The sequence below is a fragment of the Symphalangus syndactylus genome, chromosome 24, assembly GCF_028878055.3.
Source record: "Symphalangus syndactylus isolate Jambi chromosome 24, NHGRI_mSymSyn1-v2.1_pri, whole genome shotgun sequence".
NCBI lineage: Eukaryota > Metazoa > Chordata > Mammalia > Primates > Hylobatidae > Symphalangus > Symphalangus syndactylus.
The window spans coordinates 46,120,679-46,408,161 of record NC_072446.2 but is presented as its reverse complement, the minus strand read 5'-3'; the positions used below and the strand labels follow the sequence as shown (position 1 = coordinate 46,408,161).

General features: G+C 45.6%; 3 protein-coding genes across 19 annotated transcripts; 2 read left to right on the top strand and 1 right to left on the bottom strand.

Moving 5' to 3' along the window:
- The first annotated feature begins 61,225 nt into the window (after window positions 1–61,225).
- On the top strand, window positions 61,226–213,370 carry SLC23A2 (solute carrier family 23 member 2). Of its 8 annotated transcripts, none has more exons than XM_055266224.2 (17): window positions 61,226–61,356; window positions 92,345–92,467; window positions 131,885–132,144; window positions 151,867–151,965; window positions 162,398–162,514; window positions 165,271–165,428; window positions 179,090–179,178; window positions 180,176–180,246; window positions 181,173–181,354; window positions 191,041–191,161; window positions 191,648–191,804; window positions 195,666–195,813; window positions 197,841–197,946; window positions 202,809–202,938; window positions 203,631–203,768; window positions 206,335–206,430; window positions 208,496–213,370. In XM_055266224.2, the coding sequence occupies exons 3-17, from the start codon at window positions 132,037–132,039 to the stop codon at window positions 208,726–208,728; spliced, it is 1,953 nt and encodes a 650-aa protein (XP_055122199.1). In that variant the 5' UTR covers window positions 61,226–61,356; window positions 92,345–92,467; window positions 131,885–132,036; the 3' UTR covers window positions 208,729–213,370. The 8 variants fall into 8 exon arrangements, with proteins under 8 accessions (XP_055122199.1, XP_055122198.1, XP_055122202.1 ...); XM_055266223.2 differs by having other exon boundaries at window positions 61,237–61,356; window positions 92,341–92,467; XM_055266227.2 differs by lacking the exon at window positions 92,345–92,467 and having other exon boundaries at window positions 61,257–61,356.
- Window positions 119,665–121,570, bottom strand: LOC129474692 (small ribosomal subunit protein uS17-like). Its single transcript, XM_063633533.1, has one exon. It carries the CDS (start codon window positions 120,357–120,359, stop codon window positions 119,841–119,843), a length of 519 nt encoding a protein of 172 aa, XP_063489603.1. The 5' UTR covers window positions 120,360–121,570; the 3' UTR covers window positions 119,665–119,840.
- A 28,553-nt stretch (window positions 213,371–241,923) lies between the features above and the next one.
- On the top strand, window positions 241,924–287,042 carry RASSF2 (Ras association domain family member 2). 10 transcript variants are annotated; one of them, XM_063633515.1, is made up of 13 exons: window positions 242,180–242,368; window positions 243,522–243,594; window positions 262,025–262,117; window positions 264,907–264,997; window positions 268,285–268,360; window positions 270,384–270,535; window positions 273,900–273,988; window positions 275,909–276,069; window positions 276,824–276,925; window positions 278,247–278,298; window positions 278,766–278,887; window positions 280,675–280,772; window positions 282,664–287,042. In XM_063633515.1, exons 4-13 carry the CDS (start codon window positions 264,939–264,941, stop codon window positions 282,731–282,733), a joined length of 981 nt encoding a protein of 326 aa, XP_063489585.1. In that variant the 5' UTR covers window positions 242,180–242,368; window positions 243,522–243,594; window positions 262,025–262,117; window positions 264,907–264,938; the 3' UTR covers window positions 282,734–287,042. The 10 variants fall into 10 exon arrangements, with proteins under 10 accessions (XP_055122208.1, XP_063489585.1, XP_055122206.1 ...); XM_063633517.1 differs by lacking the exon at window positions 262,025–262,117 and adding an exon at window positions 249,581–249,703 and having other exon boundaries at window positions 242,250–242,368; XM_063633516.1 differs by lacking the exon at window positions 242,180–242,368 and adding an exon at window positions 242,424–242,610.
- The last annotated feature ends 441 nt before the right edge of the window (window positions 287,043–287,483 follow it).

Here is a 287,483-nt window from a genome sequence, read left to right as displayed (position 1 = left end):
GTTTTTGAGATGGAGTCTTGCTCTGTTGCCCAGGCTGGAGTGTAGTGGTGCAGTCTCAGCACACTGCAACCTCCACCTCCTGGGTTCAAGTGATTCTCCTGCCTCAGCCTCCCGAATAGCTGGGACTACAGGTGTGCGCAACCATGCCTGTTTAATTTTTGTATTTTTAGTAGAGACAAGGTTTCGCCATGTTGGCCAGGCTGGTCTCAAACTCCTGACCTCAGGTGATCCACCTGCTTTCAGCTTCCCAAAGTGCTGGGATTACAGATGTTCACCACCACGCCCGGCCAGTCTTTCTTGTTTCGTTATCTGTGAGCATATGGGTATGCATTTTCCTAAGTACCACTTTGGCCACATTTTCCAGATTTTGACATGTAGCTCTCTAATTATGTTTTATTTCTAGGTTGTAATTTGTGTTTTTATTTCCCCTTGGAACCAAGAATCATTTAGAAACTTTTATAAAAATTTCCAAGTTAACAAATTTTGGGATAATTTTTTGGATTTTTGTTATAAATTCTATTTCATTGTGGTCAGAGAATACACATGTATGTGTACATCTGTATGTATATGCAGCTTGTATGACTTTTCACTTTTCTGTAACTTTAATCCACCTGTCTCAGGTCTGTTCTCCCATCCCCCTCAAAGAAAGCTTAGTTCCTTTTTCACAGAATGTGCCATTAAATATTTCATAGCAGGCCGGGCACGGTGGCTCACACCTGTTATCTCAGCACTCTGGGAGGCCGAGGTGGGCAGACCACTTGAGGTCAGGAGTTAGAGACCAGCCCAGCCAATATGGTGAAACCCCATCTCCACCAAAAAATACAAAAATTAGCCAGGTGCGGTGGTGCACGCCTGTAATCCCAGCTACTCAGTAGGCTGACACAGGAGAATCTCTTGAAACCGGGAGGCAGAAGTTGCAGTGAGATGAGATCACGCCATTGCACTCCAGCCTGGGCGACAGAGCGAGACTCCATCTCAAAAAAAAAAAAAAATTTCATAGCAGCTACTTAGTGATTCCTGTTGAGGGGGATGGAGGAGGATTATGCAGTCCTCCCCTGGAGACTTTTGTTCCTCTGGGGCCTTCTTAAGCACTCAGACCCATCAGCCTCCCTTCCTCCTCTCCAGTTACTGTGTTGAGACAGGATAGGAAAAACTGCTCTAAGTTAGACATTCACAGTAGGACAACCATGGTGAGCCTTCACTGTCCTGGGGTCCATCTCTGAAGACACTGGAGTCTCTCAATGTCCCTCCCTAGTAACTTATGAAGCCAATATGGTGCTCAGAATGCAGGGAGCAGAGCATCTCCTCTCTCTGTCCCTGGAGACTATACTTCTCTTTATGTGCTTCAAAGCTAGTATTATCTTTTTCATAGCTCAGTCCATAAACCAAAGCCCCAAGCCAGTGTTTCCCACATTGTATTCCATAGAATACCAGCTCTGTAGATATCAATAGATAATATACAGTTCTGTTTAGGGACTGCTGATTATTTATTTATTTATTTATTTATTTATTTATTTATTTAAGACAGGGTCTCACTCTGTTTCCCAGGCTGGAATGCAGTGGCACGATCAGGGCTCACTGCAGCCTCGAACTCCTGGGCTCAAGTGATCCTCTCACGTCAGTCTCCTGAGTAGCTGGGACTACAAGCATGCACCACCACATCCAGCTAATTTTTTGTATTTTTGTTTTTAGTAGAGACAGGGTTTTGCCATGTTGCCTAGTCTGGTCTTGAACTCCTGAACTCAAGCAATTGGCCTGCCTTGGCCTTTCAAAGTGCTGAGATTACAGGTGTGAGCCACTGTGCTCGACCTAGGACTACTGATTTAAACAAAGAGAAATTTACTTCTTTACCATGGGCATACAGGTCTCTGTATTTTCTAGTGCATAAATTGACTTTTTTTTTTAATTGAGACAGAGTCTCACTGTGTTGTCCAGGCTGGTCTTGAACTCCTGGGCTCAAGTGATTCTCCCACCTCTGCCTCCCAGTGTGCTGGGATTACAGGTGTGAGCCTCCACACCCAGCCACATAAATGGCCTTTTTTTTTTTCTCTTTTTTGAGATGGAGTTTCACTTTTGTTGCCTAGGCTGGGGTGCAATGGTGCGATCTCGGCTCACTGTAACCTCTGCCTCCTAGGCTCAAGCGATTCTCTCACCACAGCCTCTCAATTAGCTGGGATTACAGGCACCCGTCATCATGCCTGGCTGATTTTTTTGTATTTTTATAGAGACGGGGTTTCACCATGTTGGCCAGGCTCGTCTTGAACTCCTGACCTCAGGTGATCTGCCCGCCTCAGCCTCTCAAAGTGCTGGGATTACAGGCGTGAGCCACCACGCCTGGCCTATAAATGGACTTTCTAAGAGGAGGAAAAAGCACAGTGGTTCTTCCCAAACTAATCTGTAATAGAACCCTCTTAAGAACACCAGGTACATCTTCCGGAACAGATGCTGTGTACCTCCTAATGCCCTATTTTCAAGTATACTCCTGTGAAGTCTTTTGTTTTGGTTGAACTTTATTTAGCCAATTGTTGAAATTGGTCCTTTTCTCCATCCTGTCAGTGGGTTTGTATTTTGATTCCCCAATCCAGTGTTTCAGCTTTCCCCTGAGATTCTTACTGTCAGCAAATCAGGTCAGCCTGAGACCTATGTTCTTATACAATGCATAGATAAGCGCTTGGAAAAGGACAGGAGCAAGGACAGAGCCATGCAGTGTGCCTCTGAAATAGGGAGGACACATACATTCATCCCATAGAATGACTTTGATTGATTGATAAGGGCAGCCTAGGCTAGCACTTCCCAGCCTTCCTTGTGGTGAATCACCTGAGAATGCAGGATGTGACTCAGGGAGTTTGGAGTGGGTCTGAGATTCTGCATTTCTCACAGACTCCCAGGTAATGCTGATGCTGCCAGTTCTGAAACTACATTTTGAGTAGCAGTGTACTAGAGCACTGCATTGAAAGGGATCTGAGGCTACATCTGCACTCAGTGGGAAAGAGTGTTGTGATCAATTAGTAATGTCTGCCACAGGCAGAGAAATGAGCTGTGAATAATGTGCCATCTTTGCCCTACAAGTCTATGTTGAAAATGATGCATTATTCAAGAAAGAGGAGGGAAAAAGTCAGGTATTAATACCATAATATGTTATACAAGCATGAAAATGAATGTCTTCATATTTTTGATAGCATAAATTCCAGGCTGTATTATGTTTTTTAAAAGGCAAGTTTGGAGAATAAACTGTATACTACACTCCCATGTGTTTACAATAATCAATAATCATATACTCTGACAATGCCAAGATTTGACAAAGGTAGAGAGAATGGGAACATTTTTATACTACTGGTGAGAACATAAACTGATATGGCTTTGGAAAACTATCTGGTATTATCAGTAAAACTGAAGACACACTCTATAACCCAGAATCCTTCTCATGCACATGTGCACCAAGACCCATGGATAGAAATACTGCATGTAACAGCCCCAAGTTGAAAACTCAAATGTCCCTCAAAAGGCAAATTGATAAATTGTGGTATATTCATAATGAAATACTACACAATGATGGAAATGACAAAACTCTAACTCTATGTGGATGAATCTGAGAAACAAAATGTTAACAGAAAAAGACAAGACACAAAAGACAATACAGTGGGCCAGGCACAAGTGGCTCACGCCTGTGATCCCAGCACTTTGGGAGGTTGAGGCAGGCAGATCACTTGAGCTCAGGAGTTCGACACCAGCCTGGCTAACCGGGTGAAATCCTGCCTCTACTGAAAATATAAAAACTAGCTGGGCGTGGTGGTGTATTCCCATAATCCCAGCTACTCAGGAGGCTGAGGCAGAAGAATTGCTTGAACCTGGGCAGTGGAGGTTGCAGTGAGCTGAGATTGTGCCACTGCACTCCAGCCTGGGTGACAGAGCAAGACTCCATCTCAAAAAAAAAAAAAAAAAAAAAAAAAAGACAAAACGCTGTACACCATATGATTCCAGTCCATACATTTCAAAAATAGAAAAACCTATATTATTTGGGGATGTGTACACAGGTGCTAAAACTATTCTTTTTTTAAAAGGCAAGGAAATAGGGCTGGGTGCAGTGTTTCATGCCTGTAATCCCAGCACTTTGGGAGGCCAAAGCGGGAGGATTGCTTGAGGCCGGAATTTCAAGACTAGCCTGAACAATATAGCAAGAAGTCATCACTACAGAAGATTAAAAACATTAGCTGTCTGGGAGCAGTAGCTCATGCCTGTAATCCCAGCACTTTGGGAGGCCAAGACGAGTAGATTACCTCAGGTCAGGAGTTTGAGACCAGTCTGGCCAACATGGTGAAACCCCATCTTAACTAAAAGTACAAAAATTAGCCCGGCATGGTAGTGGTTGCCTGCAATCGCAGCTACTCAGGAGGCTGACGCAGGAGAACTGCTTGAACCTAGGAGGCGGAGGTTGCAATGAGCCAAGGTTGCGCCACTGTACTCCATCCAGCCTGGGTGACAGAGCGAGACTCTGTCTCAAAAAAAAAAAAAAAAAAAAAAAATTAGCTGGAAGTGGTGCTATGGTCCCAGCCACTCTGAAGGCTGAGTGGGAGGATCACTGAGTGGGCGTTGAGGCTGCAGTGAGCCATGATCAAGCCACTGCACTCCAGCCTGGGCAACACTGAGACACTGTCTCAAAAACAAAAATAAAATAAAGGCAAGGATAAAATAAAGGCAAGGATATGGCTATCACTAAAGTCAGAATCATGAGCATGTTTAGGAATAAGCTGGCTATGTTCAGGGAGGCACAGACAGGGGCTTTGGGGAGGGATCTTCTCACTTCTATTCCTTCAACTGGGCATTAATGAGTTATTTTTTAAACCTTACATACAAGTTTTTTTTTGCATTTTTCTAGGTACTATATACAACATATGCTATATACAACAGACTCGTATATAAACGTGTATTTGTTGTTGAGAATCTTTTTTGGAAGGAGACACAGGAAATTGGTAAGCCTGATTACTTCCATAAAGGAGAACTGGGGTTGGGGTATCTGAATGACAGAGGCTGGGAGGTGGAAGCTGTAGTGAGCCATGATCACACCACTGCACCCCAGTCTGGGCAACAGAACAAGACCTGTCTCAAAATAAATAAATAAATAAATAAAAGAAAATAAAAGAAAGAAAACGAAAATAAAACATGTAGTTTTGAGCCACTTAGATTTTGGATTTGTTTGTTTTTGTAGCATTACCTAACCTATACTTACTAAAATAGAGCCTTTGTTTTTTCAAGTACACTGTTTCATAAGGGCTTGAGCTCCAGGTTTATTTTCTCCTTCTTGTAAATTGTATTCTTATTACTATTATTTTTAAAGATAAGGTCCTGCTCCTGGGCTCAAGCAATCCTTTCCACCTCAGCTTCCAGAGTAGCTACCACTACAGACATGCACCATCATGCCCAGCTAATTTATTTTGTTTCATTTTTCATAAAGACTGTGTCTCACTGTGTTGCCCAGGCTGGTCTCAAACTCCTGGGCTCAACCTTGTCATCCCACCTCAGCCTCAGCCTCCTGAGTAGCTGGGACTACAGGTGTGTGACACCATGTCCAGCTAATTTTCCCTTTGATGAATATACCCACATACCTAGTTTTAAACATGTTCTCTCTAAGAAAAGATAGTTGACCATGAGTGACCATGGTGGGTCTGTAGGTGCTGGAAGGGTGAAAGTCAAATTCCTTTAAAGTTTAAAGGAAAACCCAAACTGGCAGTTCTCTGCAGAACAGGCCTGTCTTGCACACTTCCCCACAGGTAAACTCTTGGGTGAGGAATGGTCTGGCTCCCTGTGAGGAGAAAGAGGGCAGTAAATAGGAGAGGTACAAAGTAGGCTGGTGGGGCCTACTCAGTCATGAAGGGATTTTTCTTTCCTAGGTCCTCTGCATCTCCTTCCTCATCTTCCTGAAGACCCTCCTAGTCTGGCCCTGGAGAGAAGATGTAGGACCTGGAGGAGGGTGTACCTATCCGACAGAGGGATCAGAAATAAGAGGGGAGGCCAGGCACAGTGGCTCATACCTGTAATCCCAGCACTTTGGGAGGCCAAGGCAGACAGATCACTTGAGGTCAGGAGTTCGAGACCAGCCTTGCCAACATAGCAAAACCCTGTCTACTAAAAATACAAAAATTAGTTGAATGTGGTGGTAGGTGCCTGTAGTCCCAGCTACTCAGGAGGCTGAGGCAGGAGAATTGCTTAAACCCAGGAGGCGGAGGTTGCAGTGAGCCGAGATCAAGCCACTGCGCTCCAGCCTGGGTGAAAAAGTGAGACTCTGTCTCAAAAAAAAGGCGGGGGAGGGGGAAGGTGGGGGCCATTTCTCAAGGGATGGGCCATGCATGCTTTCTAATAGAAGGGTCAGGTAGGTTGACTTAAAAGATTTAAATAAAAGGCCGAGCGCGGTGGCTCATGCCCGTAATCCCAGCACTTTGGGAAGCTGAGGCGGGCAGATCACTCAGGAGTTTGAGACTAGCCTGGCCAGCCTGGTGAAACACTGTCTCTACTAAAAATACAAAAAATTAGCAGGGCATGGTGATGCACGCCTGTAATCCCAGCTACTCGGGAGGCTGAGGCAGGAGAACTGCTTGAACCTGGGAGGCAGAGGTCGCAGTGAGCCAAGATCGCACCATTGCACTCCAGCCTGGGCAATAAGAGCAAGAGTCCATTTCAAAAAAATTAATTAATTAATTTAATTAAATTAAATAATTAAGTGAATCTGAATATAGGCTTTTTCACATATCCCTGTTAAATTTGATTTTACTTGTTTAGTCCATCATTCTGGATCACAGAGATTGCCCTAAACCCTACTTGGTGTTATCATCTCTCTCTCTTTTGTTTTAGAGACAGTGTCTCACTGTGTTGTCCAGGCTGGTCTTAAACAATCCTCCTGCCTTGGCCTCTCCAAGTGCTAGGATCACAGGTGTGAGCAACCGTGCCTAGCCATTATTATCTCACATACTGATTGTTCCTTCAAGCTTAGAGTCATTTACAATTTGATAAACATTTCCTCCATTTGTTTCATTGATAATGCCACTGCACTCTAGCCTGGGTGACAGAGCAAGACCCTGTGTCAAAAAAAAAGAAAACAATGTCGTAAGTCAGGCTCTCTAGAAGCAGAGCCTGAGGCAGGGATTCAGCTGCACGTGATGTCTCTGGGGAGTGCTCCCACGAGAAGGAAGTGAAGGAAGCCACATGCAGCAGAGGAAGAAGTTGAGCAAAGATGTGGTTTTCATCTAGAATCTAGCCTTAGCATGATCCCACAGAGAGCTCAGAAGTATGAATAGCACCACAGTGTTGGTCTCACCCTGGGGCAAGAGGACTAGCCTTTATACAACAGAGTCACACAGCACTGGCTGCAGGCTGCTGGGGGTGAGTAACCTCCCAGACAAGGCGACCCCAGTTGGCCAAAAATAACTCTCTAGAAAATGGGGCAGTTGTGAGTCATTATCAACCATCACCCCCTGCAGCTGGAGGAAAGATGCACCAGGCAGCTGTATGAGCTTAATTGTGTCCTCCAAAATGTCATATGTGGAAACCCTAACCTCCAGTACCTCAGAATGTGACTCTATTTGGATACAGCGCCTTTTTTTTTTTTTGAGATGGAGTCGTGCTCTGTCGCCCAGGCTGGAGTGCAGTGGCACGATCTCGGCTCACTGCAAGCTCCGCCTCCCAGGTTCAGGCCATTCTCTTGCCTCAGCCTCCTGAGCAGCTGGGACTACAGGCGCCCGCCACCACGCCCGGCTAATTTTTTGTATTTTTAGTAGAGACGGGGTTTCATCGTGTAAGCCAGGATGGTCTCGATCTCCTGACCTCGTGATCCACCCACCTCGGCCTCCCAAAGTGCTGGGATTACAGGCGTGAGCCACCCTACCCAGCCGACAGCGCCTTTAAAGAGGTAATTAACTTACAATGAAGCTGTTAGGTTGGCCCCTAATCCAGTCTAACTGATATCCTCATAAGAAGAGGAATTAGGACACACAGAGGGACACCAGGAATACATATGCACAGAAGAAAGACCATTTGAGGACGCAGAGAGACTGTGGCCATCTGCAAGCCAAAGAGAGAGACTCAGAAGAAACCAATCCTGCATGTGCCTCGATCTTGGACTTCTAGCCACCACAGCTATGAGAAAACACATTTCTGTTGTTTAAGCCAAAGCTTGTGGTACTTTGTGGTAGCTTGAGCTGACTGAGACAGCAGATGAACAGGATCTGGATGGCACCAATAACATCCACTACATCTTTTTTTTTTTTTTTTTTTTTTTTTGAGATGGAGTCTCACTCTATGGTCCAGGCTGGAGTGCAGTGGTGCAATCTCGGCTCACCACAACCTCCACCTCCTGGATCCGATTGTCCTGCCTCAGCTTCCCGAGTAGCTGAAATTACAGGCGTGAACAACCATGCCCAGCTAATTTTTTTATTTTTAGCAGAGACAGGGTTTCACCATGTTGGCCAGGCTGGTCCGATTTTTTTGTATTTTTAGTAGACACGAGGTTTCGCCTTGTTGGCCAGGCTAGTCTCAAACTCCTGACCTCAGGTTATCCGCCTGCCTTGGCCTCCCAAAGTGCTGGTATTACAGTCGTGAGCCACCGTGTCTTCATGTATGCTCTCCACCCAAATCATCTCTCTTTTCCTTCCCCACCTCCTCCCAAACACAGCTCATTTAAATCTGTCTGCCATCTCTTCATTGGGAGCTACAGTGCCAATTATAGGAATCAGCTAATTTCCTGTAGCAGCTGCCTGCCCCAGACAAGAGCCAACCAGTTTTCCCAGCCTCCTTTCAGCACTTTTGACATCTCAATGAAAACAGTGCAAATGGGCTAGGAATGGTCTTTTGGCTGAAATGAGCCATAAACCATCAGATAATTGCACGTTTCTGTATTTCAGCCCTTAACCCACCATTGATACCCAGTTCTGACTTAAGGGATTTATGTGTCCTTGCCCAGTCTACAAAGAGCTTAAGAATTGTTCCCATGATCTCCATGGAGAGGCAGAGCATCACAAAGGGAAGGAGGCAGAGTTGGCTAAACTTTCTGAGATGAGATCTTCAGTTTATTAAATCATTAAGGTTAGTTTTCTTTCCAATGTTGGATTTTTCTTGTTGCAACACTAACTCTGTTGATCCAGTTTCCACCTAACAGTGGGAATTCTGCAGCCTTCCAGTTGGCCGAACAAGTTTCCAAGCAGTGGACACCAAGTTTGCTAAGTTTAGGATTGGTAAGTTTGAGTAAGAACTTTGGCTTTTTATCTGGGTGAAATTGGGAGCCATTGGTGAATGTATGAGATTGCTAGAGCTGTCATAACAAAGTACCCCAGACTGGGTGGCTTAAACAACAGAAACGAATTTTCTCACTATTCTGGAGGCTTGAAGTCCAAGACCAAGGTGTCAGCAGGGTTGGCTTCTCCTCCCTCCTTCCTTGGCTTGTAGAGATGGCAGTCTTCTATAACTTCATGTGGTCTTCCCTTTATGTGTGGTGTCCATTTTTCCTCTTCTTCTTGATCTTGGCTTACTACAACCTCCACCTCCCAGGTTCAAGTAATTCTCCTGCCTCAGCCTCCCACGTAGCTGGGATTACAGGCACCTACCACCAAGCCCAGCTAATTTTTGTATTTTTAGTAGACACGGGGTTTCACCATGTTGGCCAGGCTGGTCTCGAACTCCTGACCTCAAGTGATCCACCTGCCTCAGCCTCCCAAAGTGCTGAGATTACAGGCGTGAGCCACTGCATCTGGCTTATTCTTTTTTGTCACTGCAGCCTCGACCTCCTGGACTCAAGTGATTCCCCCACCTCAGCCTCCCAAATAACTGGTGGGATTACAGGTGCGCACCACCACGCCCAGCTAATTTTTATTTTTTTTATAAAGTCAGGGTTTTGCTATGTTGCCCAGGCTGGTCTCTAACTGCTGGGCTCTAGTGATCTGCCCACCTTGGCCTCCCAAAGTGCTGGGATTACAGGCATGAGCCACTGCACCTGGCCTCAATTTTCCTCTTCTAATAAACACATAAGTCATATTGTGTTAGACCCCACCCTAATGTCCTCATTTTAACATAATTGCCTCTTTGAAGACTCTATCCCCAAATACAGTTACATTTTGAGGTACTGGGGCTTAGAACTTCAACATATGAACTGAATTGGAGGGTGACACAATTCAGCCCATAACAGAGGATTTTGGACAGAAGAAGGACTTTGTAATGTCTTATCTGACTTTTTTTATAGTAAATAAGAGAAATATGGCTCTGTCCTGCCCAGCTCCCAGGCAGTCAGACCTAATGGTTATCTCCCTTGTTCCCTGAACATCGCTGTTATCCTGTTCTTTTTTCAAGGTGCCCAAATTTCATATTGTTTAAACACACATGCTTTACGAACAATTTGTGCAGTTAACGCAATCATCACAGGGTCCTGAGGCGACATACATCCTCCGTTTATGAAGAGGACGGGATTAAGAGATTAAAGACAGGCATAGGAAATTATAAGAGTGTCGATTGGGGAAGTGATAAAATGTCCATGAAATTTTCACAATTTATGTTCAAAGATTGCAGTAAAGACAGGCCTAAGAAATCACAAAAGTATTAATTTGGAGAACTAACAAATGTCCATGAAATCTTCACAATGTATGTTCTTCTGTCACAGCTTCAGCAGGTCCCTCCATTCAGGGTCCTTGACTTCCCACAACAGTAGTAGAGACAGGGTCTTGTTCTGTTGCCCAGGCTGGAGTGCAGTGGCATGATCACAGCTCATTGCAGCCTTGAACTCCTGGCTCAAGCAATCTTTCTGCCCTGACATCCAAAAGCACTGGAATTACAGGTGCGAGCCACCATGCCTGGCTGTCATCTGACTTTTTTAAAGGACCACTTAGGCTGTTGAGTAAGAAGGCAAGGGTATCAGAGCAGAGCCCACCAGGAGATGACTGCAATAATCCAGAGGAGAGAAGAGGGTGTCTTGGGTAGAGGGATAGCAGTGATAAGATACAGATAATAAGGGGGATCAGATCCTGAAATATATATATATATATACTTTTTTTTGGAGACTGATAGATATCCGTTGAGGTCAGGAGTTCAAGACCAGCCTGGCCAACATGGTGAAACCATGTCTCTACTAAAAATACAAAAATTAGCTGGGCATGGTGGCGGCCACCTGTAATCTCAGCTACTTGGGAGGCTGAGGCAGGAGAATCACTTGAACCCAGGAGGCAGAGGTTGCAGTGAGCCAAGATCATGTCACTGCACTCTGGCCTGGGGGACTGAGTGAGACATCATCTCAAAATCCCAGCTACTCAGGAAGCTGAGGTGAGAGGATTGCTTGAGCCCAGGAGGCCAAGACTGCAGTGAACCGAGATTGCACCACTGCATTTCAGCCTGGGCGACAGAAGGAGGCTCTGTCTCAAAACAAAACAAAACAAAATAAAACACACACACATACACACACACAGATAAAGGCAATGTGTTAATCTGGGTGGAAATGGGAGGCATGTTATTTAGGAATGTGAGGTAGCCATCCAGTGGTGTTTAACAGTTGTTTTTACAGCCAACTTTCTAGAAAAAAAAATGTGCATATATATTAATATACACGTTTATTACAAATTTTTCTGATATAAGGGATATATGGTATACAATTTACAGATGATAAAATATATGTATTTGTCTTTTGTTCTTTTCCTTTTTTTTTTTTTTTGGACATAATGTCTCACTCTGTCGCCTGGGCTGAAATGCAGTGGTACAATCTCGGTTCACTGCAGTCTTTTTTTTTTTTTGAGACGGAGTTTTACTCTCGTTGCCCAAGCTGGAGTGCAATGGCGCGATCTCGGCTCACCGCAACCTCTGCCTCCCAGGTTCAAGCAATTTTCCTGCCTCAGCCTCCTGAGTAGCTGGGATTACAGGCATGCACCACCATGCCAGGCTAATTTTGTGTTTTTAGTAGAGATGGGTTTCTCCATGTTGGTCAGGCTGGTCTCAAACTCCTGACTTCAGGTGATCCGCCCGCCTTGGCCTCCCAAAGTGCTGGGACTCCCAAAGTGCTGGGATTACAGGCGTGAGCCACCGCGGCTGGCCTGCGGTCTTGACCTCCTGGGCTCAAGTGATTCTCCCACCTCAGCCTCCTAGTAGCTGGGACTACAGGCACGCACCACTACACCCAGCTAATTTTTTTTTCTTTTTTTTTTTTGTAGGTAGATGGTTTCACTGGTCTGGAACTCCTGGGCTCAAGTGATCTACCCACAGGCGTGGATTACAGGCATGAGCCACCTTGCCCAGCCTAAAACATACATATATTTCTAATTCCATACAGCAAGTTGATTCTGACGGAATGTTTTCATTGATTTTTTTTTTTTTTTTTTTTTGAGACAGAGTTTCACTCTTGTCAACCAAGCTGGAGTGCAATAGAGTAATCTTGGCTCACTGCAATCTCTGCCTCCCAGGTTCAAGCGATTCTCCTGCCTCAGCCTCCCAAATAGCTGGGATTAGCCAAGATCGCACTGCTGCACTCCAGCCTGTGCAACTGGAAACCTTGTCTCAAAAAAAAAAATACTAGTGAAAATGTTAATAAAAGTATGTCATATCTGTAGCTGTAGCCTTTGCATTGGAATAGCATGAACAACCATTTGAGGAAATGTTCTTCCAGTGTTCATAATCTATTTTTTTTCAGCAAAGAGGTTCTCCTACCTCTGATTAACAAGTGAAGTTCTGAAATATATCCTTCTTGTTTTACTTTGCCTTCTTTGATAACATGCATGAAAATATCAACCAACATTCATGTTAGATACCAGAGTTCAGCAAAAATCAGTGAAAGTGGCCAGGCCAATGGCTCATGCCTGTAATCTCAGCACTTTGGGAGGCCGAGGTGGGTGGATCACTTGAGGAGTTCAAGACCAGGCTGGCCAACATGGTGAAACCCCGTCTCTACTAAAAATACAAAAATTAGCCAGGCGTGTTGGTGTGCACCTGTAATCCCAGCTACTTGGGAAGCTGAGGCAGGAGAATTGCTTGAACCCAGGAGGCGGAGGTTGTAGTGAGCCAAGATTATGCCACTGGACTCCAGTCTGGGCAATAGAGCAAGACTCCGTCTCAGAAAAAAAAAAAAATACATTAAATTAAAATAAATAAGCCAGGTGGGGTGGCTCATATCTGTAACTCCAGCACTTTAGGAGGCCAAGGTGGGCAGATCACAATGTCAGGAATTTGAGAACAGCCTGGCCAATATGGTGAAACCCTGTCTCTACTAAAAATACAAAAATTAGCTGGGCGTGGTGGTGGGCGCCTGTAGTCCCAGTTACTCGGGAGGCTGAAGCAGGAGAATCACTTGAACCTGGGAGGTGGAGGTTGCAGTGAACCGAGATCGCACCACTGCACTCCAGCCTGGGTGACAGAGTAAGACTCCGTAATAAATAAATAAATAAATATAAAAATTAAAAATGAGAATACAAAAATTAGCTGAGCGTGGTGGTGGGCACCTGTATTCCCAGCTCGGCAGTGAGCCAAGATAGTGCCACTGCACTCCAGCCTGGGCAACACAGTGAGACTCCGTCTCAAAAAAAAAAATTATAAAACAAATAAATAAATAAAAATAATAAAAAAATAAAAATACAAAAATTAGCTGGGCATGGTGGCGGGCACCTGTAATCCCAGCTCGGGAGTGAGCCAAGATCACGCCGTTGCACTCCAGCTTGGGTGACAGAGTGAGACTCTGTCTCAAATAAATAAATAAATAAATAAAAATAAAATAAAATCTTTCCCAAGCCCAGGGAGCTTATTCTTAGAGAAGGGGGAAGGATAACGGATTGAGCAGGCATTCCAAAAAGTATTACAACACACTTGGTAGACAAGGAAAAACTCTGAGTCCTTTTAAAAGCAAGCCGAACGTCACACATGGAGAGATGATTGAGATGAAAGGACAGCAGGATAAGTTAGAGGAAAGTTGGATGATATCAAAAAGGATTGCAGGAAAACTAAAATTCAAGAATAGCATTAAAATCCATTTTGGAGGATGACCTTTAAAAAAGTTTGCCTGGAATGTGACAAAAAAGAACAGAGCGATAGACGAAGAGGATCATAGCAGGCAGAGAACACAAAGCTGGGTCAGAGACACAGTGGAAATATCCCTTCTCTCTTTTCTTTTCTTGACATTATTTTGGTTTTGTTAGAGGTGAGGCTGGTGTTAGACAGGCCAAATTTTGACGATGATGAAAAAGCCGAGGGAATCGGGGGTTTAGGCTCCAACATCCTTATTCCACTGAACCACGACCCGCAACTGCCTATCCCTAGACATTTCATTATGTGAGCAAAATAAACATCTATTTTAAGTCACTGGTGTCTGAGTTTTCTAAAACGTGAATTTCAGAAAATTCATGTTCCCTGAAATCCCTAACTGATATGCTAGCATGCATGTAATCAATGTTTCTCAGGCGAAATCAGAACAAAAAGGATTAGGCCTAATAATTGAAACTATAAGAGAATAAAATTATCCTGAGATAAAGAAATATGCAGATCAAAGAGCTTACTGTCTCCTGAATGAAATTAGTGAGAAGATCTACATTTAAACACGATTCACCGAGGTGGGCGGATCACCTGAGGTCAGGAGTCTGAGACCAGCCTGGCCAACATGGTGAAACCCCATCTCTACTAAAAATACACAAATTAGCTGGGTGTGGTTGCACGCGCCTCTAATCTTAGCTACTCGGGAGGCTGAGGCAGGAAAATTGCTTGAACCTGGGAGGCGGAGGTTGCTGAGATGGCATCACTACATTCCAGCTTGGGTGACAGAGCAAGACGCCGTCTCAAACAAACAAACATAAAGACCATTCAGCAAAGTATCTAAAATGTGAGAGGAAAAAAGATAGGATCCGTGTAGAAAAGATGGGAAAACCAAGAAAGAAATATATATAAGCTGGCCTTAATACCAACATCTACAAGAGTTTTATGGGGTAAACTATTGCAACTTAAGGATTTTATACCCAGTGTATATTTCATGTGTAAGGGCAAAAGAACATTCTCAGATATTCAAGGGCTAAAAAAAAAAAAAAGTCTATCATATCTAGCTTGCAGTAAAATACTATGCAAGGCCGAGGTGGGCGGATCACTTGAGGTCAGGAATTTGAGACCAGCCCCAGCAATATGGTGAAACCCCGTCTTTACTAAAAATACAAAAATTAGCCAGGTGCAGTGGTGTATGTCTATAATCCTAGCTACTCGGGAGGCTGAGGCAGGAGAATTGCTTGAACCCAGGAGGTGGAGGTTGCAGTCAGCTGAGATCGCACCACTGCACTCCAGCTAGGAGACAGAGTGACTCTGTCTCAAAAAAACAAACAAAAATTATGCACCTTTTTTTTAAACATGGAAATTTTTAAGGTAAAAATATGGAAAGATTCCCAAGATGCATACTGTTACATGAGAAGAAGCATGCAAAACAGTCTGTACATCATGCTACTGTAAGAGTTAAAATCGGGGGAAAGCAAGAATCTGTATTAATACTAGCTTGTTTATTCGTAAAGAAAGGAAGTGAAACATAAGAAACTAAGAATTGTGGTTAATGGTGCTTGGAAAGATGTGAGACAAGGCTAGGAAGAAGGCTAATTCTTCACATATTTTGATGTGGCTTTTTAACCATGTGAAAGTATTACCCATTTGGTCTGGGTGCAGTGGCTCAGCCTGTAATCCCAACACTTTGGGAGGCCAAGCCGGGCGGATTGCCTGAGCTCAGGAGACCAGCCTGACCAATATGGCAAAACCTTGTCTCTATGAAAATTATAAAAAATCAGCTGCGCATGGTGGTGTGCGCCTGCAGTCCCAGCTACTCAGGAGACTAAGGCATGAGAATTGCTTGAACCCAGGAGGCGGAGGTTGCAGGGGCAGAGATTGCACCACTGCACACCAGCCTGTGCGACAGAGCGAGACTCTGTCTCAAAAAAACAAAAGTATTACCCATTCAAAGATTAAACTCGAAATACTGTATATTTTTATTTTTAATTTATTTTTATTTTTGTTTTTTATTTGTATTACCCATTCAAAAATTAAACTTGAAATACTATTTTTATTTTTTAGAGACAGGATCTCACTGTGTTGCCCAGGCTGATGTGCAATGGCTTAAAATAATTATGTGTGTGTGTGTGTGTGTGTGTGTTTTGGAGACAGGGTCTTGCTCTGTCACCAGTCTGGTGTGCAGTGGTGTGATTCCAGCTCACCGCAACCTTGAACTCCTGAGCTTAAGGGATCCTCGTGCTGCCTCAGCCTCCCAAGTAGCTAGGATAAGCAGTCTTCCTGCCTCGGCCTCCCGAAGTACTGAAATTATACGGATGAGCTACCACACCCAGCAAATATACATCTATTTATATATACACACACATATATATGTATGTATATATACTATTGGGAGGCTGAGAGGTGGGAGGAACTCTTGACCCCAGGAGGTTGAGGCAGCAGTGAGCCATGACTCAAATTTTTTTTTAAATTATATTACTATAGTTGTATATTGTAGTTATATACATATAGTTATTTGTTTAACATCTGCCTGCAAAAAGTGCTTTACAGGCTCACGCCTGTAATCCCAACACTTTGGGAGGACAAGGCTGGCAGATCACTTGAGGTCAGGAATTTGAAATCAGCCTGGCCAACATGGTGAAACCCCATCTCTACTAAAAATACAAAAATTAGCCAGGTGTGGAGGCAGGCACCTGCAGTCCCAGCTACTCGGGAGGCTGAGGCAGGAGAATCGCTTGAACCCGGGGGGCAGAGGTTGCAGTGAGCCGAGATTGTGCCATTGCACCCCAGCCTGGGTGACTCTGTCTCAAAAAAAAAAAAAAATTATCCGGGCGTGGTGGCACGTGCCTGTAGTCCCAGCTACTTGAGAGGCTGAAGCGGGAGAATTGCTTGATTGCTTGAACCTGGGAGGCGGAGGCTGCAGTCAGCTGAGATGGCACCACTGCACTCCAGCCTGGGTGACAGAGCAAGATTCTGTCTCAAAAAAAAAAGGGATATATACCAACTGGCTGAAAGAGGAAGCAAAATATGAATCTGAGAAATGGGGAAGTCAAGGTATAGAGTGGGTTGGAGCACACAGTCAAAGTCAAAAGTTACAATTATTGTAGAGCTGATTTCAATACTCAGTGCCAACATAAAAAAATTCTTGAAAGAATACTTCACGTGACTTTCAGGGTGGATTTTTCTATTTTTGCAAAGAATGTCATTGGGATTTTTGATAAAGACTACGTGAAATCTATAGATCACTTTGGATAGTTTTGACATCTTAACAATATGAAGTCTTTCAATCCATAAACATAGGGTATCTTTCCATTTATTTATGTCTTTTAAAATTGCTTTCAGCAATGTTTTGTAGTTTTCATTGCACAAGTCTTTCAATTAATATTTTATTCCTTTTTTTTTTTTTTTTTTTTGAGACGGAGTTTCACTCTTGTTGCCCAGGCTAGAGTGCAATGGCGCGATCTCAGCTTACCACAACCTCCACCTACGGGGTTCAAGCAATTCTCCTGCTTCAGCCTCCCGAGTAACTGGGATTACAGGCATGTACCACCATGCCCGGCTAATTTTGTATTTTTAGTAGAAAAGGGGTTTCTCCATGTTGGTCAGGCTGGTCTCAAACTCCCAACCTCAGGTGATCCGCCTGCCTCAGTCTCCCAAAGTGCTGGGATTACAGGTGAGAGACACTGCACCCAGCTGTATTTTATTCTTTTTATGCTATTATAAATAGAATTATTTTCTGAATTTCATTTTCAGATTGTTCTTTGTCAGTATATAGTAACACAACTGATTTTCATGTATTGCTTTTGTGTCCTGCTGCTTTGCCAAATTTGTTTAGTAGTTCCAAAGGGTTTTTTTGTGGAATCTTTAGGGTTTTCTATGTATAAGATCATATAATCTATGAATAATAATTTTCCTTCTTCCTTTCCAATTTGGATGCATTTTCTTTCTTCTTTCTTTTTTTTCTTTCTATTCTCTCCTTTTCCTTTTCTTTTTTCTTTTCTTTCCTTTTCTTCCTTTTTGCCTAATTGCTCTATCTAGAAATTCCAAGACTATGTGGTATAGAAGTGGTGAAAGTGGGCATTCTTGTCTTGCTCCTGATCTTCAAGGAAAAAGTTTGTCTTGCATCATTGAGTATGATTTAACTATGGCGTTTTCATATATGGCTATCATGTTGTGGTAGTTTTCTTCTATTTCTAGTTTGCTACATTTTTTTTAATCATGAAAGTGTGTTGAACTTTTTCAAAAGCTTTTTCTGCATTGATTAAGATGATCATGTGGTTTTTGTTTGTCATTCTGTTACTGTTGTGCATTACACTTACTGATTCTGGGATTGATTTTAAAGCATTCATTCCTCCAAACACACTCCCAGGTTTAGGTCTCTTACCTCTGCATGTATTTAGGAAAAAGACATAATATGACCAACTTCCCAACTATTAAACCATGTTTAGGATAAACTGTATTTTGTTATGGTGCCTTATTTATTTATTTATTTATGAGACGGAGTCTTGCTGTGTCACCCAGGCTGGAGTGCCGTGGCGTGATCTCGGCTCACTGCAACCTCCGCCTCCCAGGTTCAAGTGATTCTCCTGCCTCAGCCTCCCGAGTAGCTGGGATTACAGGCATGCACCACCACATCTGGCTAATTTTTATATTTTTAGTAGAGACAGAGTTCCACCATGTTGGCCAGGCTCGTCTCAAACTCCTGACCTCAGGTGATCTGCCCCACCTTGGCCTCCCAAAGCGCTGGGATTTACAGGCGTGAGCCACCGACCCTGGCCTGGCATCTTCTTTTAAATAAGTTTTTTTTTTTTTTTTTTTTTTTTTTGAGATGAAGTCTTGCTCTGTCGCCCAAGCTGGAATACAGTGGTGTGATCTTGGCTCCTTGTAACCTCTGCCTCCGGGGTTCAAGCAATTCTCTGCCTCAGCCTCCTGAGTAGCTGGGATTACAGGTGTCTGCCACCATGCCCGGCTAATTTTTGTATTTTTAGTAGAGATGGGGTTTCGCCATCTTGGCCAGGCTTGTCTTGAACCCCTAACCTCGTGATCCACCCACCTCGGCCTCCCAAAGTGCTGGGATTACAGGCGTGAGCCACCATGCCTGGACCTTTTAAATAGTTTTATACTGCATACTATATTCAGTCTTTAGTAGTAGATGGATTCTTACTTTGTTGTTGCCTGCCCTGGAGAGCATAGTTCCTTGGAGACACAAAGGAAGATTTTTCTAGGAAGGTCTTTTGGGAAGGGGCCTCCTCCAAGAAGGGAGTGAGGAAAGAGGCAGATTGAGTCAATGCACTTTTCCTCTATCTGGTCAGAGTTCCTGAAGGTATTTTTCTTCTGAACTTGGGTGGGGTTTGCAGTGGAGTAAGGGAAAAGAGAAATGATTCTGACACATACAAGAAAACGCTCCTTTGTGGGGCACAGGGGCAGGAGCTGCTTCCAAAAGGACCCAACAAAGACTTGTAGGGAACGTTTAAATTTATCTGTGTGTAGCCGGGCATGGTAGCTCATGCCTGTAATCCCAGCTCTTTGGGAGGCCGAGGCGGGTGGATCACCTGAGGTCAGGATTTTGAGAGCAGCCTGGACAACATGGTGAAACCCCGTCTCTACTAAAAATACAAAGTTAGCCCGGCATGGTGGCGCATGCCTGTAATCCCAGCTATTCGGCAGGCTGTCGCAGAAGAATCTTTTGAACCTGGGAAGGGGAGACTGCAGTGAGCCAAGATTGATTGCGCCATTGCGCTTCAGCCTGGACGACAAGAGCGAAACTCTGTCTCAAAAAATAAATAAATAAATATCTGTGTGAACTAGCACTTGAGAGACTGCAGCCTCAGGCAGTTTTCAGCCCTGTGCATACAATGAAATTACCTAAGGGGCTTAAAAAAATACCGAAGGCTGGGTCCCACCCCAGAGGCTCTGAGGGAAGTGACCTGCAGTGCAGTTTTTAACCATCCGCAGGTGTTCGTCATGCAGCGCCAAGGTTGGGTAATGAAGAGCTGGCGTTGATTGAGAGCTTACTCTGTGCCAAGCTCCATTCTACAAGTTTTACTTCACAATAACCTTATGAGACAGGTCTACTGTTATCCTTCATAGAGGGCCATTGAGGCACAAAGAGGTTAAGTGCTGGCCAAGGACACCCAGTTCATAAGGGGTATTCTCTCCACTTGAACTTCAGAGCCCATGCCCCTTACCACAGTGCTGTGCCAGCAAGGGTTGCATGCCAGGCCCTGCCATGATCCTGCCCCAATTTCCCCTGGGGAAGAGAGATGAGCCAAAACCTAAAGGGCAGGAGCAGCTGGCCATGCTGGCTCATGCCTGTAACCCCAGCACTGTGAGAGGCTGAGGCAGGAATATCACTTGAGCCCAGGAGTTCAAGACCAGCCTGGGCAACATAGCAAGACTCTATCTCTACAGAAAAAATATTTTTAATTAGCCAGCTGTGGCAGAGTGCACCTGTAGTCCTAGCTACTCAGAAGGCCGAGGTGGGAGGATCGCTTGAGCCCAGGAGGTCAAGGGTGCAGTGAACTGTGGTTTTGTCGCGGCATTCCAGCCTGGACAACAGAGCGAAAACTTGTTTAAAAAAAAATAGAAATAAAAGCAAGAACATCTCCTTCTCTACTAAACCAGTCCAGGCACCAAGGACATTGCTGATGAGCACAAAAGGGAACACAGGGGTCTGTTTTAAGCTCCTGATGCCAATGCCTCCATGGAGCAGCCCAGATGTGACCACCATACCCTGAGTGAACTGCCTCCCAGAGATGTCTGGGTGACCCTAGATCCCTTGGCTCCTCTTCAGCCCCTCCTGATTCTCATCAGTGTTTGCTGCCTCCCAATCCAAAGAGTACATGGAATTCATGACATGCAGCTTCTTACATGAGCCTGCAGGGTAGGAGACATCAACACTGCCCCAGCAAATCGAATATGCAAGCTAGAGCCTGTGATCCGACAGAGAACTGAAGCAGTTATTTTTCCCAGTCTCCTGGGGAATGTGAGAGTCATTCAGTGTCATCCTCACCCCAGCTGAGGATTCCTGGGGAGCCAGAAGGAAGCTGGGAATATAAAATGCCGGTGGCCCACCCACTCCCCAGCCAATGTGAAAATAAGTCCTGAGAGAAAAAGGGAAGCCGGGTGCTGTGGCTCATGCCTGTAATCCCAGCACTTCAGGAGGCCAAGGCAGGAGGATCACTTGAGCTCAGGAGTTCAAGACCAGCCTGGGCAACGCAGTGAGATCTCATCTCTACAGAAAATTAGAAAATTAGCTGGGCATGGTGGTATGTGCCTGTAGTACCAGCTACTTGGGAGGCTGAGGTGGGAGGATCCCCTGAGCCCTGGAGGTCAAGGCTGCAGTGAGCCCTGATCATGCTACCATACTCCAGCACTCCAGAGTGAGACCCTGTCTCAATAAATAAATAAATAAAATGGAAAGCATAGAAGGCAAGAGAAAAAGAAAAAAAAACAGAACAAGATTATAGCTTAAAGTCCCCCAATGTCAGACCAAGAGTTTAAAAATGAGTAATCAGGCCAGGTGTAGTGGCTCATGCCTGTAATCCCAGCACTGTGGGAGGCCAAGACGAGCGGATCCCCTGAGGTTGGGAGTTCGAGACCAGCCTGACCAACATGGAGAAACCCCGTCTCTACTAAAAATACAAAATTAGGCCGGGCACGGTGGCTCACACCTGTAATCCCAGCACTTTGGGAGTCCAAGGCGGGCAGATCACGAGGTCAGGAGTTCGAGACCAGTCTGGCCAACATAGTGAAACTCCATCTCTACTAAAAATACAAAAAAAAAAAAAAAAAATTAGCCAGGCATGGTGGCATGTGCCTGTAATCCCAGCTACTCGGGAGGCTGAGGCAGGAGAATCACGTGAACATGGGAGGAGGTTGCAGTGAGTTGAGATCGTGCCATTGCACTCCAGCCTGGGCAACAGCGTGAGACTCTTAAAAAAAAAAATTAGCTGGACATGGTGGTGGGCGCCTGTAATCCCAGCTACTCAGGAGGCTGAGGCAGGAGAATCACTTGAACCTATGAGGTGGAGATTGCAGTGAGCCGAGAGTGCGCCACTGCACTCCAGCCTGGGCAACAAGAGCGAAACTCCATCTCAAAAAAAAAAAAAGAGTAATAAAGGGAGAAGCACAATGAACCAAGGGTTTACAAATGTTGAAAAGACTAAAACTGAGATCAAACATCTGTGATAAAAAGTTATGTATAACCAGCCTGGTCAACATGGTGAAACCCCGTCTCTACTAAAAATACAAACATTAGCTGTGCCTGGTGGCACACACCTGTAATCCTAGCTACTGGGGAGGCTGAGGCAGGAGATCGCTTGAACCTGGGAGGCAGAGGTTGCAGTGAGCCGAGATCACACCACTGCACTCCAGCACCACTGCACTCCAGCCTGGGAGAGCAAGATTCCGTCTTAAAAAAAAAAAAAAAAAAAAGTTATGCATTAAAAGGTCATCAGTGAGGAGGTTAAATAGGGTAGAGAGTTTAAAAAAAAAAAAAAATCCCACTAGCAGCTGCTGGGGAGAGACTCTTGAAAAAGGGTTTTTAGGACACGCCAAGCTTCTAGCAAGTCCTAAAATAGGCAGGAAAGCCACAGGCACTGTCAGCATCTGCAGGCTCCAACACTGTGAACCTTCACACAGGGTCTTCTGGGCTGGGGCCTTCACTTCCATCTCAGGAGCCCTGGGGCACAGTTTTCTGGAAGGCTGCTTCTGTAAGTGGGGCCCTGCAACCAGCTGCATCCCAACACAGGAGCTTGTGAGGCTTGTAGATTCTCCAGCCCCGTCCCAGGCCACTGACTTAGCAACTGCATTTTAACAAGATCCCCAGGGGATTCATTGTACATGAAAGTTTGAGAAGTGCTGCTTTAGAAAAAATACCACATCTCCTTCCTTTATTTTTAATTTATGAAGTATTATAAATAGCCAAAGAAATAATGAGAACATTACAGCAAATGCTTAGGAACCTACAACTCAGATACAGCAAAAGTTAGCATTTTGACAAATTGGCTTCAGATCTATTTTCTTCTCTCCTTCCTTTTGAGGCAGAGTCTCGCTCTGTCACCCAGGCTAGAGGGCAGTGGTGCAATCTCAGCTCACTGCAACCTCCGCCTCCCAGGTTCAAGCGATTCTCGTGCCTCAGCCTCCCGAGTAGCTGGGACCACAGGTGTGTCCATCACGCCCATAAAATTGTTTGTATTTTTAGTACAGATGGGGTTTCACCATGTTGGCCAGGCTGGTCATGAACTCCTGGCCTCAAGTGATCCGCCCACCTTGGCCTCCCAAAGTGCTGGGATTACAGGCGGGAGCCACTGGGCCCAGCCTTCCTCTCCTTAATATAACATTAGAGGTATAGTTTCTTCCTCTCATCATCACCTTTCCTCACAGGTCTCTTTCCTTCCCTGGAGTTTGCTGCTGCTATGATGTTAGTGTGTTTCTTTCCCAATGTGCACCTTTATTACAAATGCAAGAATCAATAAAGACAGTGTCACTCTGTGTGCATTTGATTTTACATAAATAGTCCCATACCTTATGTACCTTTCTGCAACTTGCCTCTTTAACTCAGCATTATGTCTTAAAGGTTTATGCATGTTGATAACTTCACTCATTTTAATAGCTGCATAGTATTCCTTTGATTGTATATTGTGAGATGTATTTATTAGTTCTCTTACTGAGGGACAAATAGGCTATTTCCAGTTTTTTGCTATTGAAAAAAAAAAGCTGAAATGAACATTTGCAGGTATCTTTGTGAACGTGTATGAGAGCTTCCCAGCTGCAAATCTCTGGAAAAGGCTAATCTGGGTTGCCCACTATCTAGATCGTTATATTAACTAGTATTGGCAAATTGCTTTCCAAAGTGGTTGAGACTATTTACACTCCTGCCAACGATGTATGAGCATTTTTTTTTTTTTTTTAATAGAGACAAGGTCTTCCTATGTTGCTCAGGCTGGTCTCAAGCCCCTGGGCTCAAAGGATCCTCCTGTCTCAGCCTCCCAAAGAGTGCTAAGATTACAGGCCTGAGCCACCATGCCCGGCCCCTCTTTTTTTTTTTTTTTTTTGAGACAGGATCTCTCTCTGTCACCCAGGCTGGAGTGCAGTGGCACGATCATGGCTAACTGCAGCTTCAATCTCCCAGGCTCAAGCCATCCTCCCACCTCAGCCCCCTGAGTAGCTGGGACCACAGGCAGGTGCCACCACCAGCTAATTTTGTTTATTTTTTGTAGAGACAAGGTCTCACTATGTTGCCCAGGTTGCTCTCAAACTCCTGGACTTAAGTGATCCTCTTGCCTCAGCCTCCCAAAGTACTAGGATTATAGGCATGAGCCACCACACCTTCTCAGCATTCTTCCATATCCAAATGCTCTCCAATGCTCGATTTTGTTGGTGTGTTAGACACTGTAGGCTGGCTAACCCAATACCTGTCTAACTCTTTCTGCCCAGCCTACCTGTATTATACATATTAGAAAATGGAATACTCACATTCTCATCTCCCCTTCATCTGGGGTGGCCACATAATGCAATCCTGGACACTGTATCTCTTGTGTTTTATTAAGGAAAAAAATAGAAGCACAATTGGCAAAACATCAGTGTTTGTTCAGAATCGATTGTAGGTACACATGTGGGAGTTATATCATTTTCTGTTCTTTTCTGGATGTTTGAAATATTTTGTATAGCAAAAGTTGGCTGGAAGATATTTAAAGCTTTTGCTTTTCTGACAAAGCACGCTGATGACTTAGTCTTGCTCTTCTCTGACTGTGGCTTTAAAATGGGTGAGATGTCCAGGAGCACATCAGCTACCTCAACAACATGTGGCTAAGCAATTGAACCGGTGCTCACGTACTTACCTCCAGACTTCTTGTTTGTTTGTTTGTGTGTCTGAGATAGAGTCTCACTCTGTTGCCCAGGCTGGAGTGCAGTGGCACAATCACAGCTCACTGCAGCTAAAACCTCCCCGCGCTTAGGTGATTCTCCCATCCACCTCCTCAGTAGCTGGGACCACAGGCTCGCACTACGGCGCCTGGCCACAGACTTGTTATGTGAGAAAAAGAACTTCCTATTTGTCTGAGTCATTTAGTTAGATCTTCTACTGCTTGTAGCCTAATGCGTTTCTTTTCTTTCTTGCTTTTTTCTTTTTTTTTTTTTTGGAGACAGGATCTCACTCTGTTGCCCAGGCTGGAGTGCAGGGGTGTGATCTCGGCTCAGTGCAGCCTCGATCTCCCAGGCTCAAGCAATCCTCCTGCCTCAGCCTCCTGAATACCTGGGACTATAGGTGCCCACCATCACACCCGGCTAATTTTTAAAAATTTTTATTTCTGCCCGGTGCGGTGGCTCACGCCTATAATCCCAGCACTTTGGGAGGCCGAGGCGGGTGGAGTGCCTGAGCTCAGGAGTTCGAGACCAGCCTGGGCAATACAGTGAAACCCTCTCTATTCAAACACAAAAAAATTGGCTAGGCATGGCAGCACACACCTGTAATCTCAGCTACCTGGGAGGCTGAGGCAGGAGAATTGCTTGAACCCAGGAGGCAAAGGTTGCAGTGAGCTGAGATCGTGCCACTGCACTCCAGCCTGGGAGACAGAGAGGCTCCGTCTCAAAAAAAAAAAAAATTATTTCTAGTAGAGACAAGGTTTTAATATGTTGTCCAGGCTGATCTCAAACTTCTGAGCTCAGGTAATCCTCCCCTCCCACCTTGGTCTCCCAAAGTGCTGGGATTATGGGCATGAGCCACCGTGCCTGGCTGCCTAATGCATTTTTGATTAAATAGGCAGGCTTGCTAATATTTGCCAATCTGAAGGATGTAAGATGGTATCTCGATGTGTTTTAATATACATTTCCCTAATTACTGCAGAGGTCGAGTTTCTTTTTGTCTGTTTATATGTTTCGTATGTTTATTCATAGAAATCATTCCTTTGTTCATTTTCCTTTTGGATGGTTTGTTCTTTTCTCATTATTTGTAGGATTTTTTTTTATGGGGGGGGTTCTGGGTTTTTTGTTTTGTTTTGTTTTTTAAGACAGAGTCTCTCTCTGTTGCCCAGGCTGGAGTGCAGTGGCACGATCTCAGCTCACGGCAACCTCTGCCTCCCAGGTTCAAGCGATTCTCCTGCCTCAGCTTCCCGAGTAGCTGGGACCACAGGCGCCCATCACCACGCCCTGCTAATTTTTGTATTTTTAGTAGAGATGGGGTTTCACCACATTGGCCAGGCTGGTCTGGAATTCCTGACCTTAAGTGATCTGTCTGTCTCCGCCTCCCAAAGTGCTGGGATTACAGGTGTGAGCCACCATGCTGGGCCTATTTGTAGGTTTTAAAAATACTTTGAAAAATAATAATAATAAAAAAAAAGAAAAGTTTTGGATATCAATTCTTTCTCAGTTATATACATTACAAATATCTCTTAATTCGTAGCTTTTCTTCTCATATTATTTATGGTTTTCCATGAAAATGTACAAAAGGATTTACATTTTATTTGTCTTTTTATTTTATTTTGCTTTTTTTTTTTGAGACGGAGTTTCCCTCGTTGCCCAGGCTGCAGTGTGATGGCGTGATCTCGGCTCACTGCAACTTCCGCCTCCCAGGTTGAAGCAATTCTCCTGCCTCAGCCTCCCAAGTAGCTGGGATTACAGGCATTTGCCACCACGCCCGGCTAATTTTGTATTTTTAGTAGAGATCAGGTTTCACATGTTGGTCAGGCTGGTCTCAAACCGGTGACCTCAGGTGATCTGCCCACCTCGGCCTCCCAAAGTGCTGGGATTACAGGTATGAGCCACCTTGCCCGGCTTCTATTTTTTTTTTTTTTGAGATGGAACCTCACTCTGTCACCCAGGCTAGACAGCTCAGTGAGGCGATCTTGGCTCACTGCAACCTCCGCCTCCTGGGTTCGAGAGATTCTCCTGCCTCAGCCTCCGGAGTAGCTGGGATTACAGGCCCAAAGCACCAAGCCCAGCTGTATTGCTACTTACTTTATTTATTTATTTATTTTTGAGACGTACTCTCACTCTTGTTGTCCAGGCTGGGGTGCAGTGGTGCGATCTCAGCTCACTGCTACAACCTCCTCCTCCAGAGTTTAAGCAATTCTCTGCCTCAGCCTCCCGAATAGCGGGATTACACTATATTGCTACTTTCTAATGGTAAAATAACGTCCTTGCCTTCCTGGGATAAATACTGATTGGTAATGTTTGTTTTACACATAGTTGTATTTGGCTAGCTAATGTTTTATTCATGATTTTTGCATCTATGTAGGTGAAACTGAACTATTGGTTTCCTTTTCTTACTTCTTTTTTTAATGTTTTTGGCTAGATGTGAGATTTCCCTTACAGTAGCTAGTGACTAGATTCACATGGGTTGTTGAATTTTGTTTCTTAGTTTGGGTAAGATGGAGGTTTCCTGTTCCTTAAAGTTATAAAAGTTGGCTGTGAGGACATCTGGGTTTGGTGAAGTGTTTTGTGGTTATAATTTTCTTTCTCACTAGAATTTTTTATTCAGATTCAATTTTACTTATATGTAAGTCTATTCTATTCCTATGTCTCCCGGGTTCAAGCAATTCTCGCGCCTCAGCCTCCTGAGTAGCTGGGATTATAGGCTCCTGCCACCATGTCCAGCTAATTTTTGTATTTTTAGTAGAGACGGGTTTGACCATGTTGGCCAGGCTGGTCTCGAACTCCCGACCTCAGGTGATCCACCCACCTCAGCCTCCCAGTGCTGAGATTACAGGTGTGAGCCACCACAGCCGGCCTTCTATATTTCTTCTTGAACAATTTTGGTAATGATATTTTTCTGTGTAATTGTTCACTTTATCTAATTTTTCACATGTAAAGTCTACCATACAGAGTCCGAAGCTTTAGAAGAGTTCCTCATTTCCCTTCTCTTGTAGGGATTGGACCAACAAGGACAGGTGGTAAAAACAAAAACAAACAAACAAAAACTTTAGAAAGATGCTTTTATTTGTCTCTGATGAGCCACAACCTCAAAAAGACATGGGAAAGGAGCTGTTAATTTCCCCAATACTCCCACTTACATCCATTAAAGACTATCGTCGGGTGCGGAGACTCACACCTGTAATCCCAGCACCTTGGGAGGCCGAGGCGGGTGGGTCATGAGGTGAGATCAAGACCATCCTGGCCAACATGGTGAAACCCTGTCTCTACTAAAAATACAAAAATTATCTGGGTGTGGTGGCATGTGCCTGTAATCCTAGCTACTCGGGAGGCTGAGGCAGGAGAATCGCTTGAACCCAGGAGGTTGCAGTGAGTGAGCTGAGATCGTGCCACTGCACTCCAGCCTGGCAACAGAGTGAGACTCTGTCTCAGTTAAAAAAAAAAAAAAAACTCTTTGTCACTTTAAATATCTTGTCTGGGTACAGTAGCTCAGCCTGTAATTCCAACACTTTGGGAGGCTGAGGCAGGAGAATCACTTAAGGCCAGGAGTTTGAGACCAGTCTGGGCAACATGGAGAGACCCCCCCACACTCCCCGCCCCCACCATCTCTTAGGAAAGTAAAAAAAAATCTGGAAGTGATGGTGCATGCCTGTGGTCCTAGCTACTTGGGAGGCCGAGGCAGGAGGATTGCTTGAGCCCAGGAGGTCGAGGCTGCAGTGAGCCATGATCTCACCACTATGCTCCAGTCTGGGTAACAGAGCAAGATCCCATCTTACAAAAAACCAAAACAAAACCCATTAAATATGGCCAGGCATGGCTCATGCCTGTAATCCCAGATCCCTGACAGGCTAAGGCAAGAGAATCACTTGAGGCCAGGAGTTCAAGACTAGCCTGGACAATATAGTGAGACCCCTGATTCTGCAAAATACAAAAATTAGCCAGGTATGGTGGCGCATGCCATAGTCCTGCCTTCTGGGGAGGCTGAGATGGGAGGATTGCTTGAACTCAGGAGTTCAAGGTTACAGTGAGCTATGATTATGCCACTGCACTCCAACCTGGGCAACAGAGTAAGATCCTATCTCTAAATAAAATAAAAATTTTAAACCAGCTGGGTGAGGTGGCTCATGCCTGCAATCCCAGCACTTTGGGAGGCTGAGGCAGGTGGACCACCTGAGGTCAGGAGTTCCAGACCAGCCTGGCCAACATGGTGAAACCCCATCTCCACCAAAAATACAAAACTTAGCCGGGTGTGGTGGCACACACCTGTAATCCCAGCTACTTGGGAGGCTGAGGCAGGAGAATCACTTGAGCCTGGGAGGCAGAGGTTGCAGTAAGCCAAGATAGTGCCACTGCACTCCAGCCTGGGCAACAGAGTGAGACCCTGTCTCAAAAAAAAAAAAAAAAAAAAAAAAAAAAAAGAAAGCCTCATTAAACAAGGACATTCTCAGCATATAGGAGATGGAGTGAACAAGGGCCCCCATGGCCCCATGGTAGGCAGGAAAACAAGGGTGAATGCAGGTGAAGGTGAACACCAACTTGGCAGGAAGGAGGCTTCCCTGGAACAGGCAGAGAGATAAGGTAAAAGCTTACCTGGCAGAGACTGTGACCACGAGATGCAGACCTGGAGACCAGGCGGTGAAGGAGGTAGAACTTTATCTTGGAGTAAGCTGGTCTTCAACCTTTTGCCAGTTTTATCCCGGAGTAACCTTGTCTTCAGTGTTTTACCAAATGCACCATTTTGTGCCACCCCTCCGTTCCCTGCGCCCCACCTGTCACCTCATCAAAGATAAATGCGCCATGTTGGAGAGAATTGGAGGACAGAAGAGGGGGAAAAGACACCAACTGCCTTTTCTTACTACTTATAAACCCTGTTTTGTTTTTTGTTGTTGTTGTTGTTTATTTATTTTGAGACAGAGTCTTTCTCTGTCACCCAGGCAGGAGTGCAGTGGCATGATCATAGCTTACTACAGCCTCCTGCCTCAGCCTCCTGAATAGCTGGGACTACAGGCACACACCACCATGTTCAGCTAATTTTTTTTCTTTTTCTTTTTCTTTTTTGAGACAGAGTCTCACTCTATCACCCAGGCTGGAGTGCAGTGGTGTGATCTCGGCTCATTGCAGCCTCCACCTTCCAGGCTCAAGTGATTCTCCTGCCTCAGCCTTCCGAGTAGCTGGGATTACAGGTATGTGCCACCATGCCTGGCTAATTTTTGTATTTTTAGTGGAGATGGGGTTTCTCCACGTTGACCAGGCTGGTCTCAAACTCCTGATCTCAGGTGATCCATGCGCCTCGGCCTCCCAATATGTTGGGATTACAGGTGTGAACTACTGCAATCGGCCCCATTTTTTTATTTTTTAAGAGACAGGGGTCTTGATTTGTTGCCCAAGCTGGTCTTGAACTCTTTCAGCCTCCAAAAGTGCTGGGGTTGCAGGTGTGAACCACAGAGCCTAACCCTGTTTGAAAATACAGTTTTAACTGGCAGAGAGGTGTTTATTCTCAGGTGTGAATAAGGCAAGAAAAATCAGAAAGTGGGTGGATCTGGGCTGGGCTTTGGTAGGAAATGCTGTGACTGTGGCCTTAGGAGAAAAATGCAAAGGGTTTGGGAAATCCAGGGTTTTGCAGCTGTGTAATCTTGGGCAAGTTACTTAACTCCTAAGTCCTTGGAATACCAGAATGAGATCTCTGATTTTTAGCTGAGTTCCACAGTTTCAAATTCCTGTGGTTTGGACACAGGGACCTGGGGATCAGGGAGTGCGGAGGTGGATTTCAGAGTGATATTTTCCAGCGCCTCCTCTTTGACTTCCGTTAGCACCTATTAGATCTGACTTGTATGTACACTGTGCACAGGGATCTGAGCAGTAACACTGTTTGGGAAGCCAAAAGATCCTTTGGTTTAAAAAAAAAAAAAATAGTAAACAGTAACTGCCATGGATATTCAACAACCACTGGAATTCTAGAAACATAATGTACTAGAAAAATAAATCCCCAGTGATGTGCAAAATGGATGGGGGAGGAAGGAGGCTGACTCCCCTGCTCCTCAAGGTGTGGTCTGTAGACCAGCAACACCAGCATCACCTGGAAACTTGTGAGAAATGCACAATCTCATGCCCCACCGAGATCTACTGAATCAGAATCTGGGTTTTGTTGTTGTTGATGTTGCTGTTGTTGTTGTTTTTAAGAGATAGGGTCAGCCAGGTGTGGTTGTGCGTGCCTGTAATCCCAGCTACTTGGGAGGCTGAGGCAGGAGAATCACTTGAACCTGGGAGTGGAGGTTGCAGTGAGCCAAGATCGTGCCATTGCACTCCAGCCTGGGCAACAAGAGCGAAATTCCATCTCAAAAAAAAAAATAGATAGGGTCTTGCTCTGTGGCCCAGCCTGGAGTGCAGTGGTGCCACCATAGCTCACTGCAGTCTTGAATTTCCGGGCTCAAGTGATCCTCCTGCCTCAGCCTCCCAAAATGCCGAAATTAGGATCTGCATTTTCACTTTAGGTAAAAGAAATACTTCAAGCTTGGCCAGGCTTGGTGGCTCACACCTGTAATCCCAGCACTTTGGGAGGTCAAGGTGGGAGGATCACCTGAGGTCAGGAGTTCAAGACCATCCTGGCCAACATGGAGAAACCCTGTCTCTACTAAAAATACAAAAATTAGGCCAGGCACAGTGGCTTACGCCTGTAATCCCAGCACTTTGGGAGGCCGAGGCAGGCGGATCACTTGAGGTCAGGAGTTCAAGACCAGCCTGGCCAACATGGTGAAATCCCATCTCTACTAAAAATACAAAACAAAATCAGCTGGGCGTGTTGGCGAGCACCTGTAGTCCCAGCTACTCGGGAGGCTGAGGCACAAGAATCATTTGAACCCAGGATGCAGAGGTTGCAGTGAGCCAAGATCGTGCCACTGCACTCCAGCCTGGATGACAGAGTGAGTCTCTGTATCAAAAAAAAAAAAAAAAAAAAAAATTAGGCCGGGCGCGGTGGCTCACGCTTGTAATCCCAGCACTTTGGGAAGCCGAGGCGGGCGGATCACGAGGTCAGGAGATCGAGACCACGGTGAAACCCCGTCTCTACTAAAAATACAAAAAAATTAGCCGGGCGTGGTGGCAGGCGCCTGTAGTCCCAGCTACTCGGAGAGGCTGAAGCAGGAGAATGGCATGAACCCGGGAGGCGGAGCTTGCAGTGAGCCGAGATTGCGCCACTGCACTCCAGCCTGGGCAACAGAGCGAGTCTCCGTCTCAAAAAAAAAAAAAAAAAATTAGCAGGGCGTGTTGGCAGGCGCCTGTAGTCCCAGCTACTCGGGAGGCTGAGGCAGGAGAATTGTTTGAACTCGGCATGCAGAGGCTGTAGTGAGCCAAGATCATGCCACTGCACTCCAGCCTGGGCGACAGAGCAAGACTCTGTCTCAAAAATAAATAAATAAATAAATACTTCAAGTTTGCATTAATAAGGACCTGAACCAGGCGTTTCACATCCAGTCACCTAGTGGGCTAGGGAGGTCCTATAAATAAGTGAGGAGGCCTCTTTGTGGGGAGTGGTGAATGGTTGAGAGATGCCCCCACCCCAAGGGGACAGGGGATCCTTAGCTGTGGCCCAGAAGACTGTGATTGTGGTCATGCCAGAACAGAGGCATTGCTGGGACTTATGACTTTTTTCTTTTTCTTTTTTTGAGGTGGAGTTTCACTCTTGTTGCCCAGGCTGAAGTGCAGTGGTGCGACCTCGGCTCACTGAAACCTCTGCCTCCCAGGTTCAAGCGATTCTCCTGGCTCAGCCTTCTGAATAGCTGGGATTACAGGTGCGCGACACCACGCCCGGCTAATTTTTTTGTATTTTTAGTAGAATTGGGGTTTCACCATGTTGGTCAGGCTGGTCTCGAACTCCTGACCTCAGGTGATCCGACCTCAGGTGACCTGCCCACCTCGGCCTCCCAAAGTGCAGGGATTACAGGCATGAGCCACCGCGCCCAGCCTAATTTTTTTTCTTTTTTTTATTGAGACTATCATGAAACAGCATTGATTTTTCAAGAGACGCATAAAATCCAGATTCCAATGTGAAATCTCCTAACTTCTTAATCCTAATAGCCAATGTTTAAAATTATGTTTAACTTTGAGAAATTAAAAAACTGAAAAGAGAATACTCAAACTTTTGTTCTTCTAACCTGGGATCAGGTAGGGGGCAGATAATAGGAAGGAAGGAGGGAGAGAAGGGAAAAAAGGGCAAAGGACAAATAAACTCTAGGTAAGACAGACGCAACTGGGAGTGCCAGTCTGTAGATGTGGTAATTTACAGACTATGTGCAAGAGTATGGGAACGAGTTAGGCAAGCCTCCCAGATTTCGGGAAGAGGTGCCTGGGGGAATGATGAAAGTAGAAAAGGTGGAGGGAAAGCAGGCCACCCTCTGCGGAAGGATGGCTGGTCTTGTGTTAGGTATGAAGAATGACTTGCAGGCCATCTGGCTCCAGAGCCCAGTTCTTACTCACGTCCACGGAAGGGGATACTGTGCTGCCCTTAAAAAGAATGAGGCTTATGTCTGTAATCCTAGCACTTTGGGAGGCCAAGGCGGGTGGGTCACTTGAGCTCAGGAGTTTGAGTCCAGCCTGGGCAACTTGGTGAAACTCCGTCTCTACAAAAAATATAGAAATTAGTTGGGCATGGTGGCATGTGCCTATGGTCCCAGCTACTCAGGAGGCTGAGGAAGGAGGACTGCTTGAACCTGGGAGGTTGAGGCTGCAGTGAGCCCTGATTGTGCAACTGCGCTCCAGACTGGGTGACAAAGTGAGACCCTGTCTCAAAAGAAAAAAGAAAGAATGAGGAAGCCTTGGTGTAGGGATAGGGGAGTATCTCCAGGTCATGTTAAGTGAACCAAGCAAGGTATAGAACAGTGCATACTTGGGCCTTCCTTTGGGTTTCTCTCAAAGCAAACTCAGACAAAGATTCCAGTGCAAGTACTTAATTTGGGAAGTGAGCTGGCTACACAGCAGGAAAGGAGTGGGGAAGTGAGACAGGGAAGGGAAGGCGGCCAATAACAAGTAGGCGATCCAACAAATAACTACTGAAAGCAACTGAAGCTGAATCCAGTGGAGAAGCGTTGGGCACCAGCATAGAATTGGCTTCCCAGAGTTATTTCGCCAGAAGGGTGGGCAGGGGAGCAGGGTGTTAAGATGCCAACTCCTGAGAGCTTGGATGCAGGCACTCCAGGATGGGAGTAATCTCAACCCCCACCCCCATGCACTGCCTGCCACAAGGCTGCTGAGGGTCTTCCTAGTTCCCATCAATCCCTCCGGGGCAGAGGCAGGTACATATCTGCCGGCAGGAGAAAATCTGCAGGAGCACACTGCAAAGGTGCGGGGAGAGCAGCCACAGCATGCACTGCCCTATTGCTGTGTCAGGAAGTTCTTTTTACTTGGCTATGCAACAGAATATTTTTGTTTTGTTTTGTTTTTAGAGCTGGGGTCTCGCTCTGTCACTTAGGCTGGAATGCAGTGGTGTGAACTCCTGCACTGCAGGCTTGAACCCCTGGGCTCAAGTCGTCCTCCCTCCTCAGCCTTCTGAGTTGCTGGAATTCATTATTGAACTACATATGTATAAATGTATGTATTTAGAAGAAAATACAGGAAAGCAGTAAGAATGGTTGTTGCCAGAGAGGGGAAATTGGCAGGAAGGAGGCAGGGATGCTACGGAAACTTTCATCTTGGGCTTTTTTACCTTTGAATTTGGAACCAAGTGAATGTATTCCTTGTGTTTTTGTTTGTTTGTTTGTTTGTTTTTGAGACGGAGTTTCGCTCTTGTTGCCCAGGCTGGAGTGTAATGGTGCAATCTCACCATGTTGTCCAGGCTGGTTTCACTGCAACCTCCACCTCCCGGGTTCAAGTGATTCTCCTGCCTCGGCCTCCCAAGTAGCTGGGATTACAGGCGCCTGCCACCACGCCCAGCTATTTTTGTATTTTTAGTAGAGGCAGAGTTTCTCCATGCTGGTCTGGCTGGTCTGGCTGGTCTTGAACTCCTGACCTCAGGTGATCTGCCCACCTTGGCCTCCCAAAGTGTTGGGATTACAGGCGTGAGCCATCACGCCCGGCCCCTTTGATTTTAGTCAGTACAATTACAGCATAGAATTTTAAAAAGTGGTCTGCAGGGGTAAAAAATAAAAATAGATAAAAATGACTTGCATGTAGCATCTGAATGCAGGAAAACGAAGGTAGTAGGTGGGTCAGGAGAGCAGAGAACAGAAACAAGCAAAAGTGTTCAGATAAACTATGTGTGTGTACAGAGACCAGATATCTCAGATCTCTGATTCCATGCTATTTTGTAGGGTTTTTTCTTCTTCTCTCTCTCTCTTTTTTTCTTCCAAGACAGAGTCTTGCTCTGTTGCCCAGGCTGGAGTGCAGTGGTGCAATCTCGGCTCACTGCAACCTCCGCCTCCTGGGTTCAAGCGATTCTCCTGCCTCAACCTCCCCAGTAGCTGGGATTACAGGCAAGCGCCACCACGCCTGGCCAAATTTTGTATTTTTGGTAGAGACGGGGTTTTGCCATGTTGGCCAGGCTGGTCTCGAACTACTGACCTCAAGTGATCCGCCCACCTCAGCCTCCCAAGGTGCTGGGATTACAGGCATGAACCACCGCACCTGGCCTATTTTGTATGTTTTAATAAGTTAAATATGTATAGCATATAACTATGTAATGTAATGCTTTTACCTTTATCAGACCATGCATTCTATTAATACTTCTTAGTACAGACTAGACAGTAGGGTCACCAGACCCACGAGATGGGCCAAACACAGCCACAACATTCTTCCTAAAGTATGTAAGCGGCAACTGTTCTAGATCATCCTTTCCTTGGTACCTCTACGAGTCCTATTTAAAAAGTACCTGCATTCCTCAAATAGTCAAAACAACATTGAAAAAGAAGAGCAAAGTTGAAGGACCCATACCTCCTGATTTCACAACTTACTACAAAGCCACAGTAATGAAAGCAGTGTGATACTGGTATAAGGACAGATATAGAGACCAACAGAAGATAATAGAGAGCCCCGAAATAAACCCTTGTATTTATGATCAACTGATTTTCAACAAAGGAGCCACTACCTTTTAATGTAGAAAAGACAGTTTCTTCAACAAATAGTTCTGGGAAAACTGGATATCCACATGCAAAGAAGGAAGTTGCATCCTTACCTAACACCATATACAAAAAGATTACCCAGAATGGATCAAAGACCTAAACATAACAGTTAAAACTATGAAACACTCAGAAAAAAATCTTTATGACGTTAGATTTGGCAATAATTTCATAGATAGGACTCTAAAAGTTTAGGTAACGAAAGAAAAATAGATAAATTGGACTTCATCAAAATTAAAAAGTTTTGTACATCAAAAAACACTATCAAGAGTGGGGCCGGGAGGCACATGTTCTCAGGACTTCTTGAGGCTGTGCCTCAGAAAAAAAAAAGAGAGAGAGAGAGTGAGGCTGGTCACGGTGGCTCACATTTGCAATCCCAGCACTTTGGGAGGCCAAGGTGGGAGGATCACTTGAGCCCAGGGGTTCCAGACGAGCCTAGTCAAACCCTCATCTCTACAAAAACTAAAAAATATTATATACATATATATATATTAGCCAGGCATGGTAGCACATGGCTGTAGTGCCAACTACTCCAGAGGGTAAGGCAGGAAGATCGCTTGAGCCCAGGAGGTCAAGGCTGCAGGAAGCCAGGATCATGCCACTGCACTTCAGCCTAGGTGACAGAGCAAGACCTCATCTAAAAAAAAAAAAAAAAAAAAAGAAAGGAAAAGAAGAAAAGAAAACAACTAGAGGTGGGAGGATCGCCTGAGCCCAGGAGTTCAACCAGACTGCAGTGAGCCATGATCACACACCACTGCACTCCAGCCTGGGCAACAGAGTGAGACCCTGTCTCTAAAAAACATTTTTTTTGAAACGGAGTCTCACTCTCTTGCCCAGGCTGGAGTGCAGCAGTGCAATTTTGGCTCACTGCAAGCTCCGCCTCCTGGGTTCAAGCAATTCTCCTGCCTCAGCCTCCCAAGTAGCTGGGATTACAGGTGCCCGCCACTACACCCAGCTAATTTTTTGTATTTTTAGTAGAGATGGGGTTTCACCATGTTGTCCAGGCTGGTTTCGAACTCCTGACCTTATGATTTCTGGGATTACGGGTGTGAACCACCGTGCCCAGCCTAAAAAAATTTTTAAAACCACACAACAAGAGACAAGATAGTGAAAAGACAACTCACAGAATGGAAGAAAATAGTTGCAAAACATGTATTTGATAAAATATTAATATCCAGTATATATAAAGAAATCCTACAATTCAACAACCAAACAAACAATCCAATTCAAAAGTAGACCAAGAAAAGAAGCCAGGCATGGTGGTATGTGCCTGTAGTCCCACCTACTTGGGAAGCTGAGGATTGCTTGAGCCCAGGAGATCGAGGCCAGCCTAGGCAATACAACAAGGGCAGGCCAGTCTCAAAAAAAAAAAAAAAAAAAAAAAAGCAAAGCCTTGAATAGATGTTTCTTTATTTTTATTTATTTGTTTATTTTTTGAGACAAGGTCTCACTCTGTCATCCAGGCTGGAGTACAGTGGCGCAATCACGGCTTGCTGCAGCCTCCATCTCCCGGGCTCAACCAATCCTCCCATCTCAGCTTCCCTAGTAGCTGGGACTACAGGCACACACTACACCCAGCTAGTTTTTGTATTTTGTATAGAGAAGAAGTTTCACCATGTTACCCAGGCTAGTCTCGAACCTCCTGGGCTCAAGCAATCTGCTTGCCTCAGCCTCCCAAAGTGCTGGGATTACAGGTGTGAGCCACCGTGCCTGGCCAGTGTTTCTTTAAAGAAGATATAAAAATGGCTGGGCACGGTGGCTCATGCCTATAATCCCAGCACTCTGGGAGGCCAAGGCGGGCAGATCACTTGAGGTCAGGAGTTCGAAACCAGCCTGCCCAACATGGTGAAACCCCGTCTTTACTAAAAATACAAAAATTAGCTGGGCATAGTGGTGCATGCCTGTAGTCCCAGCTACCAGGGAGGCTGAGGTGGGAGAATCTCTTGAACTCTGGAGGCGGAGGTTGCAATGAGCCGAGATCAAACCACTGCACTCCAGCCTGGGTGACAAAGTGAGACTCTGTCTCAAAATTAAAAAAAAAGAAGATATAGAAATGGACAACAAGCACATAAGAAGATGGTCATCGTTACTAATCATTAGGGAAATTCAAATCAAAACCACAATGAGATGCCACTTCACACACACTAGGCTAGTTATTATAGAAAATAGAAAAATAAGTGTTGGCAAGAATGGGGAGAAATTGAACCCCTTGTGCATTGCTGATGGGAACATAAAATGGTGCAGCTGCTGCAGAAAATGGTATGGCAATTCCTCAAAAATCTAAATATAGAACTGCTATATGAGTCAGCAATTCCACTTCTGGGTACATGCCCTAAAAAAGTGAAAACAAGGTCTTTCAGAGATATGTGTACACCCACATTCACAGCAGCATAGCCAAGGGGTGACAGCAACCCAAGTGTCCATCGACATATACATTGATGAAATATGATATATGCATACAGTGGAATATTATTCAGCCTTAAAAGGCAAGGAACATGCTCCAATACAGATGAAGCTTGAGGACACTGTGCTAAGTGAAATCATCCAGTTACAAAAAGACAAATATTATATGATTCCGCTTGTGTGAGGTGCCTAGAGTCATCAGACTCATAGAGACAATCGAAGGGGGTTGCCGGGGACTGGTGGGGAGAGAAAATGGGGAGTTAATGTGTCATGGGTAGAATTTCAGTTGGGGAAGACGAACGTGTTCTGGAGATGGATGGTGGTGATTGTTGCATCACAATGTGAATGTTCTTAACACCACAGAACTGTACATTTAAAAATGGTTAAAATGGGCTGGGCATGGTGGCTCATGCCTGTAGTCCCAGCACTTTGGGAGGCTGAGGCAGGTGGATCACCTGAGGCCAGGAGTTCGAGACCAGCCTGTACAACATGGAGAAACCTGGTTTCTACTTAAAATACAAAAAATTAGCTGGGCGTGGTGATGGGTGCCTGTAATCCCAGCTACTCGGGAGGCTGAGGCAGGAGAATCGCTTAAACCTGGGAGGTGGAGGTTGCAGTGAGCCGAGATGGCGCCACTGCACTCCAGCCTGGGCAACAAGAGTGAAACTCAGTCTCAAAAAAAAAAAAAAAGGTTAAAATGATGTATCTTATCAAAATAAAAAAAGTAATTGCCTTGCATCATCAATAATGAGACAAAGCAGGGTGTGGTGGCTCATTCCTGTGATCCAGCACTTTGGGAGGCCTAGGCAGGAGGATTGCTTGAGCCCAGGAGTTCAAGGCCAGCCTGGGTGAGTCAGACCCCATCTCTAAAAATAAATAAATAAAGGCCGGGCGCGGTGGCTCATGCCTGTGATCCTAACACTTTGGTAGGTGGAGGTGGGCGGATCACCTGAAGTCCGTAAGACCAGACTGGCCAACATGGCAAAACACCATCTCTAGTAAAAATACAAAAATTAACTGGGCATGGTGGCACGCACCTGTAATCCCAGCTACTTGGGAGGCTGAGGCAGGAGAATCACTTGAACCTGGGAAGTGGAGTTTGCAATGAGCCGAGATCGCACCACTGCACTCCAGCCTGGGCAACAGAGTGAGACTCTGTCTCAAAAAAAAAAAAAAAAAAAAAAGATGAATAAATAAATAAGACAAAGAAACAAACAAACAACATACACATTGCAGTGAGTTGTGATTGTGCCACTGCAACCTAGCTTGAGTGACAGAGAGAGACCCTGTCTCTAAAATAATAACAATGAAACAAAACAACAATAATTTTTCCTGATATGATTCACTGGGAAGGATATGACATCACATCCTTGATTCCTGTCATAAATATTTAATCTAGATTATGATGAGTAAACATTAACAAACCCAAATTGAACGACATTCTGTAGAATAAGTTACCTGGAGTTTTCAGACACATCAACATCAAAAAGAGGTGGCGTGGCATGGTGGCTCATGCCTGTAACCCCAGCACTTTGAGAGGCCGAGGCAGGCTGACCTCATGAGTTCCAGACCAGCCTGGGCAATATGGCAAAACCTCATCTCTACAAAAAACACAAAATTAGCTAGGCATGGTGGCACGTGTGCTTGTGGTCTCAGCTACTTGGGAGGCTGAGGTAGGAGAATCACTTGAGCCCGGGAGGCAGAGTTTGCAGTGAGCCAAAATCACACCACTGAACTCCAACCAGGGCAACAGAGCAAGATCCTGTCTCAAAAAAAAAAAAAAGAGAAGAGAGGTAAGGAAACTGCCCAGATTAAAAGATATTAAAGAGGCATAGCAACTAAATGCAACAGGTGATCCTTGATTGGACTCAGGACCAAAAAGAAAACAAATCAGCCGGGTGTGGTGGCTCACACCTGTAATCCCAGCACTTTGGGAGGCCGAGGTGGGCGGATCACAAGGTCAGGAAATCGAGACCATCCTGGCTAACACGGTGAAACCCTGTCTCTACTAAAAATACAAAAAATTAGCCAGGCATGGTGGTGGGCGCCTGTAGTCCCAGCTACTTGGGAGGCTGAGGCAGGAGAATGGCATGAACCCGGGAGGCGGAGCTTGCAGTGAGCACAGATCGCGCCACTGCACTCCAGGCTGGGCAATAGAGCAAGATTCTGTCTCAAAAGAAAAGACAAGACAAGACAAGACAAGACAAGACAAGACAAGACAAAAGAAATCTACAAAGGACATTATTGGGACAAGTGGAGAAATTTGAATGTAGACTGAATATTAGAGACCAGTGCTAATTTAACAATGATAAATTTCCTATGTGTGATACTGCAGTTGCATAGGAGAATGTCTTTGTTCTTTTTTTCATTTTATTTTATTTTTTGAGACAGAATCTGGCTCTGTTGCACAGGCTGGAGTGCAATGGCGTGATCTTGGGTCACTGCAACCTCCGCCTCCTGGGTTCAAGCGATTCTCCTGCCTCGCCCTCCCGAGTAGCTGGGAATAAAGGTGCATGCACCACCACGACCAGCTAATTTTTGTATTTTTTAGTAGAGATGGGGTTTCACCATGTTGGCCAGGATGGTCTCGATCTCTTGACCTCGTGATCCACCCACCTTGGCCTCCCAAAGTGCTGGGATTACAGGCGTGAGCCACTGCACCCAGCCCCAGTTAATTTTTGTATTTTTAGTAGAGACGAGGTTTCACCATGTTAGCCAGGCTGGTCTTGAACTCCTGACCTTTTGATCTGCCCACGGGTGACGGAGTGAGACTCTGTCTGAAAACAAACAAACAAATAAACAAACAAACACACACAAAACTATGGTGAAAAATGTAAAAAAAAAAAAAAAATGACCACCTCTCAGGAGGGTACTAACTGGGAAGAGGCATGAGGAAAATTTCTCAAGTGATGGAAACACTATATGTTGAACACGGTGGTGGTCTCATGGGTGTATAGAGGGGTAGAAATTCATCCAGATGCATAAATTGCAAATTGAGCCTCAACAAAAAAATTAAATATTAATAGTATTGAAGACTGTTCTTGGGCTTTGACCCACTGGCCACAACTTCTTGTTAGCCTAAGGCCTTCATGCTCTATGTTTGAGTGTAGTAACACTCAAAAAAGGGTGGCTATTGTACCTTCGGAGCTGGGTTATGGCTGACCCTCCCAGGCTCTGGGCAGCTACTGTGGTGACCCACCTACAGGAAGAAGAGAGGAGCCAAGACTGAAAGGTAGTGTTAACTCCCGGAAAGGACAGGATTTACTAGCAGGAAAAGGAGAAGTTTTATGTAAAGCACATGGCACTGGGCTGGGAACCTTGCACTTCCTCCTTAGGGCTTTCTGACTCATGCTTCCCTCTGCTGCGTTTCAAGGTCTTTGCACACCTGCCTCTCTTGGTCCCAGGGCCAAGGTGCCTCCTTAAAGAGGCCTTCCCTGATGCTTCACCAAACATGGCACCCACCTCTACTCACTGCCATCCTGCTCCATTTGATTCCTAAGTCACAATTTGCAATGATCTCTCTTTTGTATTTGTTGACTTGTCCCTGACTCTATTTTAATTGCAACCCCCTAAAGAGCAAGGACTTTAGGTACCACTGGGCTTAGCACGGTCCCCAACTGGAAGTAAGCACTCTGCCAACATTGATGGCATCAGTAAATAGTATCTGTTAATAAACTGAGGAAATTATTGATATTGTTGAATCAAAGGAGTAGAGGGTGGTTTTTTTTTCTTTCTTTCTTTTTTATTTTTTTCCTGAGATGGAGTCTTGCTCTGTTGCCCAGGCTGGAGTGCAGTGGCACAATCTTGTCTGACTGAAACCTCTGCCTCCCGGGCTCAAGCGATTCTCCTTCCTCAGTCACCCACGTAGCTGGGACTACAGGCATGCACCACCATGCCCGGCTAATTTCTGTATTTTTAGCAGAAACAGAGTTTCACCATATTGGCCAGGCTGGTCTTGAACTCCTGACCTCAAGTGATCCACCCACCTCAGCCTCCCAAAGTGCTGGGATTACAGGGGTGAGCCATGGTGCTGGCCTTAGAGGGTAGTTTTGAGAAAGAGTTTAGAGGAGGCTGAGGACTGGCAGAAGTCAGGGATTCGTGGAGGGAAGGGGAGTGTGGAGGGGAGGGGAGTACAAGGGCGGTGAGAATGAGAACAAAGTCAGCAGGATTAGTGTGTGTTGATGGAGATTGAGGTTGATGGGAAATTCCAAAGCTTAGTGAAAATAGTTCCAGATCAACAGAGATGGGGGGGTCTTACTATGATTCCTATGGTGGTCTCAAACTCCGGGGCTCAAGGGATCCTCCTGCCTTGGCCTTCCAAAGTGCAAGGATTATAGATGTGAGCCACAGCACCCAGCCAATAATTATTATTTACGGCTGCCATTTAGTGTTTCCCACAATCTTTTGAGGAAAGGACTACCTGTGGGAACTCAAGCAAGTTGTTTATTTATTTATTTTGAGACAGGGTCTCACTCTGTCATCCAGGCTGGAATGCAGTGGCTTGAACATGGTTCACTGCAGCCTCGACCTCCTGGGCTCAAGCAATCCTCATTCCCCCAAGTATCTAGGACTACAAGCATTCAGCACCACGCCTGGCTAATTCGTTTTGTAATTTTTGTAGCGACAGGGTCTCGCTATGTTGCCCAGCCTGGTCTTGAACTCCTGGGCTCAAGTGATCTGCCTGCCTGGGTCTCCCAAAGTGCTGGGATTACAGGCATGAGCCGCTGCACCTAGGCAAATTATTAACCTCCCTGAGCCTCAGTCTCCCTTGGTCACATGGGGGCAATAAATGTATCTACCTCATAGGTTGTTGTGAGGATTAAGCAAAAATAACAGTTGCAAAGTCTTTGGAACAGTCTGTAGCTGGATCACAGTAAAGTGCTCAATAAATGTCACTACCACTATCATTTTTTAAAAATATTTTGTATTTTTTGAGACTGAGTCTCACTCTGTTGCCGAGGCTGGAATACAGTGGCGCAATCTCAGCTCACTGGAACCTCCCTGATTCAAGCAATTCTCTGGCCTCAGCCTTTCAAGTAGCTGGGACTACAGGTGCATGCCGCCACATCCAGCTAATTTTTGTATTTTTAGTAGAGACAGGGTTTTGCCACGTTGGCCAGGCTGGTCTCAAACTCCTGACCTCAGGTGATCCACCCACCTTGGCCTCTTAAAGTGCTGGGATTACAGGCATGGGCCACCGCACTCAGCCTTACTATTATTATTTTTGTATTATTATTGTAATTGACCCATTTCACAGGTGAATAATTTGATGCCCAGAAAGGCTAAGTAACTTTTCCAAGCTGGTGTAGCTGGGTTTTTTTCCAGTCTGGCTCTTCCTGTGTGTCCCCACTGCCACAGAATTAATTCATCACCTCCCACCCATACTTTTTTTTTTAACCTTTTCAGTAGTCTTCTTTCCATTTGTCTCTTCCCACACCCCTCCACCCTCCATGGCGCGATCTTGGCTCACTACAACCTCCACCTCTTGGGTTCAAGCGATTCTCCTGCCTCAGCCTTCTGAGTAGCTGGGGTTATAGACGTCCACCAGCATGCCTGGCTAATTTTTTTGAATTTTTTTTTTTTTAGTAGAGACAGAGTTTTGCCATGTTGGCCAGGCTGGTCTCAAACTGCTGACCTCAGGTGATCCATCAGCCTCGGCCTCCCAAAGTACTGGGATTACAGGCGTAAGCCACGGAGCCTAACCCCTAAGAAACATTTTAAATGCCTACATGGAGTGTTAGTGGACACTCCAGGTGCACCCTCCACATGCTGAAAGGTCCCATGACCATTTCTGTGGGTCACCGCCCTGGATTCTCTGGGCTTTTGCTTCCAAAGGCTTACATCTATATTCTCTTTTTTTTTGTTTTTTGTTTTTTGTTTTTTTTTGAGACAGAGTCTCGCTCTGTCGCCCAGGCTGGAGTGCAATGGCGCAGTCTCGGCTCACTGCAAGCTCCGCCTCCCGGGTTCACGCCATTCTCCTGCCTCAGGCTCTCCCAGTAGCTGGGACTACAGGCGCCCGCCACCATGCCCGGCTAATTTTTTGTATTTTTAGTAGAGACGGGGTTTCACCGTGGTCTCGATCTCCTGACCTCGTGATCCGCCTGCCTCGGCCTTCCAAAGTGCTGGGATTACAAGCGTGAGCCACCGCGCCCGGCCTATTCTCTTTGAAGAATTGTCCTCAGGCTACTGGAACTGCTCTGCCTAAAAACACAAAGAGGCTAGGAGCTTACTGTCTTACTGTGTTACTTGTCTTGACTGACAAGTGCTGTGATATGAGGCCCAGCTCCCTTGCCTTGAGTAGGAACAAACTTGGAGATATAATTTATTCTCCAGAATTCCATGTAGATCAGGCTAAGGCTGAGACCTTACCTAAAATCACCCATTTCTCTTTTTTTCTTTTTTAAGACAAGGTCTCGCTCTGTCACTTGGACTGGAGTGCAGTGGTGCAATCATGGCTCACTGCAGCCTTGAACTCCTGGGCTCAAGTGATCCACTTGCCTTGGTCTCTCAATGTGTTGGGATCACAGGTGTGAGCCACCACACCCGGCCCATCACCCTCCTTTTAGCTCCTTCTCCTTTCCTATTCTACTTTCCCTTACTGGTGAGAAATTCCCTTACCAGGACAGGCATGACAGTGCGCACCTGTAATCCTAGCACTCTGGGAGGCAGGAGGATCTCTTGAGTCCAGGAGTTCAAGACCATCCAAGGCAGCAAGAAAGACACTCCCTTACCAGTTTCTCTTGGGAGCCTTTCCTTTATAAATCACTCACAAACAAACCTTTATCTCAGATCTGCTTCTGGGGAATTTTATTTTATTATTAGTTTTTTTGAGACGGAGTTTAGCTCTTGTTACCCAGGCTGGAATGCAATGGCGTGATCTCGGCTCACTGCAACCTCTGCCTCCCAGGTTCAAGCGATTCTCCTGCCTCAGCCTCCGAGTATCTAGGATTATAGGCATGCACCACCATGCCCAGCTAATTTTGTATTTTTAGTAGAGACAGGGTTTTGCCCTGCTGGTCAGGCTGGTCTCGAACTTCCATCCTCAGGTAATCCACCTGCCTCAGCCTCCCAAAGTGCTGGGATTACAGGTGTGAGCCACTGAGCCGGGGCTTTTTTTTTGTTTTTGGAGGGGACAGAGTCTCACTTTGTTTTCCAAGCTGGAGTACAGTGGTGCGATCTTGGCTCACTGCAACCTCTGCCTTCCGGGTTCAAGAGATTCTCCTGCCTCAGCCTCCCGAGTAGCTGGGATTAAAGGCATGTGCCACCACACCTGGCTGATTTTTGTATTTTTAGTAGAGATGGTGTCTCACCATGTTGACCAGCCTGGTCTTGAACTCCTGACCTCAAGTGATCCACCCGCTTCGGCCTCCCAAAGTGCTGAGATTACAGGCATGAGCCACGGCGCCCAGCCTAATTTTTAAATTTTTGTTAAGATAAGCTCCCCCTGGTTCTGCTGAGAGAGCAAAACGCAGAACAAAAATTTAAAAAATAAAAAGAGCAAGATAAAACAAAACAAAAAAAATTAAAAAAAAAAAAAAAGAGACAGAGACAGGGTCTTCCTACGTTGCCCAGATTAATCTCGAGGTCCTGGACTCAAGCGACCCTTCTGCCTCAGCCTCCCAAAGTGCTGAGATGACAGGTGTGAGCTACCTCGCCCAGCCATGAACGCAGTTTTGCACCATCATTTTCCTCTTTACTCCCTTTGTCTGAGTGAGTACTAATTTCTGTGGCATGTGTTATCGGTGAAGGTCCCCGTCAATGATGAAGATGATGTCCTCCAGCATCCGGCGTCCTCTCTGTGCACTATCCTCTCTCTGCTTACTCCCAGTCTCCTTTGCTGAAGGAGTTCCCAGGGGCTCCTTCCTGAGCTTTTAGTGCTCTCCATCCGCACGCTCTCCCTAGATGATCCTTTTGAATCTCTTGGCTTTAAATATCAATATTGTTGATGACTCCCATGTACATAACCATAACCCTAGCCCAGTCTCCTCCCTATACCTGTGTGAATGAATCTGGATGCAGATATTCAACTTCCTACCCAATGATTCCTCTTAGGTTGTCACAGATGGAAGTCTCCTAGGCTGTCCCCCATCGCAACTGCACCTCCATTCATGTCCCTGGTCTGTAAAATGGCCCCTCCTCCACCTGGCTGCTCAACTCCAAACCACGAAGCTATCCTGATTCCTCCTTTTCTTTCATCTTCCACGTATAGCCTATTAGCAAGCACTCTCAGTATTATCTTTTTTTATTTTTATTATTTTTTTTGAGACAGGGTCTCGGTCTGTCACTCAGGCTGGAGTGCAGTGGTGTGATCTCGGCTCACTGCAACCTCTGCCTCCTGGATTCAAGTGATTCGCCCACCTCAGCCTCTCGAATAGCTGGGACTATAAGCATGTGCCACCATGCCTGGCTAATTTTTGTATTTTTAGTAGAGACAGGGTTTCACCATGTTGGCCAGGCTGGTCTCGAACTCCTGACCTCAAGTGATCTGCCCACCTTGGCCTCCCAAAGTGCTGGGATTACAGGCATGAGCCACCACGTCCGGCCTGTCTTTAAATTATATCTTGAGGCTGGGCGTGGGGGCTCATGCCTGTAATCCCAGCACTTTGGGAGGCTGAGGCCGGTGGATCACCTGAGGTCAGGAGTTTAAGACCAGCCTGGCCAACATGGTGAAACCCCATCTCTACTAAAAATAAAAAATTAGCTGGGTGTGGTAGCATGCGCCTATAGTCCCAGCTACTTGGGAGACTGAGGCAGGAGAATCACTTGAACCTGGGAGGCAGAGGTTGCAGTGAGCCGAGATCGCACCACTGCACTCCAGCCTGGGCTACAGAGTGAGACTCCATCTCAAAATAAATAAAAAATAAAAATAAAAATAAAAAACGGCTGGGCGTGATGGCTCACGCCTGTAGTCTTAGCACTTTGGGAGGCCGAGGAGGGCAGATCACGAAGTCAGGATATCAAGACCATCCTAACACGGTGAAATGCTGTCTCTACTAAAAATACAAAAAATTAGCTGGGTGTGGTGGCGGGCACCTGTAGTCCCAGCGACTTGGGAGGCTGAGGAAGGAGAATGGCCTGAACCCGGGAGGCAGAGCTTGCAGTGAGCCGAGATCGTGCCACTGCACTCTAGCCTGGGTGGCAGAGGGAGACTCTGTCTCAAAAAAACAAACAAACAAAAAAAGTATATCTTGAATTTGCTCCTTATTTCCACCTCCACTGCTCTTACCCCAGGCCAAACCACTGTCTTCCACCTGAACTCCTGTAATTCCTGTTCTATTTGCTTTACACTTGGCCCCTTCAATCCCTTCTCCCTCCCCAGCCAAAGAGATCTTCTCAAAACCTAATTAGGTCAGGCATGGTGGGTGGCTCACACCTATAATCTCAGCATAGCACTTTGGGAGGCCGAGGCAGGTGAATCACTTGAGTCCAGGAGTTTGAGACTAGCCTGGGCAACACAGGGAGATGCCATGTCCTTTTATCTAAAAAAAAAAAAAAAAAAAAAAAAAAAAAAAGTTTTTAATTTTTTGTTTTGTTTTATCTTGCTCTTTTTCTTTCTGTTTTTCTTGTTTGTTTTTTTGTTTTTTTGAGACAGAGTCTCACTCTCTCACCAGACTAGAGTGCAGTGGCGCAATCTCGGCTCACTGCAACCTCTGCCTCCCGGGTTCAAGTGATTCTCCTGCCTCAGCCTCCCAAGTAGCTGGGACTACAGGGGCGCGCCACTACACCCAGCTAATTTTTGTATTTTTAGGGGAGACGGGGTTTCACGATGTTGGCCAGAATGGTCTCCATCTCTTGACCTTGTGATCCGCCTGCCTCAGCCTCCCAAAGTCCTGAGATTACAGGTGTGAGCCACCATGCCCGGCCTCTTTGTTTCTATTTTGTTGTTGTTGTTGTTCTGTATTTTGCTCTTAGCAGAATCTGGGACACTTCATCTGGACAAAAATTAAAAATCAAGCCAGGTGTGGTGGCATGGACCTGTAGTCCCAACTACTAAGGAGGCTGAGGTGGGAGAATCGCTTGAGCCCAGGAGTTCGAGGCTGCAGCAAGCCATGATCACACCACTGCACTGCAGCCTGGGCGACAGAGTGAGACCCTGTAACAGCAACAACAAAACATAAACCCCTGCTCAAACCCTTTACTGACTCCCCATCATATTTAGGAGCCTTGCTTTTCCTGGCCCCTTCATTACCTCTTCTGTAATCTCATCTCATCCCATTCTCCCTCCTACCTTCCAAGTTCCAATCACACTGACTGCTTTTCAATTCCTCAAACATGGCAAGTTCTTTCCTGCCTCAGGACCTTTGCTCTTGCTATTGTACTTCCTGAAATGTTCTTCTCCCAGGTCTTTGGATAATTGGCTTGGCTGAGTCTCAGCAATAATGTCACCTTCTTCATCCTTTATCATCTTACCTAAGTTGCCTCCCAACTTTGATCAAAGCCTGTTCCTCTTGTTCTTTTTAAATTTGTCACTAACATAGTAATAACAATTATTGTTTTTAGGTTTTCACTATTCATTTATGACAAGTATTCCACATTCAATATGCTCTCCAGTCAACAGTTATTTGAGGCCAGGCACAGTGGCTCATGCCTGTAATCCCAACATTTTGGGAGGCCGAGAGGAAGCATATAAGAGCCCGGATGCTGGTAGGTATGGGAAGACAGAAGATAACTCACTGCATAACCAACACCTGGCGGGGCTCCTGGTACTTGGTGGACTTGTGTTCTAAGACATGAGATGGCAGCCAAGAAATAAACAAAAAATAATTATGTGCTTTCTCTGCTCATATGCGGTATGGTGGCAACAGGTGTGGCCTCAACATGCAGAATAATGCTAGTGAGTTTGTGGACGTGTATGAAATGCTGCACCAGCAACTGCATCATCAGCATCAAAGACTACACTTCCAGCCAGATAAATGTGGCTGAGGTTGATAAAGTCACGAGCAGGTTTAACGGCCAGTTTAAAACCTATGCTTTCAGTGGGGCCATTTGAAGGATGGGCAAGTGAGATGATCTATTCTCCGATCGTCCAATGCTGATGGCATTGTCTCAAATAACTTTTTTGAGACACTGTGCCCGGCCCTTCCTCTGTGTTCCCATACCTACCAGCATGCAGGTTCACTGGAGGCAGACCTAGTAAGTTTGGTTTGTTTTTTTTTTTTAGATGGAGTCTTGCTCTGTTGCCCAGGCTGGAGTGCAGTGGCATGATCTCGGCTCACTGCAACCTCCACCTCCCGGGTTCAAGCAATTCTCCTGCCTCAGCCTCTCAAGTAGCTGGGGCTACAGGCGCATGCCACCATGCCCGGCTAATTTTTGTATTTTTAGTAGAGACGGGGTTTTACCATTTTGGCCAGGCTGGTCTCGAACTCCTGACCTCAAGTGATCCGCCTGCCTCAGCCTCCCAAAGTGCTGGTATTACAGGCATGAGCCACCGCGCCTGGCTAGTAAGCTTCTTTTTGTTCATTTGTTTGTTTTTTTGTGACAGATTTTCACTCTTGTTGCCCAGGCTGTAGTATAATGGTGTGATCTTGGCTCCCTGCAACCTCTATCTCCGGAGTTCAAGCGATTCTCCTGCCTCAGCCCCCCGAGTAGCTGAGATTACAGGCATGCGCCACCACGCCTGGCTAATTTTGTATTTTTAGTAAAGACAGGGTTTCACCATGTTGGTCAGCCTGGTCTCAAACTGCCGACCTCAGGTGATCCACCCGCCTCAGCCTTCCAAAGTGCTGGGATTACAGGCGTGAGACACTGTGCTCTGCCCAGTAAGTTTCTTATCCATCATTTTGTCAGTGGTGTCTAGCTCAGCGCCTGCCAGGTAGCACATGACCAATGAAGAGTGGCTGTACTAACTTATAGGAGGTGAGTGAGTGGTGCAGCCAACAATCTGGGCAGAAAGGACTCGAATTCCAAGTGACCTTACAAACTAGAGACCTTATCAAAAACAGAGAATGGAAAAATATCACCTAGGGAAAGACTGAGTGTTTGATATTATGGCTCAAAAACCAATTGTGGGCTCAATTCTACAGCTAGATTAGGCTTCTTATATGGTATTTGTAAAGGGCTATAAAAAAACATCTACAGGAAGCACGTTCACATCAATTACCTCATTTAATCCTCATACCAACCTAGGCAGTGGATAGGGCAGACGAAATTGTCTTAAGTTTACATACTAGGAAACCTAAGTGTAGTTTGGTTATATGATTTCCCCAAGGTCACTGAACAAGGCAGAGGCAGGGCAGGGACCCTGTGCCTTTTCTTGCCAAGGCTGCATGAGGTGTATAACTCATTTATTCTAGGATCAAATAAATATTCAAACTTAAACCTTCACATCCTGCAGTACAGACACATCCGTCTTTTCTAAGGCACACATTCCTGGAGACAACACCTGGGACCCACTGAAGACCCCGAGCCTTTTCTTGTGCCCCAGGCCCCACCTCAGAGAGAGACCAAGCTGTTTGAAACAGGGAACAAGCCCAGCTGCAGTAGCTCACACCTATAATCCCAGCACTTTGGGAGGCTGACACGGGGCAGGGGGAGGTGGGGATCACCTGAGGTCAGGCATTTGAGACCAGCCTGGCCAACAATGAGAAACCCTGTCTCTACTAAAAACACAAAAATTAGCCGGGCGTGGTGGTGGGTGCCTGTAATCCCAGCTACTCAGGAGGCTGAGGCAGGAGAAATGCTAGAACCTGGGAGGTGGAGGTTGCAGTGAGCCAAGACTGTGCCTTTGCACTCCAGCCTGGGCAACAAGAGGGAAACTTCATCTCAAAAAAAAAAAAAAAACAAAACAAAACTTTTTGTAGTATACATACAGAGAAATGCACTTAAGTGTGCAGGTTAATGAAATCTCACAAAGTGAATATGCTTGTGTGCCTAGCACCCATATCAAGACATCACACATGGCCAGCTCTTCAGAAGACCCCTGTGCCTTTGCTTAGTCACTATGCCCCCAGAGGGTGACAGTATCCCAAATTCCAACAGTTTTGTTTGCCTCTTTTCTTTAAAAACAAAACAAAACAAATTTGCTGTCATCCACTTCCTGTTTGAACCTTTTTTCTTTTTCTTTTCATTTTACCTGTCCCTCCCATTCAACCTCTTTTCTACTTTATATAACTACTGATGGATTTTTGTCCTTTTTCCTTATTTCCCCCTCAAAGACTAAGTGTGTCCATGAGGGTCTAGGTTAAATTCCCTTATTGAAAAAAGCTTCCTTTCTTTTCTTTTCTTTTCTTTTCTCTCTCTCTCTCTCTCTTTCTCTCTTTCTCCTTTCTTTCTTGACGAGGTCTTGTTCTGTCTCCCAGCCTGCTAGGCTGACGTGATCTCGGCTTACTGCAACCTCCACCTCCCGAGTTCAAATGATCCTCCCACCTCAGCCTCCCCAGTAGGTGGAACTATAGGCGTGCACCACGATGACTGGGTAATTTTTTTTTTTTTCTTTTTAAGATGGAGTTTTGCTCTTGTTGCCCAGGCTGAAGTGCAATAGTGCGATCTCGGCTCACTGAGACCTCCACCTCCGGGGTTCAAGTGATTCTCCTGCTTCAGCCTCCCGAGTAGTTGGGAGGCACATGCCGCCACGCATGGCTAATTTTGTATTTTTAGTAGAGATAGGGTTTCACCATGTTGGCCAGGCTGGCCTTGAACTCCTGACCTCAGGTGATCTGCCTGCCTTGGCCTCCCAAAGTGCTGGGATTATAGGTGTGAGCCACCGCGGCCGGCTAATTTTGTATTTTATATAGACACGGAGTTTTACCATGTTGCCCAGACTGGGCTTAGACTTCTGGGCTCAAGCCATCCACCCACCTCAGCCTTCCAAAGTGCTGGATTACATGTCTGCGCCACAGTGCCCAACCCAAAAGTCCCATTTCTATACCCTGGCATTGGAGCCTTCTGTGTTTTGCCTGTAACCTATGTTTTCCACTTGACTTATCTGATGGTTAATTATACGTATCAACCTGTCTGGGCTAAGAGATGCCCAGATAGCTGGTAAAACATTATTTCTGGGTTTGACTGGGACGGTGTTTGCAGAAGAGATAAGCATTTAAATCAGTAGACAGAAAAGTTCTGCTTTCACCCACGTGAGCAGGCATCATCCAATCCACTGTGGGTCCAGACAGAACAAAAAGGCAGGGCGAAGGCACATTTGCACCATCTTCTGGAGCAGGGCCATTCATCTTCTCCTGCCCTTGGACATCACAGCTCCAGGTACTCAGGTCTTCAGACTCAGCGTGAAGGACACCACCAGCTTTCCAGGTTCCCCAGCTTGCAGACGGCATACGGTGGGACTTCTTGGCCTTTAGAATCACGTGAGCTAACTCCTGCAGTAAATCCCCTCTTTCATATCCCCCCCCCTTTTTTTTTTGAGACGGAGTCTCACTCTGTTGCCCAGGCTGGAGTGCAGTGGTGTGATCTCAGCTCACTGCAACTCCGCCTCCCGGGTTCAGGCCGTTCTCCTGCCTCAGCCTCCCAATTAGCTGGGACTACAGGCGCCCGCCACCATGCCCGGCTAATTTTTTGTATTTTTAGTAGAGACAGGGTTTCACCGTGGTCTCGATCTCCTGACCTTGTGATCCGCCCGCCTCGGCCTCCCAAAGTGCTGGGATTACAGCCGTGAGCCACCGCACCCGGCCATATCCTCTTATATATCCCTCTATATATCCTGTTGGTTCTGTTTCTCTGGAGAACCTTGACTAATTCAGTTTCCAATCCTCCAGGACCCTGGGGGTTAATCCTGAGTTCCTTCCCTTCGAATTTCACCTCTCATCAGTGGGCAGCCCCTGTTGGTTTGGTGGAACAAGTGAAGTCATTGAGTACTAACTGAGTACTTCAGTACTAACCGAACTGAGTACTTACTGTGTGGTAGGCAACACATGAGGAGCTGGCATACAGAATTAAATAAACCAAGACCTCTGCCCTGGATGCACTGACAATTAGTGAGGGAGAGAAACAGAAAAACAACTCATTTCCATACATTTCATTCTAAATGCTGTGATGCATGGAGGCAGTATACTTGCACCAGCCTAGGCACTCGGGGTGGTTCCAGGAGAGGCCAAGGTGGGACTTTCTGAGCAAGAATGATCCAGAGGACATTAAGGAGATCCAGGCAGTAGAAATGTGATGGCCTTGAGGAGCTTTTGCAGGGAAAACAGAAGTGGACATAGCCACACTCTCCTTGTCCCCAACACCTTTTTTGAAAGGAGCAGGAGGAAGAAGAATCTGAGAAGAAAGAAAAAAATACAGTCAGAGAAGTATAAGAACCAGTAGGAAATGCAGTCACAAAGTCAAAAGAAGAGAGATTATCCTGAGAGAACATAGCGGTGCCAAATGCCTCCAGAAAATTCAGTAAGATGCATATGTAAAAGATTCCCTGGATTGTGCAATTTTGAGGGCATGGCTAATTTACCTGGGCAGTTTCAGAGGAATACGAGAATGCAGCCCAGACTGCCTGGGGGTAAAGGGAGGAAGGAAGTGAGGATAAGGAAACAAATACTGTAAGTGGCTTTTTTGAGAAGCTGAGCTGAGAAGGGGAGATGATTGCGGGAACTGGGAGGATGTATACTTTCCAAAGACAAGGGTGGTAGGGCCAAGCGTGGTGACTCATGTCTGCAATCCCAGCACTTTGGGAGGCTGAGGCGGGAGGGTCACTTGAGCCCAGGAGTTCGAGACCAGCCTGGGCAACATACCCATCTTAAGAAAAAATAAAGAAAGGGAGGTCAGCATTGAAATATGGAGGACACCCAAAGGAGGGGTCTTCAGTACTCGAGGCTGGGAAGAGAGGTCCCTCATGGGAAAGTGGGGTTATGGATAAGGGGAGGTGGGGGATGAGGAAATGCCCCTCTCGTGACCAGTTGCCAAAAATCAGGAAGCAAGGTTATTTGCTGGGAGTAGGGGAGACTGGTTAGGTAAGGAATTTGGGGTCATTCGAGGGTAAGAGGTTACTTCCATTGGCTAGGCTTCAGATCTGCCGGGGCTGCAGAGTGAACTGGGGTGGAGGAGGCAGAAGCAAACCATGCTTCTTTGAGCCCCTTGGGCATAGATCCATGCCCACCAGTGTGCTTTTGTGTCAGACAGATTCCAGAACTAACATTCTGAGTTCAGGGTGTGTGCATTTAAATGCTCTCTTTTTTCAAGGGATAGGGGGTTGCATGGGAGACAAGGTCTCACTCTGTTGCCCAGGCTGGAGTGGCACTTAATGCCACTAAGTTGTACACTTAAAAGTGGTTAAAAAGGTAAATTTTGGCTGGGTGTGGTGGCTCACACCTGTAATCCCAGCACTTTGGGAGGCCAAGGCAGGTGGATCACCTGAGGTCAGGAGTTCGAGAACAGCCTAACCCACATGGTGAAACCCGGTCTCTACTAAAAATACAAAAATTAGCCAGGCGTGGTGGCACATGCCTGTAATCCCAGCTACTCAGGAGGCTGAGGCAGGAGAATCGCCTGAACCCAGGAGGCAGAAGTTGTAGTGAGCCAAGATCATGCCATTGCACTCTAGCCTGGGCAACAAGAGCAAAACTCTGTCTCAAAAAAAAAAAAAAGTTAATTTTGTTATACATATATTTTATCACAATGAAAAAAGGAATGAAATATTGAAGCATGCTACAATGTAGTTGAACCTTGAAAACGTGGTAAGTGAAAGAAGCCAGTCACAAAAAACCACATATTATTATATAATTCATATAATTCCATTTATACTAAATGTTCAGAATAGTCAAATCCATAGAAAGAGAGTGAAGATTAGTGGTTGCCAGGGGCTGGGGGAAGAGGAGAAATAGGAAATGACTGCTCATAGATATGGAGTTTCTTTTAGGAGTGATAAAAATGTTCTAAAATTAGTGGTAATTGTTGTACAGCTTTGTGAACATACTGAAAACCACCAAATTGTATACTTTACAATTGTTTGCTTTTTTTGTTTGTTTTTGACACTGAGTCTTGCTCTGTTGCCCGGGTTGGTGTGCAGTGGTGCGATTTCAGCTCACTGCAACCTCTGCCTCCCAGGTTCAAGCGATTTTCCTGCCTCAGCCTCCCAAGTAGCCGGGACTACATGTGTTTGTCACCATGCCCGGCTAATTTTTGTAGTTTTAGCAGAGACAGGGTTTCACTATGTTGATCAAGTTGGTCTCCAACTCCTGACCTCAAGTGATCCACCTGCGTCAGCCTCCCAGAGTGCTAGGATTATAGGTGTGAGCCACCAGGTGTGGCCACAATTGTTTACTTTAAATGATATATTCTAAAATGTATACCTTAAAATGGAATATTGTGGGTACATGAATTATATTTCAAAAAAAAAAAAGCAAGCCTGGGGGTGGAGTGGGGAGAAGGCTACATGGTATACGTGCTATACAGTGCCTATCTCACAGATCATTCAGCCATTCCCTGATCGATGGATGTTTAGGTTGTTTTCAGGTTTTTTGTTTTTGTTTTGCTACTTGAAACAATGCTTCAATGCACATCATTGAACACGCGCACACACACACACACACACACACACAGACACACACACACACACACACGTCATTTCAGGCAGGTCTTGGTCCTGCCATGCCGCCCTAGATCTGTTATGTCTTAGTATGAGACAGATGTAGAAAGTGTGAATTCTGCTGACATCAAGAGATGGTGCAGGCTAGGAGTGGTGGCTCACTCCTATAATCCCAGCACTTTGGGAGGCCAGCGCAGGTAGATCACTTGAGGCCAGGAGTTTGAGACCAGCCTGGCCAACATGGTGAAACTCTGTCTCTACTAAAAATACAGAATTAGTGGGGGGTGGTGGCAAACATCTCTAATCCCAGCCATTTGGGAGGCTGAGGCAGGAGAATTGCTTGAGCCAAGATTGCACCACTGCACTCCAGCCTGGGCAACAGAGCAAGACTCTATCTCAAAATAAATAAATAAATAAATAACAATGGCTTTTACAGATGAACATTTGCCATCAATTTGATGACAGTAAAGACTAACTTTGAACCCCAAGTAAGCAAAATCTTATTTTCCCCACCCCCCAGATTCTACTATTTTCATTAGTAGACCTGTATTATAAAAATATTATGCTCAATATGGCTGGGCGTGGTGGCTTACGCCTGTAATCCCAGCACTTTGGGAGGCCAAGGCAGATGGATCACGAGGTCAGGAGTTCAATACCAGCCTGGCCAAGATGGTGAAACCCCATCTCTACTAAAAATACAAAAAATTAGCCGGGTGCGGTGGCAGGCACCTGTAATCCCAGCTACTCGGGAGGCTGAGGCAGGAGAACCGCTTGAACTCAGAGGGCAGAGATTGCAATGAGCCAAGATTGCGCCATTGCACTCCAGCCTGGGCGACAGAGTGAGACTCCATCTCAAAAAACAAAACAACAACAACAAAAAGATGCTCAATCATTATTATACTTTGAATTTCATCAATAAGAAATCTGTGGAAATTTGTTTTCTATCATTATATAAGCACTGTCACTTTTTTTTTTTTTTTTGAGACGGAGTTTTGCTCTTGTTGCCCAGGCTGGAGTGCAATGGCGTGATCTCAGCTCTCTGCAACCTCCACCTCCCAGGTTCAAGTGATTCTCCTGCCTCAGCCTCCCAAGTAGCTGGGACTACAGGCATGCGCCACCACATCCAGCTAATTTTGTATTTTTAGTAGAGACGGGGTTCACCATGTTGGTCAGCCTGGTCTCGAACTCCTGACCTGAAGTGATCCACCCATCTCAGCCTCCCAAAGTGCTGGGATTACAGGCGTGAGCCACTGCACCCAGCCCCTATCATTATATAAGTACTGTACCTATATAATGTCATCAATTTTACCTCTTGGCCCACAAAACCTAAAACACTTATTATCTAGCTCTTTCCAGAAAAAGTTTGCCCCAGGTCTAGACTCCAGAGAGATGTCGAAAATAACATTGAAAAGTACTGTATGAAGATGGAATAGCCCCAAGCTACAATTACCTCTCAAAAATAACACAGCCTGGAAATGACTGAAATTTCAATCAAATTAACCAGGTCATGAAACGTTCTTGATATATTCTGCTGATTTAGTTTAGAGAGGTTAAGGGAGGAGGAAAAAAAAACCTTGTTTGTATGAGCTGTAATAGAAAGGCAGATGAATGGAAAATAAAAGGAAAAGGAACTGAAGAGGAAAAATTTGATGTATTTTTTTAATTGATGATAATGGTAAAAATAATTATATAAAAAAAGACATCGAACACCTACATATTCATGCACTGAATAAGCACTTTATATACATTTAATCCTTGTAAGACCTTGAAAGACAGAAGTCAGAGCTATCTGCTGATACCAAAGCCGGTTTGTCAGCAGTAAAATCTCCAAAAAAAAGAAGAAAAAGAAGCCGAGATTAGAGATTAAGGGCCTTGAATGCTACACTTGGAAAGGTTTATTCTTTCTTTATTTTAGCTATTAAACTTTTATATATTTATTTATTTATTTTTTTTTTTGAGACAGAATTCACTCTTGTTGCCCAGGCTGGAGTGCAATGGCACGATCTTGGCTCACCGCAACCTCCGCCCCCCGGGTTCAAGCGCTTCTCCTGCCTCAACCTCCCGAGTAGCTGGGATTACAGGCATGCACCACCATGCCCGGCTAATTTTGTATTTTTAGTAGAGACAGGGTTTCTCCATGTTGGTCAGGCTGCTCTCGAACTCCCGACCTCAGGTGATCCGCCCGCCTCAGCCTCCCAAAGTGCTGGGATTACAGACGTGAGCCACTGTGCCCGGCCTAAACTTTTATTTAATTAATTAATTTATTTATTCAGAGATGGGGTCTCTCCATGTTGCCTAGTGTGGTCTCAAACTCCTGGCAAAGGCGATCCTCCTGCCTTGGTCTCCCAAAATGCTGGGATTACAGGTGTGAACCACTGTGCCTGGTCTCCAATTATCGTTTTGACTGGGAGGCCCTGAAGGATTTTCAGAAAAGGTTTGAGATTATCAGTTCTGTGGTCTGGGATGATAACAAGGATAGTTTTGGGAGATTACTCTTGAGTCCAACAGGCCAGAGAGAAACTTTTTCGATGGTTAACAGTCCAAGAAAGAGCCAGTGAGGGTCAGTACCTGTGTTGGATGAGAAGAGAATTTCAGAAATACTTCCCAGCTTGACCATAGGTGACAGAGTGGACATGTAGGCTGTGGGGCAAGGACTCAAAGACCAGTTCGAAGTTTCTGGTAGCCAAATGAGAGAACTCAGATAAGAAACCAGTTTATGGGAGAAAATAATGCATCAATAGTGGAGATTATTTGCAATTCCTGGAGAATATTCAGGGCAGGTTGTTGAAGGGACAATTGGAAATGTGTCTACAAGTTCAGAAAGATGTCTGTCTTGTCTAGGGAGAGAGGTTTGGGAACCACGAGGAGATGGCTGACCTTCAGAGGGGGTTAGAGAAGGAGAGGGCAGGGGAGAAGGAGATATGAGGGAAAACTAACATTTCTAGACTGGAGTCTGAGAAACTCACATCACTGAGAGGGAAGGCGGGTGTATGGGTAGTTAGCGAGAAACAGTGGTATTATCACAAGAATAGAGTTTCAAGTGAGAAGTCAATGGACTGTTACAGAGCCATCAAAGAAGAAAAGGACTGTAAACGTGTAATTGGTTTTGGCAATTAGAAGGTCACAGATGACATCTGATAAAACAGGGAGGGACAGTGCCTGAGGCGTGACGGCGGGGGAGGTTGGGGAGAGGAAGGCAGGCAGGATGGCTGGGGAGACTGGGACTATGGAAGGTTTTTCAGGATAGAGAAGAATCGTAAATGCCTAGAGAGGGAGAGGGAGACACTGAAGATTCCACAGTTCATGGAATAACTATGGGGAGGGGATAGACTTAAAAGCTCAGGGGGTCTTGACCCTGGAACTTCCCTTCCCTTCTAATCAGGAGACTCCACATTCCTTGCTAAGCAAACACATCGTATTAAAAAAAAAAAAGTTTGGCTGGAATACGCTCTATGCTCTCACTGGTGTAGAATGATGGTTACGGGGCAATGCCTGAGTTTTTCTCTGGGTGCTGGTCACAGCATTTTTGTTGTTGTTTTTTTGTTTGTTTTGTTTTTGAGACGGAGTCTCGCTCTGTCGCCCAGGCTGGAGTGCGGTGGCGCGATGTCGGCTCACTGCAAGCTCCACCTCCCGGGTTCACGCCATTCTCCTGCCTCAGCCTCCCAAGTAGCTGGGACTACAGGCGCCCGCCACCACGCCCGGCTAATTCTTTTGTATTTTTAGTAGAGACAGGGTTTCACCGTGTTAGCCAGGATGGTGTCAATCTCCTGACCTCGTGATCCGCCTGCCTCGGTCTCCCAAAGTGCTGGGATTACAGGCTTGAGCCACCGCGCCCGGCCGCATCTTTGTTTTTTATTTTCTCCATCTTCAATGGGGATCAAAACATTCGACATTCCAGTGTATGTTGAATTTTGCAATCCAACACTTTCTTTTCCCTACTTACTGAATCCCAGTAGGTGTTGTGAACTTCAAATATCTGAGACAGGTCTCAGTCAATTTAGAAGGTTCATTTTGCCAAGGTTAAGGATGCGCGCCCGTGACTCATAAAACCAAGCTTAGCTGGACCTGGTGGTGTGTTCCTGTCATCCCAGCTTTAGGGGGCCAAGGTTGGGGGATCCCTTGAGCCTGGAAGGTTGATGCTGCAGCCTTGATTGTGCCATTGCACTCCAGCCTGGGTGACAGAGTGAGACCTTGTCTCTAAAAAATTAAATATAAGCAAATAAAAATGCAGTTATTAGATAAATGGGAAGACACATTATTGTCAAGACACAGACCACACTTGCCTATTTCATAAAATTCCTTTAGTTGCTGCTCCCCCAACTGCATTGGTATGTGTGATGTCACTTTCTAAAACTGTGTAAAACACATAAATAATTGTGATTATAAAATCAATTTCTCCATGTGAGGTCAGACACCGTCTACAATTCTGTTTCTCAAGAGTTGCCCGGGAACTAGTACATTATCATTCAATTAGTAAAACAACCATGACAATGGTTTCAAGATGGAAGATGTTAAGAAACTACTAATTATTAGAACATTTAAAAAAATGTATTCAGATTTCAGCAGTGGCTCAGTACGTGTGGTCCCCAGACCAGTAGCATCAGCATCACCTGGGAATTTGCCAGAAATGCAGATTCTGGAGCCTCACGCCAGACCTCCAGCCTTAGCAGCTCTGGGGGTGGGGCCCAGCCATCTGCATCTTAATGAAGTCCTCAAAGTGAGGCTGCCCAGCTCTAAGACCGAGGGCCAGGGATTTACACTTGGCCTTTCTGCTTAGCGGTCCAAGAACCTCACCCGGGGGCATCACCTGGGGACAATTTAGAAGTGCAGACTTTCGGGCTGCACCCCAGAGCCACTGAATGTGAACCTGCCCCTAGCCTAACACGACTCCCAGGGAATTCAAGTCTGAAAAGCCTTGGTCTGTATTACCATCTCTGCATGAGGTAAGGAGGACTTCTTCTCCAGTTAAGTTAAAAAACGTGGCTACCTAAGTGGAGAAGCAGTGAAATTGTTTTAAAACATCCAACCCACTGAGCCCAATGCACCACAAACTGCCTGATTATCATGCTCGAGCAATGACAGGGCTCGGTGGCAGGGGGGGTAAAAAGGGGGGACCCGGACCAGGACACTCAGGGACCAGCGCTCTGCTTGCCAGGTGGGTCCCCAGGAGCAGGTGTGACTGGTGGGAAGGGTCGCGAAGGGGGGAGATCTTTCTGCACAGGGGAGGGAAATGAAAGGAACGGGAAGGGGACGGCTGGGTGCGAGGCCCGGGTTGTTCCAGGGAGCGCTGCCGGGTGCCAGGGGGCAGCCCCTCCCCGGGGAGAGGCCCGAGGGCAGGGGTCGGGGGCGGGGAGGGAGGTGGGCCCCAGACCGGCGCGGGGGCGGGCGGCTCCGCTGCACCCCGCCCCCGGCCCGCCCCTCCGCGGCGCCATTTTGCAGGCGGCTGTCGCGGGGACAGGAGGCGGCGGCAGCAGCAGGCACTGCGGCGCCGAGGCGCGGCGGCAGGACGGGAACCACGCGAGCTGCAGCCAGGTGAGAGCCGGGCCGCCGCGCCCCCTGCCCGGCCTGCGGGCCGCACCTGCCGGCGGGGCCGCGAGGTGACCGCCGCGCCCACGAGGCCGGCCTGGCACGGCCCCCGCGCGCTGTCACCCACCGGCCCCGCGGCGCGGCCTGCGCGCCCCCACCCCGACCCGTCTCCCAGGAACCCGCGCCCGCCGGCCACCCTGGCCCCGGGGCCCAAGATGCCTGGCGGCCCTCAGCTCCTGCCTCTGCCGGCCGGGCCGGGCCGGGCCCCCGGGGTACCCACCCCTGCCCGCCGCGGGAGCCACAGCGCGCTCGGGCCCTCAGGCCGCGCAGCGGGGAGGCAAACGGGGCGCCCCCAGAGCCCCACTGGCTGCCGCCGCCTCTTCCCGGGCTCTGCGCCCGCGCGTCCTGGGGTCGCTTCCCTCGCCCCTCCCCAGGTGGTGCACACGGGCATCGTCTCGCCTCCTGGAATTCAGGGGCATCAGGAGGGGCGGCAAGAGGGTGCCTTTTACATTCTTGCTTTCTTGCCTTCTACAAAGACTGCGCGAAGTAATTTTAGAAGCAGCTGCTCCGACCCCGGGGCCTTTCTGGCCTGTTCCCCGGGGGTCGCGAGTCCCCCTCCTTGCCACCTTTCGGGGGAAAAAAAATGACATTTCGAGTGTGACTACTTTAAGGCGCAGGATTTTCTCCTTCGTTTGGTCCTAGATGCCCCCCCTTGGATGGGTGGCTGATAGGATGTCGGCCTGCTGGCTGGGGGTTTAAGCGTGACTGATGGGAAATTATCGATTGTCAGGGCAAAGGGTAAATGAGGGCAACTGCAGGTGGAAGAAAGTCACCCATAAGGGCTTTCTGGGTCTGCAGCGTTTGTAGTAGGTGCTACTTCTATTCTTGCAGTGCTGGGAGACGGGCGGGGGGAGATGCAGTCCCTGCTGACAACTGGGTCATCTGCGCGCAGAGAAGGCCCCGGGATGTGCGAGGACATGGGACCGGGAGTCCGGAGGCAGTCTGGTTTGAGCTGTCACTAATTGGCCATGTGACCTCCCTCAGCCGGCTTCGTCCTCTCTGAAGCAAAAGGCTGGAATTGGGGTGGCTGGAGCATTTTTATTTTATGTTTTTGTATTTGAATGCTGTTGGGTTTGGGCCTCACCATTTCTGGTTGTCTACACCTGCCTTTTTCACCGTTGCAGGTGACGTTGCCTGCCTCCCCCGAAGGTGTTTGAACCTGGTGAGATTTATAAAGGGCCCTTTCAGCCCCCAAAATCAGAATTCTGTGCTGGGTTATGGTTGGTTCTATCAGGGTCACTTATGAACGTATTACTACTGTTCTCTTTTCATTCATCCCCAATTTAATAGCTTTTGGGCACCAGTGGGTGTGCCCAGTGTAAGCTCTCATGGCACACCTGCTAGTTAAAGGGAGGCAGCAGGTGTGTCCAGCCTGTTCCATGTGACATCCTGAGCATGAGGTATCTGCTTTCTAGGCTATTTCCTTTGCCAAAATGGCAACCAGCTTCTTTCTTTTAATACCAAGGGATTTCTCTTTTGGTTTCTTTGCTTAGAGTGGAGGGTGATTTTTTAAGACAGTAGGTATTTCAGGAACTTTTTATGTTGACAGTTTTTTTAGATGGTTGTCTGGCAGTTGTATTCTCTGACTGTGGCACGGTCAATTAAGTCAATTAAGTTTAAACATCTGTTGACATGTTTAAAAAATGCCTATTGAAGTACCTGGGCCGGATGTTGTGGTTCACACCTGTAATCCCAGCACTTTGGGAGGCTGAGGTGGGAGGATTGTTTGAGGCCAGGAGTTCAAGACCAGCCTAGGCAACATAGCAAGACTCCTGTTTCTATAAAAAAAAAAAAAATAGCTGAGTGTGGCGGCCAGCTTAAAAAAAACCAGTACCTGGCTAGAAAAATGTAGATGGTTTTGCTAGGTTTCATGCCATACTATCTATCTCATTGATGGAGCAAACTCTAGTCTATGTAGCATTGCAGAAGTGAGTCATATATCCCGAGGCAGGCAAGCACATGTAGCCACCCATTGAGTAGTCTGTCCATCTGTGTCTGCCCATCCATACATCCACTTGGTGATCAGGTTCTGTTGAACAGATCATTGTTGACTAAACTGTGTCTTTTGCCCTCGCAGAGCCTAGGGTCTAGTTTGTGGGGTGTTTGAATCCCGAATTGGCTATTGTTGTCCTCTTCAGTGTCTCTAAAGACAAACCAGGGATCTTTTTGGAGACCTATTTTCTGGTACCACTGGTAGCTTGAGGAATTTTCCCATTTTGATTAAGGTAATTAAAAGCAGTAGGCCGGGACTGGGCATGGTGGCTCATGCCTGTAATCCCAGCACTTTTGAGAGGATGAGGCGGGCAGGTCGCTTGAACTCAGGAGTTCGAGACCAGCCTGGCCACCATGGTGAAACCTCGTCTCTACTAAAAGTACAAAAATTAGCCGGGCATGGTGCCGCATGCCTGTATTTCCGGCTACGCAGGAGGCTGAGCCAGGAGAATCGCTTGAACCTGGGAGGTGGAGTTTGCAGTGAGTCGAGATCGTGCCACTGTACTCCAGCCTGGGTGACAGAGTGAGACTGTCTCCTAAAAAAAAAAAAAAAAAGGTCAACAGTAATAATTTGAAATTATATGGTGCTTTGTACATGTAAATTGAAACTTTTTAAAAACGTATTTATATTTAATCCTCTTAGGCTTTTTAAATTTAAACATCTTACAGTCCTTCTTGACGTGTTTCCTGGCCTTGCCCATAAAACTCTCACACACCAGTCTGTTGGTTCCCAGTGCCCAGTAACCTCATTAGTTCATTTTCATGTCCTGCTATTCCTCCAGTTGTTCTCTGGGCTTGCTTTTATTCTTTCTGTAGGGAACCATCCTCCTCCAGGTTAAGCTGTGCGTTGCAGCCTCTAGGTTGAAACGAGCCCTTTGTGCGCTATGCTGTTCTTCCCATTTTCTCTCTGGCTTTGCTATTTTGAACCTGTTATTTTGTCACAGGTTCTAGGTTCTTGGCTGTCCTGTAATTGAGGTCTGCTTTCAGCTTGCACCTTTCATAGGCCTTTCATACATTTATTACATTTGAATGCCTGATCTGTGCTGGGTAATATTCTTGGTGCTCGGGATGCTGCAGGGAGATTCCCAGCCCACATGGAGCCCACACTGTAGGGAGGTGGACAATGAGAGCTGGCGCTGTGAAGAGGAATCTGACAAGGCTCGGGGGATTAAGTGTGGGGATGGGAGTTGATATTTTTGGAAGAGTAGACAGGGAGGAAGGTATATTAGTCTGCTAACACTGCCATAACAAAAATAGCACAGTGTGGGTGGCTTAAACAACGGAAATTTATTTCTTATAATTCTGGAGTCTGGGAAGTTCAAGGTCAAGGTTCTGGCCTCTTTAGTTTCTGGTGAGGGCTTTCTTCCTGGCTTGTAGGTGGCCATCCTCTTGATGAGTCCTCACATGGCCTTTTCTCGGTGTCATTTATCTTTCTGTTCAAGCACTGTTGGTCACGCCTGTAATCCCAGCACTTTGGGAGGCTGAGGCAGGAGGATCACTTGAGACCAGTCTAGGCAACATGGTAAGACTCTGTCTCTACAAAAAAAAAAAAATAAAATAAAAAATAAAAAATTCACTGGACGTGGTGGTAGTGCCTGTAGTCCCAGCTACTCAGGAGGCTGAGGTGGGAGGATTGCTTGAGCCCAAGAGGTTGAGGCTGCAGTGAGCCATGATTGTGCCACTGCACACCAGCCTGGGTGACAAAGCTACTTTGTTTAAAAAAAATAAAGTTTTCCTATTGGATCAGAGCCCCATCCTTAAGAACTCTTTTAAACTCGGTTACCTCCTAAAGGCTCTATCTCTAAATACAGCCACATTGTGGGGGTAGGGCTTCAACACAATGAATTCTTTCGATGGTGGTGGGGGATACAGTTGAATTCATAGCAGAGGGGTTGAGTCATCTTTGACTAAAGATGTGAAGGGAGTGAGGCATGTGTAGATCTGGGAGAAAGATCTTCTGAGGGGAGGAAACAGCAGATGCAAAGGCCCTGAGGCAGGAGGAGGGGAGAATTTGGTCTTGAGGTCAGAGAAACCATGGGGGTCAGATCATGTAAGGCCATGCGGACCGCTGTAAGGCTGGTAGATTTTACCTTGAGGGTGGTAGAAGCCACTGGAGGGTTTTGGAGTAAAGAAGGGAGGTGGACTGATCTAGCTTTTAGCAAGCACATTCTAGGCATTGCTGTGTGAGACAGACTGAAGGCAGGACAGCAAGGAGACCAGCCAGACGGCTAGTGCAGGGCTGAGGGGAGACTAGTGGGATTTCAAGGTGAGGTTGAGATTTGCTGATGAACCAGAAAGAAAACTGAGGAGGACTCCAAGGTTCTGGTCTTAGCACCTAGAAAGAAAGTGGCCATTAACTGAGATGCTGGAGGAGCTGGTTTAGGCCATGTTAAGTTGTGATGCCAACCCAGCATACCCAAATGCAGCAGAAAAGCAAGGGTGTAGATTTTTGGGGGAGGTCATCCTCAATGGAAATATAAATCTTGGGAGCTTCTCATTGTCCTTTGTCCCAATTTTCGACTTTGACCTCAGGTGACCTCAGCCAAGTCCATGACCTCAGATCTAGGCGTCTCTAAGGCCCTCTATGGAAATTCCATCCTTAAAGGAGAGTGGTTTTCTCTGGTCAGTGATCAGGAAAATCTTCACTCATGAGTGTTTTTTTTTTTTTTTTTTTTTTGAGACGGAATCTTGCTCTGTCGCCTGGGCTGGAGTGCAGTTGTGTGATCTCGGCTCACTGCAACTTCTGCCTCCCGGGTTCAAGCGATTCTCCTGCCTCAGCCTCCCAAGTAGCTGGGATTATGGGTGCATACCACTGTACCTGGCTAATTTTTGTATTTTTAGTAGAGATGGAGTTTCACCATGTTGGCCAGGCTGGTCTTGAACTCCTGACCTCATGATCCGCCCACCTCGGCCTCCCAAAGTGCTGGGATTACAGGCGTGAGCCACCGCGCCTGGCCCACTCATGAGTTTTGCCCACTCATGAGTTTTGCTCAAAGCAGCTGATGGCTCAGGCTTCCTTCCCAAAGGCATCATCTCATTGAGCACCTGGTGGAGGTCATCCATCTATGTGTGTAACTCTTACAGAGTTGAATCCCTCTATCTTCTAAGTTGAATGGAAGTGCAGTTTGATAAGGTGCACTTCTCTGTTGGACCCTCCCCAGGCAATAGAAGGGACCCTAGAAAGACAAGAGAGCCCCACGTGATAGGGCCAAGGAAACAGTAATGGTGCCCATAGGTATCGATTATGTATTGGGCACTTGAGGTTATTATTGCTAGTCCTAGCAACTGGCAGGCAAGGTGGCTTCTGGTCCTCCTTCATTTATTGATGAAGTCTTGGGTAACTTCTGTAAGTTAATTCCTGAGTCTTGAATTCTGTTCCATTAAACACTGTAGAACACTATTCCCACTCTCATCTGAAACTCAGGGTTTCTAAGTTCTCGTTAGTATAGAAGAGGGCAGAGGAGCCAGTGTCAGTTGAGTGCCAGGGAGCTCTGCCCAGCACTCCTATGTTCTTTCACGTGGATCAGTCTCTGCAGCCCTGTGGGCTGGGCATTAACGCTTTTCATCCTACAGCTGAGGATGCTGAGGTGTGGCAGGAGGGCAGCTCCTTGCCTAGGGTCTTAGCGCTGCCAGGTAGAGTCAGGATTTGACCCTAGGCCGGTCAGTTGCCAAGCTCGAAGTTAGACTCTAATCATGCTGTGTTCCAGGATGACTTTTGGGGACTTGGGATAGAAAGTAGGGTTAGGCTACAGAAGGTGGGAATGAAATTCCAGATCGAGGGATCAGTGTGAGCAAAGGGTGGAGCGGGAGAGGCATGTGACTGGGAGAGGGTAACTGAGTTAGGATAGTTGGAAGGATGCTGAGGATGTGATGGGGGTCAGGTGGAGAGGTCCTTTGATACCGTATTATGGGACTTGAATCTTTGTCTGGAAAGACACGGGGAGATTCCCAGAAGGGGAGTGACTTGTTCAGATGTGCATTTTAGAAAATTTTGGGGTGGAGTAAAGGGTGCACTGAGAGGAGGCTGAGGCTGAATGGGAGCAGGACCGTCTCCTCTCCTCCTGCCTTGTTTGCCTGTGGTTCATTCCTGGCTACAGTGTTTGCCTTTATGCACCCTAGCTTGGATTCTTTCTGTCAATACCCTTGTTTGTTCCTGTAGGAATCTTCTACCCACCACCTCAACGCTCACACATTTTTTTCCCCCACTGGCTTTCCTTTGTTCAAGTGACTATATACATACCCCCAGCTCCATTTAATTAAATTTGAATAAGCTTTTTCATTCTGGACCATCATTTCATCTCAGAGTTCTTGGCTTTGTGACTCTGAGGGTCTTCTCCACCCTGCTTCAGACCAAAAGCACTGCTGTGTCCTCAGTCTTCACGGAGGAAACACAATTTCTTTCTTTCTCCATTCCCTTCCCTTCCCTCCCCTCCCCTCCCCTCCCCTCCCCTCCCCTCCCCTCCGTCCCTCCCTCCTTCCTTCCTTCCTTCTTTCCTTCCTTCCTTCCTCCCTCCCTCCCTCCCTTCCTTCCTTTTCTTTCTTTCGAGTTTTGCTCTTGTTGCCCAGGCTACAGTGCAATGGTGCGATCTTGGCTCACTGCAACCTCCACCTCCTGGGTTCAAGTGATTCTCCTGCCTCAGCCTCCTGAGTAGTTGGGATTACGGTCACCGCAACCGCGCCTGGCTAATTTTTGTATTTTCTTTTTTTTTTTTTTTTTTTTGGGGACGGAATCTTGCTCTGTCGCCCAGGCTGGAGTGCAGTGGCACGATATCGGCTCACTGAAACCTCCGCCTCGTGGGTTCAAGCGATTCTTCTGCCTCAGCCTCCTGAGTTGCTACGCCTGGCTAATTTTCATATTTTTAGTAGAGACGGGGTTTCACCATATTGTTCAGGCTGGTCTCGAACTCCTGACCTCGTGATCCACCTGCCTCAGCCTCCCAAAGTGCTGAGATTACAGGTGTGAGCCACCGCACCTGGCCAACACAATTTCTTAGACATTCTACTTTAGATGGGATTTCAGCCTCAAATTTGGTTTGGCTTTATTGACTCCCCTCCAGGGCTGGCTAAAATAATTTCCTGTCTCCAAAGGCAAATCACCTAGCTGGGGGCTAACTACAACACTTTCCTTGTCAAACATGGCTCTCATTCTGAAGATCTAGGGTGGGCCCCGAAAATGTGCATTTCTCACAAGTTCTCGGGTGACAGGGATGTTGCTGGTGGAGGCATCGCCAGCATCTGGTTTTGTAAATAAGGTTTAATTGCAACACAGCCAAGCTCACTCAAGAGACCATGTAACTCTGGCCCTTTATAGACCCTTTATAGAAATATTTGGTGATCCTGCTTCACAGTAAGGTATATGTGGTCAGTGCTGAGAATTTTCTGTTGAATTCATGTATCTATGTTTTTTGAGACAGGGTCTCACTCTGTCACCCAGGCTGGAGTGTAGTGGTGAGATCTCTGCTCACTTGCAGCTTCTGCCTCCCAGGCTCAAGAGATCCTCCCACTTCAGCCTCTTGAGTAGCTGGGACTACAGGCGTGCACCACTACACCCAACTAATTGTATTTTTTTGTAGAGACAGGTTTCACTATGTTTTTAGAGATGGGGGTCTCCTGTGTTGGCCAGGATGGTCTCGAACTCCTGAAGTTCTGGGATTACAGCCGTGAGCCACTGTTCCCAGGCCAAGTTCGTATATTTCTTATCAAGAGCTTTTTTGATATTTATATTTATAGACATTGCTTCACAAAGTTTTCCACAGATGCATGATATGGGGGAATGTATGCATATTTAAAAGTGTTTGGAATATAACAAGCATGACACTTCTTTTAAGTCTCTTCTGTTTTATCTAAAATTAATGTGAATTTCTCATTCTGTTTCAGAAACATCAGTGCTTGTTTTAATATAAAACATTTTTCTTCCATATTCTTTGAGTAAAGTTGGTGCTACTAGATACGTTGTTTTTGATCTTGACCTGCTTGAGAAACACGTACAGGTTGAGTATCCCTTCTCTGTAGTGCTTATGACTAGAAAGTGTTTTGGATTTTGGGTTTCTTTTTTTCTTTTTTTTTTTTTTGGATTTTGGCGTATTTGCACTATACTTACCAGTTGGACATTCCTAATTTGTTAATCTGAAATTCAGAATGCTTCAGTAAGCGTTTTCTTTTCTTTTTTTTTTTTTTTTGAGACGGAGTCTCGCTTTGTCGCCCACGCTGGAGTGCAGTGGTGCGCCCAGGCTGGAGTGTAGTGGCGCGATCTCAGCTCACTGCAAGCTCCACCTCCCAGGTTCACGCCATTCTGTTGCCTCAGCCTCCCTAGGAGCTGGGACTGCAGGCGCCCGCTACCACGCCCGGCTAATTTTTTTTTTTTGTATTTTTAGTAGAAACGGGGTTTCACTGTGTTAGCCAGGATGGTCTCTATCTCCTGACCTTGTGATCCACCTGCCTCGGCCTCCCAAAGTGCTGGGATTACAGGCGTGAGCCACCGCGCCTGGTCGAGCATTTTCTTTTGAGTGTCTTGTTGGCACTCAGAAAGTACTGAATTTTGGAGCCTTTCAAATTTTGGATTTTTGAATTAGGAATACTCAACCTGTGTTAAGATTTGCATTTTTTTTGTTCTACTTTGCAAATATTTTTTTCTATGCCTTGAATTTAAGTCTGTCGGTCAAGCGCGGTGGCTCATGCCTGTAATCTCAGCACTTTGGGAGGCAGAGGTGGGCGGATCACCTGAGGTCAGGAGTTCTAGACCAGCCTGACCAACATGGAGAAACCCCGTCTCTACTAAAAATACAAAATTAGCCAGGCATGGTAGTGCATGCCTGTAATCCCAGCTACTCGGGAGGCTGAGGGAGGAGAATCACTTGAACCTGGGAGATGGAGGTTGCAGTGAGCCAAGATTGCCTCATTACACTCCAGCCTGGGCAACAAGAGCGAAACTCCATCTCCAAAAAAAAAAAAAAAAAAAATCTGTCAATCTTTTTTTATTTCCCATGGCTTCGTTATCCCAAGATTTTATAGGTATTCACTCATGTTTTCTCTTAGTTCTTTAAAAAAAAAAATGGCTATAATTAGTCTGATATTTGTTTTGGAGTATGGTATGAAGTAAGGATTATTTGTCCCCTCTAGTTTATATTTTTTGGGTACTACTTATTAATTCATCCTTATTAACTTAAAAAATAACACCTTAATCATATGCTGAATCCTTGGATCTGTTGTTTTAGTCAGTTTATCTGTTCTTTTGCCATGACCTTACTATTTTAGTCATTATAATCACTTTATAGTAGGCTTTATTATCTGGTAGTGCATATGCTCAGTTTTTACTTCAGTGTTTTTCAATTTAGGGTTTCAAAATACTCCCTCCACCTCGAGATGGAGTCGCGAGGCTTGAGTGCAATGACGCGATCTCGGCTCACTGCAACCTCTGCCTCCCAGGTTCAAGCGATTTTCCTGCCTCAGCCTCCCGAGTAGCTGGGATTACAGGCATGTGCCACCATGCCTGGCTAATTTTTGTATTCTTAGTAGAGACAGAGTTTCACCATGTTGGCCAGGCTGTCAAAATACTGTTAATGGGAAATTTCATTAAATGCATAAGTTAATTTGGGGAGACTTGTCATCTTTATAATATTGACTTGTTCTGTGTATGAACAGAACAAGTCAGTGTCTCTAGATTTTTCCTAATATATGGTCTACAGATTACTTTTGTGTGTGTGTGTGTGTGAAACGGAGTCTCTCTCTGTCGCCCAGGCTGGAGTGCACTGGTGTGATCTCAGCTCACTGCAACTTCCACCTCCTGGATTCAAGCAATACTCCTGCCTCAGCCTCCTGAGTAGCTGGGATTACAGGTGTGCACCACTACACCCAGCTAATTTTTGTATTTTTAGTAGAGACGGGGTTTCACTGTGTTGGCCAGGATGGTCTCTATCTCCTGACCTTGTGATCCACCTGCCTCGGCCTCCCAAAGTGCTGGGATTACAGGCATGAGCCACCATGCCCGGCTGATTACTTATTCTTTATTTTAAAGTATTTGCTGGACTGGACATGTGACTTATGCCTGTAATCCCACTACTTTGGGAAGCCGACATGGGAAGATTGCTTGAGGTCAGGAGGTTAAGACCAGTTTGGGCAACATAGTGAGACCCCATGTCTGCAAAAATTTTTAAAGTAGCCAGGTGTGGTGGTGTGCATACCTGTGGTCCCACTGACTAGGGATGCTGATGTGGGAAGAGAACTCAAGCCCAGGGGTTCAAGGCTGCAGTGAGTTGTGATGGTGCCACTGCACTCCAGCCTGGGGAATAGAGGGAGACACCCTGCTCAAAAACAAAGAAAATATTTGGTATTTAGAATGCGATTATCTCCCCTCACACCTCCTTCCCACCCACTATTACTAACTGGTGTAGAGCAGGTATAAAGCAAGTATACTGCTTGCAGTTTGTATGTTGTTTTTTTTTTTTTTTTTTTTTTTTGAGACGGAGTTTTGCTCTTGTTGCCCAGGCTGGCGTCAGTGGTGCGATCTCAGCTCACTGCAACCTCCTTCTCCCAGGTGATTCTCTTGCCTCAGCCTCCCAAGTAGAATTACAGGCCTGTTCCACCACGCCCGGCCACTTTTGTGTTTTTAGTAGAGACAAGGTTTCACCATGTTGGTCAGGCTGGTCTTGAACTCTTGACCTGTAGTGATCCACCTGCCTTGGCCTCCCACAGTGCTGGGAATTACAGGCGTGAGCCACTGTGCCCAGCCTTGTTTTTATAATAAGAGATGGAGGCCAGGGGCAGTGGCTCACGCCTGTAATCCCAGCACTTTGGGAGGCCAAGGTGGGTGGATCACCTGAGGCCAGGAGTTCAAGACCAGCCTGGCCAACATGGTGAAACCCCCTCTCTATTAAAAAAAAAAAAAAAAAATTAGCTGGGTGTGGTGGTGCATGCCTGTAGTCCCTGCTACTCGGGAGGCTGAGGCATGAGAATCAATTGAACCCAGGAAACGGAGGTTGCAGTGAGTCGAGATTGCACCACTGCATTTCAGCCCGGGCCACCGAGTGAGACTCTGTCTCAAAAAAAATAAAAAATAAAAAATAAGATAGAGATGGAATCTTGCTGTGTTGCCCAGGCTGGTCTCCAGCTCCCGGCCTCAAGTAATCCTCTGCCTTGGCCTCCCAAAGTGCTGGGATTACAGGGATGAGCCAGTGCACCTGGCCAGTCTGTGTGTTTTATAACCTGTATTAGTCAGGGTAGGTAATGCTAGTTAAAATCTGTGGCCTGACAAAGAAAACATTTATTTCTTGCTCACACTTTTTTAGATGGTTCTTTTCTAAGTGGTGACTTGGGGACCTAGGCTCCTTCCATTTTTGTCACAACTGACAAGAAGATGTGACCTTAAGTTTGCCATGTAATTTTGTGCATGGAAGTTTTTTTCATGGGCCAAGCTTGGAAGTAGTAGTATTTCTTCCGCGGTCTGTTGGCTCTATTTTAGGTGCAAGGGGGCTGGGAAGTGGAGTCCTTTGGTGTGTCCGTGAGGAAAATGTAATAGCACTGTGTCTGCTATACTACTTAACCAAACTCTGTTGTTCTTATTTTTCCGTAGATTCTCTTGAGTTTCTTAGGTAATCATAATACACGTTGAGCATTTCTAATCCCCAAATCTAAAATTGGAAACTTTTGAGCACTGACAGGATGCCACAAGTGGAAAATTCCGCACCTGACCTCATGTCATGGGTTGCAGTCAAAACTTTATTTCATATGCAAATTTTTTTTTTTTTTTTTTTTTTTTAAGGGATCTTGCTCTGTCACTCAGGCTGGAGTGCAGTGGCAAGATCATGGCTCACTGCAGCCTTGATCTCCTAGGCTCAAGCGATCTTCCTGCTTTGGCCTTCCAAAGTGCCAGGATTACAGGTGTGAGCCATTGCGTCTGGCCATTATACACAAAATTATTTAAAATATTGAGTAGAATTACCTTCAGGCTATGTGTCAAAGGCATATATGAAACATAAATGAATTTTGTGTTTAGACTTCGGTCCCATTCTCAAGATATCTCGTTATATATATATGCAAATATTCCAAAATCAGAAAAGATACAAAATTTGAAACACTTCTGGTCCCAAGCATTTTATACAAGGAATACTTAACTTGTAGCTGCAAATGATCATTTTGTCTTTTTTTTTTTTTCCTCCTTCCTATAGTTAGCTATTTCTTTTTCTTTTGTTTTTTTTTGAGACGGGGTCTCGCTCTGTCGCCCAGGCTGGAGTGCAGTGGCGATCTCGGCTCACTGCAAGCTCTGTCTCCCAGGTTCAAGCAATTCTCCTGCCTCAGCCTCCTGAGTAGTTGGGACTACAGGTGCCCGCCACCATGCCCGGCTAATTTTTGTATTTTTAGTAGAGATGGGGTTTCACCACATTGGCCAGGCTGGTCTCGAACTCCCTCCTGACCTTGTGATCCACCCGCCTCGGCCTCCCAAAGTGCTGGGATTACAGGCTTGAGCCACTGCGCCCAGCCTAGTTAGCGATTTATTTTCCTTTTTCTTTTCCTTTTCCTTTTCCCTTTCCCTTTCCCTTTCCTTGACAGAGTCTCACTCTTGCTGCCCAGCTGGAGTGCAATGGCGCGATCTTGGCTCACTGCAACTTCCACTTCCGGGTTCAAGTGATTCTCCTGCCTCAGCCTCCCTAGTAGCTGGGATTACAGGTGCCTGCACACCTGGCTAATTTTTTTTTTTTTTTTTTTGAGACGGAGTCTCTCTCTATCGCTAGGCTGGAGTGCAGGGGCGCGATCTCGGCTCACCACAACCTCCACCTTCTGGGTTCAAGCGATTCTCCTGCCTCAGCCTCCCGAGTAGCCGGGACTACAGGTGTGTGCCACCATGCCCGGCAAATTTGTGTATTTCTAGTAGAGACAGCGATTCACTATGTTGGCCAGGCTGGTCTCAAACTCTTGACCTCATGATCCGCCTGCCTCATCCCCCCAAAGTGCTGGGATTACAGGTGTGAGCCACTGCGTCCAGCCAATTTTTATATTTTTAATAGAGACAGGGTTTCTTACCATGTTGGCCAGGCTGATCTTGAACTCTTGACCTCAGGTGATTGGCCCCCCTCGGTTTCCCAAAGTGCTGGGATTACAGGCGTGAGCCACCACACACGGTCAGCTACTTTTTGTTTTGTTTTGTTTTTGAGATGGAGTTTTGCTCTTGTTGCCCAAGCTGGAGTACAGTGATGTGATCTTGGCTCACTGCAACCTCTGCCTCCCGGGTTCAAGCAATTCTCCTGCCTCAGCCTCCTGAGTAGCGGGGATTACAGGCACCCACCACCACGCCTGGCTAATTTTTTTTTGTATATTTTTAGTAGAGACAGGGTTTCGCCATGTTGGCCAGGCTTGTTTTGAACTCCTGACCTTGAGTGATCTGTCTGCCTTGGCCTCCCAAAGTGTTGAGATTACAGGCGTGAGCCATCACGCATGGCCAACTGTTTTTTTTTTTTTTTTTAAACGCATTGTAGAGTACTTGCAGAATAGGTTTAACTGTCATAGTTCTTATTTTCAATTTTTACTCAAATGCAATATTGTAAATAGTCTTTAGTGGTATTCAAGAAGTGTCCTAATTACAGATTACAGTCTCATATGTAGTTTTTTTTTTTTTTTTTTTTTTTTTGAGATGGAGTCCTGCTCTGTCGCCCAGGCTGGAGTGCAGTGGCGTGATCGGCTTACTGCAAGCTCCGCCTCCAGGGTTCAGGCCATTCTCCTGCCTCAGCCTCCCGAGTAGCTGGGACTACAGGCGCCTGCCACCATGCCCGGCTAATTTTTTATATTTTTAGTAGAGACGGGGTTTCACTGTGTTGGCCAGGATGGTCTCAATCTCCTGACCTCGTGATCTGCCCACCTCGGCCTCCCAAAGTGCTGAGATTATAGGCGTGAGCCACCGCGCCCGGCCACGTAGTGTTTTTTTTAGCGAACAAAGCCCAGCATCTTGACATTGACCCTGCAATCCTCACAGATATTCTTGGTAGTCTCTCCCTGATAGTGATAATTCTCTAAATTTTTGTTTCCCTGCTGATTTGAAGATGACCTCAGATTTCTTGCTGCGAGGAGTTTCATGAGTGATCGTTCTTCAGGTTTGTCCCCAGGGCTTCTGTTTTAGCCCAGGCTGTTGGATTGTGCAGCTGCTCACATCTTCTGTGTCAGAGATCCTGACCTGCAGTCCTTGAAAATGTTGTCTCCCTCAGAGAAGTTTGATGGGTTCTTGTTCCTCTTCCTTTATTCTTTCATCCACTCAAAGATAAACTGAATACGTTAGCAATATCGATTTTGCTCCTTCTTTCTTTCCTGCAGTTGACCCTTGGCTTCTGTTTGAGTTCTTTTTGCACTTGCTTCTGGACCCGTAGTATGAGTTTGGGGCCTGCATGTCTACGCTGCCCACCTGCAGCCCTGCAGTCCCCATTTCCAGTGATGGTACACCCTTCCCTGCGGAGCTCCCCGTGTGATCTACAGTAGACTTCACCAGAAGGGGCCTGAATTTAGTGGGAGTAGGAAGCTCCTCTGAACCCTGAGAGGTGGATGGAGGAGGGAAGCTTATTACTTGACTTACCAAAGTAGATAACCAGGGTAAAATTTACTTTTTCTGGTGTTTAGTTCCATTGCTTACAATGATGCTTTAAAGTGACTTCAGCTTTTTTTTTGATTTCTCTTTTTGACTCTGAGATCTCACACTTATTGTTTTATTTCTTGAATACGGTCAACTGCTAAAATATATTTTCCAGACTTTTTGTTTTGACTGACCCACTTCTCTCTATTTATATTCATCTGTGTGTGTGTGTGTGTGTGTGTGTGTGTGTGTCTCAGACAAAAGTTTCAAGGCCAGGCGTGGTGACTCATGCCTGTAATCCCAGCACTTTGGGAGGCTGAGGTGGATTGATCACTTGAGGCCAGGAGTTCGAGACCAGTTTGGCCAACATGGTGAAACCCTATCTCTACTAAAAATACAAAAATTAGTTGGACGTGGTGGCAGGCAGCTGTAATCCCAGCTACTCAGGAGGCTGAGGCAGGAGAATTGCTTGAACCCAGGAGGCGGAGGTTGCAGTGAGCCGAGATCGCACCACTGCACTCCAGCCTGGGCAACAGAGGGAGAGTCCATCTCAAAAAAAAGAAAAAGTTTCATGGCTGGTCATAGTGGCTCATGTCTGTAATCCTAGCACTTTGGGAGGCCGAGGTGGGTGGATTGTCTGAGCCCAGGAGTTCGAGACCAACCTGGGCAACATGGCGAAACCTCGTCTCTACTAAAAATACAAAAAATTAGCTGGGCATGGTGGTGCACTCCTGTAATCCCAGCTACTCGGGAGGTCGAGGCATGAGAATCACTTGAACCCGGGAGGCGGAGGTTGTAGTGAGCCGAGATAGTGCCACTGCACTCCAGCTTGGGCAAAAAAATAAAAAGGTTTCATACCACACCACATAACCTTCGTTTTTTCTTTTTGTGGCAAAAGGGGTCTCTCTGTGTCACCCAGGCTAGTCTGGAACTCCTGGGCTCAAACCATCCTTCTGCCCCTGCCTCTGCTGGGATTATAGGCGTGAGCCACTGCATCCAGCCAGATAACCTTTTAGGCCGTGTACTCTGAAATTTTCTATGCTGATTTCATGATAAAAATTTTGGTTACGATGCCCTAAATTGATATAGACCTTTAAGTAAGGCCTTTGATTTAGAAAGGTTAATTATTCATACTATCCTATGGAAAAGAAACCAGACGAGATTCTGTGGGCATGGCGGGAGAGGGACTCCCTACATCCAGAATAACACATAAGGAAGCTTCATTGAGATAATTTACATAAAATTCAGTTATTTAAAGGATATGCTTCAGTAGTTGGTAGCATGTTCACTGAGTTTCATAACCACTACCATCTGGCTGTCATTAGTGGTTACTCTCCCTTCTCCCCTTTTCACCCAGCCCCTGGCAACACTAATCCACAGTCTGTTTCTATAGATGTGCTCTTCTGGACATATAAATGGCATCATACAATATGTGGTTTTGGCCAGGGACGGTGGCTCACGCCTGTAATCCCAGCACTTTGGGAAGCCAAGGTGGGCGGATCACCTGAGCTCAGGAGTTCAAGACCAGCCTGACCAACATGGTGAAACCCTGTATCTAATAGAATACAAAAATTAGCTGGGCATGGTGGCGCGCACCTGTAGTCCCAGTTACTAGGCAGGCTGAGGTGGGGGTATTGCTTGAACCCGAGTGGTGGAGGTTGCAGTGAGCCGAGATCATGCTACTGCACTCCAGCCTGGGCAACAGAGCAAGACCCTATCTCAAAAAAAAAAAAAATGTGGTTTTTTGTGATAGGCTTTTTCACTTAGCATAATATTTTCAAGGTTTATCCATGTTACAGCATGTGTCAGTATTTCCACTTTATTGCTGAATAATCCATTGTATGGATATACCACATTTTGTTTATCCATTAATTAGTTGATGGACATTTGGGTTATTTTCACATTTGGCTGTTATAAATAATGCTGTTATGAACATTTGAATACAAGTTTTTGTGTGATCATCTTTTTACTTTTGTTGGTAGATACATAGAAGTGGAATTACTGGATCATATGGTAATTCCGTGTTTAACATTTTTTTTTTTTTTGAGACACAGTCTTGCTCTGTCACCAGGCTGGAATGCAGTGGCACCATCTCAGCTCACTGTAACCTCCGCCTCCCGGGATCAAGCGATTCTCCTGCCTCAGCCTCCCAAGTAGCCGGAACTACAGGCATGCGCCACCATGCCCAGCTAATTTTTGTATTTTTAGTAGAGACAGGGTTTCACCATGTTGGCCAGGATGGTCTCGATCTCTTGACCTCATGATCCGCCTGCGTTGGCCTCCCAAAGTGCTGGGATTACAGGCGTGAGCCACCGTGCCCAGCCGATTCTATGCTTAACATTTTGAGGAGCTGCCAAACCATTTTACAAAGTAGGTTCTTCAGAATTATATGAGAGTTCCAATTTCTCTGTGTCCTTGCTGACAACTGTTACTGCTGCTTTTTTTGATTATAGCCATCCTAATGGGTATGCAGTGGTTTTGGTTTGCATTTCCCTAGTGACTGATGATGTTGAACACCTTTTCATGTACTTGTTGGCCATTTGTATGCTATCTTTGCAGAGATGTCTATTCAAATTCTTGGCTCATTTTTTTGTTTATATTTGAGACCGGGTCTTTTTTTTTTTTTTTTTGAGACAGAGTCTTGCTCTGTCACCCAGTCTGGAGTGCAGTGGCACAATCTTGGCTCACTGCAAGCTCCACCTGCCAGGTTCACGCCATTCTCCTGCCTCAGCCTCCCGAGTAGGTGGGACTACAGGTGCCCACCACCACGCCCGGCTAATTTTTTGTATTTTTAGTAGAGATGGGGTTTCACCGTGTTAGCCAGGGTGGTCTCGATCTCCTGACCTCGTGATCTGCCCGCCTCGGCCTCCCAAAGTGCTGGGATTACAGGCGTGAGCTACCACACCCGGCCAAGACTGGGTCTTGCTATGTTGCCCAGTCTGGAGTGCAGTGGCTTGTTAATAAGAGTGATCATAGCTCACTGCAGCCTCAGATTCCAAGAGATCCTCCTGCCTTAGGCTCCTGAGTAGCTGAACTAGAGGCATGTGCTGGGTCATCCAGCTTTCTTTGCCCATTTAATTAGGTTACTTGTCTTTATATTGTTGAGTTGTAAGAGTCCTTAATATATTCTGCAGGAGTCCTTTATCTGGTATGTAATTTGCAAATATTTTTTCCTCATTCTGTAAGATTCTTTTTCACTTTCTTGCTGTGTCTTTTTTTTTTTTTTTTTTTTTGAGACACAGTTTCACTCTTGTTGCCCAGGCTGGAGTGCAGTGGCGTGATCTTGGCTCACTGCAACCTCCGCCTCCCGGGTTCAAGCAATTCTCCTGCCTCAGCCTCCCAAATAGCAGGGATTGCAGGCATGCGTCACCACGCCTGGCTAATTTTGTATTTTTAGTAGAGATGGGGTTTCTCCATGTTGGTCAGGCTGGTCTCGAACTCCTGACCTCAGGTGATCTGCCCACCTTGGCCTCCCAAAGTGCTGGGATTACAGGCATGAGCCACCGAACCTGGCCTTGATTGTGTCTTTTTTTTTTTTTTTTTGAGACGGAGTCTTGCTCTGTCACCCAGGCTGGAGTGCAGTGGCGCGGTCTTGGCTCACTGCAAACTCCGCCGCCCGGGTTCATGCCATTCTCCTGCCTCCCGCCCGGAGTTCATGCCATTCTCCTGCCTCAGCCTCCCGCGTAGCTGGGACTACAGGCACCCGCCACCACGCCCGGGTAATTTTTTGTATTTTTATTAGAGACGAGGTTTCACCGTGTTAGCCAGGATGGTCTTATCTCCTGACCTTGTGATCTGCCCGCCTTGGCCTCCCAAAGTGCTTGGATTACAGGCGTGAGCCACCGTGCCCAGCCTGCTTGTGTCTTTTGCAGTTAAGAAAGTTTTAATTTTTGTTAAAGTCTCTATGTGTCTGTTTTTCTTTCCTTGCTTGTGATTTTGGTGTCGTATCTTAGAAACCACTGCCTAACCCAAGGTCATAAAGATTTACCCCCTCTCAGTTTTCTTCTAAGAATTTTGTAGTTTTAGCTCTTAAAGTTGGGTCTCTGATTCATTTTAATGTTTGAGGTAGGAGTCCACCTTCATTGTTTTACATGTGGACTTTTTATTTTTTTTGAGACGGAGTTTCACTCTTGTTACCCAGGCTGGAGTGCAATGGCGCGATTTTGACTCACTACAACCTCTGCCTCCTGGGTTCAAGCGATTCTCCTGCCTCAGCCTCCTGAGTAGCTGGGATTACAGGCGTGTGCTACCATGCCCGGCTAATTTTGTATTTTTAGTAGAGACAGGGTTTCTCCATGTTGATCAGGTTGGTCTCGAATTCCCGACCTCAGGTGATCTGCCTGCCTTGGCCTCCCAAAGTGCTGGGATTACAGGCGTGAGCCACCGTGCCTGGCCACACATTTGGACTTTTGGTTGTCTCATCACCATTTGTTTAAAGGATGACTCTACCCCCCATTACATTGTCCTGATGCCCTTTTTTGAAAATCACATGTTTAGGTTTATTTCTGGATTCTCAATTGTATTCTGTTTATCTATATGGCTCCCCTTATCCTAGTACCTTTGTATGTACTTATACCACACTGTCTTAATTAGTATAGCTTCATATTACTTTTGAAATGGGGTAGTGGGAGTCCTCCAATTTTGTTGTTTTTCAAGATTGTTTTGACTATTCCGGGTCCTGTGTATTTCCATAAGAATTTCAGGATCGGCTTGTCAATTTTTGCCAAAAAGGCAGATGGGATTTTGAGAGTGAGTGCATTGAATCTGAAGATCAGTTTGGGTAGTATTGCCAAGAATTACATATTTTTAACTGAAAAATTTCTTGAGACAATGTTTATCTGCATAAGGAGCAGTACATTATGATAATTTCTTCCAGCCTAGTCTAGTCTACTTCATTCCATTTTTTCAAATTAAGAAATTGCCATCGGCCGGACACGGCGGCTCACGCCTGTAATCCCAACGCTTTGGGAGGCTGAGGTGGGCGGATCACGAGGTCAGGAGTTGGAAACCAGCCTGTCCAACATGGTGAAACCCCGTCTCTACTAAAAATACAAAAATTAGCTGGGCGTGGTGATACACGCCTGTAATCCCAGCTACTGGGGAGTCTGAGACAGGAGAATGGCTTGAACCCAGGAGGTGGAGTTTGCAGTGAGCCAAGATCATGCCACGGCACTCCAGCCTGGGTGACAGAGCAAGACTCCATCTCAAAAAAGAAAGAGGCCGGGTGCGGTGGCTCATGCCTGTAATCCCAGCACTTTGGGAGGTTGAGGTGGGCAGATCATGAGGTCAGGAGATCGAGACCATCCTGGCTATCACGGTAAAGCCCTGTCTCTACTAAAAATGCAAAAAATTAGCTGGGCATGGTGGCGTGCACCTCTGGTCCCAGCTACTCAGGAGTCTGAGGCAGGAGAATTGCTTGAACCCGGGTGGTGGAGGTTGCGGTGAGCCGAGATCTTGCCACTGCATTCCAGTCTGGGCAACAGAGCGAGATTTCATCTGAAAGAAAAAGAAAGGAAGGAAGGAAGGAAGAAATAAAGAAAGAGAGGGAGGGAGGGAATTGCCGACCCCAACCACTGATTTGAGTACTCACTCCCATGGACCATTCATTATCTGTTGTTTCAAAAATATGCTTCATGTCAGTGGTCCTCAACCTTGACAGCAAATTGCAATCACCTGGGAAACTTTAAAAAACTATGGATGCTGGACACATCCATGAGACCAGGATGCAGTTGATGAGAAATTCAGCCCGAGCACTTCAAGGTGATTCCAGGGTACAGCCAGAGCTGAGGAGCATTGCTATAAATAAACTAAAATTCAGATATTTATACTGCTTTTAAAACCTTTTCATAGTTGACTGAATGGGATGGAAATGTGCGTATTGCTAACTTACAGGTCCTTATGTGTCACTTTGATGACAAACGTATTAGGTCTGTTTGTGCACTTTCTCTTAACGTAATATGACCTGTGATGCAGTTCTCCTGAGAAATTGAATGATTATGCTATTCACATGCCCATGGGTGTGTAGGGTTGTCCCTGGTCTATGCAGAGAGCAAAGATAGAGTAGGATGTTTGGAGATCATCTGTCATTTCTCAGAAATTTTTGTGTCTGCCTTTTTGCAGTAGGAAATGGATTGAGAAGAATATGTAGGAAATTCACAGCTATTTTAGGAACTGTCATATAGAGACCACTAAATCTAAATATACTGTTGATGTATATGAAGCTATTGGTGAGAACTTAGGTCAGAATTAGTGGAAAAATATCTGGACTGGTGTCCTGTCTTAGAGAGATTAAGGAATATTAGGATTGTGGTGGAATGCTTATACATAAAGTAGCTTATTTTACTCATTGAATATTCTTTTATCTGGTTATATTTGAAAGTAAAATGTGGCTGGGCACGGTGGCTCACACCTGTAATCACCCAGCACTTTGGGAGGCCGAGGTGGGCGGATCACCTGAGGTTGGGAGTTCGAGACCAGCCTGGCCAACATGGTGAAACCCCATCTCTACTAAAAATAAAAAATTAGCCGGGCGTGGTGGCAGCCACCTGTAATCCCAGCTATTAGGGAAGCTGAGACAGGAGAATCACTTGAACTGGGAGGCGGAGGTTGCACTGAGCCAAGATTGTACCACTGCACTCTAGCCTGGGCCACAGAATGAGACCCTGTCTCAAAAAAAAAAAAAAAAAGAAAAGAAAGAAAAAGAAAGTAAAATGTGCATATATATAGTGTATATAACTATTTTTTTCAAAGTAGAGATTATACGGAGGGTATTTAAGCCTGTTTTTTTACTTAGCAATGTATCTTAGACATGTGACTAAATAGTCCTTTATTTGCAGCTCATTTGTGCTGAATACATTATGTTTTATTTGACAAATCCTTCTATTAGGTATTTAGCTTATGAGCCATTTTCTGCTGTGGTGGACATAATACAGTGGTAAACAGCATTGTACCTAAATCTGAGTGCATTTTCCTGATTATTTCTTTAGACTAAGTTGTTGGAAGGCATATCATTTGCATTTCTAAGACTTTAACACATACGTAACATACATGCCAGAGACCTCCTGCATTCAGGTTAACACACTGGGAAGTATCGCCATAATAGAACATTTTTTCTTTTTTATGCCAATTTGAGTGAAGAATGGAATCACCATGTTTATTTTGCTTTTCTTTGATACCTAGTGAGTTTGAGCACTTTTTAATGATTCTTTTGGCCATTTATATTTTGTTTGGCTTATTGTGTTTTTTGCCAGTTTTTCCAGTCTTGTGTCTGTCTCTTTTTCCTGGTGATTTATAGCAGTATTTTTATATCAAGGACATGAACACTTTGATAAATGTTATACATATTTTCCTCATTTGCCTGGTAATTTTATGATGTATTGGAGAACTAAGTGTTATTTGCAGATTGTTTTTCTTGGTTTAATTTTCAAATTAGAAGTCTCATTTTTCAAACTTTAAAGTTTCATAGGAAACATTTTTCTTAAAGATGAATAAAAATCTGTCAGAACATGATTTTGTTTAAAGTATTTTTTAGGTTTCTTATTTGCTTGTCTACTAAAATAATGCTTGGAACAATCAGCTGCCACCTTTGAATTAAAAAGAAAAGTAAAATTTGGAATTGAAGGTTTTCCAATATTATTGTCTCTATATTTTAATATTTTTTTCATGTATTTAGAAATTCTTTTTGTAGAGACAGGGTCTTTCTATGTTGTCCAGGCTGGTCTTGAACTCTTGGCCTCAAGTCATCCTCCTGCCTGGGCTTCCCAAAGTGTTGGGATTATAGATATGAGCCACCATGCTGGCCCCATTGTCCCAGTAAATGTGAACCTTAAGTTTGGGCACTTTTGGTGTTTAGACCCTTTGGGTACACATAATGTCTATTGAGTTGGTGGTACTCTTTTGCATTAATTTCTTTTTTCTTTTTCCCTTTTTTTTTTTTTTTTTTTTGAGATGGAGTCTCGCCCTGTTGCCCAGGCTGGAGTGCAGTGGTGTGATCCCGGTTCACTGTAACCTCCGCCTCCCAGGTTCAAGCGATTCTCCTGCGTCAGCCTTCTGAGTGGCCGGGATTACAGGCACACGCCACCACACTTGGCTAATTTTTGTATTTTTAGTAGAGACGGGGTTTGCCATGTTGGCCAGGCTGGTCTCGAACTCCTGACCTTGTGATCTGCCCGCCTCAGCCTCCCAAAGTACTGGGATTACAGATGTGAGCCACCGCGCCCAGCCCTTTGCATTAATTTCTTAATTTTGCTCTAGTAGTATTAAATTGGAGACTTTTGCATCATACTTAGATAATAGCCTTAAATAACTCTTTCTGATTTTACCCTATAGGCTTCTTGTTTAAAAATCGGCATCCGTTTGTATTCCAGCTCTCTGGAAACACTTGTCCTAGCTAGGTTTTAGGGGCTTGCTAGTCTTGTTGGCTCCTTGAGGTTGTGGAGGGGAGCTTAATGTGTATAGCTTCACAGCATCTGGCTCAGCACAGCTCAGAATAGGTACTACACATGCCCTATGTGCATATCCTGGCATTATCCGTTTAACTGTCTCTAGGAGAAATGAGACCAGTATGGGTTCTGGTTCTGGGGCTGCCTCCAACTGGGGGTAAGACCCTGTTTCCCATCTGTGTCTTCCATTGCCAATGGGGGGCCAGGTTGCAGGATTTCTAAGCCCCTTATATTCATTCTTTCCACCCCCTTCATTGAGCGTTGTCTTTCGGCGGGGTGCTGGGGAGAAGCAGCCTGCCCAGGCTTAGCCATTTCTAGGTCGTCCTCGTTTTGAGTTCACAGTTCTGACCTCTAGTTACTTTAATCTGATTATTATCTAATCGTGATCACTCCTAGACATTTTGGAGAGGTTTAGAAAGTTTTGGGGTTAACAGACATAAAATAGGATTTTCAGCTTAGTTGAAGGTCAGCAGTGCTTGTTCACACGCAAAGGCACAGTTTATGAAGGGAAAAATAGAACCATTTGTGTTAACCGAGCTTGACTTATTAGCACCGATAGTTGCCATGGGAGTGCTTTTTTAAGTTTGTCATTTTGCCAGGAATGTAAATTGGGGCATTACTCCTTAGATCTTCATGTAATTAGGAGGATGGACAAAGCCCCTATTTTTCTTGAATCAGAAGTTTATTATCCCATTTATAATATGGGAGTAAATAAGGAAAGGTGTCTTTAATTTTTTTGTTTGTTTTTGTAGAGACCCTTGTTATGTTGCCCAGGCTGGTCTTGAACTTCTTGGCTCAAGCGAGATTATACAGTGTGAGCCACTGCCAGTATCTTTAATTTTTTGATGATAAGTACAACTTAGGCCTTGAGCAAAACTATTTTTAGTGACTCGTCTTGCATATATATTTATGAATTTTGAGCTTTTAAAAAATCACAAATAGGCCAGGTGTGGTAGCTCACACCTGTAATCCTAGCACTTAGGGAAGCTGAGGCAGGAGGATCACTTGAGCTCAGGAGTTTGCGACCAGCCTGAGCAGCATAATGAGATCTCATCTCTTTTTTTTTTTTTGAGACAGAGTCTTGCTCTGTCACCCAGGCTGGAGTGCAGTGGTGTGGTCTCAGCTCACTGCAGCCTCTGCCTCCCCATTTCAAGTGATTCTCCTGCTTCAGCCTCCCCAGTAGCTGTGACTACAGGTGTATGCCACCATGCCCAGCTAATTTTTGTAGTTTTTTAGTAGAGTCGGGGGTGGGAGGGTTTCACCATGTTGGCCAGGCTGGTCTCGAACTTCTGACCTCGTGATCTGCCCACCTCAGCCTCCCAAAGTGCTGGGATTACAGGCATGAGCCACTGTGCCCAGCTTGAGATCTTGTCTTTATTTAAAAAAAAAATAAAAATATAATATGTGTTCATTAATAATGGGTAAAGTAGAAAAGCAAAAAGAAATAGGACACCACCTGCATCTGAAACCCTGGGAGGATCCAGTTAATATTGTAATAAGTGTCCCAGAATGCCTATCTTGCTGAAGAAGTCACGTTCATAAAGAGAGAGATGTTCTGCCTTTTTTCACCCCACTTTGTAATAGATCATAACTGTTTCCCTGTGTCATGATGGTATACTGCAGAATGGCCCTGTAGTATTTTATCATACAGTGTTTTGCTATCGTAATTTATTCATGCAGTCTTTACATAGTGGATTCTACTTGTCCTACAACTGAAGTGTATACAATTATATTCATCTAATTACTTTTCTAGAACAATGATTTTTTTGGATATGCATTTTTGTTATTTTTTTTTTGAGATGGAGCTTCGCTCAGCCACCCAGGCTGAAGTGCGGTGGTGTGATCTTGGCTCACTGCAACCTCCGCCTCCCTGATTCAAGCGATTCTCGTGCCTCAGCCTCCTGAGTAGCTGGGACTACAGGCAGGCGTGCACCACCACACATGGCTAATTTTTGTATTTTTAGTAGAGACAGGGTTTCACCATGTTGGCCAGGATAGTCTCGATCTCTTGACCTCATGATCTGCTGCCTTGGCCTCCCAAAGTACTGGGATTACAGGCGTGAGTCACCGTGCCTGGCCGACTTTCTTTTTTTTTTTTTGAGATGAAGTGTCACTCTTATCTCCCAGGCTGGAGTGCAATGCCGTGATCTCGGCTCACTGCAACCTCTGCCTCTGGGTTCAAGTGATTCTCTTGCCTCAGCTTCCTGAGTAGCTGGGATTACGGCGCCTGCCACCATGCCCGGCTAATTTTTGTATTTTTAGTAGTGACGAGGTTTCACCATGTTGACCAGGCTGGCCTTGAACTCCTGACCTCAGGTGATTCGCCCACGTTGGCCTTCCAAAGTGCTGGGATTACAGGCATGAGCCACCGTGCCCGGCTGGGGAGGGACTTTCTAGCACAAAAGTAATAGAAGAAATTGCAAAAAGATACTAATATGACTTAAGAGAGACTTAAAAAATGTCCTCTATTTTAAGTGGTATAAACAAAATGGAAAAAGCAGTCATTTGCTTTTTCTGGGGAAAATGTTTTCAGTAGACAAAGGGTTAATATCCTTAACCTATGAGAAACTCTTGCAAAAAGAAAAAAAACAAAATAAAAGTAGAAAAAACAACAAAAAAGAAACTCTTGGCGCGGGGCGTGATGGCTCACGCCTGTAATTCCAGCACTTTGGGAGGCCGAGGCGGGTGGATCACAAGGTTAGGAGATCAAGACCATCCTGGCTAACACGGTGGAACCCTGTCTCTACTAAAAATAAAAATACAAAAAATTAGCCAGGCATGGTGACAGGCACCTGTAGTCTCAGCTACTTGGGAGGCTGAGGCAGGAGAAAGGTGTGAACCCGGGAGGCAGAGCTTGCAGTGAGCCGAGATCACGCCACTGCACTCCAGCCTGGGTGACAGAGTGAGACTCTGTCTCAAAAAAAAAAAAAAAAAAAGAAACTCTTGCAAATGAATCAGAAAAACCCAAACACGTACTGAAAAAAATGGGTAAAAGGCACTTACAGTTCATAAAAGAACTATAGACACATGGATCAAAGAAATCAAGATCAAAACCAGATGTCATTCTTTACATGTCAAGTTTGCAAAAATTAAAAAAAAAAAACAGGCTGGGCACGGTGGCTTACTCCTGTAATCCCAGCACTTTGGGAGGCCGAGGCAGGTGGATCACTTGAGATCAGGAGTTTGAGACCCGCCTGGCCAACATGGTGAAACCCAGTCTTTACTAAAAATACAAACATTAGCCAGGCGTGGTGGTGCATGCTCGTAATCCCAGCTACTCGGGAGGCTGAGGCAGGAGGATGGCTTGAACCCGGGATGTGGAGTTTGCAGTGAGCCAAGATGGCACCACTGCATTCCAGCCTGGGCAACAGAGTGAAACTCTGTCTCAAAAAAAAAACAAAAAACAAAAAACATTCTAGGAATGGCAAGTGAGGTTAACGTCATATGCTTTCTTTTTCTTTTTTTCTTACCACTGCACCAATGAAGAAATACATAGTTTTCTTCCCTTGTGCTTTGTCAGTTTGTCTGCTTTCCCAGAAGGAATTGGGAAGCTTTTCCATTTCCCATTTCTTACGAGGAAGGCTGGGAAATAACTAAGAATTTGTCTGGGCCTAGCACCTTTTGGAGAAGAGTAATTTGCTTTTGTAATTTTCTCCATTTATTGTTACTTGTTCAGGTTTTCAAAAAGTAGTTTTTGGCCAGGCATAGTGGCTCACACCTGTAATCCAGCACTTTGGGAGACCGAGGCGGGTGGATCACTTGAGGTCAGGAGTTTGAGACCAGCCTGGTCAACATGATGAAACCCCATCTCTACTAAAAATACAAAAATTACCCAGGCATGGTGGTGGGCACCTGTAATCCCAGCTACTCGGGAGGCTGAGGCAGGAGAATCGCTTGAGCCTGGGAGGCGGAGGTTGCAGTGAGCTGAGATCATGCTACTGCACTGCAGCCTAGGCGACAGAGCGAGACTCCGTCTCAAAAACAAAAACAAAAACACCGAAAAAAAGGTTTTCCCCCCAAAATTGCCTGTTTCATCAAGATTTTCAAGTGCATACATGTGCTTCTTTTGTAAATCCTTGAAAAAAATACAAACATTGGGAATGATAGTATAAGGATAAAGGATATAAGGATAGTATAACGTTAAAAATAAACTTAAAAAACAACATGCAAAAGCATGAAGAATATGTAGTGTTTTGAGTTTGCCCATGTTTTCAGAAGATATTTGTCATATTCAGGAAGTATCTTTTAATTTGCATTGAAAATGTTTGGTTTTTGCTTTTTATTTATTTTTATTTTTTATTATTTATTTTTATTTTTTTATTTTTTGAGACGGAGTTTCGCTCTTCTTGCCCAGGCTGGAGTGCAGTGCGTGATCTCGGCTCACCACAACCTCCGCCTCCCGGGTTCAAGTGATTCTCCTGCCTCAGCCTTCCCGAGTAGCTGGGATTACAGGCATGCGCCACCATGCCTGGCTAATTTTGTATTTTTAGTAGAGATGGGGTTTCTCCATGTTGGTCAGGCTGGTCTCGAACTCCCGACCTCAGGTGATCCGCCCACGTCGGCCTCCCAAAGTGCTGGGATTACAGGCATAAGCCACCGCGCCCGGCTGGTTTTTGCTTTTTAAATCAGGAGGAAGTGTTTTGTCAGCCTTTTTGGCATCTACTGAATTGATATAATGATTTGGCTGTTCAAAGCTTCTGGGCCTGTTATGATACTGGCCCTGGCATTCTGTCCTTCCTGCTTTTGAAGAGTTAACATCCCTTTTTAAGGAAATGATGGTGAGTCAGTGGTAGATGTTAAATAACATAGTAAGATACACAGTTGGCAATTCTGTATTATTTCCTCCCCAGTTTTTTGTTGAATGTTTTCTGTATGAAGTCAGTGTCTGGAAACCACAGCATGTAGTATGTACTTTTGCACATCCTAATTAAGAAGCAACAGAAGCACTGTGAACAGATTCTTGAGAGTTCAGTGGGCCTTGATGGGGGAAAGTCATGTGGCCGTTAATGTGTCCCAAGTGATGTTTCCTCTGACCTGCCGAAGCGCCCGGGCTTTGATCTCAGCCCCGTAGCCTTGCGTGCAAAGGAGAGTTTTCATGTTTCCAGAGTGCGGTGGAACCCGCGAATGGGAGGGGCATTCAGCAGAGTGCTCTGCCAGAAGTTCAAGGATGGTTATTGATAGCTCAGTCTTGTTTTTGTTTGTATCGTGATTCCTTCTGCTTGACTCCTTCCTCAGAGATTCCTTTCTCAAAAATGTATTTACATGTTCCCAGTATTAGAACCTCTGACCCAGTTCTGTGGTTTGGTCTCAATACTTGTTCTGTGCAGTAGTAAGTCAAGTCCTTCCAGCCATGTTGCCACTCAGCTTAGAAAAATACTCTCCAAAAACATGTCTTTAAGGAGTCATAGTACTTTCGCTTCCCCATTCAGAATTTTCCCATGATTTGTAGCTAAAAATGACATTCTGTTAATTTGCACTTTGCCCTCATGGAGCTGTTTTTAATTAATAGTTTTTTAAAGGATTTGCAAAAGAAGCATACACATGTTGAAAAATAATTCTAGCTTGTCAGACTTGTGTTTAGTAAATTGAGAAAGTCCCATGATCTTTTCTTATGTCCCCCCACCACTTCAAAGCAGTTTGATCTGTATCCTTGCCAGCCCTGTTCTATGTACACAAATGCATACTATGTAATTATCCTTTTAATAAAAGTGAAATCATAACCACACATATTGTACAACCTGTATTTTTCAAGGAACTGTATTTGTTACTACAATTTAACTGAAAGTAAGCCATTCTTTTAAAGTGTCTCTCTTGTTTTCTTTTTTCATGTTCTTTTCATTATTCCTCTTGACTAGACATTGATGGATGTCACCTTTGTGCCTCCCTTCTGACATTGCAAATTTCTGATAAACATACCTTAAGGCTTGGCATAGTGGCTCGTGCCTGTAATCCCAGCACTTTGGGAGCCAAGGCGGGTGGATCACCTGAGGTCGAGCTCAAGACCAGCCTGGCCAACATGGTGAAACCGTGTCTCCACTAAAAATACAAAAAATTAGCCAGGCGTGGTGGTGGGCACCTGTAATCCCAGCTACTCGGGAGGCTGAGGCAAGAGAATCGCTTGAACCCGGGAGTGGAGGTTGTAGTGAGCCAAGATTGTGCCACTGCACTCCAGGCCTGGCTGATAGAACAAGACTCTGTCTCATTTAAAACAACAACAACAACAACAACAACAAAAAACCCCAAAAAAACCCCGAAAAACCCCCACATAGTTTAAGATAGATTTACATATAGAGATTTTATTTTGAGAAATAAATTACTTTTTTTTTCCTTGCATGCAAAATGTTTTAGAAAGGGAAAGACATCGGTTTCTTCATTCACATTCTAGTAATTTAAAGTGAGTATTTTTTCCCAAGCAGCAAAAGACCAGTGTTTAGCTTCCAAAATTTAAAAAAAAAGACTTATTAATGGTTCATCGAAGACCAGACTGGTACCAGTCTGATGGCATTTGTGTGCTATTTAACTTGGGACCACTGGCGATTGTTGATGCTAACTTGCCCAAGAACAAATGGTAAAAGTTGATGTCTCAACATAAGGATTTTCTAGTGAAAATCTGGCTAAACTGTTGGTTGCCTTGCACATTTTTCTTCACAAGGGAGGGCCAGGCTCATGGCTGGGGCTGTGATGGCTGTTCCCAAGACAGCCACTGAGTCAGGCTCTGGGTTCCTTTTATTGTGGAACATATGCACAGGTACAAGAGTGGATAAAACATAGCCATTTAATAAATAGTAAAAGAAACATCTGTGTACCTGCCCATATCCCAGTTTGAGAAATAGAATGTGACCGGCTTTTTGAGAAGCACCCTGCCCATGTGCTAATACATTTTTAAGAGGCTTTAAAAGAAAGTGACCTAATTTTTTTTTTTAAATCAAAGGCCCTATGCTAGGGAATATGGAGTTTAAAAGTTATCAGTGAAGAAATCCCAACTGAGTGCAAATCACTTTTTTTGCTTTTGTTTTGAGATGGGGTGTCACTCTATTGCCCAAGTAGGACTGCAGTGGCACAGTCACAGCTCACTGCAGCCTTGACCTCCTGGGCTCAAGGAATCCTCCTGCCTCAGCCTCCTGAGTAGCTGTGACTACAGGTGTGTGCCACCATGACGAGATAATTTTTTTTTTTTTTTTTGTAGAGACGAGGTTTCACTATGTTGCCCAGGCTGGTCTTGAATTCCTGGCCTCAAGTGATCCTCCCATCCCAGCCTCCCTACAGGTGTGAACCACCGTGCCTGGCCCAAAATTGCTTTTTATTTATTTATTTTTTTGAGACAGAGTCTCACTCTGTCACCCAAGCTGGAGTGCAGTTGCACAATCACAGCTCACTGCAACCTCAACCTCCCGCGCTCAGGTGATCCTCCACCTCTCAGTCTCCTGAGTAGCTGGGATCACAGGTGTGCATCACCACAGTTGGCTAATTTGTGTGTGTGTGTGTGTGTGTGTGTGTGTGTGTGTGTGTGTTTTGTAGAGACCACCCTATTGCTCAGGCTGGTCTCGAACTCCTGGGCTTAAGCGACCTGCCTGCCTTGGCCTACCAAAGGGTTGGGGTTACAGGTATGAGCCACTCACTGTGCCTGGCTGAAAATTGTTTTTTTATAGGTGTTCTAAAATACTGTCTTTCAAAATACTTTGTAGAAATGGAGAGTGGATTTTTTAAATTTTATTATTATTATACTTTAAGTTTTAGGGTACGTGTGCATTTTTAAAGAATTGAGGGTGCAGTTTGTGACCCTGCCTAGAGACAGGCTGGGGCCTCAGAGGCAGTCCATAAAAATGAAGTAGTAATAGAGCAAATTCTAGGACTGGGCATGGCTGGGTGAAAAATAGACTCCATTCATGCAGAGTGTCTCCTGCTAGGTTTGTTATTACTTTTAATTTACCATTTGCTTTTCTCCAGCTAGGTCTTGACTCCACTAACGGAGACTTCTCATACGGCTTTGAACTTGGACCTTGGTGCATAAGCAAATGTAACTCAGCGAATTGTAATGGAAAGCATATGGACAGGTCTACGCCACATCACTTAGGTGCGTGTAAAACACAATCTCCTGTTGTGTTTCCTTTTTCTTTTCTTACTTTTTCTGAAACAGGTTCTTGCTCTGTCACCCAGGCTGGAGTGCAGTGGCATGATCACGGCTTGTGGCAGCCTTGGCCTGCTGGGCTTATGTGATCCTTCTACCTCAGCTTCCCAAGTAGCTGGGACTACAGATGTGAGCCACAGTGCCTGGCTAATTTTTAAATTTTTTTTTTTTTTTTTTAGAGATGAAGTCTCACTATGTTATCTAGGCTGGTTTCCAACTCCTGGGCTCAAGTGATCCTCCTGCCTCTACCTCCCAAAGTGCTGGGATTATAGGCATGAGCCACCATGCCTGGCTAGTTATGCTTCATGGTAAAATTGGGCTGGCAGCTCTGTAGCATTAGAACCCTTTTGTACTTGACCTTACCTTTGTACGTTTTTTACGTGTCGAGAACGGTCTAAATGCACAACCTTTGGAATAATGAATTGTTAGGTTAATGCTAATGATAAGGTAATGGACTTCTTTAGGCCAAATTCCACATAAGTAGATTAAACTAGAAAATAAACAGGCACAGTCTTGCCACTTATATTAATTACAAAGTAGGAGGTAAATATTTTCAGTTTTCTTTCATGCTTTTGAGTTTATTATCAGCAAAAATTTGTTGAGTACCTCCTGCTCTTGGCCCTCCGTGAGGTTTATGCATGAGGACCCTGGAGTGGAAAGAGATTTAAGAATTGTTTCCTCATCCCTTTTCAAGCATTCTCTGCAGTAATTAATGAGACTAACCGCATGTACATTACTAAGGAGCATTCTTTTTTTCCTCCTTCTACTGTTTCCCTTATCCCCAAAGCTTGATGAACATTTTGATTATTTTTAATTTTTTGCCATTATAAGCAATACTGCAATCAAATTTCTTCTTGTGGAAAACATCTTAGCAGTAATAGTGATGGGCACAGTGCATGACCTTTTAAAAATTTGATATATATTGGTAAATTATCCTGCAGAAAAGCCGCAAGTATTTCACATCTGCTGATACATTCTCTCGGATATTCTGCTTCTGGGTGTGGTGGTGCACACCTATAGTCCCAGCTACTCTGGAGACTGAAACAGGAGGATCACTTGAGCCCAGGAGTTCAAAGATTTAGTGAGCTCTGATTGTGCCAGCGCACTCTAGCCTGGGTGGCAGAGTGAGACCCTGCCTCAAGAAAAAAAAAAAAAAAGGATGCTGTCAGATACATTGACTTGTTAAAACTAAATTTATTCAGTATGGTGGATGTAAAATGTTATGTCAGTGTTGTTTTAAAAAAGTTTTATGTGCAGTAAAATTTACTTTCTGTGTACACTTATAAGAGCTTTTACAAATACTTGGAGGGTATCACTCCTTTTAAAAAATTTTTAAGACTTCTAATAAAGGCTGGGCATAGTGGCTCATGCCTGTAATCCCAGCACTTTGGGATAAGGTGGGTGGATTACCTGAGGTCTGGAGTTCAAGACCAGCCTGTACAACATGGAGAAACCCTGTCTCTATTAAAAGTACAAAAAATTAGCCAGGCGTGGTGGTGCATACCTGTAATCCCAGCTACTCGGGAGGCTGAGGTAGGAGAATCACTTGAACCTGGGAGGCGGGAGGTTGCAGTGAGCCGAGATTGTGCCATTGTACTCCAGCCTGGGTAACAAGGGGGAAACTCTGTCTCAAAACAAAACAATGACAACAACAAAAAAACCAAAAAACGCTTCTAATAAAGAAGTCTCTACTTACTACTAAAAACAAAACAAGGCCGGGCGCAGTGGCTCACACCTGTAATCCCAGTACTTTGGGAGGCCAAGGTGGGCGGATCATGAGGTCAGGAGTTCGAGACCAGCCTGGCCAACATGGCTGGTGAAACCCCGTCTCTACTAAAAATACAAAAATTAGCCAGGCATGGTGGCACACGCCTGTATTGCTAGCTACTCTGGAGGCTGAGGCAGGAGAATTGCATGAACTCGGGAGGCTGAGGTTGCAGTGAGCCGAGATCATGCCACCACACTCCAGCCTGGGTGACAGAGACAGACTTTGTCTCAAAAAAGAAAAAAAAAGAAAAATACACATCCTGACCTTTTTAATGATTTACCTTGTCAAGCCTGTTTTCTTATTTCTGAAGGAAGAGGACACCTGGCTCTTTTCTTAGAGGTCACCTTTAATACCAGGTCTTTCTTTGAAATCACTCCCTTACTTCATCCATTTTTCTCATTGGCACTTTCACCATTGCAGTTGCCAAGGTCCTTTTCCTTGGATTAACACAGTAGCTTCTTGATCCCCATTTTGAGATTATCCTGTGGTGTACGACTGCTATCCTTGCCTGCCCAGAAACTCATGTTGCATGAAGCCGTTCTGTGTTGAGTTTGCCTTTCAAGGCTACTTTGACTCCACAAAGAGTTTTCTTCCTTTGCTTCCCTGCCCTCTGACCTCCAGGTGCTGGGGTTACGCGGTTGTGTTCAGCGCCCAAAAGACGCATCATATGCCACCTACCTCTGGACCTCCGTAGTGGCATCTCTCTTGGGATTCCCACCATCTTTCAAGGCTAACCCTAATCTCACTTCCTAAAAGTCATTTCTGACAACTTCCAGCCTGGAGTTCCATTGTCCCTGAGCTCTCCTGCTCAGCTCTGTGGTTGTATGTGTTTTCTCCGATTTGCTAGGTGTCTGGGCTGTACAGTCAGATGGGAAAGAGCCTCAGCATAATGTATCTCCATCTTCTTGCTCCAGCCCACCAAGGGCAGTCAGAGATCTAGTTGGATGGTTGGTGTCATTCCATTTGCAGTACAGATCCTAAAATATCACGCTCTTACTAAACTGAGAAAAGAGGCTTGCTCGTACCTTTCATTTTTGTCGTTAATAACATACAGGTGACCGTTTAGTGCCTGGCTTTCATAGCTGAGAACACCCACTCTGCTTGGTGCCTGACGCCTGCAGACTGGGTGCCTGGTTCTGGTTGAAGGGTATTTTAGCATTTGCTAGAACCACCACAGATGCTGTGGAACTCAGATATAAACTGAATCAAACACTTGGAGCAGTAAAGAGAATTTTCTATTTTATTGGTGCCTGATTTCCAAGAGGCCTTGTATCTGGAAATCCTGGTGTTTTTGGTTTATAGACTTTGTGCTGTTGACGTCAATGTCTCATTTTCTCATTACCAAACATGTTGTATAAAAATGTTGTATTGCTTATGGTTTGATCAGTAGCAACAAGAGAATTAAATATTTACTGGAGAAATTAGGTGGTTTCACAAACCTATGTAAACACTGATGGTGATTACAGAGCTTACATAAGAAGGTAAGGAGGGAAGATAGAACAGTTGTGTAACAGTTTGAAAGAGATTCCAAGCAAATTAGAACAAGTCTGGCCTTTTCAACTGGTTATTTTGAAAAATCAACATGTTAGTGTTGGATTAAGACCAGCTGTTTATAAATTGTCTAAGTTGTTTGCTGATTTTTCTGTATGGTGTTACAAAAAAAACTCATCAATAAAGTTGTCCCATGACTTCTAATGATAATCCTTTTTAAATACACATATGATTTTGTTTTAGGTTTGCCATAAACTGGAACTTGCAGATCAATAGCAATAAAGCCTTTCTGGATTTGAGTAGTGTTTACCTTTGGATGGGCCCTGTGTTTTATTTAGATTTCTTGTACTGGTTCTGGGCTTCCCTCAAAGAGCCCCTGCCTCCAGCCCTTCTGACCTTTCATCTTGTGCTTCTCATTAGCACAAGATTTCTGCTTCTGGATTTCTGCTTTGGTCTCTTTTATATCTGCTTCCTTCCCTCCTCTCAGTTCTGTGTGTGGAAAATTAGGTTATGGCACCTGCTCCCCATCATTTAATCTACCCAGCTGACTGTGTAGGATATTAATGATAGATAGGGTGGGCTTTGATGTTTGGATAAAGATGGCCATGCCTGTGTGTGTGTGTGTGTGTAAAATCAAACTATCAAAAGTTTACACATTTGTAGGCTGTGATCTTATCACGATTACCCTGGTTGTGTGCACTGAAATAGCATTTTCTCTTTCCCTGGTATCCACATTTTTTAGACTAGCAGTACCTAATACCATTATAATGGAAGTCACATATGTAATTTTGAGGTAGCTACATTAAAGGAAAACAAGAACAATTAATTTTAGTAATATATTTTGTAAGCTGATATATTAAAAATAGTATTTCAACGCAATCAATATAAAGTTATTAATGAGATATTTACATTCTTTTTTATTTTCATAGCAACTCTTTGAAGTCTATTGTATATGTTACATTCATAGCACATACCTGTTGGACCAACACGTTTAAGGTGCTCAGTAGCCACCTGGGGCTGGTGGCTCCCACATTGGATAGCACAGTTTAAACCCCACATAGCTTTATTTACCACTGAGCAGTATGTTTTCAACTTCCAAGCTCTTGGATTTTTCAGCATTTCATAATGTAAGCCCCTTCTATTTCAGGGACTATGTAGTAATACATACTCACACTTGAATGATGATACTAAAGCTTCCCCTTCCTCACCTTTTTCCTTTCAAATTTAGATTTTCTGTTGCCTGGAAAATGCATATGAACCAGTTCAACAAGTAAATTGATCTTCCCTGCCGCCCCCTACCCCAGTCTATGTGTATATTTTTCTTTTTTACCCAAGAATCACAAATATGTTCTATAGCTTATAATTTTTTTTTTTAAATTTTTTTTGGGGACAGGGTATCCCTCTGTTATCCAAGCTTGAGTGTGGTGGTATGATTATAGCTCACTGCAGGCTTGACCTCCTGATCTTCCTTTTTTTTTTTTTGAGATGGAGTCTCACTCAGTCACTCAGGGTGGAGTGCAATGGCACAATCTTGGGTCCCTGCCTCCCGGGTTCAAGCAGTTCTCCTGCCCCAGCCTCCTGAGTAGCTGGAATTACAGGCACATGCCACCATGCCTAGCTAATTTTTGTATTCTCAGTAGAGATGGTGTTTCTCCATCTTGGCCATGCTGGTCTCCAACTCCTGACCTCAAGTGATCTGCCTGCCTTGGCCTCCGAAAATGCTGGGATTACAGGCGTGAGCCACTGCGCCTGGCCGAGGGTGATGCTTCCTCTTCAGCTTCCCTGGTAGCTGGGACTACAAGCATGCACCACCACACCTGGCTAATTTTTTTGTAGAGATGGGGTTTTGTTATGTTACCCAGGCTGGTCTTGAACTTCTGGGCTCAAGTGATACGCCTGCGTTGGCCTCCCAAAGTACTGGGATTACAAATGTGAGCCACTGGGCCCAGCCAGTTTATAATTTTGACAAGTTAAAGTTTGGTTGCAATGAATGAGTCTCATTTCTTTTTCAAATAAAGAAGATCTAGGAAATGTGAAGAAGTATAGTAACTAATATTAGATAAAAATAGCCCTTGGAAGAGTTGAGATCCAAGAATAAAAAGGATTTAAGGAAAATTAGGAATCCCTGGACACAGTAGGTTTACCGAATATGAATACCACTTACCTTTTGACCACACCTTTGGTTTTCTAAGTTACTCAGGTGCCATCAGCAAGCCCTTAGGAATGGGAAATTTAGGCTCCTAGTTACCAGGAAACTCTAGCCCTCCCAGCGCTCTCTCCGGGAGCACACTGACTATGTCAATAGGGTGTTTTTTCTCAGCACTGGTGTTGACTGCCAGAATTCCTCTTCTAGTTTGTCTTACCTGTATATTTATTTCAGTGTTGTCCTTAGATAATGGCTCAAGCTTTTAAGAATTATGAAAGTGACATATGTACACTGTAGAAAAATAAGGGAAAAAAAACCACATGTAATCCCATCATCTGGAGATAATCATTTACTATTTTGGTATTTTCCTTTCTTTTTTTTCTTTTCCCTTCTCTTCTACTCTTCTCTTCCTTCCTTTTTTTGTTTTCTTCTTCTTCTTTTTTTTTTTTTTTTGAGACAGAGTCTCACTCTCATCACCCAGGCTGGGATGCAGTGGTGCGATCTCGGCTCACTGCAACTCTACCTCCCGGGTGCAGGGGATCCTCCTGTCTCAGCCTCCTGAGTAGCTGGGATTGCAGGAGTGTGCTACCACACCTGGCTAATTTTTTGGTGTCCTTCATTTTCTGCATGTGTGCACACACTGAAATGGGATTATCAGATTTGTTTTGTAAGCCTGCCTTTTTCTCAGCTTAATAATGCACTCCTTACGTTGCCATGTCAGTCACCCATGTTTTAATCTCTGCAATATGCTCATATAAGAATGTGCCCACAGTTGTACCAACCAGTCCTGTATTTTAGGCATTAATATTTTCCCCTCCGGTTTTGGATTACTCTTAAGCATTATTTTAATGAACACTCACAAAATGAAAAATTTAAGTCTGTTTTAATTATTTTGCTAGGATAAATTCCTTAAGAGTAAAATTGTTAGGTCAGAGGCTATGTGTATTTTTAGAGCCTTTGATTGGTGATGTTAAATTACCATCTAAAAATGTTATGGCTGGGTGCAGTGGCTCACGCCTATAATCCCAGCACTTTGGGAGGCTGATGTGGGCAGATTGCTTGAGCCCAGGAGTTCCAAGACCAGCCAGGGCAACATGGCAAGACCCCATCTCTACAAAAAATAGAAAAATTAGTATGTGCCTGCAATCCCAGCTACTTGAGAGGCTGAGGTGGGAGGATCACCTGAGCCCAGGGAGGTCAAGGCTGCAGTGAGTCATGATTGTGCCATGCACTCCAGCTTGGGTGACAGAGTGAGACCCTATCTCAAAAAAAAAAAAAAAAAAAGTTAATGGCAATTATTACTCCCACTAGCAGTATATCCAAAGTGCTTGCATGCTAATGGGATGTTAAAAATTATTTAGTAAATTTACAATTTGTTGTGTAAATTATAAGTGGTACATTTTATTTTATTTCTGCCTTTTTGATTTTTTGCTTTTTTTGAGACAGAGTCTCACTGTGTCACCCAGGCTGGAGTGCAGTGGCACGATCTTGGCTCACTGCAACCTCCGCCTTCTGGGTTCAAGTGATTCTGGTGCCTCAGCCTCGGGAGTAGCTGGGACTACAGGTGTGTGCCATCACGCCTGGCTAATTTTTGTATTTTTAGTAGAGACGGCATTTCACCATGTTGGCCAGGCTGGTCTTGAACTCCTGGCCTCAAGTGATCCACTCACCTTGGCCTCCCAAACTGCTGGAATTATAGGCGTGAGCCACTGCACCTGGCCAGATTTTTTACATTTTTTTTTTTTTTTTAATAAGAAAGCTTACATATGGTCATATTCCTATTGGCAACACAGAGAATCATATTAAAGGAGTTATGGCAGCCTTAGGGATTCTTATAGCCATGCAGACTACTTTTTTTTTTTTTTTTTGGAGACAGAGTCTCTCACTGTTGCCCAGGCTGGAGTACAATGGCATAATCTTAGCTCACTGCAACCTCCGCCTCCCGCATTCAGGCGATTCTCCTGCCTCAGCCTCCCGAGTAGCTGGGATTACAGGCGCCCACCACCATGCCTGGCTTATTTTTTGTATTTTCTTTTTTTAGTAGAGATGGGGTTTCACTATGTTGGCCAGGCTGGTCTTGAACTCCTGACCCTGTGATCCGCCCACCTCAGCCTCCCAAAGTGCTGGGATTATAGGCGTGAGCCACCGTGCCTGGCCTGTGCAGACTACTTCTAAGTGCGTGTGGCTGTGACTAAGGGGTCCTGAAGCCAGCATGCCAGAGCACCTGCTTTCCTGACCTGGTGGCTTGCTGGATACGTTTTTAGGTATATACCTTCACTTATTTTCTGCTGATCACAATTTAGGAACTGGATAGACCCAGAAAACGTGGATCCCTGGCTGGCTTCATAAACTTGAGAAAAGCATAACTTTGATAACAAAGGACATTTGGCATGAACTGTGCTCCTTGCTTTGGGAGAATAGCAAAGAGTGCAGTGAGTGGTTTGGATTTTGAGGGATGTGGAAAGGATTTGCTGAGGAATTGATATTTACATTCTCCAGGTATAGCAGTATTTCCAGGTAGAAGGAATAGCAGGCTGTGTCCTCCAGCCTTAATTCAACTATTGTTGTTAGTTTTGAAGCCTTTTTCCTTTTTGCCATCATCTGGCAACTTTTTTCGAGACAGAATCTTGCTCTGTTGCCCAGGCTGGAGTGCAGTGGCATTATCTTGGCTCACTTGCAACCTCTGCCTCCCTGGTTCTAAGCGATTCTCTTGCCTCAGCCCCCTGAGTAGCTGGGATTTCAGGTGCGTGCCACCACACCTGGCTAATTTTGTATTTTTAGTAGAGATGGGGTTTCACCATGTTGGCCAGGCTGATCTCGAACTCCTGACCTCAGGTGATCCACTCTCCTCGGCCTCCCAAAGTGCTGGGATTACAGGTGTGAACCACTGCACCAGGCCGTCTAGCAACGTCTTGACCTTTCTTTATGCTCCTTGAATGTTGGCTCCTGGCCTGCCACATTTCTTTCCACTGTGTCTTCTAGCATCATCTCTCAGTCATTGGCTCATCCGGCCACGGGACCTCACTGTCCCTTTACCTTTTGCAGGGAGTTTTACTTCCAGTTTATATCAGCTCTCCAAGGCCCAGTCGTCTCCCAGACAGCACTTTGGGATCCTGAGCTGGGAGTGTGTCTACACACCCTGTCCTCCCTAGCTCTCATTCCTCCCCTTCATCGGTTCTGTTGCTCCAGCTCTGTGCTGCTCTCTGGCTTCCTCTTGCCTCCCCAGTCCTTTTTACCTGCTACGGACGCCACAGGAAATCATGTGGCTGCCATCTTACTAACATCATGGTCCCCTCCCTCTCTGAGCTGCCTCCAGAACTTGTCAAGCTCCCTCAGTGCCCTGGTCCTACTATTCTGTTTTTTTGTGGGGGCGCTGGTTGAACTCTGCTGGAGAGAAACCAGATAACAAAGTGACTTTCTCTATTTCACATTATGAGTTCTGGGCTCAGCTGGACTTTGATTTTTGATTTTTTTTTTTTTTTTTTTGAGACGGAGTCTCGCTCTGTCGCCCAGGCTGGAGTGCAGTGGTGTGATCTCGGCTCACTGCAAGCTCCGCCTCCCGGGTTCACGCCACTCTCCTGCCTCAGCCTTTCCGAGTAGCTGGGACTATAGGCGCCCGCCACCACGCCCGGCTAATTTTTTGTATTTTTAGTAGAGACGGGGTTTCACCGTGTTCTCGATCTCCTAACCTCGTGATCCGCCCGCCTCGGCCTCCCAAAGTGCTGGGATTACAAGCGTGAGCCACTGCGCCCGGCCGATTTTTTTTTTTTTAATAATATCATTTTTCTCATCGTTTTTCTTCTTCCATAGCCACTTCCGTCCAATCCCATACCCAGCCTTTTTACTGTTGGCCATGACCTCTGCTTCTTAGTTCATTAAGAAAACAAGTGATCAGATAAGCACTCCCCCAACTTCCTGCCCTCCTCTCACCTCATGCTGCCTTGCGTAAGGGCAACTGTCTGCGTACATCTCTACCCACAGAGGCTATGAGGCAATCGCTGCAGATGGTTTGTGTGGAGCTGTCCGAACAAATTCTAAAAGTTTTCCTATCAGGGTTACATGAGAACTGCTTTTCGCTCCCTGTGGCATGGTGAGAGATTCTCTGGCTGAGGGGGATATGTTTGTGTTTTCATAAAAGACAGTATTTTAGAAGTGATGTGATACTTGGAGGGGGTTAAATCATCCCCAAAATTAAATCCCCTCCCAAGATGATAGAACTCATTAATGGCACAGTCATGGCTGGAATCTCAATCACGTCTTCAGTGGCCTGTCCTTATCTGAAATAAAAATACTTTAGATCAAGGGTGTCCAATCTTTTGGCTTCCCTGGGCCACACATAAAATACTCTATCACTAATGATAGCTGATTAGCTTTAAAAAATCGCAAAAAATCTCAAATGTTTTCAGAAAGTTACGAATTTGTGTTGGGTTGCATTCACAGCTGTCCTGGGCCGAGAGCTGGACAAGCTTGCTTTAGATAGGTCCCACTCTGGGGGACTGGAGATAAAGAGGGCGTAAAATTTATTTGTAATTAAAAAAATAGATAGGCCAGGCATGGTGGCTCACGCCTGTAATCCCAGCACTTTGAGAGGCCAAGGCGGGCGGATCATGAGGTCAGGAGATCGAGACCATCCTGGCTAACAAGGTGAAACCCCGTCTCTACTAAAAATAAGAAAAATTAGCCGAGCGTGGTAACTCGTGCCTGTAGGGAGAATTGCTTGAATCTGGGATGTGGAGGTTGCAGTGAGCCGAGATCGTGCCACTGCACCCAGCCTGGGCAACAGAGGGAGACTCTGTCTCAAAAAAAAAAAAAAAAAAAGGATGTATAATCAGAATATGCATGAGGACAGGCCAGGCAGGGAGAATAAGCCTCCTTCCTGTCTGGTCCTGGTCCCAGTTTCCATCTCTGGAGGCAGCCACTTTACCAGTTTTTGTGTGTTCAGACTGTGTATCCTTTTAAAGATAGTCTTTGGTTAAACGTTTGCTTTTAATTGTGACATTTCAAATATAAAGAAAACAAAAGAATGAAAACTTACCTGCTAGATGCCCAGACCTAATAAATCTAAACATGTTGTCATTTTTTGCTTCAGGTATTTTGTTTTTGCTTTTTAAGGAAATTGAAACATTTCAGATACCTGGTTTGTCCTCTCCGCTAGCCTCATCTCCTTCTTTCTCTTCTTCCCAGAGGTACCTTTACAGTCCATGTCTTTACTTTTGTGTTACATGCTTATATATTCACAAACCAACATATAATAATGATTGCGTGATTTAAAACCTTTAATAGTAGATCTTGTGTGTGTGCATGTGCGTGTGCGCTACAACCTACTTAATCACTCTGGAAAATGTTCCCAAATGTTGGTCCAAGTAGCCAGAGTTCGTTTATTTTAACTACACTATTTTATTTCATTGATTAAACATAGCATAACTTACTTAGATATTCTCCTCTTGACATAGCATAATGAACATAATGACTGTCCTCACCTGGGTGGGTTTCTCTAGGGTGGAGTGTGCTAACTGGCCTTGCTGGATCATAGTGCTTACACAATTTGAACCAACTAAATATTACCAGTGGTTCTCCCAAGTATTTGAACCAATTTTCTTCTCTGGCAACAAGATAGAGGAATTCCTGTTTATTCACAGTCTTGCCAATACTTTATATTACTAAACTCTTATTCTAGCCTTATCTGATGAATGTTAAATGATAATTGTGTTTTAATAGAGATAGGCTATGTGGTTTGTGGATATTCACTAGTTGATGTTTACTAGTTAAAGGTGAATGTTGTTTCCAGGTTTTGGCTATTATAAATAAAGCCACTAGAGGTCAGGTATGATCGCTCACAGTTGTAATCCCAGCACTTTGGGAGTCTGAGGTGGGAGAATCGCTTGAGCTCGGGAGTTTGAGACCAGCCTGGGCAACATAGCGAGACCTCACCTCTACAAAAACAATGACAATAAAAAATAAATTAGCTGAGTATGGCAGTACACATCTGTACTTCTCTCTACTTAGGAGGCTGAGGTGGGAGGATTGCTTGAGCTCAGGAGTTTGATGCTGCAATGAGCTATGAGCCTGCCACTGTAATCCTGCCTACGTGACAGAGTGAGATCCTGTGTCTAAAAATAAAAATAGCTGATATGGTGACTCACGCCTGTAATCCCAGTGATCTGGAGGCCAAGGCGGGGAGGTTCGCTTGAGCCCAGGCAAGAGCCTGGGCAACGTGACGAAACCTCGTTTCTACAAAAATTAGCCAGGTGTGGTAGCGCACACCTGTAGTCCCATCTACTTGGGAGGCTGAGGTGGGGGGATCACTTGAGCCCAGGAGGTTGAGGCTGCAGTGAGCCGTGATTGTACTACGGCACTCCAGCCTGGATAGCAGAGTGAGACCTTGTCTCAAAATAAATAAATAAAAATAAAAAATAAAGCCATTATTAGCATTTATGTACATGTTCTTGTCTGAACATAAGGTTTCATTCAGCCATAGATGCCCAGGAGTAGTATTGCTGGGTCTTATGGAAACATATGTTTAACTTGATAAGAAATGATCAAATGGTTTTCCAAAGCAGTTGTATCATTTTGCATACCCACCCAAGAGTATGAGAGTTCCAGTAACTTGTCAGCACTTGGTATTGTCTTTTTTTGTTCTAGCCATTTTAATAGGTATGTCATACACCATTTTTTTTTTTTTTTTTTTTTTGAGATGGAGTTTTGCTCTTGTTGCCCAGGCTGGAGTGCAATGGTGCAATCTTGGCTCACTGCAACCTCTGCCTCCTGGGTTCAAGTGATTCTCCTGCCTCAGCCTCCTGAGTAGCTGGGATTACAGGCATGTGCTACCATGCCTGGCTAATTTTTTTTTTTTTTTTGTATTTTTAGTAGAGACGGGGTTTCTCCATGTTGGTCAGGCTGGTCTTGAACTCCTGACCTCAGGTGATCTGCCCACCTCGGCCTCCCAAAGTGCTGGGATTACAGGCATGAGCCACCACACCTGGCCCTTTCATACAGCTTTTTAATCCAAAGAATGAAATTTAAAAATCAGATTATATTTTAAAGTTATTTAAAGTAATTGATTTTTGCCGTTCTTCTTCCTGGATGATCTTTTTTCTTTCTCTTTAATTCAAAATCAGAGCATTGTGTTAGGGTAACCAAATAGTAAAGAGATGGTATAAGTACAGCGTAACATTTGCAGCTACTCAGCCAGGCGCAGTGGTTCACACCTATAATCCCAGCAATTTGGGAGGCCGAGGCAGGTGGATTGCTTGAGCTCAGGAGTTTGAGACCAGCCTTGGCATCATGGTGAAACCTCGTCTCTACCAAAAATACAAAAATTAGCCAGTCTCATAACCTGGTCTCAAAGAAAAAAAGGTAAATAAACATTTGCAGCTACTGCTAGAAAATTAGATAAGTGTATTTTCTTGCTAAGAAATACATGGAATTTTTCATTTACTAGTAGGACTATTTTATTTCTGGAAAATGTATATTAAAACTTTATAGTGAAGAATGTTAAACCTCCATTTTAATGATGCCATCCACCTACTGGTGTGATTTCTCCCCTTCCCCTCTAGGCTTTAAATAAGATTTAATTTGCGGATACTCATTCCACTACTAAAAAGAGACGTGCAGAAACTACAAGAGTAGGGCAGCAATCTTATTTTACAGAGGCATTTTCGGCTCACTGGTTAGTGACTTTCCTGCACACATACAGCACCATGCATGATCTCCAGTGAGGGGCACAGATGCCAGTGCAGTGATGCTTTACCACTAACCCTTCTACTGCAGCCTGCTAACTAGGACACACTGTAATGTGAGTCTTGAGCTGCAAGGGTGCAGACAGTCTTCACAGTGGATTTGCTTTGAGAGCTGGATGAAGTGTTTTTACTTCATTGCTGGAATTGTGGTATGTGCTTGTCAGCACACATTCTGAATCATGCCTTGAGATTATGGTTGAGTGGCCAGGCTTTAAGTGTCTGCCAAAGAAGCCAATTTAGTAAGTTTTCTTTTTTTTTTTTTTTTTTTTTGAGATAGAGTCTCGCTGTGTTGCCCAGGCTGGAGTGCAGTGGCGTGATCTCAGCTCACTGCAAGCTCTGCCTCCCGGGTTCACGCCATTCTCCTGCCTCAGCCTCCCGAGTAGCTGGAACTACAGGCGCCCACCACCTTGCCAGCTAATTTTCTGTATTTTTAGCAGAGATGGGGTTTCACCGTGGTCTCGATCTCCTGACCTCATGATCTGCCCACCTCGGCCTCCCAAAGTGCTGGGATTACAGGCGTGAGCCACCGTGCCCGGCCAATAAGTTTTCGATAGTCAATGTGAACAGTGCATTTATTCATTTCACCCAGATGCTTAGCTTTTACCATGAACCTGCTATTTGGTTCCTGTGAAGAAAAATTACTTCAACCCTCTATTCCCCCACTATACCCCCAGGTTAAGAATATGTACTGATCTTGTATTTCCTTTGAAAAATTTGGAAACTAGGGTTGTTCCAAATGTGGTATCTTACTAGTGCTCTTTTGCAGATTTTCTATTTTTTTTTAAATTTCAGTATTCTTTATTCTTAGAATGGACATATTATACAATTTTTTTTCTCGAATGCCAGGTTTCTTTTTTTTTTTTTTGAGATGGAGTCTCACTCTGTTACTCAGGCTGGAGTGCAATGGCCTGATATTGGCTCACTGCAACCTCTGCCTCCCGGGTTCAAGTGATTCTCCTGCCTCAGCCTCCCGAGTAGCTGAGATTACAGGCACGTGCCACCATGCCCAGCTAATTTTTGTATTTTTTAGTAGAGACGGGGTTTCACCTTGCTGGAGGCTGGTCTTGAACTCCTGACCTCAAGTGATCCATCCGCCATGGTCTCCCAAAGTGCTGGGATTACAGGTGTGATCACGCCCAGCCTGAATGTCAGGTTTCTTTATTCTTTTTTTTTTTTGAGACAGAGTCTTGCTCTGTCACCCAGACTGGAGTGCAATGGCGCGATCTCGGCTCACTGCAACCTCTACCTCCTGGGTTCAAGTGATTATCGTGCCTCAGCCTCCCAAGTAGCTGAGATTACAGGTATACGTCACCACGCTTGGCTAATGTTTGTATTTTTAGTAGAGAGGTGGTTTCACTGTGTTGCCCGTGCTGGTCTCGCACTTCTGGCTTCAAGTGATCTGCCCACCTCAGCCTCCCCAAGTACTGGAATTACAGGCATGAGCCACTGTGCCCAGCCTGAATGTCAGGTTTCTTTATTCTGTTTCTTTCTTTTTTTTTTTTTTTTTTTTTTTTTTGGAGACAGAGTCTTGCTCTGTTGCCCAGGCTGGAGAAAAAAAAAAAAAGAGGGAAGGGAGAGGGGAGGGCATGCTTACTTTCACCCATATCCATTGGCTAAGGCTGGCTGCATCTAGCTGCAAGGGAGGCTGGGAAATGTTTCCTTAATTAATTTAGTTGGTTGTGTGCCCAACTTAAAACCAAGGATTTTATTAGTTGAATTACTAATCAAATGGCAAAGAAGGGCCCACAGAGATACCTGGTTGCCTCTGACACCTCTTAATGAAATATAAAAGTTGCTACAGGAATAACAATCAGTAATTGGAAACAAATTGAATAGGAAATGAAAATGTGTTTTCATTTTGTCTACTTTTCTGTATGTTTGAAATTTTCCAAAAGAGGTTTTTAAAAATTTCACATTTAGATTTCTTCTACCAAATGCCGATTAGATTTCATAACACTAGAGGGTGCTGTTAATGCATTTGCTTTTAGCATTTCTAGCATCTGTCCCCTTGTCTTATTACAGAGTCAAAGTAGGTTTTGTCTAGCTGATAATCTTGAATCTCTTATGTTGTTTTACTCAGTTTTACAACAGCAGGGGCACAGAAATGTCAATATCTAACATTTATCTGGAAAGACAGAAATGATGATTCCAAATGTGGAATTAAAAGAAAAACACATTTTAGATTTTATTCATAAAAGGAAAACAAATCAGAGATTATGTTAATCAGATTAGATATTTTCAAATGCAAAATTATTTCTGAGAAATTAAAAGTTTTTTTTTCTTGTATTTGTCCATGTTTAGCATTTTAGTTGTTTTGCCCTATTTTCTGCCCTGAGTTTACTAACCATACCTACATACTAAGAATTGAGCTGTTGCTAATTTTTCCTCCTAATATAAGGAGAGGGGCATAACTAAAATTTTCAGAATGCAGATAAACACAAAAAGAAACACCCGTAATTCCTATATTATAGAGATTACCACCATAAACTGCTTGGTGCATAGCCATTTTTTTTTAAAGCACAATCGCACATGTATATATACAGTACTTTTTTAAAAAAAAAAAAACTATTTTTGAGACAGAGTCTCACATTGTTACCCAGGCTGGAGTGCAGCGGCACCATCTCCGTTCATTACAGCCTCGACCTCCATGCTCAAGCGATCCTCCCACCTCAACCCTTCAAGTAGCTGGGACTAAATAAAGGCACATGTACCTGGCTAATTTTTTTGTATTTTTTGTAGAGACAGGGCTTCACTATGTTTCCCAGGCTGGTCTCAAGCCACTTAGCTCAAGTATTACTCCTACCTTGGCCTCCCAAAGTGCTAGGATTACAGGCATGAGCCATCACACCCAACCTATACAGTACTTTAAAGAGAGGGGAATCACGAGTTAGTGCTCATGTATGGGAATTTTTTGTATATTCATTTTATAACTTACTATCTTTCTGAAGTATCTTATTCTAGGGTGTGTGTGTGTGTGTGTGTGTGTTTACTCATTTTCTGGGTAGACAGATGCATTACCTATAAATAATTCTTTTGCTTTCCCTTTTCCATTATTTGAACTTTCAAATTTTTTTTTCTTCTTTTTAGAGATAGGATCTTATTCTGTTGCCCAGGCTGGATTGCAGAGATGTAGTCATTGTTCACTGCAGCCTCAAACTCCTGGAGTCAAGCCAGTCCTCCTACCTCAGCCTTCCCAGTAGCCGGGACCACAGGCATGCACCATGTCCAGCTAATTAAAAAAAAAATTTTTTTTTTAAATAGAGTGTAGGTCTTGTTAACGTTGCCCTGGCTGGTCTTGAGCTGGCCTGAAGTGATCCTTCTGGCCTCCCAAAACAATGAGATTACAGACCTGAGCCACCGTGCCCAAACAAAATCTTTTTCTTATTGTCCTGATTAGAACTTCCAGAACAGTCTTCTATAATGTCACCCACCAGACTCCTGTTTCTGTCTTTAAAGGGCACCCCTCAGGTTGTTGTTCAGGTTATGTATCTCATTGCCTTTGATATGAGGTCAGGGTTCTTTTTGAGGGCTTTTTTCTTCTATGTCTAATGTGCTAAGAGTTTTATTCAAAAATTGACACTGAGTTTTATGCCTTTTTGGTTTCTTTCTTTCTTTCTTTTTTTTTTTGAGATGGAGTCTTGCTCTGTCGCCCAGGCTGGAGTGCAATGGCACAATCTCGGCTCAACTGCAGCCTCCACCTCCTGGGTTCAAGCAGTTCTCCTGCCTCAGCTTCCTGAGTAGCTGGGACAACAGGCGCCCGCCACCATGCCTGGCTAATTGTTTGTATTTTTAGTAGAGACGGGGTTTCACCATGTTGGCCAGGCTGGTCTCAAACTCCTGACCTCAGGTGATCCACCTGCCTCAGCCTCCCAAAGTGCTGGGATTACAGGCATGAGCCACTACACCCAGCTGAAATGTTCTTTTTTTTGTGGGGTTTGAAATTTTCCTTGTGGCATGATAGATGGTGACTTTTCATAAACGCTCTTTAGCCATTGAAAATGAAGCTATTTTCTATGGGGTGCAAAGTTTGATATCTATTATATTAGCCTTATTCATTTTATTGGTCAGATTCTGTGATCAATACAAAATAAAATTAATATGGACATGGGGCCTATGCTTGTATATCCTCCCTACCCCTGTCTTCTTGGAGAGAGAGATGTTTATAAAGTGTTGGTCATTTCTTCTCTATTTCTAGCCATTATGGGCTTTATTTCAGTGAGAGAATGTTGAGAATGTAAAGACTGACATCATATTCTTCTTGTGAATTTTATCCTTTAGCAATGTAAAATGACCTCCTTTTTCCTGCTTAATACTTTTTGGCATGAATTCCACTGTGTCTGACATTTAAAAAATAATAAGGCAGCATTAGTGTTACTTTTTTTCACTTTAAGGTCTGTCTTGGGGGTTGGCATTTATTTTATTTTTATTTATTATTTTTTTGAGACAGAGTCTCTGTCTGTCGCCCAGGCTGGAGTGCAGTGGCACAATCTCTGATGACTGCAACCTCCGCCTCCTGCATTTAAGTGATTCTCCTGTCTCAGCCTCCCGAGGAGCTAAGACTACAGGTGTGCCCAACCCAGCTAATTTTTGTATTTTTAGTAGAGATAGGGTTTCATCATGTTGGCCAGGCTGGTCTCGAACTCCTGACCCCAAGTAATCTGCCCACCTCAGCCTCCCAAAGTGCTGGGATTACAGGCGTGAGCCACTACGTTCGGCTGGCATTTATTTTTTGATGCAATCTGAGTATTTTTAATTACATGGGTTTAACTCATTTACAGGTCTAGCTGTGTTTTAGTCTGTGTTCTGTTTCAAATTCTAATAGTGGTTTTAAGTGAAAAACATAAAAAAAAAAAAAAACTCGTTTCTCTAATTGTCATAGTTAAGGCCTGTGATTCTTTCTGTTTGGGAGAAGGGCTTTAGCATCTTCTTACTCTCCGTTTTCAGTCTTTATTAATGTAATCTTTTCTGTCTGCTTTATTTAATTACATTCCTTTTTTATTTAATTTAATTTTATTATTTTTGAGATGGAGTCTTGCTCTGTTGCCAGGCTGGAGTGCAGTGGTGCTCTCTCAGCTCACTGCAACCTCCACCTTCCGGGTTCAAGTGATTCTGCTGCCTCAGCCTCCCTAGTAGCTGGGACTACAGGCGCACGTCACCACGCCCAGCTAATTTTTGTATTTTTAGTAGAGACGGGGTTTCACCACGTTGGCCAGGGTGGTCTCGATTTCTTGACCTTGTGATCCGCCCACCTCGGCTTCTCAAAGTGCTGGGATTACAGGCATGAGCCACCGTGCCCGGCCTTTTTTTTTTTGAGTCTCGTTCTGTCACCCAGGTTGGAGTGCAGTGGTGCAGTTTCAGCTCCCTGCAACCTTTGCCTCCCGGGTTCAAGCGATGCTCCTGCTTCAGCCTCCTGAGTAGCTGGGATTACAGGTACGCACCACCACGCCTGGCTAATTTTTGTATTTTTAGTAGAGATGGGGTTTCACCATGTTGATCAGGCTGGTCTCGAACTCCTGACCTCATGATCCATCTGCCTGGGCCTCCCAAAGTGCTGGGATTACAGGCCTGAGCCACTGCGCCTGGCCTATTTAATTACATTTCTTATATAGCATATGTTTAGAGAGCAATTTGGCTTATGTATTAAGTTTTATAACCAGATTTACACTCATTATTTAGCTTTGTCCCTACCTTGATGGTTTTAGAGTCCATGCTTAGCAGTCTTGTGTACTAGTTAGTGGCCTCTGTGAATTTCACTTCTATATTCCAACCTGGTTGGAATATAGCTTCAGGCTTTCTTTCCCTCCTTTTCTTTTGAGCTCATGCACATCTAAAACTGTCTTGTTTGGCTTTCACACATGCAGGGCACCTTATCTGGGTATAAAATTCCTTGTTAAGACCTTTCCCTCAGTTTGTGTTTGTGTTATTGTCTTCTGACATTTAATACTGCTGTGGACAACCCAGGTGCTAAGCTTAATTCAGCTAACATTTAAGGAAACCAAACATTTTCTCCTTCTCCCTGGATGTGTCTACGATTCTTTCATCCTGTGGTTAAATTATTTTGCTAGGATGTGTACAAGTATATGATTTTGCATGAACCTAGAATGCCGTTGTAGTCCCTTTACTCAGATTTTTCTTAATCTCAGAATAGTTTTTTAGTCTACATCTTTTATATTAGGTTATTTAAGTCTGCTTCATTTGTTCTTTTTTTTTTTTTTTTTTTTTTTGAGTCAGAGTCTTGCTCTGTCACCCAGGCTGGAGTGCGGTGGTGCAATCTTTGCTCACTGCAACCTCTGCCTCCCAGGTTCAAGCGATTCTCCTGCCCTCAGCCTCACAAGTAGCTGGGATTACAGGCACGTGCCATCACACCCAGCTAATTTTTGTATGTTTAGTAGAGATGGGATTTCACTGTGTTGGCCAGGCTGGTCTCAAACTCCTGACCTTAGGTGATCACCCGCCTCAGCCTCCCAAAGTGCTAGGATTACAGGTGTGAGCCACCACACCCGACCTCATTTGTTCTTTTTAAAAAAGTTTTATTGAGGTATATTACACACCATGATAGTCATCATCTTAAAATATACAATTCAGTGGTTTTTAGTATACTGTTATTCACAAAGCTGTATAGCCATCACCACAATACAATTTTAGCACTTTTTTTCATCCTGCAAAGAATCCTAAAACCCATGAATAGTCGCTCCCGTTCCCACCCCAGCCCCAGGCAACCATTGAAGAACTTTCTGTCTCTGGATTTGCCTACTCTGGACGTTTTGTGTAAATGGAATCGTACAGCGAAGCTGGCTTCATTGCCCCTTTTGTTTCTAAGTCTGCTTGAGAGGCACTGATGAGTCACAGCTTGGCCTTGCTCTTTGCTTTTTCCTGCCCAGCTCTGTCTCGGAATAGCCTTATCCTTTCTGTACTTTTCCTTGTCTCTCAGAGTTTCTCAGGTCTGTCACCCACCTCCGTTTCAGTCTTTTGTGATGCCATTTCTCTCTCTTGCTTCCGAGTTAATGCTGGCTCTTCATTTCCCTACAGTTCTTCCCCACCTCAGCTTCTTGTTTTTGATCCATTTTCTTCATGTAATTGTCAATCTTGTTTCCTTTTTTAAAAAAGTACCAACTTAAAAAATGTTTTTCCTCCTTTATTCCGGCTGTGGGTTTTTTTTTTTTGTTTTTGTTTTAAATTTTGTTTTGGCTCCTGCAACAAATCTTCTCTGATGTTAGAGTCTTCACAGCATGTCCTGAATACAGTTCTCGGCTCCCCTAGATGTGTTGACTGATGGGTTGGGTGTGTCACGTGCGGACCTGTGTTCTGGGCACTTGTGGTGGTGGGTCTCCTGCCCTGAGCAGTTGAAGCACCTGGCTCCCAACCTTCTCCCCAGTTTCTACTAAGGCGTCACTTCTGGTCAGGTGGTGTCATCCTCTTATCCCACTGCTGAGCTCCTCAAAGTTTCTGTGAATGAGGAATACTTACAGCTGCTTTTCTCCAGGAATTGTCCTGGTTTTTTTTCTGTCTTTATCTCAGGGACTCCCATCTTCTAAGATGTCCTTTGCTGATGGTCGATGCCTCTTCTGCCTGGCTGTTTGTCATCTGAGCCTCGAGTTCCCTTTCTGGATTTGGGAAGGGCAGTCTGGTGTTAGGGAGATGGAGGCAGGTATCTGCATATTCCACAGGGCAGAGGGTGCCCACTGCCCAGGTTCCTGGCAGGCCCTGGCTTGGAGTCAGGACTGGGAAGGGCGAAGTCTGGCCACAGTTGTGACTTCTTTCCTAGTCCTGATGTTAGATTGTCAGTGTGCATTCACCACTTTTGTGTCTTCATGGGTACTTCCACTGTTCAGTAGGAATCAGTGGGGACCTGCATGCTGGATGCCATGTTGAACTGGACCCCAGCAGTCAGCTCTCCAATGTGACAGTTATTTGTTGGCTTTGCCTACCTTTTGATGATGAACTCCTACCTGAGATCTGAAATTTTTTGAGCTTTGAAAACAATTGTCTTTGGGCCCTGATTGGGGAAATGTAAGCTTACTAGGGAGTAAAATTAATCCCCCTTTTCACTGAGCTGGAAGCAGCATGGGTGGACTTATTCATCTGGACTGAAGGATTTACAAAGATAGGTTTTAATTTTCCTTCTTAGTGCAGGTTTGAGATGTATCCTCAGCAGCTGCTTGGTTTATACAATAGACTATCCAGCCTGCCATGGAGAAACCTGCTACAGATTGATGTTAAGGAGACCATAATAGAGGCATGCAGTAACTGTTTGTAACCGGGTGGTGGCTGTTGTGTAACACAAATAGCATTTCTAATGAGGTGGTGCGGTTATACAATTTTGGCCAGCCTGTGTGGGTTATAAAAGCTGAAATTCCTTCAGCACCTGAGAACGTCTCATGCTGAGTACCAGGACAGTCGCAGGGTTGCACAGACACCGGCACAGAAGTAGTGGGTGAGGCACTGATTAGAGGACATTTCTGTGGAAGGGTGGTGTTTCACTTTGAAGGTAAGGCCATTTGGCAGTTCTGCTTTGGGGAATGAGTTGTGAGGATACACAGATTGATTAATATCTGTTTGTGCATTCGGGTCTGCGTGTATCTGTTTCCATGTGAGTATCTGAGTGTTTGTATCTCTGGTGATGTTTCTGATTTTCTACATATATGTCTGTTTCTGTGTGTGTGTGTGTGCCTGGGTGTGTGTGACTAACTGTGCCTGTGTAGGTGGGTGAGAAGTTCTCAATTTTGCACAGCTGCATTACTAGAAAATCTCCAAAGGGTTTCTTAGTGCTGTCAGACATAATTTAAATATCAAAAATTGAACATTAACATTTATGCAATTCTTAGAAGGCAGTGCCCTTACTTAGGTATGTGAGAGAGAATAACAATAAAAACTTCATCTGCAGGGGGTTTCTGCAGGTAAAATTTCTGTGTTTTTCAGGTGTGTATTTACTTTCCAGAGTAAATAAAGTAAAAACGATATAAGTAAATTATTTATTTTCAGGGTCCAATCCAGTGCCAGGATTGCCAAAGCTCTGCTGTGTGTTCTTTTATGTTTTCCTTTTTTTTTTTTGAGATGGAGTCTGTCTCTGTCACCCAGGCTGGAGTGCAGTGGTGCGATCTCGGCTCACTGCAATCTCCGCCTCTCAGGTTCAAGCAACTCTCCCACGTCAGACTCCCAAATAGCTGGGATTACAGGTGCCCACCACCATGCCTGGCTAATTTTTTTTGTATTTTTAGTAGAGATGGGGTTTCGCCATGTTGAGCAGGCTGGTCTCGAACTCCTGACCTCAGGTAATCCATCCACCTTGGCCTCCCAAAGTGCAGGGATTACATGTGTGAGCCACCGTGCCCAGGCTATGTTTTCCTTCTATGTAGAGTTTAAAAGAAATATAAGTGAAACAAACTTCATGGAGAGCTAGAGTGTCTTATAGCTGAGTGCAGATATATTTTTAATTCTTTTAAGGTCTTTAGGTTATTAAAAAATGTCAGGTTCAGACACCAGAAAAAAGCAAGACATCTGTAGCATACAATTCTAAATGATTGCAGTCTCTGTATTTAATGAATATATTTTTTAATGAATTGCTTAGGAAGAACACACTCCTTTGCAGGAAAAAGAATGTATAACATACAGGCATGGAATGTTTAAAGCCTCCCATTTATTGAAGATCAGGGAAAAGCTTTGCAATAATTTTGATCACCATGTATGTGGTGTTAACCTGGGGAAGAATTAGTGTCCCAGCCCCAGATAATTGCAGTGCAGTTTAGGCAAACCCACTTTTCAGCCCTTAGGTAATCTGTTAGAGCAGGTGAATCCATCAGAGCTCCCTTTTCCTTATCTTGGGAGAGTCTGCAGGCAAGAGGAACTCTTGGTATACTGGATGAGGGGGGCTCAGGGGGTGTGGTGTGGTGGGGAGAAACAGTACTGCAAAAGAGACTTGCAAATGGAATGTCTTCCAGATGAGACCGGGAAAGCGGGTGGTGTTGAGAGGACTGAATAGGTGGGCAAAAGTCCAGCAAAACCAAGCAGGCATAATTGGGTAGTTAGGAAATAGAGGCAAAGTGGAGCTGGATCTTTCTCTGCAGGTGAAAGAAGGAAATTTGGCTTTGGCGCTTGGAGAATGACATGGTCTGAAGAGCAGATCAGAGAGCGGGCTGGTGAGTCCGTTGAGTTATTTGAGATGCTTCTCCCAGCACCCGAGCCTGCCTTCTCCCAGCAGGGACAGCTCTGGCAACAGTAGCTGGAGGTGACCAAGTGTCCTACTGAGGCTTCGTCTTCAGGGGCTGTGCTGGAAAGAGGATGGAGCAGGGATCCCAGACACAGTGGGACTGAATCAGCAGGGCAGAGCCATCTGCTGGAAGTTATCCAAGCCCCCAAGATTTTTGTATTGGGTGAGCCAGGGGGAGCATCAAATGACAAAAGGCATCTGGAGACCTGAAAGAGAAGAAAGCATTCTTTCTATTCCCTGAAAGTAACTCACAAATTTTCCTCAGCTTCCTTCAGAATGACTTTTAGATATGACCTTCTTAGGCCTATTCTGGTCTTTTGGCCTTTTCTTCAGAGTCTTGTTCTCTTAGCTTGCAAGGTAACACGAGCAATGTTTGTCTTCTCAGAGTGATTGTTGGAACTGCAACATTGGCCCTGAGCTTTTGTGCAGAGATAAATCAACCTCTCTGTGCTCCAGTTTCTCATCTGTGAAATGGAGAGAATAACAACCCCTCCCAGAATTTTTGTAAGGGCTAAGTGAAACCATGTTTGTGCCTGGGACTTGATAGTTCATTATGCACATGTTTTTATCTTGTTGTTAAAATTCCATATAAAATTAGCTTTTCAGTGGCTCCTGTGATGACTGATGATTAATACATTATAAATAGTGTTTAAATAAAAAGCACCATGCGTGCAAAAAGTGATGTGTTAAATCACGTAGTAGAAATAAATGCAGTAAAACTCATCTTTGTTTTGCTTTAGTTTGCTAAAATGTACATTCAGATTTTAATTTTGTCATGCAGGCTGCACTTTTTGCTATACTGCCCCTCCCTTTCCCCTTTCATGTCCTAGCCACAAGATTTCCCTGAACGAGTCAGGGATTCCCCAAGTATTTGAATGCCTTTCATGCATTGGACACTGTGTCCCTGCTGCCATCTCATTCTGGTGGGGAGCGGACAGGAAGCTGGGAACCATGGAAACACAGAAGATGGACAGCTGACCCAGGAGTGCTCCCTGGAGGAGGAGGCCTCTTGAGCCCAGACCTGGGAACTCTAGAGTTCAGTGTGGGCAGTGTGGGCAGCACCTGGCACCGAGGAGAAATGGCCAGGATGACGAGACTTAAGATGGTCTTGTTATAATTTTATTTAAATAAAGTTTTGGAAAGAAAACTTCTGCTGAAAGATACCAGGCACAGTAGTCGCTGTAGCATCTGTTTGCTATAGCATTAGGTTAGAAAAAGAAAGATTGCGGATGACTTTGTATCTTAAACCCCCAAACAAACAAAGCATACACCACTCTGACATTTTACTTTCGCAGACTCCATCACTTTTCTGAACAAGCAGTCAAATGAGTTATTGTCTTGTCACCTAGATACCATGACCATCACCTCTCATGGCTCATGCATAATTCGATGTCAGCAAAATGACGGGTCTTAGGCTGGATTCAGGAGCTTTTTGAGGATTTAGTGTTGCATTTGGGACTAGAGCTTATCTTTACCAGTGCTTCTGGGACCAACTCTTTGGGCCGGACTGAAGGGATCTTCTGTAGGCAGAGCCCGTTCTTCGATATCTTGTTTCATTCTGTCAGTGTGCATTTTACTTTATGTGCCATAAACTATTTGCTGTCAGTTAGGAGTGATCCTCCCCACCCAACTCACCCCATGGATGTTTCAGGAAAATTTCCCACGTTTATCCAGTGGCGTTGCATCCTCTCTGGCCCACTGGTGAGGACCTGAGAACCCATTTTTAGATTATTTCTAACCAGTACAGTGTTTGCCCAGGCACCCTTTTTTTCTACCGTCAGAGCAGGGTTGCTGCTGTCAGGACCTCTCTTGGGGCCCTGGGAGTGGCCTCTAAGGGATCATTACTCCTGGGGCTTGCTACAGATGGAAACTGGTTTCTGAGATGGAACTCGGCAGTGGTACCTAGGTTCCCTCTCAGAAATCCAGGTTTTATCTAGCTTCCTTTAAAACATTTCCAACTCTTAAAGAATTAAGTCCACAAACTGAGACAGTGACAGAAGGCTGAGATGGCACATTAGGGTGCAAAGGAGATTCCTTCCATTGCAGTCATTAGAGGTAGTTTGGTTTAGGGCTCTGGTAGATTATTGTAATTAATTATGAGGCCACCCTGGTGCTGCGATTCTGGGTACCCTCTCCATCATTGCGGCAGGGGAATATGATGATATTTTGTCATCAGTGCCATCATCTTGTACCGCTTTCTCACTTTGGCACAATATTTCTATGGGCATGTTAGTTTAAGGTCAGTAAATAATCTGATTTAAGTCGGGCACTTGGAACATGCCTTTCATGTCAGTGTGCAGAGCTTTTACATCAGTGACTTCCAGACTCTTTTCCCCTGACCCACAGCATGAAGCATTTTACCTTGACACTCTCGGTTACCCCTGTCTTTTGAGATATGCTCTGAAGTTTTTTGTTCTGTCAAATGCCATTGTTTTAAAAATTCTGGTCAAGATCCACTAATTTAATTTCATGACCCACTAATAGATACTGACTTGCGGTTTGAAAAATGAGCGCTGGCTTGGCATGGTGGCTCATGTTTGTGATCCCAGCACTTTGAGAGGCTGAGGCGGGTGGATTGCTTGAGCTCAGGAGTTTGAGACCAGCCTGGGCAACAAGTAGACCCTGTCTCTACAAAAAATACAAACATTAGCTAGGCATAGTGGCGCATGCCTGTGGTCACAGCTACTCAGGAGGCTGAGGTGGGAGGTTGCAGTGAGCTGCGATTGCTTGACTGCACTCCAACCTGGATGCCAGAGCCAGACTCTCTCCAAAAAAAAAAAAAAAGAGAGAGAGAGATCAAGAGTTCCTACAGTGTTTTGGAGAAGACTGCAGGATGATTGTTTTTTTTTTTTTTAAATTCAGTCACACGCTGTGAGCATAGTTGTCATCACAAGATCAAATAATCACCACTGCTTACAAGTTCATTCGTTGCGCTTAGAGCTTTAAATGGAATAATTATAGCTAGGATCAGCATCAGAATTGCAAACTCCCTGAAGTCGGACTCTGTGTATTAGGTAACTAGTTAAGTCATTTCATTCAAAGGAAGTTGATCATATGCAAGTTGAAGATTTTTTTTTTTTTTGAGAATTCAGAGCGTTTCATTCAAAACCAGCCCTCACCACACCTACAAGTTGAGGGTATATGTTCCAACAATCTTTTCTGACTTGAATTAAAAGCATTTAGGTCAAATGTTAGCATTTAACAGAACTTAATGGAGCAGCCACAGTTTGATTATAATCCGCTTATGGGATTTAAGCAAAGAGCCATGGATTGGCTTTTGAAATGTGCTTCATCATTGAACCTAGCCGGCCCTGAAAGCTCTTGTGTCTTGGTGAGAACCAAAGTAGCACTTGGCAGGTTGAGGTTTTGAGTGTCCTTATCCCAGAGGGCACTCCTTCTCAGTCATATTCTTCCCCTGTCTGGATTGGTTTAAAGAAGTGGAGACAATAGCTTTCTCCCAGCCAAGATTGCCTATCCCAAGGTGTGGGTGATCTGAGAACCTCTAGCATGAGAATATTTGTGCATTTGTTAAAAATACAGGTTCCTGGCTGGGCGCGGTGGCTCACGCCTGTAATCCCAGCACTTTGGGAGGCTGAGGCAGATAGATCACGAGGTCAGGAGTTCAAGACCAGCCTGGCCAAGATGGTGAAACCCTGTCTCTACTAAAAATACAAAAATTAGCTGGGTGTGGTGGTGCGCGCCTGTAATCCCAGCTGCTTGGGAGGCTAAGGCAGAGAGTTGTTTGAACCTGGGAGGTGGAGGTTGCAGTGAGCTGAGATTGCACCACTGCACTCCAGCCTCGGCAATGGAGCAAGACTCCATCTCAACAAACAGACAAAAATATAGGTTCCCAAGCTCCCAAAGTAGGTCTACAGGATTCGAATATGAGGAGGGGACTTTTTTTTTTTTTTTTTTGGGAATGAGAAAATAACTTTATTTCATTGTGGGGAGCGGGCCGATGTCCAGCCTCAGAACTTCTGGAACTGCTTCTTGGTGCCGGCAGCCTTGGTGACCCTGAGCACGTTGAAGCACACTGTCTTGCTCAGAGGCTGGCACTCGCCCACTGTGACGATGTCACTGATCTGGACGTCCCTGAAGCAGGGGGACAGGTGTACAGACATGTTCTTGTGGCGCTTCTCGAAGTGGTTGTACTTGCAGATGTAGTGCAGATAGTCTCGGCGGATGACAGCGATCCTCTGCATCTTCATCTTGGTCACCACGCCAGAGAGGATCCGCCCTCGAATGGACACATTACCAGTGAAGGGGCATTTCTTGTCAATGTAGGTGCCCTCAATAGCCTCCTTGGGTGTCTTGAAGCCCAGACCGATGTTCTTGTAGTACCGTGGGAGCTTCTCCTTGCCAGTTTCTCCCAGCAGGACCCTCTTCTTGTTTTGAAAGATGGTCAGCTGCTTTTGGTAGGCACCCTCAGTCTGAATGTCCGCCATCTTCCCGGCCGCCTGAAAAAAGGAAAGGACAGGAGGGGACATTTTTAAAATTGGCGGGATTACAGGGTTTTTGAATTCTTTTAGTCTTATAAAGTCAATTTTATTGCGATAGTGTTTACATAGAGTAAGTGGATATACATCCAAATGGAGCCACTAGAATCACAGTCAAAACAGCAGATTTCTGTCACTCCAAAGGGTCCATCCTTTCCCTGGGGAGCCCCTTCCTCCATTCCTGCCCTGGGTAACCACTCTCCACTTCCTGTAGAATGGTTTTGTCTTTTGAGAATCAGACTGCGTGTCTTGTGTCTGGCTGCTTTAACGAAATGTCTGTGCGACTCCCCCGTGCTGTCAGGCACGTCAGCAGACGCTCTGTGGTTTGTTGCTGACTAGTATGCCTTTTGATGGACCCACCATGATGTGCTTAGCCGTCCACCTCTTGAGGGCTCTTTGGATGTTTCCAGTTTGGGCCTGTTATAAATAAAACAGTGTCGAATTTTTGTCTTACATGTATTTGTGTGAAAGAAATCTGTCTTTTTTTTTTTTTTTTTTTTTCTTGAGACAGAGTCTGACTCTGTTGCCTGGGCTGGAGTGTAGTTGTGCAGTCTCAGCTCACTGCAACCTTTATCTTCTGGACTCAAGCCATCCTCCCACCTCAGTCTCCTAAATAGCTGGGACTACAGGCAGATACCACCATGCCCAGCTAATTTTTCTATATATATATTTTTTTTTGGTAGAAATGGGGTTTTGTCATGTTGCCCAGGTGGGTCTTGAACTCCTGGGCTCAAGCGATCCGCCTGCCTCAGCCTCCCAAAGTGCTAGGGTTGCAGGTGTGATCCACCATGCCTGGCCCAGAAGTCTATGTTTTAAATAAGCTTCCCAAGTGAGTCTTAAGCACATGAGCCACTGATTCTTATTCTGGCTATTCCTCTCTCTCATATCCTTTTGGAGAACTATGGATTTTTATGTCTAGAGCAAATGATGGATTTGCCATGGATTTATATTTCTGATATAGTATTTATTCAGTGCCGTCTACTTGGAGTAAATGTAAATTTCATTAGCATTTATGGAACATCTATCTTCTCCACACCCACCCCCCCACCCCACCCCCGCCCCGTGTACTTCCTTGTAAAGAGCATCTGTCTATTCTGTACTAGGAGCTGGGAATATAAAGATGAATTTTATGTTTTATTTTTTGTAGAGTCAGAGTCTCGCTATGTTGCTCAGGCTGATCTCCAACTCTTGGCCTCAAGCAATGCTCCCAACTAGGCCTCCCAAAGTGTTGGAATTATAAGCATGAGTCACTGTGCCCTGCCTTAAAGATGAATTTTACATACGGGGATTCTACTTTTTTGGAAGACTTAGTGATTAATTCATTCAGCCATTGGAGGGTTTCTATGTTATCTGCTCACTCTGCTAGGTGCTGATCATGAAAGCACAGGTTTTTCTTAGGATTTGGTGGTTCTTTTGAGAAACACAGAAGGTTTTGGTATTTAACTCCAGGAATAGCTCAGCTCTGAAAACTTCCGGACAGTGCCATCACATTTCTCCTTCAGGTGGCCCTGCTAAGCCACAGTGAGAGGGGTGACTGTTTCCTGGACAGGGAGAGATGGTCAGATAAAATGAAGTCAAAGGAAATCATTACAGGCTGAATAGCTGATGAAACAAGTACTGATTAAAAGCTTCTGCATTTGTGCACGATTGTTGGTGGCTGGAGAGCTAGGATTCAGTCTTTAGGGAATTGGAAGATTTGTTACACATCTAAATATTTTATTTTACTTTTCTACTTCCTCATAACAGAATTTTCCAGATGGCTGATTTTTTTTCTCTGTCAGGTTTACATTTATTTCCAGGTGACTTTTTTTTTTTTTTTTTTTGAGACTAGCGATTTCCTGCTTCCTCTAAGGTAGTGATTTTTAACTTTGGCTGCAGGGAGCTTTAAAAAATCAAGATACCAAGTATAATTTGTAGAACCTTGGCTTTTCTCCACTCTCTTCTGAAACCCAAAGTTATTTTAGAACTTTAAACATGAGGACATTATTCCACACTGCTGTATCCTGAGCTCACAGCAGAAAGGACTGAATTGATTTGCTTGCATTACATTGTAAAGGGGGTAGATGCTGTAAGGGGAACCAGCCTTTCCCCTGGACTTGAGTCTGAGGAGTAAGGAAGAACTGGTGCTAATGTGGACACCATGAGGCTCTTAGGGGAGAAATTGGGCCCATCTTTTGTAGTTAAGTTAGTTTAGAAAATATAGAGGAGTAAAAACAGGAAAATAAGTCATTTGTGTTTCTATCACTCAACATTTTGGTTAACATTTTGGTGTGTGTATACATGGCCACATACTTTATACATACACAGTGGGTTAATGCTGTACATACTATCTTTTTCATTATATATATTGCTTTTAATTCTTTTCACTTATGAAATAACTTTTTTCACTCAAAACTAGTATCTTCTACCATTCTTTTTTTTTTTTTTTTTATTGTGATGAGAACATTTAACATGAGATCTACCTTATTAACAACTTTTTTTTTTTTTTTTCTCGAGACAGAGTCTCACCTTGTCACCCAGACTGGAGTGCAGTGGTGCGATCTTGGCTCACTGCAACCTCTGCCTCCTGGGTTCAAGTGTGTCTCCTATCTCAGCCTCCCAAGTAGCTGGGATTACAGGCATGCTCCACCACGCTTGGCTATTTTTTATATTTTTAGTAGAGATGGGTTTCACCATGTTGGTCAGGCTGGTTTCAAACTCCTGACCTCAGGTGATCTGCCCACCTTGGCCTCCCAAAGCGCTAGGATTACAGGCCCAGCCGACAACTTTTTGAGTGTACAATATGGTATTGTTTTGTTTTCTGGCTAATTTAAAAAATTTCATTTTTTATAGAGATGGAATCTTACTATGTTGCCCAGGCTGATCTTGAACTCTTGGCCTCAAGCAGTCCTCCCACTCTTAGCCTCCCAGAGTACTAAGATTATAGGCGTGTGTGAGCCAACATGCCTCACTGAAGTATTGTTAATTATAGTCACAGTGTGGTCCAGCAGATCTCTAGAATTTGCTCATGTTGTGTAACTGAAACTTTTTTTTTTTTTTTTTTTGAGACGGAGTCTTGCTCTGTCGCCCAGGCTGGAGTGTAGTGGTGCGATCTCGGCTTACTGCAATCTCTGCCTCCTGGGTTCAAGTGATTCTTGTGCCTCAGCCTCCTAAGTAGTTGGGCTTATAGGCGTGCACCACCATGCTGAGCTAATTATTGTATTTTTGGTAGAGACGGGTTTTCACCATGTTGGCCAGGTTGGTCTTGAACTCCCAACCTCAGGCAGTCCTCCTGCCTTGGCCTCCCGAAGTGCTGGGATTACAGGTGTGAGCCACCGTACCTGGCAACCTAAAACTTTTAACCTGTTGAATGTCAGTTCTCCATTGACCCCTCCCCCAAGTCCCTGGCATCCACCATCCTACTCTGCTTCTGCATTTGACTACTTTAGACGCCTCACGTAAGTGGAATCATGCAATATTTGTCCTTCTGTGACTGGCTTGTTTCACTTCATGGAAAGATGTTCACCCTGTGTTATGTAAAAAGGCAAGTTAAAAAATAGCACATATGTAACAGGGTGAACATCTTTCCATGTCAATAAATATTTCTGTGCTTTCTTAACAATGTTAAAATGTAGACGTTAGGTCTTACTTTTTCTGGATTTTATTACTTGATGGTAACCAGTTGTCTTGGCATGTATATTGAAAAATCCATAGTTGGTTTTATGATTTGAAGTGCTGCCATATCATATGTTCATCAGTTATTGGGTTTTTTTTTTTAATGATTAATAGTTACTTTGTTTTCATACTTGTTGAACTTCTGTTTATTACAACTTTACATTAGGGTTCTTGTCTCACTGACCACACTCCTCTTATTTTTCAAATATTTGTGGCTATCCTTGCTTATTATTATTGTTATTATTTTGAGATGGGGTCTCACTCTGCCACCCAGGCTGTAGTGCAGTGGCATGATCTTGGCTCACTGCAAACTCTACCTCCCAGGCTCAAGTGATCCACCTCAGCCTCCCGAGTTGCTGAGACCACAGGCGCACGCCACCACACCCGGCTAATTTTTTGTATTTTTGGTAGAGACAGGGTTTTGCCATGTTACCCAGGCTGGTCTCGAACTCCAGAGCTCAGGTGATCCACCTGCTTCCCAAAACTGTTGGGATTAGAGGCATGAGCCACCATGCCTGGCCCTTGCTTATTCTTCTAGAGGATTTTTTAGCAAGCTCCTCTGACCCGTTGGGGGGGTATTAATGGATTTTAATTAAATCTGTATAGATTATGTTAATTGGAAAATGAATATTCTTATAGTACCTTTCCTATCGAAGAGTATCCTCTGTTTCTTTGGTTATTCAAGTCCTTTTTATGTCCCTCAGTAATATTTTATCGTTTTCTTCATAAAGGTCACGCATATTTTTATTAAATTTATTCTTAAGTATTTAATGCTATTCTTGCCATGGTGAGCAGGATTCCTTTATCCTATTATTGTCAGGCATGGGCAAACCTTTCTATAAATGTCTTTGGTTTTAGGGGCCAGGTTATCTCAGTCACATGTTCTTCTTTGCTGTTGTTCACAATTCTTTAAACATGTAAAAACTATTTTTAGCAGGGACCTTAACAGAAACAGGCCAGATGGTGGCTAGCTAGCTTCTGATACAGATGCTTGTTGCTGGCATTTGGGAAATGTTTGATTCAATCACATCGAAAGAGGCTTGCTCATGTGTTTTGTAACTGGCTATGTAATTGTAGATTCTGTGAGATTTTTCATATCTTTTGATATAGTTATAATTTGGACTTTTCTAATACTTCCCTTATCTTTCTTGGTCAGTGTCCATCGATGGTGGTGACGTTGACACTGCCAACTTGTTCCTGACATCTGTTGTGTCACAGATAGGTTTGATGTAATAAGATTATTAAACAAAACCACTCTTGCATTATACCACATGCCTTAAAAAAAATCATTTATCAGTCCACAAACTTTGGAGAACCTTTAATATATGTGCCAAGTTCAGCACCAGGGGTGAAGGTAAGATGGTGAGGCTGTGATACTGTTTCTTTCTGTTTCCCACAGCTGTCTGGCTAGGCAGACAGATAGACGTGATCTTCCTTTGTTACAATCATCTTTTTAAATTTTACCTTAATTTTTTTTGTACAGATGGGGTCTTGCTATCTTGCCCAGGTTGGTCTCAAAGTCCTGGCCTCAAGCAATCCTTCTGCCTGAGTTTCCCAAAGTGTTGGGATTACAGATGTGAGCTATCACACTCGGCCCTCCACATGGTCCTCCGACATCATGATGAGGTGGTGATCAGAGGAAGTATTGATGGGAGTCACCCCAGTGAGAAGGGGTGAGATGAAGGGGGCTTTTATGGAGGGATGGCATGAGCAGGGTCCTGAGAGATAGGAGAGGCCTCTGAGTAACCACAGTAGGGGCCATGAGGGACTGGGAAAGGGGGCCTGGATAGGCCCCATAGTCACCTCTTGTGAAGGAATTTGGGTGTCACTCTAAATTAGGAAGCCATCAAAGAGCATGGTAATTTTCTGTTGAAGCATCACGCTATTTACCATTTGGACAAGTGTTTAGAGCCATCAAGATGGAATGAGGGGCCGGGCACGGTGGCTCACGCCTGTAATCCCAGCACTTTGGGAGGCCAAGGTGGGCGGATCACCTGAGGTTGGGAGTTCGAGACTAGCCTGACTGGCCAACATCTACTAAAAATACAAAATTAGCTGGGCATGGTGGCACATGCCTGTAATCCCAGCTACTCGAGATGCTGAGGCAGGAGAATTGCTTGAACCCGGGAGGTGGAGGTTGCGGTGAGCCGAGATTGCACCATTGCACCCCAGCCTGGGGAATAAGAGTGAAACTCCATCTCAAAAAAAAAAAAAAAAAAAAAAAAAAAGATGGAGTGAGGGCCAAGTGCAGTGGCTCATGCCTGTAATCCCTGCACTTTGGGAGACTGAGGCAGGAGATTGCTTGAGCTCAGGAGCTCAAGACCACCCTGAGCAACATTGTGAAACCTCATCTCTACAAAAACTAGCCAGGTGTGGTGGCACATGCCTGTAGTCCTAGCTACTCAGGAGACTGAGTTGGGAGGATCACCTCAGCCTGTGAAGTCAAGGCAGCAGTGAACTGTGATCACGCCACTGCACTCCAGCTTGGGCAACAGAGTGAGATCCTATCTCAAAAAAAAAAAAAAAAAGATGGAATGAGAACATGAGTTAAGTGGCTGTTGTGATGTTGATGAGAGACCATGGTGATGTGTGCTAGGGAGCAGCCGTGCAGGTGAATAGAATTGCATATGTTAGAGAGTTCCTAGTCCAAGGAGGGTGGGTATCAGCCCTGGAAAAGGAGCTTGAAGGTGATTCCTGCCCCTCAGTGCCCCCTCAAAAATCACAAGGAGGGCAAAATCACCAGCAAGTCTCACAGTGGCAGTGTGTATAGGCCAGCTGGCCTGGGCTGTGTTTGTCCAGGGAGAACAGCTATAAGCTGAACATTTAAAGGGCAGTTTTATGTCTTGCTTGTATAAACAGTGTAATGGCAGGTTTAAATTACTGATTCAAGTTTGAATCCTGTTCTACTGCCTATAGCTGTGTATCCTTTGGCAAGTTATTTTACTTCTCTGAAGCTCAGTTTCTACTTTTGTAGAGTTTGTGTGCAAACCAAGTAATATTATGCTTACTCGCCAGAAGCAACTGTCATTTATTTAATAAGAGGTCAGAGAAGTTCCTGGCACACACTGACACTTAGCAACTGGAAAACTGCAGTTATTACTGCCATTGTCGCCATCATGATCTTCCATCCCTCTGCTCCTCCTTCCCCACTGTCGTGAATTAAGGCCAAGACAGTGAGTGGATTTGCTCATTCTCTTTCTCTCTTTTGCAAGGGGTAGGAAAAGGGGCAATGAGGGGCCACGGGTTGACACACTTTCCCCGGTGTCAAATTCCCGGGGAGATTTTGCTTCTTGTTTTAATACAGACGTTAAACTCCACTCTTCCCTCACCTCTCCCTTTTTATCTGTTGCATTTTGCCGCTGGACCTTGGCATTTATGCACACCACGTTCATCCTGTGTGGATAAACCCTCTGATCTCGGGTTGTCGCATACTTTCTGACCTTGAGAGTGTCTGCATCAGCCTTGTGCACTGGGGTGTGGAATGCTCTGTCCTTTTGGGCTTTTTATGGCAGTGTCCAAGGACACATTTCTTTGTTCAGCATTCACCCCTTCTTCCTTCTTCTTCCATGTACTGTCCCTGATGAAAGGTGCTCCCCTCTTCCTGAGCCCTGCAGTCCTCTTCCCTGACGCCTTTCTCAGAACATCACTGCTCTGCGCTTTATGAGTCTCGTCCTCTCCTGTGCTCTTTCAGGTCTAAGGCTTCAGGATACTCCAGGCACTACTCTGGAAGAGGTGGGTGAAGAGCATTGGTGGTTCCCCCACTGTAGCTTATGAGGTTCAATTAAATGCATGGTGGAGAAATGGAGCACAGAGTTACTTGCTGGAAGGTATTCTTGTCGGGATGGAACTGTCTCTGTTCCTAGTGCTGGGGACGGTGGGGAGGGGTTTGCTGCTGCAGTGGATGTTCATGTCGGGAACACCAAGATGAACTTAACCTAGGAGAGTAAATTTATTCTGCTTTAAAAAGTCCCATCAGTTTCCTTAGCCAGGCATGGTGGCTTGCACCTGTAGTCCCAGCTACGTGGGAGGCTGAGGCAGGATGATCGCTTGAGGCCAGGATTTTGAGACCAGCCTGGGCAACATAATGAGAACCTATCTCTTTAAGAAAAAAAGTCCCATGATTTTCCCTAAAGTTGATATAGATAAGGGTGATTTGAAAGCTCTGCTGACATGCTAGATGTGAGACAAAGAGCTTATTGGTCCCTTGGAATATGAATGACTATATGGCATGTGGCCGTGTAAAAATCTACCAATATTTCACTATCCTCTTGGCTCGTTTTATTTTCTGAAAAAATAAACTTCTGGTGGTCTCAAGGTAGAGGTCTACTGTGGCTCCTTCAGGCAGATTTTATTTTTAGGTGTGTTTATTTTCACTCTGGGTTTTTTGCAGATTTTGGGAAGGTGATGGGTGGCAGTGGCTAACTCACAATGTAGAAGGCTGATGGATTTGGCTACACAAACATGATGACAACTCTGTCAGCTCAAAAGGTCATCCCCCAAATTCATAAACAAAAAGTGGGGATAAAATGTTTGCATCAAATACAACAAAGATTTAAAGGATTAATATCCTTAAAATAAAGCTCTGTAAACATTATAGAAAATAGGCAAAGGACGTAAGGGTATAAACAACAAAAGAGGCTCTGTGGTTGCCAGCAGACATGAAAAACTCATGAATCAATGCATGGCAACATATCTGAAAAATTACCCACTTGCACAGATTTTTTATATATATATATTTTTTTAATTTTAATTTTAATTTTTTTTTGGGATGGAGTCTCGCTCTGTCGCCCAGGCTGGAGTGCAGTGGTACGATCTCGGCTCACTGCAAGCTCCACCTCCCAGGTTCACGCCATTCTTCTGCCTCAGCCTCCCCAGTAGCTGGGACTACAGGCGCCCGCCACCACGCCCGGCTAATTTTTTTGTATTTTTAGTAGAGACGGGATTTCACCATGTTAGCCAGGATGGTCTCAATCGCCTGACCTCGTGATCCGCCTGCCTTGGCCTCCCAAAGTGCTGTGATTACAGGCGTGAGCCACCGTGCCCGGCCTGCACAGATTTTATATATTAAGGGCTATCAGACTTTGCAGTGTTGTAGTGATCCCTGTGGTAGAGTTTCATATCCTTATTAAACAGCAGAGTTGTGATGAATGAATTAGGACCTGTAAGTGGCGGGGGCTGTGGCAGGATGGTGGGACCCCTGAGGTGGTCTGGATGTGGCATTTTAGGCTCTGCATTCATTTCTCTCTGGGTAGTGTAAACATCACTTTTTCCTCCAGTTTTTGCTGTTAATGATAAGAAGTCTGATGTGAATATTATCTTTCCTTTGACAGTAAGCTGCTTGTGTTGGTATGGTTTTTGTTTTTTGGTTTTTTTGAGACAGAGTCTTGCTCTGTCGCCCAGGCTGGAGTGCAGTGGCGCGATCTCGGCTCATTGCAAGCTCCGTCTCCTGGGTTCACGCCATTCTCCTGCCTCAGCCTCCCAAGTAGCTGGGACTACAGGCGCCCACCACCACGCCCAGCTAATTTTTTGTATATTTATTAGAGACAGGGTTTCACTGTGTTAGCCAGGATGGTCTCAATCTCCTGACCTCATGATCTGCCCACCTCCGCCTCCCAAAGTGCTGGGATTACAGGCATGAGCCACCGTGCCCAGCCTTGGTTTTTTTCTGACAAGAAGTTTCAAGATTTTTTTTTTTTTTTTAAGACAGAGTCTCACTCTTTTGCCCAGGCTGGAGTACAATGGCGCAATCTTGGCTCACTACAACTTCCGGCTCCCAGGTTCAAGCGATCCTCCTGCCTCAGCGTCCCGAGTAGCTGGGATTACAGGCGCCCGCCACCATGCCTGGCTAATTTTTGTATTTTTTAGTAGAGAGGAGGTTTCACCATGCTGGCCAGGCTGGTCTTGAACTCCCGACCTCAGGTGATCCACCTGCCTCAACCTCCCAAAGTGCTGGGATTACAGGCGTGAGCTACCACACCTGGCCAGAAAATTCTTTTTATAATGACCAAGCTGGAGTAAGTCCCATAGACGTGCTTCTGTGTGGGCTTTGCTGTCTCTGCTATATGCATGTTCCTGCTTCTCCAACTGCCGAGTGTATCCCTTGGAGGACCTGATCTTGTCCTTAGGATTAACATGGCACATCTGAGATGCCATCCTCGGTAGGAGGGAAGTGTCTTTAAATGAAGATTTCTCAATCTCAGCTCTTCTGAAATCTTGGTGTGGGATCTGTCCTGTTCATTGAAGGATGTTCAGCAGCACCCCTGGCCTCTATGTACTAGATGTTAATAGCTCTCCCCAAGTTGTGATGGACAAAGACATCTCCAGACATTGCCAGATGTCCCCTGCAGGGCAAAATTACTCTGGATTGAGAACCACTGCTTTAAATGAACATGGATAGCATGTGAATGAAAATGCAAAATGTGCATGAATATGCAAACAAGAATGACCACCCCGGAAGAATTTGATGTGTGTACCTAGCTCTCTGTATTCCACTCATGGAACTTCATGTTCTGGCAGCAGTTTCTTTTGTTTTCCTTTTTGGCCTTCTGATTTCTGAACTCTAAAATTTGTGTAATTCTTTCTCTTTTTTATTTCTTTACATTTCATTTTTCCCCTGGCTCATCCAAAGTGTTTATTAAACGAAGTGTCCCATGAAGAGTTCCTTGAACAGCAAGTTCTGTACTTGTATTTCCAAACTTATTGCAGGCCTGTCCTCACGTTTGCAGGGCAGCTTGGTTGGATTCTTTTATTCCTAGTAGGAAGATAATTGGTGGTAAGATCTGATGTCACCCTAATTGGAATACCGGGGGATGTGCTCTGCCCTTCCCACCCCTACCTGTTTGCATTATCTTTTTCTTTGTAAAAATTCAGGCATAGCTAGGCATGTTTCATTGTATGTATGCCATTCCTTGGAGGGATCCTCTGTGCCCTCCCATTTTTTTTCTTTTGAGACTGAATTTCACTTACTCTGTCTCCCAGGCTGGAGTGCAGTGATGCGATCTCGGCCACTGCAACCTCCGCCTTCCAGGTTCAAGTGATTCTCCTGCCTCAGCCTCCCGAGTAGCTGGGATTACAGGCATGCACCACCACTCCTGGCTGATTTTTGTATTTTTATTTTTATTTTTTTTTAGTAGAGATGGGGTTTCACTATGTTGGCCAGGCTGGTCTCAAACTCCTAACCTCAAGTGATCCACCTACCTCCCAAAATCTTAGCTTCCCAAAGTGCTGGGAGTATAGGCATGAGCCACTGTGCCCGGCAACCTCCTCTTTTTACTGCTTTTGAGTATCTTCCCCTGCTTTTAATTGGGCACATGTAGGGAATTTAGAATTATTTTAATGCGCATCTAATCATGATTAATTGGCTGTATCTGCATTGCCCAATATAGTAGCCACAAGCTACAAGTATCTTAAATTTCGATTAAAATTAGATACAATTAAAATTCAGTTACTCATTTGCACTAAGCACATTTCAGGTTCTCAGTAGCCACATGACTCTGTTGGATAGGACAGATATATAACATCTCCTCATTGCAGAAAGTTCTATTAGGTAGTGCTGGGTTATGAGATATAAACCATATGCATATCAAAGAAGTACCTTAGCTATTTTTTTTCTCCCTAGTATTGTGATATTTTTGATAGTTTGGTTTAGTGGTCCCCCTCTCTAGTGGGCAATTCAGAATCAGTGGGTGACTATAGATGAAGAAGGGATGGGTGCCTGAAAACTGTAATTAGGTAAAGTATTTTTTTGGATGCTTGGGTATAATGTGTAGTGTGACTTTTTTTCTGTGCAAGAAACTCAGTGACTGCATGGCCTGTGTTGTTTTCATGCTTTGGGGTGATTTGGCTGTGCTCTTCTTTTCTAGGTGCTAAGAGATGCCGTTTGCAGGCCTCATCTCTGCCTGAGAATCGGGGGCTCCAGGCACTAGAAGAGCCGGCTGATCCTGGGCTCCTAGCTTGAATAAGCCTTCACTTCCAGCTGCTCTCCAACGGCTGTCCAAACTACTTGTTTCTCTTAATGATGGGTATTGGTAAGAATACCACATCCAAATCAATGGAGGCTGGAAGCTCAACAGAAGGCAAATACGAAGACGAGGCAAAGCACCCCGCTTTCTTCACTCTTCCGGTAATCATATTCCCCACCTTCCTTTCTTAAATCTCTTGAAAGTAGTTTCCGTATGGAATCAACATAGGATTGGCTTTAATGCTCACGTTTTCAGTGAAGGTTAAGGCATTTGCAAACCAAATACTTTATATGTGAGATAGTCTTTGGGCTAACTCTTGGGTTTTAGCTGTGCTCTCAGCCTGGAGTCATCTGCTGGGATTAACTCCAGGAAGGAAGTATGCATTGCTGTTAACATTTTAAATCTAGCCCAGTGCTTACTGTGTCCTGGAGGATGTTGAAGGCTTAACTTTATCTTCAAAAATGTACTCTTAGGAAATAATGTGCAACCCAACATCACACTCATATTGCAAGCTGGGAGGATGAATGACTTACTGCTTGGAACCCCACTGTCCATGTGTATTATGGCAGCAGTGTCCAGCATAGAGGTAGTTTTATCCACATAAGTGATAGCAGTCAGATAAGGCTGATTACACACATTCATTTACATTCAGTAAGAACATTTTTTCCCAGATGTAGGACGATGACTTGATTTGTATGAAGTTACCTGTAATGTGTTGGTTTAAAAACAGAAAAATGCTCTTTAGAGAGGTCTTGCCTCAAGATGTTTTCCTCTTAATATTGGAGATGTGGTTAATGGCAAGAATAGTATTCTAAGATTTTTTTCTTTTTTTCTTTTCTTTTGAGACAAGGCCTCTCTCTGTTGCCTAGGCTGGAGTGCAGTGGCACCGTTAAAGCTCACTGCAACCTTGACTTCCCGGGCTTGAACTATCTTCCCATCTCAGTCTCCCGAGTAGCTGGGACTATAGGTGTGTGCAGCCTGTAGTCTACTACAGCTGGCTGATTTTTTCTACTTTTTGTAGAGATGGGGTCTCACCGTGTTGCATAGGCTGGTCTTGAACTCCGGGGCTCAAGTGATGCTCTCGCTTCAGCCTCCTAAAGCACTGGGATTATAAGCGTGAGCCACCACACCTGGTTTCAAGATTAGTTATTGTTATCAGTGTTGCATCTGAAACTATTGGCATGCCCCATGGCCTGGTGATAAAGGGACTCAACAGTAAGACATTTGAGGGTAGATGGATCTACAGAAGTGTCAGGATTATTTTTTTAAGACTGGGTCTCACTGTGTCACCCAAGTTGGAATGCAGTGGCACAATTAAGACTCACTGTAGCGTTGACCTTCTGGGCTCAGGCAGTCCTCCCACCACAGCCTCCCAAGTAGCTGGGACCACAGATGCCTGTCACCATGCTCAGCTAATATTTTTTATTACTTTTGTAGAGACAGGGTCTCCCAGTGTTGCCCAGGCTGGTTTTGAACTTAAGAGCTTGAGCTCAAGCAATTCTCCTGCCTTGGAGGATTCTTTTTTTCCCTTAAAAAAAAAAATAAAGAAGAGCCTGAGTCTCACTCTTGCCTATGCTGGAGGGCAGTCGTACAATCGTAATGGAGCTTTGAATTCCAGGGCTCAAGCCAACTTAGACTCCCGAGTAGCTGGGATTACGGATGCATGCCACCAACCCTGACTTGAACATGGCGTCTTTTTTTTTTTTTTTTTTGAGACCGTCTTGCTCTGTCACCCATGCTGGAGCGCAGTGGCACCATCTCGGCGCACTGCAACCTCTGCCTCCCGAGTTCAAGCGATTCTCCTGCCTCAGCCTCCCAAGTAGCTGGGACTACAGGCATGTGCCACCACACCCGGCTAATTTTTGTATTTTTAGTAAAGATGGGGGTTTGCCATGTTGGCCAGGCTGGTCTCGAACTCCTGACCTCAGGTGATCCACCTGCCTCGGCCTCCCAAAGTGCTGGGATTACAGGTGTGAGCCACTGTGCCCAGCTGAACATGACATTTTTTAAGTACATTGATTGACTGCTTTCATTCACACTTTATCTATTCATTTATTTTTTTGAATTGTATTAATTCTCCGAGAGCTGTTTAACTAATTTTACAACTGGCATTACCATTTTCTTTTTTCCTATAATGAAAAATTTTGAAACTGGATTTTCTTCACTGTTGAAAGCTTAAGGCTGACACAGGTTTTCTTTTTTTTTTTGAGACGAAGTCTCGCTCTGTCGCCCAGGCTGGAGTGCAGTGGCGTGATCTCGGCTCACTGCAAGCTCCGCCTCCCGGGTTCATGGCATTCTCCTGCCTCAGCCTCTCCGAGTAGCTGGGACTACAGGCGCCTGCCACCACGCCCGGCTAATATTTTTTTTTGTATTTTTAGTAGAGATGGGGTTTCACCGTGGTCTCGGTCTTCTGACCTCGTGATCCGCCCACCTCAGCCTCCCAAAGTGCTGGGATTACAAGCGTGAGCCACCGCGCCCGGCCAAGGCTGACACAGGTTTTCTAGGGGAAGAGGCATCAGTCAGTTGTTCAAGATTAAATTAGATGAACTTGAAGAGTGAACAGGAAGGTTTCATGCATGGGGGTTGCCTCGTCTCTTTGGTGGCTTTATTTTGTCTTACAGCCCAGGAGATGATTCACTCTCACTTCCCTTCACTTTCGGGACAAGAACTTGAACATGTCTCAACCACCTGCCTTGTCATTATGGTCCAGAATTTAAGATTTACTTATTCTAGGTTAAACTTGTAGTATTTTATCGTTAGCAGTTGAATTCATCATTGTATGTTGTCAGCTTCCTCATTCCTTGTTGTTTCTTGAGTTCTTTTTCTTCCCTCTTAGTTTGCTTTTCATTTAAGATACACTGATGGTCTGTGGATGGTCACCATCTTAGTCTTTGTACATCTGGAAATAATTGTAGTTTGCCCTCCACTATTACACAGACTTTGTGAATGATACACCCCAGCCTTCCACCTGTCCTCATTTCTTTTTAGCTGCTTTCTCTAATGATTTGGGTATCCTCTTCCAGCACTGCCTTCTGGATGAGTCCTTCAATATTTTCCGGTTTACTTATTTTTTGTATATAGTCATGTATTTGTGTTGAATTTTTATTGCAATAATTATACTTCTTCTAAAATTTTCATTTGGTTAACTTCTGCCTATTTTTGGTCCTTAATTTCTTGCATATATGTGTTTCTTTTAAATGTGACTTCATTTAAATCATTGGGAACCCTGATATACTATATGAAGTCCCTCCCTAGTTCTCTTTCCATCTGGAATCTTCTGGGAATTTCATCTCTTTCTCTGTGCTCCTGTGGGGTTTGTGTCTTCTCATTATGGATCCAGTCCAGAGGCAGACCCTAGGGTGGAGCCCTCGTTGTCTTCCCCAGGGTTGCCAACCATGGCATGGAAGAGTGGGGAAAACTGCCTGGCCTGGTTCAGCCCCCACCTTGTTCCCCTGCTGGAGCCGAGGCTGCCTGGCTTAGGGCTTCCAGGCTCAGCCCAGCAGGTCCCAATGTCAGCCCCATTTTTTTCCATAAGTGTTTTTTTTTTCTTTTTTCTTTTTTCTTTTTTTTACACAGGGTCTCATTCTGTTGCCCAGGCTGGAGTGCGGTGGAGCGATCACAGCTCACTGCAGTCTCGACCTCCTTGGCTCAGGTGATCCTCCCACCTCAGCCTCCTGAGTAGTTAGGACTGCAGGTACGTGCTACTGGGCCTGGCTACATTTTTGTATATATATATATATTTGTTTTAAATTTAGAGATGGCATTTCTGCATGTTGCCAGGCTAGTCTGGAACTCCTGAGATCAAGTGACCTACCTGTCTCAGCCTCCCAAAGTGTTGGGATTACAGGCGTGAGCCACCGTGCCCAGCCCATACACGTTTCTTGCGTATGGAAATGTTTGTCTTTTTAAGCTTGCCTATTTTGAGGTTTTTCCCTCTATCCCTGTTACATTTTTTAGGGCAGGGTTGGGAAGGAATACTGCTCAAAGCATTAATTTCCAGATCCAACCTAAGTAGGAGTCCCCGTGAGAGCACGGGAGCTGGGAATGTGGACATAAGCCATAGTTGGGTGTAAATATGATGTTAATTATAAAGTTGATTTAACAGTAGAGCCATTTAATTAAGGATGTTATGGAATTTTTATCCCAGTCTAGGGCTATAAAAGGAAGCCTTAAAAGGCGAAGAAAATAGTTTTTAAAGTTATGCTAAATTGAAACTACAAAGAGTAGGAATAGAGTTGGAATCATGGGATGGAGCTGCTGGGAGGAGAGAAATGCCAAGGATAGAGATGGCAGAGAGTCCAAACATGAGCTCCCAGGATGATTTGGCGTCAGGGATGCCAAGATGGACCTTAGTCTGAACTCCCAAAGCTCAAGATAAAGTAGATTACATAAAAGAAGGAAAACACGAAAACAAAACCTCATCAAAGAATGTTTACAAAGGAATAGTTTGTGGGATGGAGTTTTGGGTTGTGGATAGTTTTGTTAGAAAATATGTTATAGGCTGGGTGTGGATGCTCAGGCCTGTAATACCAGTACTCTGGGAGGCCAAGGTGGGAGGATCACTTGTAGCCAGGAGTTCAAGACACCAGCCATGGCAACGTAGCGAGACCCTCATTCATACAAAAAATTTAAAAATTAGCTGGATGTGGTGGTGCATGCCTGTAGTCCTACCTACTTGGTAGACTGAGATGGGAGGATTGCTTGAGCCCAGAGGTTCGAGGCTGCAGTGAGTTAGCAGTTGTGTCGTTGCATGCCATCCTTGGTGACAGAGCAAGACCCTGTCTCCAAAATATATATAAAATAAGAACAGGAACACAGTACTGCCCGTATTTAATCACTAGTGAAATTGCTACCCTAAGTCAACTTTTAAAGTAGAAGACCATTTTGAATGATTTGCCCATTGACAGGGAAAAAGTGAGGGGACTAAGTTACAGTGGGTTGCTTCCCATTGCCTGACGGATGGGATTAGTGTGGGGGCAGCTGATTGGAGGCAGGGGCAGTGGGGTAGGACAGGAAGAATTGGTGGGTCTGGGAGATACCAAAGGCATGGGAATAGTAAGAACAGAGGTGAGGCTGATAGAAGAGATGATAGGAGGTTTTGAGGGCCAAAGAAGGAGATGTTTCGGATTCCCATCAAGATTTTATACAGAAGAAACTGATTGGGTGTATGTTGGCTTTGGAGAAAATATGAAGTCTAGGGAAAAGCATAAGTTTGGAGGGTGGGGAAGATGGAAGATGATGGGTTTTATTTGAGAAGTTGTGGATTTGAACTGCGGTGCTCCTAGAGCCTGCGGGCACTTGGGGTGTGGGATTTGGCACACACAGAGATCAGGAGAGCTGTAAAGACTCACTGTGACGGCTCATGTGGGTGGTGACTGACCTGTGCGAGAGGGTGCTGCTGCCAAGCAGAGCTGGCAGAGGAAGGTAGGGTTGAGGGTCTCACCGTTGGAGGTACCCACACGTGAGTGACTGGGAGGATCATGCGAGGACATTGCTGCATGCTAGTGCCTTGTTTCATTCTGGCCTTTGCAAATGTAAATATTGAAGAATAGCCAGCATGGCAGCTCTGGGTTTTATCTTTTTGTCTGAATCTGTACTGTCCAACATCATGGCTGCTAGTCACATGTGACTGTTTATATTTAAATTAAATACTATTAAATAAAACCTGAAATTCACTTTGTTGGTTGCACTCATCAAGGACTCCATAGCCACATGTGGCTAGTGGTTAGCCCATCTCTGCTTGCTGGTTAGGGCCTTGTGAGGCTGAAATGTTGGCTCTTATTTTCTCATTTGCCCCAGAATCCAAAGCTGGGCTTTAGGCTGTCAGCTGTTAAGGCATCTAGAGAAAGGTGTGCTGGAGTGCAGCGAGGTTGGGCACTAGTAACCAAATCTGGCTGTTCCTGAGAACCAGGCTTGTGGAGCGTCTCCTGGAAAGGGAGGCGGGGTGTGTGGATGATAAGGATCTCATCTTTAGAGATTCTCTTAGGCATCCTGTGTTGGATGAGTGCTTCCCAGATCTTTAAACAAAATAAAACAAAACACCCACACAGACATTTTACAAAGAAAAAGAACAAATCCATACTTAGAAGTAGAATGTCCACTAGGTCAAAGTAAGAACAAGAGATGTGCCAAGCCCCAAGACTCATGGAAATTAGATCATGTGGTCAGAGTTGATATCAAATAGGGGGAACATAGCAAAAGATCTTCTTCTTATCCCACAGGACTCTAATTAGGCAAATTCTTATGTTTTAAAGCCAGCTAGGAAATGCGTAAATAGGGGTGAATGCCCATGGCAAGAAACAGGAACCAGAAAAAAAAGAAAAAAAGCAAAAAAGTTCTGATGAACGATCATACCCTAGGGACACTGATCCCAAAGTACAGACAGGAAGCATGGCCAGAAAAAGGCTGTGTGTTTGCTCAGCAGTTCTTGGACCACCTAAACCTGGAAGCCCAGTTAACAGCCCAAACTTCCTGTTGGCACAGGCACCGCTGTGACACACACAGCCTGTTGTTTCAGTGCGTCATCATTCAGAGTCAGGGAAAGCGTTTAAGCTTCCTTAAGCTTTTCTTTTAACAGCCTTTGTGAGAATATTTGGGTATCAAGAGTAGATTATTCTGTCTGGAAATATTAGTGGCATGGACCGAGGAGTAACTTTATGAGGTTCAGTCTTACCAGAGAAGGGGAAAAATACTCCTGGGTGTTCATAAGAACCGACCACTTCTCATCTTCCCTTGGTGTGTGTTCTTCAGAACATGTAATGGGAAGAGTCCACAGCCTCACATTCCTCCATTGATTTAATGTGTCTGGTGCACATACCTGGTAACCAACTGCTTATAGCCCAGTGGGGGACATATGGCAAGACAGCCAGCATACCATCAGTGTTAGGGTTTGAATTCCGCATGGGTGCTGATAGTCTCCACATGAGACCCTTGCCCAGTCATGTTGTAGGGTAGGCCTTGCCGGTCAAATGAAGGTTCCCAGGGGAGATAACATGGAAGTCCTAAAAAATGTCTAGGTGTAGTAGGTCAAGAGGAGGGAGACTGAGGGCCTCTCAGCTGAGGGTGGGCATGGCAGTGTCCTGCTCGGGGCACTAGTGCAGAGTACAGTGGAGGTGGAGATGAGCAGCAGGGATGCTGAGGAGAGGTCATAGTAAATTTGCTCGTTTTGGGGTAGGAAATTCCTGCGGTGGGTGCTCGGGCAGGAAGGGTCTGGAGATAGGAAGGCAAGTTAGGGTGCTTACGCAGTCCAGGTGTGAGCCGATAGTGACCTGACCTGGAAAGTGTGGAGGAAAGGAATTCTTCCATTCAGCAGATGGTTATTGGTCACCTGCTTCGCGTGAGGCTCTGTCCTGGAATTGGCCTCCTAGTGATGGTGGGAGGAGAAAAACAGTAAAGAAACAAGCAAATACATCAATCTTGTGGCAGCTGGCCACTAATTCTGTGAAGAAAAATAAATCAGGGAGGGGAATAGTGAGTAGAATGTGAGGTCAGACAGTGATCATACAGGACCTGCAAGCCATTCATTAATTTGTCCTTTTAAAAATAGGAACTGGGTGCCACTCACAGGTCTGGGTTCTAGAGAACAGCAATGAATAGACAGACAAAAATCCATGAGTTTCCATCCTTTTTTTTTTTTTTTTTTTTTTTTTTTTTTTTGACAATCTTGCTCTATCATTCAGGCTGAAGTGCAGTGGCATCATCATGGCTCACTGCAGCCTCAACCTCCTGGGTTTAAGCCATCCTCCCACCTCAGCCTCCTGAGTAGCTGAAATACGGCACATGCCACTGTGCTCAGCTGATTTTTAATTTTTTTTGTAGAGACAGGGTCTTACTATGTCACTGATCTCAAACTCCTGAGCTCAAGCAATCCTTCTGCCTCAGCCTCCCAAAGTGCTGGGATTACAGGCGGGAGCCACTTCGCCTGGCCACAGGGCTTCAATTCTGGTGTGGGAGATAGGCCATCCACAGTAGAAATAAGTCAAATGTACAGATGTTAGATATTGACAAACACTAGGGAAAAAAATAAGGCAGAGGTATGGGTGCTAAAAATTCAGGCGGCCAGGAAAGGCTGCACCAAGAAGGTGGCCTTTGAGTAAAGTCCTGGAGGAGTTGTGGGAAGCCTGCGTGTGGGCCTCAAGGGCAAAGGCAGGGGCGTGCCTGGTGTTGCTCCACCAGGGTGGGCATTGACCAGAGATTCCATAGGCCTCGTGGGCCTCACCAGGATGTTGGCCTGAGAAAAACCTTTGGAGGCCTTTGAGCAGAGATGTGACGTGCTCTGTCTAGTGGGGAGTAGGCTGAAAGGAAAAGCAGGAGGCCAGGCAGGAGCTGGTGGCTCTAGGACAGGTGTGCTGACAGCAGCTGCATCCTGGGTGCTTGCCATGTGGAGGTGGGAGAAGCCACCAGGCTCTAGAGCAGACCTGGTCTCTGTGCTTTTGGTGTGGATGAGGGTGGGGGCAAGTCCCTTCAGAAAGAGATACCCGTTCCAGGCGTTGAAAAGTATGTCAGGAGAAACTCTGACTCCGGAGGGAGGGCGGGGAGGAGCCACAGTGGAGGAAGGGTTGGCTGGAGGTGTGGCCAAGAGCTTTGAAAAGGGGCGAGGTGCTGTCCTGGAAGAGACTCCTGGAAGGAGCTTCAGGAGGAGACCTGGGGCCTGTGGGACTGTGTCCTGATGAGTGTGCCTAGCAGGCAGGAGGTGAGCAGGACAGAGTGGCGATGCGGCTCAGGGCTGTGCTGTGCAAGAATGCAGGGATGCGAGGATGCCCCAGAGTAGGGGGGAAGAGGGAAGCCACCAGGATCAGGGATCCATGCTCCTTTCTTTCCTTTTCTGTTTCTCTTCCCTCCCCTCTTCTTCCTTCCTGTCCCTTCTTTTAAGACAAGTGACCTTGGCAGAAAGATGTAGGGAGGTACAGTGAAGAAACCATTTAATGGCTGCTTCAGTTCCTCTAAACCCCTTGACCGTATGATGACAGATTTGAACATGCCGCTTTTCAGCAGTGAAAAGAAGGCAAAAGGGTTTTTTGGTGCAAATACCTTCATTCTAAAAACCAAGCAAAGAAGCCCAGAACATGTCCTTGTTCTTGTGACTTTAGTACCAGGTGCTGTGAAGTTCCTTTTTGTACATCCCTAAATAGAGAGTTTGGAGTACTTAGATCTTAAAACGAAAAGTCTCAGTTGGACGGTAATAATAGTTGTCTGGGAAAATGTTCTTTCTGTAAGAATAATAGATTTTGGGATTGACTATGATTCCAAGAAGGGCCTGAGGATGAAGAGAGACTGTTTCCTGGAGTCGGCCCAGGGAATTGGTTTAATTCTCCTATTTCTGTAAGATGAGAGTTTTAATATACTGCATAATGGCCATGATTTAGGCAGGGGATGCCCTTAACAGCTTGAAGTGGAACAACCAAGATGAGCACCCTTTTCTGTTTTAAAATTTGTAAGTGGGGGGGAAAAGTGTTAGAAAAGGAATATGCCAATATATGCTTTGAGATGAAAACATCAAAACGATGGGATGCAAGTGAAGATTTTTGTTCATGGTAAGATATTCTTTTCCTTATCCATCCTCCCTCCCTCCCTCCCTGCCTCCCTCCCTTCAAGATGGGGTCTCGCTATGTTGCCCAGGCTGGTCTTGAACTCCTGGGCTCAAGCAGTCTTCCCATCTTGGCCTCCCAAAGTGCTGGGATTACAGGCGTGAGCCACCACACCCAGTCCTAGATTTTTAACTTAAAAAATTTTTCCTCTGGTTTTGAAGTTTCAGATAGTTTATCATATTGCAATATACTTTTAATTTGAACAGAGTTTTGGTAGTTTTAAATGAAATGAGAGATGTTAGTAATACAAAGTACACGTCCAATAGTTGGGAGACACACAATTTGTTATGATTGAAAATAGCAAGAAGTTCTTGCTACAGTCTCTTACTTGCTACTAGGCTCTTTGTAAGCCTATAGCAGGCTTACGAAGTTGATCAGCATTCTGGCCATCTCTTGGGGGTGTGTGTGCTTTTTTTTTTTTTTTTTTTTTTTTTCTTTAAAAAAAAGACACGATCTCGTTCTGTCACCCAGGCTGGAGTACAGTGGCGTGATCTTGGCTCACTGCAGCCTCCGCCTCCCGGGTTCAAGCAGTTCTTGTGCCTCAGCCTCCCAAGTAGCTAGCTGGGACTACAGGCATGCACCACCATGCCCAGCTAATTTTTGTATTTTTTGGTAGAGACTGGATTTTACCATGTTGGCCAGGATGGCCTCAAACTCCTGACCTCAAGTGATCCGCCTGCCTCGGCCTCCCAAAGTGCTGGGATAAAGGTGTGAGCCACCGTGCCCGGCCTCTCATCTCTTAATTTGTGTGAGGTCAGGTTTGTGGAATCTTGGTCATGGAAGAGGCCTTAGAGGACCTCTTGTTTGTTCTGCTTTTGCTAAATGCTGTGACAGGAATGCATCAGAAGCAGTTGACAAAGCCTCCTGCCTTTCCTACCCTATGTGATCCCCCTGGCTTCATCCTGCTGCCTCTGCTTTCTGTGGATCAGCATCAGTTCTTCCTGGGATCATTGCGACAACCTGCGTGTGATCTCCCTGCCCCAGCTCTCTTCTGACCCCTGATTGGTATTCCTGCCTGTGCCTTTTGCACTTCCAGGACTACTTCAGATTTCTTCTCTTCTAGGTAAATCCCCACTTCTGAATTCCTAATCCCCACCCCCACTAACTTTTATTTGCCTAAGCTAGGTAGGCAGCCTTCTTAGTTTTAATGATTAGAGATAAAATATTTCAGATTGATTTCTTTACCATAATCTAAGCCCATAATTCTATTGGAGAAAAAGTTCATTCCTGCTAGGGTTTGATAAAGTACTTGAAGAGGAAGATATGATATTGGAGGTTTTGAGGCAGTAATCACTCAGTTGTCACATTCCCCACCCTCTTAAATTGCCCTTAAAATGGATGTTTTTAAGCATCCATAGTTCTCCCTAGGTTTTGCGGTACAAAATACGTTGTTGGGGTGAAATGGAAGAAGCAAGAATGTTGATATGTTCTGCCTCTTGTTTATAGTTCTCATATGTTTATTTTCTGTCCCTTTTTCATTATTTGTGTAACTTTCTTCATTTACAAGAGAAATAAGTTCACTGCAGAAAATGCAGGATGGTAAAATGAGGAAAACAAATAATTTAAAATCTCACTAGCCAGAAAAACACCACTTTCTGTTATTTTGGTAGTAACAGAAAGTATTTTGCTGATATTTTGGGTGTATTTCTTTTTTTTTTTTGGTCATGACTGTTGTTTGAGACAGGGTCTCACTCTGTCACCCAGGCTGGAGTGCAGTGGCATGATCATAGCTTCCTGCAGCCTTGACCTCCCGGGCTCAAGTGATCCTCCCACTTCAGCCTCTTGGGTAGCTGGGACTGCAGGCATGCACCACCATGCCCAGCTAATTGTTGTTATTGGTGTTGTTTTTAGTAGGAATGGGGTTTTGCCATGTTGCCTAGGCTAGTCTCCAATTCCTGGGCTCAAGTGATTGGTCTCCCAAAGTGCTGAGATTACAGGCGTGAGCCACTGTGCCCAGCCTTGATGTATTTCTTTCCAGAGATTTAAAACAAGTATTTGAGTGTTCTTTTATAAAATTCTCATCAACACACAATCTGCTTTATAAAGCCTTTAACTTTGTATCATATCGTGGCATCTCAATGTTATTAGAAACGGAACTTGTAATTGTGACATATAGCAAATCATGGATCTAACTTTTCCACTTTCATTGGGACTTTGGATTGTTTCTAATGCTTTGCTATAATAAATGACAGCCTAGTTTATATTGACCTTATTGTAGCTGATTGCTTTAATTTTGAGTTTCAGTGAAGCCAAACACTTCTGCCAGCATTCCTTGGCCATTTATATTCTTTCATTGTGTCTATTCTTCTCCCTAGCCCCTTTATTCCTGTGGAGCAATACTGGTGATCAAAGATACTGCATCATACAGAACAATTACAGAGAAGATCCCTGGATCTGATAGCAATTTGAGGGAATAGAGGGAGAACCAGCCACACCACCAGCCAGATCTGTGCCTGTCATTACTGATAGCCCTAGGATAGGGGGATGTTTCCTCTGTCTCTGTTTAGGGGGAGCAGCTTTTGTTGTGGAAGGAAGTATCTGTATCTGCAGATCTGTGTCTGTGGCTCCGTTCTTGCTCTTTTCACTTTCTGATATACAGATGATGTTCTTTAGACCTGTGTCAGTGTATAAGGATTATCTTCATTGTTTTTTATAACTGCAAAGCGATCCATAGTATAGATATACCATAATTTATTTAATTATTGCAGATAGACATCTAGACTGTTTCTAATGTTTTGCTATTACAAATAGCACTGTGCTGAATAACCTGGCACATAAGTTGTTTCACTCAGGTGTAACTGAAGGATAGATTTCCAAGAGTGAGATTTTTGAGTCAGAGGGGATGTGCCTTGGTAAGCTGAGGGGGCTACTCACCAAATTGCTCTCTGTTGAGGAATTTCATCAGCAATGTGTAAATGCCTGTTTTCTTGCATGCTTGGCAGCAGAATATATGGTCAGACTGGGCTCTTGTCCTGACTAGTAGGTAGAAAGAGGTTTCTCATTATAGTTTGGTGGAGTCTCGTTCTGTTGCCCAGGCTGGAGTGCAGTGTCATGTTCTCGGCTCACTGCAACCTCCACCTCCCAGGTTCAAGCAATTCTCCTGCCTCAGCCTCCCAAGTAGCTAGGATTACAGGCGCGAGCCTCCATGCCCAGCTAACTTTTGTATTTTTAGTGCAGATGGGGTTTCACCATGTTGGCCAGGCTGGTCTCGGACTCCTGACCTCAAGTGATCCACCCATCTTGGCCTCCCAGAGTGCTGGGATTACAGGCATGAGCCATTGCACCCAGCCTTTCCTCATAGTTTTAATGTATATCTTCTTATGAGTAAGGTTGAGCATCTTTTTACTGTTCAAGAAGAATGTTTATTTCCTTAATTATTTTCCTACTGGGATGTTAGCCCTTTTCTTGTTGGGTTTGTGTCCCTTCTATATTTACATTTTAGAGACCTGGGTTTGTTATCTGTAATGTGTTAGCACCTGGGAAGAATGGGAGAGGACGGTCCGCTTTGGGTGGAGTGCTGTAATGTGCTGCGTGGCCTCAGGATCTGTTCTTGAATCCATCTGGGGATGGGATCCCTAGGGACATCTCTTAGAAACCTCACCTAGCAGGGAAGATGTTTGAAGTGCCCAACCTAGTTCCAGGCATGAATATGTGCCAGGCAGACAGTAGCAGTCACCACCCCACCTGCCTGGAGTGTGGGAGGAGCACACACTGCAGAGTGTTTCAGTGTGGGCCTTGGCAGACACATCACCCGCCTGAGCTCTACTGTGGGCCGGCACGGGGAGAGGTAAGGCTCCTTCTGGCTCCTCTTGTTGCCCTACTAGGGGACAGGTGAGATGCAGCTGGAATCCCCGGGGTGCTTCTGGCTGCCACAGCCTTAGCCTTCTGGAGAAGGCAGCCCTAAGAAGACCAGGCTGGGCCAGGTGAGTGGTGGAGGCCTAGCCATCCAGCAGCATCACCTGCACTAGGGAGTTATAGGAGCCATCCTGTTGGAAGAGGCAGTGAAAGCAAAATTAGAGGCTTTGCTGCATCAGCCACATTCAAGGTCGCTAGTATCATGTTAGAGCTATCCACTGCTGCATCTTTTTAAGATGATGTAATCTAAGATTGACAAGCTTTGGGTGTTTAGAATATGTTGTACTGTACTCACTTGAACTTATTTTTCATAGTGGTTAATTTTGAAATTTCTAATAATATTGAAAGTAGGTGGGAAGTTTTCATGTTCACAGTAAAGGAGCTTGGAGTAAAGGCTGGGAAACACTACTCTATTATCTTCTGTATTCAAAACACATTTTAATTGTGGAGTAGATTTGGATACAAGAGGAAATAACGGTGTGTGCACACACTGAGGAGGGGGATTAATAACAGTGTGTGTTACCTTTCTGTTAAAAGAATAGAAAGCAGAAATTTGGGGAACTTTATTACTATTCTGAAAGTGATTGGTTTAGTATAAAGTGGTTCTCTTAGTGGCCAGACACGTTATAGTGTGGATGAATTATGACCACATCCTGAATAAGTGGGAAGTTGAGTTCTGAACACTCTCATTGGAGGTGTAGGGTTTCGCAGGTGCCAGTGCCCTCCACTTGACAGGTGTCAGTAAGCAGCACATGCACTGTCACTTCTGCTTGAGAAATGTGGGCACACACAGCTGTCAGTTTCGCCTGGCACTGCTGTGATACTGACATCCCTAGGCAATGACTTCTGTCACTCCTGCTTCCTACACCTCTGACCATCTCAGGAGAACTGTTTAGAAATAACTACTTTAATACCATTGTCTTAGCTTAGTAAAAATAAAACACAAGCAAAAAAGACATTGTATTTATTGCTCAATAAATATAATGCAAATGCAATTGCATATTGGAGACAAACAAAATCATCTGGTTAGGCAGAGAAAACCTCCTTTCATAGATGATTGATTGTACAATATTAGTTTAGGAGACAAAACTTAAGGCCACAAGTTTTGTTTAAGATAGTTTTGGAGAAGAAAGGACATCTTGTTCCCAAAAGGGGTATACTAATCTGCTGGTATTTTTATAAAAACTTGATCAATTTCCTGAGGTGAACGATGCCAAGATTCTTCTGTTATCTATTAGATATCCAGAAGAAAACCAGACTTTATTAAGTTTAGAAAGCTTCCCAAGACATGTTTTATTTCCCAGTTAAAATAATATTTAAAAGTTCCAAAATATGAAGCTTTGATACTATCATCGACATTTTAATCCTTTTCCCATAAAAAAATTCATTCCTCAAGAACTGATTTTTACCATTTGATTTTTAAAATTAAATTTTGCATTAAAAATAGACCATTAGAGTATCTATTTTAATAAGCCAAAGGAAAAAATATTAGTAAAATAGACTAGTACTTCCAGTAGAACTGTTCATCTGTAAGAACCATTTAGGCAGCCCCCGCACGTAAATAGATCAGAAACGAGCCAGTCAGACAAGAGCATTTCCAGCTGGCGTCCCCATCTTATTATGGGCTTCCTTAGAGGATGGGGGTAGCATGGAGAGGAGAGCTACATCTCAGCTGTGCAACAGGAGGGTAGCAGGGGGAAGCTGGGCTCTGAGGTCCCCAGGGACAGCTGGACCTGTGCAAATCATAGGTTTTCTAGGTCAGTAGTATTTAGAGTTAAATAAACTTCCTGGACTAGCCTGACGAAGTAAAGCTTCCTTTTTTGGATGATTTCTGTGGGTCAAACACATTTTGAATTGGCTTACAAAAACACTCCACGGCTACCTCCACCAGTCTCTTTGGGACTGGCACCTCCATCCACCCAGCTTCCCAGCTGAGAAACCCAGACGGCAGCCTGGACACTTTACTCCCGTGCCCCCTGCTGTGCTGTGATGGTATCTCCCCATTGTACTCACCACAGAGCTCCCATCCAGACAATCTTCAGGGGGCATTAAGTCCACATCATTGCTCTTTCCTGAAGCTGACCGTCTTTCCCAGACCACTGTTAACACCTTGGCCCAGCTCCTGTCTCCTCGTGTGCCAAAGGGTCATTCCCTTACCCCACCCATCCACTCTCCTGCTGCACCCAGAGTGGCTGTCCAGTGCTAGCATCTGATTGTGGCTCTCCTGTTCTTGTCATTTCTTTGTGACTACTGACTGCTTCCTGTGTAACAGCGGAATTCCTTGGCGGGGCACTCAGTCTGGACTGAGCTCCTGCAGGGAGGCAGGACTGCATTCTCATTGCCTGGGATACAACCACAATTTGTTGAATGAATGAATATGTGACCTTTTTTTCTAGGCTTAGGAGTGTCTGCATTTTATAATACAGATGTTCCTTGACTTACGACAGTTACACCCCTAAAATGTATTTAATATACCTAACCTACTGGCAATTCATAGCTTAACCTCGCCTACCTCACATGTGCTCAGAGCCCTTACATTAGCCTGTAGTTAGGCAAAAGCATCTAACACAAAGCCTACTTTATGGTAAAGTGTTGAATATCTCTTGCAGTTTCTTGAATACTGAAGTGAAAAGCAGAGGGATTGTATGAGTACTTGACAGTTTCTACTGAATACATATCACTTTTGCACCACTGTAAAGTGAAAAAATCCTAAGTTTAACCATTGTAAGTTGGGGATCGTCATACTTGTGTGTGTATAAGTAGTGAGTGGAATGTGTCAGGGGAGCAGTAGGAATTGCTAACTCATTCCAAAATCTATCTTCTTAGTGCCATGTATACAGATGATTTTTTTAATGTATCGAGGTGAAGTTTGCCTAACATGAAATTAAAGTGAACAATTCAGTGATATTTTAACACACTCACAGTGTTGTACAGCCTACTCCATTTGGTTCCAAAACATTTTCATCTCCCGCACAGGAAACCCCATACTGATAAAGTTGCTGTTCCCTGCAGCAACCCGAGATAAATGCAGGTGAAGGTTAGTTTGGCTAGAGTCGGACTTTCAATCATATCTGGGTTTTTCTGATGGTTTAGTAACTAATCCGTGTTTTAAGAGAGTTCATCCTGAGAGCGTGTTGCTCTTGGCTTCTCAGTGGGTTGAGCACTGCTGCGATATGACTTGGAGCACAGTTCTCTCTGCAAGTTAAGAGTTTTCATCTCGTGGACCTGAACTTGGCCAGGAATGTGTATCCTCCCAGCAGCCAGTTTTTATAGGCAAACCAGCTCCACAAACTCAGTTGGCTTGTGTAAAAAACTATAACATGTTTGAGAAGTAATTTTAAAAGCAGGTCTTTATTTGAAGTAATGTAAGAGAATTCTGCTCGTTGGAGTATGTACTAATTAATTGAGATCTCTGGCATAGTTTTTATTTTTATTTTATTTTATTTTTTATTTGTTGAGATGGAGTCTCGCTCTGTTGACCAGGCTAGAGTACAGTGGCACAATCTCGGCTCACTGCAACCTCCACCTCCTGGGTTCAAGCGATTCTCCTGCCTCATCCTCTCAAGTAGCTGGGATTACAGGCGCCCATCACCACGCCCAGCTAATTTTTGTATTTTTAGTAGAGATGGAGTTTTGCCATGTTGGCCAGGCTGGTCTCGAACTCCTGATCTCGGGTGATCTGCCTGCCACGGCCTCCCAAAGTGCTGGGATTACAGGCATGAGCCACTGCGCCCAGCCTCTCTGGCATTCTTAAAAACCCACTTCAGACCTAGGTTATAATCTGTATGACCTTGAATGAGAAATCTAATTTTTCACTGCCCTAATTTCCTTGACTACAAAAACACATGAATTGGGAATCTCTCTGGACCTCCTCAATCCTAGCTGTGCTGCTAGGATTTTAGTCTTAAATTTCTTTCCTATTATCAAAATAAATTGTACTTATTCATTTTAGGAAATTACCAAACTATAAAAAAGGGAAAAAGTTGGCAAAAGTGGCCCTACCAATTAAGGACAACCACTGTTAGCATTTTGGAGTATGTCTTTTTTTAAAAATTATCCATTTTAAAAAAAGCAGTATACAAATAACACAAATACATCCTGATCATAAAAGATCCAAACACGTACAAAGGGTTGGGAGTAAAAAAATGAAAGGTGTCTGCTATTGCTGTTCTTGTCCCTAAGGCAGCACCCTTCCTACTGGTTGTGATTTTCCTGTATCCTTTTCTGTCCTTTTTAGACAAGTGGTGGGGTCATTACAATTTTCTTTTTTAGCTCAGTTGGGATAATTCTAGGCTTATTGTTTTATGACTTTTTAAAAACAGTATTTCTTGGAGTTCTTTTTTTTTTTTTAAATTAGTACATCAGCTATTTATTTATTTATTTATTTATTTATTTATTTATTTAGAGTCAATGTCTTGCTCTGTCACCCAGGCTGGAGTGCAACCCCCGCCTTTCATGTTCCAGCAGTTCTCCTGCCTCAGCCTCCTGAGTAGCTGGGACTGCAGATGTGCAACACCATGCCTGGCTTATTTTTGTATTTTTAGTAGAGACGGGGTTTCACTGTGTTGGCCAGCTGGTCTCGAACTCCTGACCTCAGGTGATCTGCCTGCCTCAGCCTTCCAAAGTGCAAGGATTACAGGCCTGAGCCACCGGGCCCGGTGCTTTATTATTTTTAATGGCTGAATATCTCCTCTAAATGAGTGTGTAATAATATAACTGTGTCTTTTTGATGAACATTTATGTTGTCCCCAAGTATTCAGTATTTCATAAATTACAGCAGTAATCAACCTTGAATATACATATTACCTGCATGGATATTTCTAGAGGATAAGCTTCTATGAGTATAATTGCTGGATCCACAGAAATACCTGTTTTAAATCCCATTGCCAAATTTCCCTCCACAAAGGCCATTCCACCAAGAGCATGTTCCCTCCAAAAACACAGGAGAGTAACTCTCCCCCATACCTTGGTCAACACCTGGTTCCATTTTTTAAGTTTCCCTCTAAATTTGTTTTTTTAAAAATAAAATTTTAATCATTATTTCCATAATTTAAAATGATATGGAACAGCTTTTCATGTGTTTTATTGTATATATGTGTTTCTTCTATGAATGATATATTCCTAGCCCTTGCCCATTTCCTTTCCATCCTTTTTCCTTAGACCTCTCAGGGATGAATTGGATTGTTTGGTTTTATTATTGGTTTGAGGTGTTCTTTACACATATTGATACTGACCCTTTTTATATCTGCTGCACCGTATTTTCTCCTAGGCCATCACTTGTCTTCTGCTTGCTTTTAGTGTATTTCACAATGCCGGAATTTGAACTTTTTATGTACTTTTTAAATCTGTAGTTTTTAAATGTATTTGCACTGTTAACCATATATACAGTTACCCTAATATTTATTACATGTGCATTTTCCTTGATACTACTCTGTGTAAAAATCTTTTCCCTTGTAGTATTCTGGGTGTCAGTGGCCTACAACTAGTTATTTGAGCCATGTGCGGTGGCTCACGCCTATAATCCCAGCACTTTGGGAGGCCGAGGTGAGTGGATCACCTAAGGTCAGGAGTTTGAGACCAGCCTGACCAACATGGTGAAACCCCGTTTCTACTAATAATATAAAAATTAGCCAGGTGTTGTGGTGGGCACCTGTAATTCCAGCTACTTGGGAGGCTGAGGCAGGAGAATCGCTTGAACCTGGGAGGCGGAGGTTGCAGTGAGCCGAGATCACACCATTGCATTCCAGCCTGGGCGACAGAGCGAGACATCGTCTCAAAAACAAAACAAAACAACAACAACAACAACAACAAAAACCTAAAAAAAAAAAACTAGTTATTTGTTATTATTAACAGTGATTACTTTCTCTGGGTTAAAGCTTTTGTTCTCAATATTGTTCTCCAGTATAGATTCCTAGAAGTGGAACCATTTGGCTAAAAAGTAAAAATATTTTATGGCTCTTGCTACTGGCTGGCAGAACCTGAGACGATGGTGTGGCCCCTTACCGAGGAGTGTTCTCCAGTGGGCTGGTTTACTTAGGTGAACAGCAGAGCTTGAGTTCCTCCAGCTAGAACATTTCCCCTTCTAGGGGCAGGAAGTTGGCCTCAGGTGGTTATGTGGGCAGGGATCTTAACCGAGGCAGCTCAGGGTACTCTCACCTGTTCAGCCTGGGCCTGGTCCACAAACAGCATGGGCCTCTGAGCCAAACTTCCCTTGCCCTGGAGGATGTGGGGGTGCCCCTGCTGAGGTTGCCCTGGGATTTTATTACTGTTCTCCCCGGCTGAGCCTTCTGCTAAGGCAGCCTCCCCATATGGTACGTGGAGTATGTTTCTCCATCAAAATCATGCCTGGTCATGCACTCACCAGGAGAATTACAAACGGCTTTCGGGAGGAGGAAAATGTGGTTCACGCTGAAACAGCCTCTAAGTGGATTGTCTCTGCAGGTGGTGATAAATGGAGGCGCCACCTCCAGCGGTGAGCAGGACAATGAGGACACTGAGCTCATGGCGATCTACACTACGGAAAATGGCATTGCAGAAAAGGTACCCCTTCCCTCACCCCGTGTCCCCACTCCCACCGCCATCCCCTCCCACAAGTGCTGCCCGGGATCCGGATCCCTTGCAGGCACCTGCATGTCCTTCATCTGGGGCTTGGTCTCTGACCCCCGAGGGGGTGTGTTCTCTTCATAAGGGAAGTAGGAGGAGCCATAGGGAATAGAAGTTACTAGTTTTTTTTTTTTTTTTAATTGTTTTAATGGCATTTAAGGTGAGAATCATAGAGGAGGATCTAGATATTTAAAAAAGCCTCAGCCAAGATGGCAGAGGGAAGTGGTTAAGAGCTTGAGGTCTGGCATCTGGTCTGGGTGCAAATATGAGTCAGACTGAGGAAATTACAGAAGTTCTCTGGGCCTCAGTTCCCTGTCTCTAAAATGGGAATAAAAATATCAACATCTGGTTGTTTTGCAGAGTGAATGAAATAATGTGTGAAGTTATTAGCATCGTGCCTGTTACATATACATGTGCAGTAAGTAAGAGAATAAGGGAAATCAGCAAGTGGTTTATACAGCCTATGAAAATGCCTTTGAGCTTTGGCCTTAGGACCTTTGGCACCTTAGTGTGCCAGTGGAAATGGCACACTAAGGTGGGGAGAATCGTGTTTGTGTTTTTTTTTGTTTATTTTTGTTTTGCTCTGTGCCTCATTCCATCTCCTTGAATGGTCAGACTTTGTGACCATAGAGGTCAGGAAAGAGTTGCCCAAAGTGGCTCCAATCTGGGCGCAGTGGCTCACACCTATAATCCCAACACTTTGGGAGGCTGAGGCGGGAAGATTGCTTGAAGCCAGGAGTTTGAGACCAGCCTGGGCAACGTAGCAAGATCCTGTCTCTAAAAAAAAAAAAAAAAAAAAAGATAATTATCCAGGTGTGGTGATGTGCGCCTATAGTAGCAGCTACTCAGGGGCAGGAGGATTGCTTGAGCCTAAGAGTTTGAGCCTACAGTGAGCTAAGATCATGCCACTGCACTCCAACTGGGAAGACAGAGTAAGACCCTGTCTCTAAAAAAATAAAATAAATAAAAATAAGACAAAGTAGGTCCAGATATCCTGATTTCTTTTTTTCTTTGTATCCGCCACGAGGTCTAACATATGAGAAGTTAGATAATCTGATATTTCCAAATTGTATTGCAGCTCTGAGACTTTCATTTGAGTTTTACTTGATAGATTTTAAACACAGGTTTTATTTATACTATGAAAATTTACTGATTTTCAACTGACATAATAAGAAACTAAACAATTTATGTAAAAAGAAATTCTATTCTGGAACCACTGTAATATACTGTAGACAGTGTATACTGTGTATTCTAATAACAGACCACCCAGAAGTTGACACATAAAAATATAGTACCTGACTTGGGTATTAGCATGGTGAGTTCACAGTGTAATCACTAAAGTGATTAAGAACAAATAAATTGTATTGAAATTCTGGAATAACCAAATTTTATGCCCTTTTAAACAAAATTCCAATCTGGGATATGGAAATTTCATTTTTGCCAATAACCAGTATTGTTATTATTTTCCTGCTGCTTGGAGCTATTATAAATTTTATGGAGGTTAATTAAAGTAGATCCATGCAGAGATATTGAAATTCCAGAAGTGTGGAGTTCCAAGCTGCTCCCCAGAGGTTAGTGCAGTGGTGTTTGGCATATGGATTGGTGCCTGCGGTCTGCAGCTGAGGCACGTCCCACACCGCCGGGCCGCAGCTTTCACACGGCCCATCTTGTAACAAAGGGCTTCTTCACAGACTTAGTGGGGCCACATATAATCCTGTATGCCATGATTCCAGGCTGTCATGTTTTCAGACTTCCTCCTTCTCTGTCTGGAGATCGTTTTTAGAAATAAATAGTGATGAGCATTAACACTTTGGGGCTTAGCTTTACCTTTTACTGATGGGAGGGATCCAGTTGTAGGAAAAATGTCTCTAGCACATTTATGCTAGATGTTTATTTTCCTGTTTGGGTGAACATTTTTTCATTGTCTAAACATTGATACATTTGCATTTCCTTGAATACCAATGAAATGGAGTGTCTTAATATTTTCCTGGCCATTTTTCTTACTTTATGAAATGAGGAGGGCAGTGAGAAGAGCTGCCACGTATTAAATAGTGCTAGTTGGGCTGGGTGTGGTGGCTCATGCCTGCAATCACAGCACTTTGGGAGGCCGAGATGGGTGGATCACTTGAGGTCAGGAGTTCAAGACCAGCCTGGCCAACATGGCGAAACCCCGTCTCTACTAAAGACACAAAAATTAGCCAGGAGTGGTGTTGCACGCCTGTGGTTGGGTTGCAGCTACTTGAGAGGCTGAGGCAGGAGAATCACCTGAACCCAGGAGGCAGAGGTTGCAGTAAGCTGAGATGGCACCACTGCCCTCCAGCCTGTGTGACAGAGTGAGACTCCGTCTCAAAAAAAGTAAATAAATAAAATGCTAGTCATTAAGCCAGACCCTCAGCGGGCTGTTTCGTTGTTTTTTTTTTTTCTTGAGACAGAGTCTCACTCTGTCAACCGGGCTGAAGTGCAGTGGCCCAGTCTCTGCTCACTACAATCTCTGCCTCCCTGGTTCAAGTGATTCTCCTACCTCAGCCTCCTGAGCAGCTGGGACCAGAGGCGCACACCATCACACCAGGCTAATTTTTTTTGTGGTTTTAGTAAAGTTGGGGATTTACCATGTTGGCCAGGCTAGTCTCAAACTCCCAACCTCAGGTGATTTATCTGCCTTGGCCTCCCAAAGTGCTCAGATTACAGGTGTGAGCCACCATACCCAGCCAAAAGTAGTGGAAGGCTCTCAGGAAGCCGGATTGCCCCTGTGTGAGCAGAGTGGCATGTAAGCTGGTTATTAAAGAGCCTGCACTGGATGTGCTGCCCTGTGTGCCACTGGGTCTTTTGCTGCCCGTTGTTTCAAATGCCTCGTTGCAATTATCATATTAAATACAAGATAAAATAAACTTGTCTTCTATAACTTTGAGATCTACTTTTTTTTTGTTAAAGACCTTTTCTGACTTGGGCCAGGTGGGTGGCTCATGCCTGTAATGCCAGCACTTTGGGAGGCCAAGGTGGGTGGATTGCCTGAGCTCAGAAGTTTGAGACTAGCCTGGGCAACGTGGTGAAACCCCATCTCTACTAAAAATACAAAAAAAATTAGCCGGGCTTCATGGCATTCGCCTGTAATCCCAGCTACTTGGGAGGCTGAGGCAAGAGAATTGCTTGAATCCAGGAGGCGGAGGTTGTAGTGAGCCAAGATGGCGCTACTGCGCTCCAACCTGGGTGACAAAGTGAGACTGTCTCAAAACAAAAGAGACCTTTTCTGACTTTTGATCCCTATAGATTCTCTTTAAGCTATCTTTTGTTAAAGGACTAGCTGTTCCAAAAAAAAAAAAAAAAAATGACATTCATTTTAACATGATTGTCTAACTGTAAACAGTCCAAAAAATGGAGAAAGTTGAAAATGTGCCCCCTACATTCTTTATATATTCTATGTAACCAGTGGCTGGCAACCTGACGTAGAGTAACCGTCCTAAAGCTGAGATCTGAAATCTGCAATGTTCCAATATCTGAAATTTTTTGAGCACCGACACGATGCTCAAAGGAAATGCATGCTCATTGGAGCATTTTGGATTTGAGTTTTGGGATTGGGATGCGCAACCGGTAAGTATTTCAAAATCCCCAAAAAATCTGAAATCCAAAACATTTGGGTTCCAAGCATTTTCAACCTGTATGTATATTCCATACCACTTTCCACATAGGTACACACACGCAGATGCCCCAGATGTTAACATTTTACTGTATTTTCTTAATCATTCTTGTAGGCATATTATTATTTCTGAGCTGTTCGAATCTTACAGACATAATGCCCCTTTATTTAGGGAAAATACTGCACGTGTATTTCCTTAAAACAAAGACATTCTCTTTGTTTTATAACTTCAGTACAATGTTTTTTGAGACAGTCTTGCTCTGTCATTCAGGCTGGAATGCAGTGGTGCAATCTCAGCTCACTGCAACCTCCACCCCCCAGGTTCAAGCAATTCTCATACCTCAGCCTCAGCCTCCCAAGTAGCTGAGATCACAGGCGTGCACCACCACACCTGGCTAATTTTTCTATTTTTAGTAGAGACGGAGTTTTGCCATGTTGACCAGGCTGGCCTGGAACTCTGGCTTCAAGGAATCTACCTGCCTCGGCCTCCCAAAGTGCTGGGATTACAGGCATGAGCCACCATACCCGGTCCCTACAGTACAATTCTTAACACTTATAAATTAAATGATTAGTCATACAATATCTAATTGATTTTATTACTTAATCCCAATTATAAAATATTTAATATCTACCAGCTTTATTCACATTTCCTCAGTCCAAATAATATTCATTATTGTAAAATAAATAAATTAATTAATTTTAAAAGTTTTGGTCCAGGAATCAAATCAGGGGCTGTTGAGGCATTTACTTTTTAGGTATATCCTTAGTCTTCTTTAACCTGGAACAATTTTTCATTGTTAATGTAACATGGTACAAGCCAGTTTACTTTGTAGAATCTCTCTCAGCTTGGGTTCGTCACTGTAGTTTTAACCTGATTTTTCATTATTGAGGCTGCATCTCTTTACACATGCTCAAAAGCTATGTGTATATCCTTTTCTGGGCCAGTTTTTCCTGGCACTTTCAATATTTAGCTTCGTGGCTGCTATTATTTCAGGAATTGGGTCTTTAAATATTAATTCCAGTCTATTCTTTTGGTTTCTGATTTGGGAGCTGCAATTATGCATGTTTTGTTTGTTCTTTGCCTGCCTCCTCCAACTATCAGTTCTCTTTCATCTTTTCTTTTTCCTCTTAGCACGGAGTTTTTTCATTCTAGTCTCTGACCTTTACTCTGTTTCTCAGCTTATCTGTTCTTCCTTGTGCTCCTCACACTTTCATAGTTTTTTGTATTTTTCTTCCTTTCCATCTGGCCAAATTTTGTACTCATGTTTATTTCCAGTTTTCCTTAAATGTCTGTCTGAATTTTAAGGTCTTCCTTAGTAAGAATGATTGTTTTATTGTGTTTTCAAAATGCATTTTTTTCATTAATCCATTGAATACTGTAGTATCCTTCTAATTTGTTAACATATCCTTTATTTCTTAAATTTTTCTTATTTCTTTGGTTAATTTCTATATTCTTTTTTCCTTGTTCTGACATTTAACACTTACTCTTATCTGTATTTGTCTTTTTCTTATTTTTGAGAGCTACCTTTGACTTCCAACCCTTCTGTTGAGTTTTAAAAAACTATCCTGTGCTTAATTTCTGAGACCTCTTTTATTGTTTTTTGGTTTTGTTTACTAGTTAAAGTCTTTAAAAAGCATTCGTCTCCCACAATAGAAGTAACTTTATTTTTCTGAAGATAGTTTTTTTTTTAAACTTTTTAAAAAATACTACATTGATTATATTTTCTGTTTCTTTGCCTTCATTTTTTTAGTCTTTCTTCACTGTCCCAGGATAGGAGGCAATAAAAGATAGGATTGTGAGGTCTTTGTGTGTGATGAAGTTTATATAATCATGGGCCTGCCCTTGAGTGACCAGGTGGAAAGCCGTGTTGTGTCTGTGGGATCTGTAGATGTCACTGTCTTGTCTTTGGGGCTGATCAGCTTTCTCTAGAAAGGAATCGTGTGGTCTCCTGTGGGTATAAGTCTGGCTTCTGTGACCTGGTTTCTGGCATTCTGGAAGCAGATGAGTATCCTGCTGCTGCTGTTTTCCTTGATCGCTGTGTGGTGTTCCTCAGTCTGAGGGCTTTCCAGTTTATATTCTTCAAACCATACATACTCGTTTCTTGAAGGAGGAGGATAGCAATAGTTAACACACTGTCTGACCAGTTTGCGGAGTTAAGACCTGCCCTCTCCCCGTTACTACCCTGTCTAGTGCTTCCAAGGATAGCACTTTCTGGGGTCCTGCTGGTCAGCCAGCCCACCTCTTCATGGCATCCTTCTATGAGCACCCAGCTTGTGCATTCCTTCCCTCTCCCAAATTGGTCACAAATCATCCAAACAATTTCCATATTAAAAAAAGTTAATCTATTTTTCTTGATCTCCTCTTTGCTTTGTCCTTATAGATGTGTATCATATTTATTCCTTCTGTGTTTTTAGGACTTAGAAGAAAAGACACATGTGGTCAATCTACCATGCTTAACTAGAACTCAAAAGTTGGCTTGTTGAAAAGAATAATGAAATTGATCTTTTTAGGTTTTTTGTTTTTTGGTTTTATTTTTTGGTTTTGAGACAGTGTCACTCTGTCACCCAGGCTGGAGTGCAGTGGCGCGATCTTGGCTCACCGCAGCCTCCGCCTCCTGGGTTGAAGCGATTCTCCTGCCTCAGCCTCCCAAGTAGCTGGGACTACAGGCATGCGCCACCACGCCCAGCCAATTTTTCTATTTTCAGTAGAGACAGGGTTTCAGGGTTTCGCCGTATTGGCCAGGCTGACCTCAAGTGATTGGCTTGCCTCGGCCTCCCAAAGTGCTGGGATTACAGACGTGAGCTACCAGCCTGTTTTATTTTTTTTGAGACAAGATCTCTGTTGCCTAGGCTGGAGTGCAGTGGCATGATCACAGCTCACTGCAGCCTCAACCTCTCAGGCTCAAGTGATGCTCCTACCTCAGACTCCTGAGCAGCTGACCACTGGCATGTGCCACCACACCCAGCTAATTTTTGTTTGTTTGTTTTTGAAGACAGGGTCTCTGTCTGTTGCCCAGACTGGTCTCGAACTCCTGAGCTCAAGCAGTCTGCTGACCTTGGTCTCTCAAAGTGCTGGAATTATAGACATGAGCCACCATGCCTGGCCAAAATTGATCTTTTGTGGCCCTGATTAAGAGAAAAAAAATAGAAAGCACACATATACATTAGTATAGTAAAAAGGAGAAATGTACAAGAGAATAATACATGCTACTTTATGATAATCAGTTTGAAACACTACAGCAGGGGTTGGCAAGCCAAATTTGGTTTAATATCTGTTCTTATCAGTGGAGTTTTGCTGGAACACAGCCACATTTCTGCGTTTACCTGTTGCCTAAGGCTGCATCCATGCTACAGTGACAGAACCATGTGGCTCCCAAAGCTTGAAATATTTACTGTGTGGCCCTTTATAAAAAATATGTGCTGACTCTGCTGTAGAGGAAATGATTTCCTAGAGAAAGAGACTACAATTGACCCCAAAGGTGCTAGACTAGATACATAACCGCAGAGGAGATAGCAAAGGTTATTAAAAATGTTAAGAAGGCTCCAGGCAGAGAACAGCGTTCTGAGTTTACTCTAGTCTTCGGAGCACAGGTCATTTTTTTGTTCTTTAGATTATTTCGGACCATAGAATAAGATGGAAAGTCTTTGTAAAGTGACATAATTATTTATGTAGTCATCTTTTACAGAAACCTTGTTAGAGGTTTTTGTTTTTGCAGTATTTAAAATAGCTCATAGTTTACACAGTGATCACTGAGTGTGGCACCACAGTGCGTAGAGTGCACAATGGCCAGACTGGTCCTTCTGTCATCAGGAGGGGCTGCACAGCGTCTGCCTCACAGTGTTGTCTGATCCCCTTGACCACACAGCCCCCTCCTGTATCATTTTAATACCAGTTGTGGACCTTTACACTAGTTTTGTTTCTGAGTTGTAGGGCTACCCTCATTACTAGGAAAAGTTTGTGTGTGTGCATGTGCACACATGTGCCTGTGTGTACATCTTAACCTCTGCCTGGATGCGAAAAGTCTTGTCTTTTTTTGTGTGTGTGAGACAGAATCTCGCTCTGTTGCCCAGGCCAGAGTGCAGTGGCGTGATCTCGGCTCACTGCAACCTCTGTCTCCTGGGTTCAAGCATTTCTCCTGCCTCACCCTCCGGAATAGCTGGGATTACAAGTGCACGCCACCACGCCCAGCTAATTTTTGTATTTTTAGTAGAGACAGGGTTTCACCATGTTGGCTAGGCTAATCTTGAACTCCTGACCTCAGGTGATCTACCTGCCTTGGCAGGTGCTGGAATTACAGATGTGAGCCACTGCACCTGGCCAAAAAGTCTTTTCATCTGCCATATAATTAACACTAGTGGTTTTGGAATTGTTAGAAAAATGTTGCTTACATTATCGTATAACAGGTTGTACTAGTCTATGATAGTGTTATGTATTCTGTCTTCAGACATTTCTCTTTGTTATGAAATACTTTGTCATGTTACTTTGTAAGCAGCAGCACCACCCGTGTGGCTGTAGCTAATGCAGTGCTGTTGAGCTGACCTTTGTGTAGTGAGCCCCAGGTCTATAATTCTGTCATGTTAGCAAAATGGTGACCTCAGTTCAGAAGTTCCCAAATCAGGTTCTGTGATTTATGAGAAGCACTCAGAATTCAGCAGAGCTGTTTTACTCACAGTTAAGGGTTTTTTTGTTTTGTTTTGTTTTGTTTTTTTCAGAGAAAGGATACAGATTAAAATCAACAATGAAAAAAGGCACATAGGCAGGGTCTAGGAGACACCAGGCACAGGCTTGCAACCACCCTCTCCCAGTGGAGTCATGCAGGCAGTGTTCAGTTTTCCCAGCAGTGATATGTGATAACACCCATTCAACCAGGGAAGCTCATCCAAGCCTTGGTGTCCAGGGTTTTTAATTGGGGATCTGTCGTATAGGTATGGCTGACTGCCTGTGTGGCTAACTTTAGTTACTCACCAGCCCCTCCAGAGGTCAAGCTGACACTGTGTGGCCAGGTTTCAGGTAAAAAAAATATGTATAAACTAGAGAAGGGGCCTCACTATGTTGCCCAGGCTGTTCTTGAACCCTGGCCTCAAGTGATCCTCACACCTTAGCATCCCAGAGTGCTGGGACCACAGGTGTGAGCCACTGGCACTGGGCCTAAAAAGACACGTTTAAGAGGCAGAAACCCCAAGAGCTCAGGTTATCCCCCACGTACCAGGCAAGAGTCAACCTTTTCTTTGAAATGTGCAGGGTTTGGACAACCCAGACCTGCTGAGTTAATCTTTATTGTACATCACTACATGCTACACCCCTCAGACACATACGTACTTTTTCTACCATTTCTTCCAACAAGTTTTTAAAGACATCTATAATCCATTGTAACGAATTCAACACAATGTAAATTTGCCAGTATCCCTTGTTAGGACGCAAGAGAAAGTTTTACCCAAAAGGTCATATTCGGTTACATTTGGATTAGATCAGATGTCAGCTTCCAACAGACATTTACCTTCTGGCTGTGGAAGGTGAAGGTGAACTATGTCCCTTCTTTTGTTTAAGGGTGTTGGGCCCCAAACCCCAAACCCCTGTTGCCTCCATGTGGAACACATGGAATCAGCATTTTTCCATGTGGATATCTCTTCATTTTGTTTCCTGTTAAGCACTTTGTTTGCTAGGTTATAAAACATTTTTAAAAATGAGATACATGTCTTGGATTCCAAGAAATGATTGTAGAAATTCCAAGAAAAGATTATTTGTGTGGTGTTCGAAACCAGAGCAGTTTTGAGGTTCTCTTGGGGAACTCAGGGCTACCTTGAGTTTTCTGTTTGGCTCAGATACTGCATGAGTTCAGAACTGACACTGGGGGTGACTGGAAGAGGCTGGACTCTAACCTAAAGTGACTGGTCTTTATGATGATTTTTGCTTAAAAACCATGCCACACTTAATGTTTAAAAATTTTTTTTTTACTAGTGTTAGGGGAAAAAGAAGAAAAAAAACCTGTCACCTAAACTATCAATACATTTTTTTTTTTATTATACTTTAAGTTTTAGGGTACATGCGCACAACGTGCAGGTTTGTTACGTATGTATACATGTGTAACAAACCTGCACGTTGTGCGCATGTACCCTAAAACTCACACCAACTATCAATACATTTTTAATGTTTTGTTTTTTAAACAGAATTCAAATCACCGTGTTTATATACTTTTGAATTTTCCTCTTTTCACCTAACATTATCTGAGCAATAGTGTTTGGATAGGAGGGTGTAGAACTTTAAAGTACAAGGATCCTTCTTACTTGCAGGGATGAAGTGGGCTGGGAGGGGCAGATGAGTGTGCTGTCTCTTCGAAAATGGTTAAAATTTTCTAAGATTTCTTCATTTGGGGTCTCACGCAAGGACTGCTTGTGCCAAGGTATCATTTTCTGGTCTCAACCTGGGAACATCTCTGTCTGTGCAGGAGGATCCCCAGGCCCGGGGAGAAGCTCTGAGCAAGTTTGGTGTTCTCAGGGATGAGTTGTTGCCAAAGGACACTGACCCCCCAAATTCTGAGGATTGACCATCCCAGTGGACAAGTGTACTTGAGCCAGAGGGTATACTTGGCTTCAAAGAGAGCCGAGGTTCAAAACTGCAGGAAAATGGCAGCCACTTGATAAAGTTGTTTTTCTGTAATAGTGGCCTGTACTTAGCCAAGCTAACATTGGTCTTCACGTTTAATGAGTACCTTCTTTTCTCCTTCTCACTCACAGAGCTCTCTCGCTGAGACCCTGGATAGCACGGGCAGTCTGGACCCCCAGCGATCAGACATGATTTATACCATAGAAGATGTTCCTCCCTGGTACCTGTGTATATTTCTGGGGCTGCAGGTAAGATGGTTCCTGTAGGATGTGTAACTACCAGCAGGTGTTTGCATTGTCTACCATCTGTAATTGTTTAAAAATTCAACTTTGATTTTTGTTTGCTGAAGACTTTTATAAATTCCTCTTTTAAGAGTGATGAGTAGGGGCTGAGCATGGTGGCTGATGCCTGTAATCCTAGCAGTTTTGGAGGCTGATGTGGGCAGATCACTTGAGCCTAGGAGCTCAAGACCAGCCTGGGTGACATGGCAAAAGTCCATCTTTACAAAAAATACAAAAATTAGCCACGTGTGGTGGTGTGTGCCCATAGTCCCAGCTACTCAAGAGGCTGAGGCAGGAGGATCGCTTGAGGTTGAGGTTGCAGTGAGCTGTGATCACACCACTCCACTTCAGCCTGGTTGACATAGTGAGACCCTGTCTCAAAAAAAAAAAAAAAAGTGATGAATGGGAATTGTTGACATCACAGCAGGAGGAAGAAAAGAACAGGTAGAATGGATTACCAGGGAAAAGAAAGAAGATGTTCAGAGGACAAGCAAGAGCAGTGGCATAAAGGAAGGGAAAGGAGATAGAGTTATAGAAGGAAGGAAGAATAGATAAAGGAGAAAAGTTGAAGAGTAGAGAAAAGAGAAATTAATTTTCATCTCCCATCCCTGTCCTAGTTAACCCACCCAAAATCATGGTAACCTCTGCCATGAAACATGAGTTGCCCTGAAAAATGCCATGTTGGCCAAGACCTAAATGGTAGGTTTTCAGTCTTATTTTTTATAGGAAGGGAAACTTGCCACGGTAGCAGCAGCTTTGTCTGCTGCAGTTTCCAGTGGGAGGGGAGGGCAGCGGGCTCAGGGACAAGGTGGGTGGTGACATAGCTGATGGAGGCCTCCAGCGACTTTGATACTTCCCTCCTCTGTCTTCAGCACCCTTTTGCCTTTCATAGGATTAATGCGGGACATTTTGGAGAAAGGGGACAATGTGGGGAGGGTCTTTTCTTAGATGCACACCCCTGGACTGAATATGCTTTGGTTTTAACTTGGACTCTGTTCTGAGGTCGAACTTACCATTTTTCCCTTCTCAAGTTTGTGTGGTCAGTTCAACCTAAGGTATCTCAGGTGCTGAGAAAATCTATCTCATTGTCCAGAGAGGTTTATTCACCCACCCTGGGGTGGGGCTGCCAACAGCTGGGTACTTTGGTTGAGTTTCCAGTTGCCCCGCCCTTCCCTCACCCCCTTTCAGGTATCAAAGCACATGGCAACCCCGACTGGCAGGTGTCTGTTGAGTAGGGGAGGAGTCAGAGCAAAAGGAGCTGAGTGGCCTTGGCAACTAATCTACCTTGGGCTGAGCATTCTGAACCAGGCCGAGCATTCTGAACCAGATTCAGGAAACACACTTTTTGGAATGTTTATCTTATAAATGTTTCTGGCAGTCTTCCCTGGTCAGATAGGAGTGGGATCATGCCTGCATCATGCCCTTCCTAACGATTCAGAGCACATAAAGCCGTGAGCAGCCCTGAGACATCCTGAACAGGAATATTTCACCCCAAGAAACTCCTTTACAGTTGGGCTTCACGGGCTGCCTGTGGCGTGTTTGGCGAATGTGGGCAGGAATGGGAAGCTGCTGGAAGAAAAGTAGGAAGTTTGCAGAACAGAAATAAGAACTGGTCAACAGGGGAAGGGAGGGAAGTGAGTCGTGAATGCTGGGACTATCCTACGGGGGCTACAGGCGTGGCAGGGGGTTGGGGGGGCTCCCAAAGGAAAGTGAGATGGGGTTCTTTCTGGAAGATTCCCATGGCTACCATATGCCCTTAACCCTGCCCTGACTGGAACAGATGAACTCTTTGTTTTCAAAAACAATGCCAGCTCACAGAAAAAGACAGAAAACACTCCATGCGTGTGTAACTTATGAAGCTTATGTAACTTTAATCCCCAGACATGAAAGAACTTTTTTAAAGAAATAGACTCATTAACCTGGAAATGTAGATGCAAAATTCTATATAAAATCTTAGCAAATCAAATCCCAGAAGAAAAATACAGCATGACTAACTAGGGTTTGTTTCAAGCATGCAGGAATAGTTCAGCACATCACAATTCATGATAACAGATTAGAGGAGAAAGGCCTTATGGTTTTAGCAATTTATGCCAGAAAAGCATTTTGGGGAAGAAACCCAAATATTTCTAATAAGAAGTACAGAAGTAAAATATCACCAGTGCTGATATTGACTGTTTCCTTTGTGAGGCATGGATTCATCCAAGTAATAAGTAATAATGACAGTGAGTAGTAAGACAATAAAATGTAATGAAAAGGAGAAACGCAGCTGGGCGCCGTGGCTCATGCCTGTAATCCCAGCACTTTGGGGAGGGAGAGGCAGGCAGATCGCTTGAGCCCAGGTGTTTGACACCAGCTTGGCCAACATGGTGAAAACCTATCGCTACAAAAAATACAAAAATAAGCTGGGCGTGGTGGTGCACGCCTGTAATCCCAGCTATTTGGGAGGTTGAAGCAGGAGAATTGCTTGAGCCTGGGAGGTGGAGGTCACAGTGAGCCAAGATCGCACCATTGCACTCCATCGAGGGCAATGGGAGTGAAACTGTCTTAACAACAAAGGAGAAATACTGAAAAAGAAGGAAAAAAATATGGCTTGGTCTAAAAACCAAGGAGATTCTTTATGTGGGCTATTTTTTAACGACAATAAGAGAGAAGAATTAGGATGAAATCAAGAATAAATGAGGAAGGGTTTACTGTTTCTCCTCTGACCCTTTTCCTGCCCACAGCACTACCTGACATGCTTCAGCGGCACGATCGCAGTGCCCTTCCTGTTGGCCGATGCCATGTGTGTGGGGTACGACCAGTGGGCCACCAGCCAGCTCATTGGGACCATTTTCTTCTGTGTGGGAATCACTACTTTGCTACAGACAACGTTTGGATGCAGGTGAGATTGGGGTACTAATGGGGGATGCCAAAGCCCCCAGAAGGAGAGCTGTGCCGTTTGCCTAGGGCTATTTGCAAGGACAGAATGGAGGCAGGGGAATGTCCTAGTGGCCGTTGGTCCCCACCCCGCAGTGTTCCTCCCAATCATTTCCTCTCTTGGTGAATGGCACCACCACCACCACCTTCCCCTACCCAGTTGTCCGAGCTGGAAACTCAGCCTCACTCTCCTTCCCCTGCTCCCTTGGCAAGTCATGCTCGCTCCCCAGCAGCCCTCTGTGCCCCTATTCCTTGAGTTCAAACCGGAGTGTCCCACCAGGCTCCCCGTTGGCTTCCCTGCCTCCAGGGCACTGCTCTTGGACTCACTTTGTGCCCCACACCCAGTGCCATCTTTCTACTTCCACACCCTCCTCAGGATGAGCCACACTGCAGCTCTCCTCCCTTTTTACACACAAGGCTGCACCCAGCATTTAGGCTTGCCCTTGCTCTCTGCCCCACTTCCATTTCCAGCCATGCCTCTGAGCCCTGTCTCCTGCCTTCCCTGGCCTCACTCCCGAGGCCCCGCTGTCTACCTTCATGTGTGTCTTCTCCCCACCCGCCTGGCACACACCAGCTCATCCTCCAGGCCCAGCTTGTCCTGCCCTCCCGACTCTGTGGAGCCCTTCATTGTTCTCTGAATTCCCACCTTGTTTTCATCCTTCTAGTGTGGCCCTTATTCCAGTTTGTCCTTTTTGTTTCTATGTCTTTTTCCCACGGTGCTTCCTCCTTGATGCCAGGGCTTTGGCTTGTTTACTTCTGCATTTCCAGCCACCAGCTTAAATGGATGTGGAGCTGGCACAGGAAGGAAGAGAAACATCCTTATCTACCTTCCTACCTCCTCCTGCAAGCTTGCCTTTTCCTCGCCTTTCCTGCTCTTCTACCCTCTTCACAGTGCAGCCTCTTACTTTACCCCAGGGCACTGCTCAGGAAGTGGAGCCTGCTCTGGCAGGACTGTCCTAAGTTCACGGCCAGCTGTCTCTTGCTCTGTTAGAGACAGGCTGAGTAAGGCCTGGCCTTCCCTGCGGTGGGAGGTGGGTGTGAGCTGAAGTCAGGGACTGCATTCTGATGAGTCAGAGTCCTTTGGGACCTCAGGGTTACCCTAACACGGCACGGGGATAGGGGAGCCTTGGAGGGCAGTGAGCCATGTGCAGGTGTTCTGGTTGCCAGGGTAGGCCACACCCTGGGAGGGCAGGCTGCAGGTCTGCTGATGGAAAGAAGCTATGTGGACTAAAGCCTTTGAGGCTGGCAAGCTCTTATGGTTCCCAGATCGCAGCCCTTGCTAGTCTGCCCACAACCACCAAGCTGGGCTGAAGGGAGGAGGGTCTCCTCAAACCCCCCAGGGGGCAGGGCAGGGATATCACTGACCTACTAGGGGAAGGAGATGTGGTCTGGGCCTTCCAAGAAGGGCTCAACCTGACTAGCACCCTCTTTCATTCTTTGGATACAGTGTTCAGGGCTCTGTGCTTCAAGTCCAGAGTGCACGGCAGAGATTTTTTTTGGCTAACTCAGGATCCTTACCTTGCCCATGGAGCACTGGTTCTCTGGAGAGGCGTTCTTTTTCTAAACAGCTGACTTATCCGTGGATTTGTAGGCACAATCCCTCTGTGAATTTGGTCAGTGTCTCTAGTTGAGCATTATTGGTTGACCTGAGTAGGGAATGAAAGCTGTGTTTATTGCAGTGAAGTGTTTACCGTGTGCAGCTCTGCCCCAGCTCATGCCAAGGAGGCCAGGCCTGGCCAGCAGCTGAGCCTGATGGGCATAGTTGCTAATGGGACACAGAAGGGAGGGCCTGGCGGAACTTGGGGTAAATAAATACTTTTGGTCACAGAGGGCATCATCTTGCCCACTGTTGGGGCACAAGACCTAAACAGAACTACCCGGGTCAGCATGGTTCACCTCCCTGCTGGCCTGGGAAGCAGTTTGAGCGGAGTAAGAACAGGAGAGGGATTTGACACCCTACTGGGATGGCTCAGGGACCCAAAATGCAGAGCTGTGGCCTGGAGGAGGGTGTGTGTCTGTGCGCCCCAAGCCCACAAGGCTGGGTGAAAGCAGCCTTTCTTGCTGTGTTTGTGAGGAGTCAGAGTGAGTCTCCCATGACCTTTGGCTGTGCAAGGAATGGCAGCCCCACCCCTGCTTCCATCCTCCCCACAGTATGGCCATTTGCTTAGTCATAAATCAGGTGGTGCCAACTCTAATCACGTCAGCAACTATGTGCTGCTGGGCAGGTGCGGGTGTGCTGGGGACTTTGATGGGGTGTTGGGCTTGTGATAGGGGTTTTCTATGGTTGTCGGGGTGTGGGTGGTGCCCGTTCTCTTAACCTGGGCAAAGAGAAAGACTACTAGCTCAGCCCTGCAGATATTCAGTGACTGGTCTATGTAGCAGGTGCGGGGCCTGGCCGTCGTGGGGAGCAATGGTGACATCGAAGCACATGGCTCACAACACGAAGGGCAGCGCCATCAGGGAGACACAGTGCATCCTCCAGAGGACTTGGTGGGAGCCCTGTAGGAGGTGGTGTTTGAGACAGGCCCTGCAGACTCCAAGGGCTCTGCCCAGGAGGGCTGAGGGAGCAGCTTCCATCCCAGCAGGGGCAGGAGCAAAGGCAGGAAGTCACAGCCCGGCATGATCCCCCTGACCAAGCACACAGAGGCCAGGGCTTGGGACTTATCAACAGGCACAGGGAGCATTCAATGGCTTTGTTAGCAGGGGACACGCCCCCTGGGGCTGTGCCTTGAAGGACGTTACTTGGTTACTTAGTATAGGGGGTGAGGACCATCCCAGGGGATCAGTGACATCCATGAGAAAGGTAATGGGCGCCCAGGCAAGCCTCAGGGGTGTGGGATAGGAAGGTGACTGTGTTGGGACTGAACTCATTCCCCAGTCTCACTCTTTCTCGTTCTGGGGGTCCCTTCCTGCTTTGAATCCTTAGCTGGAAAGAGAAGCAGCACCAAATGGAATGTGCTTCATGTGTCCTGATTAAAGAATCTTTCCAGCAGAGCGGCTTAGAGAGAGCCTTTGGGATGGGGGAGGGGAGCGCCCTGCCGGCACCTTGCGGGCGGTCTGGGCCTTCCAGGCTGAGGGGGGCTCTTGCTATGAATCTGAGCCTGCAGTGCTGTGTGTTGCCTGCACCCCTTGCTTCCTTTCCGACCAGTAGGTGGGCAGTGAGCAGGGGCTCCAGTGGGGGCTCCTGCTCCGCACGGCCTCAGACCCTGTCTGCAGACCTTCTTCTGTGTGGGTCCTCAGCACACTTGGGGGCCTGCTGTGCAGGGGGCTGCGTGTCTGAGGCAGCGAAGGGGCAATGAGGCCATGAGAGAGGCCGCTGTTTTCCCCCTTGACTGGCCAGTCACCATGGGGGGCACGTTTGCTGCACCCCGTGTTCGTGTGTCTCCTCTTCTCTCATCCCCCCACGTCTCTCCACCCTCCATCCCTTCCTGTTGGGATCCAGACTCCTCCACCCCTCCTGTTCCCATCTTTGCACTAGGCCAGAAGAGGCCAGGCTACCTCGTCAGCTGCACCACCTCTCACAGCCTTGCCTCAGGTTTCCTGTGGGGTTAGTGAGGGAAAAGCAGAAATCCCCAAATGGCCAACTACTCCATGAGCATATGCCCTGTTCCCATCCAGCAGAGCAAGGTTGGCAGCCAGACCTCAGTAGGTACTTGGACACCCAGATCTCATTCAGGACAGCATCTGTTCTAGGGGTGCTTACCAAGATCAGTGCTGCCAGAGCTGGACGCCATGGCCATTGCAAGTGAAAGTCAGATTTTGGGATACTTTTATGGAATTCTAACCCCTTGGGTATCAAACCTACACTTCTGAGGATAGAGATATGTTTACAGCATGTGGCGTTATGACCTTGGACAAGTGACTCCTCCAGCCCTGTTTCCTTTGTGAAAATGAAAGGAGGCTTCCCCGTCAGGTGTCCTGGGAATGATATATTTCACCTTATTTTAATGAATCTATTGTGTTTTTGTAGATTATTATGTTTCCTAAAATACTTTTTGGGAGTTTTTGCATATGAAAATGTGAACTCATATTTTAGACTGTTAGTTCTGCTAGTTGCTTAGATAGATCCATCATAGGCTGTGAATTAGCATTTCTTTTAGACTTCTGTGTTTATTTTCTGCTCAAAAAAGGATGGAATAAATAGCTAGAGCAGTTGGGGTAGAGAGGCTGCGAGCAGGGAGCAAGGTGGAGAGGAAAGGCAGATGCAGCCGGGAGTGCGGGCCTGACTCCCAGCAGCACCACCGGAAGGATGGCAGATGGCCTCTGTGGGCTTTTTTGGGTTGTGTTTTTGCTTTTGGAGAAGCTCACCACTCATTTCCTTAGGCTTAGAGCAGCAGAAGGAAAAGTTTTTCATGTCCAGCTTTCGTGATTTCTAAGACACAGTCTCGGACTTCTCCAGCTCCGAGGTGGTTCCCCTGTTGTGTTTCGGTTCTGTATCCTGCTTTGTGCATTTGACTGCCTCTTGCTGAGTACCCGGTATTTCTGTCGCGCTGGATGTTGTGGGTGAAGGGAGCCTGAGGACAAATCATGGCCTGTGCCCTTGAGGGGCGGGCCCTGTACTGTGCCGAAGCGTCTAGATTACAGGAAGGAACAGGGTGCTGTGATCAAATCACCCCCCTCATTTCACATGGGCTCTTGATCTGAGTGGAATGCTATCCTGGAAACCTGTTTCATTCTATAAAAATGACCAGAGTTGATGGGAAACCTATGAAGGTGAAACAGATGTGTGTCTTTGCAGAAGACACAGTGAAACAGATGTGTGTCTTTGCAGACGGAAGGGAGGGCCTGGGGGAACTTGGGGTAAATACTTTGGTCACAGAGGGCATCATCTTGCCCACTGTTGTGGCACAAGACCTAAATAGAACTACCCAGGTCAGCAGTCAGCATGGTTCACCTCCCTGCTAGCTTGGGGAGCAGTTTGAGCGGAGTAAGAACAGGAGGCCGACCGTAGATGCCACAGCATGGGGGCACATTTCCCAGGGCTGACTGGCTGAGACCACATGAAGCACGTCTGAGTTGTGCAGGCTGCAGACCCTTCTTCCTTCACTGCACATCTCTCCCCTGGCATGAAAGTTTCCCTTTTCCTCCAGGGGCTGTCATCTTTTTGCATTGGAGGTTCTGGGCCTTAGCCCCAGTTGTTGAGGACTTTAGGAGGCTTTGGTGCTTCCAAGCCTTTGCTTAGGGAAAGGCAGCTTCCTCACGGCCCTTCCTCATGGCATTCCCTCTCCCTCTCCCTCTTCCTGCCTACCTTTTCCTCCTCCCTCCTCTCCTTTGACCTTGATCCCTTGAGCTTTGTGTTAAGGAGGTCTTCATTACCGACTTCCCCTGAGTGAGGTTTCAACAGTTCTCATTCTGGTTGGTCTGTGATGTCAACTCCAGCTAACCCTTGTTCCGAGAGTTAGTACAAAGCCTTTAAAATCCAGAGAAATCAGGGCAGGGTTTCGAGAGTCCCCTAGCCAGCCTGTAGCTGTCATTCTTTTGTGGCACCTCTGAGCTTCCCAGAGTTCCCACCCCTGACCCTTGGTGTCTCTAGGGCCCTCCAAGACCCTGCCCCGCCGTCACCACACTGACTTTCCCACAGGCTAGTGGGAGGAGAGTCTTACGGCGTCTGAGGGGCCACTCTCAGCCTTTCACGCCAGGCCCCTCTTAGAGGCATCACTCTGACCTCTCCAGCAAAATGAAAGGTAGGATGTCCCCTCTGAGAGGAGCCCCTCCTGGCCATTCTCAGGCCTGCTGTAGGCACACAGCACATTCATGTGCTAAGAAAAGGTAGGGTTTGGCCAAGAGAGTCATTGTAGCTGGTTTAGGAACCTGGCCTCTAACCAGATTGTCTGCCCTAAGGGGAGAGAGTTCCTCTGTCTTCTGTCCTGTCAGATTCCTGGAGCCCGTAATGGAACCTTGTCCATGATATGTACTCACTGAGTACAAGGGGTGGCTCCAGGAGACTTTAAGGTCTTAAATCCGGGGACTTTGAACTCATGATTGTTTATAAAACTTAGAAGCATGGAGGGATGCGGTGATTAGATCGGGGCAAGAGAGAGACCCCACTTCTCTTTCTGTATATGTATGTTGGAGTACAAGTGTAATTTTTTTGATTTTTGAGCCACTTGAAAGTAAAGTTGCAGGCTGGGCAAGGCGGTTCAGAGCTGTAATCCCAACACTTTGGGAGGCTGAGGCGGGAGGATTGCTTAAGCCCAGGACTTTGAGACCAGCCTGGACAACATAGTGAGACCTTGTCTCTACAAATAATAAAAATAATTAGCTGGGTGTGGTGGCATGCACCTGTGGTCCCAGCTACTTGAGAGGCTGAGATGGGAGGGTCGCTTGAGCCCAGGAGATAAGGCTTCACTGAGCCATGATCACGCCACTGCATTCCAGCCTGGGAGACAGAGCGAGATCCTGTCTAAAAATAAAAAAAAAAAAAAAAAAAAGTAAAGTTGCAGATAGCATGATGGCTCACCCCTACATACTCTCCTAGCAATGAGGGTGTCTCTTGTGTATCACAGGAGACCATTTGTCACACCTAAGAACATTAACAATCATTCTGTTTCATCATCTCATATGCAGTTCGTATTTAACTTCTCAGTTGTTCCTAAAATACCTTTCCCCACTATTCCCTCTCTAAACCAGTCACCTTCGTGTGGTGCATTTGTTTGTTGTGTCTCTTTGCTGTCTCCACCTTTTTCCTCCCCACATCATCATCTTTTTAAAAAGATTCCAGACCTGGTGTCTCGTGAGTGTCTGATTTTGTCTTGATTGTGTCCCTGTCTTATTGTTTGATTTGTCCCACAATCCATCTAATTTGTTGTCAGCCAGAAGATGGGGCTGGAGGCATGGTTGATTTAGGGTAAACATTGTTGCCAAAATTACTCTGTAGGTGATGTCAAATCCTTTGTATTCTGTCATGTCAAGCAGGCACATAATGGCAGATTATAGGGTTTTGTGCCCAAATAAAAAAATGTTTACCATCCATTTAACTAAAAAAGAATTTAAAATCATATATTAATATGGGAGACGAGGCTGGGCACAGCAGCTCATGCCTGTAATCCCAGCACTTTGGGAGGCTGAGGCGGGTGGATCACCTGAGGTCAGGAGTTGGAGATCAGCTTGGCCAACATGGTGAAACCTCATCTCTACTAAAAATACAGAAATTAGCTGGGCATGGTGGTGGGTGTCTATATCCCAGGTACTCGGGAGGCTGAGGCAAGGACAATCCCTTGAACCTGAGAGGCAGAGGTTGCAGTGAGCCGAGATAAGGTAGACCAGTGAGAACGTGGAGGTGATGACCTTGGCTGAGGGTCTCAGCCCTGTCCCCCCTGCCAGCTGCACTGAGTTCTTGGATGCAGAGGTGGCTGGGCTCCCTTTCCATCATTCAATAGTCACGTGACTTTGGACAAGCTCTCTCCAAATACGTCTCTCCAAGCCCTGTTTCCTCAATGGTAAACTAACCATAAGATTGTTAGTGAGCAGGACACCATGGCTCATGCCTGCATTCCCAGCACTTTAGGAGGCTGAGGTGGGAGGATCACTTGAGCCCCGAAGTTCAAGACCAGCCTGGGCAACATAAGGAGACCTTGTCTCTACAAAAACATAAAAAAAAATTAGCCACGTGTGGTGGTGCACACCTGTGGTCCCAGCTAAACGGGAGGCTGAGGTGGGAGAATTGCTTAAGCCCAGGAGGTCAAGGCTACAGTGAGCTGTGATTTGCGCCACTACACTCCAGCCTGAGTGACAGAGCGATACCCTGTCTCAAAAGAAAGATTGTTAGCGAGCATCAAGTGAGCTGATGCCTGGTACCTGTCCACACTCAGTGGCTGACTCTATTTATCTTAGTTTTCCCCACTGGGAGGGAAGGAGGCAGGTAGTGCAGAGGGTGTGCAGCGAGCAAGGGCTGGGCAGCCTCGTGGAGCAAGGTGGACCTGATGAGTGTGGCAGGGCTTGGGGTTGGCCACACTGCCAGTGTCCCCAGCCAGGGTGGGCCCCACTGACCCTGGAATCTATGGCAGAGGCCATCAGAAAGCTGTAAGGGCATTTGATCCAGCCCCTCCTGAGGCTGGAGACCCTCTTGCCTCAGCCAAGCTTGTTCTCTAAGGCGGGTCTACTCGCTTTTGTTCCTGCAACTCTAGCTTTTCTGGGTGGTCTCCGTTCAGTTACTCTACCCTTCCTCTGTTAGCTGGTATTGGTGATGTTTCAAGGGCCTAGGAGTCTGATTGAGTCCTCTTGTTACATGAAAGTTTAATGAATTTGGTTTTCTACAACCTTTCTTCTTTGACTGTCAGGTCCTTCTTGCCCCAGACATTTCCCCGGGCTCTGAATTGCTTATCCTCCTCCTCATGGCCTTCTGCTTCCCCCACCTCCCCTCCCCTAACCCCCATTCTTCCTTTTTAGGCAGGTGACTGTCCTGGCAAAAGCAGCTCTACATAGGAGTGAACAGTACTTATCACCAAATAAGGATGGAAGCTGTTTTCCTGTTTTAAATTTGGGGAGTTTCTTCAATATTTGGCACGACTCTGGTGTTTTAAGGAATGTGTTGTCATCTCCCTGCCTCTGCTACCCCCATCCTCCTAAGTCCCCACTCCTTGAAAACACTTGATAGATTGATAGACATAGTTTTTTAAAATGTCACCTCTGTTGAGGGGCAATAGATACGCAGCAGAATTCACCCTTAAGCTGTATAGTTAGATGAGCTTATACCCATGTATACAATCACATCACCATCACCACGAATAGATAGAACCGTGCAGGCTGCTTTCCAACAGTTCAGCAGGTCAGTGGATGGATGGATGGATGGATGGATACAGTAAATGATAGAACATGTCATCAATTAAGAAAAAGTTTTCTTTGACACATTATGTCTTTCTTTTTTTTTTTTTTTGAGATGGAGTCTCGCTTTGTTGCCCAGGCTGGAGTGCAGTGGCGTGATCTAGGCTCACCGCAACCTCCGCCTTCCGGGTTCAAGAGATTCCGCTGCCTCAGCCTCCCAAGTAGCTGGGATATAGGTACCTGCCACCATGCCTGGCTAGTTTTTGTGTTTTTAGTAGAGATGGGTTTTCTCCATGTTGGCCAGGCTGGTCTCGAACTCCTGACCTCAGGTTATCCTCCTGCCTTGGCCTCCCGAAGTACTGGGATTACAGGCATGAGCCACCACGCCTGGCTTTGCTTTTCTTTAAAAGTACTTGGTACACACACTCCTAGTGGTAGATTCAATAATGAACCTATGGCTCCTCAAAGCCAAACCTGTTACATCTCTTAAGGATTATTTTTCAAAAATTTTTCCTGCAGTTTAGACTCTTGAGTCCAGAGACACCTTTGACAATGCAAGGTTTTGTACCAGCTTTGGTTGTTGTCTTCGTAGATTAAGGAAGCCAGGCACAGAGTATATATGCTCTGTGTTGGTGAATTTTGTTTTTGTTTTATTCATTTTCATTAACAGTTTAGTTCTGGGCAGATACATTTTGTACCTTCATGGTGCTTCCCATAGGAACCATTGGCTTTTAAACTTTCTCTGATGGCACCAGAGGAGGACTGCAAGCCACCCAGCATCTGGAGATTTATCTGAGTGAATCATGAAAACTCATGCACATTTCACCCCCAACTCTGAGTGCTGTTAATCTAATCACCACTCTCTTCCAAATTTGCAGTCAAAATCAACTTGCCAGAAAGACTTAACCTCTTATTTTTAGTTTAATAGAATTCCTTTCTGAGAATATAAATAGCTCCTTCATTTTATTAAGTATTCATTGGTGTTGAGGATACATGGTGGGTCAAGATGGTGGGTGAAGCCAATCCACTTCCTACTATTGGGGGATGCCCGCCTCAAGGTTGAGATGGGCAGGACAGCTCATGGGGAGTGCACCAGCACAGACAGCAGCAGCCCAAGGAAGGGAGCAGATAGAGGCTGGACACAGGTGGAGATCTGATTCAGGCTGGCTCATCATGTGAGTGGATGCCAAAGGGAATTAAAAAGCAAAGATGACACACAGAGCCATGCCACAGCCTATTGGGATGTCCTCTGTGGCTTGGTTCCTTCAAGACTGAGAATAGCTTCAGGGTTAAGGTCACCTCTCCCAGTTCTCCTACAGTGGTCCTTTCGGAGCAGGTCCTTCACTCATTTCCCTCTTGCTGCAGGAAGAACGTGGGGCATTTGTCATCTGGTCCCCACTGACCTTCATCATATGAGCTCCCTGTGCTTTTGCCCAAGTGGAGAATCTGCAGTCCTCTGAGGGTTCCTGGGTCTGTCCTGTGGCTCTTCTTTTGCACCTCCCCTCTCTCTGCCCCGAATACCCATAACCCCCACACACGTGGTGAAGCACTTCTCGTGCTTTAAGACTCGCTCAAGCGACTGCACCTGCAGAGCACCACAGCATTTCACACCGTAACATCACTGCCCCTTATATGTGACCATGATTAGTGTCTTCTTCATGCAGCAGAAACAGAAGGGCTCAGGAAGTGTTTTCCGTCATCGTGTCTGCTTATAATTGTGCTGGTGTCAAGCAGATACCCAAGAATCGTTTATCAGGTGACAAAATGATAAATCCCTTTACCTGGCACAGGGGTTGTCAGTCTCAGCCACTTCTAGAAGGCATTGTTGAAAACGCAGATTTGGTGCCACCCACCCCTGAATCTGGCTAACCAGGACGAGATGCAGAAATCTCCACATTTAACCAGCACTCCCAGAGAATCCTGAAGCAGCTTCCTGGTAACTTGGGAGGTGACTTGCAGAAATCTTGACAAAAAGTCCTAAGTTGTAGGGGAACACATTACAGATTCAAAGGAGATCCTGGAATATTTACTGGAGGAGGTGATATTTTCTCTGTGCTTTAAATGACAAATGAAAGATGAACCCGTATGAAGGAGCTGGTGAGAGATACCAGGCTGGGAGTGGGGTTCAGGTTACCTGGGCACCAAGCTGGACATGGGGAGCCTCTGGCAGGGTTTTGAATAAAGTAAGGACTCTGGGGGGTTGCTTAGGTTCTCCTGCTGTCCTGGGGCTGGAGCCCGACATGGGATCTCGTCATGTCAAAGTTGCTGGTCTGCTCAGGATTTTGTTTTTTAAACTAATGTCTTGTGACCACTATTAACTGTGAGAATTTCCAGCTGCAGAAACCCACTGCCTCTTCACATATTTAAGATATATTTTCCCTGTACACAGGTCAGAAAAACTTCTTTTGTAAAAGGCCAGCAGTAAATAGCCTAGGCTTTGCGTGTCTCTGTTAATGCTACTGAGCGCCACCATGATAGCGTGAAAGCAGCCACAGACCATGAGTAAATAAGTGGCTGTCCTTTGTTCCAGTACAGCTTTACTTACAGAACAGGTAGCACCCCAGATTTGGCCCACTGGCTGGTTTGACAGCCCCTGGTGTAAAGAAAAGCACAGTTTAATGTATTTCCTTTCCGGTCTTTAGTACAAAATAAAAGAGCAGGTAGTCTTCTCGGCCTGGGGAGACCCACCTGGGTGCCTGAGGTTTACCTGGTCACATGAATGCGATAGGGGCCGTGCTGTGGGTACAGAGAGAAGAGCTGAGAATTGACCAGCTTCACACTGGGCAAGCACCTAAAAAAGCCACTCTTATCACCTTCAGTCGTTTTCCTGGAAAATTGGCTTTGTTAATTGTGATCTAGGGAAGCTCTCATTTGTTTAACGTGTTCATATGCTCTTGTTGCAACTTTCCCTAAGAACGTTTCAGTCAAGCCAGTGACAGAGCCCACACTTAGTGCTGGCATCTTGACAGCTTGTGTCAGGCGGTGTTGCCTGGCTAGATGTGAACACGTAATGCTGGCATGAGCAGCCCTTTCCAGTTCATCTCGGGAGACTTTTTCTATCGTCATCTATTTCAGGGGAACTCAGGGTCCCAGCAGCTTGCAAATGAGCGAGTATCTTTACAGCAGCGCTCTTGGGACCTTTAGTCCTAGTTAAGCCACCAAATGCTCATGTTGAAAGGTGCCCAGGTCGGATGCCAAGGTCAGGTTCAGGCTGAGGTCTGACTGAAGAGTGGAAGCCAGATCCAGTCTTTCCTTTTGCCATTTCCAGTGAATCACCAATGCAGTGTGATGTGTGATGGCCACATTCCTAAGGATAAAATCTCTAAACGCAATTCACCATTTGTATTCCACTGCCCTAGGATGCACTGGTTGAAGTCTGAAACCGTAGTAAGCCAGATGGCATTTGGACCATTCCATACAGCATCCATCCCTAATTACATGCTGTCCTTTCAGTACAGTCCTGAAAATTTGTGCTTACGAAATACTTAGAAGTCAAACAGTGTTTTCCCTTTGACATACATTCCCACTTCAGGTGTCCTTCACTTCCGCTATCCTCTGGCCCCTCTGGCAGGTAATTATAACTGGATGGTTGTTGAAGGGCATGCCTGTGGGAGTGGCCAACTGCAATGCATCTGGTTTGTATGGTGTAGCCTGCATCTGTGCCTTAAAGCCAGCACCCTGCCTACTCTGGATTGATGTCATTGCATGATTAAACAGCCAGGAGAGCATCTGTAACAAGGAAGTCTTGACCTCACTGGCTCAGAATGGTGTGTGCTGGGCTCTGGACTTGCAACGAGACTGCTTTCCCTTTAGCCAGAGCCAGTTTGATTTCTCAGTCCAGTTCCTGTTTCACTGTGGGTAGGACTTGCTGCCAGACAGCTCAAAGGGAAGGATGCTGGGTCCGTGTCTCGCTGGCGAGGCCACTGACTAGGCTCCCTGGGGCATTTCAGGATTTGGATGTGTGAGAGTTCCCAGCCCTGCAAAACAGGAGGAGCCAGTTTAATATTTTACCCTCAAAATTATATTAAAAATAGTGATTAAGTTCTCATGCTAACCCATAAAACCACTTTAATGTGACTTAGCTGAAATGCTGTACATTTCCATTAAAAAATGGTAGTCTTTTTGAGTAGCTAAAGTGTTCATGAAGTCAATATGAAGTATCTAAAATATAATCAAATCATGTCATTTGAGGATCTCTGCATTTAGTTTGAGGATGTGGGCGGCAAATTTAATGGAGATTCTGCAAGTTTTCTAGGCCCTTTAAAATATGTTAGAATACCTTTAAGTATTTTTATGATTAAGCAGAATATTTATTATATCTGCTATCAAGTTGTAACTTACAGCTCTGTAGATCTGGATCACTATTATGATTTATCTGTAATCTGTGATTAGGGCAGTTTTTGATTTACAAAATGAAACAACGGAGGGAAATTTTTTCCTTTGATAACCAATAAGAATTTTAAGGGGAGGAGGAGGGAGGTAAAAAAGCAGAAATACACTGATGTTTAAAAAGGAGTTTATAAGCTCAGCAGGAAAGAGGGAACCTCAAATGCCCGCAGTCTCCTGCCTGCAAGAGGAAAGGTGGTGATGGCAGGGGCCGGTGTTGGAGTGTTGGCATTGACCGCGGGGCCCACCCTGGAGCTGCCTGGGTGGGAGGAGAGTGGCAATGGGGAGGATGAAGTAGCCACTGGCTGTGGCTGCATGGCACAGGAGACCTTTGCAAAGTGGGGCTTTTTCTTCTAGGTGTGCCTGCATTTACTCATGTGCTGTATGTCTATGGAAAAGACTGTTAAGCTGTCAAATAGTGAACTACCTCGGTAGTTCCCGATGCCGTGATCATGGTTTTGGTCTCGTTTCTTTTAGGTTACCCCTGTTTCAGGCCAGTGCTTTTGCATTTTTGGCCCCTGCTCGAGCCATCCTGTCTTTAGATAAATGGAAATGTAACACCACAGGTAATTGCAGTTATTTCCACATATGTCATTGGGGTCCTTTAATGCAGGTGTAAAGGGAGGCCTGGACATGCTGCCCTCAGCAGCGCTAAATCCTTTCAGGAATTAGGGGCAAAGCGCACAAACCCACAAACAGCTTAGAATGCCCCATCTGTGGATCATGTCTGTCTCTCTCTTTCTGTCCACTTGTTCATCCCTAACCCTAGAGCAAGAAAGGATCAGAATTGACCTCATTTCTCTATGTTAATGAAATTGACAAATATGGGAACGGAATGGAAAAATATTTGTGCTATTTTTCTGCCTCTCTCTTTCAGTGGATTTTATGACCCACCAGTAATCACTCTCTTTGCTGCGTCAGCATCCCTTCTCTGAAACGTCTTTGCTTTTTAAGGATCTGGCTACTGTGGTTTGCTGCAAATGACTTTCATTCCCCTTCCTTAGTGATTGCAAAGATCCTTAAGGAACACGATAAGGTCAGGAAAAGATAGGGAATTTGAGAAAATTAGAGTCAGACCTGTACTCTCAAAAATACAATTACATTTTGACCTGCTAGGAGCAAAGTTTTCCAGCCTTCATTTCCTTCCTTGCTCCTAGGAGTTACTTTGTGACCACTGATTTGATCTGGGAACTGGAAAAGGCCCTCTGTTTTATCTAAGTTTTTCAAACCTCAGTCCAGCAACCTTGCTGTCGGGCATTTCAATGAGCTGTGTGCAGAGGTTGGTTTTTTTGTGTGAGGCTGGTGCTAGTAATGTGTATCACCACTTCAGTTAGCTTTTGACAATTTGGGGAGCTCTCAGTTGATGAATTCATTTGGTTAAATTAGCATTTGAGGATCCACCTTTCAGTAAGATAAGCTGTACTGTTGGAGGTTGAATTTTAGGGATGGGGATTGATACAGACGTAATAAAAACAGGGAGAAAATTCCTCTTAAAAGGTAAAATGAATATGTCATGTGAGACATCAGTGTCACTCCAAGAAAAACTTTGTTTTTGTTTTCAAGATGTTTCAGTTGCCAACGGAACAGCAGAGCTGTTGCACACAGAACACATCTGGTATCCCCGGATCCGAGAGGTAAAAGACAAGCGTTGTCTGCTTTTGGCTTCTTCATGTTTCTTCTCAGCTTCAATGTTGGTTGACCCAAGAAATAGCAGTTACTTTTACTGAGTGCTTCTTTTCTTTTTCAATTACTGATACGTTTATTTCTCTTGTTAAAGTAAATGTAGTTAAGCAATACTCCAAAATAAAGCATATGGAAATGCTCCGGGCAACCAGAAGAAATGGTTTCCTCCTTCCTGCACACCCACAGACCTGTCCACTCACCCGCCAGCACAACTAGCTGAGGTTCATGGCTCACTGGATGGAGCTACAGAGGCTCATCATCGACAGATAACAGAATTGTTCCCTCTGGCCTCAGCGTTTGCTTGTGTTCATTGAAAGAACTAAAGATATTTGTCTGCCAAAGTGCAATTGAACAGAAGCAGGCATGAAGTACAGCTGACAGTGTATTAATATTTTCCAAAACCTGTGAGATAATTCACCATCAGTTCAGAAAGAGCACAGATGTGGCCATTCTGCACACTAAAAACATCCCTTTAGAATTTCTGTCAACAACACTGTCTTGTCGACGTCCTCAGGGCTCACTCTTTAAAGCTGAGAGTCTTTATGCTGCAGTGTTCCTCTAAGGCTGGTCTTTAAATATTGTGTTTCTTAAAAGGGAATTATAAATTTTTGTCTGCATCATTTAGCAGTGGAAAAGGCATGTGGGCCGTGTGTCCAGGACCCATTTCCGTAATACACCTGCATCATGAATGCAGGCCCCAGTTAGCGCCCCCTGAAGTTTCTTGTCGGGTCCTGGGGAATTTTCTAACTATCTCTCCCAAGTTAGATGATGTAATAACTTATTGTCTTGCAGAATTATCAGTTGTGGTTGTAGGTGACATTCTGAGTGTGCAATGTACAAGCAGCTCACTCTCATGTCTGTGCCATCTCTTTTGCAGATCCAGGGGGCCATCATCATGTCCTCACTGATAGAAGTAGTCATCGGCCTCCTAGGCCTGCCTGGGGCTCTACTGAAGTACATCGGGCCCTTGACCATTACACCCACGGTGGCCCTAATTGGCCTCTCTGGTTTCCAGGCAGCGGGGGAGAGAGCCGGGAAGCACTGGGGCATTGCCATGCTGTAAGTGGAAACATCTCCTCTCATCCCACCACTGCGGGGCAGCCTTTAGGAACATTCACATAGACTTCAGGAGATAATGTTTTTCAATAATAAGAATGGTCTGACAGTTTCAACTTTATTTGCTTTGTGCTGGGGAATAGTCGAAGGGTTTTTGACCCAGAGTTTGGGAAGTGACATACAGTTGAGGTATTACAAAGACAGACTTAGCAGTGACATGAGGAGGTTGGGTTGTAAGGTTTTAAGCTTTGGTAATGGGGTAAGGTAGTGGCGCCGTTTGTTTTTGACTTTTGAGGTCTTGCCAAGTCTCATGTGCCTGAGTTGACATACTGAGAAGCCAAACTTTTATATCATGAGACTCAAAAATATTCCAGAGTGGCAGGAGTCTGGAGTATTTCCAGAGAAGTCATGGGAAAGGTCTGTTGGCATTGATGATGTGACTCTTCTTCCCAGGCCACACTGAGCTCTGCACTCCTGGCAGGTGGGTGGTTGGGGGAGGGACATGGTTTCTGCCAGGGTCCTGCTAGTCAGTGCCTGTCCTTTTGTACAGAATGTCACATCCATTAAAGATGTCCCTTGCCCTTTAAGTAAAGTTAACATTTTGTGTTAATGAAGTCACAGGGGAGTTTGATAATATTACTGATGATTAGAGCCACAGAACTCTTTGTAACACAGAGCCCACATTCTCTATGTGTCTGCAGAGCATGTTTAAGAATTGATTATGTGTAGGTATATGGTTCCATTACTCTGGAATTTAACCAGCCTAAAACTCCTAAAACAAAATAAGTCGCCACATAAGAGAATTTTTTATTTGTTTTGTTTTGTGAAATAGTCTGCAGTTAATAACAGGTGGTATTTATTGATCTTTTACTATACATCAGTCCTTTATATAGCACTTGTATATAGTATCAGATAAGGTACATCCTAGTGTTATCCCATTTAACAGCAGAGGACACTGAGCACCACGATGTAATGTTATTTGCCCAGAGTCATACAGTGAGTTAAGTGGCCACTGTGGGTTTCAAAACCCAAATGGTGGAAATGGGCCTGAACCCATCACACTCAGTCCTCTTCTATGTATTAGAGCATGATGTACAAATAAAAGTGAACCATAGCAGAATTGTTATCTATACTCTACAAATTAAATTAAGGTGTGTGAAAATACCAAGTTTTTTTTTCTTTAAACAAGATTTGAAGGAGACACATCTCACACACGAGCATGAATACCCATCATCATGCTTTCCCAAAATTGTTCTTTTTTTGAGATGGAGTCTCGCTCTGTTGTCCAGGCTGGAGTGCAGTGGCGCGATCTTGGCTCACTGCAACCTCCGCCTCCCGAGTTTAAGCAATTCTCCTGCCTCAGCCTCCCAAGTAGTTGGGATTATAAGCACCCACCACCACGCCCGGCTAGTTTTTGTATGAGTTTAAGCAATTCTCCTGCCTCAGCCTCCGAAGTAGCTGGGATTACAAGCACCCACCACCATGCCCGGCTAGTTTTTGTATTTTTAGTAGAGACAGGGTTTTACCATGTTGGCCAGGCTGGTCTCAAACACCTGACCTCAGGTGATCTGCCCACCTTGGCCTCCCGAAGTGCTAAGATTACAGGGGTGAGCCACCTTGCCCAGCCCCAAATTGTTCTTACTATTCTCATTTCACCAAAGGTTGGTCAAAACATTCTTCACACCAGCGGAGATGGGAAGATGGCGTGTAAGAATATTCTTTCAGCGAAATGTAATTAATGCCAAAATGGATAAATTGTAGGTATAGTACAGTAAAATTTGAAACCAGTAACAAAAGGATGAACAAAACCCACAAAGCACTTAGAAGCTTAAAAAAAATTGTTAAAAATCACTCTCAGAGAGGAAATTGAAACTTTGCAATTAATTACTGATAGTTTAGGAAATGATGGCAAGAACAGCATCAGTCACACTTAGTAACCAGAGGTGTTCTCAACTAAAATTCACAGCCTTTAAAGCAGATACAGCACATGAAGAATTTCAGTAGCTAAGAAAACAGGACAAAAAAATGAACCTAGTAAAAGCAGGGGGAACGAATTAATAAAGATACAGAAAATGTGACACAAATAGAAGTGGTAGATCTAAAAGCGGATCTCTTGAGGGGGAAACAAAACCCAGTGTAGACAAATTTCTGGCGAAGCTAAGCAGGGTGAGAGGATGCCTGTGCACATAGATCTGCCACAGATCCCGCCAGAGGGAGCAAAACTGTTACCTCCCCCCAAATTAAAACAAAAAGTAAGAAAATAGTGGTTTTCAGAAAAGCTTAAGTAACCAAAATTGACTCCTCCTCACTCTTATCTCATAAGTATGGGGGTGCCTCCAAACTTGATCCTGGCCCCCTTCTCTCCATGCACTTCCCCCGAGGAGATCGCATTTCTTTGATGGTGGATATTTCCGTGGAAACCTGTAGTTCAGACCTGTGAACTCCAGACTTACAGATCCAGGCCCCAGCTTGCCCTCTCCACTTGCTGTTACACAAGACATCTCCACCTGTAAATGAAAAAAGCCCCAGACTTTTGATTCCTTCCCTGCCCCTGAAACCAGTTTCTTCTGCCTTCCTCCTTTTGGTAAATGGCCCCAGTTGCTTCAGCCAGAAATGTCTATCTGCTCTTGAGTCTTCCTTTCCCCTCATCCCTCACACAGCCCATCCTGCCCTTCCTCGTCCAGAAGAAATTCTGAACCCCTTCTCTTTTCCAGGCCTTCACTGCCGCCATCCTCTGCGAGCCTCGCTCACCCTTGGCCATTGATTCCTCACTGTCCCCAGCTTCTCCCTCATGTCTCCCAGGGGTCCTCCTCTGTCCCCTCCTTTTGAAACATCAGTTAGACACAGCTAGAATTCTGGAAGCTTTGGGGTTTTCTTACTATTCCAATGTCTGGAGCCTCACGTGCTGCCCTTGGTGGGTCTGTTTGCCTCTCTTGGCCTGGATACCTGGAGTCCCTTTGCCCTGGGCACCCAGGCATGCAGAGGTGGGACATGATCTTGAATTATCTAGATGCCTTCCTCCACTGCACCCTGACTTGTCTCTTTGTCTCTTCTTCCACTCCACTCTTACTTGAACCTCTTCTTGAAGCCTCCTGGACTCTTCCTCTTTCCTCTCGTGTTTTCTGTCTCTTTGTCTTTTTTCTCTATTCGTGAGAATTCTCCTTTGCTTTATCTCTTATTCCTTCTGCCAAGATTGTCATTTATGCTCTGGTGTTTTTTCAGTTTCCAAGAGCTCTTCTGTGTCCTTGGGCTGTCAGCTCTGTGAGAGCAGGGCCTATGCTCTGGGTGGGTCACCTTGACACCCCCAGCACCTGCCCCTCCCGTGGCTGAGCTGGTGCTCAGTGAGCAGGTTGTGAACTAATAAAGGAAGGCTCAGGAAGCCTGGTAAACCCATGACCACAAGAACAGCCGCGATAGTTGTTGAAGGACTCTGATTCCTAAAAGAAGCCCTGGGCCCAAATAGTTAGACAATGAGTGCGTTGAGTCTTCAAGGAAGAGAGAATATATGCACTGTTTAAACTGTTCCAGAGCTCTGTGAAAGGAGGGAAACTCCCCAGCCAACCTTAGTGGCAAATTCTGACTGAACTAATAAAAAAGGAACCATGGACCATCATTGTCTTTCCTGGGGTTGTATTAAAAAACAAACAAATCCTAGGCCGGGCGCGGTGGCTCACGCTTGTAATCCCAGCACTTTGGGAGGCCGAGGTGGGCGGATCACAAGGTCAGGAGATCGAGACCACGGTGAAACCCCGTCTCTACTAAAAAATACAAAAAATTAGCCGGGCGTGGTGGCGGGCGCCTGTAGTCCCAGCTACTCGGAGAGGCTGAGGCAGGAGAATGGCGTGAACCCGGGACGCGGAGCTTGCAGTGAGCCGAGATTGTGCCACTGCACTCCAGCCTGGGCGACAGAGCAAGACTCCGTCTCAAAAAAAAAAAAAAAAAAAAAAAAAAAAAAAAAAAAAAAAACAAAAACAAATCCTGAGCTGATGGATGTATTGAGTTACATTCTAAGCAACAAGCCCTGAGTTCAAATGTCTTCAGGTAGCATGCCAAAGTTCAGCATCATTCTCTACTGTAAGGCTTCTTCCAATCTTTAAAAATGCAAATGTGCAAAACACTCTATTCACCTTCAGAAAAGGGCCTTAGTGTCTAGCCCTGTCCACCCTTAATTTGTTTTTTTTTTTTTTTTTTTTTTTTTTTTTTTAGAGACGGAGTCTCGCTCTGTCTCCCAGGCTGGAGTGCAGTGGCGCAATCTCGGCTCACTGCAGGCTCCACCCCCCGGGGTTCACGCCATTCTCCTGCCTCAGCCTCCCGTCTAGCTGGGACTACAGGCGCCCGCCACCTCGCCCGGCTAATTTTTTGTATTTTTAGTAGAGATGGGGTTTCACCATGTTAGCCAGGATGATCTCGATCTCCTGACCTCGTGATCCGCCTGCCTCGGCCTCCCAAAGTGCTGGGATTACAGGCATGAGCCACCGCGCCCGGCCCCTTAATTTGTTTTTTAAATGCCACACATCTATAAGCATATCTTGACAGACTATTCCTTTGAACGCTGTTTGGGAAGATGCTGCTACAGATAACACAATGAAAGAACAAGGCATAATGTGTCATTTCAAGAATTCACAGATGATCAAATATTAGAAAATGTGTTGAAATTGATCACGGCTCCATGGTAGGTTTTATTTTATTTTTTAAATTTTGAGACAGGGTCCCGCTCCATCACCTAGGCTGGAGTGTGCAGTGACACAATCTCAGCTCACTGTGGCCTCTGACTCCAGAGTTCAGGCGATTCTCGTTCATCAGCCTCCCAAGAGTACCTGGGACTACAGGGTAGATTTTATTAATAAGCTCTTATTGACAAAACTATGGTAATAGTCCCCTCCCCTTAATTTTATTTTTAAAATTCAACCTACATCCTACAACCTTGTTGCAAACTTAGCAATGTAAGAATAGAAGGATTTTTTTTTTTTTTTTTTTTTTTATTTTGAGAGAGAGTTTTACTCTAGTTGCCCAGGCTGGAGTGCAGTGGGGCAATCTTGGCTTACCGCAACCTCCACCTCCCGGGTTCCAGCAATGCTCCTGCCTCAGCCTCCCAAGTCGCTGGGATTACAGGCATCCGCCACCACTCTGACTAATTTTTTTGTATTTTTAGTAGAGATGGTTTCACTGTGTTGGCCAGGCTGGTCTCAAACTCCTGACCTCAGGTGATCCACCCACCTCAGCCTCCCAAAGTGCTGGGATTACAGGCGTGAGCCACCGTGCCTGGCTGTATAGAAGGATCTTTATGCGTAAGATAAAAATGCCTCCTACTTGAATGATGAAAGACTCAAATCAGTCCTGCCTTTTGAAGTTAGGAACTTAAATAAGCTTGTTTATTATCACAGGTATCATTTAAAGTTATTCTAGATGTGCTAATCAATGTATAAAACAAGAAAGTAAAATAATGTGGATCCATACCAAAAAGATCAGAGAGGAGAGGGGATGGTGACTTACCTGTAGAGGAATTAAATACATTCCACAGCTTCATAAATAATACTGTGGTCCTGGGACAGGGGTAGACATTGGTAGAGCAGAGTAAGAAGAACAGAAACAGAATCAAAGAAAAATAAATATTTAGTATAGATAGCAGTCATATTTGAAACCAGTGGGGAATGGACAAATTATGTATGAAAAACTAGTTATTTTTGGGAAAAAGTTAGACTCCTAATTTAAATCAAATTGTATTTCAGTTGAATTAAAGACTTAAATATACAAAATAACCATAAAAGTGCTAGAAGAAAACCTAAATAAGTATTTAATCCTAAGGGAGGGAAGATCTTTCTTAAAGCAGATATTGAAAAGAGAAAGAGAAAGATAGATTTTACTATTGACACATTTAAAACATCAAAAACCACTGAATTAAAAACATCTGTCACGGCAGCTCACACCTGTAATCCCAGCACTTTAGGAGGCCAAGGCGGGCAGATCACTTGAGCTCAGGAGTTCTCAACCAGCCTGGCCAACATGGTGAAACTCTATCTCTACTAAAAATACAAAATTAGCCGGGTGTAGTGGCGGGCACCTGTAATCTCAGCTACTCAGGAAAGTGAGGCACATGAATCACTTGAACCCAGGAGATGGAGGTTGCAGTGAGCTGAGATTGCGCCACTGCACTCCAGCCTGGGCAACAGAATGAGACTCTGTCTCAAAAAAAAGCTGGGAAAACACTCATAAAAATGTCACAAGAAAGGCTAACATCCCTAACTCATAAAGAGTTCTACTGGTTAATTTAAAAGTGAGAGAATCCCAGTGGAGTAATAGATGAAGGGTGTGATAGGAGTAGCCATTTAGCAAAAAAGTAACTACACCTAGCTCATTAAAGTGTGAAAAAGGTTTATCCTCCCAATTTATTAAAACGTGTATTATGTACATGATTCTGTTGGAATTGAGAGTGAATGAGGTTGTACAAACTAAGTCACTCTGATGGAGATGGAGTTTAGAGACAGAGTCTCAGGGTAGGTTAGTGCGGCGGGTCAGTGACTGCCTTTTCTGGCACAGTGCATACGTCCTTGGTAGACCTACATTTTAAAACTTATTTTTTTATTGACTTTTCTTATGGAAAATTTCAAACCTATTCAGAACTGAAGAGAATAGTTGAATGAACCCCCATGTGTCAATACCAGGCACTCCAAAACAGTATAGTTTTATCTATATCCCACTGTTTTTCAGCCCCCTCCAATTCAGTTAAATTCTAGGTATTTGAAATTTAACAGTAATTAAGCTCAGAAATCTAAAGTAAAATAATAGTCCCCTCCTACTCCATCTCAAAAAAATCTCATGATTGTTAACTAGTAAAAAATTTTGTTTTTATCCTTACATATTTTTATATTTTTATGCAAAGAAGTACAAACTAGCATATATACATAATTTTATTTGTTTTTACCCCAATAATTTGTTGGGCTTACTTCTCTGAGACAGCATGTTTAGATTGATCTCTTTCTTTCTAAAGTTGCACGGTGTTTAATAATCTAGTCTATAATTTATTCAGCCATTTCTCAACTGATGCTCATGCATGTAGCTTAAATTTTTGCTGCTACAAAAAAAAATGCTGAAATATGTACCTCATTGTGAAAAGACTGAGTATTAGAAGCAATGATGATACAGTTTTTCAATTAAAGCTGTTTATGTTGCTTCAGATGTCATACAGTATGGGAATTGTTTTTATTTATTTTTATTGTACAATATTTTTATTGTACTTTAAGTTCTAGGGTACATGTGCACAACGTGCAGGTTTGTTACATATGTATACGTGTGCCATGTTGGTGTGCTGCACCCATTAACTCGTCATTTACATTAGGTATATCTCCTAATGCTATCCCTCCCCCCTTCCCTGGTATGTCCATGAAACAGAATGCTAAGCAGTCACTAAGTTGCTGGTGCAAATCTCTGTCTGATGAGGCGGAAAAGCAAATAGATACTAAGGCAGGTCAGGAAGCTGCATAAAGCATGATTCCAGTTTGGCTTAGATAATAACCTGTTCATGTCTGGGGACAAGGAAGATGACAATCTGTCTTCCTCCAGCACCCAGCAAATATCCGGGGAGTGAAAACCGTTCAGAACAGATAGACCACGATATTACATGATTTTATCACTCAAGGGGGATTATGGATGATCTTCAGGGTTTTATCTTTTTCTTTCTGCTTATCTGTCTTTTAAATTTTTTCTACAATTTAGTATGCATTACTTGCATAACATTTTAAAGTAAAAGTTAGCAAAGGTAAACATGAGGTGGGAAGCATGTTGGAGTGGAGTAGACAGCAGCCCATCCTGAGAGCTGGGGCTAGAACGCTTCATCCCTTTGCTCAGTTAAGATGTGTGGACATGGGCAGGTCTGCACCTCTAAGCCGCTGCCCCTCTGTCACAGGGTGCCCGCCCCCAGGTGTATTTGAGAATAAAAATAAACTCGAAGTAGACAGGTTTTAGAGCAGAAAGAAACAGTCATGTTCATCTGCTGCCTAATCTGCTTTCTAAATCTGAGTTGCCAGATTTGGGCCTAAGATCTGGGTGTCCCTCCTCAAATTCTGTGTGGTCTCAGTCCCCTCTTAAATGTGCAGGTGTGTTGCCTGAAATAACGATGACAAAAATAGCAGACTTGGGGCATCTTTGGATCTCCTAATATTCACTCTGAAACAAATAAGTAGCATTTATTTTTTCCAGACATGAAAATAGTATGTAGGTCTAAGTTTAAAATATTCCAGTTTTAGTATCCCTTGTTACCATATTGTTTTTTGTTAAACTTCACTATCCCAGAGGAATTGAAATAACGTGGGCACTGTGTGTGTTTTCAACCTTGAACTGGTACTGGCAGAGACCCCCGATGGATCACCAGTTCACCAAAGCGCCTGAGTAGGCAGGGAGACCTGTGGAGCAACACACGCATGTTCTCCAGCCGGGCTGCCATCCACACCTCATTAGGAATGTGACAGTGGAGTCACACTCGACCAGCTGTCGATGGGGCTAATGATTCCATCTCAGCAATTGGAACTGTGCCCAGGAACAATTAAGCTTAGCTTTGACTGAGAACCTACTCTTCCTGCCAGCTCTACCTCAGGTCGTAAGTGAAAGAGCGAGACCGCGTGGAGGCTTAGACGCATTGTTGGGCACCAGTTTTGTTTCGGTGATGAGTAAATCCACCCGGGGGATGGGAAGTGGCCCCACACCTGCCAGCCCCATGGGACACCAGACCGATGTCATGGACTGGTGTGTCAGGAAGTGCCATGGTCCTGCTGTGGAGGAGTCAGCGCCTGTCGCTGCCTCCCATAGCACTTAGTGCAGTTCAGTCAGGACCGTGAGGCTCAAGGAGAGGGACTTCTGCAGCCCAGCCTCCCTGCCCTGTGACCAGGGTGGCAAAAGGAAAGAGTTCAGTTCAAGCCATAGAGCTAGATTCCTGGCCCCCAACGCTGTAACCATAGACATGTGATCTTGGACCTCTGGCTTTGTCTCTGTGAAAAGGGGACGATCATAGAAGCCACCCCATAAAGTTGAGATGATGCACAGGAAGACATTAGTGTAATGTCTGGCACACAGAAGCCTCTCAGGAATGTTATTAATACCGAGTTCTACTGTATCCAGTTTTCTTGAGCAGTGAAGCTTTCCTTTTTGCTCTTTTATGCATGCTGTAAGTAAATTGGAAAATACAGAAAAGTGGGAAAACCAGTTGCAAATCATGTAACTATTCAAAGCGAATCCCTGGGAGAATTTTGGATCATGTACTTCTTACTTGTTTGTGTGTATAGCAGTAGTTTCTTGGTTTGCTTTGTAGTTAATTCGTAGTTATAATCTTACAGTTTATGTTGTATCTGGCATCCTTTCCCCTTACATAGTGTAAGCTTTTCCCATCAATGTGTACATTCTTTGGGTTTTCTTATTCTATTTAGGAAAAGCTATCCTAAGGCATTTACATCAGAATTTCATTTCAGTATCAAGAAATGATAGGCAAATTAGTGTTAACATCTTCCCCCAAAGTAGTATTTCCAAAAGTTGTACATTCCAATAGAGGTACTATTTCTCAAATAGTAGTTCAGAGGACTAGCAGCTTTCTAGGTAAATGAATTGAACACTATGTCAATTTTGCCATAGAAACTTCGAGTGTTATTTTATAACAGAGACATAATAGCCTTTGACCTAGTTTGTTTTCTTTCTCTCCTCAGGACAATATTCCTAGTATTATTGTTTTCTCAATATGCCAGAAATGTTAAATTTCCCCTCCCGATTTATAAATCCAAGAAAGGATGGACTGCATACAAGTTACAGCTGTTCAAAATGTTCCCTGTGAGTAGCTGACTTCTTCCCCTGCTGACATTTTTGCCTTTGGTTAATATGTAAGATGATTAAGTGAAGGGAGGGTTTTAAGCAGGCCCCCCTTGGGGGATCATATCTGTGCAGTGATATCAGGGTACTAATGACCACTCAGATCATTATAAACCTAAACGTTCTGTTTCTGAAATGGGAGCACATCCTTTTAGTAGTGCCGAAGGAAGGGGACACTGTCCTTGGGACTGAGTAAGATTTGACTCCACGTGGCCTCTGCAGGCACGATGTCCATTCTTGTTTTATCAGCCAGACTTTGGAAGGGGTAAGATAAATTCACCTGAATGAAACTGCTCTCTCAATGAGATTCCATTCAAGGAAGAATACGTCCACAAAGTACTGACTGATGGGCTCTGGGGTGTGATGTTCAGCCCATGGGAAGGGGTGTTTTTTGCCAAAATCTGTGAGCCCTGCTGGCCTGACAGAGCTTCCCCTTGACCACTCCAGATCATCCTGGCCATCCTGGTATCGTGGCTGCTCTGCTTCATCTTCACAGTGACAGACGTCTTCCCTCCCGACAGCACAAAGTATGGCTTCTACGCTCGCACGGATGCCAGGCAAGGCGTGCTTCTGGTAGCCCCGTGGTTTAAGGTTCCATACCCATGTAAGTATTCTGATGGCTAGAGGGGTCAGGAGCCCAAGAGGGCCCAACTGAGAGGGGTTGGAAGTTGGCAGAACAGCCTTCTTTGTTCCAGACTGTCTCCTGAAGGTCTTGCCATTCTGGTCAGGAGAGGATTAGACAGCAAGTAAGGGAGGCCCTGTCCCCAGAGGGCAGAAACCAACACAGACTGACTGGCTCCCTTCTCTGATTAGCTGGCTGTCTCTTTTGGATCTGCTAGGATGAAATCCTGGACAAGGGGTCTCTTGCCAGGTTTAAGCTCTGGTGGCCAGGATTTGAGGGCAGCCGCTTAGATAGGCAAATATAGAGCTGTTTGGTCCCAGAGTTGCCAAAGTGGAAAGATGTGAGTGGGAACAGCCTGGGGATTAGCAAGCAACCTGCTCAAGCATGATGGAATTTATATAATCTCTTAATGGGCAGCCATAATCTTTTAAATTTGGCCACAGCTGTAGAGGTAAGTTGATAGTCACTAATGGCCGAAAGCTGCATCTTAATTTGAGTATTGTGTAACTCTTGGGGGTGTGAATACATTCCCTAGCTGGGGTGTCACCTGGACTCGCAGCTAGCCCCATCTAGGTGATCCCAGTGGTTGTTACACACTTGGTTCCATTGGGAAGTCTCTAGTCCCAGCGTTTGGGTTTTTATTAGAATTGGAGCCTGAGCTTAGTCAGGTTTAGCCCACTTCTTTCCCGGTTTAACCATCTTATTTTCATTTTTTATAATGACAAGGAGAAAAAGAGAGAAGCCAAGAATTTTAAGGTTGGGTTAAAGATGACTACTCTGAGCATGTTGAATGATGAGTGTTGGCTGTTCTTTTTGTTCTCAATATACTTAGGAAAGCTTTAAAAAGTTTTGTCTTTCAAGCCGGGCACGGTGGCTCATTCCTGTAACCCCAGCACTTTGGGAGGCTGAGGCAGGAGGATCACCCGAGGTCAGGAGTTCAAGACCAGCCTGGCCAACATGGTGAAACCCCGTCTCTACAAAAATACAAAAATTATCCAGGCATGATGGCGGGTGCCTGCAATTTCAGCTACTCGGGAGGCTGAGGCAGGAGACTCCCTTGAATCTTGGAGGCGGAGGTTGCAGTGAGTCGAGATCGTACCACTGCACTTCAGCCTGGGAGACAGAGCAAGACTGTCTCAAAAAAAAAAAAAAAAAGTTTCATCTTTTTAAAATAACTTTCTCATCAGATTGTATAGTCTAAGTATGCATTTATATAGACCTATTCTTTCTCCAAGAAAGAATGTGCATGGTTCATAAACATACCTATAGTCTGAGATAAAATGAAATTACAATTAGTTGGTGAAGCAGTCAGGGCGAGGGCAGGGAAGGCGGGGACGGCGGGTAGGTAGAAGCCCTCACAGCATATACATGGTGGTCTTCTGCTTGTGCAGGCAACTCCCAAGGTGGGCGCCAGTAGGACCACAAGCTGGGCTGTCCAGGAGAGGCAGCTGTACAGGTGCTGGGGCCAGAGGGAGTTCACTAGGACCCATGGGGCCACGCATGAGAAGGCGAAACTTAGTAGACAGAGTGCCTGAGGTCATGCTGGCCGTGAGCGAGCACGTAGGGCTCCTGGCCTGCCGAGGGCTGGTGCGGTACCAGAGCTCCACTAGCTAGAAAGCCACCTCCAGGGATATAGTCATACTACTGTATACATATGTAGTACTCTCCAGTGCTTTGTCTCAATCCAGAGAGGGGCTTTTGAATACCTGAGCAGTGCTTTTCAGTCTTTAATACACTAGGCATGGTCTGGACTGATTGTTAATATAATACAGATTTCTGGTGCAAAATGTCAACAGTGCTGAGGTTGAGAAACCCTGCTGTCAAGTAACAAACTAAATGAAAGGTTCTTGGTAAAAGGAGATATGAAATAACAGATTCAAGAGAGAAGGCTGGAAGCCAACAAGGTCTTTAAGAAAAAAAATATATATAGATATATATCTGAAGGAAAAAGGATCAAAATAAGAATCCCCCCTCAAAATCAAGACAGTAAACTGAAACCAGAATGCTACAACAATAACAAGGTAACAGTATAAAAGATAATTTAGAAAAAGCAAAATGTTGCTTGGTGAGGAAGTCCTCTGAATGAGGAAAATCCATTCCAAATTAACCTGGAGCTGTTATGTTGAGCAGGCCTCTTGCTGGTGGCATAGGGTGTGTCGAGCACCGTCCATCAACCTGCATACCTTGCACCCCTGACCAAGGGACGCCTCTGCATCCCCTGGCTGCTCCAGCAGAGTGAACCAGCCCGAGGCAGGAGCAATTCTGCCCTTAACCGCACTCCAGGCTTAATTCTGCACGTCTGACTTTGTATCCTTTCTCTTCCCAATCCAGTGGTTGCTCTAGGCTACCTACGACACAGGCCAAACCCCTCTAGGTGGCTTAGATGGCTTTTGGAACCCTTCCAGAACTTGCCTCCTGCCCCGTGCCCTGCATGAGAGCTCTGCGTCCACCAGAACACCCTCTTCTTTCAAACCCCACCCCCCAGATCCTCCCCATCCCTGAAGGGGCACCTCCATTCCCACCTCCTCCTCAGATCCTTCCCTGGCCAGGGCCTGACTTCGCCTTTTCCTGACCTCCTCACTGGTGCTCCTTGTGACCCAGTTCGGCTTGCCTCCATTTGAAGTTGAGCCATTTCCCTCTCCTCGGATCTTTTGGAGTGTCCTGTGCCCCCAGCTACGTTGTTGGCTCCTGCGTGAGAGACCATGTTTTAGCCATCGTTCTTTTTCCACTGTGCTTTCTGCTCAGTGGGTGTATTATAACTAATGCTTCAAGGGAAGAAGAGCTACTCCTTTATCAAAGGAGTCTATTCATTCTCACACTGAAAGAGACCCATGCTATTTTTATTAAATAAGATCTATGGCTTTCAAGTCCAAATAAATATACTTGTAAAGAAAAAAGTATCTAATGAGGGATTAAGTAAATGCAGGACTTAAAATGAAGTTTCAATGGGCCTCACTTTGCTTTCTGAAATGAAACTATTTAATTTCCTATAACATGGTTTATGATTTAAAAATAAGGTCGTGGTATTATAGTAGAGAAGGACTGTCCATACCTTATGGACACTTTACTGTTGGGATTTAAATTTAGCCGGTGATTTCTCACTGCCTTTTCACTTGATGCCCTCCCCTGGAGAAGGCCACTGCTGCTTTGTACCCTGCTCTGTACAGCAGGGCTATAAATCCCTCATACAAATTTCCCAACGCAGCAGGCCACTTTCAGTTGTTATTTAGTAGATGCTGAGTGTGGCTTGGAAGCAGGAAAGAGAAGTTAGGGCCTCTTCCAGCCCAACAATGTCTTCTTCTTCTTCTTTTTTTTTTTTTTGAGATGGAGTCTCGCTGTATCACCCAGGCTGGAGTGCAGTGGCGCAATCTTGGCTCACTGCAACCTCCGCCTCCTAGGTTCAAGTGATTCTCCTGCCTCAGCCTCCCGAGTAGTTGGGATTGCAGGCACGTGCCCCCATGCCTGGCTAATTTTTGTATTTTTAGTAGAGGTGGGGTTTCACCTTGTTGGCCAGGCCGGTCTTGAACTCCTGACCTGGTGATCTGCCTGCCTTGGCCTCCCAAAGTGCTGGGATTACAGGCATGAGCCACCGCGCCCGGCTACGATGTTTTCTTTTAATTAAAGACACAGTGCGCATCAGTCCTCATTATGGCCATCTTCATCTGACTTAGCAACTGTCCCAGGCATCTGGTGCTTAAGATTTTAAAATGAACAGTTTCCACGAGCTTCGGAATCCGAGTGGATCTTGTAGAGTCTTGCAGCATTCAGAATGACTTCGGGTAACTGGTCCTGGTCACTTTGCCTGCCTCTCTAGGAGCATTCATGGTTATTTTCCTCCCACAGTTCAGTGGGGACTGCCCACCGTGTCTGCAGCTGGTGTCATCGGCATGCTCAGCGCGGTGGTCGCCAGCATCATCGAGTCTATTGGTGACTACTACGCCTGTGCACGGCTGTCCTGTGCCCCACCACCCCCGATCCACGCAATAAACAGGTATGTTCCTGAGAAGACGAGTTCCTTATTGGTCCCAGCACCTTGTTACTTTGTTCTTAGGTTTAGATTACCTTGAAGACAAAACTAAGAGTTTCAGCACAAGCCCAGCCAAGCAGCAGGACTCTAGTGACTGTTTGACACATCACAGCCTTTGTTCGCTTTCATTTTCCTTGTCCATGACATGGAACAGAATTCCTACCCTTCCTTAATTGCAGTGACATCAAATAACACACTCTCTGCGAAACTACTGTAAGCCTTAAATTCAGAAACCACATGCCAAGCACCGTACTTGTTCTTTGTTTTTTTTTTTTTTTTTTTTTTTTTTTTGTTTGGGTGTATATGTGTGTCATTTGGAGATATAGATAGATAGATAGATAGATAGAATCAAAGTAGCTCTGTCTATATATATATAGAGAGAGAGCTACATTGATTTTCTGTTATCTTGCTTTTCCAACTGTTCTTTTTTTTTTTTTTTTTACACAAAGTGAAATTTTTCTTCCCAGCAAAACAAGCTCTTCACTGTTTACAGGTTTTTTGTTTTTTGTTTTATTTTTAATTAAAAAAGACCCAAGGTCTCACTGTGTTGCCCAGGCTGCAGTGCAGTGGCTAGTCACAGGCACAATCATAATGCACCACACCCTCGAACTCCTGGGCTCAAGCAATACTCCCACCTCAGCACCCTGAGTAGTTGAGACTGCCTGTGTGCACCACCATACTTGGCTATACAGTGCTATTTCTACATTGCAAAAATTACCTGTTTTTTTCCCTGTGTTTCCCCACCCAATCTTGGCTGCCACAGTCGGACAGACAAAGCACAAGGATACCATTTTCTCTCCCCTGTAGTGGAAACCTTAGCAGCAGGCAGTATGCCCCAGGTCTGTCAGTTAGATACGTTCCAATTGTCCCCAAGGGTAAGCACTGTGTAATCTATGTACAGTTACAGTTTATATAAATAGGGACAGGAATAGCAGAAATGAATGAAATCTGTGGGATCTAGGGCTTATGAACTATGGGGTTTATGATCTCAAAACACTTGGTCTTTAGCTTTTAGAAGTTGTTAGATAATTGCCCCTGAGGAGTCTGCAGAGAAAAGAAAACAGCCCAGATCCCCTCCTGTTCTCCAGCCAGCTCTGCAACCCCAGAAGGGACTGTGTGTGATGAGATTAATGGACTGGGCCTTGGCTCTGTTAGGGGGTTTTCAGTCCTGATGTCCACATCTTTCTCTAATGGAGCTGCTGCATATGATTAAATACCTGCATATCAATATGTTTAAAAGTGTCAGTACTTATGAAATTATAAAACATTTCCTTCCTGATGAAACTGGATTTTAAGAGTAAAGGATCACATCAATGTTTTATTTCCATAGACGGCCCATGTTTGTCTTATACCCCAACAAATGGCTTTATTTTCTGGCTAAAATCCTTTGCTTTCATTTGCAGTGATTTAAAAACACTCAAATCTAACGTGTGATTTAGAGATGTGCTTCTCAAAATGGAATGAGCTTTGGGGGTTCTGCTAAAAATGCAGATTCTGGCCGGGCACAGTGGCTCACGCCTGTAATCCCAACACTTTGGGAGGCTGAGGCAGGTGGATCACCCTGAGGTCAGGAATTCCACAGCAGCCTGGCCACATGGTGAAACCCTGTCTCTACTAAAAATACAAAAATTAGCCAGGCATGGTGGTACGAACCTGTAATCCCAGCTACTCAGGAGGCAGGAGAATCTCTTTAACCCAGGAGGTGGAGGTTGCAGTGAGCCCAGATCGCGTCACTGCATTCCAGCCTAGGTGACAGAGTGAGACACTCTTTAAAAAAAAAAAAAAAAAAAAAAAAAATGCAGATTTTTTTCTGCTTCAGCAGGTCTGGGGTGGGGTCTGAGATTGTATTTTTAATCGCCCTCCCAGGAGATGTGGAAGCTACAGGCTCTGGACCACATTTTTGGATTGTAGATGTGTAGAGGATATTTCAGAGTGAATGCATTATCCCATTGAATGAATGTTTTTCTTTCCTCCATTCCTTTACATTTTAGGGGAATTTTCGTGGAAGGCCTCTCCTGTGTTCTTGATGGCATATTTGGTACTGGGAATGGCTCTACTTCATCCAGTCCCAACATTGGAGTTTTGGGAATTACAAAGGTACATAGATTTTTCTAATCAAATGATTGGGTTTCTAAGCATTCGTCCATTTCATTGATCGGTCTGGCCACTGCAAGTTCCAAATGGGCAGGCCTCTGATTCTAAAAAATTACTTCTCTCCTTTTTTTTTTTTTTAAAGTGTTTATAATGCCTGTTTGGAAGTCTCTCTTCTCTTGCTGGTCCAGGTAGGGAGGCACTCAGTGCTGTCATTCCATCATGCAATGTGGATATTTATAAAGACCGACTCTGCCAGGCCACTCTTCAAGGCACTTGGGATACATCAGTGGATTAAAAAGTGGAGTTTACATTCTAGCAAGGGAAGACAAACAATCAACAGTCAGCATACTAAGTCCATAAATGATGCATTATGTCAGCCAGTGACAAGTACTGGGGGAAACATGGAACAGGAAGCTTGGGGAGAGGGTGATCAGGTGACCTGAACACAGACCTGAAGGATGGAGGGAGGGAGTCTGCAAATAACCCGGGGAAGACCGTTCCAGGCCAGGGTGTGGCCAGGGCCGAGCCCTATCCCGGAAGTGGAAGGTCAGCAAGGAGGCCATTGTGGGTCAGGGAGTCAGAGCAGGTGGGGTCTGCCAGGTAATTGAGGACCAGGTTACACAGGCAGGCAGGCAGGTAGGTAGGCAGCCACAGACTGCCTGAGTGGAAGGGAGTGCTGCAGGGAGCAGCTTGATATAATTTTTTTTTTTTTTTTTAAGGATCGCTTTGACTGCAGTGATGAGAGTAGACCATGGGGGGCTGGGCAAAAGGTAGAAATGGGATCCCAACTGGGAGGTGTCACTAGTTTTAAATTAAGAGATGACCCACCATTGGCCATGGTATGTTGTGAAACTAAGACCATGAAAATTGGTTCACCATCCTCGATGGCCTCTGTCTCACAGGTCTCCCTCACTGAGGACTTGGGGTGAGCCCGGAAACCTTCTAGAACTGGTTGACCTCTGTCAAATTGGGAGGGAGGAGTGGATTTCAAAAGAGCTCTCCCTTGCCATGTAAGATTCTATAATCAGATAAAGAGAAACCAGATACTAAGTTTGATTAACCTTGATTGCAAATCCAGGTGAGAGGGAGCCGCCAGGCAGGCACACACATGCCTGGTTTGTTGGTTTCCCCAAGTTGGCAGGTCCCTGCCAGAGCTCAGCCTGAGGTGTGCCAATGGCCCTATCTGCCTGTTGCTCCCGGTATGGGGGATGCGAAGGAAGGTTGTCTGAGGGGTGCTTCCTCCAGTGCCATCCTGAGGGTCCTATTGCTACCCATGGTGAGAAGCCAGTGCTGAGCACAGGGAGATGAGAGAAGGATCTCATGGGCACAGAATGGGGCCTAAGCCATGCCACTCTTTAGCCAGTTTGCTGCCATGAGCTTTCAGGCATATAACTAATCCCAAATCCCAAATAAGATAGCCAGCCCTCTGTATCTGTGGGTTCTACCAACTTCAATTCACAAATATTGTTTCTGAACTAATGTTTGTTTCTGTACTGTTCTGCGTGAGCATGTACAGACTTTTTGTTGTCATTATTCTCTGAACAATGCAGTCTGACAACTATTTACAGAGCAATTACATTGTATTAAGGATTGTAAGTAATGTCGAGATGATTTAAAGTATATGGGAAGATATTGGCTGGGTACGGTGGCTCACACCTGTAATCCCAGCAGTTTGGGAGGCCAAGGTGGGCAGATCACCTGAGGTCAGGAGTTCGAGACCAGCCTGGCCAACATGTTGAACCCCTGTCTCCGCTAAAAACACAAAAATTAGCCAGGCATGGTGGCTGGTGCCCGTAGTCCCAGCCACTTGGGAAGCTGAGGCAGGAGAATCACTTGAACCTAGGAGGCAGAGGTTGCAGTGAGCCAAGATCATGCCACTGTACTCCAGCCTGGGTGACAGAGTGAGACTCTGACTCCAAAAAAAAATTAAAAAAATTAAAAATAAATAAAATAAAGTATATGGGAGGATGTATGTAGGCTACATGCAAATACCACACCATTTTATATCAGGGAGTTGAGCATCTGTGGTTGTTGGTATCTGAGGCGGGGAGAGTGGCGGTCCTGGAACTAATTCAAGGTTCCCTAGGGACGATTGTAGGAGTAAAATTGTTGTAGATGAAGGGACTCTTAGGGGAAGACGGTTTAACAAGCCTCCTCCTTCTGCACCCCTTTAAAACACATCATCATATAACGTGACCACCAAGGTAGTTTGGGAAATCATTCTTTTTATTAAAATTTGAATGGTGCTAGCTTACTCTGACAAGTTACCTTGCCAACACTTTTTAATGAGCTGATGTATCCCAAGTGCCTAGAACAGTAGCCTGGCAGAGTGGGTGCTTCATAAATATCTCTATTGCATGAAGGAATGAGGGCACCTGAGTGCCTCCCTACCTGGACCAGCAAGGTCCATCATTAGCGTTATTATCATTATTGCTATTTACCCCTTAGTTTATTTCTAGGAACAGAGCAAGTACTATCTCGCTGGCCGTCCAATCTCTTTGGCGGTGTCCAGAGGAAGGTCATTTCTCCTTGCTGCATTCTTCACCCCTGTTGAAGACTTTGTAAATCCAGAAGCCCAGGGCCTATTTTACCAAGGTCGTAGAGGCAGAGCCACAGTTCAGAAGGGAGGTGCCAAGGAGATTCCAGGGAATGGACCCTGTGAGAGGGGAAACAAAGGTCCTGGGGGAGCACCAGGAAGGCTGGGATTTTAGGGCTGTATCTCTGGTAGTTAGAATAAAACATAATAAGTACTTGGTCAATATTCATTGAACAGAAGAATGGCTTAGTTGCTGCATATATTGTTGACAGCATCAAAGGCAGATCAGTCTTCTGGATGTCACTTTGATATCAGATTTAGTTTCAGGTATCCCTGGGGCCAGTTTGGCCCCTCATACCTAACAGGCCTGCCCGACCGTGCCAGGAGTCTTTGCATAGGCTGTTTCCTCTGCCTGGATGCTCTTCCACTAGCGAACTCTTACTCACCCCTCAGGACCATCTCCAACAACCCTCCCCAACTCTTCAGATTTTCTCTTCCATGCTGCTGGGCTCCCGCAACAGCAAAAGAGCATAGCAGTGAGATTATTTGATCAAGCTTGTGACTTATTCATCTTTGCATTCACCTGCCCCAGTCTAACAAGTCACAAGCTTGATCAAATAATTACATAGTTCCTCAAAAATGTTTGCTGAAGATGGGGCCATTAGTAAATGAAAGCCTTCCTTATTACATAGTAACAGCCAAGCACGAGTCGCTTTTGCTTGATTTGTCAGTTTGAGTGATCTTTTCCATTGCTTCCCTGCCCTCTGTGGTATGGGGAGGGGCAGGCTAGGGACAGTGGGACAGTGACTGAGTCCAGCTGGGCAGCCATCTCTCATGTGCACAGCCTCAGATCGGGCTCTGATGCTTAACCGGCTGACCCTGGTCCTTTGAGAGTTCTGTGCAGTGGTCAACATGTCACACACAGCTGCACCAGCCACATGTGCCTGGTGGGCACTTGAGATGTGGCCAGTGAACGTGAGGAATTGCATTTAAAATTTCGTCTCATTTTACTTAATTAAAATTTAAGCAACCCTCTTCTCCTCACTGGGGTCATACGTAAATCCTTGTGGACACTCCCCTAAACACTCTGGAACCTCCTTTACCCAGTTTACATCCTTAGGGTGTTTTCCTGGAAGAGGCAGCACAGAGTAGGGGCCCACAGTGCGGGATTCTTGAGCCTGATGCCAGCGCCACCTCCCATGTGTGGTGCCGGGAACCCAGGGGATAGGCAGGGGCAAAGTGTGGCCTTTGCGTTGAGACACAGAGGGCCATCCCAACCCATGACTGGTGACAGCAGGCTAGACAGAAGCTGCTGGGAGGCGGAGATCAGGAGTAGCAGATATGCCCTACATGGTGCTGTGAGAGCCTGTAATGGGGGAATAGTCCTGGAGTTGGGATGCTTTTCAGAGGAGCATTTGGGTGATGTTTAAAAGGATGCATCTGAGATCTGGCTAGGAGGGAGCCACAGGGAAGGGTGTCCGGGTAGACAGGCCCAGGCCTGCCTGGTGTGATTGTAAAGAGCCTGAGAAGTGGGCTTTATTTCATGAGTACCAGAGGATGCAAGCAGGGGACCAGCCTCCCCAATTTCATGTGTTAGAAAGGTGACCCCATGGCAGCATGGAATGGGTGCAGGAAAGGCCAGAGGCAGCAGGCCCATGTGGGCAGCTCTCAGATGGCTCAGTGCATGCCAGCTACCATTCAGGCAGTTTTATGCAGGTCCCATTTAATCCTCAAAACAAAACCACGAGGCTTGGGCGTGACTGAGATGAAGATCCTGAGACTCTAGAGGCTACAGGTTGGCCCGACCATACAGTCAGACGCGGGCCTGGAGAAGAGCCCACAGTCAGGCTCCAGATGTCCTCACCTGTAGCCCCTTCTCTTTTCCACCTCTCACAGGAAGGGTGCCATGAGGAGAGCAGGTTCCAGACATGTCTGGGGGTTTGGTCTGATTTCCGGTGTGGGGAGGTTGGCATTGAGGCTGAAGCACTTCGGGGAAAATTGCCTTGGTGACGTGTGGTGCCAGGAACCCAGGGGATTGGCAGGGGCAAAGTGTGGCCTTTGCATTTGAAACACAGATGGCCATCCCAACCCATGACTGTGCCAGGGCAGTAGCGCCCTCAGGCCTGAGTGCAGGGAGTGTCACCAAGGCTTGGAGATGCAGAGGGCGGCCCTCAGGGGTCCCCACAGTGGAGGTGAGAAGAGTGGGCTGAGGAGGAGGTGAAGGTAGCGAGCCAGGCCATGGGTATCTCTGCTCTGCGTTCTTTAGTAACTTATGGTGATTTTGCATGGAGATGAGTCCCTGTTTCCCAGTCTCCCATGTGTCCTGCAGGTCGGCAGCCGCCGCGTGATACAGTGTGGAGCAGCCCTCATGCTCGCCCTGGGCATGATCGGCAAGTTCAGCGCCCTCTTTGCGTCCCTTCCGGATCCTGTGCTGGGAGCCCTGTTCTGCACGCTCTTTGGTGAGACTCCCGTCTCTGGCTTTTTCCTTTACTTTTCCAAATTTTTAATAGGGATCATGGTGTTTTTGCTGACTCCCTTCAGTAAGAAGGTAACGATAAATTTCTATTTTAAAATACAAAGGATATGCCTTCAAAAAATGAAAACTTTTATCACTCTCTGAGTTGAATTTATATTAAAGATGGAACCAACAATAAGATGTAATTGTGCTATGAACATTTAGATTAAACTTAATCTCTTCAGTATTTCTGACCAATTTAACTCAAATACCATCCCCCTGAATGGGCCACTTAAAACTGACCATTTTGGCAGTGGGACTCTGGATTTGATCTCTGCGCCATTTAGCTGTAATAACCAGAGACATGCACCAGATATTTAGGTAGGTCTCCCTGTTTAATCAAAATGTTTGTGTAGAGAGAGAACCAATGTCCTTAGTTTACTATTTGACAAACAAAATGCCACATGGTGTTTATGCTCCCGTATGAGCCCAAATAGTGCTTAGGCCGAGGGTCATTTGGCTCAGAGCCCAGGGTGGCTACAGTCTGACCCCATGTGTCCCCCTTCCTGTCCCTGCACTGGTCTCATTGGTTTCTACTGGACAGAGAAGGGGTGCCAGGGAGCCTGCCCTCACCTGCCTTGAGCTGTCCTCGCTGCAGTGGTGCTGGAGCATGTGGTCTGGTTTGTTTTTCTCCAGGAATGATCACAGCTGTTGGCCTCTCTAACCTGCAGTTCATTGATTTAAATTCTTCCCGGAACCTCTTTGTGCTTGGATTTTCGATCTTCTTTGGGCTCGTCCTTCCAAGTTACCTCAGACAGAACCCTCTGGTCACAGGTGAGGAAATGGGCTTTACATCTTGGAGTGGGAGCTGGAACCACAGCTGCCAGTCCACACACGGCTCTTTGCCCACTGGAGAGGACTTTGGGCCTCCAGGAGCTGTGGTGCAGATGCGTCTGTGGATCTCTCTTGAATCTCACTTTTCAGTACTTACCTGGAAGTGCTGTGGCTTCCTGCTGGCGTGTACACGGAACAGTCATGGATGCTAAGGCCTCTTTTTCACTGGGACCCTCTCCTTTGGGAGAACGTCTCTCTCTAAATCCTTTTGATTTCATTAGTCTATCTTAATAGACTCATGCTCCATTAAGATAATATTTTTTTTTGAAAGTCAACTTCATAGACTTTGAACACGTTATTCTACTATTTTATGTCTATCCTGTTAACTCTTCAGAGCAAAATCACGTGGCTTGTGCATTCAAGATTAACCTTTTTAACTCCTCCTTTTGTTTTAATACTGCAATGTCCTGAAGAATGTAGAAAGGAAGAACCGTCTCAAGACACAGCCATTGCTACTGGTAATATCTTAGCCAGTGCAGAATTGAGGAGTGTTTGTTTATACATATATTTTTTTGTGGGTGAAATTCACATAACAAAATTAACTACTTTAAGCAGTTCAGTGGCATCTAGTACAGTGTTGTGCAGCCATCACCTCTGTCCAGTTTCCAAAACATTTCATTACCCCGAAATAAAACCCCAAACTCATTAAGCAGTAAATCCCCATCACCCCCTGCTCCCACCCCCTGGCAGCCACCGGTGTGCTTTCTGTTTCTATGGATTCACGGTCTATTCTAGGTATAAATAGAGTCATAGTATATGGCTTTTCGTGTCTGGCTTCCTTCACTTAGCATGTTTTCAAGATTCATCCATGTCGTAGCATGTAGCAGTAGTTCATTCCTTTTTTTGAGATGGAGTCTTGCTTTGTCACTGAGGCTGGAGTGCAGGCCTGGGCATGATCTCAGCTCACTGCAACCTCCGCCTCCTGGGTTCAAGCGATTCTTATGCCTCAGCCTCCCAAGTAGCTGGGATAATAGGCACCCACCACCACACCTGGTCAATTTTTGTATTTTTAGTAGAGACAGGGTTTCACCCTGTTGGCCAGGCTAGTCTCGAACTCCTGACCTCAAGTGATCCACCTGCCTCGGCCTCCCAAAGTGTTGGGATTACAGGTGTGAGCCACTGTGCCCGGCCTCATTCCTTTTTTATGACTAGATAATGTTCCACTGTGTGTATATACCATAAATTGTTTATCCATTCATCAACTGATGGACATTTGGGTTGTTTCTGCCCTTTGGCTATTGTGAATATTGATGTGCAAGTACAATCAGTTCTCATTATTCATGAAGTTATGTTCCGTAGAGTTGTCACAAGCAGTATTAGCAAATACTGAACCATTCCTGGGGAAACACAGTCAGCAATGCCACAGCTCATGCCTGGATGGATCTTCTCTAACACACACCACAGCCGCCTTATGTGTAGGAACATCAGGGAGCACTTCACACCACTTGGTGGACATTTTAAACCGTGAGATCACCAACGGAAAGCACACGGTATGACAGACATGGCACTACATAGTCCACAAAAAGGACTCTTGTTTACAGGATGAGGCCAGAACAAGGCAGAGCATCACCTTATTTGACATCAGCCAGGAATGTGTGTGGCGTGGCTCAGATTTTTCACTGCTCTGTATACCCCTGAAGGCACAAAGGGTATTCATTTTGGGTTTACAAATACATTTTAGTGTATGGGCAATTTCACAAACACGTAAGTCATGAATAATCAATGTGGGCCATATTTGAGTACTTGTTTTCATTTCTCCTGGGTATATACCTAAGAGTGGAATAATTGGGTCATGTGGTAATTCTATTTTTAACCTTTTGAGGAACTGCCAAACTTTTTCATGGCGGCCGCACCGTTTTACTGTCCCATTAGCCATGTACGAGGGTTCCTGTTTCTCCACATCCTCACCAGTGCCTATGATTTTCTGTTGAGGATCGTTCTATCTTCAGTGTGGAAAGTGTGTGGATAAACGAGATTCTTGCTGTTTTTTACATTTAATATGTCATACTCATGGGAGGACATCTTTATGAATCCAATTGCCCCTGATTAAAAGCAGCTAAGCACTAATTGATAACCCAGGATACTGAAAAGTCTTATATGATTGCAGATGCCAGAAATATTTTTGTCGTCTTATTATTCACTTTGTAATTTTTTCTCAGCCTTATTACTACCATTTTTTTTATTTAGAATTTTTTTTATCCACTGACTACACCCCTGTGGCTTCACAGTTCGTTGTAGGTTGAACACCACTCTTAGATTCACCTTCTATGCAACACTGTTGGGAATTCTCCTTATGGAGATACCTTTGGATTATTGTTGAAAGTATTCATCGTAGTTTAAAACATTACTGGCAAAAATTCATCTACACGTGCACAACTAAGAAATTTACACTTTCCTTTACTGCTTTGATTGGCGGAGTTCTGCCCACACCATTGCCCCTTCCCAAGTCAAGGGCAGGCTCACCACTGCTGTGGCACTGACCTTTATGGCTGTGTTCTCTTTCTAGGGATAACAGGAATCGATCAAGTGTTGAACGTCCTTCTCACAACTGCTATGTTTGTAGGGGGCTGTGTGGCTTTTATCCTGGATAACACCATCCCAGGTACGTGGTATATATCAAACACACTTTTTTTTTTTTTTTTTTTTTTACATATGTGTTACTTTTTTGCCAAATAGAAATGGAAAACGGGAAAAGTAAATGAGTTCAAAGCCATCACTGGTTATAACTGTTTTCTAAAACAGTTGCGATGGCACTCCCAGCCTCCATGTATGAATCAGTTTTTTGCTACATAAACTGATTAATTTTGTTTCTCGTGCTGAAGGACTTTTGGGAGACAGCAGCTGAGTTTGCTGCGCGTGGTGAGATGGCAGTGGGATGGGCACAGGCCAGGCTCCTGCCCCCCTGCACAGCCTGTGCCAAAGGCCCTGCAGTGTGGGTTTCACTTGATCTGAGAGAGGTGGGCACAGCCTGCACTTCTGCCTGGGGAGACTGTCCTTAAAATGAGTTGTTCCTAAGGTGGGCTTCCAGCCAACTAAGACCAAAAGGCAGTAGAAGACCATGGTCAAAGGCTGAGATCAGGGGTCCAGGATCATTGACAAGAGATGCCTGGAGGCAGCTGCCTCTCCAATACCCATGATCCCTGTTTATGGATACATTCTATGTTGAGCTTGGGGTGACAGACTAGGATGTTATGTGGGTCCTGCCTTGACAGTGGCTGCTGTGAACCACTGTAAAGTGCTGCCATGGACATACTGGCAGATTTCCCTGCCTTCAAGGAAGGGTGATACTTATTCTTAGGCTTGAAGGTTTTGTTGAGATTTTCCCCTTTAAACAACTCATCTCCAAAAAAAATTAAAAACCTCAGTCAAGAGATTGCTGGGGAAACCAAGGCAGAAGGAATCACACACACGAATAGATGGAAGGCACTGGATTTAAGAGTCTGTAACGACCACTCTGTTTCTCTCCTAAGCCAGAGGGAATTGAGAGAGGGGTGCAACAGTCAGGCTGATGGAAATTAAAGTCAGCTTTATTTCTGAAATACTGATGAGAGAGCAGAGCTTAGATATAAAAAAAATCATGAGCTTCCTTGCTGAGCCCTGTGTGCTCAGAGCTTTCTCCTTGACCCATCTGTCAGGGTGCAGAGTGGCCAGGAGTGTCCAACTGGTGGATGTTCATCCCCGCAGAAACACAACAGGTAACATGACCTGTGTGTCCCCCATAGCACCAGACACGCTAAAATGGAGCAAAGCAGCATGAAGTGTGGGTCTGTCTAGATGGGGGGGTGAGTGTGCAGTGACTGGTTGATGAAGGCATTGTGTGATACAATAAAGATTCAGCCCTGTTTTGCAAACTCAGATTTGCATTTTAAAGAGGTTTTTTTTTTTTTGACTTAGATTTACATTTTACAGAGTTTGTTTTGTGTGTTTTGTTGTTGTTTGTTTTGTTTTGTTTTGTTTTTAAGACAGAGTCTTGCTCTGTTGCCCAGGCTAGAGTTTAATGGCATGATCTCAGCTCACTGCAATCTCTGCCTCTCGGGTTCAAGCAATTCTCCTGTCTCAGCCTCCTGAGTAGTTAAGATTACAGGTGTGCACCACCACGCCCAGCTAATTTTTGTATTTTGAGTAGGGACGGGGTTTCACCATGTTGGCTAGGCTGGTCTTGAACTCCTGACCTCATGTGATCCTCTCACCTCGGCCTCCCAAAGTGCTTGGATTACAGGTGTGAGCCACCACACCTGGCCTAGTGAGGTAGTTTTTGAACAGACTTGGGGCAGGAGGTGATGAACCTGAAGACTAGGTAACCAGTTGGGAGACCGATAGAATGAACCAGGAAAGCAATAACATGGCCTGAGCTGGACCCTAACAGTGAAAATTGAGAATATGGGTCACATAAAAGGATAGGGAGGTCAGAAGGCCATTAGGTGATTGCTTGAATGAGGGACATGGAGGGGTTAGTGCTTCTTAGACTTCTGGTTTGGGCACTGGATAGCTGAGCACCTTCAACTCCTCAAGTATTTGCTGTTATCTAGGCAGGTTTGATCTGTGGGACCGTGTGTGTGTGTGTGTGTGTGTATGTGTGTGTGTGTGTGTGTGTGTAACGACAGTTTCATTTTCAGTAGATCTGCTAAACAAAGTATTCCTTTGTTCTGTCTTGGGATGTGTGACAGGTACTCCAGAGGAAAGAGGAATCCGGAAATGGAAGAAGGGCGTGGGCAAAGGGAACAAATCACTCGACGGCATGGAGTCGTACAATTTGCCATTTGGCATGAACATTATAAAAAAATATAGATGCTTCAGCTACTTACCCATCAGCCCAACCTTTGTGGGCTACACGTGGAAAGGCCTCAGGAAGAGCAACAACAGCCGGAGTTCAGACGAAGACTCCCAGGCCACGGGATAGCCTTTGCTGTGCCCTGTGGCCTGGCCGCAGTGAGGCATGTATCTGTAGTTCCTTGCTGGGTAACAAGAAGTAAAATACATGTTTGTATATCTACATTTACATTCTGCGCCCCAGAGCTAAGACAGACTGCGAATCACTTTTCTGCTGTGAGGGTGATGCTGCCTGATACGGTGTCTCGCCTATCTCCTTATTTAAGCCCTTAACTCCTTGCCCTTTGAGAGTGTCCATTGCTGGCCATGGTCACTAAATTTGAAGTTCCAGTCCTCCTTTTGGAGTGGACATTTAAAATCTGCAGCGATTCCTTGCTTCAGTTCCCTTCCACTACCTAGGGCTGGCTTTCCTATAAGCCGCCTCCAGGGTCCAGGGGTTTTCTCTCTCTCTCTGAAGCCCCTGGACCTGTTTCCTTGTCATTTGACCCTCGTCTGTGCCCGCGGAGACCTCCTCTGACCAAGGGGCACCAGTATTCCTGTCACTGTCACGACTGACTGGCCCAGTATGATTCTGTTGTCGCTGATCTGGAGGAGGAGGCTGTTGAACTGAAAACAGTGGCGTGGCTGCCCTGTGCCCAGGTCTGGCCATGGGTAAGGACTGCACAGATGTTGAATGAACATCTGTTTGGGGCATTGGAGGGAAAAGGAAAGGACCCTGAAGCCAATATCTGATTCTCGGCTGCGCCTTCTCTTGGCCACCCTGGCCCTGACCGGGCCAGCACATGCACACTGGCCTCTTTTCATTTCGCTAGTGGCCGAGACACCCTCTCTGGCATTTGTCACTGTTGGCCGGTGTGATGAGTATAGAGTGCCACCCAAGGCACCAGTCACACAAGCTGATGGGCGTCTTGGCTCTGCCGTCATGTGGATGTTATTGTCGCGCGCGTCTATAATTACAAGGTTTTATTCCTATTTAATGTTACTGACTATAGCAGATTTTGGAAATCAGTGTTTTCCATGTGACCCTCTTTCCTTGCATCCCTATTCCTTGTCCCCCACCCCACTCTTCCCCCCATCAAGAAAAGAACCAGCATTTGTAAAGCTGTGGACACCATCAGGGAAGCTTGTTGTAATGGCTTTTGAAGGCCAGTAACCATTGTTGTGGTTGTGTTTTGTATTGCTTGATACCATGAAAGTGTAAATACTGTAATGCCTAATCTATTTATCAAAACTGACTACTGGACCAGAGCCCAGAAACCATGGGTCAAGTTACACGTGAATTTGTTTTGTGAAGAAGGGAAGCTGGGGCAGGTAACACGCAGAGCCGCCACGTGGAACGGTCTGTCCGCCGGCTGGTCCCGCTTGCCATGGCTTCTGTTGCAAGTCGCTTCTGGCAGTCTTGGCTTAAGGAGACTTCCTGTGGGTTGCCATGTTGCACATCCATTAGATCTTGATTTTACAGGTGAGGGTGGTTGCCAAAGGTGATAAGAAAAGCAGCCAACAGGCTCCCTCTCACTTAAGAGAGTTCTAATTAATAACACTAAATTCTTCCTGAGAAATGACTCCTCTTGGTTTGAAGTTTTTCAGTGAAGGAAAAGGCCTGAGATATGAAGCAGTGCCCTCGCTTCATGAGGTGGCGCATCTTCAGTGGCCTGTCTCCTGTCTCCAGCAGCAGGGCATGGTCAGCTGCGTGGGTGCCTGTCTCCTGTCTCCAGCAGCAGGGCATGGTTCTTGACAGCCTGGTGTCCACACGGTGCATTCCTGTCCCCCTCGGCCCCAGGCTGCCTCAGCTCTCCAGTGCTGCGGCACTGTCTTTGCAGCATTGCCATGTCACTGTAGCCCCCTTCACTCCGGGAAGTTTGGGGCTTCAAGGTTTAATCTGGCAAAAACACCTTGGAGCCACTGCATTGTTTTGCCAAAACCTTACTGCAGATTAAGTAAAGAACTTAGATGCTAAATTACATCTAATTTTGTATGTTTTTTTTAAATGTGTCTTTGATGCATACTTTAGAAGCACACTGGCTCACGGTTTCCATCCCTCTTGCCTTGGGACACCCTTGAGGCTGGCAGCCCTCCTGCACTGAGTTTCTCTCAGTTCCTTCTGTTTGGATTTTGCTCAACATCTCCAGTTTCTCTGCTCCAAAAAATGGGGAAAACTGCTAAACATCCCTGAGATTTGCAATCTTCTAGCTCTCCAGGTGAGCAGAAAGACCAAACATCCAAATAAAACCCTGAAAGCCATGGGTGATCCAGGGGCACCTTCTCTTCAGCTTGACTGGGCGTCTTCCACTGCATAACACTCAAGGTGTCTGCTCTAGTCATCCAGAAACCCACTCCCTTCTGAACCCCTCCTTGGGCCAGGTTTTATCAGGAGGCTTCAACTCCGCTAACGTGTGGGGTGCCCTCTGCGGGCCTTCACACGGGGAAGGAAGCCCTACCCTTTCAACTCCTGTTGGAATGAGAGTTTCCTGTTCTTCTTATTCCACTGGGGCCAACCCGATAATTCTGTCCGAGGAGGGCTAAGGGGATAGGAGGTGGGGAGTAAAGAGGGCAGCCTGACTAGATGCCCCTGCTGAATCTGGTACTTTCCGCACAGCCTTGAGTGATTGGAGTCCCCTAATGACTGATAAACTTGAACATGTAAGACACACACATACACACACACACACACACACACACCCCATTTTAGGAAGTGGTTCTCCTACTGGAAAATATGCTACAGAATGAAAGTTTGTAATTGAAAGAAAAAGAATGTATTCATCTGCTTCTTGGGTTTAAGCACACACCTGAAGGGGAGATATTGGGGGACACGGTGGCCACACGCGGTCTGTGTCATGACATTCCCATTCACATCGTTGGCCTGCGTTGCTGGGGCTTTGAACCACCACCCCGTACTTTGTTTTGCCTGTAAAGTGTTCTAAAATATTTTGGATGTGAATGTCCTTGCAGGCCAGTTAGTCTCCAGTTTCCACAGAGACCACCTACCCACCACCTTCCCAGGTCACCTGCCTGGTACCTGAAAGAAAGCATTTGTGTGGGCGATCCCAACATGAAATGTAGATAGTGTGAATACGGACAGGAGCTGATGCCATATTCACAGTGGGGGATGGGGGCCCCCACCCCTGCTTCACAGAATAATGGGAAGTGACTCTAGTCTTTGTAAGCAATTTTCATTCTCATTAGGAAGTTAAATGTAGATTCACTGATACATTTACTTTCAGAATCCTTAAGAGGATTTCAAATGCTAACTTTTAGTTTCTTGGGATTGATCAAGGCAAGAGAAGTGGCATTAACCATGCCAGCCAGAATGAAGCATCGTGGGTCCTGATGGTTTCCCGTTATCATGGTAACAAATTCGCACACAAGTTTTGCTTTATACTGTAGAATACTGACTTTCATGATGACAACTTGGTTTATGCATGAATATTGCAGTATTTCCATATAGCAAAATAACATTTCTACCCAGGATAATAGTCACAGTTTTCCAGGGAGGGAATGATATAATTTTCATGACAATGTCATGTGATGATAGAATTTCTCCATTGATGAATCTCTAGTATGTGTGTATACTTTATTTACCCATACGTATATTTTATGACCATGAGCTAAGTTGTTATTTCTTTCATTCACATCCCTGCTGAAATATTGGTACTAGCAACTTAAAGTTGGCAAGTCTCATCTTCAGTAATACGGATGCCATGGGAGTGGCCAGGCCAGATTGAAGGTGAATATGGAGCGATAGCAGAAGCCTCATTCCAGAACCCATCTGGCCAGAGAAGCAGCAGCATCCTGGGGGATGGCCATGCATGGGGTGTACACTCGCTACAAGCATAGGCCCGGCATGGCTGTCGCTGGACGCCAGCTGTGCAAACCCAGCCACACCTGCTGCACGCCGCGTTAGTGTGCGGCTCCGGGCCTGAGCATTCACAAAGCTCGCTTCTCCAGGGAGCCTCCTCTTGGCTTTAGAAAAGAGCCCAGGGACTTAACGTGCTGCCTGTTGCACTCTGTCCCCTCATGACTTTTTAGACACAGGGACTAGGACATCGACCACCCTCTGCCCCTCCTGCAGTCAGAACCTGAGTAGTGCAAGAAGGGCCACCCGGTTTTGCCAGCGTTAAGCGTCTGCCCATGGACCCATAAAGCACATTAGCCTTGGGGGTCTCTTTTCAGCAGCCTCACAGACATTCCCGTCCTTTCTGGTTGGTGTTGACTGTGTTTCAGCATCACTGTACCCTCCCATGTCCTTAGCATTGCTGTGCGTGTTTCTAGGCACTTAGGACACCCTTCCCCATGTTGCCATCTTACTGACAGTTCAAATGACTCTCCTTTTCTGTTCGTTAGTAACAATCTTCATTTGACACCTTAATAAATTTCTGACTGTTCTTAAAACAGTGGGGATGCCTATATTTTCCTTGAGTTTTTGTGACTGACTTTGGCTATAGATACCTTTCGGGGGTTTTGTTTGTTTTTTATTTTTATTTTGATTACCGAGGGTATTTGGGGTGGGGTTGTTTTTTGAGATGTGTAATTCTTTTATGGAGTTTTTAAAAAGAATTTTCATATTGTTTTTCTAACATGGCTTCATTAAACGTTTAAGTATTTTAAAAATATGTAATATTTGGACCAGATGTTGTGAATAATAGTAGAGATAAAGCTATTTTATTCTGTATTTTTAAAACTGTTCCGTACAAATAAAAGCTCTCCTGGACACAGTTTTGCTCTTCACGTGCCTCCTTCTTGGGCTACTCTTTAAGAAAAGAGTCGTCCCTCAGAATCTGTGGGGGATTGGTTCCAAGACCTCCTCGGATACCAAAATCCGAGACTACTCAAGTCCCTAATATAAAATGGCATAGTGGGTCAGGCACAGCAGCTCACCCCTGTAATCTCAGCACTTTGAGAGGCCAAGGCGGGAGAATCGCTTGAGGCCAGGAATTCGAGACCAGCCTAGGCAACATAGTGAGACCCCCACTTCTCTAAAAAAAATTAGGCACACATGGTGGTGCACGCCTGTGGTCCCAGCTACTTAGGAGGCTGAGGTGGAAGGATTGCTTGAGCCCAGGAGTTCAAGGCTGCAGTGAGCCATGTTTGTACTACTGCACCCCAGGCTAGGTGACAGAGTAAGACTGTCTCAATAACATAAAATGGTGTAGTATTTGGATATAATCTATGCATATCTTCCTGTATTCTTTAAATCATCTCTAGATGACTTATAATATCAAACATAATATAAAGGCTATGTAATACTTGTTATACTGTATTGTTTCTATATTTTTATTGTGTTGTTTTTATTGTTTTTTATTTTCAATCCTCGGTTGAATCCAAGGATACGGAAGCCTCAGGTACAGAAAGCCGATGGTAATTAATTAAAAGTCATCACTTAGGGGAGGAAATCAATGGATAAGAAATTCAATTCAACAAGTTCATGAGCGTTATCATTGTCAGGTGCCTAGCAGACTGATCAATGAAAGCTACAAGAAAGGGACAATCAGTCCTCGTTCCCAGAGAACCAGAGATGTGGGCAGGACTCTTGCGAGGATGTGGAAGGAGGAAGTAAAGTCTCAGAGGCCTCAGAAAGTTAGAGAGTGCGCCCATGTTGGACTTAGGGGGTGAAATTCTGAGTCTGTTATTACAGTAACACATCTGGAGGTGGAAGACATTTTGGGAGTGGTGACCAGAGAGGGTCTCACCAGCCATGCCCACTTTCAGGCTGAGTATTCAGACTGGGTCAGGAGATGCTGAGCTGTGGGGGACTGATAGCAGCTCCATTCTGTCCGCAGCGTGGCTCCCTGGTGGGTATGATGATGGGTCCAGAGGTGATGAGATGTGTTTTTTCACTTAGAGCAAGCTTGTCCAACCCACAGCCCGCAGGCCGCAGCGACCCAGGATGGCTTTGAAAGTTGCCCAACACAAATTCTTCAACTTTCTTAAAACATTGAGATTTTTTGTGATTTTTTTTTTTTTTTCTTGAGATGGAGTTTTGCTCTTGTTGCCCAGGCTGGACTGCAATTGCACAATCTTGTCTCACTGCAACCTCCGCCTCCTGGGTTCAAGCAATTCTCCTGCCTCAGCCTCCCAAGTAGCTGGGATTACAGGCATGCGCCACCATGCCCGGCTAATTTTTTGTATTTAGTAGAGATGGGGTTTGACCATGTTGTTCAGGCTGGTCTCAAACTCCTGACCTCAGGTGATTCACCCGCCTCAGCCTCCCAAAATGCTAGGATTACAGGCGTGAGCTAACATGCCTGGCCGAATTTTTTTTTTTTTTTTTTTTTTTTGGCTTATCAGCTGATGTTAGTGTATTTCATGTGAGGCCCAAGACAGTTATTCCAATGTGGCCTAGGGAAGCCAAAAGATTGGACACCCCTGGTTTAGGGCAAACCTAGAACTACTCTATTCCCATCTCCACCAGTGGTTCTTCTCTGGCCCCTTGAGCTATGACTGACCACTGCAGCCGCTCCTGCAAGACCTGCAGCCAGCTGCCACCATTCCCAATATCCTGACCTATGAACCGCTGCTGGTGAGTCCATCACAAGGGGGATTATTTGACCTGAAGTTAGGTACATGCAAAAGATTTTGTAAGGTATTTAAAAAATAAAGAGTACCCATGTTTCCACCCCCAGCTCTGACCGCGGCATATTAACAGTGCTTCAGACACCCCGCCCCTCTGGACCCTTCTCCTACTGCATCTTCATCCTCATCAAGAGAGCTGCTACCCTAAATTTTGAATTTATCCTTTCCTTCACAATTTTGCCACATAACAGCACCCCCAAGTAATCTATTAAGTTTTGCATGGTTTTGAACATGATGTAAAAGGAATGAGATATGTGTTGTCATGCTTTGTTCAGTGTTATGAGATACTTTTATGTTGATACATCTCTTTAATGTAGTGCATTTCATTTTCATTACTGGGTAGTAAAATTTAAGATGAACAAAGACAACATTCTGAAAGCTTCCAGAGAGAATGAACAGAATCAAAACCTCAAGAGCTCTGATCCAATCATCATTGGATTTTTCAGCAGCATTTTTTAAGAACTGAAGGAAAAGAACTTTGAACTTAGAATTTTATGTCTAGCCACTTGAATGCCCGCATTTTAATATTTTGGGGTAAAATACTTAAAGAGAAACAAACCTAGGAAGTGCTGTAGGAGATAACTGAGGGGAAGATGAGCAATACATATCTTGGTAAGCCTGGTCACTGGAAATAAGCCAGGACCACAGGAAAGAAAAAAGAAATATCCATAATATTACAGTGTAATTGGAGGCCCTATTGCTATGGTGTTCGAAAGAGGACATATAGATGTGAGTTCTATATGTCCTATATGCCTTATATGTCTATATGTCCTATAGGTCCTATATGTCTATATGTCCTATATGTCCAGGCCCAAGTATACCAATAACTATAAATGAACCAAACTCATTAGTTAAATGATTGTCAGATTAAATGTCAAACCAAAATCCTGATACGTCCTGTTTATAACACTGGTGTTCCCAAGTGTGGTCTTGGACTGTTAAAGACTGCCATAATATATGTTCAGAAATGGAGTCTTAGCAGCTTTATAAAAGTTTCTAAGCAATTTGACAGTCATTTTATGTGTGCTGACTGTGATACTAAAATACCTGGGCTTATTTTTTGCTTTTTTTTTTTTTTCTTTTTGAGATAGGTTCTTACACCATTGCCTAGGCTGGAGTGCAGTGGCGCAATCTCAGCTTGCTGCAGCCTTGACCTGGGCTCTGGTAATCCTCTCACCTCAGTCTCCCTGGTAGCTGGGATTGCAGGCACATACCACCATGCCTGGCTATTTTTTTTTTTTTTTTTTGTTAGTAGAGATAGGGTTTCTCCATGTTGCCCAGGCTGGTCTTGAACTCCTTAGCCCAAGCAATCTGCCCACTTCAGCCTCCCAAAGTGCTGAGATTACCAACATGAGCAACCATGCCCAACATTATCTTTAATTCCATAGTTTATTTTTAAAAATATTTTACAAAAGTCTGTGATAAGTCAGGAAAAGCAAAAAACAACTGATCTCTACAAAAAATTGAAAAATTAGCTGGGCATGGTGGTGCATGCCTGTGGTCCCAGCTATTCGGGAGGCTGAGGTGGGAGGATCACCTGAGTCTGGGAGGTTGAGGCTACAGTGAGCCAAGATCCCGCCACTACAGTCCAGCCTGGGTGACAAAGCAAGACCCTGTCTTAAAAAAAAGTAAAAAAAAAAACATACTTCCCATTGTATTACAATTGCCTACTGCAGCAGTCCCCAACCTGTTTGGCACCAGGGACCGGTTTTGTGGAAGACAATTTTTTCCATGGATTTGGGGGGTGGGAGGATGGATGGTTTCAGGATGAAACTGCTCCACCTCAGATCATCAGACATTAGTCAGATTCTTATAAGGAGCCACGGCCTAGATCCCTCGCACAAGCAGTTCACAATAGGGTTCATGCTCCTATGAGAATCTAATGTACTGCTGATCTGACAGGGGGCGGAGCTCAGGCAGTAATGTTCCCTCGCCTGCCACTCACCTCCTGTTATGTGGCCCAGTCCTAACAGGCCATGGGCTGGTACCAGTCTGCGGCCCAGGGGTTGGGGACCCCGGCCTGCAGCATTCATTACAGTAACATGATGTGTAGGTCTGTAGCCTAGGTGTGTAATAGGCTATACTATCTAGGTTTGTGTAAGAACATTCTATGATGTTCACTCAACAAAATCGCCTAACAACACATTTCTCAAAACGTATCCCTGTTGTTAGTCAACACATGCCTGTATTTGCTAATACAGGTTGAGTATCCCTAATCCAAAAATTCAAAACCTGAAATGCTCTGAAGTCTGAAACATTTTGAGCACTGATGACATACTCAAAGCATGAGCATGAGAGACCCTTGAGACCAAGCATACCAGATTTGGGATTTCAGATTTTCAGATTAGGGATGCTCAACCAGTAAGTACAATGCAAATATTCCAAAATCTGAAAAAAAAATCCAAAATCCAAAACACTTCTGGCCCCACACATTTTAAATAAAGGACACTCAATCTGTATCACAAGTTAAGAAATGGGAAACCCTCTGTGCTTCTCTAAAACTAATATGAAAACTTGTACTTCCTCAGATTGTGCTTGACATTAAAATAACATTTGCAGCCAAATATATCTCAGTATAAATATGAGAGTGTTGAAGCCACCTCATACGTATTGCCACCTTTTGTCCAGGATGGGAAAGGTTTTGCCTAACAAATGACATGATTTAGTAGACAAAGTCTTCCAGAACCTTCCATCCTTGGGAAAAATAAAACCAGACTTGGAACCACAGGTTCAGACTGGAGGAATGACTCAGATGGTGGAATTTAGGCATCTGCCTCTGAGCTGTACCCCGAAGTCTACAATGACCACCCCCACACCTCCCCCAACCTACACACATACCAAGGCAGCCCTTGCCTTAACTGGACCAGGTTGTCTCCAGACACATCCCCCAGCAGAACGACAAGAAGACTCTTCCTCCATTGCCGCTCCAACCTTCCAACCCCTTTGAGGCACTGTGAGCCTCAAAATCCCAATTCGTATCACTTATAAATAGAAGCATACTACACTGCCACTTGCTTTTTTCACTTGACAATATGGTGGGGGCATTTCTGCCAATGGGAAGATACAGATCTCATATTTTATGCATCAAGATACAATTTAACATAACGAAGATCTTATGCACATGGATTCCTTTTTAGTGCAGCTTTTTTTCATCTCTTCTGTTTGCCTCTCCTCTGCCATCCCCCTCTCCTTCTGCCCATCCTCCTGCCTTGGTCCATGTGAGCAATGGGCTTGGTATCATTCACACATTTCTTTATGCTCATAACCATGTCAACATCTAGCTAGCTAGCTATTCTACATGTATGCACACATATACACCACACACGTATATTCCTTCATGTTTTGTCATTGTTTGCTCTCATATACGCTTTTCTGCATCTTGCATTGTTTACTGAGCAATATCTTGTGGAAATCCCTACAATTTAGCTGGTACCACTCTAATTAATTTTCCTGATGATTTCACAATATTCCGTGCTATGGATTCACCATCGCTTATTCAAAGTTGAGAGATATTCATATTCCTAGTTTTAAGCCATCACATATAGCTATAACAAACATTGTTTTATCTAGGTTTAAACAAATGATAAAATACATTCCCAAGAGTAGTATTGCTGGGCTAAATAGCATGGGTATTTTTCATTTTTCTTTTTTTTTTTTCTTTTTGAGATGGAATATTGCTCTGTCGCCCAGGCTGGAGTGCAATGGCGCAATCTTGGCTCACTGCAACCTCCGCCTCCCGGGCTCAAGCAATTCTCCTGTCTCAGCCTCCCGAGTAGCTGGGATTATAGGCACATGCCACTGCACCCAGCTGATTTTTGTATTTTTAATAGAGACAGGGTTTCACCATGTTGGCCAGGCTGGTCTTGAACTCCTGATCTCAGGTGATCCGCCCAACTCGGCCTCCCAAAGTGCTGGGATTATAGGTGTGAGCCACCACACCGGGCCAGATATTTTAAATTTTAAGGGATGTTGTTACCAGATTGCTTTCCAAAAAAGTATAATAATTTACATTTCCACCAGAAAGTATGAAAGTACCTTACCTGATTCCGCACTCCTTCATCTCTGTCAATAACGCTGTTATGTTTTAAATTTTGTCAGTCTAATAAATATATTTCATGGTACCTTAAGTGGTATTTCCTTGAAGTTGTCTTTCCTTGATCGCGAATGTGTTCAAGTAGTCCTTTTCTATTTCTCAGCCATTTCAATTTGCCCTTCTGTGGATTTTCTATTCATATTCTTTACCATTTTTCTTTTTCTTTTTTTTCTTCAACTTTTATTTTAAGTTCAGGGGTACACGTGCAGGTTGTGTAGATTTGTTTCATAGTAAACATGTGCCATGGTGGTTTGCTGCACAGGTCATCTGCCATTTGTCTTTTAGGTTATCTTTTATTTTGTGAGAGTTATTTGTGTATTAAGGGTATTTAACTCTTAATCTGTATTGCAAATATTTCTTTCCCAAATTTATTTGTCTATTGCTATTTCTTGGCAAGAAATAATTAAAGAAAAGTCAACACAAAAATAAATTTGGGAAAAAATATTTGCAATACAGATAAAGATTTGAATATCCATAATACATAAAAAGCTTTTATAAATGCTTAGTTAACTATCTGGATCTGCAGAGCAAGTGGGTTTCCTGTTTTGGTTTAGATAATTTCTCCATCCCTAGGTTGTATGTGTAGTCCGATACTTCATTCTTGATTTTTATCATTTAATATTTTACATTTAAGTGTTTTATGCTTCTGGAATTTATATTTATGATTGGTTGTTCCACTAATCTATCTATCTGTCTCTGTTACAATAAGGCAAATCCATATTGGATCTTGGCAAATAGTCCTCAACCTCCCAGGCTCGGGTGATTCTCCCACTTCAGCCTCCCTGTTACTGGGACTACAGGCATGCACCACCACATCCGGCTAATTTTTGTATCTTTTGTAAAGATGGGGTTTCACCATATTGCCCAGGCTGGTCTCAAACTCCTGGGCTCAAGCAATCGGCCTGCCTCAACCTCCCAAAGTGCTAGGATTACAGGTGTGAGCCACTGTGTCTGGCATAACTCCTAAATTTTGCAGAGATAAGTTAATACCTTCATTTCAGCTGATTATTTGAATTTCTCTTGTATTCTTTCTTCTATCTATAAATTCTGTGTGCTTATACTACACAATTTTATACAGTGTATTACCCTGTTAGATTTCACTACATGTTTTGAAAGGTCTATTGCTCACCACTTTTTCTTCTTTTATTTACTCTGTCTCAACTTGATATCTCTGTTTTGAGTCATTTGGTTTTTTCCCCTTCCTTCCCTCCCCTTCTTTCCCTCCCCCTCTCCCTCCCCTGCCCGCCCTCCCTTCCTTCCTTCCTTCCTTCCTTCCTTCCTTCCTTCCTTCCTTCCTTCCTTCCTTTTCTTAAGATGGGCCTTGCTCTGTCACCCAGGCTGGAGTGTAGTGGCATGATCACAGCTCACTGCAGCCTTGACCTCCCAGGTTCAAGGGATCCTTCTACCTTAGCCTCCCAAATGGCTGGGACTACAGGCATATACCACCACACCCAGCTAATTTTTGTATTAATATGTTGTGTAGAGATGAGGTTTTTCCATGCTCCCCAGGCTGGTCTTGAAGTCCTGGTCTTAGGCAATCCACCCGCCTTTGCATCCCAAAGTGCTGGGATTATAGGCCTGAGCCACGGTGTCCAGGCTGAGTCATTTGTTTTTAGACAGTTCTTTTCTGTGAGATTTCATTCTCGGGTACAGTACATTCTGATATTTCTCGTGTCCATAACTTTTTTTTCTCTGACATGTCAGTGATATCTTAGCCTAGTAGAAAAGATTCTTAGTTTGCTGTTTTATTTTTTATTTATTTTTTAAAATCAGTACTTGTTATTCCACTGTCTGTTAGCTTCCTGTGTTGGCCATCCTTTCCTTTAATTCATCAACCAAATATTTTGATTTAAAAGTTACATTTGTATGCAGGGATCCTGTGCCATAAAAAATTACATTTTGATAATTGTGCTTAAAGAACTCTCTTTAAAAGTCTGGGCATAGTGGCTCATGCCTGTAATCTCAGCACTTTGGGAGGCCGAGGCAGGCAGATCACTTGAGGTCAGGAGTTCAAGACTAGCCTGGCCAACATGGCGAAACCCCGTCTCTACTAAAAATACAAAAATTAACCAGGCATGGTAATCCCAGCTACTTGGGAGGCTGAAGCAGGATAATTGCTTGAACCTGGGAGGCGGAGGTTGCAGTTGAGCCGAGATCGTGCCACTGTACTCTAGCCTGGGCAACAGAGGCAGACTCCATCTCAAAAAAAAAAAAAAAAAAAACCGAAGAAAGAAAAAGAATTATATTTAAAATACTTTCACAAAGTAAAAAAAAAAAAAGGTGGATAGATAAAGCATGTGTCAAATTGTGGTTAGATGAGAGCACATGCATATTTTTAAGAGATGTGCATTGAAATATGTAGGGGTGATATGACATGGTGTCTGAAATTTGCTTTAAAATACATAGTTGAACAAAGCTACAGTAATCAAAACAGTGTGGTGCTATCATAGAGACACATAGACAGACCAATGTTATAGAATAGAGAGCCCAGAAATAAACTCTCACACATGTGGTCAAATGGTTGTTGTTGTTGTTGTTGTTTTTTTCCCCTGAGACGGAGTTTTGCTCTGTCACCCAGGCTGGAGTGCAGTGGCATGATCTTGGCTCACTGCAACCTCTGCTTCCCAGGTTCAAGCTATTCTCCTGCCTCAGCCTCCCGAGTAGCTGGGATTACAGGCAGCCACCACCACGCCCAGCTAATTTATGTATTTTTAGTAGAGATGGGGTTTCACCATGTTGGCCAGGTTGGTCTCCAACTCCTGACCTCAAGGTGATCCACCCGCCTAGCCTCCCAAAGTGCTGGGATTACAGGCGTGAACCACCATGCCTGGCCAGTCAAATGGTTTTTATTTTGACCATTTATTAGAAGAAAAGACTGTCTTTTCATCAAATGATGCTGAAAAACTAGATATCCATATACAAAAGAATAAGTTGAACCCTTACCAAACACCATATACAAAAATTAACTCATTATGGACCAAAGACCTACATGTAAGATCTGAAACTATAAAACTCATAAAAGAAAGCATAGGGCAAAATCTTCATGACAAAATTGGACTGTATACAAATTTTTTAAATTGTGCATCAAAAGATAATATCAGAGTAAACAGCCAACCCACAGAATGGGAGAAAATATTTGCAAATCATATATCTGATAAGGGATTACTATCCAGAACATTTAGAAAACCCCTAATAACAACAACAAAAACAAACAACACAATTCAAAAATGAGCAAAGGACTTGAATAGACATTTCTTCAAAGAATCAATACCATACACAATTGACCAATAAGCAATGAAAAGATGTCCAACCTCAGTAATCATTGGGGAACTACAAATCAAAACAATAATGAGGTATCATTTTATGCCCATTAGGATGGCTACTATCAAAAAAACGGAAAATATTAATAATAAATGTTGATGAGGAAACGGAGACATTGGAATCCTTGTGCTTGGTTGGTGAGAATGTAAAATGATATATCACTATGAAAAACAGTATGGTAGCCGGCGCGGGCTCACACCTGTAATCCCAGCACTTTGGGAGGCTGAGGCGGGTGGATCACGAGGTCAGGAGATCGAGACTATCCTGGCTAACACAGTGAAACCCCGTCTCTACTAAAAAACACAAAAAATTAGCCTGGCGTGGTGGCGGGCACCTGTAGTCCCAGCTGCTGGGGAGGCTGAGGCAGGAGAATGGTGTGAACCCGGGAGGTGGAGCTTGCAGTGAGCCGAGATCGCGCCACTGCACTCCAGCCGGGGTGACAGAGCGAGACTCCGTCTCAAAAAAAAAAAAAAAAGAAAAAGAAAAACAGTATGGTGGTTCCTCAAAAAAATAGTAATTGAATTACCAGATGATTTGGGAGGCTGAGGAAGGTGAATCACAAGATCAGGAGTTCGAGACCAGCCTGGCCAACATGGTGAAACCCTGTCTCTACTAAAAATACAAAAATTAGCCGGGCGAGTGGTGTGCACCTGTAATCTCAACTACTCAGGAGGCTGAGGCAGGAGTATCACTTGAACCCGGGAGGCGGAGGTTGCAGTGAGCTGAGATTGCGCCATTGCACTCCAGCCTGGGCAACAGAGCAAGACTGTCTCAAAAAAAATTACTATATGATTCATCAATCCCATTTCTGCGTACATACCCAAAAGAACTGAAAGCAGGGTCCCAAAGATATTTGTGCACTGATGTTTGCAACAGCATTATTCACAAGTTAAAAAAATGGAAGCAACCCAGGTGTTCATGGGTTGAATGAATAAGCAAATCCATTCAACCTATGGATGAATGGATAAGCAAATTGTTGTATAAATATACAATGGAACACCACTCAATCTTAAAAAGAGAGGAAATTCTGACCTATAGTACATTTATTTGTGTTGTACCTTGAGGACATTATGCTAAGTGAAATAAACCAGTTGCAAAAAGACAAATATTATATAACTCCATTTATATGAGGTACTTAGAGTAGTCAGAATCATAGAAAGTAGAATGGCTGTTGCTAGGGGATGGGAGCAGGGGGGAGATGGGGAGTTTTTTGTTTGTTTGTTTGTTTTGTTTTGTTTTTTTGAGATGGAGTCTAGCTCTGTCTCCCAGGCTGGACTGCAGTGGTGCGATCTCAACTCACTGCAACCTCTGCCTGCCAGGTTCAAGTGATTCTCCTGCCTCAGCCTCCCAAGTAACTGGGATTACAGGCGCCCGCCAGCATGCCCAGCTAATTTTGTATTTTTAGCAGAGACGGGATTTCACTGTGTTGGCCAGGCTGGTCTCGAACTCCTGACCTGGTGATCCACCCACCTCGACCTCCCAAAGTGCTGGGATTACAAGCGTGAGCCACCGCGCCCCACCGAGAGTTATTGCTTAATGGGGACAGAGTTTCAGTTTTACAATATGAAAGAGTTCTAGAGCTGGATAGTGATGACAACATTATGAATGTGTTTCATACCACTGAACTATAAACTTAAAAATGGTTAAGATGGAAAAATTATGTGCATTTTATCACAGTTTTAAAGGTTAATGGAAAAAAATACTGAGATACAACAAGAAGTTGATGAAGCATGTGTGGCAAAATCTTTATGGCTGTTAAATCTGGCTGATGGCATATGGAGGTCTATTATATGTTTTACTGTGTGTATGTAAATATTCATGATAAAACTAAATTTTTTAGTTCCAGAAATTTTTTTTTTTGGGTGCTGTTCTCAACTCTTTCTAGGAACTCTTCTAATTTTTTGTTCATGCTGGGGTCTGACAGCTGACCGAGCAAAGTCAAGGAAGCATAAAACAGCAGAGCGGGTGCAGGGAGCAACAAGCACTTCAGCCTTGTTGGTGCATACAATGTGAACAGAGAGAAGTAAGTAATGAAAATGGAGCCTCCAGCAAGGGCTGGCTAACAGGCTGCCTTGTAGGCCGCAGCAGATGATGTTCTCTCCCCGTTCTCTACACCCCTGGCCCACCTGCATTCCCCTGCAGCTGCAAAGGAGGACAGTTTCCAGCACACTGACAGCTTCCTGCCTCAAGCATCTGTACATCTTGCTTTTCCTCTGCTTAAGGTTTGGGTATCATGGGAGTTTCCTCAACTGACAGCAGGTATATCCTGGAAGTGAGGGAGGCAGGAATTTAATCTTAAAAGTGCAAGGTGGGACTTAGTGGGAAAATGCCCCAGCCTTCTACCCTCTGATAGGATGATTCAGAGGAATGTTCCACACAGTATCTCAGAGGACCTACAGGATTGAGCTGCAGTTGCCCACAGGGGGAACCTCATTATCGCACCATGGATGGACCTTCCTCCCTCCACTGTTTCACTTCCCCACTCCCTTATTGGTGCTTCCTAGGATTATCTCCCAAATAAACCATGTGCACCCAAATTCTTGTCTCAAGGTGTGGTGATTTCAAAATACATTCACAAATTCTTTGACACTCCTCCCTTCAATAGATGGAACTAATTTCCCTCCCCTTGAGTATATGCAGATTTAGTGACGGCTTCTAAGGAATAGACTACAGTAGCTGTGATGTGTGTCTTCCAAGGCTAGGTCATAAAAGACTTTACAAATCTCCACCTTGTTCTTTTGAATCACGCCATGGATGCATGCAAGCATGCCTATCAAGGGACAGAATCAAGGCCCTCTGACAATAGCCATGTGCCTGAGCCATCTTAGAAGTGGATTCACCAGCCCCAGTCAAGCCTTCAGATGATTGCAGCTCCAGCTGACATCCTGATAACAACCCAGTGAGAGCCCCTGAGCCTGAACCACTCAGCTGAGCTGCTCCCAAATCCATAACCCCCAATAACTATATGAAATAATGAGTGTTTATTATTGTTTTAAGCTGCAAACTTTTGCAGTAATTTGTTCTGTAGCAATAGATAATACGCAGGGGCTGTTGTTGGGTGAAGCCAGATTAAGACATCAGCTGTGATGAACCTTCAGGACGTAATCCTACAGGTGGGGGAAATTACAAAAGGTTTTAAAGGGAAGCTCCCACCCCCAACTAGCAGACCCTACCTCAGGTCTTTTTTGTCTTCAGGCTGCCCACTCTCCCCATGGCCATGGTTCGTATTCTCATCCGAGGTAGCAGAAGCACAAATTGAATGTTTCAAAAATGAAACATTTGTTTTATGATTGCTCTTCTCTTGATGTTGAGAACTCATTAGAATTTTCCATTGGTCTTCCCTAGCACAGGCATTTTGGTAGGGGGCTTCCAGTCCTACTCAGGATCTGTTTGGTACAGTTCCACCGCCACACCCCACCCACTAATTTCCTCCCCCTCACTCCAGGCTCACCAGCCCCATAGAGCATGGGGCCACAGTATGGTGCCTAGGGGTGGGGGGGTGTTCCATGGCCCTGTCTGACTGTGCATTCAGATTCCTGTTCTCTATCCCCCTGGCCCACTTGCATTCCCCTGCAGCTGCAGAGAACAGTTTCCAACACGGACAGATTTTGGCCTCAAGTATCTGTACATCTTGCTTTTCCTCTGCTTAAGGCTTGGGCATCATGGGAGTTTGCTCAACTGAAGGCAGGTGTACCCCAGAAGTGGGAGAGGCAGGAACACACACATCAGTAATTGTGTGGCTACTGATGTCCAAGTGGCCTTTTCTCTCACCTCAGGGCCACTTAGGCTGCCTCTCTCATCTGGGATAGCCAAAGAACCTGCATTCTTGAGTGGGGCACTTCCCCCAGAACTGAAGTCACATTCCACCCCCCTGTCAATCTCACCCTAGGTGAACAATCCACATGCATCCCTGGAATGCTCTCTTAAGGTGCCTCTACATCAGGCCATCCCAGGGAGAACCCATGGCTCCCAGAAACTCTGGAAGTGATCACTATTGTCCCTCCTCCCAACACCTGTGGCTCTGGCCGCATTGCAGTTTGGAGGGTACCTTTTCGTGCTCTCTGTGTGATGGACAGGATGACCTCTTTCCCCCCTGTGGGAGATGCTGGCAGTGTCCACCCACCTCCTGTCAGCACTCACCTGACTAAAGCTGCTCATGGGAACATTTTGAACAAACAGGAAGTGCCAGGGGATAATGCCCACAGGGCAGCCCTCAACTCATGATTGAAGGGATCAGTGTCAGCTCCTTATTCCCTCAAGTGGGGTAGCAGAACCATGCTCTACACTTTCCCAGAGTTCCCAGTGGGACTGCGCCCTCCCAGTGTCCCACAATGGTAACCTCCTCCACACACCCCATGTGGGGGTCCTTCACTTCCCTACCGTGCACCTTCCAGCTCTACAGCTTGCACTCAAGTCTGTATCTCAGTGTCTGCATTTGAAGGAACTATGACACACACCACAATTACCACTGAATTTCACAGATGTCTCCTCCTAAGAGTGGAGATAAGAAGAAGTTGCCCACTACTCTGAAGCTTCTAAAAATAATTTTCTCAAAATGAAATAGCAAAAACCCTCTCTCCACCCAAATGCAGAATCTCCTTTCAGCCTCTCTGATCCTGAGTGAGAATCATCTTCTCACATGGCAGCATGACGCCCCTTGAACTTAATCACATGGGGTCTGGTGTCTTCAGAGGTCCATGGCAGGGTGTGGGGCTGGGGAAAGGAGGACAGATCTCCTGTGGTGTCACAAGTTATTGCCACAAGCAAATACCTCACAAAGCACTTTGTAGGCTTTGACAAACCAATGACTATTCTAAACCTTTACCTGGACTTTGTTTCCAAGTTCCAGAACTGAGGCCCCTCTGCTCATCTGAAGCCACCATGGGATGCCTCTCAAATTGGAAACATTGCCATCCCTCTCCACCAAAGATGCTTCTTCTCCAGCCCCATCAGCCTCTCTCGAAGCCTGGCTGTCAGAGTGATTCCTTCTTCTTTGTCATTTTCCATACTCAATCTATCACCACATGTTGAGGGTTTTTCTTGCAACCACCTCCTGAGTCTATCCTTGTCTCTGCACATCCACTGTTACCCTGATAGTAGATCGCATCACTTTTCTCAGTTCTTCACTCACCCTGAGTCCATATCCTTTGCCATGTGACTTTGCAGCCCCTCCCACTAGAGGTGGTATGTTCTTCCATATGTCTTGACCTTGGGCTTGGCCACATTGGCTGACTTCAGCCAGTGAGCTGTCACAAAGACTTGAAATGTGCTTGTGTGGCAGGGCTTGCTGTCTTGCACCTCAGCCATCATCAAGAGAACATGCTCTGGCTAGCCTCTGGGGCCTGGCGAATGACAGACATACAGGGCAGAGCTGCAGCAGGAAATAGAGCTACCCCAACTGCTCCCTACCAATTATCATGGTTTTAAGGGGCTTCTTTGTTACACAGCAATATTGTGGCAATAGCTGACTGATCCACACCTGTAGTCCAAATGACCACAGTTTTGTTTCTTAACTTCCATAGTAATCTTTTAACCAGTTTACATGTTTTAATTTTGCCCCTTGCCACTCCATTGTATAAATGGCAGCCACTGTGATATTTTTAGTGTAAATTCGATTGCATCTTGTCCTATATAAAGGATTTCAATGGCATCCCATTGCAATTTTTTTAAGATCAATTTTTTAAGATCAAGCACTTCTAACGGTACAGCCATTAAAGGGTTTAAGTGTGTAGATCTCAAAAAGAAAAACAGAAGGCAAATGCACTTATCAAGTAAAGGAAAAAATGCAAAAAAAAAAAAAAAATTGGGAACAAAGAAATCCTGTGCCATCACTCCTACAAATAAAATTTCTCAAAACCACATTCAGAAACAATCCTAAGTTTATACAAATGTGTTTGTAACCCTAAACAAAACCAGAATTACAGAAAGCTCTCAATTTATTCTCTACTCCGTCTCTGTTTCCGATTCTGCAGTAGCTTGTACTGTGTCAACCAAGCTAAGCTGGAGTCGTATCTCCCAGAATTCCCTCCCCTTTGTGTGTCCAGGTCAGGGCTGGCCACAGGAGTAACTTGTGCAAGATTTGGAAAGAGACAGACAGCAGCAGCAGCTGTTACATTTGGAAGATGGGTGCAGGCTCTAGATGCCACTACAGCTGCATCTGTCCCCATCCCCATGGCCTCATCTGCCTGAGGCCAGTCAGACCGACAGCTCCTGCTCCTCACACTGGACCTCCTACATGTGCAGCTCTGAGGGTTTTTAAAATTTTTTAATTTTTTGGATACAGGGTCTCACTCTATTGCCCAGGCTGGAGTGCAGTGGTACAATCATAGCTCACTGCAGCCTCGACCTCTTGGGCTCAAACAATCTTCTCACTTCTCAGCCTCCTGAGTAGCTGGGACTACTGGCACACAACAGCATGCCCGGCTACTTTTTGTATTTTTTGTAGAGATTGGGTTTCTCCATGTTGACCATGCTGGTCTTGAACATTTGGGCTCAAGCAGTCCTCCTGTCTTGCTCTCCCAAAGTGTTGGGATTACAGGCGTCAGCCACCCGCGCCCATCCCACAGACGTCTTCTGTAGGTCACCCCAGATGTATGAAAGACAGACAGGTTCCAATTTGTCCTCATGGGTTTTGCTGTGGCTTCCTGGGTCTCCATTCATGTTTGATTTTTCCCACTTTGTGTCAAGCTTTTCTTTGTAGCCTGCCCTGGCTGACCCAGGTTTACCACTGCACACAAAGAACAGCCTTCCATAGATTTTTTTCATCATTTCCCCTGTGACATCTTTCTGATCTTCCCGTGATCCCTATAGGTGTTACCTCACCAGCTTTTCCCACAAGGACATAAGGTCTAACTCCTATAATAAATCCATGATTCAAGGGCATCCTATTGCAATATGAACAAAACCCCCAGCTCCTCATCGTGGCCTGCAATACAAGGCATGACACGGCCTCTCCCATCTCATCTTATGCCCATCTCCTCCCTGCTTGCCTGGGTATGGTGTCATCATTCCTTCAGGACAAGAGCCAATCGACTGGATATCGTAATTACATTCTCTGTTGAGTCACTTAGCTGCTTCAAGGCTCTCCTCCCCACCATTCCTGGTTGCCTAGGTCTGGGGAGGAAGAGGTTAATGTTGTCGGAAGGCCTGGATAGCTTGGGCCTGTTCTCAATCAGAGCACAGCAGGAAGGCGTGGGGCTGCTTGCTGGGTCGGGGAAGGCTCCATAGCAAAGCGATTAGGTCAAGTGTGGGAGAGAACATGCTGAACGTTCATCTCTGTGTACGGAGGAGGGTGGGCTGGGCCAGGGGCAGGAAGGATGGGCGATCAAAGTCTCAAAGTGGTAAAGCCCTGGGAGTTGGCTTTGCATCTGCAGAGATTTGGCCAGCTCTGGGCAGAGGGTCAGCGTCTCAGGCATGTCACGACAGGCTGGAAACGGGTCAATGGACCAGTCTTGCTGGCTGTGCTGTCCAGCCCTCCCCTCCTTGGCTTCTTCCTGATATTTCTTGGCCCAGGAAGCATGTCTGTCCTCCAAGAAACTTCTCCCAGCTGGCTCCTCTCAGCCGGCTCTGCATCGCCATGAGAGGTGGCATTGGCTCCCCGTCTGGCCCTGCAGTTTGGACCAAGTACACACAGAGGGGAAGGTGAGCTGTGTCCCTGAAACATGACAGGAATCAGGGAATTTGACTTGTCTTGAATATTGTTTCTTGGCTGCATAAGTGGAACATGAAACACCTCTCACCTCCCACCTTCTGTTCCAGCCACACTGGACCACACGGTGTTCTCTGGTTGAGCCAGGCTCCTCATGGCTTTGAACTTGCTGCTGCCTCTGCCTAGAATGTCCTTCCCCATCTCACCCTTAAGACCTGACCCAGATGTCACTCCTGCTGCGAGGGAGTTCTCTTCTACACCGAGTCCTGTCTTCCTAGGGGCTTCTTTGTAGTGACTGTATTACATCGCTGGTCTCCACCTTTAACTTCCACACAGAGCATCTGAAGCTTTTTTAAAAAATATAATTTAGGCAGGGCGCAGTGGCTCACGCCTGTAATCCCAGCACTTTGGGAGGCCGAGGTGGGTGAATCACGAGGTCAGGAGATTGAGACCATCCTGGCCAACATGGTGAAACCCTGTCTCTACTAAAAATACAAAAATTAGGCGGGCGTGGTGGTGGGCGCCTGTAATCCCAGGCGCTCAGGAGGCCAAGGCAGGAGAATAGCTTAAACCCAGGAGGCGGAGGTTGCAGTGAGCTGAGATCGTGCCACTACACTCCAGCCTGGGTAACAGAGTGAGACTCTGTCTCAAAAAAAAAAAAAAAAAAATATATATATATATATACACACACACACATATATATATACACACACATATATACATATATATACACATATATATACACACATATATATACATATATACACATATATATACATATATACACATATATACACATATATATACACATATATATACACATATATATATACACATATATATACACATATATATATAAATTTAATGTCTACTTTGAACCTCCATTTGGCTGGCAGCAAAAATCATGCTGGTCAATTTCTGAGAAATGTGGTCATTTTAAGTTAAAATTCACTTACTTCTGAAATGTTCCTTTCTGCAGTCCCATTCCCACCTTCTCGCCAGGGTCTCATCTCTGTTTTGGTGGTGGTGGGCTGATGGAACATGGGTGTCATCATGGTTCTGGGCACAGCATCCTTCCTCCCTGGCTACTCCCAAGATGTTTGAGCTTCCATGTGGTCCCTGGCAAGACTCATGAGTCCCCTTCTTCCAACCATGAGATGCCCTCAGTTCCCCAGCTTTCTCCCATCTGACTTCCATGCCCTTCTCAGGGTTATGGGAAATGTTAGCTGCTCTCCTATAACATCCTGCAACCCCTAGAAGCTCTCTGGGTCTACTTAGGTCCCTCTGCTGCCAAAGATGCCTGGGCAGCCCTATGCCATGGGTACCATGTTACTCCAGATGACTGATGGGAAGTGGGGCAGGTCTCTACCTTCAGATCCCAAACTCATATGAAATCTGAGGGTCTTATTGTCCACTCCCATCCTTCTAGATATAACCCTAGAGAGAGGGCAGCATGCTGGACACTCTCAGGATCCATCCCCTCTAGCATCTAAATTACTTGCTTCCCCAGCTCACCTCTCCCTACCTGCCTTCCCCCTGACCCTCTTCCCGGCCCCTAGGATCTTTACTTTTTAACCGTTTTTTTCAAGCTGGGATCACACTGTGTCACCCAGGCTGGAGTGCAGTGGTGCAATTCCAGCTCACTGAAGCCTCCACCTTTCAGGCTTAAGTGAGCCTCCCACCTCAGCCTCCTGAGTAGCTGGGATGGCAGGGGCAAGCCACCATCTTTGTCTAACTTTTTATTTTTTTAATTTTTTGTAGAAATGGGGTCTCTCTGTGTTGCCCAGGCTGATCTCAAAGTCCTGGCCTTAAGCAATCCTCTCGCCTTGGCTTAACTATTTTTTTTTTTTGACTAGTTAATATATGCACATGGAACAAAAGGAAGTCAAATCGTACAAAAGAACACTCATATTTGTATATAATTTATTCAATCCTACATTTCTTAGGATATAATCAATTGACTCTTCACCAAGAGTAATGACAAAACCACTTTCTCCCAAATCATCTCTCTTCTCTCCTCCATTCAATTTGGGCTGGTTATTGCTATTATTAGTTCTACTGCTTTACTGCTCCGTAGGGACACTGTGAGTGTTTGTATGAGAAAAATCATCTTTGTCCAAGACAGTCAAGCATTTTACAGTTTGCTCATTATCTTTGGTCCCCACGCACCAAATGACATCAACACTCTCAAGCTCCAAGACCACCAAAGAAGCAGATGCTACCCCTGGCCAACAGCCTCTCTCTAGAGGGTTCTTGTATAACTTCACACTTATTTGTATCCCTAATAGCTGGGCTACAGACTTTAAACGTATCTTTTCTTGGCCTTCAACTACAAAAAAATGAGAAAATCAAGATACTTAACACATTCTTACCTTCACTGGTTTTTACAGTTTCTGCTTTATAATGGTTTATAACATTCGTTTTGTTTCGCAACCATAATTCCAATAGTTGTTTTAATTGTAATCCCGAAACACAAATGTATTCAGTGCTCATTATTGGTGTTTTTGCTTCTGTTTCTCATTTGTTTACTAAACTTGGTCTTTCTGTATTTTCTTCAAGGTAGCTGATTTTTTGTAGTTTTGAAAATATATGCATGTTCTATATTTGGACTACAGTTTGGGTTGATATGAAGTTCCTGAATCATGTTCTCTTTCTCTGGGGACACCATAGTAGCATATGTGGCACAAGATTGTTTCATTGTATTCTAGCTTTGAATCTTTCTGTGCTGATGTTTGTAGTCAATCTGATTTTTTTAGCTTTAAGTTCAGGGGTACACGTGTAGGTTTGTTATATGGGTAAATTGAGTGTCACAGGGGTTTGGTATACAGATTATTTCATTACCCAGATAATAAGCATTGTACCTGATAGGAATTTTTTATGATCCTCACCTCCCTCCCACCCTCCACCCTCAGGTAGGCCCCAGTACTCAATGTTTAGCTCCCACTTAAGTGAGAACAACAGTATATGATTTTCTGTTACTATGTTAGTTCACTTAGGATAATGGCCTACAGCTCCATCCATGTTTCTGCAAAGGACATGATCTAGTTCTTTTTTATGGCTGCATAGTATTCCATGGTGTATATGTTCATCACAGCATATTTTCTAAAACTTCTACATTTTTTTGTAGATTTGGGGTCTCACTATGTTGCTCAGGCTGGTTTCGAACTCCTGGGATCAAGTGATCCTCCAGTCTTGGCCTCCCAGAGTTCTGAGATTACAAGTGTGAGCTACCACACTTGGCCCTTGTAGGACTACTCACAATAGCAAATACATGGTGTTATTTTTTAATGGATGATCTGATCTTTCTACTGAGTAACAAGAAACTCTTCATCTTTGAAGCATGGCAATATTAATACGATATGTTGGTATTGGTTAATCTGTTCCTTTAGCAATTCATTTAGTGAATGTTCATTGGGGGCATTATTTTAAGCATTGGGAACACAGCAATAAGCAAAAAAGGACAAAAATCCCCATCCTCATATCTCAAGGAACATACATTTGGGTGTAAACATACATTGGGTATAGTTTAGAAAAAACTATATCCATTTTCCCAGAACGTAGTATGATCTCTCAATCTATAAATTCACATTTTTAGTTTAGGAAAGTTTTTTTTAGTGTATATATTTGAATGCCAATTATACATATGTTGACTTTCTTCTGTATTTGTTCTATATCTATTATTTCTTCTCATCTTAAAATTCACTGTTATTCTTCATGTTACTGCATTCATTTTTCTGAAATGTACCTTCCAGGCTTCTAGCTGAATTTTCATAGCATTTTGCTCCTTCATTGGATCTTTCATTTCTGTGATAGTTTTATTCTTCTCTTTCACTTCTTTTCCTGAGTCCTGGTAGCTTATATTTCTCCTTTCCCTTGTCTTGTGATTCTTTTCTGGTACACTTGTAATTTCTCTTTTTTTTCTTTTCGTTGTCTTCTTTCTTTCTTTCTTTTGTGCTTGCTTGATTTTTTTTTTTTTTTTGGACAGGCTGGAGTGCAGTGGCATCATCTGGCTTACTGCAGCCTTGACCACCTGGGCTCAAGCGATCTTCCCATCTCAGCCTCCCAAGTAGTGCAGTCATGCGCCACCATGCCCAGCTAATTTTTAAATTTTTTTTGTAGAGATGGGTTTTTGCCATGTTGCCCAGGCTGGTCTCAAACTTCTGGACTCAAATGATCTGTGTGCTTTGGCCTCCCAAGGTGCTGGGATTACAGGTGTGAGCCACTGCACCTGGCCTGTAACTTTTCTTGGAGTAATTGTTTATAGATAATTTTTTTTCATTAAGTTTCTGAATTCATGAGAAAATTCTTGGTCCCAATTATCATCTATCCAAGACAAAGTCTTTCTCAAATGTCAGCAAGAAGTCTCTTTCTGGCTCATTGGAAAGCTCTGAACAATATAGTTGTGTGTGTGCATGTGTGTGTGCGTGGTGGGTGTGGTGGTAGTCCGGCCTTTCCTATGCCAAACACAGATTGTATAGTTTCACCATGGTTTTATATATATATATAATCAATATCTATAATTTTGAATGTGTATTCAATTTGTATTGATAGGGTAACATTTTTCCCACCAAGTAATTGGTATTTCCTTCCAAAAACGGAAGGGGAGCTTTGGTGGAATGTAACCCTGGGGTTAAAAAAAACTTGAATGGATTCCTAGGAAAATTATATGACATATCCCACCAATTTGAAACATGGTTCAGTTACCAAATTGTTTATAAGCACTTTGTTTAGCAGGAAGGTGGCCAAGAGAGAGTTTAGCCTTGAGGCTATCAAATACTTCTTGTTGAAAAAGACAAAAGGTGGAAATGAGTAAGTTTAGGTTATGTACTTTAGGTCCTTTTCTTTTCTTTTTTTCTCTTACCAGCACCTGTTTGTGTTTTAACTGAGGAGGGAAAGCCCAGTAAGATAGGTCTCCTGTCTGGGGCCTGAGACATGTGGACATGAGCCTACTTAGATATCAGCTGAGCCAGAGCTTCAATCCGCTCTCCCATCTGCAAGGATGGATCCAGACACTATGTCATATAAATATTTTAAATGCTATGGAAATTTCTTAGTGGTGGATAAAATGAACTCTTTTAATTAAGATAGTCCTGCCCCATGAAAGATAAACTTGTAGAGTTCAGTGACAAAATCTTTGTTACTCAAATTTCCCTAGGTCTCTCAAGTTTATGAGAACAAATGGAGTCACATTAACAGCCATAAATCTAAATGTCACCAACTCACTCAGACTTGAGCCATTTGAAAATACCTCTCATGCTGCTTTGGTGGTGGGGGGCAAGGGCAGGGGCACAGGGCTGGCAGTGGGGACAAATTCCTAGAGGTACCTTGCACAAGCTCATAAGCAAATCCAGGGGACTTCAGACTTGTGTCTGCTCAATACCCTGGTCGTGTCAACCTTGACTGCAGGATCTTTTTAAGTTCTTTAACAGTTCACTACTGCTATAAAACAAACTATGCCAAACCTTAGTGGCTTAAAGTGACAACCATCTATTTTGTTTATGCTTTTTATCAGCTGGCTATTTGGGCTAGACTCAGCTGGGCTCCCTCATGCGTTGGTGGTCAGCTCTGGATTTGGGTATGGGACTTGACAGATCTTGGTTGGGCTCTTTCACTTGTCTGGGGCTTTGGCTGGGACAGCTGGGCCCACTTGGCTCTGGGCCATGTGGTCTCTCATCCTCCAGCCAGCTAGCTCAGGCTTGTTCAATGGTAGAGGCAATGTTCCAATAGAAGGAGTGGGAGAATGCAAGGTTTCTTGAGGCCCAGGCTCTGAAAAGGCACAACATGACTTCTGCCTCCTTCTATTGGCCAAAGCAAGCCACACTGTCAGCGCAGATTCAAGGTGGAGAAGTAGACTCCACTTCCTTATTGGAGGAACTGCAGCGTCACATTGCAAATAGCATGTGTGCTGGGAGCCAGTACTTGTGACCATTTTGGCAATCAAGCTATCTCTTTCTAGGTAGTGTTGTCAACATAACAAGCTCTTGAAATAGAGAAGCTGAACAGTGGAGGGTTGGTCCCTTAAGTATTACTCAGCAGGAGGGTTCCCAAAACATGGTTGCTTGGGTCTCAGAATACCTGGAGGGTTACAAAACAGCCCCTTCAGTTGTAACCTAGAGCCCCTTCTTCTTCCCAGGAGCCCCCTCCTGTGTGTCCAGGGGACCAGATTGGGAGCAGAGTTGAGTGACAATCTCACTAGCCTTCTGCCAACTCAAGCCTTGTTACCACTTGTTTTCTTCTTTCCTTAGAATGCAAATTCTCTCCCAAGAGGGTCTTTTTTCACCTGTCAAGCAGATGTCCAGCTGGCCTGCCATGCTGGTACACCAGACGTGTGAAGAGGTGGCGGCAGCCCAGGGGTAGACCTCACTTAGACTTCCTTATTTCTCTATATCTCATTGGATCTTCCTCTGTAAATTCTTACGTCCTGGATAGCAGAGGGGAAAAATATCTGAATATTAGTCTGGTAAATGAAGTCTTATGCAATAATCTAAATTGTCCCTCTGGTCTTCTTATGCAAACCCTCTCTCAGAGTTCTTCCTTCCTGCTCAGCTCTTTTTAAGATGCATCTTTGGGAGAGGTTGTACCTTACTCTGGTGGTGGCAAGTGAGGCTGGTGCTCAGGATCACGGGGAGGCCTCTGGGTCCTCCCTGGGCCCCGCTGCAGATGGCCTGCTCTGGACCTTCGCTTGAAAGCAGAATGCTGGATGGGCTGGTCCCAATTCCTGAATACTGGGCTGGCATCTACTGCTGACGCCTGCAGCTTGTGCAGTTCAAGGTTTGGGTGCTCCAGGCTCCTTCGGATCTCTGCACCCTGATCTTCACTCGGCCTTCGCTGATGCACCCTCTGGGTCTCCATTATGTCCTCCTGCCAGACCCTGATTTAGCCAGGGTCTACCTGCCCCTCTTCATCCTGGGGCTTAGAGCAGATGATTTGTTCTGTGTCGCATCCCCTCAGCCCATTTCTTATCCCAGCAGAGCAGTGGTGGACAGCTCCACAAGCAGGAACTCATTCCACCGTAAGGGACAATGGCTCCTGTTTTTCTTTTTTCTTTTTTTTTCTTGTGATGGATTTTTGTTCTGTCGCCCAGGCTAGAGTGCAGTGGCACGATCTTGGCTCACTGCCACTGCAACCCCCCACCTCCCAGGTTCAAGCAATTCTCCTGCCTCAGCCTCCCGAGTAGCTGGGATTACAGGTGTGTAATTGTGTGCCACCATGCCCAGCTAATTTTTGCATTTTTAGTAGAGACATGGTTTCACTATGTTGGCCAGGCTGGTCTCGAACGCCTGACCTCTGGTGATCTGCCTGCCTTGGCCTTCCAAAGTGCTGGGATTACAGGCATGAGCCACCACGCCTGGCCGGCTCTTGTTTTTCTGCCTCAGATGTTTCTTTTAGGCCGAATAAGTCCACACAAACCAGGAAGTAAGAGGAGGTAAGTTCAACTAGAGGAGAATGAGAGGAGTCAGCAGATGAATGCCCCAAACCCCTCACCTTTAATGAGATATTTCTGAGGCGTGTTCTACACAGTTCTTTAGACGGTTCCCAGAGAAGTCAAGCCCCAGCTGCCCCCAGCAGTAACCTGTCCAATAATGCACCTTCCCCACTCTCCACTTCCTCCCTCCCTCACTCCTGCATTCTGGGTCCTCAGTAAATGATCTGCACCCAAATCCTTGTCTCACGTTCTGCTCTTGAGAGAGCTCAAACCAAGACAGGCCCTGTTAAAAAGCCTGTGACTCACACAACTCAGCTTCCCTCTGAAGCTCCTGGTCCTTGGGAGCAGGTGGGAACTTTGGCATTACGTCTATGCCACACAGGGATTGTCGGTGACCCCAGGAAGCTGAACCCAGGCCCTCCCGCTGTGTAGCTATGGTGCTGTACTGAGCTGACTTGTATGAGGCTGTCTAGGTTGGAGGAGAAGCGAGTGGGCAGACAGTGTGTGTGTGTGTGTTTTTTTTTTTTTTTTGACAGAGTTTTGCTCCTGTTGCCCAGGCTGGAGTGCAACGGCGGCATCTCTGCTCACTGCAACCTCCGCCTCCCAGGTTCAAGCAATTCTCCTGCCTCAGCCTCCTGAGTAGCTGGGATTACAGGCACCCACCACCACGCCTGGCTAATTTTTGTAATTTTATTAGAAATGGGGTTTCACCATGTTGGCCAGGCTGGTCTCGAACTCCTGACCTCAGGTGATTCTCCTGCCTTGGCCTCCCAAAGTGCTGGGATTACAGACGTGAGCCACTGCGCCTGGTCTGTAATCCTTGATTTTATCCCCAGAACTCCACTTAACCCACCAACATACCTCTGCTCTAAGGTCAAAGGTAACAAATCGGGGAGATGCCGCATCCAGGGCTTTCTGTCTTCCTCCCTTTTCCCAGAATCCACTGGGAACTGAGGAGTGGGCTTTGGGCCTCCCAGTTCTCCGCATAGCCTCCTTTTCCCAAGCCACACAGGAGAACTCTGATCTAGTAGCAAGATCTGCCTCTCCAGTTGTTATAGGGGGAGACAAAGAAATGTAGAAGCTCCTTTTCTTTCTCTGGCCATGCTTGTCATTCCCACTACTGTTTTGCTAAGGAAAAAAGGAACTTAGCTTTGAGACTCCAAACTCATCAGTGGCCTCCTTGTTCTGTAAACCTGTGCTGTCCCAATCTGGTAGCCTGTGGCTATGGAACACTTGCAACACGGCAAATGCCCCTGAGGAACTGAATTTTTTGTTTGTTTGTTTTTGTTTTTTTGAGACGGAGTCTTGCTCTGTCGCCCAGGCTAGAGTGCAGTGGCGCCATCTCCGCTCACTGCCAGCTCCACCTCCCGGGTTCATGCCATTCTCCTGCCTCAGACTCCCGAGTAGCTGAGACTACAGGCGCTCGCCACCACGCCCGGCTAATTTTTTGTATTTTTAGTAGAGACGGGGTTTCACCGTGTTAGCCAGGATGGTCTCTATCTCCTGATCTTGTGATCCACCCGCCTCAGCCTCCCAAAGTGCTGGGATTACAGGCATGAGCCACCGCGCCCTGCCGGAACTGAATTTTAAGTTTATTCATAATTAATTAAAATGAAAATGTATACGCCGATCCTCGATTCAGTTATTGGGCAACATTTAAGTATGTTTGAAACAACTTGGGCATGTGAATCTACTTTTCCAACTAGAAGTTTTACAAAATCTGAATTCAGATCGAGTAGTTTTGTTGAAATTTTAATGTCCAAATTGAGATGTCCTCAAGCAAAAAACACACTAGATTTCAGCCTTAGTATGAAACTAGAATGTGAAATGTCTCATGGATAATTTCTTTATATTAATTACACATTGAAATGATAGTATTTGTAATATATTGAGTTAAAATATATTACTAAAATTAATCACACCTGTTTTTTTTTTTTACCATTTTTAATGTGGCTGCTAGAAAGTTTAAAATTGCACCTGTGGCTTGAGTTGTATTTCTTTTGTGTTTTTAGTAGCGGTAGGGTTTCACCACGTTGGCCAGGCTGGCCTCAAACTCCTGACCTCAGGTGGTCTGCCCACCTCGGCCTCCCAAAGTGCTGGGATTACAGGCATGAGCCACTGTGCCCAGCCACAAGTTGTGTTTCTATTGGAGAATTCTGGACAATTCTAGACAATGCTCACCTGTTGCTTCCTGGGCCATGAGCCTCTTGGTCTGGCCTCTGGTGGTAGAAACCTATAAGAAAACATGGTCTGGCCAGGTGTGGTGGCTCACACCTGTAACCCCAACACTTTAGGAGGCCGAGGTGGGTGGATCACAAGGTCAGGAGTTCGGGGCCAGCCTGGCTAACATGGTGAAACCCTATCTCTAAAAAAAATACAAAAAATTAGCGGGACATGGTGGCGCATGCCTGTAATCCCAGCTACTCAGGAGGCTGAGGCAGGAGAATCTTGAACCTGGGAGGTGGAAGTTGCGGTGAGCCAAGATTGCGCCATTGCACTCCAGCCTGGGCAACAAAAGCAAAACTCCATCTCAAAAAAAAAAAAAAGAAAAAGAAAAAAAGAAAATATGATTTAAGGGTAGACTTTAATTATTAGTTTAATATATGCAAAATATTATCCGTGTTCAGATGTGTTGCTGTATTCTGCCTTGAAGGATGAAGGATGACGGGCTATTCCTTTCTCACCTGTGGCTTTGGTATGGGGAAATTGATGAATGGAAAAATGTTTTCTGGTGACTTGCGTGAATGAATGAATGAATGAATCAATCAATCAATTTATTCACCAAGATGGAGAATCTAAGTAGAGAGAAATGTGTTCAAGGCTTGGCAAGATGGCTTGGGCTTGTAATCCCAGCACTTTGGAAGGCTGAGGGGGAGGATTGCTTGAGGCCAGGAGTTTAAGACTAGCCTGGGCAACATAGTGAGACCCCATCTCTACAAAAGATACAAAAATTAGCTGGGCGTGGTGGCACACGCCTGTAGTCGCAGCTACTCGGGAGGCTGAGGCAGGAGGATCTCTTGAGCCCAGGAGATTGAGGCTGCAGTGAGCTATGATCATGCCACTGCACTCCAGCCTGGGTGACAGAGTGAGACCCCATCTCAAAATTACAAAACAAAACAAAAACAAAAACAAAAGTAATGGGTTTAGTTTTAAATAGGGCCTAAGTTCAGGATTTCTGGCAGCCCAGTTTGGACAACCTGAGCTCATCCTTCACCCCACCGTCACAGAAGGATAAGCTGCTCTTTTGGGAGATTGGATTAGAGAATATGGGATTCTAGCAGCATCTGGCTGCTTTCCTGAGCAGCAGAGCTCCAAGCCCCAGAGATAGAAGTCATGGCCATCTTTCACCAAGTGTCTAGGGATGCAGGGAGGGCCCGTCTGTGATGAAGGAGAAGAAAGAACCCCTCAGGGAAGACTTTCTGGGTTACGGGAAGCCCTTTAGGCTCTGGATTTGCCTCTTATACTGAGCTCTCCATGCAGTTCTGACACTGAGATTAGATGAGATTATCGAGAAACCGCTAAAATGCATTCCTCCAAGGTTATTTCTATTACCTGCAAAGGAAAGAAGCTTAACACATAGAGTAGTGGGTCCAGATGGGAAAACTTAATGGGAGAACTTTAACTTATTTAATTTATAGTGTTTATAGCCCAAGAAGAAAGAACCAGAAGATATATACATATTTTTTCTACAAATAAAGCTGATCAGTGGCCTCCTTTTTCAGGGTAGCTGACACAGTTCTCAGCACCACCCTACAGCTGCATTTTGGGTTCAACAGACTTTTGTGGCTGGCCTGGGAAGCAGATCACCATTTATAACATTGTTTCTAAGGGAGACACATTCCAAGATCCAAACAATGAATTTAGTAAAGAATGCTTGGCTTCCAGGCTGGATGAGCTGGTCTGGCTGTACCTTGGGGGTTGACCTGTAGCTCCCTTCCCATTTGGTCCGCAGACACTGCAGGGTTGGGGGTAGGCACGTGAGGGGGAGAGCTCCGAGCAGATAGGGAACCTGCAGCCGGCTGTTCAAGGGCCTCCTGTGTGCTGGGAGCGCCAGGAGGTCCAGGGATGGAAAAGGGGGAGGTGAGAAATGGACAAAGAAACTTGGCCTCCTTGGCATTGCTGTCACGTCTGGCCAGCCCGCCAAGTCGAAGGAGCCTGTTTAGCTCCTGCCCGGCTCAAACCCTTTTGGGAATAAGCTGGGATGTTAGAAAAAAAAATATCCCACAGCCTCTCCTGGGGAATCCGGGCCGCTGGAGGTGGGCTTGGTGGGGCAGCGTGACTGTTCCCTGGGAGTGGCTGTCACAGCGCCGGGTGAACCAAGGAGCTTGGGCCAAGTCTCCGTCCCTCTTGGAGAGGGCAGCAGCGAGGAGGTGAGGAGAGCCAGCTCATCCTCCCCAACCCTGCACTCCCACCCCCTCCCCACCCCCAGCCCGGAAGAATCGCTGGCGGCGGGAGCCTGGACGAGCTGGCGGGGAAGGGGACGCAGCCACAGCATTGTCTGGGAGGGAGGGGAGAAGCTCCGCCCCTAGAGGGGAGGGGAGAAGGGGAGGGGGCACGAGACAAGAGGAGGAAGAAAGGCGAAGGCAAGGCGAAGGGGTGGGGAATGATATGAAGAGCGAGAGAAAAGAGAGGACAGCGGATGAGCAGATCCGGTAGGGACTGAAAAAGGCCAAGGGGCGGGGGGGAGGGAGAGGAAGGAGGAGGGGAGCGAGGAGGGCGGGGCGCCCGGTCCCCAATCGCGCGGCCACCTCCTGCCCAGCCTGGCTGGATTTGAGCCCGGCCGGCCGATCGCTGGCCGAGGCGCAGCTGGAGCAGCCCCCCAGCCGCGGCGTCCCCACTTTTCAACTCCACAGTTCCTGCGGCGCGGGCGCGATGCAGCTGGCCCGGGGTGCAGGCAAGGCGCGGGGCGCGGGGCGCGGGGCACTGGGAGCGAGGCACTGGCGCGGGATGCCGGGCGCAAGGTGCAGGGCGCCGGCCGTTCTCTTTCCGCGTTCCCCCACCTCGCCAAAGTTTTTCCACGATGGTCCCTACCCCGGCTGGGTCAGCCCCTTAATCCTCGCCTGCCTCTTGTCTCCTCTTCCCTCCCCTAGCCGCGGGGCTCCCGGGGCGCGCGGATCCCCGCCAGGGGCCGTGTAGACGCAGAGCCCCAGCCGGCCTGCCTTGGGTCCGAAGAAAGTTGTGGCTTGGAGCTAGTCCTCCTTGTAGGACCCCTGGGGGCGTCCTTCCTTCTTTTCGAGCCCGCGATGGGAAGGCGCTCCCACCCCATCCCCGGGGTCTCTGAGACTTCCTGGCGAGGTGGGGCGGCGTGGCAGGTGCAGGGCTGGGGAGGCCCTGACAGCCCGGGAGAGTGCCCGACCCCAATCCGCCGCGGTCTTCTAGGCGGATTCCCCAGAAGCGGTTCCTAGTCCCCGGCGCGGGGAAACGGCGCGCTTCAGAAGGGCGCAGGATGCGCGAGGGCCGTTGGCCCTCCAGGCACTTCCCCTTTGCGGTCTCCCGGCCCTCCTTCGGAGCTGGTGCCTGAGGTCGCTGGGGACCTCAGCCTGGCGTCCTCTCTCGCTCCGAGGGAGGCAGGTGCCGTGGGAGGCCCCGGCTACTTCTGCATTTCGAGCGCTTACTTTGCATTCAGCTCTAAGTCGGAGAGCTCTGGGGACAGCCGAGAGTGCCAGTGGCCTCATAGGGAGACTGAGGGTTCTGTTTCACCTCGGGCGCTGTGTGGATCCGGGCTGTCCACAGCACCTCTGCGCCTCAGTGACAGGAGAAGCCCAGTGCGAGGCCTCTCACCGCTGCATGCACTCTATTTCCCAGGTATCTGGAATCCCGGCGCCTAGAACGTGTTTCTCGGGAGAGCAGAGGCTGTCTACGGCAGACTGGGGTTATAGTAAGTACCTTGTAAATGATGAATGAATGTATGAACCAATCAGCTGACAAACAACTATTTGTCCTGGAGGGGGACCCAGTTCCTGCCACAGTTGATCTTAGTACAATGGGAGGAAAGAATTAGAAACAATGATTCTTTTAAACAGCCGGGAAGACAGAGCCAGGGGCCTTCTTTCAGGAACATCTGGATGAGGAATCTGCAGCTAGGCTTATTTTACTAATAAATCCACATTTACTTACTAGGCACTTTTTCTGCAGGTGGTCTGAAGAATTAAAGAAACCTCACATGGCAAAGATATATCGGGTTGTTTGAGGAGAGTTAATTTTCAAAAAAAACCAAAACACTTGTGTTCAAATATAGTGTCCCAGGGACACAGTGTGACATCTACCTGGGTGGTGGCCATTTGGGATCAGAGACCCTTGCGTGGGGGCTTTGAGGGTGGGCAGTAGCTGTGTTTTCTCCTCTGGACAGGTCAGCCTGATGCCTAGGGGCTGTGGCAGTCCAGCAGGCCTCACAGGGGTAGAAGAGGGCCTCAAATGATGGCTGAGCTTGGAGAGGGCGGTAGTTTTGGAAAGAGTGGGAGTTCTTGCTCTGGGAGAAGATGGAGGCATAGCGTGCAGCCTGCCTGGGCACCTGGAGTGTGGACTGGTACAGCTTGAGTTCCCTGTGCTGGGGAGGCTGGAAGGTGAGTTCCGCTCCTCCTTCAGCAGATGGAGGAGCAGAGGTGGAACATCGGGGAGACACATGGTAAGCGTTGGGGTGCAGCCTAGACGTATCCCAAGTGCTCCACTCCCCTCATTTTTATTCTGCTGAAATTGGGTTGGAATGATGATGGCCCCTTTGAGGAGCCTGGCTGAGAGGAGACCAGGGATCTGAGGTCCCTTTTCATGCCTTCCTCCAGGGGAAGGGGACTGTGTGCCCTCCGCATCTGGCCAACTGGGGCTGCGCCCACATCTGCTGTATCTCCAGCCGCATCATTTCCACTTTCCTGAGCGTGGCCTCACTCTGTCCCTAGTGCTCCACAGCCCACCTCTCTGCATCTCCACATGGCTTCTGTTTGGAGGTTCAGGTCTTCTCACCAGTTTGTGCCACCTTAGGAGTCAGTTGGTGTGGCGGACAACCCTACACCTTGTTTTCAATCCTTTGGATGCTCTGACCCACCTGAGACATCCCAGTTACTATTGGTTTTGCTTTGACTTCTTGGTCTATTTCCTGGTGCCCCGGAGCCAGGCTTCGTGTCTGCGTTCCATACGTGAGCTGCTTAGGAATGGCTGAGCGCGTCAGCTGGAGAGGTGCCCAGGGTGTGCATCTGCTGCCTCAGAGGGCTGGATGACGCTGCTTGCCAGAGAGGGGACCTGTCATCAAAGCACAAAAGAACATGGGCCTGATTATTACTTTCAGTCCTCTTTAGGATATTTTGGCAGGAAGTGTCCTTACTGAGTGGGAGGTGGGGACAGAAAGGCAGGGTCAGGTTGCCAGAGAGTCTCACGGAGAGGCTGGGAGATGGACTGAGTGACCCCAAGAGTAGTCCCAGGACTCATCTCCTCCTCTCTTCCAGAGCGAGAAACAGGGCAGGTCTCAGCAGTGTGCTTGGAATGGAACAAGATGTTTAGCCTCTATCTTCCATCTGTAGTAGCTAAGAGCTGCCACAGCTGGGTTTATAAAGCAAGGGTAGGAATTCCCTCCTGCTACCTCCCTAATACTTTTCACAACATGGTCCAGTTGTTTACTCTAATGACACACTATCCTATTTAAACACTTCCCTGTCTCCAAGAAGAAGTTTTATTTTTTATTTATATTTATTATTTTTTTTTGACATAAGGTCTCTCTCTGTCGCCCAGGCTGGAGTGCAGTGGTGCAATCACGGCTCATGCAGCCTCAACCTCCTGGGCCCAAGCGATCCTTCCACCTCAGCCTCTTGAGTAGCTGAGACCCTAGGCATATGCCACCACACCCAGCTAAATTTTTATTATTTTTTTTTATAGAGATGAAGTCTTGCTGTGTTATCCAGGCTGGTCTCAAACACCTGGCCTCAAGCCATCCTCCTGCCTCAGCCTCCCAAAGTGCTAGGATTATAGGTGTGAGCCACTGTGCCTGGCCCAGAAGAATGTATAAATGTCCTCAAGGTGGAGTGAGCTCCCACAGGTCTCACTGCTGGTTTCATTTATTTGGCCTGCTTGTTGGTTACTGTGGACCACGTGGCTGTGTGAGGTAGGGGTTGGTGAATGGGGCAGGAGGCACCAGGGAAGAAGGGTGGCACATCCTCTGACTTGGGCTGGGCAGCCAGTGGGTCATTTTTTATCATTTCTGGGATGGCAGACTCTAAAGCCTGTCATCACAGGTTGATGCAGCTGTTTGTGGTGACAGCTTGTGGCTGGGGAACTGCTGCTCAAGGCAGCTGTGGTGGAACCAGAGAGGGACCCTCCCATCCATTCCTGTGGAACTGGCAGAATGACTTCCAAGGGCCTTTCCTATTCCTTCAATTGGTGAAAACTGGCAGAGAAATACCTGTGCTTTCTTTGAACATGTCGATCCAAAGTGATTTGGCAAAGTAGATTTCCTTCATCAGCATGGTGCTTTAACCGTAGCTGGCATTCAGTGAAGGGTGATTAACTGCTCATTTTTATAAATGTCATGAAAAGAGTATTGGATTTGGAGTTTGAATTGCATCTTACCATTTCCTAGCTGTGGGATACTGGATAATGTAATAGATGCTGTCAGTCTCCTGCCCATGTTCCACTGGTCTCAACCAATGACTGATGGGAGAAAGTGTGCAAATACTCCAGCTTCCCCGCCTCTCTGTTGGGATAAGTTTGGGGCATGTTCTGTGCTGTCTCTAAGAGTTCCGTTGCAGGACTGAATCTCGATTGCTCATAGTGTTAGCTTGCTCACTTTCTCATCTCACTTTCCCACTCCCTTTGTACTTGAACTTGAATTCTTGTTTCACGATTTACTTTTGGGTGAAACCAACCTAAGTCAGGCTTTAACCTGTAGTTAAAAGTCATTAAAAGCCTCAGTTTCAGGCCGGGCGCAGTGGCTCATGCCTGTAATCCCAGCACTTTGGGAGGCCGAGGTGGGTGGATCACCTGAGGTCAGGAGTTCAAGACCAGCCTGACCAACATGGTGAAACCCCGTCTCTACTAAAAATATGAAAATTATCCGGGCATGGTGGCGGGCGCCTGTAGTCCCAGCTACTCAGGAGCCTGAGGCAGGGGAATCGCTTGAACCTGGGAGGCGGACGTTGCAGTGAGCTGAGATCTCGCCATTGTGCTCCAGCCTTGGCAACAAGAACAAAATTTCCTCTCGAAAAAAAAAAAAAAAAAGAAAAGAAAAGAGAAGAAAAGACTCAGTTTCCGCAACTGTAAGATGGAAATTATAATAACTATCTCACAGCAATATTGTGAGCGTCAAATGAGCTATCATATGTGTTCAGCCTGGCACATAGCAAGCATGTAGAAAACCATTTGCTGGCTAGAAGCAGGCTATGATGGATTTCAGAGTGTGTATTATGGTCAACATAGAGAGTTACAGTGCTTTGGAGAGAGGCTACTGTTAGGTTAGGTGAGGAAACTGAGGTCACCTGCACATGGTTTGTATTCCTAAGTTGTGACCAGTGATGTGCTGGTAAATGTTTAACACCCGGCTCTTGATAGGGGCTTTGGGGGAAGCCCTGCTTTGTGGTGTTTTCCAGTTTATAGGATATAAATATTCCCACTATGGCTGACCTCACTCTGCCAACCTGGTGTCAGTGAACACTCAGTTGGGAAGATTTGTGCATCATTGGCACTTGAGAGCCAGTAGGATCTGGCCCCAGCACACATCTGGCCATGACTAAGTCAGCACGTGACCCCAGTGATTTTAATTTCCAATTCTGTACGTGGGGAGGGGAGGATAAGATTTGTACTAGGCATCCAAAACATGGAATATGTTCAAGCGCTGCCCTGAACCGGTTGAACCTCACCCGCATGTGAGACACTTCTGGGGTGCATTTAATGATTATAATTATTATTGTTTTTTTGAGATGGAGTCTCACTCTGTTGCCCAGCCTGGAATGCAGTGGCATGATCTTGGCTCACTGCAACCTCTACCTCCTAAGTTCAAGCAATTCTCCTGCCTCAGCCTCCCAAGTAGCTGGGACTACAGGTGCATGCCACCACGCCCGGCTAATTTTTGTATTTTTAGTAGATTCGGGGTTTCACCATGTTGGCCGGGCTGGTCTTAAACTCCTGACCTCAAGTGATCCACCTACCTCAGCCTCCCGAAATGCTGGGATTACAGGCATCAGCCACTGCGTCTGGCTAACAATTATTGAAATGTTTGTGCTGTGAGACTTTCTGGTTCTCAGTTTCCCCATCTCCAAGGCAAGGGATTAAATGATTCCACGTGTCCCTTCTAACCCTTGATCTCTTTCAGAAGAGTCATTGCCTTGTCCTTCTGTCTATACAAGAACAAAACCTTTAATGACAAAAAACCTTTCCTGCGGACTACATGTGTGCCACCCACCATGAGACACCCAGCACTGGCCCCTCCTAGAGTCCTTCCTGCTGGGAATTCAGTGAACATTAACCCAGTATAATCCTGCCTGTCTTGTATATCAGTGTCACCTCAGGACTCCGGCATGCTGTGTCTCCAGAGGAGGCCTGGAGAGGTGGGGAGGGAGGGACTGGTTTCTTATGGAATGGATGGTCCCTTCCTTTCTGAATCACTATGCAATGTTATAGACACCCAAGTGGAGTCTGCTTATGGTTGGCATTCCTAGGTTGTGACCAGTGATGTGCTGGTAAATGTTTAACACCTGGCTCTTTTTGGAAGGAGGTTTGGAGAAAAGTCTGTGTGGAGAAAGAGAACTTTCTATGACAGAATTCATCATCTTGGTGTAATTTTACTCTTAATACTCTGTTGACAACCGTCCCAAACAAGTCCCTGACTCAGCAGTTCCACCCCTAGGAATTCTTCCTCTAGGGATGTAATTGGATAAATGCAGAAAAGTATGTGTATGGGGATGTCCCTCGCAGCATTATTTATAATAATGACAACACTCCATAGTGACAAATGGAGACCAACAGTCACACATTAGTTAACCATGGCATATCTATACTTTGGAATACCATGTGGCTACAAAAACATAGGCTGCAGGTGTGTAGCTATTAACATGGAAGAATATGATATATATATTTTTTGAGATGTAGTTTCACTCTTGTTGCCCAGGCTGGAGTGCAATGGCATGATCTCAGCTCACTGCAATCTCCGCCTCCCGGGTGCAAGCAATTCTCCTGCCTCAGCCTCCCGAGTAGCTGGGATTACAGGCATGCACCACCACGCCAGGCTAATTTCTTGTATTTTTAGTAGAGATGGGGTTTCACCATGTTGGCCAGGCTGGTTTCGAACTCCTGACCTCAGGTGATCCACCCGCCTCGGCCTCCCAAAGTGCTGGGATTACAGGTGTGAGCCACCAGAATATGATATATTTTTAAGAAGCGGGTTACCAAACCGTGTGGTATTTTTACAAACTATATCACCCATTTATATTAGCATCTGGAAGGATGTATGGTAAAATGTCAATAGTGATTATCTGTGGGTGGTGGAGTTTTGGGAGATTTTGACCTTCATCTTTTTTCATATGTAATAATTTATTTTTATGTTTTATTGTGGTAAAGTATGCATACCATAAAATTTACCCTTTTAACCATTTTAAGTGTACAAATTAGTGGCATTAACTACATTCACAACGTTGTACAACCCATCACCATTATCCACGTCCAGAACTTTTTTGTCATTCCAAACAGAAACTCTGTACCCATTAAACAATAACCCCCTTATTCCTTTCTCCTTCCAGCTCATGGTAGCTTCTAGTCTACTTACTGTCTTAATGAATTTGCCTATTCTAGCTACCTCATATCAATGGAATCAAACAATATTTGTCTTTTTGTGGATATTAATCTTTCCATTTATCTATATATATTTTTCATTTTTGTTTTTGAGACAGGGTCTCACTCTGTTGCCTTGGCTAGAGTACAGTGGTGCCGTCATGGCTGACTGCAGCCTCCACCTCCTGGGCTCAAGTCATCCTCCCACCTCACCTCAGCCTCCCAAGTAGCTGGGACTACAGGTACACGCCACCACATCCAGCTAATTTTTTATTTTTTGTAGAGACAAGGTTTTGCCATGTTGCCCAGGTTGGTCTTGAACTCCTGCATGCAAGCGATCCTCCCGTTTCAGCCTCCCAAATTGCTGGGATTACAGGTGTGAGCCATGGAACCTGACCTATATTTTAAAAATAAAACAAAAAATGTTTATTTTACTTCTGTAATAGAAAGGAAAGGAAAGCCCTGGGAGACAGTTGTGGTATTTGTCCCCTGGTGGTTCCATCTCAGGCTGGGTCATGTGGTCTCGACTATCCTTCCTGGCCTGGGCAGTGTCAGGGTGCTGCCTCCATCTCAGCCTCACAGGACAAAAGTGGCCAGGGTGCAGGTGTGCAGCACCACTGGCTTGGGAGCTGACCACAGCATGGCTTGCTGGCTGCCGGCAGCTGGCCCTTGGGGCCCAGACCCTCTGCTGCTGAATCTCAAGGTTTTCTGTGTGGTGATGGGTTTGGAAAGGTGAGTTCATGATTCGCCATGACTTTGATGGAGCAGCTGCCGTGCGGAGAGAGAGATTCAAACCAGGTAGAAGTGGAGTTGTGCGGACACTAGCTTCCTTGAAGCTCGAGAAGGAGGGTCTCTGCCTTTCTATTTCAAGCATCCTTTGTGTGTGCCAAACCCTTGCCTTGCTAAATACCCATGCCAGTGGCTGTAGGGCTGGCTGTTGAATGTTTTGTCCATAGTGTGGCATGGGGTGCAGGGGGGACTTTAGCTGGTGAGGTCCTCGAGGCCTCAGGTACTCTGGGAGATGGGTGGTAGCCTCAGATAATCAGTGCCCCTTCCTAAAGTGCCAGGTAAGGTCTTACAGCTAATCACACAGACATTTAGGGCAAGGATGGTTCTTTTGTGTCCAGTCGGGGCCATGGTGCCATGGAGTTGGGGGGCTGGTGAGGCAGAGTTTGCCTGCAGGTCAGCTCAGGAAGCTGCGGGACCCAGAACAGGGAAACCAGGTCACGTGACTCTATTCAGGGGTCATGGGAGTGGGTGAGGTGGCTTTTCTCTGGGACATTTGCTCTGAGGCAAATGCTGTGAGTTCCTTGTTAGGTGAGTTCCCCGAAGCGCCCACGGCTGCTCCAGTGAGTTGGTAAGAATGTGAGTCTGGGAGGGCGCTCGGGGCCTCTTCACCTGGCCCTGCCCAGTGGGCAGCTACCTTATGATCCTAGGCAGTCGTGGGGGTGTACAGGGGTTTGACAGAGCTGCCTCTGCGGGCCATGGGGAGGAGCAGTTCTGCTTTTCATGGGGCTGACTTTCCTTTAGGGTTGGTCAGCTGTGCCCAGGGCAGACAGAGGAGGGTGTGAATGTGCTACGGTGGCAAACTTCCCCTGGAAATGGTCTGGAAACCCCCTGATGTGCCATTTCTCCTGGCACTAGGTGGGGTCTGAGATCTGCTGTGAGCGGGGAATTTCCCCGCACATGCTGTTGGGTGTGTTAACTCAAGGTTAAAGGACGATGGATGTCAGATATGCCGCAGTGACTTCCCCCCGCCGACCACCCTGGAGGGCTCTGGACACACCCAGCGCTTCCTTTGCTCTTCCCACTCACTGCTTTTCAAGTCCAAGGAACCTGCCGGGGTCTGGGGGTGGAGGAGGCCAGCCATCCTAGCTTTTGGGTTTTCAGTCCTGTCCCCAGGTGGCAAGTAGAGGAAACCCCAAGATCTCTGCACACAGAGCTCAGAGGCTCAGCCTATAGCACCAAAAAAGGAAGAATGCTGGGGTTCCCTTGAGGAAGGGGATGTGAAGTCAGAGATGAGTCTGAGTGGCCTGTGACTTGGAAACCACTCAGTAAACAGGAAGTGTCGATACCAAAGAAATCTGAGCTTGTAGGAAACAGGGGACTCGGAGGCAGCCCCTCCTTACCTGCCTGGATCTGTCTGTCTCTGTCTCTGCAGAGCTGGGAGACAAACCCTCAGATGGGCCAGCGGGAGCACTTGGGGACACAGGCCTGCGGCCCTCCCTACAGGGTGGCCTCCTTTAAATCCTGTAGTTATTGGACAGGAGGAAAGCTTACCTTGCTCTTCTCCAGGTAGGACATTAAAACGACCCTATAAACTGGCTCGGCTTTGAGAAATGGAGCGTCTCGTCTTATCTGCTTTACTGGGGCCGTGTTGTCTCCACCAACTTTCCACTCTCCCCTTGGGTCCCACAGTCACATGGAATTTCTCACTTGGTTGAACTGGAGCCCACGAGGGGCTATGTCTTGGCTGGTTAGCATTCTAGGTCTTTAGTTTCTCTGAGCCAGAGTCTAATTCTACACATACCAAGCACACACACCATACATGTGGACACACACACATACACAGCCATACACACCCCCCACAACCATACCCTCCACACACACACACGCCACACACTGGACTCTCACTCACACACCGGGAGCTATGCTCACACCCACGCACACACAGCTGTCTCTGGAGTCTGTGCTTCCTTTATGCTTCCTTTTTTGTCCTACTCCAGTGCCCTGGCTCTCTGATTAGAGGCTAAGGGCTCTGAGTTTCCTACTACAACATCCATCCTAAAGGTCAGGCACTTGTGGACCCCGGTGGGGCTTCCCTGTAAACGTGTGGCTGCTCCTCCGGCCTGAGAGGCCATTGTCTGGGTGGGCCCAGCGGTGGCCTTCTGGGTCACTCACCTGGCCACCCGCCCACTGGTGTGGAGCTGGAGGCAGGCCTTTCCGGCAGGAGTCCCAGGACCGCTTCCTCCCATCTCCCGCAGTCGCGTCTGGGAGCCCAGGCCTGTGCAGACGGCTTGGGCAGGGAGGGCTGGGCTGGGCCACAGTTGGTGGTGGAAGAGTGGTGGCTTCGTAGGCTGACATGCTTGAAGAAACCCCAGCACGGCCCTTGCTGCGTCTCAGTTCCTCCTCTGTCGGTGGGCCAGGCAGGGGCAGCTCCAGGGATGGGAGTGGGGTAGCTTGCCAGGAAGGGCCTGTGCCTGTCATTTACCAAGCATCGGGGCTTTTCTGGGAATGGGGTGGGGATGGTCTGTGGGGCCTGTGAGTGGGAGGAGTAGTTCCTTGTCCCCTCAGTGTCCCACCCAGTGTGTGATAAGGGACTCAGAGTCAGTGGCTCTGTGACTGCAAGTGCCCACGTCCTGGACCTGCGGCTCTGGGCCTCTCTCCCTGGCCCCTGCAGGGTCTGCTTTTCCCACCGCTTGTCCTCTGGGCTGGTCACTCACTCGCCTCCCATCCCCCGGACCTCCCAGCTTGCTGTGGGCCCGTAACTGGAGCCAGCCTGCACCTGCTGCTCTCAGTGAGCCTCTCAGATCCAGCGCTCAGCCAGAGAGCCATAGGAGCACTGGGCCGCAGGTCGGCTGTGCCACCTGGGACAAGCCACCTAACCTCTGAGACCTTCTGTTTCCTCATCTGTAAAGTGAAGCCTTCCCCCCGGGGTTCTTGGAGGGACTAAGATAAAGCGCTTAGAGCCTGCTACCCCCAGCAGCAGCAGCAGCAGCCCCGGGCGCTTATTAGAACTGCACCTTCTGAGACCCCATCCCAGAATTACTGAATCAGAAACTGGGGCAAAGGGACCTGCAATTTGTATTTTAACAAGCCCTCGGAGGGATTCCAATACACACTCAAGTGGGAGGAACACTCCTCCAGAATACAGTTGGGTTGGCTGATTTTTGGCTGAAAGCACTTTCTTCCTTATCACCTTAAGAGAAGCTGTAGTCTACAGGGGTTCCGCTTGGCAGCTGCAGCCTCAGCTCCGCCCCTTCTAGCTGTGTGTCTTTGGGCAAGTGGCGTAGCTTCTTTGTGCCTCAACTGTTCAACTGCAAAATGAGGATAATAAAGTTTCTTTCGTAATGAGGTTGGTGTAGGGGTTAAAGTAGTCCAAGCAGTTGATGGGGCTTCTGTTCATAAAGCAGGAAGGCAGAAGGCAGAGTGTGCCATTCCCTTCTGAGGCAGCCCACATTTTGCCCATGCCCAGGACAGGCTTGGGTTTGGGAAGCGTGATCTGGCATCTCTTGCCATCTCTAGGTCTTGGCAGGGCCCCAGCCTGCAGCTCAAGTCTCCTTCCTCATGTGGTGCAATGGGGCTGGGGTTTCCTGTTTGCCATCCACACCGCTTCCTGCCCCACTACGAGGGGTCCGAAGTGCAGAGGGATCAGCACTATCTCCTCTGCCATTGCTTGGTTACAAAGCAGATTCCCTCAGGAGACCTGGCCAGTTGGTCTTTAACACCGTAGTGGAAAGCACTGTGTCCAGCAGCTTTCTTCTCCAACCCAGGAGATCCAGGGTGTCCTCAGAGGGAGGGGCAGGGCTCAGAGAAGAGGTGTGCACAGGCCCCAAAAGGGGAAGCTACAGGCCTCCAGCGAGCATTTCCCTTGCATCAGACCTGGGGCCTGGGGCTGCGGTCCTGACTTCTGTGACATGGTGCCCTGGCTTGCAAGAAGGAGCCCTTTGCATCAGCTCAGTGCCTGCACACATGGACCCTGCGGGACACTCTACACTGTCCCCTTTCTCCTTGGAAATATTAGTAGTAGGGAGAGGGTGCTAAATACCCAACTCAGTTTGCTTTTAGAAAATTCCACCCCTTCTTTTCTTGAAGGGCTGCTTTGAAATACTGATGGTGGTGTCCTCAATCTACACAGCTCTTTCCCTACCAGGTTCCACAGTGGCACTCAGCCCTGGATGTACACTGGCATGACCTGGGGAGGCTTTGAAAATGCTTCTGCCTGGGCCCCTCCCCTAGGGTCTGATGTAATTGATCTGGGCTACAATCCGGATGTCAGGATTTTATTTTATTTTTTAAAGACGGGGGTTCACTCCATCCCCCAGACTGGAGTGCAGTGGTACCGTCATAGCCCACTGCAACCTCAAACTCATGTGCTCAAGCAATCCTCCCATCTCAGCCTCCTGAGTAGCTAAGACTACAGGGGTGCACCTCCTGAGTAGCTAGGACTACAGGCATTAACTGTGCCTGGCTAATTTTTTATTTTTTAATTTTTTGTAGAGACGGGGTCTCACAATGTTGCCCAGGTTGATCTTGAACTCCTGGCCCCAAGCCGTCCTTGTGCCGTGCTGCAATTACAGGCATGAGCCACCATGCCTCGCTGACATCAGGATTTTTAAAGCAACCCCTCTCTCTACCCACTCCCTGCCGCTACTCTGGGAGTCTCATGAGCACCCGGAGTCAGCATCCCTGTGACGTCGGGAGTCTCTAAGCCACCTCTTCCCACTGCCCCCCATCCTTGGTTTCAGTCAAAGCTTTGGCAAGTGCCCGGCCCTCCCACTGGTCAAGTGGTGGCTCTGTGGGGTCTGCCACCCCGGGAATTCTCCATGGAAAGCCCTCTCCTCCCCAAGCCTGTCTCAGATACTGGGGCTGCCTGGATCCTGTAGAACAACTATTGCTCTCCCTCCCTCACCCCCACTGGGAGCTGAGGTGGGGATGGTTGGGGCCTGGCCCCTGCTCTACCACCAGGAAGACAATTCAGGAAACAAAAAACAAAAGTGACCACCAAAGGGAGCTCTTCCCCTCTCTCACCCTGGACTTTCCTGCCAGGACTGCCCCTCCCTTGGAGGACTTCCCAATTCATAAATAAGACGAGAGGTGCTGGGTCTCCAGGCTGGAACTGAAACCATGTAGGGCGAGCCAGGGTCCTGGGGATGCTCTGAGACCAAGGAAAGGTGGCACGTTCTCCGGGCTCCCTGACCATGGAGCGCTTGGAGGAAGCAAGACCTAAGAGCAGAGGGGATTCTGCTGTCTTTGGTGGGAGCTCCAGACGCCTTTCCCACCTCCTAGAGCGTCTTGAGGACTTGGTGTGTGCTCTCCTCTCAGGAAGCTGAGCCCGTGCATTTCAAGGGCTTGGCCAGCCCTGCATTTGTTCTTGGAGAGGCCTCGTGTGGGAGGCTGGAAACACCTGCAAGTGGTGTCTGTGGGAAGGAAGGGAAAGGATCCTTCATGCAACTGCTGCAGGGCTTCAGCTGGTCCAGAGCTTGGGCGACGCTGACCCCGTTCCTGCAGCCTAGGCTCCAGCGCCAGGCTGGTCCTGAGTGGGCAGCTGTTTCCTCCCAACTTGAGAGTCGGTGGGGGACAGTGACAGACCCAGTAGTTGCTTCAATCTCAGATATGGAGCAGGTGTAATGGATGCTGCTATACCACCAAGATCCCCTTAATCTATTGCATGCTGTGAATGTTGACAGTGCTGGGTCTTAGTGGCACACGTTTCCTGAGAATTGCTCTTGCAGGGAAATGCCTGTGGGCTGGCTCTCTACCAATGGCTGACATGCAGCCGTCCAGAAGCGCCGCCTGCCCCCCTCCAGGTAGGACGACTCTGGGGGCCCTTCACACCACAGAGCTCCCCAGGGGATCAGCTGTGGCTGGGCTCCAGCTGAACCCACCTAATTCCTAGCTCCTCCCGCTGCCCCCGTCCTGCCTCCCCCACTCCCTTCCAGGTTTCTCCTGAAAACACCTGCACAATAAATCACATGCCTAAGCTTTCTCTCAGGCTCTGCTTCTCGGAATCCCCTGGCCTAAGGTAGCAGGTTAGTGTCCCTGGACAGACTGCTGATCCCATCCCCTTCCTGGAAGCAGTAATCACGATAACCTGGGTACAGGAGAGAGGCACAGGCTGGGAGCTGGGGGCTGGGGGCCAGAGAGGAAGCTTCAGGCCCAGGAAGGGACAGAAACACCAGCAGATGACATCTGTGTGGGGTATGTACTGTGCTGAAGGGCAAGCCAAAGTGGGAGTGCCTGTCCCTGCATTGTCCAGGGGACTCAGGGGTCATTTATAGGGGGAGGTAAGTTTTGATGAGGGTCGAGGCTAGAACATGTGAATCTGGGTCTGAGGGAGAGCATGGGCACACTCACAGAGCATAAATAGTAGGCTCAGAAAGTTCTCTGTGGCTGGGATGTCATCATATTAAACGGCCAGAGGACCTTCCCTTTATAAAGACGTCCTCTTGGGTCTTAGGGAAGGTCTTATCCCCAAGTCGTCTTTCAGGCAGTCAGGAAGTCATGAATGGGTCTCCACGTAACCAGCTGAATTCCACTGACATGCAGAATGCATTGCCCAGGCATTTAATGGAGCTGAGGAGAATCTGGAACATTCTGCCAAAGCATGAAGCCAGTGCCAGAGGGAAAACTTGACTGGTTGGTGGCCCCAACGGGGTTCCAGCATGACAGGAACCTGGGAGGCTCATGTCTCAACTAGGCAAGCCCAGCTGTATTCACATCTCCAGCTCTTTTGGCAGACATGCTTTGTGGTTAGTAGACATTCAATATATGCTTTATTTTCTAAAGTGTTTTTTCTAAAAAGCAGCACTGATTTAGAATTCTAGAGGGAATAAGTAACTATGTTCATAGAGGAAGTTCAGCAGATTTAAATATGTTTTAGACTTCCAAAGAGCAGCTCCATATTAAAAATGATTTTTGAGAGGTGGCTCACACCTGTAATCACAGCATTGTGGAAGCCAAAACAGGAGGATCGCTTAAGGCCAGGAGTTTGGAACCAGCCTGGGCAACATAGTGAGACTCCATCTTTACAAAAAATAAAAAGTTAGCCAGGTATGGTGGCGTGCACCTGTGGTCCCAGCTACTCAGGAGGCTGAGGTGAGAGAATCACTTGAGCCCAAGAGGTCAAGGCTGCAGTGAGCTGTGATAGTGCCACTGCATTCCAGCCTGGGTATCAGAATGAGACCCTGTCTCAAAAAAAAAAAAAAAAAAAAAAAAAAAGATTTGTGTAAAATCTGCCCTTTCTTTCTTGTCCCCTTTCTGCCCCTCTTCTCCTTTCTCTCTGTGGTAGACTATGAGGTGTTTTAGTTCTGTGCCTAGATGATGGCTGATGTGGGAAGCCCCTCTTTCCTCCGTGCCTCAGTTTCCCTCCTACAAGACATAACAACCATTAGCCTGTATTCCCAAGGCCCTGTGGGAAGTGATGATCGTAAATGGTTCTTACAAGGCATTTTGGAGCCCAGGAGAGCGCCATAAATTCTGGATAATAACAGGGTAGGCAGAAGCATTACAACCAGCCAGCTGAACGAATCCCTGTCTCCAAGGCCACAGATACTGGCAGGCACCGTTGGAGGAAGTGTCCAATTGAATCCAGTTGAATCCACATTCCTGTTCCACAAACCGTCTTCCTCTGACCTTCCTTGAATAAGGAACAATGCTCTGTTTAAGGAATATCAGAATTAACTGTGAATTTCCGGCCCTCTGTTAGTGCTGCTGCTGTTTGCCTTAAGGTGGATGTAAATGTAGCTTAGTTTCTTTAGCTGGCTACAGGGAGCCAGTGCTTTGTGAGGATGGTTGGAAAGTTTGTGAAGAAAGGTGCAGATGTCCTGAGCGGGGCAAAAGAGGGATTGGGTCCTAGAATCACCTACCTGTAATTTCAGTTCAACTTTGGGTTAGGCTATGCAAATATTTTCTTAACACTCTTTTCCCAAGAAATGTCAAAGTAAGAAAAAAGGTGGGGAGAAGTCAGGCCACAGACAAAGATGGGGCAACATGAGCCCATAGGTCAGAGTTATAGCTATGGCCTTGGTGAGATCACTCAACAGGTAGAGAGTGGCTGAGCCCTAGAAAATTCCCACAGTCGGGGCCATCAGACTATCTGATGTGTATCAATCTGGTAAGTAAAAAGTAGGGTCATGAGGGAAGTTGAACACCTTTTCATGGATTTATTAATTACTTGTATTGAGTTTTCCATGAACTATTGTGCGTGTCCTTTGCCCATTTTATGAATGAGCATAGGACCTTTTTCTTACTGATTTATTAAAGCACTTTATGTATTAAGGACATTAGCCCTTTACCATATGTTTTGTAAATATTTTTCCCCAGTTTTCCATTTGCCTTTTTGACTTTGTATAGTGTCCTTTTTTTTTTCTAAACAGAAGTTTAAAATTTTCACAGGTTGGTATCAATTTCTTCAGCATTTTATTTTTTAATGTTTAAATTTTTGATTCAGATATTTCTTTTGGTGGAAGGAGTAAGCTAGCGATTTCACTTCCCTGTCTTACCCCTTCCAAAGGCCAGCGAATTCTCTAGTGATATTTTAAAAAATTAAGCTACCTTTCCCCTGCTATTTAGAACTGCTGCTTGCATTCCATGTTCCCAGATATATTTGGGTCTATTTCTATATGTTTACTGTTTCATTGCTCTGGCTATTTTTTTCTGTAGAACCAAATAGTTTTAAGAATCAAATTCTCTAACTGGTATTCTCAGTGGATTTAAGAAGACATGGTACTAAAAAGAATTGTCTTAAGAGCAGGACAGATGCAGAACTAAATTATCAAATGATAGGTTATGTTGGAGGCAAAGAACGAAACAGAGAGTCCTGGAGAAAATTCAGTTGGTGAATCAGAAGATTAGCTGGAGAATTCTGAGAAAAATAAGGAGATGGAGGGTAGCTGCCCGGGTGGATGGATGCATAGTGCTAGAGAGAGAAGAGATTGCAGAAGAACCAAGAATGGACCGGGTGCAGTGGCTCACTGTAATCCCAGCACTTTGGGAGGCCAAGGTGGGAGAATCACTTGAGGCCAGGAGTAAAAGACCAGCTTGGTTAACATAACAAGGCCCTGTCTCTATAAAAGAAAAAGTAAGAAAAAAATTAGCTAGGTGTTGCGGCCCGTGCCTTTAATCCCTTTGGGAGGCTGAGGCGGGAGGATCGCTTGAGGCCAGGAGTTTGAGGCTGCAGTGAGCTATGATGGCTCCACTGTACCCCAGCCTGGGTGACAGAACCAGACACCGTCTCAAAAAAAGAACCAAGAATGGGAGGAAGAGGGGAAATAATCAAAGAAAGATAGAATAACATTTCCTCTGGCTGAAGAAAGACTCCAGTGTTGGAGAGTGAGAAGGGCTGCCGACAGCAGGCACCGTTCACCTGATTTCCACTCCAACCAGGCTGCGCAATCAGCTCTGGCTGAGTTCCCCTATGACCTTTGCGTGGGTTAACAGAGGCTGCTCCGGGTTCCCCTTCCTTGGGCTCCGACCACCAGCTCCTGGCTCTGCTGACCTTGGCCTCCTTCTCAAGGCCCCTTGTTTCCTGGGCTTCCTCGGTACCATGTCTCCTATTTTCCCTCTTTCTCCAGGGACTCCTTCCTCTGCCCATGCTGACCAACTGGGTTAATCAGAACCCTGCCCTAGGCCCTGCCACCTTCACCCCTTCTGTTCTTTCCAGATGACCTCATCCTCTCCCCTCACCTCACGTGCCAGGAATCGCTCTCCGCGGCCCCAGGCTTGCTGTACTTCTGGTTATCTGCACCGGAAGTTTCCATGGGCCTGCCTGAAACTCAGTCCTGGTCCTCGCATCAGCGACTGTGAAGGTGGCACCTCTGCCTACGTTGCGGTCCTCGCCAGCAGCCCGTGCATCACCAGGACTCTGCCTGTCACCCCACGTTTCATCCGCAGCACACCCTTTCCCCAAAAGGTGTGCTTTCCGCATCACGACTTCACTCTTCTTCAGACTCTCTAGAGTCTGTCCCTCCAACTCGGGCTCCGGCCTCTCAACTGGTCCCCTGGCCGCTCTTTTCCTGGATTATTTCTCCGCAAAGCAAGGCGTTGGGTGGTGACCTTTCCAAAATGCACATCAGATCACATCCCTGCCCTCGGAATTCCCCTTGTTTTCCTCTTGCTGCTGAGAAAAATGACTATGGTCTTGATGGCTTAAAACAACAGAAATGTAATACTTATATTCTGGAGTCCGGAAGTCTTGAAGTCAGTTTCTCTGGGCCAAAACTAAGGTGGTGGTAGGGCTCTGCTCGCACCAGGGGCTCTGGGGCAAATCTGTGTCCTTGCCTTTCCCAGCTTGTGAGCTGCCTTCAAAGTTCATGGCCCCTTCCTCCGTCTTCGTCCACAGTGCAACGTCTTCAGATTTCTCCCCCTGCTCCAGTTGTCACGTCGCCTTCTCTCTGCTGCAGCAGAGCATCCCTCTTATAAGGACACATATACAGGTGGTTATATTTAAGGCCCCCCAGATAATCCAGGATAGTCTCTTCATTTCAAGAGCCTTCATTTAATCACATCTGCAGAGTCCTTGTTACCATATAAGGTAATATTCACAGTCTCCAGGTCGGGACCCAGGTGTCTCTGGGGCCATTCTTCATCCTCCACACTCAGATGGCCCAGCATTGCCCACCAGATGAAGTCCAGACTTGTCACCAGGTCGGGGTTCTGCTCGTGCCACCCCATCTCGCACAGTCCCGAGTTGCCTGCTCTTTCTGCCTGGACCTACTCGCCCCTCATCTTTGCCAACACTGAGGTCTCAGTTTAGAGGTCTCTTCCTCCAGACAGCCCCCCAGGACCCCACCCTCATCCGTAGGTGTCCTTCCGGTTTGCTACCATAGCACTCACCCTCCCTTGACAGAGCCCTCTGCCCCCACACAGCCCCCTCCTCCTGCACCATGTACCTTGTTTCCTTGACTGCTGAGCCACCATCATGAAGCACGATGCTTGGCATGTTGTAGACACACAATAAATGCTTGTTGAATGTGTAAATTTACACATACATAGAAGGGGCACCTTTTTATAAAAAGGGGCACTGACTAGTTATGGGTAATTGTCACTTAAGAAAGAAAAGCTTTGGCCAGGCATGGTGGCTCAGGCCGTAAACCCAGCACTTTGGGAGGCCGAGGCGGGCAGATCACCTGAGGTCAGGAGTTCAAGACCAGCCTGGCCAACATAATGAAACCCTGTCTCCACTAAAAATACAAAAAAGTAGCTGAGCATGGTGGCACGTACCTGTAATCCCAGCTACTCAGGAGGCTGAGGCAGGAGAACTGCTTGAACCTGGGAGGCAGAGGTTGCAGTGAGCTGAGATCGCACCACTGCACTCTGAGCTGAGATCACAACACTGCACTCCAGTCTGAGTGACAGAGCTAGACTCCGTCTTAAAAAAAAAAAAACAAAGAAAGCTTTCTCACTAGCTCGACTTTCCTTTTTTTCTTTTTGTACATTACATGTGTACTCCAGTTTTCATGATCAGATTATTCTTCCTTTTTTGGAAAAGTAAAAAAATAATAAAATTTAAAATTTAGAGAGACCAATTGTGTTCTCAGGGTACCACTTTTGGGGACGCTGGTAGGGTCTGAGTTTTCTGAATGGAATCAGCCCATGGTAACTTGCAGTGACAAGTTACCAAAACTTAGTGGCTTAAAGTATTTTTATTTTATTTTATTATTTAATTTAATTTATTTTGAGATGGGCTTACTCTGTCGACCAGGCTAGAGTGCAGTGATGTGATTGTGGCTCACTGCAGCCTGGATCTCCTGGGCCCAATTTATCCTCCTGCCTCAGCCTCCTTCGTAGCTGGGACCAGAGGTGCACGCTACCACATCTGGCTAATTTTTTATTTTTTGTAGAGATGGGATCTCCCCATGTTGCCCAGGCTGGTCTTGAACTCCTAGGCTCAAGTGATCCTCCCTCCTCAGCTTCCCGAAGTGCTGAGATTACAGGTATGAGACACGGCGCCTGGCCTTATTTTATTTCATTTTTTAAGAGACAAGGTCTTACTCTGTTGCCCAGGCTGGAGTGCAGTGGTATGATCATAGCTCACTGCCGCCCGGAGCTCCTGGGCTCAAGCAATCCTCCTACCTTAGACTCCCAAGTAGCTAGGACTACATGTGCGTGCCACCACATCCAGCTAATTTTTAAATGTTTTTGTAGAGACGGGGTCTCCTGCTGTTGCCCAGGCTGGTCTCGAACTCCTGGCCTCGAGTGATCCTCCTGCCTAGGCTTCACGAAGTATTGCAGTCACAGGCAGGAGCCACCATGCCTGGCCAACACTAATTGATTATCTCACAGTTCTGTAGTTCAAAGGTCTGACACGAATCTCACTGGGCTAACATCAGGGTATCAATAGGGAAGTGTGCTTTTCTGGACACTCTAGGACAAGTCCGTTTTCTTGCTTTTCCAGCTTCTAGAGGCTGTCTGTGGCCCTCGGGTCGTGGATCCTTCTTCCAGGAGGTCAAATCCTTCTCACATCATGTCATAGTAATACTGGTTCCTATGACTCCCTCTTCCACTTAAAAAATATATCGTGGGCTGGGTGCGGTGCCTCACGCCTGTAATCCCAGCACTTTGGGAGGCCAAGCCAAGCAGGTTGCTTGAGTCCAGGATTCAAGACCAGCCTGGGCAACATGGCAAAACCCCATCTCTACTAAAAATGCAAAAAACTAGCTGGGCATCGTGGTACATGACTTTAGTCGCAGCTACTTGGGAGGCTGAGGTGGGAGTATCACTAGAGCCTGGGAAAGTCGAGGCTGCAGTGAGCTGAGATTACGCCACTGCACTCCAGCCTGGGTGACAGAGTGAGTCTCTGTCTCAAAAAATATATGTATATATATATAAAATATATATATTTATATAATATATAAATATTATATAATATTATATTAAGATGGTAAACTTTATGTGTATTTTACCATTATATGCACACACACACACACACACACACGTATATAGTGGTAAAATACACATAAAGTTTACCATCTTAACCATTTTGAAGTGTCCAGTTCAGTGGCATTAAGTACCTTCACATGTTATGTAACCATCACCACCGTCTATCTCCAGAACTCTCTTCCTCTTGCACACTCTGTACCCATTAAGAAACTCTCCATTTTCCCTTCTTCCCAGCCCCTGACAACCACCATTCTACTTTTTGAAGAATCACTATTCTATAAAATCAGTCTCTGATTTTGACTACTCTAGGTACCTCATAAAAGTAGAACCATACGGTATTTTTCTTTTTGGGTTGGGCCTGTTATAATGTCTTCAAAGTTCACCCATGTTCTAGCATGTGCCAGCCTTTCCTTCCTTTTAAAGGCTGAATAATATTCCACTGAATGCATATACTCCATTTTGCTTATCTGCTCATCCTTCAATGGACACTTGGGTTGCTTCCACCTTTTGGCTGTTGTGAGTAATGTGATTTTGCCCCTGGGGACACTTAGTAGTGTCTGACGACAGTTTTGGTCGTCATCACTGGGGTAGTGCTGCTGGCATCTAGTGAGTAGAAGCCAGAGATGCTGCTAAACATCTGCAATGCACAAGACAGTCCCATGACAAAGAACAGTCCAAGGCCAGGGGCGGTGGGGCACACATGTAGTTCCAGCTACTCGAGAGGCTGAGGCAGGGGGATCGAGGGAGCCCAGGGATTTGAGGCTGCAGTGAGCTATGGTCATGCCACTGCACTCCCAGCCCAGGTGACAAAGTGACATCGCTTCTCTACAAATAGAAATTAAAAAAGAATGGGCCAGCTCCAAATGGTAATAGTGCTGCTGGGCGCGGTGGCTCACGCCTGTAATCCTAGCACTTCGGGAGGCTGAGGCAGGCGGATCACCTGAAATGAGGAGTTTGATACCAGCCTGGCCAACATGGTGAAACCCCTCCTCTACTAAAAATACAAAAAATTAGCCTGGCGTGATGGCGGGCACCTGTAGTTCCAGCTACTTGGGAGGCAGAGGCAAGAGAATCACCTGAACCTGGGAGAGGGAGGTTGCAGTGAGCCGAGATCATACCACTGCACTCCAGCCTGGGCGAAGAGAGCGGGACTCCTTCTCAAAAAACAAAACAAAACAAAACAAATGGCAATAGTGCCAAGGTTGAGAAATCCTGACATATATTTACCTATCTGAATAAATATTTATACACGTAAATGTGTATATGTGTATGCATATTTTATACTTACATAGATTTTAAACAAAATTAGACCCATAGTTTTGTTGCCTGTGTTTCTGTAATGTATTGTTATAATTAAATTGTCTTTCACATTGTAATATATTAGTGGTGTCTGTAGACACATACTGTGATTTCTCGCACTCGGCTGTATTTGGGCATTTTTAGGTGGTTTACCCATCCTCGGTAGACCTCAGTAGAATCAGGCTGTCCCTGAGATAACTCTCTATTCTGTGTTGTGACGGTCTCTTCAGAGAGGAGGACTCATCAGTTGTCCTTGGAACCAATGTGGGTGTCAGTGTGCTCTGTGGCTGGGGCATTTGTGCTTAGATTGTCCAAGGGTTGTCATCTTTCCTTTGGATGTTTGTTCTCAGAGGCTGTGGCAAGTCAAGGCAGCAGCCAGCAGTGTTGCCTCTCACAGCCTTGGGTCAGTGTAAGCTATGGATCTGGGTGGGGAGGAATGGAGAGCCGTGGCGTCCAATTTTGTGTCCCCTCCCCACCCCAAGTTCTGCTGAGTTCCCAGGGACACAACCTGACTTTAACCTCTGTCTTCTCCTTCCAAATATAGGCCTCTCCTTCCGATGAAAAGAGAAAGGAAGAATGGACTACAGCCACCAAACGTCCCTAGTCCCATGTGGACAAGATAAATACATTTCCAAGTAAGACGTTTTGCTAGAGCGTTTTGTCCTCAGTGACCAGTCCTGTGGTGGGAAGTTGTGGGTGGACGGCAGCCGCTGGCAGAGGGGCCTTCCCTGTACATCAGACTGGCGGGGCTTCTGTGTGGGGAAAGGAGCTAAGCAGCTGAACTTGGACTTGTAAGAGCATCAGGGCTGCTGCTATAGATAAAAACATGCCCCGAGAGCCTGGCCTGGAGATGAAGTAAAGGGGAAGTCAAGACGCAGAAACTTTGGGGGCTCAAAAGATGGGGTGTCCTGGAAGACTTCCAGGAGGAGGAGTTGGCTGGTGGCAGTTCGCTATCTTCTGAATGTTTGTGTCTCCCCCAAATTCCTATGTGGAAACTTCACCCCGAGGTGCTGGTATAAGAGTGGGGCCTCTGGGATGTGATTAGATCTAAGTACCCTTATAAAAGGCCAAGGGAGCTTGTTTTTCCTCCATGGTGTGAGGACGCAGTGAGGAGGGCTGTGTCCTTCTCACTGTGAGAATAGGGCTATCACCAGACACTGACTGTACCTTGACTTTGGACTTCCTGGCCACCAGAGCTGTGAGAAATGAATTTCTGTTGTTTAGAAGCCACCCAGTCTATGGTCCGGCAGCCAGAACGGACTCAGACACTGCTCCCCGTCCTGTCTGTGGTGTTCCCAGGGAGTCCTGGCTGGGGTAGTGTGTCCCTGGGCTGCTCTGGTTCTGGCTAAAATTGGCACAGGTGCCCTCTGAATAGAAGGGGACAATTTAATTGCTTTCTGTGCACCAAAGTCTCTTGAGCTCAGGCTTTTTGCGAATGTGACTCGCTTGAGCCAAAATAGACCCTTGAATTGGAAGTTCCAGCATAGGATTTCTCTATCTTTTTTTTTTTTTAGAAGGAATCTCCCTCTGTCACCTAGGCTGGAGTGCAGTGGCGTGATCTCAGTTTACGGCAACCTCTGCCTCCCGGGTTCAAGTGATTCTCCTGCCTCAACTTCCTGGGTAGCTGGGATTACAGGCATGCACCACCACACCCAGCTAATTTTTAAATTTTTAGTAGAGGTGGGCTTTCACCATGTGGGCCAGGCTGGTCTTGAAAACCTGACCTCAGGTGATCCACCCACCTTGGCCTCCCAAAGTGCTAGGATTACAGGCGTGAGCCACTGAGCCCAGCCAGGATTTCTCTATCTTAATGAAATATTTAATTTTATCTGAGACTAAATTGTTTGAAGTCTTTAGACACACTTGACACATGTTTTGTAACATCTGACCATTCGTATATCTTTGTGGACAGATTTCCCCAGGGACTTCTACCAACCAGTGATTTTCTATCCCAGTTTCAGATCTGTGTGTTCAAAAGTACCAAACGGCCTTTTCTCTTAGGTTATTTCGAATCACATTTTCCACAAATTCATCTCAGCTTGCATAGAATCACGCTGATTTATCTAGGTTTAACTTGTCAGGAGTTTCTTGGCATTTCCAGTGGGTTTTGACTCCTGGCGTGGTCCAAAATCTCTCCACTGAATGGCTGGGTTCAGAGAGGCTGAACTCTGCCACCTCTTATTTGAGACTAGACAAAAGTGCACAGCGGCCCCCTCCACCTCTCTCCCCTCTCATCCCACCTGGAGTGCAAAACACGCCCTTTCAGATGAAACTGCATTCTCAGGGTTGATGAGGGATTTCCCTGATCACAAAGGGGGTGAAATCTCCTCTCTGGCCTCGTGCAGTAGAGCTGTACTCCCAGTGCAGCCACTTGGAAAACTTGGTGGCTAAGGAGGTCCAGTACTGGGTTCAGAGGGGGAGTTTCTAAGAGTTTTTAGTTTTTAATTTTTGGAACTGAAAAAGTATTGCCAGGGCCCAGAAGCCACCTCATGCCCACTCCTTGTCACTACTCCCCAAGGTGAACCACTATCCTGAATTCTAACACTCCATTTTGAACTTTATATCAATGGAATATGATCTGTGCTTTTTTGTGAAAGAAGCTAGACACAAGAAAAGCACATATCCTATAATTCCCATGAGTCACACACATGCGTGTAGTTCATTCACATTCTCTTCGCTAATAGTTTTCTGTTGTGTGGCTATTGCTTCCTTTATTCACCCATTCTGATGCTGATGGGGGTTTGCAAGTTTTTTTGTTTGTTTATTTGTTTGTTTATTTTGAGATGGAGTCTCACTCTGTTGCCCAGGCTGGAGTGCAGTGGCACGATCTCAGCTCACTGCAACCTCCACCTCCCAGGTTCATGCCATTCTCCTGCCTCAGCCTCCCCAGTAGCTGGGATTACAGGTGCACACCACCATGCCTGGCTAAATTTTTTTTTTGTATTTTTAGTAGAGACAGGGTTTCACCATGTTGGCCAGACTGGTCTCGAATTCCTGACTTCAGGCAATCCGCCCATCTCAGCTTCCCAAAGTGTTGGGATTACAGGCATAAGCCACCGCTCCCAGCCACAAGTTTTTAAACACATGATAAGGTCATGTCTATGAAGCATAAGTTAGTGTGGCTCAAACCTGTCTCATTTCGCTTCTGAACAGTCTGGAAGCTTCTGAGTCTTTTATTTTTTTTCTGAGACAGAGTTTCACTCTGTTGCCCAGGCTGGAGTGCAGTGGCATGATCTCAGCTCACTGCAACCTCTGCCTCCGAGGTTCAGGTGATTCTCCTGCCTCAGCCTCTTGAGTAGCTGGGAATACAGGCATGCACCACGACGCCTGGCTAATTTTTTGTATTTTTATTAGAGATGGGGTTTCACCATGTCGGCCAGGCTGGTCTTGAACTGCTGACCTCAAGTGATCCGCTGGTCTTGGCCTCCCAAAGTGCTGGGATTACAGGTGTGATCCACCACGCCTGGACTTCTGAGTTTTGTGAAGGCCTGTCGTTATTGTCCTTTCCTCACTCACAGCGTGCTTGAGGGAGAAGAGGCCACAGCCACGCAGGAGAATCGCTGTCTGTGGGCTCTGAAGTGCTTGCCTCAGTGAATCCATGGCTTATTAACACCTGCTCTTTCAGCTTGAGTTTGGGAGTATTGGTGGTAGACGAGGCCCGCCTTGGTGTCCTGGAGTTGCTCCTTTCATTCAGAATTGTTCTGGGTGGTGCTCACTCTTGACTTTGATCCTGGGGGAAGATGGTTATGGGGTGGTGGGGGCAGAACTCTGTGTGCGTGTGCATGTGTGTGTATGTATATATGGACAAATACCCAAAGTGGGGTGACTGAAGGCCAGATGAGAGGTGAGAGAAAGAGGGAACAACTGCATTATAAGTGGCTTCAGCTGATAATGTTATACATCTTGCATTTTTCCCCCTAAGAAATGAACTTCTCTTGCATCTGAAGACCTACAACTTGTACTATGAAGGCCAGAATTTACAGCTCCGGCATCGGGAGGTAAGGAGTCCCCAGGGAAGGCCCTGATTGGCTAGTCCAGGCCTTGTCACCATGTGTCCTGGGTCTGAAGGTCCCTGAGGTCCCAAAGATCCCTGCCCCTCCTCCTTCTCATTTAGGATGCTAGGGAGAGTCCTTGGGGTTCTTTGGAAGAAGACTCCAGGCCCAGTTTTGTTCCAGAAAGGATGAATGTTTCAGAGATGTGAAACAGAGACATTCCTGTAGAAGTGTGGTGGGGCTAGCCCAGTCTCATGGGGGAGATTCTCCAGAGGGAGCTTTCATGAAATGACCTTTCCAGGTGGCTCCCAAGCAGACGTCCTCTCATTGGGCAATTCGGGAACCCCACCCAGTCCTCTGTGTTTAAACACTTGGGCCCAAGTCCTATCGCTGCAGTGACCTGGGCAAAGCATATAAGCTCTCGATGGTAGCACTTGGCCCGTCCCCCCACTTGGTCATCCTAGGTTGCTTTTGTTATTCATTTGGTTCCCATCCCAAAACTGAGCTTACTCATCCTGTATCCATTTCTCTAAAGCCTGTTATCAGATAGACGATCGGTTATAAAGGAGTCTGGTAGGGTACTTTATACCCAAGCGCCTGTGACTGATAAAAAGGTCCATATGTGTAATGCCCTTTGAAACACATTTTGAGGTTATCAAGCTGTGGCGATTTAATCCATAGAAACAGATAACAGATGGTGGAATTTCAGCTGCTAAGGCAGGTTGCTTGGGGACAGTATGTGAGATGTAGTGACCTATTCTGTATCCCTCAAACCACTCCACTTAGACAAAATCCTGTTTTGGGTTAAATTTTGACCAACAATTGTGTAAACGAATGATGCCCACCTTGATCAAGGGAAGGCCATGTAAATTGCCTATGTTTACATAAAGCCTTCCTCCCCGAGACTCCTAAGCACCCCAAAATTGTTTCATTTCTCTCCTTCCCTCTTTTATTCATTCCTCCCTCTTTGAGGATGATTTTGGGGCCCAAGTTAGTTGCTCAATGGGCTGATGTCATTTTCACCTATGGGGCTTGTCTTGAAGATGTGTCCCATGACCCAGATCTAACACTTGATCAGCCCATAAAACATGGCTTCAAAAAGGTTTTTCTGAGACTGGAGGGAGGAGAACTGATTCTTTTAGGGATTTCCCTTCAAGCTTTTACTAATCAGCAACTGGGCCATGCAAGATTTTAGTTCTTAAATAGCCTTCCTGGGTTATGTCCTATAGAATAAATGATTAAAAGTGCTCCATGATTAAAGGATTTCATAGTCATAAGCGAGTCCCAATTCTTTGGGATAGAACATATAAATGCCTCTAGAATGGTTTTACATTTAACGTCTAATTAGTCAGCAACCTTTGAGTATAAATTGGGGACTCCTGCAAGATTTATTCACCTGTTGGAGAGCTGTCATTTAGCCCGTTAGTTTATTACAGAACTTGGGACATTCTGCTGCTTGGAAATCTGATTAACACAGCCTCTCCCAGCTCATGATCACTTGACATTGTTTTAAAGACAACAGTTCATCAGCTAGAGGAGCTGGTGTTCTGTAGAATAAACTTCAGCAAATGTTGCTTTAAATTTCCTTCAACCACCAGGTTGGATTGCTAAACATATGTTATAGCTAAAGAGCTATATTTTCCATAGTAGGGGATGGGATGTAGCTAACTCCAGTTCTTGCTTCTGTTAGCAAGGCTAATCTCATTTATTTTAAGAGATGTATTCCACTTTCTTTAAAAGTCATTGGGATAAAAAAGAAAAACAATGCTTTTTATAATTTACATCTATGTATTTGAATTTCACAGCAACTTTTGTGCTGACTTGTGAGGTCAGCTTTAGGATCTGGGGTAGTTTACGTTAGAAAGTATCTCAGAGCTGGGGTGTGAACTAGGCAGCTGCCCCTATCATGTGAATACAATCTGGGGGCCCCCAGCCAGGACATATGAAGAATGTGTCATTTGTCCCTCAGCATGGTCTTGGCTTCTGTGGGGGCTTTTCTAGGCTCACCCCTCTGATTGCTTGTGGGCAGGAAGAAGACGAGTTCATCGTGGAGGGGCTCCTGAACATCTCCTGGGGCCTGCGACGGCCCATTCGCCTGCAGATGCAGGATGACAACGAACGCATTCGGCCCCCTCCGTCCTCCTCCTCCTGGCACTCTGGCTGTAACCTGGGGGCTCAGGGGTGAGTGAGGAGAGATGGGGCAGGGAGATGACCGGGATGCTTGGGGGTTCTGTGTGTTCTCAAGCAGATAAATGCTTCCTTCTTCCAGCCAGCCCTGACCCTGGCTCCTCCTCCTACTACCTCTATTGCCCGCCTGCCTTGGCCTTGGAATGAGGAACAAGGGGCAGACTGGCTGTGATTGGGTCCCCTTCCTGTCACCGCAGTCACTGATGAGGTCACAGGAGGGGACTGCTGAGTCATACGAGGGGAGCTGCTGAGTCAGAGTCCTCCCTTAGGGAGAACTCAGGAGTCTCTGAGTGGAGTTGCTGGTGGCTAGTGAGGCCCAGCCTGCAGATTTCTAACAGGGCACCCCATGCCCCAGCACCCTCCCCACTGGGACCACTCCTCATAGAATAGCCCCACTCCAAACCATTCACGACTTGAACCTTCTGATCAAAGCTCTCTGAATCTTGGGGGAACCTGGAAGAGGAAAAGGAATGTCAGGCTCTGTCAGAGTCAGCCAAGCGAGATCAGCCAGGGGTCTGCTCCCTGCAGATCACACGGGGAGCCAGGGTGTGGTGAGATGGTGGTGGTCTAAGTTCCCACCAGAAGGGCTGGGAAGACCTAGCCCATCCCTCCTTATCCTCCATGGCTGAATAAGCCGCCAAATGCGCCACCAAATGCCTCTAGCAAGGCATGCCCTCTTTATTGTCTTTCTGGGACTTGAGTTTCAGGATCAAGTGACTAGCCTGGCTCCATCCTGAAACCTGCTGATGCTGACTGCCTTCGGCACCAGCCTGGGTGGAGTGTGCTCGCCTCTCAGCCAAAACCACAGTGACCTTTTTTTTCTGGTTTAAATGAAAATCAAGCCCTCTCTGTTGGCCATATTGAACATTTTGCTAAACTCCACAGCCAAATCTATGTTTCTCTATAATTGAGAGAAACCTACTATGTGGCCAGCCCTGGAGCTGGTCTGGTTTCTTTCCAAGGGGATTTAAGGAGGAAAATTGTTGCCCACCCCATAGGTGCTAGGATGTCTGGTTAAGATTCTTTGGTTTCATCTAACTTTGCCGGTTTCATGCTCTGCTTTTCAGCACTATCACCGTATTTTTGTTTTGTTTTGTTTGAGACAAGGTCTCACTCTGTTTCCCAGGCTGGAGTGCAGTGACTTAATCACAGCCTCAACCTCCTAGGCTCAAGTGATCCTCCCAACTCAGACTCCCCAGCAGCTGGGACTATAGGTGCACACCGCCCCACCCTGACCTTTTTTTTTCTGTTGCCCAGGCTGGAGTGCAGTGATGTGATCTCGGCTCACTGCAACCTCTGCCTCTCGGGTTCAAGAGATTCGTGCCTCAGCCTCCCGAGTAGCTGGGATTACAGGTGCCCACCATCAAACCCAGCCATTTTTGTATTTTTTGGTAGAGAGAGGGTTTCATCATGTTGGCCAGGCTGGTCTTGAATTCGTGACCTCAAGTTATCTACCCTCCTTGACCTCCCAAAGTTCTGGGACCACAGGCGTGAGCCACCATACCTGGCCCTACCTGGATAATTTTCGTATTTTTGTAGAGGTGGGGTCTCACTATGTTGCACAGGTTGGTCTCAAACTCCTGGCCTCAGGCAATCCTCCCACCTTGACCTCCCAACGTGCTGGGATTACAGGTGTGAGCCACCATGCCCAGCTGTATTTGTTACACTGTACTGTATTGTTATACTATACTGTATTATCTCTGTATTTGATTTCCAATGGCCAAGCCCATTTCACAGCCTGACCTTGACCCCCAGACTATTCTATTCCCTAAGTGAGATGATTTTTAAGATTTCCTTTGACCCTGTGGCCTTTGGTTTGGGCTGTTAAGGGGTCCTTCACTCTGCCTGCTTCTTCTCCCTTCTCTGTGGCATCAAGCTGGTCTTGGTTGACTCTGCAAAATACTTTGGGAGAATTCTCAGGAATGGTAAATGATGTCATTTAGATGTCAGCTATAATACAGTGAATGCCTACACTACTGTCTTAAGAAGGATCCTGAGGCTGGGCATGGTGGATCACACCTATAATCCCAGCACTTTGGGAGGCTGAGGTGGGCGGATCACTTGAGCTCAGGAATTAGCCTAGGCAACATGGTGAAACCCTGTCTCTACAAAAAAAAAAACCAAAAAACAAAAACAAAACAAACAAAACCAGGCACGGTGGCGCATGGCTATAATCTCAGCTACTTAGGAGGCCGAGGCAGGACAATCACTTGAACCCAGGAGGTGGAGATTGCAGTGAGCCAAGATCGTACCACTGCACTGCAGTCTGGGTAACAGAGCAAGACTCTGTCCCCCTGCCCCATCAAAAAAAAAAAAAAAAAAAAAAGAAAGAAAAGAAAAAAGAAAAAAAAAGGATGCTGAGACTGGTTCCTGCTCCAGCAAGAATGAAGGCTTTAAATCAGGGAGTAGAAGTGGCTGCTCTGGGTGCCAAGCGTTCACCATTCCCCAGAAGCTCTGACCAGGTCCATTCTGTGGCTCAGAAGTATATGAGTTAAATTACAATAGGAAGTTCTTTCAGATTTTCCATTTTAATTGTCCTTCCTTAAAACGATCCTCCCCAGAACATGAGGTTTATCCCTACTGGGTCCCAGGGAGCCCATGCTCTTCTCACCATGGGTTGGTCTTAATTGGTCAAATATCATTCTCCTTTCTAGCCAAATCCTCTGTTGATTTTGGATGTTTTTCTGAGCTGCTCCCTTTGTCCTTTTTGGCTTTGAGAAGTTATTTGCCAGTTATGATGGCAAACCAGGGTCTCAGCTTGGACTGCCTACTTGTAACCCTTTCTTCAGCTTGGATGAGGACTCCGTCCTTGCACCCCGAGAACACTGTCAGTGTCCCTTCCAAAGCTGCCCCTGCCCTTGTTGTGGCCAACTTATTAACTTTCCATTCCTTTTGAATGCCAGAAGCAATTATGAGTTATTTCTTCAACAGCAATGAGTCTAAACTGGAATCTTACCCTGAAAGACAAATGGCCATTATTAGAGTTTTCCAAATAAGCCATAGAACCCATACATGCTTAGAAGCAGTGCAGGCCGCTCATGGGTTTTGTTCCTTGGTATTCTCCATCCTGGGCTTGATGAATTGGATGCTTGTGTTGCTGCAGTTGCTGCAAAAGAACATCTTCTCCCTCCAGAACGCCCCCTGCCCCACCCACTGCTTGACCTGGGAGCTGGGCCAGCCTTTCATGGGATGCTCGGCGCAGCCCACCTGCACCCTTCATCACCTAATGTGTGCCAGTACCCAGCCTGGCACTAGCAAAGTACTCCCCTTGCAGGAGTAGGGTCCGGCGGGTGTGGGGGCGTCTTTCCACAGGGGTTAAACTAGTCTCTCCCCTCCCCTTTGTCTTCTCCACCCCCAGAACCACCCTGAAGCCCCTGACTGTGCCCAAAGTTCAGATCTCAGAGGTGGATGCCCCGCCGGAGGGTGACCAGATGCCAAGCCCCACAGGTACATGTGAGTGGAAGGTGCTTCCAGCTAGGGACCAACTGTGTGAAGACCGCTGTGATAGATGTTGTAAACTGTTATTTATTTTTGAGAATATAAAATGTATATGGGTCAAGATACAAAGGGAGAGAATTAAGTCACCCACCTCATCCACCCACCTAGAAGCATCCCAAGAACATCCTTCGTGGGATAGTCCATGCAAATATAAGCAAAACACACTGACATATCTTTATGGGTGGATGTAGTTTCTTTCTCCCTTCCCTTCCCTTCCCTTCCCTCTCCTCCCCTCCCCTCCCCTCCCCTCCCCTTCCCTTCTGTCTCCCTCTGCCACCCAGGAGGATGCAGTGCAGTAGTGCAATCTTGGCTCTGCTTCCTGGATTCAAGTGATCCTCTCACCTCAGCCTCCTGAGTAGCTGGGATTAAAGGCATGCGCCACTATGCCCAGCTAATTTTTGTATTTTTAGTTGTGACAGGTTTTTGCCATGTTGGCCAGGCTGGTCTTGAACTCCTGGCCTCAAGTGATCTGCCCGCCTCAGCCTCCCAAAGTGCTGGGATTATAGGCATGAGCCACCACAGCTGATTGGATGTAGTTTCTCTTCTTCCCCTAGTTATACAAGTGGTAGCATTGTGCAGATCCCAGTTTTTATTTGTCAGTTTATCTGGGGAATTTTTCCATATAAATTTGTAAAGAACTTCCTTATTCTGTACAGCTCTGCATTATTTCGTTGTATGGAAAAAGGATAATTTATGTAATCACTCCCTATTGGTAGACATTTAAGTCATTTTCAGCCTCTGCTATGACAAACAAGTTTGCAGTCGGTCGCCTTATACATGTGTTATGTCACACATTTGTCAGCGTGTAGGATTCTTTCAAGTGGAATTTCTGGGTTTAAGGCCATGTGCATTTTTAATTTTCATAGATATTGTCAGTTTGCAAAATCTTTTTTATATTACGTGGATTAAATATATTTTAATAAGAGCAGATTAACCTACTTGTGATTAATGTCAATATTTTATATTTATACACATACAAGGATAGAAATATGCCATGGGAACCCCATATATTTTTAGATATATGTTCTATTAAACATTATTTTTTCTAATTTTTTATTGCAGTAAGATATACATAATATAACGTTTACCATCTTAACCATTTTAAGTGGTACAGTTCAGTGGTATTAAATGCACTCATAATGTTGTGCAACCATCACCACCATCCATCTCCAGAACGCTTTCCATCTTGTGAAACTGAAACTCTGTACCCATTTAACTCCCAATAACTCCCCATATCCTTCTCCCTCTAGCCCCTGGCAACCACCATTCTACTCTCTGTCTCTGTAATTTTGAATGTACCTAGAATGTACTTACAGTGTACTTCAATTACATGAGGTACACTCTAAGTACCTCATATAAGTGGAACCATTCAGTATTTGCTGTTTTGTTATTGGCTTGTTGCACTTAGCATAATGTCATCAAGGTTCATCCATGTGTAGCATGTGTCAGAGCTCGTTTGCAGTATCTTGTTAGCTCTTATATCATGCTTCTCCTGTGCCAGGCACTATTCTAAGTGCTTTATGTATATTAACTCACTTAAACCCTCAGCAACCCTCTGAGATGGGTGTTATTATTATCCCTATTTTATGTATAAAAACACCGAGGGACAGAGAGGTTAGTGATATGTGGCAATTGTGGAGCAGGGATTTGAACCCAGGGAGTCCGTCTCTGAAGTCTGGTCTCTGAACTTTTCACTGTATAGCTTCTCTGTAAATTCTGCATTATGTTTTTCCCCCAGCAGAAAACATTATTTGTATAAAATATATATTTTTGGAGACAGTGGGTGCTGTAGCACTGGCCACAAATTGGGGACCATGTGCCATGTCCAAGGTCCAGACAGACAGAATTCATTTCCCTCTCCTCTCTCAGACTCCAGGGGCCTGAAGCCCCTGCAGGAGGACACCCCACAGCTGATGCGCACACGCAGTGATGTTGGGGTGCGTCGCCGTGGCAATGTGAGGACGCCTAGTGACCAGCGTCGAATCAGACGCCACCGCTTCTCCATCAACGGCCATTTCTACAACCATAAGGTAAGGTGGACAGGGGGACAGGGGACGGGGAAAACCTCTTCCTGGGTAGATGGCACCTCAGGGCTACAGCCATATTGTGGGTGGTGTGGATGCCTGGGAAGCCAGGTGTTTGCTGCTGTTTAGTCTTTGGGTTGTGGGTGGGCTGCAAGCCCTGCTGGCTTCCAGAGGGCTGAGGGACCCCAGGTCAGAAGCCTCAAAGTCCCCCTGTGGGTTCCCCTTAAGGTGGTGGGTGAATTCAGTGGGGCTGTACAAAGCAGTCCCTGCTGTAGCCTTGAAGACCCTATAAACGCAGCTCATCAGTCTCTCCCAAGAAAATCCATGTGTTACCCTCTTCCCGCACACTGTGTCTCCAGCTGGTGTATGGTCTGGCTTTTTCCAGAGCTGAAGCAGAGCTGCAGGCCTCAGACCTGGGGTGTCAGTGCACCACCCATCCCACCCGAGCTTGCTGATCCCTCCTTTCCTCCTGCTTTGTTCAAATCCTACCCCTGGAGGCAAGCGCATGGTGGGAGAGTGGTCAGAGACAGCCTTGTGCTGAAGTCCCAGAGGAAGGGTCTTTTTGAGTGTGGAGCATGAACTGAATTATGCAAACCCCGAGGGTTGCTTTGTCTACATAGCCTGCTGCTTGCCAGTCTGCCGGGGGCTCCCAGGGAGTACATTTTGAGTATCGTTGTCACTGTGTCCTGTGCCGCACCTGGATTTTAGCACTGGGTCCTTGTTCCCACTCCCACCCTGAGCTGGGCCCTTCTATTGACAGACGTCCGTGTTCACACCAGCCTATGGCTCTGTCACCAACGTCCGCATCAACAGCACCATGACCACCCCACAGGTCCTGAAGCTGCTGCTCAACAAATTTAAGGCAAGTTCCCTTTGCTGGCTGGCCACAGATAGGGTCACAGGTGTGCCTTGGGCCCCCTAGAGTGGTTGTGGAAGGAGCCATGGAAATTGTGTGGTTTGTGGGATGCTGAGCAGAGAGCTTCGGTTCTTTAGATCCTCACGATCCAGGACAAAGTCCACAGCATCAGCATCACCTGGGTGCTTGTTAGAAATTCAGATTCTCAGGCCCCACCCCAGACCCACTAAATCAGAAATTGTGAGGGGTAGGCCAGGGATGCCGTCTAACAAGCCTGCAGGGGATTTGGATGCCTACCGAAGTTTGAGAAACATCAGCCCTCAAATCCTTTATGGGCTACTTTAGAAGGACCCTGGGGCCTGCTGACTGGTTTTGGGCTCAGTGCAAAGATTGACTTCTGGGACACAGTTGGGAAACCTACTTTGAAATATGATACTTAAATAGATGTGCAAATTATAGTGCAGGAGTGCTTTTAAAGTTCTGTTGCTCTGTGTTTTCCACAATCTCTTGGAGACCAGAGATCTTTTGGAGACCAGGTGTTCTTATTTTTAATAGAGGCCAGTGTAGCCTAACAACCTAAGAACACAGGCTGTGGGTTCAAATCTCCATTGAGCACCTGCTAGTTGGATGAATTGGGCAAGTTACTTAACCTGCCCCTGCCTCTGCTTCATCATCATGAAATGAGGTTAATAGGACCTTGCTATAGTATCGTCGTGAGCATTAGATGGGTTGAAATCTTTAACATTGGTAGAACTATGCCTGGCACACTGCAATAGATGATAGCTATCATCTATCCTAGTCGTGTGCTACAGAACGACCAATTTGGTCAATGACGCACCACATATACGACAGTGGTCCTGTAAGATTATAATCCATTTTTTATGGTACCTTTTCTGTGTTTAGATATGTTTAGATACACAAATGCTTACCATTGTGTTACAAGTGCTTACAGCATTGAGTACAGTAACATGCTGTACAGGTTTGTACACTAGGAGCAATAGGCTATATACCATATGGCCTAGGTGTGAAGTAGGCTATGCCATCCAGGTTTCTGTAAGTATACTCTACGATGCTTGCACAACAACGAAATCGCCTAGTGACACATTTCTCAGAATGCATCCTCGTGGTTAAGCACAAGACTGTATTATTGATAAAGTCATCTGCCTTCTCGATCTTCTCATCACTTCTGAGAGTTGTAGATAAATAGCTCTCCCCTCAAAACAGCCTGAAATTGACTTAGCTTTGCATTGTTAAAGAAGAGAAAAAGCCTCGAAGTTGGGATGTTTAAATAGATACTTTCAACAAGTATCTTTTGCTCCTGCTTCAGATTGAGAATTCAGCAGAGGAGTTTGCCTTGTACGTGGTCCATACGAGTGGTGGTAAGTCTGAAGACCACGGTGTACTTTAAAACTTCTAATTAACTCAAAATAGCAAGTTAAAAAAATACCTCTGCCTCCTTTGCTTGTTGTTTGGGTTTTGGAAACTTCCAAATGTTGTTTGCCTTCAAGTCTGATGGGCTTGCTGTGTGAGTCCACTAGGGATTGCCTTATATGGCCAGTAAACAAATTCTAAACCTAACTGCCTATTAAAAAAGGAACTAGATTTTCTTAAGGGACAGATAAACCCAATTCCTCCAAGGAGTTTGAGGCATGGTGGTATTCTTGAGGGGTGGGGAGTGGGAGGAAGTTGCTTTTCACAACACCTATGGAATCGTTCATTTATAAGTCAGTCTCCTGACTTACATGGCGGCATCTCCCAAGGTGCCTAGTCCATTTGGACCCCTGCATTGACCACTACTTAATGTGAGAAAGGCCTCAGGGCTGCTCCTGGTTGTGTGTGGTTGCAGAGAAACAGAAGCTGAAGGCCACCGATTACCCACTGATTGCCCGAATCCTCCAGGGCCCATGTGAGCAGGTCTCCAAAGTGTTCCTAATGGAGAAGGACCAGGTGGAGGAAGTCACCTATGACGTGAGTTCCCTTTGGGTCAGGTGGTCTGTCCTCAGGAGGGTGGGGATTTGGTTGGATCACCTGTAACTGGGGTATAGAATGACTTTTTTGACCAATGACCATGCCCCCTTTCACTTCTTCAGAACCAGGTTCTCTTGAAGCCAGGTTGAAGGTGTGCCCTGAGGGAGTTGCTGGAGGAATGCCCAGGCAGAAAGTGATTTCCATAGAAGGAATCAATTGCCTGAGCTTTCCTAGGGTACTGTTAGGGGATGAGAAGTGTCTGCAAACACTCTTTGAGCAATGCTAGGAAGTTAGCAGTTGGCTGGTTGCGGTGGCTTACTCCTGTAATCCCAACACTTTGGGTGGTCACTGCAGGAGGATTGCTTGAGGCCAGGGATTTGAGACTAGTCCAGGCAACAAAGTGAGACTCTGTCTCTACAAAAAAAATTTTAAAGTAACTGGGCATGGTGGTGTGTGCATGTGGTCCCAGCTACTTGGGAGGCTGAGGTGGGAGGATCACTTGAGCACAAGACGTTTAGGCTGCAGTGACCTGTGATGGCACCACTGCACTTCAGCCTGGGTGATAGATACAGCAAGACCCTGTCACAAAAAAGTAATACAAGAAGTAAGCCATGTAATAGTCAGCTTTTGCTACAGTAACAAACATCTCCAAATCATAGTAGCTTACAACAGCAAACATTTACTTTTTTGCCCATGATTCTATGGTCTAGTAGCAATGGCTCTACTCTAAGTGTGGGTTGAGTTCAAGTCTGCACTGTGTGACTCACCCAGAGGCCCAGGCTTTTGGGGCAGTAGTTACTGCACATGGGTGTGCTCCTCATGGCAGATGGTGGAGCATGAGAAAACAGGCCAAATCATGTAAGCATATTTGAAGCCTCCACTCAGATTTGGTGTGTCATGTCCACACACATTCCACTGGCCAAAGCCAGTCATGTGGACAAGCTCAACATTAATAGGGTAGAGAAATATGCTTATCCCAGGGATAAGAGTTGATAGAGCAGGGTGGGGATTCTGGTGGGGAAAGGGAAGCCATTTTTTAAATTTTTTTTTTTTTTTTGGGGACGGAGTGTTGCTCTGTTGCCCAGGCTGGAGTGCAGTGGCACCTCCCTGGTTCAAGCTATTTTCCTGCCTCAGACCCCTGAGTAGCTGGGACCACAGGTGTGCACCACTGTGCCTGAATAATTTTTGTATTTTTAGTAGAGATGGGGTTTCACCATGTTGGCCAGCTGGTCTTGAACTCTTGACCTCAAGTGATCCGCCCGCCTCAGCCTCCCAAAGTGCTGGGATTACAGGCATGAACCTCGATGCCTGGCATCATTTGTAAACTTTAACTCACCCCAGAGCCGCCCACAGCCTCTTCAAAGCAAGTTCATATTTGGATGCTTGTTTGAGCCTTGAGACCCAAATCGTCATTGGGAACCCTGATTCCTTCCATTCTCTTAGGGGAGAACAAAGGGGCTTATTAAACATAATGGGTTCAGTTCTTTCTCTGCATCACTGTGTCAAGGGAAAGTACTTTTCTGAGTTTTGCGTCACCTCATCAAGAATTGAATGCATGACATGAAAAATGAGAAGTTATGAGATGGTGTCATGTAAGTGACGCAATCATCACAGACTCCTTCCCAGCCTGGTGAGGAATGAGGCTTGGCTCCTGCCTTTAAGGAAATCCTGGGTGTCTGAAAAAGATAGACTTCCCAAGGCTTTGTGCCTTGTATGAGGACAACCCTGAAAGGAATTGGAGTAATGCTGGGAAGGGCATTCACCCAGACTTGCTTCTTTCTCTCTAGGTGGCCCAGTATATAAAGTTCGAGATGCCGGTACTTAAAAGCTTCATTCAGAAGCTCCAGGAGGAAGAAGATCGGGAAGTAAAGAAGCTGATGCGCAAGTAAGCGTGGCTTCTAGGGCGCTGGGTGCACTTCTCCTGGGGCCTCAACAGAGGGGCCTCTGCTGGGTCCTCGCAGGGACTGTGCTGAGCTGCTGTGTGGGCCTGGGTCTCTGGGCTTTCTTGGGAGGGCTGCCCATTGACAAACCTGGATTTCAAGTGGGGACATGACAGTTAAGTGTGTTCATCTACTTCTTGTGTCAGCTTCTCATTTTGATGTGGGACATCAAAGTGTCTCTTGTCCTCCCTCTTAGGGAAAGACTCTGAAAAGAAGGTGTTGGTTTAAAATTTCTTTGGGGTCTAGATTCAGAAATAGGGAAGGTGACTGTACGCTGGTTTCTTAAGTATATGATCAGGCTCCCAGCAGGAGACAGACGCTCACTCCGATGAGGGTCTTTGACGGGTGTTTGAAGAAGGGACTATTCACAAAGACTTGGGCAGAGTCTGGGGTAACCTCAAGGGATAGTGCAGTCCCTGGGGCTAGTGTTACCACCCCTTGCCTGAAGGGGTGAAGGCAAGGAGTGCTAACCAAGACCCGGAGGTTCCAGGGATTTCAGGAAGGCTGTCTTGGCCGTGGATGTAGCCCGAGCCTCCAAAATCCTTTCTTCTCCCCCTTCCTCCCTCTGTAACATTTATCTTCTGGAAATTGCCTTTGGATTGAAAAATAAAGCTTCTTTCTGGGAAGGATTTTGTGATTTCTTTGCAATGTTTAGTCGTAGAAGAGACTGCCTTTCATAGATATGGTGGAATAAGGTGGAATAAATGATTCATTTTTGCCACTGCAGAATAAAGCCGCTGCTGGATTTGCTGTATCGATGATCATAACTAGTCTGATAACACACTGAACACTTACTATGTCCTGAAGTTTTTGTTGTTGTTGTTGTTGTTGTTGTTGTTTGACACAGAGTCTTGCTCTGTTGCTCAGGCTGGAGTGCAGTGATGCGATCTTGGCTCACTGCAACTTCTACCTCCCAGACTCAAGTGATTCTCCCGCTTCAGCCTCTCCAGTAGCTGGGATTGCAGGCATGCACCACCATATCTAGCTATTTTTTGTGTGTGTGTGTGTATTTTTAGTAGAGATGGGGTTTTGCCATGTTGGTCAGGCTGGTCTTGAACTCCTGACCTCAAATGATCCAGCCGCCTCGGCCTCTCAAAGTGCTGGGATTATAGGCATGAGCCACCATGCCCAGCCAACTATGTCCTAAACTTTAAAAATAGCTTTTTCTGTGCAGCACAAAGCCTGAACATAAGGAATATGCCCATTTATCCCTGCACAGCAGTGCCCACTCCTGTAGCTGCAGTGCCACAGCTCAGGGAAGTCATGTGAAAATGAAACTCCCCCCAAGCCACGGACCTGCATGCCTAGTAGCTGCTATGGCCTCTTCTGCAAAATGCAGGTTCTGTTATAAGGTTGAACCATATGAAGTTGCCATTTTTGTAGGATCCCCAAGAGGGTCAACTGTATATCATCAACTGTATATCCCCAAGAGGGTCAATTTTATATCATCTAGCCTAGGTGAGGGTTCATGAGCTACTGTGCATATGAAGTACTATGCATAGTGTCTTGGACATAGTAAGCAAACACACTGAATTCGTAGAATGCTTATTATTGCTGTTTTTTTTTTTAACTTTTTTTTTTTTTTTGGCCAGATGTTCTACCCATAGTAAAATAATCTAATTTGGATTTGGTCTCTTTATTTTCTCTCATCGTGTTGTAGGAATGAACATAAGCAACAAAGTAGCTAAAGAGGGATCAGTAATGGAAGCAAAGGAGCAGAGCACTTCAATGCACTGTTAACTGGTGTGACCTTGGTGTTACCCAGGTGGTGGGGAAGGTCCTGGGGAGTGGTGCATTGCTGGCTGCTCTCCACCTGAGCCTGTTTCTTGTCTCCAGGTACACCGTGCTCCGGCTAATGATTCGACAGAGGCTGGAGGAGATAGCCGAGACCCCAGCAACAATCTGAGCCACAAGAACGAGGGGATCTGGGCACCCCAGGAGCTGCCATTGCCATAAGACCCCCAGGAAGCTAGGCACTTTCTTTCCATGGAAACATTTAGACACAAACCTCCCCAGCTCCGGCCAAGCCATTATTTGCTGCCTGGAGCTGGATGTAGAAGTCAGCAGACAACTCCCTATCCCTGGACCCCTGCCCTCCTTTCTTCCACTCACAAGGACTTTTGATTTTAGTTATAAGGAGAACCCAAAATGTGTGTGTGTACATGTGTGTGCACGCATGGTACGTGTCCATGTGGCTACCTGATACTTTCACATATAATTAAATTCCAGGCAACCAGCACAAGAGCCGTGAGCCTGGCACATGTGCTGCCCGTGAGCAGGAAAATCAGAGGAGCCGCTGATCTGAGTGGGATTTAGGTTGAAGGAAAGATTTCTCCTCTCAAGTGCCAGGGAGCAGCTACATGTCTGCCTGTGTTTAGAAAGGGAAGAGGGTTCTCCAGGTTCACCATTTGGGTTGTTTATATGTTGGTAGAAATTCTCCCTGTATGCCTAGAAGGATCAGTGAATGTAAGAGCCTTGGAAATTAACAAAATAACAGCCACATAACCTTGCGGCAAGTCTGATGGAAAGAAAAAGATAAACCATCCGTAGGGTAGATGCAATAAGCCCACATATTTTTACACTGGAAACCTTGATTGTTTTAAATGACAAAGACATATGTGATGTTCTATGTGGAAACCTGTGAAGAGTGGATTCTGCCTCCATCTCTGCCTCCATGGCTACCTTTAGGAGACAGAGAAGATCCTGTGTGTTTCTCTGTACCCAGCTGACAACCTATCTCTCTGGTGCTTCCTTGAGTGGCAGGAAATGTGTCAAGAAACAAAGATCTTGCTGGTGTGTACACAGTGCTGACCAGCTAGCGTGGCCAGGGCCTGGTGGCCTGGTGGCCAGGAAGTTTCAGGTTGAAGGGAAATGTTGAGGCTACCTGCAGAAATGACAGGTGCCTTGAACGCAGCCCATCTTCACGTCATCAAAGGTCTTCCTGCACTTGAAGCTGGGGTGATGTTTGCCGTCAAGACTTCATTCTTTCCAACCTCTGGGTTCTTGCAGGTTGCCCTCACCTTGTGTGTGGAGATGCATTCCAAGAATGAAGCCTCATCTTTCTACTGAGTGTGGGGTTCAGGGAAGCTCTTTAGGTCACCTGGTGAAGGTGCATGGGGAGGATGGAGCTTCTCCTCAGCTCCTCTGCGCAGCCACCTAGGTGATCTTTAGATCCAACACCAATGGGAGAAAAGGGCAAGAACAGTCTGTGCCCTGGGACTCCCATCAGGAAGCTTGACAGGCAGCTGGGCATCAGTGCAGCTGATACCGTTTGAGAGGGAGACAGATGCTTGGACCTGGGTGCCTGGCTGTGGAGATCGACCAAGCAAGACCAGGAGCTCCTGATAGCAGGCATCTCTGAGCCTAGCTGGGGTAGAGGCACTGCTCTTCTCTTCTCCACCTTCTCTCCATGGAAGGTTTGCAGAGCTGGGCAGTTGAGGAAAGGACAGCCCCTGATTGGTGCCTCCAAAGGAAGGCAGACCTTTTTGGTGGAGATGTTTTTGCCCTGGGCACCCTCCTGCCCCCCATTCATACCTATGGCTTCTTTAGAAGGCTCACAGCTGTGGTCTCAATGTAGACTGCAAAAAGATGGCATGCTGCCCCTGGCATTTCGCCAGGGGTTTTATAGCAAGTCTCCTTCCTCCACGGGGACAGCAGCACCAGTCCTGTGGGGCATGGAGTGGAAACCCAGAAGGGCTTCTGCAAACTGCACAGAATTGGGGTAAGAAGACAAGGAGTGGGCACCGGGAGAGGCTTCCTTTGTTACAGCTGGGAAAGAATAGTTCTGTGAATGCAAACACCTCCTGAGTTTTGCAATTGAGAAAATGATTTGGAGAACTTCTGGTAATTTTTATTTTGAATGTTCAAAGCCTTAGTTGGCCCCAGTAATTCTCCTTGGAGGACTTGGGAGAAGAATTTCCACAAAGCAAACTACTAACCACTAGCTCTTATTGGACAGTGATTTCTGGCTTACAAGAGTTCTCTTTGATTTGCACTAGCATTACGATAGTGTTAAATGCGGAAATACTGCAACATGCCCAGTTGGCCAGATCACTTTCCAAGGGAGCAATACTAAGGCAGACTCACCTTTTTAAAGATGGGAAGTCAGGGGGTGGAAGTGAGAGGAAATCCCATCTTACACAACACACTTCCATGTAATGCAGACCACACTCTTCCATTTTGTCCTGCCCTCTTGAGAGGTCATTTCTCATGTCCTAAGAACCTGATCAGAAATTTTGGAAAGGTTCTTTGAAATAGCAGCAGCTGAAACAAAGACGCTTTGCCACAGTGTGGAGCAGATTTTCTCACTGGTATCACATGGTCTTGTAGTTTTGAACTCTTCGACCGATTTGTGGGAATTTATGTAATTGTGTGCAATGAACCTGAAATTGTGTAGAGAACAAAAGACCAGTTTATAGGGTTGGGTTTTTTTATCCAACTTGTGAAAAGCAGTTTAGCTGCATCTGTCTCCCGCACCCCCCACCCCCACCCCGGGAGGGGCTTATGTTACAAGGTGATGAAGTGAAGGAGTAACCTGAGCCTATCTGGCTGGGATGGTGGAATTAAGCACAAGGTCACATTCTCTGTGATCACATGAGAGGGAAGGTGATGACTTAAATGGCCGGGGGGTGGGGATTATCTTGGGGAGAGGCTGAAAAGCACAAAAGATAGTCTTGCCTGTACGTATTGGTGAAGAATGTGCACAAGGCTGGATGGACTTCAACTTGGAGTTGAGTTGAGGCAAGAGGATTTCTGGATATTAGTCACCCATCTGCAAGAAAAATGCTGAGACCTCGGGTCAAGATTTTGCTCTGAGACATGCTGATGCTTCAAGGAAAAATATTTTCACAATCGTCTCTTCCCTCACCAAAAGAAAACAGTACTCTCTCCTAGAAACCTCTAGAGAAACACATTTTATGCTAATATCGGTAGCATATAATGCCCCCCGAAAAAATCTGTTTTCCATGCAGAAAAGTCTCAACAAGAATTCTGTGGAGTTGAGTGGTTATTTCAAAGTCTCAGGAGGGTGGAGAGAGAAACTGGCCACAGAAGAGCAAGAAGCTCTCTTAAGAAAAGGGAATTCTCTTTAAAGAAACCACCACCACCAACAGAACAACCAAAAACCACGTTTTATGTCAAAGCTCTGTAGCACAGAGAATGTGGTGTCATAGATACGTCGCTGAGAGAGATTTCCTTCCTTCCTTCCTTCTTTCCTTCCTTTCTTCTTTCTTTCTTTCTTTTCTTTCGAGATAGAGTCTCGCTCTGTTGCCTAGGCTGGAGCGCAGTGGTGCGATCTCAGCTCACTGCAACATTTGCCTCTGGGGTTCAAGTGGTTCTCCTGTCTCAGCCTCCCAAGTAGCTGGAATTACAGGGACCCACCACCATGCCTGGCTAATTTTTTTGTGTGGTTTTAGTAGAGATGGGGTTTCACCATCTTGGCCAGGCCGGTCTTGAACTCCTGACCTCGTGATCCACCCGCCTAGGCCTCCCAAAGTTCTGGGATTACAGGTGTGAGCCACTGCGCCTGGCCAAGAGAGAGATTTCTACATGAACAAGGCAATTTCAGTGTCTTACAGCGGCCAAACCATGATGTGAAGCATGAGATAGGAGACAGGAGATCACCATGAGCGTCCCTGACATAGCAGCACACGTTTTCACGTTTCCACTAAAATTGTTTTGCACAAAGTCTTGCTTCACTCAGATGAGATGAGATATGATTTCCTAGAGATGTAAAAATAAGAATGATTTTTATAGTTTGCTATAAATAAGAATGGCGCCCCCTTCTTCCAGATGTAATAGAAAGCTTTGCCCTATCACAAAGGGGGTGTTTAAGTGCCCCTTGTGTTTTAACTGTATTTAACTGAGCACAAGATGCACAAGCTATGGTGGGAAACCCTCAGTTTACCTTTGGAGTCTTCCCTGCAGATCGCAGACCTGTTTCCAGGCTGAAGTTTCTGGTGTATAATTGCTAGTGTTTCTGAAGGGTTTTCCCAATTGTTTTAGCCTTGTGAAGTAGTCTTAATTATAACTTGCCTTTCAGCGGTGGTACATGGCTTGATTCAACGTTTGGCTCTGAACTTATACACTGATGCGTTTACTCATCTAACGTAATCTGACAAGGCCTCAGTAAGGGAGCCATACATTTTTGTAACATTTTGATATGTTTTAATGCACCTGACTTAGATCTTACTGAAATAAAGCACTTTTCAAAGAGATGTGCCCCGTGGATGGGTCTGTGTGTGACTGCTGGGTCACTGTGTCGTGAGAGGAGCCCTGTGTTGTGAGAGGAGCCCTGTGTTGTGAGAGGGTGGTTGTAAGGTGGGTGACAGGAACAGGAAGGAGCACCCACCAAATAAGTTAATTTTCTTCCCCGAGTTTATGGTTTGAACATGCTTGGGCCTGGCTGTTAAGTCCCAGGTAGGAAGTAAAATGAGAAGGTCGTCTTAGGAGCTCCCGGTTGAGGGCTCTGGAGAGGCAGGAGCTGTGGAGGAAAGAGCTTGGAACTTCTACTCAGTGAGGCTGAATTTCCACTCTGACTCCACCCCCTGCTCTTGAACCCTGGGACCAACTCAACGATCCTTTCTCTAGGATTTGGTTTTCTCACCTGTAAAATGGCTAAGCCACCCTGCAGGGGTTGGAAGCATCCCCCCATGACT

Excerpts from the sequence above, each read along its gene's own strand:
- LOC129474692 (XM_063633533.1), bottom strand. The coding sequence starts at position 120,359 with ATGTCCCCTCCTGTCCTTTCCTTTTTTCAGGCGGCCGGGAAGATGGCG.
- SLC23A2 (XM_055266224.2), top strand. The coding sequence starts at position 132,037 with ATGATGGGTATTGGTAAGAATACCACATCCAAATCAATGGAGGCTGGA. Across the intron at positions 162,515-165,270 it reads GTATATTTCTGGGGCTGCAG|CACTACCTGACATGCTTCAG; the intron begins GTAAGATGGTTC and ends TCCTGCCCACAG. Across the intron at positions 180,247-181,172 it reads GGTATCCCCGGATCCGAGAG|ATCCAGGGGGCCATCATCAT; the intron begins GTAAAAGACAAG and ends TCTCTTTTGCAG.
- RASSF2 (XM_055266233.2), top strand. The coding sequence starts at position 264,939 with ATGGACTACAGCCACCAAACGTCCCTAGTCCCATGTGGACAAGATAAA. Across the intron at positions 268,361-270,383 it reads TACAGCTCCGGCATCGGGAG|GAAGAAGACGAGTTCATCGT; the intron begins GTAAGGAGTCCC and ends GCTTGTGGGCAG. Across the intron at positions 273,989-275,908 it reads CCAGATGCCAAGCCCCACAG|ACTCCAGGGGCCTGAAGCCC; the intron begins GTACATGTGAGT and ends CTCCTCTCTCAG.